Source organism: Muscardinus avellanarius (genome assembly GCF_963383645.1).
Source record: "Muscardinus avellanarius genome assembly, chromosome: 3".
Lineage (NCBI taxonomy): Eukaryota > Metazoa > Chordata > Mammalia > Rodentia > Gliridae > Muscardinus > Muscardinus avellanarius.
The window spans coordinates 109557059-109830151 of NC_137788.1; the positions used below are offsets into that span (position 1 = coordinate 109557059).

The following is a 273093-nucleotide window of genomic DNA, read 5'->3' on the forward strand; positions in this document are numbered from 1 at the left end:
TCCACACCACTGTCTTTCACTTATGTACTTGACGTTTCTTTTTACTTACGCATTCTGATACTGGCTAAGGAACCCACACGGCCATTATACGTCTCAACCGCACCCCACAGCGCTCAGCCACACACCCACGCACCCCATTTCTTTCTTTTTTGTTGTTGTTTTCTTTTTGAGCCTGGCTAGGGCTCCCTGGGGGCAGCGGCCCTCGGGTCTGGCGGCCCAGGTGCGTGGGAAGGCCTCCGGGGATGCTCTCAGGCCCTGGCCGGCCTCGGGGTGCACGAGGGTGGGGAGAAGCGGGCCTCCGGGGTGGCGCCCGAGCCCCGTGCGGGCAGCGGGGGCAGAGGGGCCGCGGCGTGGGTCCTGGAGTGCGGCCCGCCCCGCTGGCCCGCTGGCCCAGGCGGGCATGGCGGCGCTCCTGGGCCTGGCGGCGGTGGTGATGCAGTGGTGAGCATCTCTGTGTCAGCGGCTCCCCGGCCCCACCCTGCCTGCCCCGCAGCACCCCACACCTTGGCCCAGGTCCAGGAGCAGGGAGCTCAGCAGGCCCAGGCGGCGGGCGGAGGTCACCCGAGCGCAGGGACGGCGCGGGCGGGCGCCCAGACTGGACTTGGGGTGTCGTGAGGCGGCAGGGCCTGGGTACCCGCGGAGATGCTGCAGCGAGCCGGGCTTCGGGAGGCGCTAAGGTAAGGGATCTACAACGCTCCCTGGTGGTCTAGTGGTTAGGATTCGGCGCTCTCACCGCCGCGGCCCGGGTTCGATTCCCGGTCAGGGAAGCTGTGATTTTCTTCTTACCATATTCCCTCAGTGAGCTTTTGGAAATCACTGTTGGTCCAACACCCGAGAGATTCACCAACAAACACCCTCCCCATCCCCTCGTGCCCAAAGCCAGCGGCAGAGCCGAGTCCCCTGCGTCCAGGACTCTCTGGACTTCCACTAGGAAGCCAAAGAGGGAGATGGCGGGGATCAAAGGCGTCCAGCAGGAGGGAGAGGAAGGGTCCTCCCATACGCTGGGGCCGAGGAAGGAGCTGAGGCTGGACACACGACAGGGAGCGCCATCACCCTGCAGGGAAGGAATGGGGACGTCAGGGTGGGATGGGAAGGAGGGTCCAGGTGCTCCAGGAGGCGCACGCATGATCTTCCAGCAGAAGGAGAAATGAGGGGGAATTAAGAATAAAAGTGAACCAGCTACTGCATGGGCCGGGAATCGAACCCGGGCCTCCCGCGTGGCAGGCGAGAATTCTACCACTGAACCACCCATGCATCGGCACCCCTGAACTAGTGTCGCTTCCACCCCCAGAACAAGGACGGTGGTGCCGCCTGAGCTGGGCCTCGCGGGCATCCTCAGGTGAACAGAGGACCCTGCGTCCTGGCTGAGCCCAGCTCCCTTCAGGGCCTGCGCGCTGGGCTCAGCTGCCCGGCTCCCCGGCGGCCGGGCCTTGGATGGCTGCGATGCCCAGGAGGCTGCGTCCCTCTCGGAGAGGCCCTGGCCAAGGATGGCCTTTGGTGGTGACGGCTGGGTGCTGGGCAGCGGGCGCTCTAGAGCTCCCACCCGCTCCCGAATTCGCGAAGGCCGGCCAGGGCGGACCTCCTGCCTGGCCATGTCGACCCCCTGTGCAGGCCCTCCAGAACGGGATGGACGCAGGCAGGTGTGGGCACGGAAGGGCCCAGGTGGAGGCCCGGGAGCCCTGTGGACTGCACCTGGCGGCCGGCTGGAGGCCACCCCGGGATGGCGCTGGGCTCGGGCTGGATTGAGCAGCCTCCCCTGGGGGCTTGGGCTCCGCCCTGGCTTGCCCACTTTTGAGCTCAACGCCAGGGGCGGGAATGGCGGCCGCAGCCAGACCCCGCTGCCCGAGGGCCTCTCCGCCCACTGTCCAGGGTCAGGGCTCCTGGCACCTCCCCTCTTGCTGCGCAGCGATGCCCAGCCACAAACAGCCAAGTGGGGCCGCAGCCCTGCCTTGGGGACGCACGCTCTCCGCCTCTCTCCTGCGGCCGGCTGAGCCTGTCCTCGCCCCTAGCTCCACCGCGATCGCCAGCACCGTCCAGCACAGTGGACCCTCCAGCTTCCCCGAGGAAGCGCCTGCGCGCCCCCGCCTGCCTCGCGAAGCCCGAGCCAGCTTTGGGGAAGGTGTGGGTAGGGTGGGCAGGCAGCTGGGGGGGGGGCGTGGGCGAGCGCCTGACCTGGGCTGCTCCACGCCCCTCGACTCCGCCTGCCACGGTCCACACCAGCGCCGCAGGGACCGAGCTGGGCGCACGGCTGCAGACGGTGGGCACGGGAGAGGGCTGCAGTGCCAGCAGGTCAGGGACAGGGCGCTCTGCGTTCCTCCTCTGCCCTGAGCCCAACGCAGAGCTTCCAGGACGGAATCCACTGCCGGGTCCAGCGAGAAGGCTCTGGGCCCCCGCGCCGCACACCACTCAGTGGGCCTGGGGCGTGGCCATGCCCATCAACTCCAGTATCCCTGCGGTCTGGGCGCGACCCTCCAGGTTCCTCTGGGCATCTTCTGCGCTCAGGGCCTGGCCGGGCTCCCGCCAGCTAGAATGAACTGATACAAGTGGTGGTCGAAAAACCAGAGCGAAGCCTGGCAGGCATGTGGTCAGACAGGAGGACCACACAGCTCGAAGCCAGCTCAGCTACTTAGTGAGGATCTCAGCAACTTAGTGAGACCCTGTTTCCAAATTATAAAAGAAGTCTGGGAGTGTAGCCGGGACGTAGAAGACCCCTGGATTTAGTCCCCAGCATCACAAAAAGAAAAAGAAAAAAGAAAAGAAAGAAACACAGAAAAGGAGAAAGAAAGAAAGAAAGAAAGAGAGAGAGAGAGAGAAAGAGAGAGGAGAGAGAGAGAGAGAGAGAGAGAGAGAGAGAGAGAGAGAAAGAAAAGACCAGAGCGAAGCTGGGTATGGTGGTGCACACTTGTGATGCCAATACTTGACAGGCTGACAGGGGTCCGCAGTTTGGAGGACAGGCTCAGTCCGTGAGGCCCTGACTAAATAAATAAATAAATTAATTAATTAATTAAAACCAAGTAAGTTGTTAACTAGGTCTGGTGATTACGCTTGTAATCCCAGTACTGGACAGGGTGAGACAGGAGGATTGCACGTTTGCCGACAGCCTCACCTACTTGGCGAGGACCTTCTGCAACTTAGACCCTGTTTTATTTTTATTATTTTTATTTTTATTTTTGTGGCACTGGGAGTGGAACCTAGGGGCTTTTCTACTTTGGGGCTACACTCTTGGACCTACTTTATACTTTATTTTAAAGCAGGGTCTCACTAAGTTGCTGAGAGCCTCACTAAGTAGCTGAGGCTGGCTTCAAACCTGTGCAGTCCTCCTGTCTCAGCCTCCCAAGCGCTGGGATTACAAGTGTGCGCCACCATGCCCGGCTTAGACCCTGTTTTATTTTATTTGTTTGTTTATTTATTTATTTACTTATTTATTTATTTTGTGGGTCTGGGGATGGAACTCAGGCACATTTGACCTCTGAGCTACAACCCCTGCCCTATTTTTTTTTCATTCTTATTTTGAGACAAGGTTTCACTAAGACCTCCCTAAGTAGCTGAGACTGCCAGCAAACTGTGATCCTCCTGTCTCAGCCTCCCAAGCGCTGGGACTACAAGCGTTCGCCACCACGCCTGACTTAGACCCTGTTTTAAAATAAAAAATAAAAAAATTGGGCTGGAGGTGTAGCTCAGAGGTAGAATGCCTCTGTGTTCTATGCCCAGAACCACAAAAATAAATAAATAAATAAATAATAAATAAATAAATAAATGGTGTGATGCAGATCTTCTGGTGTATTTGGGGAGTACAATGGCCATAGATTCACTACCCGGTGTGAAGTAAATAGATAAATAAATAAATAAATAAATAAATAAATAAATAAATAAAACAAAACACAGCAGTTTCCATAGGTGAGCGAGCTAGGCAGGAGATGGGTAGCGAACTATTGCCGCTGCATGTCCAAAATGATAGCTACCTCCCAGTCGGGGAATCGAACCCCGGTGTCCCGGTGACAGGCGGGGATACTCACCACTATACTAACAAGGACAGTCCTACTTCCTTTTGGCTCCCCTTGCTCTCCAACATCAGCAGCCCGGCCCTCCTGCCCAGCTGTGGACGGCGGCCCCAGGCTCAGGAGGCCCTGCAGGCCTCGCCGGGCCAGTTGGCCCTGCAGCTCCGCCGTCCCCTCCCTCCAGAGCCCAGGGCTGGAGCCAGAGCGCCGGCCGCGGTGTAGCTCCGAGGATGCGCAGCGCCTTTGGGTGCCGGCCAGTTGGTGAGGATGCCACAAGTCAGCATTCTGGGGTCAGGATGGCCGAGTGGTCCAAGGCGCTGCGTTCAGGTCGTTCGAATCCCACTTCTGACAAGTTTGCTTTTTAACCCCAAACACTCATAAGAAATAAAAGGCTGGTGTCACATGCTTGTAATACTGGCATTTGGGAGGCTGCAGGTTCACAGACAACCTCTGTACTTAGACTCTGCGATTCAGTGAGACCCTGTTTCAAAATAAAGCATATAAAATAGGGCTGAGGTTGTAGCTGGGAGTTAGAATGCCCTTGGGTTCCATCCGCAGTACCATTAAAAAAAAAAAAAACACGCAAATATAAGCGCAGTAATAAAAATATAAAGAGTGACATTTGTGGCAGAGTTGTGGGTCTGGGGATGGAACCCAGGGGCATTCGACCTCTGGGCTACATTCCCCTGCCCTAGTTTTTATTCTTCATTTTGAAACCGGGTCTCAGTGAGTTGCAGAAGGCCTCACTAAGTAGCTGAGGTTGTCCATGAACCACAATCCTCCAGTCTCAGCCTCCAGAATGCTGGGATTACAAGCGTGCACCACCACACCCAGCTAGCTGTGAGACTCTTGAAATCAGTGATTCTTAAAGTCCACTCCCATGAAGGTAGATGGGTTATTTAGTTTTCCCTTGTTTTCACTTAAAGACCCTGCCTTTCATATGGCTGTTCATCTGTATCACTTTCCATATTTTTATTATTTAATAAGTGGGTAAATAAGTTGGGAGTGATGGTACATGGCCTGCAATCCCAGTACTTGAAATTCTGAGACAGGAGGCTCGCAGGTTTGAGGGCAGCCTCAGCAAGTAATGAGACTCATCAATCTAGCAACACCCATTTCAAAACAAAAATAAAATACGGCTGTGGGTATTGCTGGCAGGTAGAATGCCCCTGGGTTCCATCCCCGGTACCACACACATACACACTCACACTCACACACAGATACGTGAGTCGGGTGTGATGTCAAGGCCAGTCGCAGCAATTTAATTAGAACCTGTTTTAAACAAACAACAGCAACAAAAACAAACAACAAAGAAACAAAACAAAAAAATTGGGCTTGGGTCTATCTCAGAGGTAGAATGCTTCTAAGTTCAATCCCTGGTCTCTCTCTCTCTCTCTGTCACACACACACACACACACACACACATTTATTAATGAAGTAAACAAGTAAATAAATGTGTAAATATTAAGGGATGGCTTCCTTGAACCATTTCTGTGAGCCATTTCAGCAAATTATAGGCCCCTAAGGAAGAAGTTGTGGCAAACCCTGATTTAGTCCTGACTTAGACGCATCAGGGCATCAGAGGCCTAGGCTCCCACTGGGGTCTGATATGGCGCCGGTTTGTAGGACTGCCATCCCGACCTGTGGGATCGCATGCTAAGTCCAGGGAGAACAGAACAGAGCTGTAAGGCATTCCTCCTTCTCCTCCTTCTTCCTCCTCCTCCTCCTCTTCCTCTTCCTCCTCCTTCTTCTTCCTCCTCCTCCTCCTCTTGCTCCTCCTCCTCCTCCTCCTCCTTCTTCTTCTTTGTTTTTGTTGCTACTGGGAATTAAACCCTGGAACATTCTACCTCTGAGCTATACCCCAAAATAAAAAATAAATTTTATTTATTTATTATTATTATTATTATTATTATTATTATTATTATTATTATTTTGCAGTGCTGGGGATGGAACCCAGTGGCATTTTACCTCTGAGCTAAGCTCCAGCCCTGTTTCCTGTTCTTTATTTCTGAAACAAGTTCTCACTAAGTTGCAAAGGGCCTTGCTAAGTAGCCAAGGCTGGATGCAAACCGGGACATCCTGTCTCAGCCTCCCACGTACAGGGATTACAAGTGTGAGCCACCACGCCCAGCCTCCCCTTCTTTTAATAGTATTTGATGTGCTTTATGGCTTTCTTGCCACATTTATGTCTTGTACTTTAAAATCTTTCTTGTGTGTGTGCAGGATGGGGCAGCTAGAGACTTTCTTATGTAGATGGTGACTCCACTTTGTTGTCTAGTGTTGATTCCTGGGTTGTAGATTTATACTTTTAGTGGTATTGAGGGTTGAACTCGGAGGCATTCTACCTCTGGGCTTCATCCCCAGTCTTATTTTTATTTAGAAACAGGTTCTTGCTAGGTAGATGAGAGTCTCACTACTTGCTGAAGCTGTCCTCAAACCTGTGATCCTCCTGTTTCAGCCTTCCAAGAACTGGAATTACAGGTGTTCACAACCATGCTGGCTTGGCCGAAGATGTAAAAGAGCCTCTTTGCCGGGCGTGGTGGCACACACTTGTAATCCCAGCACTCGGGAGGCTGAGACAGGAGGATCTCAGGTTCTCAAACAACCTCAGCTACTTAGCGAGGCCCTTTGCAACTCAGTGAGACTGTTTCAAAATAAAAAATAAAAATAGGGCTGGGGGTGGAGCTTGGAGGTAGAATGCCCCTGGGTTCTATCCCCAGTACTGCAAAAATAAAAATAAATAAATAAATAAATAAATAAATAAATAAATAAAAATTAACAAATAAATAATGGAAATAAATAAATATAATAAATAAATGAACAAATAAAAGGGCCTCTTTATTTGGTCTGGACAGGAGGGGCCCATGATAGCTTTGTCTGTAAACCTGATTCTACTTCTATCTTAATTTGTTACTGATTAGTTAGCAGAAGTGGAGTCTGGTGGCTGAGAACAGCTGCATAAGAATGAGGTAACTTCCTTCCTCTTTTCTCAGTTTAGCTCCTCTCCCACACTGGATGCCGGCTAAGTTCTGGGATGACTTCACAGACCCAAATGTTCCTGCACGTACCTCCTGGTAGCCCATGGCTCCTTCAACTACTGACAGTTTTACTACTGTTGGGTGAGTGAGGGTCATTTGGAATAAGGTAATTTTACTACTCCTGCTGCCTGGACCCCATGGACCAGCGTAATGAGGAGCAGGTCTGGGCCCTAGAAGCCAGGGGTAGACTGAAAGGGAACAGGGGATCCTAAATTGTTTTTGTTTTTGTTTTTGTTTTTGTTTGTTTTGTTTTTTTTTGCGGGTCTGGGGCTGGAACCCAGGGGCATTCTACCTCTGAGCTACACCCCCTGCCCTAATTTTTATTATTTATTTAGAAACAGGGTCTCATTGAGTTGCAAAGGGCCTCACTACTAGTAGCGGAGGCTGTCTGTGAACCGTGATCCTACTGTCTCAGCCTCCCAAATGCTGGGAATACAAGTGTGTGCCACTATGCCCGGCTACTAAATTCTTTAAACTTATTTATTTTGCTGGGCTTGCAAGCAAGCGCTTTCTCGGGGAGCCACGTCTTCAGCAGAGAACCCTGAGATGTGTGTGGGTGTGTGAGGCCAGAATTCAGAGGTACGTTCACAGTCCCTGGGAGCTGACTCTGCTCTAAATATTTGCACTGAATTTGTAGTCAACACAGAGGAGACAGACAAGATAAGGAGATCATGAGAAGTGAGTACTCTTTTTTTTTTTTCTTTTTCTTTTGCAGTACTGGGGATGGAACCCAGGGGCATTCTACCTCCGAGCTATACCCCAGCCCTATTTTTATTCTTTATTCTGAAACAGGGTCTCACTGAGTTGCAGAGGGCCTCACTAAGTAGCTGAGGCTGTCCATGAACCGCGATCATCCTGTCTCAGCTCCCAAATGTTGGGATGACAAGCGTGCGCCACCACGCCCGGCTGAAAACAAGCTCCGATGTTGTTGTTGTTGTTGTTTGTGGTACTGAGGATGAGCCCAGGGGAGCACTATCACTGAACTAGACCCCTAGCCCTTTTTCTAGTTTGAAGCCAGCTCCCAAAGCACAGAGGCTGGCCTTGAACCTGTGGTCCTTCTGTCTCAGCCTCCCAAGTACTGGGATTTCAGGCATGGCACTAGGCAGGGCCCACAGTGGAAAACAGGTTTTTGAGATGGGTCCTGGGAAAAGAAGGCGCCAGAGCTCCTAACCCTGCACCTGTCCGTGCACACACAACACAGTTTTTTCTTATCTTTACAGCTGCTGCTGACAGGCAAACCGGTGAGTTTGCGCTTTACTTTCTTTTCTTTTTTGGTACTGGGGATGGAACCCAGGGGCATTCTACCTCCGAGCTACACCCCAGCCCTACTTTTAAATCTTTATTTTGAAGCAGGGTCTCACTGAGTTGCAGAGGCCTCACAAGTTGCTGAGGCTGGCCATGAACCTGCGACCCTCCTGTCTCGGCCTCCCGAGTACTGGGGTGACAGTGTGCACCCCCACGTCTGGCTTTCCTTCCTTGTTTTGATGGTGCTGTTTGCTCACGGTGAGACGCGTCATTAGTTTGTGGGAAGATGTCTGTTCCACCAAGAGGCAGGCATGTGTTCAGCACGGGCAGTTTCCCCATTTCAGTAGGGACTCGCTTTGGTTCTTAGCAAGATTCCTAATGGATCCACCGAGATGCAGAGGGCAATGAGGCTGCTCGAGCACTCAGATGTTGATGCCGATGGGGACTGGGTGGGCCCAGGAACAGTCTACCTCTATGGCTACACCCCCAGCCTTTTTTATATTTATTTATTTGCAGTACTGGGGCTGAAACCCAGGGGCATTCTACCTCCGTGTGACACCCCCAGCCCTATTTTGTATTCTTTATTTTGAAACGGGGTCTCACTGAGTTGCAGAGGGCCTCACTAAGTAGCCGAGGCTGGCTGTGAACCCATGATCCTCCTATCTTTGCCTCCTAAATACTGGGATTACAAGCATGTGCCACCATGCTCAGTTTATTTTTATTATTTTTATTTATTATTATTTGTGTGTGGGGGGCACTGAGGATGGAACCCAGAGGCTTTCTACCTTCAGGCTACACTCCCAGACCTATTTTATACTTTATTTGGAAACAGGGTCTAACTAAGTTGCTAAGAACTTCACTAAGTAGCTGAGGCTGGGTTTGAACCTGTGCGATCCTCCTGTCTCAGCCTCCCAAGTGCTGGGATTACAAGCATGTGCTACCATGCCCAGCCAGCTATTATTATTTTGCAGTACTGGTTTATGGAACCCAGGGGCATTCTACCTCTGAACAACATCCCCAGCCCTGTTTTTTATTCTTTCTTTTGAAACAGAGTGTCACTGAATTGCAAAGGGCCTCCCTAAGTAGTTGAGGCTGTCTGCAAACCACAATCCTCCTGTCTCAGCCTCCCAAATGCTGGAATTACAAGTGTGCGCCACCACGCCCGGCTTATTTTTAAAAAAATTTTTGGCTGTACTGGGGATGGAACCCAGGGGCATTCTATCTCCGAGCTACACCCTCAGTCCTATATTTTATTCTTTATTTTGAAACAGGGTCTCACTAAGTTGCTGTGAGTCTCACTAACCTGTGATCCTCTGTCTCAGCCTCTCAAGGGCTGGGATTACAGGTGTGCACCACCATGCCCAGCTTGAGTACACAGATCTTTAACTGGCTTGCAGTAGCACCCTCTGGGCCCTGACATCCCTGCAAGCTCCTGGGATCTCTGTGGCCCCTCCCAGTTTAATTACCCTTTGCCTTTCACGTCTCCCACTCTCAGCAGCCCTCCCAAAGGCTGTGCTGAAACTGGAGCCCCTGTGGATCCAGGTGCTCCAGGAGGACTCCGTGACCCTGCGGTGTCAAGGCGACCACACCCCGGGGAGCCCCGCCCAGTGGTTCCACAATGGGAGCCTCATCCCAACCCAGGCCCAGTCCAGCTACCAGTTCCAGGCCACAATCAGCGACAACGGGGAGTACAGGTGCCAGACCAGCCAGACCAGCCTCAGCGACCCCGTGCACCTGAGCGTACTCTCTGGTGAGCCAAGGAAGGGCCTGGAGGTTGAGGCCAGCTCTGCCTCCCTGCAGAGGTGCAAGCAGGCCTGGGCGGGAAAGGTACGCCCTCTGGGGAGCAAGCCTGCAGACACAGGTGAGGGTCCGGTTTGGCCTGAAGGCAGCAATTTAAGGGCAATTTGTAGGGAGGAGGGAAAGGGTCCTTGGAGGAGCTGGTAGGGTGTAGTAATGACTTCTGATTTTTGCTCCAGAATGAGGTGAGAATCCATGAGATTGTTTTTGTTTGCAATTTTTGGGTCTTGGAGGTTAAACCCAGAGGCATTGTAACTCTAAGCCAACCCAGGCCCAGCCCGATTTTTATCTCTTATTTGGAAACAGGGCCTCACTAGGTTGCTGAGAGCTTGCTAAGTAGCTGAGTCTTGCTTTGAATTCACGATCCTCCTGTCTTAGCCTCCCCAAGTACTGGGATTACAAACGTGTGCCACTGTGCCTGGTTTCTTTCTTTCTTTCTTTCTTTCTTTCTTTCTTTCTTTCTTTCTTTCTTTCTTTCTTTCTCTTTCTTTCTCTTTCTTTCTTTCTTTCTTTCTTTCTTACTTTCTTTCAATTTTTTTCCCCTGTGGTGTTGAGGATTGAACCCAGGGGTATTTTACTTCTGAGCAATACTCCCAGCTCTATATTATTTCATGTTTGTTTAGAAACAGAATCTCTCAGCTGGGCATGGTGGCACACACTTGTAATCCCAGCATTCAGGAGGCTTAGATGGGAGGATCACAATTTGTGGCCAGCCTCAGCTACTTAGTGAGGCCCTCTGCAACTTAGTGAGACCCTGTTTCATAATCAAGAATAAAAATAGGGCAGGGGGTGTAGCTTGGAGGTCGAATGCCTCTGGGTTCCATCCCCAGACCTACAAAGAAAGAAGAAAGAGAAAGAAAGAAAGAAAGAAAGAAAGAAAGAAAGAAAGAAAATCTCTCTAGGCTGCTGAGAGTCCTACTACCTTGTGCCTGGTGGCTGTCCTGTTTATTTTAAAAAACTATAAGAAAGGATTTTGAGAATGTTTCCACCACAAAGAAATGATAAATATTTCAGCATATATATATATATACACATATGTATATATGTGTATATACAAACATATATACGTATATATGTATGTTTAACCTGATTTAAACATCACATAGTACATATATGTGGTACAAGCCTGTAATCCCAGTACTTGGGAGGCTGAAGCAGGAGGATTACAACTTCTAGGCAAGCCTCAGCAACTTAGTGAGACCGTGTTTCCAAATAAAGGGAGTGGGGACACAGGCCCGTAATCCCAGTACTTGGATATTGGGACATAAAGATTATAGATTCAAGGCCAGCCTCAGCCACTTAGCAAGGACCTCAGCAATTTAGGGAGAGCTTGTTTCAGTTTCAGAATAAAAAAATAAAGCCAAAAGTGTGGGGGCACACCTGTAATTTCTGTACTTGAGAGGCTGAGACAGAGGATCACAGGTTAGTAAGACTCACAGCAACTTTTTGTGTGGTCCTGGGGATGGGACCCAGGGCCTTTACACCTCTGACTTATTTTATACTTTATTTGGAAACAGGGTCTCACTAAGTTGCTGAGAGTCCCACTGAGTAGCTGAGGCTGGCTTTGAACCTGTGCAATCCTCCCGTCTCAGCCTCCCAGGCTCAGGGATGATATAGGTGTGTGCCGTCACGCCTGGCTTCTTTCAAGTTCCAGAGTAGGCTCAGAACTTCTCCTTTCTTTCAGAATGGCTGCTGCTCCAGACCCCTCAGCTGGTGTTCCGGGAGGGGGAGACCATCGTGCTGAGGTGCCACGGCTGGAGGAACGTCCCACTGCACAAGATCACGTTCTACCAGGACGGGAATTCCAAGAAGTTTTCCCACTTCAGTGTCAACTTCTCCATCCCCAACGCAAACCGCAGTCACAGCGGCAATTACTACTGCAGGGGGAGCATAGGAAGGAATTCCCACTCGTCACAGACTGTGGCCATCACTGTCCAAGGTGGGAGCCAGGGCTGCTCCTGGAGCCCAGGCCAAGCCCAGGGGGAGCCATGCTGACCCTGTGCAAACTCCATCCTGTTCTCCTCTCAAATGCTCTCCTCCGTGTCAACGCCCCGAAGGTTCTAGTTGACTTGTCATTAAGTGGATGCACAGCTTTTTATTTTGAATCAAGGTCTCACTAAGTTGCTGAGGCTGGCCTCGAACCTGCGATCCTCCCCTCTCTGCTTGGTAGATGTTTTTATGAGGAAGAGAGATGGCTTCTGCCTAAACTCCGAATGAATAACATACATTTCCAGAATTCCTAAAAATAAACTGGAATAATTTCTTTTGGGGCAGTACTGGACATGGAACCCAGGGGCATTCTACCTCCAAGCTACACCCCCAGCCCTATTTTTTATTCTTTATTTTGAAACAGGGCCTCACTAAGTAGCTGAGGCTGTCTGTAAACCCAGATACTCCTGTCTCAGCCTCCCAAATGCTGGGATTACAAATGTGCGCCACCACGCCTGGCTAAACTGAAATAATATTAAAAAATTTTAAAAGGGGCTGTAGTATAGCTCAATCAAAGGTAGAATGTCTCTGGGTTCAATCTACTGTACCCCCCCCCCCGCCTCAAAAAAAAAGTTTACCAGACATAAGTACCCTCTCTCTTTCCCATCTCATTCAAACTACACTGCTTTTTTTTTTTTTTTTTTTTTTTTTTTTTGTGGTACTGGGGATGGAACCCAGGGACATTCTACCTCCAAGTTACACCCCCAGCCCTATTTTTTATTCTTTATATTGAAACAGGGTCTCACCAAGTTGCAAAGGGCCTCACTAAGTAGCTGAGGCTGTTGGAAAACCTGGATCCTCTCATCTCAGCCTCCCAAATGCTGGGATTGCAAGCATGGGCCACCATACCCCGCTTCTTTCTTTTTGTTAAAAAATAAATAAAAATAAAAAATAGGGTTGAATATAGCTTGGAGGTAGAATGGCCCTGGGTTCAACCCCCAGTACTGCAAAAACAAAACAAAAACAAAAACACCCTTAAACTTTGTTTTGAATGGCATTTGCCAAACCTAGGTGGCCACACAACTTTGCCCTCTCTAGCTACAGACAGATGTGTCCAGCGTCACCCTTTAGGAGAGGCTGACCCAGTGCCCTGGTCCAGTCTGCTTTCGTGACCGTCGTTTTCTGTCTGCCTCTCCCAGGCCCAGCAGCTCCACCCATCTCTCCACCTTGGTACCAAATCGCTTTCTGCCTGGCGATGGGACTCCTGTTGGCCGTGGACACAGGACTGTATTTCTCTGCGCAGAGAGACCTTCGGCGTTCCATGGAGGCCTGGAGAGGCCGTAGAGCAAGGGCGTGCCATTCCGACAAATGACTCCTTGTCCCACCGCACAACTGCAGAGGCACCAGCAAGAAACCTGCACCGAGGAGCCAGCTTGCTGCCACGTCTTTGCTGACAAGCACTCCCTGGCTCCCCTAGGACGCTAAAGCCTCGCTGTGGGGCTGGCCCTGTGCTTCCAGGCCTCCTGCCCTGCCTACTCCTGATCATTCTGCCTCTCTCTCTTTTTTTTTTTTTTTTTTTTTTTTTGGTACTGGGAATGCAACCCTGGGTCATTCTATCTCTGAGCTCCACCCCCAGCCCTATTTTTATTCTTAATTTTGAAACAGGGTCTCACTGAGTTGCAAAGGACCTAAGTAGCTGAAGCTGTTCGTGAACCAGGATCCTCCTGTCTCAGCCTCCCGAATGCTGGGATGACAAGTGGGCGCCACCATGCCCGGGGCCTCGCTAAGTTGTCGAGGCTGGCTTCGAACCTGCGGCCCTCTTGTACCACAGCAGTGTACTTTCTTACAGACACCTACACCATGCTTCACCACGTCTTCTGTGGCTTCAACAGGGCTCGTCTCCCCCCAAAGCTCTTGCTAGGGCTATGTCCTCGGAGCAGCGTTACCAGGGGCCTGGAGGGAAGCGTTGGTCTGGTGGGCACAGTACTCGGCAGGGCTCAGTGCTCTTCCCAGGAACTAGGTTGGCTATTGCGGTGACCCAGCTTCTTCTCTCTTCCCGTGGCCTGCTTGTCCTTGTACGTCTCTGTCACACATGGAGCAACACGAGACCCTCATGGGAAGCCAAGCAGATGAGGCTGCTCCACCTGGACTTCAGCCTCCATGAGCTAACAGACCTCTTTTCTGTGTAAATTCCCCAGGCCTACATGTTTTGTTATGGCGACAGAAAGCGAACTAGCACGTCTTTTAGGTCTTTACTCAAATGTGGCCTATCAATGAAGTCTCCTTGACCTTTGGAGCATCCCTGCTCTCCCGCCATACTCCAGATTTTTCTCCCTACTTTGTTTTGTCTTCACAGTGCTCATTACACATGGAGACCCTGTCTGTTGATCTATCCTCTAGCCCTCCCTCTCCCGTTGGAATCTGAGCTCCAGTGGGGTCTTCATCTGTGTTTGCTGTTACACACTCAGGGCCTTGTCCAGTGTCTGGCACGTGATAAAGTATTCAAGTATTTTTGGAATGAGCGAATAGTTCAACATTTGAAATCGGAGATCTTTAAACCCTCATAAGCAAGGTAGTTTAGCTCCTCTACTTAAAACTGAGGAAGCTGTGGCCCAGAGAGTGGAATGACTTAAGAACACATGAGAGCAGCTGGGCTGGTGGCACACGCTTGTAACCCCACAGCCTCAGCTACTTAGTGAGGCCCTCCGCAACTCAGTGAGACCCTGTTTCCAAAAAAAAAAATAGGGCAGGGGGTGTAGCTCGGAGGTCGAATGTCCCTGGGTTTCATCCCCAGACCCGAAAAAAACAAAAACGAAAACATATGGGAGCTGGGCTGGTGGTGCATATCTATAATACCAATCCTTGGGATGCTGAGACAGGAGGATCACAGGTTCAAGTACAGCCTCAGTAAGTAGTGAGACTCTCGTCAACCTAGTAAGACCATTTCAAAACAAAAATGAAAAAAATAGGGCTGGGGGTGTAGCTTGGAGACAGAATGTTCCTGAGTTCAATTCCTAGTACAAAAAAAAAAAAAAAAAAAAGAACATGGGTACTTGGTTTGGGCCATATTATTATTATTATTATTATTATTATTATTAATTTACCTCCAAGCTACACCCCAGCCTGATTATTTTTTATTCTTTATTTTGAAACAGGGTCTCACTAAGTTACAGAATGCCTCACTAAGTAGCTGAGGTTGGCCACGAACGCAGATCCTTCTGTCTCAGCTTCCCAAGTACTGGGATGACAAGCGTGCCCACCACACCTGTCTCGGGGAAGGTTTTAGAGAAACCTGAACACAGAATCCCAGGCCATGCCATCTTTTTCCTTCTGAGGTGAAATCCCTTCTTTTGCCGGCCCTTTCTCTGTTAAAATGCCTGGACAGGTATGATTGGGCCTGTCTGTAATCCACGTACTTGGGAGGCGGATGCAGGAAGATCACAGATTCGAAGCCAGCCTCAGCAACAGTGAGACCCTGTTTCAGAAGAAGAAAATAAATAGGAAGGAGTGTAGCTCAGAGGTAGAATGCCCCTGGATCTATCTCCAGAACTCTGGCTCCCAGGCCTGGCTTGCCTGATTCTTCTTTTTTTTTGGATACTGGGGATGGAACCCAGGGGCATCTACCTCCGAGCTATACCCCAGCCCTATTTTTTATTCTTTATTTTGAAACAGGGTCTCACTCAGTTGTAAAGGGCCTCACTAAGTAGCTGAGGCTGTCCGCAAACTGTGATCCTCCTGTCTTAGCCTCCAGAATGCTGGGATGACAAGTGTGCTCCACCAGGCCCTGCTAAATCTGCGATCCTTCTATCTCTGCCTTCCAAGAACTGCGCCACCACACCTGGCTTTGACTTCTTAACAGCGCTCTCCTCCTCCTAAAAGGACAGTTTTTTTTTTTTTCCTTCTATACCTAGCTCCTTCTAAATCATACAGAGGTTCATTTTGTTCTGCTAATTTCTTTAGCTGGTATAAAACAGCAAAACTATTGCATTGCGTTATAATGGACGGTGTGAGTGGGCTGGGCAATGATTTCATATTACCAAAGGTTCTGGATTTTTTTTTTAACAGTTGCCCCTCTCTCAGCCTCCCAAGTACTGGGATTAGGGACGTGCACCGCCACACAGGGCTTCTGTTTGTCAAAGTTTGACAAATGGCTTCACCTTAAAAGACTCGATATGGAGCCGAGGAGCCCTGGGTCTAGGCTTTTCCTTGGTCATCACTGAGAGGAGGCTTGGGTATCAAGACTTAGCGAGCTCGGCATGAAGTGCAAAGCACTGCTGCCTGACAAAGAAATGCATGGACCTGCACTAGGAAGCTGTGTCTAAAGCTAAAATTCATATTTTATATTTATTTCATTTTTTATACCTCAAGGGCTCTGTGTAAGTCTGGTTTCTTGCATTTAACACAGAAAAAATAGGTTTAGTCCTATGTCAACATTAAAGCACAAATAATCTTCATGTATGTAAATATGTAGGATATTTTATGAATTAAAAAAAATTTTATTGCTGTACTGGGATGGAACCCAGGGGCATTTCTACCTGAGTGATTCCCTCAACCCAATTGTTTTTTCTTTATTTTGAAGCAGGGTCTTACTGAGTAATATGTAGGAATTTTAAAAGGGTGTCTATCAATAGTTCTTCCTTCAAGAAAGTAATATTTGCTCGGTGATTTCAATAAGAGCTGACAGAAAACACAATTTGTCAGAAGTGGGATTCGAACCCACGCCTCCAGGGGAGACTGCGACCTGAACGCAGCGCCTTAGACCGCTCGGCCATCCTGACATGGAGACCTGAGCTTTTATTTCCTTTTATAGGATTATCATACACGGATGCAACGTATTAACACGGATGCAGCGTATTAACATGGCATTTAATTTAGTCGTCGCTCGAAATGAAACTCAAGCTCTTCCTGAATCCCTTTGAAGATGAGGAAAATAAAACCGTTCCCGACAGCTGCTCCCGGTCTCCTGCTTCCTCACCGCTCTGATCCTCCAAGGCTGATAGGAGACATCCTGCGCGCGCTCCTCCCCGACGCGGCCTTCGCGGCTTCCCTCGCCCGACCTCACTTGTTATATGCACAATTCCAAGGGGAAGAGGAGCGAGGGGCGCAGCCCAGCTTCTTCTGCAGACGGGCTCGCGTCCCGGCCTCCGCCAGGCATCCTGCTAGGACCTGCCAAAGAATTATTGGCCTCACTTGTTGTATGCACAATTCCAAAGATTACAGGACAAGGCGTTGGTGGTATAGTGGTGAGCATAGCTGCCTTCCAAGCAGTTGACCCGGGTTCGATTCCCGGCCAACGCAGCGTAACATTTTATTATTACTTTAAAAAACTCTAGGCCTGAAACGTTTTTTAAATCTCGTCTAGACTCGGAACTGCAGCCTCATCTCTGCGGCCCTTTGGTCTCTCTCTGCCTAGTGTTTGCAGGGAGTCAGGTTCTGAAGAGTTTCTTCTTCCCTCCTCTTCCAGCCCTGTTTATCCTGCGGGTTCTGCCTCCCTCGTCGGGTCCTCCTTCTTGCAAAGCGGCTTTGGGCGAGGGTCCTAGGTGGGCAGGATATATCACGCGGGAGTGGCGGGTGCATCCAAGATGCTGCGACTTCCAATGTAGTTTTAATTTACGAAGCAATTGGAATAGATACATTACTAAGTGAAATTGAAATAGATACACTCATAAGCAGAATTACTAAGTGAAATTTCTAAAACGGAGACTCAGCCTTTTTGTTTGTTTGTTTTCTACTAGAGAGCTTTTAAGTACGCTTGGGAAAAATGGGTCTACTTTTTAAATTGTAAACTTTATGAAATCTAAATACTGGTTGTGTTTTTCCTAGAAAATCTGAGGTCCCCGTTGAAGTATGCAGTCTGTAAGAGTGAAATACAAACCAGATTTGGAAGACTAAGGAATAAGAAAAATTTATACATAATATTTATTTTACATTGATTACCTGTTGAAAGAATATTTGGGATATATTAGGGTAAATAAGATTATTAAAATCATCACCTGTTTCTTTTTATTGTTGAATGAGGCTACTAGAAAGTTACAGGTGGCGTTGTATCATGACGCTACTGTAATGCACAGTCTAGATAATGAAAGACCAATTTTCCCAATAATTTTTCCGTTGCACTGAAAATTTAGTGATAACTTTTTTAAGGAGTTAACTTGAAGGGGTAAGGAGAGGTCATCCTCGTTAGTATAGTGGTGAGTATCCCCGCCTGTCACGCGGGAGACCGGGGTTCGATTCCCCGACGGGGAGGCATCTTTTCTTTTTATCCTTTCATTTCTTCTTGCTTCCAGCTGAAACAAATCCCCTTCTTAAATAACTTTAAGGGCTAGGTTACAAAAGCTTTCCTTCTCTAGCGAAGTTTGTGTACGCCGGGCAAGAGCAGAAGTAGATGCAGTTGCATAAGTTGTTTTGTGAGTGATGGATATGTGGTCGTGCAGCCAGTCTCTATCTGACCAAGACCCTCCCGGTGGACTTAGACGTTCCAACCACAGGACTTCCTAGGGCTCAGGCTCTGCCTTGAGCCCTCCGGATCCCTGCAAACGCAGAGGGAGCTCTGGCCTGACAAGCCCCAAACCTGCTTTCTGTATTGCAGAAAAAATTTTTATATACATACATACATACATACATACATACATACATACATAAAATGGTACTGGGAATGGAACCCATTCTATCTCCGAGCTACACCCCTAGCCCTACTTTTATTCTTTTTTTTTTTTTGAAACAGGGTCTCGCTGAGTTGCAAAGGGGCTCACTAAATAGCGAGGGTGGCCTCGAACCTGCGACCTTCCTGGCTCAGCCTCCCAAATGCTGGGATGACAAGCGCGTTGTATTGCTTCATATCTAAAATGGAGCAGTACTTCAGACTCCATCTTCTGAGACCTCTGCTGCTCTCAAATCCTTTTGAGTAGAGCCCTGTACTAGGGACAGTGTGATTTTTAGAGTCAAACATATTTAGATTCTCAGGTATTTCGTTTGACTGTCTCTCTGACCTTGGACCAATTGTTCAAATTTTCTGAGCTTGTTTTATCGTCTAATGCGTATATAAAAGCAATAATGGTACCTATTCCAGATGGTTGTTTTGAGAGGTGAAAGCTTATATTTGACACATAGTGTATTCTTTATTTATTTTTGCGGTAATGGGGATGGAACTCCGAGCTCCACCCCCAGTCCTATTTTTTTATTCTTTATATTAATCAGGGTCTCACTGAGTTGCAGAGGGCCTCAGTAAGTAGCTGAGGCTGTCCCTGAACCAAGGTCTTCCCGTCTCAGCCTCCCGAATGCTGGGATGACAAGCCTCATTTTATTTTTAATTTGTTAACAAGGCTTCTTAATTTGCTGAGGCTAGCCTCGAACCCGTGATTCTCCTGTCTCGGCCACCCAAGTCGGTGTTACACCCCGTCCCGCATTATCCTACCTTTCTGGGTCGCAAACCCACAGAGAGCATCCATTTGGGGTCCCCAAAGACCGTTCCTGCTCCTCTCCATCCTCCCGTGGTGGAGGCCGAGGTCGGCCCGGCTCACAGCGGTGCAAGCCGGCCACGCTCGCCTCGGGCCGGGGCGAGGACACGCGAGGCTTTCGGTCTCAGACTCGGCTCGGCCGCGCCCGGTGGAGACGCGGAACACGGGCTGCATCTCCAGTAAATTCGCTTAGCAGCAAACAAGGTAGCGTCTGTCTCTGTGGCGCAATCGGTTAGCGCGTTCGGCTGTTAACCGAAAGGTTGGTGGTTCGAGCCCACCCAGGGACGTGGCATATCCTTTTATGAGCCTGGGAACCTGTCCACGCATGGGTTGTAGAGTTTGCCCCTTGCAGACTGTTTAGTTTTGGAGAAAACCTCTTAGCTGGGTTTACCGCTGACATTTTATCATGATTTACAAGAATCTGAGTCACAGCGCCGCAGTTGAGCTCATGATTTTTTTCACCAAACCTGCGCCTGCCTCGCATTGTGCCCCGGGGGCTGAGACAGCGCCGGGTCCCTCCGAGGCGGGCTCCAGGCTGCCTGCCTCCCAGATCTGTCTCCGGAGATCCTGTCTCCCCTCTCCTCCCCTGTGCAACTCCAAGCAGCTCCCTAGACCACCCCCTTCAGGTCCTCCCCTTCAGGTCCTCCCCTCCGGCTCCCGCAGGACCAAATGCTTCTTTTGTTCTTGTCCTAGGGATGAAACCCAGGCCACCTCCGAGTTACACTCCCAGCCTGACTATTTATTTATTTATTTATTTATTTATTTATTTATTTATTTATTTATTTATTTATTGTGGTGCTAGGGATTGAACACAGAGGCATTCTACCTCTGAGCTACACCTCCAGCCCGATTTTATTAATCTTTATCAGTTGTGGAGGGCCTCGCTAAGTAGCTGAGGCTGGCTGCGAACCTGGATTCTTCTGTCTCAGCCTCCCACATTCTGGGATTACAAACATGAGCCACCACGCCTGGCTGCCTGATTTTACACTTATTTATTTATTTATTCATTTATTTATAGCAGTACTGGGGATGGAACCCAGGGGCATTCTGCCTCCAAGCCACACCCCCAGCCCTATTTTTTATTCTTTATTTTGAAACAGGGTCTCACTGAGTTGCAGAGGACCTCACTAAGTAGTAGCTGAGCTTGTTCGGGAACAGTGATCCTCCTGTCTCAGCCTCCCAAATAGTGGGATGACAAGCGTGCGCCACCACACCCAGTCTTGATTTTATTTTTATTTTATTTGTTTATTTTAATTTATTTTGCGGTACTGGAGATGGGAACCCAGGGGCCTTTTACCTCCAAACTATATCCCCAGCCCTATTTTTTATTCTTTATTTTGAAACAGGGTCTCACTGAGTTGCAGAGGGCCTCACTGAGTAGCTGAGGCTGTGTGCAAACCACGATCCTGCTGTCTCAGCTTCCCGAGTGCTGGGATTACAAGCGTGCGTCACCATGCCTGGCCTTGATTTTATTTTTATTTTGAAGCAGGGTCTTACTAGATTGATGAAAGTCTCACTACTTGCTGAGGCTGTCCTTGAACCTGTGATCCTCCTGTCTCAGCCTCCCAAGTACCAGGATCACAGGTGTGTACCAACATGCCTGTCTACAGTCTGGCTTTTGAATCTTTGCCTGCTGACCTTTGGCTTTTCTCTTGTTTGTGTAGAAAACTCCTACTCATCCTTCAGGGTCAGACCCCAAATTGAGGTGTCTTTATTCTCTCCCTCTTTGCCTGTTTTTTCCTATCGGAATGAAAGTTTCTCCAGAGAATGGTGCTGAGTTCTTCCTCTGGTATCTTCCGCTATGCTCAGCCTCTGCAGGTGTGGGTAGTAAGTAATAATGAATTGAAAGCCCGAGGTTCCCGAGGTGCTTGCTTCACATCTAACCGCACCCACTATTCCTTCACTCACTTGGTTGGTCTTACTTAAAAAGACCTCTACGAGCCGGGCGTGGTGGCGCACGCTTGTCATCCCAGCACTCGGGAGGCTGAGACCTGGAGGATCGCGGTTCATGGACAGCCTCAGCTACTTAGTGAGGCCCTCTGCAACTCAGTGAGACCCGGTTTCAAAATAAACACTAAATAATAGGGCTGGGGGTGTTGCTTGGAGGTAGAATGGCCCTGGGTTCCATCCCCAGTACCAAAAAAAAAAGGACCTCTAATTCCTATTCACCTTCCTAATATAGCTCATAAAAATCCCCCTTTACCCAGTTGTCTTAACAAGATTTGGAAAACAAGAAGTCTAAATCCTAGACTTGTGGCAAGATGGTTTCTGAGAGCCCAAAGGTTTCTTGTCAATCCCAATCAATCTCTGACAGAATTTTTGTGTGTGTGGTATTTGGGGTAGAACACAGGGCCCTCTACCACTGAGCTGTACCCCAAGCCCTTCTGTTTTTTTTTTTTTGTTTTTTTTTTTGTTTTTTTTTTTTTTGGTGGTACTGGGGTTCCTGGAAACCCTTCTACTTCTGGGCTATGCTCCCAGACCCATTTTTTATATATATATATATTTTTTTATTTGGAAACAGGGTCTCTTAGGCCAGCATGCTGGTTTCAAACCTGCGTGATCCTCCTGTCTCCACCTCCCAAGCGCGGAGATTATGTGCATGAGCCACCACGCCTGGGTTATGATTTTATTTTGAAATGGGATCTTGTAAAGTTGCAGGGGCCTCAACTTGCAGTCCTCCTTTCTCCGCCTCCCAAGTACTGGGATTAGAGGCTTGCACCACCATGCCTGGCAGGAAAAAAAAAAAAAAATTGTACCATTTCTTTCCTGGTTGCTTGCTTTTTTCTCTCTTCCTAGAGTAGCATGCAAGATCTTGTAAGATGTTTTACTGAAAGCAAGAAATGTTGTCAAAACATCTAAAACCAAGCCAGGCGTGGTGGCACACACCTGTAATCCTCGTACCTGGGAGGCTAAGACAGGAGGATTGAAGATTCAAGTCCAGCTCGGCAAGTTAGTGAGCCCCTCAGCAACCTAGCAAGACTGTGCTTCAAAATAAAAAGGGCTGGGGGTGTAGCTCAGAGGTAGAATGCCCCCAGGTTCGATCCCCAGTGCCAAAAAATGTATAATAAAAATAAAAATAAGAAGTAAAAAGAGCTACGGGTGTAGCTTGGAGGTAGAATGCCCCTGGGTTCAGTTCCCAGCACCAAAACCAACCCGAAAGAGCTTTCTCCAGCAAGCACGGGGCTTCTCCATCTCTATCGCCTTAGCTCTCTCTCTGGGGGAGATTTCAGAGTTGAGCGACTTCGGAGCTTCATGGATCGACACAGTAGCATTTGGAACGCTTAGTATTGGCTGTCCAAAGTCTGTTTAATGAATGATGCGAACCAAGTTACACTTGGACCAACAAGGAAGCGCAAACGCTACTTTAGCACGGCCCTGCCCTCCTTGTCCCTAGTCCTTACTGCTGCGGTCAACCAGAGCGTCTTTCCTTCCTGTGGACCGTGGCCGACACTCTCTGGACGTGCTTCTCAGGTCAGAAAGGTCTCTATTTGCACCGCATCACACGGGGCTGGCTGTGCTTTCTTTTCCCGGGTCCTCTTCGTGGCCTCTTCTCTACTTACAGTTTTAAGAGGATTCGTTACAGGTTCACAGGCCATCCCTTCTGATACGGACGCCCCCAGGAAACCCCACTTAGTGTCACGCCCATGATTTCCTGTTAACTCTGCCATGGCTCCCGTTCTAAGAAGGCAGCCTTATCCCTGGGCCCAGATGGGGTGCCTCCCCTGCTCTGTCCTGGACTGCCTGGCTCTTTCTCGGCCTCAATCTCCCACAGTTCCCACGTGTTGGAGGGAGCTGGGGACGCCCTTGAAGGCAACCGACCCTCTGTCTTAACTCAATCGCTGATTTGCGTACCTACTTATTTATTTATTTGGTACTGGGAACTGAACCCAGGAGCATTCTACTTCTGAGCTACACCCCCAGCCCTTTTTATCTTTTGTTTTGAAACAGGGTCTTGCGAGGTTTACTGAGAGTCTCAGGGCACTGCTGAGGCTGGCCTTGAACATGCAATCCTCCTGTCTCAGCCTCCCGAGTACTGGATTTACAGATGTGTGCCATTCATCACACCATGGCGTCATTTATTTAGGAATGCTTTTTATATATTTAAAGGGTCGCCATCCAGAGCCTGTGCTTGCCTTGCTGGGAGGAAATGGTCTGGATAGAAAGCAGACCTCAGAGACTTCAATCCCTGGGAGGAGGTCACGGCACTTGTTGCCTAAGGGGCTGACGGAGTTGAGAACAGACGCTGCACCAGGGCCTCATCACTCCCTGGCAAAAGGAGGTCATTTGTCCTGAGGGTCGCGGCTCCATTTAACTTTGTGGTCTGTCCAGTCTCTCATCAAAGTTCGAAGGTTTTTCTGCACAGAGAAGTACACTCCCGTGTCCACTGCAAACAGGAGTCCCATCACCAGGCACAAAGCAATTTGGTGCCAGGGCAGGGTGAGAGGGGAGGTGACTGGGAACGCTGAACCTGGAGGGAGAAATGGAGAGACGAGAGGAATGGCAGCCGTCTGGAAGGCACAGCGAGGCCTCCGTGGACAGCCTCCTCACCCTGCCCAGGGGGAACGAAGAGCGGGCGTCTAGGGCGGGAAACCTTTGCCCCAAGGACCCAGCTTATCAGACATTGAGCCCCATCTTCTGCGTGCCTGGTGGGAATGTGACGGGGTGTTCAGAAAGTTTAAGTGCCATCCGGAGTTGCGTGGGAATCATGAAATTGTCGTGGAATGCCATTGTCTACGAATTGGCATAGATTTCTGTTTTGGTTCCAATTTTATTTTTTTGGGTGGTACTGGGGGTGGAACCCAGGGATTTTCTACCTCCGGGCTACACTCCCAGACCTATTTTATATTTTATTTGGAAACAGGGTCTCACTAAGTTGCTGAGAGCCTCACTAAGTAGCTGAAGCTGGCTTCGAACCTGTGTGATCCTCCTGTCCCAGCCTCCCAAATGCTGGGATTACAAGTGTACATCCCCATGCCCGGCCTGAATTTTTTTTTTAATGTGTGTGGTATTGGGGGTTGAACCCAGGGGTATTCTCTCTCTGAGCTACACTCCTGGCCCTTTTAGTTCGTTTTTTTTTTTTTTTTTTTTTTTTTATGGTGGTGCTGGGGATGGAACCCAGAGGCATTCTACCTCCAAGCAACACCCCCAGCCCTATTTTTTTTAATTCTTTATTTTGAAACAGGGTCTCGCTGAGTTGCAAAGGGCCTAAGTAGTAGCTGAGGCTGTCCTTGAACCATGATCCTCCCTCTCAGCCTCCCAAATGCTGGGATTACAAGCGTGCGCCACCACGCCCAGTTACATGCAATTTTTTAAGCTTAGTTTTAAAATAATTTCAAATTTATAGCAAATTTACCAGAATAGTATAAAGAGCCCTCATATATCCTTTACCCAGAATAGTGAATTCTGTATATGTTGTCCCATTTGTTTGCCCTGTTCCCCTAGCTATTCAAGACCCTCCATGTCTGTGGAGTTCAATCCCCAGTACCAAATTAAAAAAAAAAAAAAAAGTGCAAAGCTAGCCAGCAACCAGGGACTTTGAGGGTCTCTGGGGCCACTAGGTGGGACCCCGATGCCAGGAAGCCTGTGGAGGCGCCAGGAATCTTCTCCCATTTATTTTCCCAGTGTGAGTGCAGGTGCCCTGCTCGGGCTCTGAGCTTGCTGCTGAGTGACTCTCACCTTGGATGACAATGTCCACGGTCTCTGAAGACTTGTTCTTGTATCCAAAGAGCCCCCTGCAGTAGTAGGAGCCGCTGTCATTGTGCGTGGCCGCTGGGATGTAGAGCTCAGAATTCTGGTGGAAAAACTTCTTGCCCCTGCCGTTCTGTAAATACGTGACCATCCGCACGGGCTGCTTCTTCCAGCTGTGGCATTTCAGCCGGACGGGGTCTCCCTCCTGGAACACCCACTGCTGGGTCTGCAGCAGCAGCCACCCTGGAAGACAAAGCAGACAGCAGGCCTGGAGGCCCAAGCTCTCCCACCCAGACGCGCCACCCAGGCCTGGGACGCAACGCAAGGCTGGGCTGGGCGGCTAAAATCCTGAGTGCTCCATTTGGGGAAAGGTGGCTGGGCCTGCAAGAGAGGTCAGGTCGTATGGAGGCCTATGGGAGGTGCAGTCTGAGGCAAAGGAGCCAGGAGCCCGCTGCAGGCCTGCCCTGCCCCTCCGCTTCCTCCGGGCCTCATCCACTCTATGTTGTGCGCACGTGGCAGGCCAAGCAGAGGCCGGCTTGCAAGGTGGTACTACCAGTGTGCAGAGCCACTGAGGGCATCAGGGAAGACACCTGCCTCCAACATTTCCCATACTTGCTCCTGATGCTGGACGCTAGCGACACTGCACGGACTCTCATTCCGTGACTGAGGTCCAGGCTAAACCCACAGATAGGGAGGGGTTCCCTGCTGCCAAAGATGCACTGAAGTGGGGTTTCCAGATATGAGGACAAGCCTTTGGGGAAGGGCTGGGAGGTGGTTTAGGGCATTACAGACCTGAGAGCGAGAAGAATGAGACCCTAAAACAAATCCATCATGTATTTGTGGCATGCCCTGAACTTTGAATGACACATTCACTTATTTTGTGTGTGGTACTGGGGGTGGAGCCCAGGAGCTTTTCTCCTCCAGGCTATACTGTCAGACCTATTTTCTATTTTATTTGGAAACAGGGTCTCACTAAGTTGCTGAGAGCCTCACTAAATAGCTGAGGCTGGCTTCGAACCTGTGCGATCCTCCTGTCTCAGCCTCCCAAGTGCTGGGATTACAAGCGTGCGCCACCATGCCCGGCTCACATTCACTTTCTAAAATTTATTTTATCTTATTTTTTTGTGTATGTGAAATAGGGTTTGAACCCGGGGGGTCTTTGTCTCTGAGTTATACCCCAGCCCCATTTTTTCTTTTACTATTTGTTTGTTTATTTAATCATTTATTTACTTATTTATTTTGTGGTTCTGGGGATAGAATCTAGAGCATTCTAACTCCGAACTATACTTCCAAGCCCTATTTTAGTTAATTATTAATTTATTTATATTTATTTTTGCGGTACTGAGTACTGAACTCAGGAGCTACACCCCTGGTCCTATTTTTTATTCTTTATTTTGAAACAGGGTCTAACTGAGTTGCAAAGGGCCTCACCGAGTAGCTGAGGCTGGCCACGAACCACTATCTTCCTGTCTCAGCCTCCCGAGTGCTGGGATGAGAAGCGTGCACCACCGCGCCTGGCTCCACCTACATCCTAATTTAGTCCCCGAGAGCATCATCTTCTGCCTTTCCCAAGGGTTCTAAGGCCCTTTTTCCCTCACTGACTCACCAGTGTGGACTTCTAGCCGCACCGCATCGCTGAGCTGGGAGAGACCTGTCTGGCACTGGTACTGTCCGCTGTCCTCGGGGCTGGCAGCTTCGATGAGGTAGATGGAGGCCTGGCTTGAGATGAGGTTCCCATCATGCAGCCATTTGGTGGAGTTGGCACCAGGGGGCTGGGGCCCCTGGCACTTCAGTATCACACGGTCTTGCTGGAGCACCCTGACCCAGGGAGGGTCTAGGGACACCACAGCCTTTGGGGAGTCTGCTGAGGAGCCAAAGGACAGTGGATGAGCAGGGACAGATGAGCAGGCCTGCAAGGGCATGCCCCGGGGGCAGAGCTGCGTGAGCCCAGGGCAGCCCGCAGCGGGGACGCAGCCCGAGGGGGGCTCGGCCTGGGAGCATCTTAGCTGGAAGGTGCTTGAAGACCTTGGTCCTTTTGGGGCTTGGGATTGAACCCAGGGCCATTCTACCTCTGAGCTACAACCCAGCCCTTTTTACTTTTTATTTATTATTATTATTATTATTATTATTATTATTATTATTGAACTGGGGATTGAATTCTGGGCATTCTACCTCCAAGCTACACCCCCAGCCCAATTATTTTTTCTTTATTTTTGAAACAGGGTCTTACTAAGTTGTAGAGGGCCTCACTAAGTAGATGAGGCTGGCCACGAAGCTTTGATCCTTCCTGTTTCAGCCTCCCAAGTACTGGGATTACAAGAGGGTGCCACCATGTTTAGCTATTTATTTATTTATTTATTTATTTAGTGGTACTGGGTGTGGAACCCAGAGGCTCTTCTACCTCCAGGCTACACTCCCAGACATATTTTCTATTTTATTTGGAAACAGAGTCTCACTAAATTGCAGAGAGCCTCACTAAGTAGCTGAGGCTGGCTTCGAACCTGAGCGATCCTCCTGTCTCAGCCTCTCAAGTGCTGGGATTACAAGCGTGCGCCACCACGCCTGGCTCTTTATTTTCTGTTTTGAAACAGGTTGTGGAGGGCCTCACTAAGTAGCTGAGGCTGGCTGCAAACCTGCGATCCTCCTGTTTCAGCCTCCCGAGTACTGGGATTGCAGGTGTGTACCACCACACCTGGTGCTTGACTCCAATTTGGGCCTGCTCTGTAGTTTGAAGCTTCGCTGTGACAGGGACCCTGCTCCTGCCCACTCTGTGCCTGAAGTCCCGCACATGGTCATTTCCCAAGACCTGTGGCCCCTGAATCCTCTCCTGTGTGCCTCCCTTGGTAGATCCAAGACCACGAAGCACACTCACCAGCTTGTGAGGCTGCAGACACTGCAAGAAAAAGTGTGAATCAGATACTGGGCAAGAACAGAGACCAGGGTGACCAGAGCAGAAAGCAGCCTGCCCTGGCCGCCCCAGGAGCCCAGCGTCCCAAGACCCGCGGCATTCACAGTGAGACCTCTCCTGCGACCCGCCCTCTGGTCTCTAGTATCTGGGCTTCCTGCCCCACTGAATACCCCAAACCAAACCCCCACTTTCTTTTTGCCTTTTCTTTTGGTACTAGGGACTGAACCCAGGGGCATTCATCTCTAAGCTGCATCCCAGCCCTTTTTTCTTCTTCTTTTCAAATAATGTGTTGCCAAATTGCTGAGGGTCTAACTAAGATCCTCAGGCTGGCCTTGATCCTGTGATCCTCCTGTCTCAGCCTCCCAAGTACTAGGATTACAGGTATGCACCACATAGCTGTGTGTGTGTGTGTGTGTGTGTGTGTGTGTGTGTGTGTGTTGCTGGGGATTGAACCCAGGTGCATTCTACCTCTGAGCTACACTCCCAGCCCTATTTCATTTTTATTTTGAAACAGGATCTCACTAGGTTAATGAGTCTCACTACTTTCTGAGGCTGGCCTTGAACCTGTGATCCTCCCGTCTCAGCCTCCGAGTACAGGGATTACAGCGTGCACCACCACGCCCGGCTCCAAATCCTATTTTTGACACTGTTATTCCTTGTTCCCCATTCAAACTCACAAATGAAGGGTCAAGACTGAATTTCCCTGCATCAAGCCGCAGAAACCACCTTAACCAACCACCGGGAAGAGGCAGAAATGCAAAGTCACACGTCAGATGGGAAGAGAGAGATGCCGGGGACCGTCTAGTTCATACTCTTCGGTTTACACATAGGGAAACCAAGTCCCAGCGAGGCCAAGAAACTGACCTCACAGTTCCCCTCACGTCCTACGACACCCGAGTCAGAACCAGCCCCCGGTCATCTCTAGCCCCCAGGCAGTCTGTCTCAGGAACTAAATCCAGGGCTACTGCGTGGTGAGGGGCCCATCCCTGGCCTGGAGGTGGCCTCTGCAGGGCCCAGGCGCCGTGAGCTCTCCCCCGCCAGGGACCCTGACTTACCTAGAAGTATCAAAGCTGCTGGTGGCAGCAGGTGCCGCATCCTGCGCCACCGGAGCGAATCCGTCACCACCGATATCCGGAGTCCTCAAAGGGCACAGCTGATCAGGGAGGAAGTAAGAGGGCCTGGTTACCACCCTCGGTCCATCGCTCAATAACTTCCTTTTCCGGAAACAGCATCTGGTTCCTGAACACGAGCTTTAGCAAGTGAGCACTGTGTTGGGCCGGGATGAGGGCGAGGGCCCTGGAGGAGAAGCCAAGGTGGGTCTGCCCCTGCCTCCCCACAGGTCACAGCGGCATCTGGATGCACAGCTCTCTCGGGGTACACCTCAGCTATCTCAGGATGTGTGCCCCCATTCCTGGGTTGGGGTCCAGCCAGAGCCACAAATGGTATACTAACCCTGGGGGTGAACCTCAGGAGGGAGGGCCATTCCCTGGGGTCTTTCAGTTCTAGCTCAGAACTGATCACTCTCCTGCCCAGACCATCTCCTGACTGCAGACAGGAAGTTTCCTCTTAGCTGGGCAGAGTGGCGCATGCCCTGTAATCCCAGCACTTGGGAGGCTGAGACAGGAGAAGCTCAGGTTTGAGGCCAGCAATTTAGCAAGATCCTCAGCTACTTAGCAAGACCTTCTTTAGCTACTTAGCAAGACCGTCAGAAATTTAATGAGATCCCATTTCAAAATAAGGCAAGTGGGCGTGGTGGCGCACGCTTGTAATCCCAGAGCTTGGGAGGCTGAGACAGGAGGATCGCACAGGTTCGAAGCCAGCCTCAGTTAGTTAGTGAGGCTCAGCAACTTAGTGAGACCCTGTTTCCAAATAAAATATAAAAGGTCTGGGAGTGTAGCCTGGAGGTAGAAAGCCCCTGGGTTCCACCCCCAGTACCACCAAAAAAAAAAAAAAATAGGGCTGGGGGTATAGCAATGCCCCTGGGTCCAATCCCCAGTACCAATAGACATTAAAAAGAAAGAAAGTTGCATCCTAAAAATCTTCAGACCACTGGAAGTGTCTCTATTCAATATCATCCTTTCCTTCTCTCTCTTTCAGTGGTGACTGAACCTGTGAACATTCTACCTCTGAGCTACACCTCCAGCCCTATTTTAATTTTTATTTTGAAACAGATCTCACCAAGTTGTGGAGGGCCTTGCCAAGTTGCTGAGGCTGGCTTCAAATCTGCAATCCTCCTGTCTCAGCCTCCCAAGTACTGGGATTACAGGCAGGCGCCACCACAACTGGCTACTCCCAGCCCTTTTTATTTTTTATTTGGAAACAGGGTCTCACTAAATTGCAGAGGCCTTGCCAAGTTGCTGAGGCAACTTGAGCCCGTGATTCTCCTGCCTTGGCCTCTCAGTTACTGGGATTGTAGGAGTGCAACACCACGCCTGGCTAACATTTTCTTTCAAATTTAAAAATGCACATTCTCTTGGGATATAACATATCCCACAGAAACCACCAACTTCATAGTATGAACTTGAACAGTGGAGTCCTGGTCACTGTTACAAGAAACCCTGGCCTGGTGTGGTGATGCAAGCTTGTAATCCCAGAGAACAGACTCAGCAAGTAGTGAGACCCTCCTCAATCTCACGAGACCCTGTTTCCAAGTAAGAAATAAAACTGGGCTGGAGATGTAGCTCAAAGGTAGAATGGTTCTGGGTCCAATCCCCAGTACCCCCACACACAAGTAAAAATAATCCATTTTTGGGAGGCTGAGACAGGAAGACCGCAGGTTCAAAGCCATCCTTGGCAATTTAGTGAGTTCTCAGCAACCTAGTGAGACCCTGTTTCCAAATAGAAATAGAAAATCAGGCTAGGGGATGTAGCTTGGAGATAGAATGTCTCTGGGTTCAATCCCCAGTAAAACACACACACACACACACACACACACACACACACACACACACACACACTAAATAAATAAATAAATGCCAGATGTGGTGGTGCACGCTTGTAATCTCAGCATTCTGGAGGCTGAGACAGGAGGATCCAGGTTTCCAGACAGTCTCTACTACTTAGTGAGGCCCTTTGCAACTCAGTGAGACCCTGTTTCAAAATAAAGAATATAAAATAGGGCTGGGGGTGGAGCTTGAAGGTAGAATGCCCCTGGGTTCCATCCCTAGTTAAAAAAAAAAAAAAAAAAAAACAGGCCGTGGGAGAGAAGTTGGTCCTGGAAGAAGGAGACACCTATCAGACACTAAAGGGGACACAGAAAGGGGGGTGCAAGCGGGGGACTCTACACTGGCCCCACGTGGCCAGGGCTGTGGGGAGCCACGGGAGCTTGGGCAGTTCCAGCCCCTCGGGGACCTGCAGGGCCTGGGCTGGTCTGTGATCCAGTGGTCATATTTGACGCTCCTGGCAGGAGGAGGTGCAGATGGGCTGCCCAGAGTGCGGTTTGTCAAGCTCATCTTTTCCCAACGCCCACTTGACTTACTGTCACATCAGCCTGGACTCCACACAGAGAACTAAGAGCTGGCAGTGCTGCCCCCCAGACACCTGGAAGGTCTCAGCTGGCTTGGGAGAGGGACAGGCAGATGTCGGCAGAGTGGAGGGAGGCAGGGCAGCCGCAGGGCCCGCTGACCGCTGCTTCGGGCCCACACCCTCTCCGTGCTAGAATGGCAGAAAAGTCAGTTCTCAGGGGCTGGTTATTTGCTGGGCTGCCAGGTGAAGCTTACGATCCTCTCTCAGGGCACCATGCACTCCTATGCTTCCTGCCACCGCCCAGACAACGGAAACACCCAGGCGGTCATTCCAGAGTCTTTTCCCCTTCCTTCCTTCCTTCCTTCCTTCCTTCCTTCCTTCCTTCCTTCCTTCTTTCCTTCCTTCTTGTAGTGGGGGTTGAACCCAGGGGCATCCTACCTCTGAGTTATACCCCCAGGCAATTTTATTCTTTTTTATGTAAATGATCCATTAAATTTTTTATTTTATATTTTATTTTATTTTTGCTATACTGGGGATGGAACCCAGGGGCATTCTACCCCCAAGCTACACCCCCGGTCCTATTTTTTTATTCTTTGTTTTGAAACAGGGTCTCACTGAGTTGCAAAGGACCTCTCTAAGTAGCTGAGGCTGTCTGTGAACCACAGTCCTCCTGTCTCAGCCTCCTGATTCTGGGATTACAAGTGTGTGTGCGCCACCACGCCCGGTGTAGTCATACTTCTTAATGGAGCACAAGATGGTGGAGGCGTACATGCATACATCACTCATTTAGCTCTCCCCATTCCCCCCCTCCTTCCCATGCTTGGCTTAGTGACTGACTTTGACATGTTTGTTAAAGTACATCATGTGCATTAGAGAATTTCCCTCTTTTCCCCCATCCCCTCAGTTGTTTCCTTATTTGCTCATCTATGGTTTCTCCCTCTTTGTCTAGAGTTCCTCCTATGACCTTCCCCCCCCCCCAGCTTCTGCATATTAAGGATAATATCCAATTTTTCACTTTTTGTGACTGACTAATCTCATTTAGCATAATGTCCTCCAGTTCCATCCATTTCCCTGTAAATGACGTAATTTTGTTCTTCTTTATGGCTGAGTAGAATTCTATTGTGCACATATCCCATAGTTTTGTAATCCCTTCATCTGTTGATGGACATCTTGGCTGGTTCCATAGTTTGGCTATGGTGAATTGTGCAGCTATGAACATGGATACACATGCATTAGTTTGGTAGTTTGGTTTCCTTTCTTTTGGGTAGATACCAGAAGTGGTATTGCTGGATCGAATGGTAAATTTGTTCCCATTCTTCTGGGGATCCTCCATACTGTTTTCCAAAGTGGTTGCACTAATTTGCAATCCCACCAATGTTTTATTTATTTATTTATTTATTTTTGAAGATTTAAAGAAGTTTATTAAAAGATAGAAATACAGAGGATAGGTACAGCTCCATACCAGTCTGGCATGAGGGTGGGGGGGTGTGACTCGAATGAGTATACCCCCACCAACAATGTTTTAGAGTTCCCACTTCTCCACATTCTCGCCAGCATTTGTTGTTGTTTATGGTTTGAATGATTGCCATTCTAGTTGGGGTTAGGTGGAATCTCAGGTTTGTTTTGTTTTGTTTTGATACTGGGGATGGAACCCAGGGGCATTCTACCTCCAAGCTCCACCTCCAGTCCTACCTATTTTATATTCTTTATTTTGAAACAGGGTCTCACTGAGTTGAGTTTTGATTTGCATTTCTCTGATTGCTAATGATGTTGAATATTTTTTTCATACATTTATTGGTCGTTTGAATTTCTTCTTTTGTGAAGTGTGTATTTCATTCACTTGCCTTTTTTTTTTTTTTTTTGCGGGTCTGGGGATGGAACCCAGGGGCTTTTGACCTCCGAGCTATACCCCCTGCCCTATTTTTTATTCTTTATTTTGAAACCGGGTCTCACTGAGTTGCAGAGGGCCTCACTAAGTAGCTGAGGCTGTCCGCGAACTGTGATCCTCCAGGTCTCAGCCTCCCGAATGCTGGGATTACAAGCGTGCGCCACCACGCCCGGCTCCATTTTTTTGATTGGCTTATTTATCTAGAAATTTGTCTATTTCGTATAGATTTTCCATTTTGTTGGAGTATAGTTTTTCAAAGTAGTTTCTGATAATCCTCTGGATTTCTACACCATTAGTGGTAATATCTCCTTTTTTGTCTTTTATTTTCATAATTTGGATTGATTCTTTTTATTTTGGTTATGTTGGCTATGTTTACCTATCTTGTTAAATTATTTTTGAGAAACCAGCTTTTGGTGTTGTTGATTTTCTATATTTTTCTCTACTTCTTTGATTTCTGTTTTGATTATAACAATTTCCTGCCGTCTACTGGCTTTGGGGTTAGACTGTTCCTGTTTTTCAAGGGTTTTGAGGTATGTCATTAGGTTATTTATTCAGTGGTTTTCTGTTCTTCTTATGTGGGCACTCAGCACTATGAAGTTTCCTCTAAATTCTACCTTCAAGGTGACCCAGAGGTTATGATAAGTTATATCACTATTTTCGTTTGTTTCTAGGAATTTCTTAATTTCACCCCTTACTTCTTTGATGACCCATTCCTCATTCAGCAGTGTGATGTTCAGTCTCCACATGTTTATGTGGTTTCTCTGGGTCTTCTTATTGTTGATTTCTAGTTTTATTCCATTATGGTCTGAAAAGACACAGGGAAGTATGTCACATTTTTTTAATTTGCTCATGCTCACTCTGTGGCCCAGGATGTGATCTATTTTGGAGAAGGTTCCATGAGCCATTGAGGAAAATGTGAACCCTACTCCAGTTGGGTGAAATATTTTGTATATGTGTAATAGGTCCATTTGGTTTATGATGTTCTTTAAGTCTGAGGCATCTTTACTGACCTTTTGTCTAGAAGATAGACCTGCTTTGTCTCATCTGATAAGCATGGGCTTGAAGTCTAACTTGTCTGTTATCATAGCTGCTACTCCTGCTTGTCTTTCAGTTTGGTTGGCATGGCTTACCTTGTTCCAGCCCTTTACCTTTAGTTTGTTAATATCTTTACTTGTAAGGTGTGTTTCTTGCAGGCAGCAGATAGACGGATTCTGGTTTTTAATCCATTTTGCAACCTTCAAGTCTTTTTATTGTGGAGTTGAGGCCATTTTGTTCAGTGTGATTACTGAGAGATGATTTTTAATTCCTAACATTTTGAATTTTAACTTCTGTTTGAGGTAGAGTTTGTGTTTTGTTCGGCTTAGTTTTTTGCTTGATGGAAATTATTGTTTCTCTGGTTCTGGCATTTATTACTTTTTTCTTCTTTGCAGTTAATCTCTTTGAATATTTTCTCTAGTGCTGGGTTGGAAGACATAAATTCTTTCAGCTTCTGTTTGTCATGGGACATTTTCATTTCCCCATCAAACTGAGAGATAGTTTTGCTGGGTTTTGGCTGCAAGTTGTTTTATTTCAGAGTTTGGAGAATGTTATTCCAGGCCCTCCTGGCTTTCCCGACTTGGTTTGGGAAGTCTGGAGTGAGTCTAACTGGTTTGCCTCTGAATGTTACTGGGTCTTTTGCTTTTGTTGCCTTTAAGATTCTCTCCTTGGCTTCTACATTGGTCAGTTTGATTATTATGTGGTGTGGTGCGTTTTTTCTCTGATATTGTCTAAAGGAGGTTCTATAAGTTTTCTGTACCAGTGTACCAACCCCTTTTTCTATGTTTAAAAATTTTTCTAAGCCGGGCGTGGTGGCACACGCTTGTAATCCCCACGCTTGGGAGGCTGAGCCAGCCTCGGTTATTTAGTGAGGCTCTCAGCAACTTAGTGAGACCCTGTTTCCAAATAAAATATAAAATAGGTCTGGGAGGATAGTCCGGAGGTAGAAAGCCTCTGGGTTCTACCCCCAGTACCATAAAAAAAATTTTTTTTTCTGATATTACTTATTTGAAAAGATCGTAAATCCCTTTGTTTTCACATTTTATTCCCTCTTCTATAGCTATTATTCTTAGGTTATCCCTTTTAAATGGGCCCCAAGCTGGGTGTGGTTGGCACACACTTGTCATCCCAGCATTTTGGAGGCTGAGATGGGAGGATTGCAGGTTCACGGACGGCCTCAGCCATTTAGTGAGGCCCTGTTTCAAAATAAAGAATAAAAAATAGGGCTGGGGTGTAGCTCAGAGGTAAAATGCCCCTGGGTTCCACCCCCAATACCACACACACACAATAAATGATGGCCCATATCCCTTCAATGTCAAATTCATGTTTTTCCTAAATTGTATACTATGCGTTCATTTTTAGAGCAATCATCCTCTAAAAGCAAGATTATATCCTCCGTGTGGTCTAATTTACTGTTTATAGTTTGTATTGATGCCTTCACTTCAATGACCGCATCCTTCTTTTTCCTTCAGGCTCTCTCTAAATTCTTTTGGGAAATTCTGGATCATTTTTCCTGTTAACTTTTCTTTGTCCTTCTGGCAGTCTCTGCCGTTCTGTGTTCAGGCTCTGTCGTTGTGGGGCTGTGGGAGCTCAGTGCTCTCTTGTCATTCCTCCTCCTCATGATTTCAGAAGTTTGTATTTTTCTTGCTTTTGGTAGATTTCTCTCAGTCTGTAGGTGTCAACTGGTGCATACAAGGGCAAGTTGTGTTGTATTCAGTGGTGAAGACTGAGTGAGGAGGAAAGTGATAAAATTGTAAATGCGAGAATCGGGTGAGGTCACAGGTAGGATCAAATAGAATGAGAGTATGAGTTTGGTAAGGGAGTAAGTATAGCGCGGAGATTAGAGGCAGTGAATGTGTAGTAGGTTCTAGGACGACAGGACCTCCATGCTCAGCTTGGAATACATAGCGGTACTATGGGTGGAACCCAGGGCATTCTACCTCCCAGCCCTACTATTTATCCTTCCTTCCTCCCTTCCTCTCCCTCTCCTCCTCCCCCTCCCCCCCTCTCTTTTTTTCCAGTACTGGGAATGGAACCCAGGGGTATTCTATTTCCAAGCTATACCCCCTGTCATGTCTTTTATTCTTTATTTTAAAACAGGGTCTCACTGAGTTGCAAGGGGCCTCGCTAAGTAGCTGAGGCTGGCCACAAATCACGATCTTCCGGTCTCAGCCTCCCCGGTACTGGGGTTGCAAGCGTGCCCACCACGCCTGGCTTGTGCAAGAGTATTTCTGAAGCACCATTCTATAAGCCGGGCGAGGTGGCTCATGCCTGCTCTCACGAGTCTAGGAAGCGACGCCAGTACCACCACTTATTTGCTTACCCTGGCTTCAATTTCCCTGTCCGTCAAATGTGACTGACAGTAGTGGTACCACCCTTGGGAGCTATTATGAGGTCTAAGTGAAGGGTACAGGGGAAGCCGTTGGCTCCGTATCTCCAAAGGTTAGCCAGCGTCTGACACACGCTAGGATCTCCACCAGACCGCTCAGGTGATCAGGGGGAGGGCTCTGGATGCCGGGCGAGAAGCAACCACTTCATCCTGAAAGGTACTGGATGCCAATCAAAGGAGGTAAGTCAAGGAGTGGAGTAACCAGTTTAATGTTTTATAAGAATTGTTCTTGTGAGGCGTGGTGGCTCAAACTTATGATCCCAGTACTTGGGAGGCTGAGCCAGGAGGATTGCAGATTGAGGCCAGGCTCAGCTACTTAGTGAGGCCCTCTGCAACTTAGTGACACCCTATTTCCAAATAAAATAGAAAACAGGTCTGGGAGTGTAGCTCAGAGGTGAAAGGCACCTGGGTTCCATCCCCAGTAACACACACACACACACACACACACACACACACACACACACAAAAGAAGACGGAAAATGTATGCAAAACCAGACACATGCAGACACACCGGAGCAGACACAGGCGGGAGCAGCATTGTGCGGGAGCTGGGGCCACTCCAGAACACAGGAAAAGAAAACCAGAAGAGATGGAGATGGAGCTTGTGTGTGACCTCACCCCACAGCTTGTTTTACTTTGGGAGACTCACACCCTCACAGGAGAGTCAGTCCTTGTCCCCATCATCCATATTTTATTGTTGTCTCCAACAGCTTTCATTTTATTTAAATCTATTTAAATGAGATAGCCTATTGACATGCAAGAACTTCCCTGAACTCTAATGTTACCTCTTAGAGTGTCTTTTTTTTTTTTTATTTGGCAGTACTTAGTATGGAACCCCGGGGCATCCAACCTCCAAGCTACCCCCCCCCCCAAGCCCTATATTTTTATCCTTTATTTTGAAGCAGGGTCTCACTGAGTTGCAGAGGGCCTCACTAAGTAGCTAAGGCTGGCCTTGAACCTGTGATCCTCTTGTCTCAGCCTCCCAAGTACTGGGATGACAAGTGTGCGCCCCCATGCCTGGCTCTTAGAGCGTCTTCTAAACACCCTCTACCTATGGTATCACACATCAGAATACACTTAAGACTCTCCCCAAATTACAAAATAAAACATTAAATGTTAGCCAATGAAAGAAAAACAAAACCGTGTACTTTTATGGGCCCCCTAGACACATGGTGTTTGTGCATTCTCACGGTGTGATGTTTGAATCACATTAACTGTATCTATCTCCTCACTTATCATTTACTGGAAACTGCAGAACTTTAGTTGCAAGGCAGAGTGTTGGTGGTCTGTACTTGGAAGGATACCAGGAGGAAGGAAATTCAGGTTTTGGTTTCGGTCTGACAAGAGTCGTCATCAAACCACATCTCTTCCCCAAACCTATTTCCTCATCTACAAACTGAGATAAATGTACTGCAGGATACTTAACTCTTTTTTGTGTGTGGTACTGATACCCCCAAGCTCCAGCCCCCCTTTTTTTATTCTTTATTTATTTTATTTTATTTTATTTGTTGCTGGAAGCCCTTCTATATCTGTGGGCTACACTCCCAGACCTATTTTTTTTTTTTTTATTTTTGGTTGGAAACAGGGTCTCCTAAGTCAGCGCGTGTGGCTGGCTTCGAACCTGCGCGATCCTCCTGTCTCCGCCTCCCAAGTGCGGGGATTACAAGCGTGCGCCACCAGGCCCGGCTTTATTCTTTATTTTGAAACAGGGTCTCACTGAGTTGTACAGGCCTCACTAAGTAGCTGAGGCTGGCCTTGAACCGCGATCCTCCCGTCTGGTCTCAGCCTCCCAGTGCTGGGATTACAAGTGTGCGCCACCACGCCTGGCAATGTTTAGCTCTTTGCACCCTGACTCTTCTGTGGTTCTGGATGTGGGGTTCCGGTGGTGATTTCTAGTCATTGCAGAAACGAGGTGTCTTTGCTTTCTAAAAATCCTAATGACAGCCATTAGCCGACTCTTGGGATACAAAAGGGTTTTCTAGCCGAGCTCGGATTTAGAAGTTAGTTATAAAAACTGAGCCTCTGGGCCCATCGGTGAGGGTGTGAGTGGGCTCGGGGCCTCCCAGGAGAGTCTGTCCTTGTTCCCCTCACCCACATTTCATTGTTGTCTCCAGAAGCTTCCATAGCTGGGTGTGGTGGGCACATCTATAAACCCAGTACGTGAGCCGGGCGTGGTGATGCACACTTGTCATCCTGGCTTTCGGGAGGCTGAGCTGAGACCTGGAAGATCATGGTTTGCAGACAGCCTCAGCTACTTAGTGAGGCCCTCTGCAACTCAGTGAGATCCTGTTTCAAAATAAAGAATAAAAAATAGGGCTGGGGGTGTAGCTCAGAGGTCGAATGCCTCTGAGTTCATCCCAGAAACACACACACACACACACACACACACACACACACACACACACACACACACACGGCTTGGGGGGGTGTTTGTAGCTCGGAGGTAGACCGCCCCTGGGTCCAATTTCTAGTACAATAAATACATTTTTAAAAGCTTTCATAGATTCACAGAGCCCACAATACCACCCCGGTGGCACTGGGCTGATCCAGGAGGGTGGTAGGGTGGTTGGGGGTGTTCCATAAATATAAGGGAGCACACAGGGTGTGCTGGGTAACTTTTTTTGAATGGGGATGGTAAGCCAGTTTGGGAATCTATGATCTGTAGTATCTTCTTGCCTTAAATAAGTGAAACAATTCAGAGGTAAATAAAGTAAAAGTGAAATTGGCATTTAATGTCTCTCCTCCAGTTTTGTTCCCCTCCTCTGGGTAACAAATCCCTGCTCAGGTTGTGGTGTCGCCTTCAGAGCTCCCCTACTCCGTCACATGGTGTAAACAGAGCAGACCGCGGGGCTAAATCCAGGCACCCCAGGCTCTCCTTAACTCGCTCCCCCAAACCCCACTAATCAGCCAGCCCTGGTGGCGCATGCTTGTAATCACAGTACTTGGAAGGCTGAGACAGGAGGATTGCAGGTTCGAGGCCAGCCTCAGCAACTTAGTGGGACCCTGCTTCAAAATAAAATATAAAAAGGGCTGGGGGTGTTGCTCGGAGTCGACCCCAATAGGAAAGACAAATCTTTCCGTTCCCACTTTGATTCAGCAGAGGGCAGGAGAGAGCAGCAGATGGTACCCGGCTGGACCCAGAGGAATTCTACCTCCAGGATACTCCTTCAACCGTTTGCCATTTGAAACAGGGGATGTAGCTTAAGGGTGGGGATTTACAGCCTGGGATTTCAGGCCTGTGCCGCCGCCCGGTGCATCGCGCACTGCGAGCCTTTAAACGTCACCGTGTTTTCTGATGTTTCCCTGGTCGCTAAGGACGGCGGAGTGTGGTTATGCTTGTGCGCGGTGATGCTGCCTGCTTGTGAAGTGTCTAAGGCTTTTGCCTACATTTTAAATTGGGTCGTTGGTCTCCATCGCTGAGTTTTAGAAGTTCTTTGTGTGTCAGTGCCTCCCCCAAGTCAGTGGCTAGCTGCTCGCTTTAAAATTTTATTTATTCGGTACTGGGGATGGAACCCAGGGGCATTCTACCTCCAGGCTACCCCCCTGGCCCGATTTTTTAATTCTTTATTTTGAAACAGGGTCTCACTGGGTTGTAAGGGCCTCACTAAGTAGCTGAGGCTGTCTGCGAACCACAATCTTCCTGTCTCAGCCTCCTGAATGCTGGGATTACAGGCGTGTGCCATCATGCCCGGCATATATATATATATATATATATATATATATATATATATATATATATATATATATATATATATATATATATTTTTTTTTTTTTTTTCGGTACTGAGGATTGAACCCAGGTGTTCTAACTCTGAGCTACACCCCCTGCCCTTTTTGTTTGTTTGCTTTCAAACAGGGCCTCACTAGGTTGCTGAGCAGCTGATCAAATTGTTAAGGCTGGTCTCCAACCTGTGAACCTCCCTCCTGTCTCAGCCTCCCAAGTACTGAGATTGCAGACATGCACCACCACCCTGAAAGATATGGCGGGTCCCCCTGGCGCACAGATACACGCGGAGATCCATTATAGATGGTATGAATGCCTTTATTTGTGGGGAGTCGGCCGCCAGCCCCCGCGGGGGCTGGTGGGGGAGAGCGCGTCTCTCTGTCTCTCTATCGGGCTTCTCTCTTCTCTCTAATCGAGAGCTCTCGGAACCGCAGAGCTCCGCCTCCTAGCTTCCGGCCCCGCCCCCCGCGGGGCAGGGGCTGCTGGAACCTTTCACACCCCAGCCACCCGCAGCCCTTTGGAAACACTTTTTTATTTTGAAACATGGTCTCCTTAAGTTGCTGAGGCTGGCTGCAAACCTGTGATCCTCCTGTCTCAGCCTTCCAAGTATGGGATTACAGGCTTGCATGGCTCTGGACTTTATTACAATCGAAAACAATTGAAAACGTCAGCTCTAAAAAACGAGATCCACCTGGAGTTAGAGCAGCATTAACCTGCCTTTCCCAAGGAGCGCTGGTGGAGGCCGCGCACTCTCTACTAGTTTGTAATGATCACAGTGAGCAAGGCTAACGTGCCGGGTTAAAACTTCACGGCTTTTTCTCATGTAATCTTCACGACATTAGAAGGTAAATGCTCATATCTGGTTTACAATTTGAGGTAACAGAATTTCAAAAGGAAAAATAGTCGGGTGAGGTGGTGCATAACTGTCCTCCAGGACCTGGGAGGCTGAGGCAGGAGGATTGTAGTTCCAGACCAGCCTGGGCAACTTATTGAGACCCTGTCTCAGAATGAGAAAACGCATCTAAGATCTCCCAGCTGGGAAGAGATGAGGGTTTTGCTCTGGGCCCTTCTCTAAAGCCCGTGTTCTTTTTTTTTTTTTTTTTTTTTTTGGTGGTACCGGGGTTCCTGGAAGCCCTTCTACCTCCGGGCTACACTTCCAGACCTATTTTTGCATTTTTATTTGGAAACAGGGTCTCCTAAGCCAGCGCGCGGGGCTGGCTTCGAACCTGCGCGATCCTCCTGTCTCTGCCTCCCAAGCGCGGGGATTACAAGCGTGCACCACCACGCCCGGCAAGCCCGTGTTCTTAATCATGGGGCTTTCATGATTTTTGAGTTATTCAAACCTTTTCCACTGACAGAAATACACTGTGTGTGTGTGTGTGTGTGTGTGTGTGTGTGTGTGTGTGTGTGTCTGGGGATTAAACTCAGGGGCATTCCTCCAAGTTACACCCCAGCCCTATTTTTTCTTCTTTATTTTGAAACCGGGTCTCACTGAGTTGCAAAGGGCCTCAGTAAGTAGCTGAGGCTGTCCGAGAACCGCAATCTTCCTGTCTCAGACTCCCGAATGCTGGGATGACAAGCGTGCGCCACCATGCCCGGCTTTGATGATATTTAAAAAATATTGATATCAGAAGCTGGGCATGGTGGTGCACGCTTGTCATCCCAATACTTGAGAGGCTGAGACAGGAGGATCACACAGGTTTGAAGCCAGCCTCAGCAGTTTAGTGAGACTCTCAGTAACTTAGACCCTGTTTCCAAATAAAATATAAAATAGGTCTGGAGGTGTAGCCTGGAGGTAGAAAGCCCCTGGGTTCCATCCTCAGTACCACAAAAAAAGAAAAAAAAATTGCTATCAGTCCATTGAGCTCTCACCACTGGCAAAATGATTTTTTTTTTTTAACCTAAAGATCAGATCAGGGCCTGGGGGTGGGGTGGGGGCAGGGCAGCGCTGGCGGCCAGAGCCTGTGGCTGCAGGGGCGGGGCTGTTGGAGACCACAGAGGGCAAGGAGATGTCTTATAGGTCCTTCCCTTGAGTGTTGAAGCTTGCTTCCTGAAGGGGCTTTTGAGAGGGAGGGCGCAGGAGAGGCCCGAGACAGACTCCGAGGTCTCCTGTTCTGGGGCGGTGCAGGCCAGCAAAGGATTATGGGGATGACAAGAGAAGGCAAGAAAAGCCACGCTCTCCTGACGCCTGGGGGGAGGAGCAGTCTGCTAGCTCTCTGTGTCTTATTTACCGCCCCCCTTGACTGCTGTGGTCCTCGGCTGGGCACCCTCCCTCCCCAGGGAACATGTGCCAATGCCCGGGGCTCTTTTGGCATCAGAAGGCGAGGCGGGTGCTGCTAAGCACCCACATGGAGCAGGTCACCACAGCCGAATGGCCTGTGGCCAAATGTCTGGAGTGAGCCGGGCGTGGGGGCGCACGCCTGTCATCCCAGCACTCGGAAGGCTGAGACAGGAGGATCACGGTTCACGGACAGCCTCAGCTACTTAGTGAGGCCCTCTGCAACTCAGTGAGACCCTGTTTCAAAATAAAGAATGAAAAATAGGGCTGGGGGTGTACGTTGGAGGCCGAATGCCCCTGGGTTCCATCCCCAGTACTGCCAAAGGGGGCGGGGGGGAAGCCAGGAGTGCCGAGGTTGAACAGCTCTGCCGGCAGGACCAGGGGCATGATGGTCTTTATCTTCAGGACTGGAACTTGAAGCTCCAAGGAACTGCCTGGCGTTTGGACCTGGGCTTACAGTGCCAAACCCGTGTCACAGTGGTGGGAACCGTGATGGAGATGGTGACGGGTCAAAGAACCAGGTGCTGTGCTTGGCAGATATTTATTGAGATATTCACCAAGATAATGAATGAATGAGTAAATAAGAGAACGAACACAGGAGAAAACTGAGGAGCGTGCACGTGGCCGCCGTGCTGCCCTTCTGACACACCTCCTTGTTTATTATTCTCACTCCACTACCCAAAAGTGAGTCTGGGTTGGACGTGGTGGCGCATGCCTGTAATCCCAGTGTGTGGGAGGCTGAAACAGGAGGATCACAGCCGTCAGCAACCTAGTGAGACCCTGTTTCAAATAATGAATAATAAAACAGGACTGGGGTGTAGCTCAGAGGGAGAAAATGCTCTGGGTTCCATCCCTAGTACCGACCAACCGACTGACCAACCAACAAACCAACGAACCAACGAAATGAGTCAGGGGTAGGACAATAGAGAAAAACGTGATCTCGGGCTCCCGTGCTCAGTTTCTAGGTTGCAGCATCAGCATCTCCAAATGGACGAAGAACCAGCCGACCACGACATACTCTGTCGCCGATGGAGACCGAGTCCCTTGGACCCTTTTCCTCTTTGTCCCGGAGATCGGGGGCCAGTGGTGGCCCCAGAAGAAGTTGCTTCCCGGTTTCTAAAATTTCCAGGACCGGGGCTGAGCCAGATTACTTCTGGGAAGCCCAGAACCTTCTGGGAGCACGGCGGAGAGGAAAGAGGGTGGAAAGGGAGGAGCCCGTTAGATTAAACAGACCGTTTCTTCTCGCTTCCTCTTTTGGACTCTGGGGTGCCGGGCTTCTAGGTGGGATCTGCCAGGCTTGGACGGAGGCCGGTGCCTGGGTGCTTCAGAGCCAGCTCGTCCTGGGCACGATGGGCATGCCCTCCTTCCCACCTCCCCTTGCCGCCGCGAGGGGCCCGGCTGGCTGCAAGCTCTTGCCCACCTTGGCCCACATGCTCCTGTGGACGGCTGTGCTGCTCCCAGGTGAGTCCGTGCCCGCGTGGAGGCAGGAGCCTGGGCGGGATGGAGTGGCACAGGAACCGGGGATGTGGAGGCAGATCGGGACGGCCCCTGGCCTTAGACGTCAGAGCTGGCAGAGCTTTTGGGTTGTTTATTGTCTTGGACTCAGTTTCTGGGCACCTGCTCCCCTGGTACTCTGCCACTTTTTTTTTTTTTTGGCACGGTACCGAGGATGGAACCCAGGGGCATCCTACCTCTGAGCTACACCCCCAGCTCTATTTTTTACTCTTTATTTTGAAATAGGGTCCCACTGAGTTGCAAAGGGCCTCGCTAAGTAGCGGAGGTTGTCCATGAACCTGTGATCCTCCTGTCCCAGCCTCCCGAATGCTGGGATCACAAGCATGCGCCGCCACGCCCGGATATACTCTGCCACTTCTAACATCAGAAGCTACTCTGAGGCCCCGGGCGGCCAGTGTTTCCCATTGGATTTGTGTTTCCTGTGGGATGAGAGGGCCAGGAGCACCTTTGCCGAGGGTGGAGGGGGGGAACTGAGGTGCAGGGGCGGGGGGTCGTCCTGCGCCCTGAAGCCACATCATCGATTCTCTTTCTGTACAAAGTGTTCCCCTGAGCAGAAGCACAGGAAGGTCTGGTCCTCCAGGGAGTCAGGGCTCAGAGAAGCCCCACATCTAGGCAATTCTGGGAACGTCATCTGTGGGACCAGAGAAGGCACATGTGTCCGTCACCGCCCAGACCTGGGAGTGGCCCGGGAGCGGCCCTGGCTCTGATGAGGCCCGGCTCTTAGGCGGAGCCAGAGGACTGTGTTCTGATGCTGTGGGTCGGAGGACTGGGGCTGATGGTGCTGAGCGGTGGGGAGAGTCCCGGGGAGCCCCACTGCCGGGGCTGCCCTTCCGGCCTCATCCCTGGGGCTCCTGCCCTTACCTCTGGAAGAAGGCTCTGCCCCTTCCTAAGTCACTGTTGTGAGTCAGGGGACCCCAGCCTCCCTGGTGCTGGGTGATGGGGCAGCGGGAGGGAAGCGAGCACCCCCCTCCAGTGCACGGTGAGCACCGACCTGCCTCCTTTTTCAGCTGGGGAGGCTCAGCCTCAGAGAGGTGATGTGCCACCAATGTGCCGGACACCTGGGCGAGGCTCCTGGGAAGCATCCTGGCATTCCCTTCCCTTCCCTTTGCCCCTCTCAGCGGGATTTCCCTGAATCTGCTGGGTGTGGTTGCTGGTTCTCACCTGCACTTGCTGGATGTGGAGTTGATTGGTCACTGCTTGCTCCTTTTTTAAATCTCTTATTTTTCCTCCTCCTCCTCCTCCTCCTCCTCCTCCTCCTCCTCCTCCTCCTCCTCTTCCTCTTCCTCCTCCTCTTCCTCTTCCTCCTCCTCCTCTTCTTCCTCTTCCTCCTCCTTCTCCTCCTCTTCCTCCTCCTTCTCCTCCTCTTCCTCCTCCTCCTCCTCCTCCTCCTCCTCCTCCTCCTCCTCCTCCTCCTCCTTCCCCTTCTTTTGTGGTCCTGGGGATAGAACCCAGGGGCATCCTACCTTTAAGCTACATCCAGCCCTGTTTTTTACTCTTTATTATTTATTTATTTATTTTGCAGTACTTGGGATGGAATCCAGGGGCATTCTGCCTGTAAGCCACACTCCCAGCCCTTTTTTGTGTGTGTGTGGTACTGAGGATGGAACTCACTGATTTTCTACCTTTGAGCTATACTCCCAGACCTATTTTATACTTTTTAATTTTTGGAAACAGGGTCTCTTAAGCCAGCGGGGCTGGCTTTGAACTAGCGCGATCCTCCTGTCTCTGCTCCCAAGCGCGGGGATTACAAGCGTGCGCCACCACGCCCGGCTAACGTTTTTTTTTAAGATCTTATTTGGAAACAGGGTTTCACTAAGTTGCCCTGAGCCTCACTAAGCTGCTGGAGGCTGGCTCGAACCTGCGATCCTCCCATCTCAGCCTCCCAAATGCTGGATTGCGAGCGTGCACCACCACGCCCGGCTTCCTCCTCTTCTTTTTCACCTGCGCCCCCACCATTCCATCCCCCTCTCCAGTCCTGAAGACTCAGGTCTCCTCCAGGGGCAGGAGTCTGAGTCCACAGGGCTTGGGCCGTCAGCAGGCCCTGAGCGCAGGCAGGGTCGGTCCTCTTCCTTCGGGTGGAGCCGCAGGCAGTAGGAAGTTAGCGCGGGTGTGTGTGGTCGGCATGGATGGAGAGGAAGTAGGTGTGATCAGCTGGGCATCGTGGCGCACACTTGTGGCTCCAGAGGCCAGCCTCGGCAACATTTTATCAAAATAAAAATAAGATGCAGTTGGGGGTATGACTGATGGTGGAGCAACCCTGGGCTTGATCCCCAGTACCAGAAAGCACCAGCAAGAGCGGAGAAACAGATTAGTCTACAAGATCTTGCATTGCTGAGTGAGAAATCAGGGTACAGCAGGCCCTCCTTACTATTTGTGTATGTGCATACGTAAACATTATATGTATCTCTCTTCCTTTCTCCGATTGAACTCAGGGGCATTCTACCTCTGAGCTATACCCCCTGCCCTCTTATTTTTATTTTGAGACAAGGCCTTTCTTAGTGGCTGAGGGTCTCACTAGTTGCTGGAGTCTGGCCTCAAGCCTGCGATCCTTTGGTCTCAGCCTCCCAAGTTCTGGGAGGATAAGCATGTACCACCACATCTGGCTTCTTATGCATTTTCTATTTTTTTACAATAATAATGGATTACTTGTGTAATTCCTATCACTTCTCCCCCCCAAAAAACAAATCCTGCTTTTTGAGATAGACTCCATCAAAAAATCGTTGGCACTAAAGCATAAACTACATGGAAAGCCCAACAGGGAACGTTTCAGAGGCTTTTTAATTTCAATCGGTGAAGGCGGCGCGCCGTGAGTGTTAGACAGAGGCAAGCGTGATGACGTTATTCTCTTACATCTTTTCTGATACTGGGAAAGGAGCCGTGGACGGGGTGAAGGCGTGCCTCTTGCTCTCGGTCAGCCCGTGGGTCGGGCTCTGGGTCTGGGTGGGTGCGCGGCCGTGAGGCTCAGGACCAACTGATCTGTGCTTTTCTTCCTTGCAGCGCCTGCCGCCGGGGCACATGGTAAGTACCCACTGCGTCCTCTCCTCCCTCCGCGTGTCTTCCTCTGCTCCCAGTGCCCTGTCTGTGGGGAGGGGCTCGACTGGAACAGCAGCCATGTTTGGCAGCACCAGGTCAGGAAGAAGCTCTGCCCTCCTGATGCTGTCACGGTGGGTGGTTAGGGAGGGCACAGGCCTTGTCACAGAGTCAGGATTCTCTCCTGGCTCCCAACTGTCAGAAAGCTGATATTAAAAAGTAAATAGCCAGGTGTGATGGCACACGCTTGTAATCCCAGCATTTGGGAGGCTGAGACAGGAGAATTGCAGTTTGAGGACAGTGAGACCCTGTTTCAAAATAAAAAACAAAAGAGTAGGGCTGGGAGTGTAGCTCGGAAGTAGAATGTCCCTGGGTTCCATCCCCAGACCCCCCCACACACACAAAAAAAAAAAAAATTAAAGAGGCAGGCGTGGTAGTGCATACTTGTAATCCCAGCATTTGGGAGGCTGAAACAGGAGGATCACAGGTTCAAGGGTAGTCTCAGTTACTTAGTGAGGCCCTTTGCAACTCAGTGAGACTCTGACAGCCTTCCTGAGGGGTGGCGAAAGCCTGACACCTCTACCAGAGGCCTCACTCGTCTTCAGCTGGCTCTGGAGTGATGCTCTGGCACCCCAAAGCCCCCCGCTCACAGGGAGGAAAGGAACAGAGGGAGAAGGAACGCTCAGGTTACCTGTTGGCCAGGCAGCTGGGTGTTTCAAGTGTTCTCTGGCTCCCCTTCCTCCCTTCCCCCTGGGTCTCTGGCTCCCCTTCCTCCCTTCCCCCTGGGTCTCTGGCTCCCCTTCCTCCCTTCCCCCTGGGTCTCTGGCTCCCCTTCCTCCCTTCCCCCTGGGCCTCTGCTTCTGAGTGAAGGTCGGTTGCCCAGGAGCATTCCCTGGTACAGGAGCACCCAGCCTGGCCGGCTCCTGCTGCCCGGTGGGCAGCCAGCCTCTCAGGGTTCCCTTTCCTCCAGCTGCCTCCTCTCTCCCACCCTCAGCAGACCTCCCAAAGGCTGTGCTGAAACTGGAGCCCCCGTGGATCCAGGTGCTCCGGGAGGACTCCGTGACCCTGCGGTGTCAAGGCGACCACACCCCGGGGAGCCCCGTCCAGTGGTTCCACAATGGGAGCCTCATCCCAACCCAGGCCCAGCCCAGCTACCAGTTCCAGGCCACAATCAGCGACAACGGGGAGTACAGGTGCCAGACCAGCCAGACCAGCCTCAGCGACCCCGTGCGCCTGAGCGTGATCTCTGGTGAGCCAAGGAAGGGCTGGATGGTCCCGGGCAGGAGGATGTGGCGCTGCCTCCTGAAAAAGCATGGCCTGTTTACTGGGAAGCGTGGCTGGCATAGTGCAAATTCTTGAGAAATTACTCAGCACACAAGAATGTTCGTTTTTGCCTCATTGTGGATTGCTCAACAGATTTCAAAGGCCACAGGCAGGGAGCTGGGTGGGACAGGGGCAGAGAGGCTCCTACTTGATAAAAACTCATCTATTAGCCAGGCAGTGGCGCATGCCAGTCATCCCAGTACTTGAGAGGTGAAGCAGGAGGATCGCAGGTTCAAGGGCAGCCTTGGCAAGTAGTGAGACTCCTATCAACCTCAGCGAGACCCTATTTCAAAATAAAAATAAAACAGGACAAGGGGTGTAGCTCAGAAGTAAAATGCCCTGGTTTCCACCCCCAGTCTCCCTCCCTCCCCTCCTCTCTCCCTCTCTCTCTCTCTCTCTCACACACACACACATACATACACACACACACACACACACACACACACACACACACACACACACGACCAAGCCCAAAAAAACAAGAATAATAAATAAAAACAACTATAGCGAAACACACAAACCATACCTGGATCCCAGCTAAATATATAAATGTGCTAAATTCATTTATAAATGGACCTTCCTCCCCCAGTGAAGCGGCTACATCTCAGGCTCCTTCCTGATGGGATATGGATGCAGGTGCCTTCTCCCACCCGCAATCCATGCTGGGTGACGGGAGCTGTTGACAGATCACGGTGTTATCATACCCATTCTTCACAGATGAGGAAACTGAGCCCTGTAAGAGCTAAACCCCTTGCTCAGGATGACAGAATTCACACAGGAATCGGACCAGGGCTAGAAACCCAGGTGGTCTGACTTTCTGAAACTCCAGCTCTGAACATCCTGCATCTCCAGCCCGGATGCTCTGGGTCTCGGGGCGAGCCTAACCTCCCAGGTTCTGTAATCCTGTGTCTTTCAGAATGGCTGCTGCTCCAGACCCCTCAGCTGGTGTTCCAGGAGGGGGAGACCATCATGCTGAGGTGCCATGGCTGGAGGAACGCTCTTCTGAACAAGATCACGTTCTACCAGGACGGGAATTCCAAGAAGTTTTCCCACTCCAGTGTCAACTTCTCCATCCCCAACGCAAACCGCAGTCACAGCGGCAATTACTACTGCAGGGGGAGCATAGGAAGGAATTCCCACTCGTCACAGACTGTGGCCATCACTGTCCAAGGTGGGAGCTCTGTCAAGAGGCAGGGAGGGGAGCGGTGGGGAGGGACCAGGCCCAAGGTCCCCTAGGCCTGCGTGGAAATCTGAGAAATGGCCCAGCCGCAATGCTGAGGATTGGCAAAGGAGAGCAGTAGAGACCTTGCCAAGGGTTGGCCTCGGGCCTGGAGCGGGCAGTAGCTGACAGGCTGTTGGCTCCAATTTTGGAGGGGCTGAGGATGGAACACAGATGCTTTCTACGTCTGACCTACACCCTCAGCCCTATTTTATTTTTATTTTGAAACAAGATTTTGCTAAGTGATTGGTTAACTTAGCCTTGCTAAGTTCCGGGGCTGGCTTTTTAAAATTTTTTGGGGGGGTCTTGGGGATGGAACCCAGGGGCATTTTACCTCCGAGATACACCCCCAGCCCTATTTTTTATTCTTTATTTTGAAACAGGGTCTCACTGAGTTGCAAAGGGCCTCACTAAGTAGCTGAAGCTGGCTGCGAACCGTGATCCTCCTGTCTCAGCTCCCAAATGCTGGGATTACAGTGTGTACCACCACGCCCGGCCCGAGGCTGGCTTTAAACCTGTAATCCTTTGGTCTCAGCTTCCCATGTACAGGGATTACAGGTGTGCACCACTACATCTGTTTTTTTTTTTTTTTTTTTTTAAATTCTGGGTATCGAACCCAGGGATGTTCTACCACCAAACGGTACCCATACAGCCCTGTTTTATTTTTATTTTGAAACAGGGTCTCCCTAGGTCCTAGGACCTCGCTGGGTTGCTGAGGCTGACCTCCAGCCTGCGATCCTCCTGTCTCAGCCTCCCAAGTACTGGGATTCCAGGCCTGAGCCATCATACCTCCTTTTTAGTGCAGGCTCCAACTTAGGGAGCAGAGCGGCAGGGCTCCCTGGTCAGCAGAGGCTCCCTGGGCTGCTGGACACTCCCAAGAGCTGGGCTTCACCTTTTCCTCTCGTGTCTCAGGGGATGGCCGTTGCCCCTCTGGATAGCAGTGGAGCCCGCAGCTCTGGGAGACTTCAGGTCCTGCTCCCTGTTCTCCCGAGGGCTGTCCCTCTGCCCCTGAACCTCACTGGCGCGCCTTTATTGGTGTGGTGGAGACCACTGGCTGTGGGCGGCACCCTGGGTTGAGGAGGCTGCGGTCACAGGACAAGCCAGTGGCCAGCGGGTGTGCGGGTGGACGGCGTGGGGACCTCACTCATCACCTGTTCCCCTCCTGTCTTCCCCAGAGCACAGGTCGCACGGCTCTTCCCTGATGGTGATCATCGTGGCCGTGGTCGCTGGGATTGTGGGTGCCTCCATCGTGGCCGCTGCTGCAGCCTTGACCTACCTCAAGAGAAAGCGGGCTTCAGGTTCGTGGCTTTCCTTGGTGTGACTCTCTGTCCTACCTAGCTGAGGCCCTGACCCCAGACATTGCTGCGGCCCCTATGTTTGGGCTGGAGAACGCTTAGCACGCAGGCGTATTTCCATTACGTTGACAGAATGATTGACTGATTCATTCGTTTATTCACTCATCCATTCAAGGCTAAGGTACACTCGTGTATGTGCTGCCAAGGATACCAAGATGAAGAAGTCCAGTTCCTGCCCTCCAGGGAGTCCTCAGGGTTATGGGGGGAGACAGAAGTGCTGATAGATCACTTTAAATTCAGATAAGAGCAATGGCAGAGAAATGAGGAGTCTATCTAGCGATACAGAGGGGCTCACTCCAACACAGTGCCTGAGATCCTCACCTCAGAGAGAGAGAAGGCTTATGGCTCACAGGTTGGGAGGTCCTACTCTACAATCCGTTGTCCCTGCTGCTTGGGGTCTATGATGAGGCAGAACGTCACGCCGGGGACCAAGGACGCACAATACACTTTAAGGGCGTGTGCCCAATAACCTGAAGACCTCCCATCAGGCCCTGCCCCTTAAAGGTTCACCACCTCCCAATACGCTACCCAGGAAACCAGACTTTAACTCGTGGGCTGTTGAAGGAATACTCAAGACCCAAACTATAGACCCAGCCGGGGCTGGGGCAGTTAGAGAAGGCTCCATGGAGACAGAGTAGTGACTGAAGTTCACACAGCGGGGTTTTCTGCCTACGTTCAGATCAGCTCACAGCTCAGCAGCTCTGTGGCCTTGGGTGAGTACTCGACTTCTCTGCTTCAGCATCTTCAAGTGGAAAGTGGGGTCCTACGTCACAGGATCACTGTGGCAATGGAAGAGGCTGAAGCTCTTGGGGCCTTGCAGGTAGGAGACAGCGCGTACCTACAACCTGTCTCCGTGTTAGGGGGCCACGTTTGGGGGACTGGGAGAACACTCCAGACTCGGGGCCAAAGCCTAGAAATAGGGAGTATGGCCAAGGAAGGGGAAGAGTGCTGCAGGCCATGCAAAAGAGAAAATAACTGTACTAATACCCACAAGGCACTCTGGGTGGGTTCAGGCAGGACCTGGTTCTTTTTATGTGTGTGTGTCTGGTACTGGGGATGGAACCCAGGGGCATTCTACCTCCGAGCAACATCCCCAGCCCTATATTTTATTCTTTATTTTGAAACCGGGTCTCACTGAGTTGCAAAGGGTCTCACTAAGTAGCTGAGGCTGTTTGTGAACCACGATCCTTCTGTCTCAGCCTCCCAAATGCTGCGGTTATAAGCATGCACCACCATTTCAGCAGGACGTAGTTCTAATGATAAGTAAATACCGGAACACAGAGAGGAAGATGTGTACTTGTAAAAGGCACAGCCGAGCCAGGTGCAGCGGCGCACACCTGCGAGTTTAGTACTCGAAAGGCTGAGAGGGGGTTACAGGTCTCAGGTCCGCCTCAGCAACTCAGTGAGAACATGTTTCAAAATCAAATCAGTCAGTAAGGGCTGGGGGTACGGCTCCGAGGTAGGGTGCCCCTGGGCTTAATCTCCAGGACCAAAATAAAATAAAGGCCCAGGAAGCCCATGAAAGCGGCAAAGGAAGGCCTCTGACAGTCCCAGTGGGAGGTCCATCGGTCTCTGGCCTTCTGGGGTCTCTCTGGAGCAACCCTTCGCAGGCAGCTGGGGAGGAGAGAAGAGGCTTTGTGTGAGTGAAGCCAGGGTCTGTGTTGGCTCCAATCCAATCCTCCCTAGTCCTTGGCCTTGAACTCAGACCCTGCCCCTAACCCTACTAACCTCCCCTGTACCCTCCCCAGCTACCCCAGGAAATCCTGAGTGCAGGGAAACAGGAAAACCAGGTGAGTACTAGGATGTCCCTCCCAGGGTGCTGCATGATGGAGTAGAGCCTTCGAGGCCAGCTGTGAGCTCCGCTGAGTTGCAGGACGGGAAGGGGCGGCGGGCAGCGGGCAGGGGCTCAGATCGCTTGGTCAGTTCTGGATTTCACTCCTGGGTCTACTGAGGGTCGCACAGAGCTGAGAAAAAGAACCGTGGTCCCAGACGGAGAGGGAGAGCTGCACCCAGGCTCCCAGGATTAGGAATCTCGGGACCTTTGCAGAGCAGGAAAGCAGAGATCATTAGGTATTCTTGTGCCCTGGCAGAGCTGGCCGAGGATGGGGCGAGAAGTTGTAAATTGAAGGCCAGTGGGATTAATCAGGTAGGCGTCCAGGGGGACAGAAGAGGAGGCCTGGGGAAAACCCCGAGATGTGTTGGGGAATCTCTCTCCTCACACAGAGGGGTTGGCCAGGCAGAGCTGAGCTCTTAGTGGGGTCTTAAGGGGAGATTTGGGCTTGGGAAAATTCTGGAGGATTAGGGCCATTAGTGGGCTTTATCTTGTGGGCAAAGCCTAATTCTCCTATCTGCGGGTGTGGGTTTGTTAAAGACGGCTGGTTGTAACATCTCTGTAAATTAGCACTATGAGCACATGCCTGCCCCAAGGGGCTCCGACGCCCCTCTGGGAAAGTGACCCATTGGCATAGATGACATTTTGAGATTCAGTGGCTGTTCAATTCCTGGTCCAGGTGGGAATGTGGGAAGGGAACAGGAGTGTTGCAGGAAGCTTCCTGACTGGTCAGAATCAGATCAAAAAGGACTGGAGCGTCCATGGCAGTGGGAAAAGGCAGGAGAAAGGGATGCCTGAAATCCTACCCCAGAGGCTGGAGTGAAACTCAGAGCAGAGCCAACAGGTTTGAGCGCTTGGAGCCAGGTCTGCGTGGCCTGGGGCAGCTGCGTGGAGACGTGGGCGTGGGTCGCATCTGGGTTCAAACCAGACCTAGAGAAAAGTCGGCGCCCATCAGCCGATGAGCGGATTAATAAAAAAGCACGATACACTCCCCGCAAGGAAGCGTTATGCAGCCAGAAAGAAGAATGGCAGGAAAATGGATGGAACGGGACAGCGTTGCGTTAGGTGAAATAAGCCAGGCCTAGGAAGCCAAGGGTCACCTGTGTTCCCTCATATGTGGAAGTCAGACCAAATAGAGGAGGAAAAAGGGGGCGGGTGATGTCGTGGAAATAGAAGGGGACCAGGAGGTAGAGGGAGGGGACAGAGGGGCAGGAAGGGGAGGTGCCAGGCAGGAAATGGACCAAGTTCTGATCAGTGCATGTACAAATATGTCACAGTGAATCTCACTGTCCCAAGTAACCACAACACACCCATAAAGACTAATTAGAAATAGAAACTAAAGTCCTAACACAGCTGGGCTCCCGCCCTGCTGCTGCTGGCTCTGTCCACACTGGCATAAACGTTTCCCACGAGGCGTTCATGCAGCCGGGTGCCCGAGCCATGTCCCTGCGGGTGTGGTGAGTCTTGGGGGTGGCTGAGGGATGGATGGATTAGAAGTGGGGTTCTGAGTGAGGCTTGTGGCAGGTCTGGGGCGTGGCCAAGAGGGGCCCTTTGTGTTCAGGGGCGAGCGAGGAGACTGGAGGCACTGACTCCCTGCCCTCGACTTCTGGGAAACCTGGTACAGATGCTGAGGTGTTTATCACGTTGGCAAATACATTTATGGGGAAAACATGAAGGAATTTGGCGTGTTTTGAGTATCAGAGAAAATACTGTCTCCTTTCTCTCTCTCTCTTTTGTCTCCCTCCCTCCCTCCTTTCTTCCTTTTTCTTCTCTGCCCTCTGCCAGTCTTGCTTTCTTTTCTTCTGTCTTCTCTCTTTCTCACTCCGCCGTTTTCCTCTTTCCAATCCCGCGGGGACCAGTCCTTCCAAGTCCCCACAAAGACACACCGTGGACTGCGGTTACCCTTCATCCCTCCCGAAGCCTGTGGTCCACAGAAATCTGGACTTCATTCCGCTGTGACGCCGAACACCTCTCACCTCTCCTCCGATCTCTCACATCCCAAAGCTGCCTGGCTGGCTCTAGAAAGGCCCAGCAAAGCCGGGCGTGGTGGCGCACGCTTATAATCCCAGCATTCGGGAGGCTGAGACCGGAGGATCACAGTTCACAGACAGCCTCAGCTACTTAGTGAGGCCCTCTGCAACTCAGTGAAACCTGGTTTCAAAATAAAGAATAAAAAAAAATAAGGCAGGGGGTGTAGCTTGGAGGTTGATGCCCCTGGGTTCCATCCCCAGACCCGCAAAAAAAAAAAAAAAAAAAAAAAAAGAAAAAGAAAAAAAGAAAGGCCCAGCAAGTCTCTGCGAGAACGTGGCACAAATAACTGCTTCCCTTTCTGTGTGTGTGCTCGCGCGTGTGTGTGTGTGTGAGTGTGTGTGTGTGTGCGCATCGGGACCCCCAGGGTGGGTGTGCCAGGCCAGACTAAGTCAGAGCGTGGCCTCTTGGCCATCTGGGACAGAGTCCCGCCTAGGTCTGCTCTGGACTTGCTTTGCAGCCTCAGCAGCCCCACAGGTAGGCCCTGTCCTGCAGAGCACGGGCTCACCTCTCTTCTTTTCGCCCTCAGCCGGTTCCACGAGTGGAGAGGAGCACAGCAAAGCTGAGGTAAGTGGCCCCAGCATCCCCTTCACCTTCTCCCCACTGCCGCCCGTTGCCCTCTCCAGAGAGCTCCATGGAGAAAGCACGCCTCTGCTCTCTCCAGGCTGAGAAAACAGTCACCTACTCACTGCTCAAGCACCCTGAGGCTCCGGAGGAAGAAACAGAGCCAACTTACCAGAACCGCATTTAGTCTCCACCGCCTCGTGGAGAGGGAGGATCTGCGTCTTAGGCCTCAACTCCCCTTGGAGAGGTTGAGGGGATTCTGCAGTTCCCATGAGGGAGGAGGACTCTTCCAGCATTACCTACGCGGGCTCTGAAGCTGTCTGTCCTGAAGCCACAGTGTGGTTCCGAATGGTGGACGGACTGTGCTGAGTCCTTTGGGGCTGCCGCCCTTCCCAGCCTCCAGGTTCACCTGTTACCCGTCCACACAGCGGAGATCATGGATACAGTTAGGAGGAGAAGGCAGCCCAGCGGAAGTGCTCACGTCCCAGTCACGTGAGAACAATTCTACCAGTATGTATGATTTCAGATATGATAATACAAACTAACACGCCAACATATACAACCCCAAGATACTAAAAGTGATTGTTTCAGGATGATGACACTATTTGTGATTTTAATTTTCTTTATTCCTTCTCTGTGGAGATCGCATCTTACTTTTATAATAAAATATCGTAGAAATGACATGCTGTTTGTTTACCTTTTCAAGAAAGATTGCTGTTGGCTGGAGTGTGGACTGAGCTCTCCGGGGTCTGCTTCTCTTTGATGATAGGACTCGGAAGAAAGCTGGGCATGGTGACCCAGCTTCAAAGGTAGAACGCCTTTGACGTCAATTCCAGCAGTCCCCCAAACAATCTGAGAGAAGATAGTAATAAATAGGGTTGTAGGGGACAGGAGAGATGGGGATCTGGAGTGGAAAGCGAGCACCCTTCTTATTTTTTTATGATACTGAGGATTTCACCCAGGGGTATTCTACCTCTTGGTTCTACCCCAAGACCTTTATTTATTTATTTATTTATTTATTTATTTATTTATTTATTTAATTTGCAGTACTGGGGATTGAACCCAGGGACATTCAGCTCCAAGCTACACCCCCAGCCCTGTTTTTTATTCTTTATTTTGAAACAGGGTCTCACTGAGTTGCAGAGGACCTCACTAAGTAGCTGAAGCTGTCCACGAACCTCAACCCTCCCGTCTCAGCCTCCCGAATGCTGGGATTACAAGCCTGCACTACCATGCTGTGTTTCCTATTTTATTTTATTTTTTATTAAAAAAAAAAAAACGTTCTCACTAAGTGGCTTGGGCCTTGTTAAGTTTGCTGAGACTGGCCTTGAACCTGGGATCCTCCTGTCTCAGCCTCCCAAAGACTGGGATTGCAGGTGTACTAGCACCCCTCTTCTGAACACTGATTTAGTCCTGTGTTTTCTTCCCTTTTTTCCTAGGTTGTTTTGTTGCCAAAACAACCACTTTATTTTGCAACCCAAGTTCTCAGGAAGAGCCTTGGACTTCCTGAGAAGTCCCAGGAGTTCTCTGTCACTCCCCAGTGTACTGACGAAGAGGTTGTGCCTCAGAGAAGCAGTCCCCAGCAGGGCAGGACCACGGCTGCCTGCTCGGGGGTCTGCTGAGCGTCCTTGGCGAGGCTTTCTTTTCTGTGGATGATAACAGCATCATTGTGAACAATTCTTCTCCATTCAGGAGTTTTCAGTTTACTTTGTTGGGAATGTCCGGACATTGTTACAATACTTTTTATGGTTCCATAGTCAGATTTCACATGCATAGCTGAGTATAGTGGCACATGCCTGCAATTCCAGTACCTGTTGGCGAGACAGGAGGATTACAGGTTTGAGGACAGCCTCAGCAACTTAGAGAGACCTGTTTCCAAACAAAAGAAAATAGGGCTGGGTAGAATGACCCTGGTTCAGTTCCCAGCACAACACACACACACACACACACACACACACACACACACACACACACACACATACATACACACTTCAATTGCATATATTATAATAATAGAGACTAAGAATTACAATGAGTGAATTATTAAAGGTTTACTATTTTCAAGTCATGTTTCTTAGGATTTGGAGAGTTTAGCCAAGTGAGGTGGTGTACATTTGTTATCCCAGTGCTTGAGAGGCTGGTTCACGGCCAGCCTCGGCTATTTAGTGAGGCCCTCCACAACTTATTTTATTTTATTTATTTTATTTTATTTATTTTATTTTATTTCAAAATAAAGAATAAAATATAGGGCTGGGGGTGTAGCTCAGTGGTAGAATGCCCCTGGGTTCCATCCCTAGTACTGCAAGTAAATAAATAAATAAATAAATAGAAGCTGGGTGTGGTGGCGCACGCTTGTAATCCCAGTTTTTGGGAGGCTGAGACGAGAGGATTTCAGGCTCAAAACCAGCCTCAGAAACTTTGTGAGAGCCGGGCGTGGTGGCACACGCTCCCTGCGCTTGGGAGGCTGAGACAGGAGGATCACATGGGTTCAAAGCCAGCCTCAGCTACTTAGTGAGGCTCTCAGATACTTAGTGAGACCCTGTTTCCAAATAAAATATAAAATGGATCTGGGAGTATAGCCCAGAGGTAGAAAGCCTCTGGGTTCCACTCCCAGTACCACCAAAAAAAAAAAAAAGAAAAAAAAAAAGAAAAAAGGAAAAAAGAAAAAGAAACTTTGTGAGACTCTCAGGAACCTAGTGAGACCCTGTTTCCAATAAGAAATCAAATAGAGCTGGGGAGTCAGAGCTTGGAGATAAAATGCCTCTGGGGTCAAAAATAAATAAATAATAAAACAGGCCTGGGGGTCTAGCTCAGAAGTAGGATTCCCCCGGAAATTCAACCCCTAGTACTGAAAAACAAAAAAAGAATTTAAGATTATTAGCTATTAATATTTCTCCTTTGCGATTCTCCCGTCGATGTATTTCCTTTGCCCATGTTTACATATACAACGCGTGCGCTCGGTACTCAGTATTAAAGCCCCGAATGGTCTAACTTAGGGACTCTGGATAGCTCCTTCTGCATTTCCTCCCCTGGATCCCGGCTGAGGCGTCCTTTCCTGGCCTGATGGAGCAAGACCCGCAGGTCCTCTGCTGTCTAAATCTGCTTGTGTCTATTCCTGTGTTTTGCCAACCGAGCACCTCTTCTCTTATAAAAGCTGTCCTTGCCCCTGAGTTCTCCAAAGATGGGGATTTGGAACAAAAAGGATTCCTCTATCTTCCTTCAGAGCTGGCTCTGAATAAACCTCTCTTCCCATCTATTTGAGTATTTACAGAACAGGTGAGTGATGAAGTTGAGCCTCCCGTCCTCGGAGCTAATGGTTTTACTGGAGACACAGCGAGTTAGAATATCTGGGCTTGACATTAAGAGCAGAGGGCACTGAAAGCCCCTCTGGGGCCTTCTCCTCTGAGCTCTCCCATCACCAAACCCCGCGTGTGGGTCCTGGTTGTTCAGTTCAGACACAGAATGCAAATAAGGCCTGGTAACAACCAGGACCCTGCAAGGCTAGCACGTGGAATCCCTTGGGCTCCCAATGGTGGCCTCTACTATTTTCCTTGTTCTTTTTATATTTGGGGGAACTGGGCATTGAACACAGGATGTTCTATCTCCAAGCTACACCTCCAGCCCCCCCCCCCTTTTTTTTTTTTTTTTTTTGGTGATACTGGGGGTGGAACCCAGATGCTTTCTACCTCTGGGCTGTACTCCCAGACCTTTTTTTATATTTTATTTGGAAACAGGGTCTCACTAAGTTGCTGAAAGCCTCACTAAGTAGCTGAGGCTGGCTTCGAACCCATGCAATCCCCCTGTCTCAGCCTCCCAAGTGCGGGGATTACAAGCGTGCGCCACCACGCCCGGCTTTCAATTTTTTTATTTTGAAACGGGTCTCACTGAGTTGCAAAGGGCCCTCCCTCACTAAGTAGCTGAGGCTGTCTGTGAACCGTGATCCTCCTGTCTCAGCCTCCCAAGTACTGGCATTACAGGCGCGGGCTGCCATGCCTGGCTGTCAAGGTCTTCTTGGCTATTAACAGGCTACTTCTCTTCTAGATGGATGTTAGTATTCATACCATTAAGATATTGATAGAAAGCCGGCCGTGGTGGCGCATGCTTATAATCCCAGCATTTGGGAGGCTGAGACAGGGTTGTGGTTTGCAGACAGCCTCAGCTACTTAGTGAGGCCCTTTGCAACTCAGTGAGTTTCAAAATCAAGAGTAAAAACATAGGGCTGGGGTGTCGCTCAGAGGTAGAATGCCCCTGGGCTTCATCCCCAGTACTGCAAAAAACAAACAAACAAAAACAAAACAAAACAAAAAAACAAACAAAAAAACCCCCAAAAAACAAAAAAAACCCAACAACCCAAAAAAGATATTGATAGAATTCCATCACATTAATAGATGATCTGTGTTATATGGAGGCTGCCCAAGATGTAGGTCTGCGTTCATTTACATGAGAGACTTCTTCTGTAATATTATATGGGTTTGGCACCTTTTTTGCAATAGATCTTTTTTGGGGGGGTACTAGGGATTGAACTCAGGGGCATTCTACCTCTAAGCTACACCCCTGGTCCTATTTTTTTTTTTTTTTTTTTTTTGCAGTACTGGGGATGGAACCCAGGGGCATTCTATCTCCAAGCTATGCCCCTAGCCCTATTTTTTTATTCTTTATTATGAAACAGGGTCTCACTGAGCTGCACACAGGGTCTCGCTCAGCTGAGGCTGTCTGCAAACTACACTCCTCCTGTCTCAGCCTCCCAAATGCTGGGATTACAAACATGTGCCACCATGCCTGGCTCTTTTTTTTTTTTTTTTTTTTTTTTAATTTGGAAACAGAGTCTCACTAAGTAGCTGAGGCTGGCTGTGAACCTGTGACCCTCTGGTCTCAGCCTCCCAGGTGCTCGGATTATAGATGTGCACCACCACACCTGGCTCAGTGATCTTTGAGAAGCTATTTTGCCCATGTCTTTACTGGTTTGATTAGGACTTTCCTTCTTCCATTCTCTGTGTGGTGCTGGAGACCCCTCCCACCACCTGTGTGAGGTTGGTGAGCCCTGGACCCTGAGCTACAGCCCGTCACCACCCTGCTTAGGGTTTTATTGTTCCTATTCTCCCAGGACATCACTGGCATGCCGCAGTACATTACATTTTCTTCTATTTTAGTCATTAGTGTGTTTATACTCCCCCCATTTCTAGCATTCCCCCCCCCCCTTTTATCAGTTTGACCTTAGTTAGAAGTAACAGGAAATGGTGACTTGGCAATATGGAAATGTATTATCTCACATAACAAAAGGTCCAGAGACACCCTGTCTCTTTAGAGCAGGATTCTGGGTCTGTTTTTCTGCCGTTCTCTGGGCTCTGCCGTGGGGTTGGCAGCAAGGCTGTGTGGGCACTGTGAGGTCTGACCGTGAGGTCATGCCAGAGGAGGGCGGAGAACTAATGCCCAACCTAACGTGTCCTATCCAGGGCCTCCTGCAGAGCTGCCAGCTTTCCCACTAAAGGCTCCCGGGCAGCTGCCCTTTGTGATACATCCCCAGGAACACACTTCTTTCTCATCCTGGCCATCTGACCCAAGGCAGGCTCCAACACAGCCCACTGACTTACCTCCAGGCCCGGACATCCCCCTCCGGGATCATCCAGCCTGTTGCACGAGGACTCCTTATCCAGACCCATGTGCAGTCCAGGGCTCGTGTTGGGTGCCAGCCCCAGGGCAGTCTGCTCACCTATGCCACCTCCCTGGATCAGTGTATACAATCCAGGCAGCCTACCCTGTGCCGCGTGTGAACAGGCTTCTGATTAGGCTCTGCTTCTTGGACGTGTCTCCTACTCGGGACAAACCGTTTATACCATCTAGACACGCTGACAGGCAACCTTCTTAACCCAACAAGTGTACGCAATACGCCCTCCTGATCGCACATTCCCGTCCCAAACTCTGCAGATCAGACGGTAAACCCTGTGCCACCTTATGTAGCGTGGACTTCTGAGCAGCAACCCTAGGTAATAATCCCTTAACACTGGAGCAAAAGATGTATTTAACACTAAATTTAGACACACGGGCATGTTATCTTGGCTTCCGGCGTCCGGTGGCTCCATCCCAAGCAGTTATCAGTTTTGGACAGCGACAGCTACAATCTCAGGCCCATTCAGCAGTACCGCTTCGCAGAGGGCAATAACAGGACAGCTTCAACACCCTGGACAGATGACCTTGATTCTCATGCCTCCTAACCAGCCCCATCATCTCTTAATGCATCAGCCAGCCTGCATCCAGCAGACATCTTGTAGCTTGACACCCACCTCTGGGTCATCAGAATCACAATTACAATGGTAGATCCTCTATCAAAACTCCAGGATAGCCCTTCCAAGTCAGTCGTCTTCTTCTGGTTTTCAAATCCTGAGGTTCAACACTTCAAGACAGGTTTCTGCTGCCTGCCAGCATCTCTGTGTTACAGACACAGCAACATCTTTCGAGGCCAAAATTTCCAAAGGTCGAGTCTGGATTCTTCCATAAAAATGATTCCAAAGTTGTTGCTAAATCTTAATAAAGAGCAGGTGAAGAGCCAGGCGTGGGGGCGCACGCTTGTAACCCCAGCATCTGGGAGGCTGAGACAGGAGGATCGCGGTTCGCAGACAGCCTTAGCTGCTACTCACTGAGGCCCTCCGCAACTCACTGAGACCCTGTTTCAAAATAAAGAATAAAAAATAGGGCTGGGGGTGTTGCTCGGAGGTAGAATGCCCCTGGGTTCCATCCCCAGTACTGCCAAAAAAAAAAAAAAATTATTAAACCAGCTTTGCTTTCCAGGAACAAAGCCCACCTGGTCATTGCATATACATTTCTTTATATGCTACTTACTTCTATGTATCCACACTTTGTTAAGGATTGATGCATCTATGTCCATGAGAAACAGGAGTCTAGTTTTCCGTGTGTGCATGTTAAGCCTGTGTTTGTCTGGCCTGGGATGTGGTCTATCTTGGCATATTTTCCCAAGGATGTGTATTCCACTGTTGTTAAGTGGAGAGTTCTGTAAATATTGATTAGATCCTTGGGTTCATGGTGTGGTTGAGGTCTTCTATATTCGTGCTGATTTTCTGTTCTATCACTTGTAGAGAGGGGTGCTGGGTCCTCCAAATATCATTGTGAATTTGTCAATGTCTTCTTTGAGTTCTGGTATTTCTTTCTTTCCTTTTTTTTTTTTTTTGCAGGTCTGGGGATGGAACCCAGGAGCATTCGACCTCCGAGCTATACTCCTTGCCCTATCTTTTTTTTATTCTTTATTTTGAGACAGTGTCTCACTAAGTTGAGGAGGGCCTCACTAAGCAGCTGAGGCTGTCCTTGAACCGTGATCCTCTGGTCTCAGCCTCCCCAATGCTGGGATTACAAGTGTGCCCACCACACCCGGCTGTGTTCTGGCATTTCTGCCTCACATATTTTGCAACTCTATTGTTAGAATGTCTTTTGGGTGAATTTATGTTTTTATCATTAGTACAAAGTCTGTCTCCATTCCTGTTAACTTTCTCTGCTCTGAAGCTTACCTTGTCTGATGTTTCTTGGGTGGTGGAGCTGCTCCAGGTTTGTTTCAGCCCCAGCTACTTAGAAGGCTAAGGTTGGAGGACTGCAAGTTTGAGGCCGGTTTGGGAAACCCAGTGAGACTATCTGGAAAATAAAACAGAGCCGGGCGTGGTGGGCAGGCTTGTAATCCCAGCATTCGGGAGGCCGAGACAGGAGGATTGTGGTTCGCAGCCAGCCTCAGCTACTTAGAGAGGCCCTTTGCAACTCAGTGAGGCCCAGTTTCAAAATAAAGAATAAAAAAAAGAGTGGGGTGTTGCTCAGTGGTAGAATGCCCCTGGCTTCCATCCCCAGTGCCGCCAAAAGAAAAGAAGAAATTAAAAAGGCTGGGGGTGTAGCTCAGTGGTAGAGCGCCCTTTGATTCTAGTACACTTTCTCTCAAAAAAGTACACCAAAAATGCCGGGCATGGTGGCACATGCTTGTAATCCCCGCGCTTGGGAGGCAGAGACAGGAGGATTCCGCAGGTTCGAAGCCAGCCGCGCTGGCTTAAGAGACCCTGTTTCCAAATTTAAAAAAGTATAAAATAGGTCTGGGAGTGTAGCCCGGAAGTAGAAGGGTTTCCAGGAACCCCAGTACCACCAAAAAAAAAAAAAGGAGATAAACCTTCCTTCATCTTGGGCCGTAGCAAGAACCTGTCTGCCACTGTCGCTTGCCAGCTCAGAATAGCTGTGGCGCTGAGCAAATCCACAAAGACATCCCCAAAGAGCAGCAACAACACCCATACACACACGCACAAGCACACGCGCGTGCGCACACAAACACACACACACACACACAGAGAAAACTGCTATGTCCAAGAACCTCGAGCGATCCTGTTTATCAGGGAAGGAATGCCATGTGTGCCCCTCTGTAAAACCTCTTAATTCTTTTGTTTATTCCCAGTGGTCAGATGAGCATTTTCTTTAGGAACGGGAGGTCCCTCCTGGCAGCAAGACGAGTTTCCCACCGGGCCGAGGGGGAAGGGTTGGCTTTCTGGAGGAACTGGAAGCCACTCCCTGGAACATAAACAGCCGTTTGGAGGCCTGGTGCTCCGAGAACCGAGAACCTCTTTGTGCTTCCTGGACGTAGGTTCTGAGACACCGTTAGTGAACCGGTACACAAAAGGGACGCGTCCAGTCACGTCTGGCTTGTCTGCAGAAGCACCCCAAGCTGGTTCTCAGAGAGTTGATTCTCTTCCCCTCTCCCCTCCCTCCCTCAGCCCTTTCCTTCCAGGTGGTGGTCACGTCTCAGGGACGCTGGCATGAGGTCAGCTCGGTGCCTGGGTGCCTGTTGCTGCCGCTAGTGCGCAGGTAGTAAAGGGATATTATTGAAAAACACTTTATGTCAGTCGTATGTGGTGGCACACGCTTGTAATTCCAGCATTTGGGAGGTTGAGACCGGAGGATCATGGTTCGCAGACAGCCTCAGCTACTTAGTGAGGCCCTCTGCAACTCAGTGAGACCCAGTTTCAAAATAAAGAATAAAAAATAGGGCAGGGGGTGTAGCTCGGGGGTCAAATGCCCCTGGGTTCTACCCCCAGACCCGCAAAAAAAAAAAAAAAAAAAAAAGAAGCCGGGTGTGGTGGTGCACACTTGTAATCTCAGCATTTGGAAGGCTGAGGATCGCAGATTGGGGACAGCCTCAGCTACTTAGTGAGACCGACCCTATTTCAAAATGAAGAATAAACAATAGGGCTGGGTGTAGCTCAGAGGTAGAGTGCTCCTGGGTTCCACTCCCAGCACCACACAAAAAAGAAGTCCTATTTTAAAAAATTATTCTTTGTGATTCCATATATATATATATATATATGGAATTATATATTATTATATATTATATATTATTATATATTATATATTATTATATTATAATTATTATATATTATATATATATATATATATATATATAACCCCAAACATCATTTATATGAAGATTTCAAAATGGCTGTGGTGGTACACAGCTGCAATCCTGGTACTTAGAAGACTGAGAAGGAAGGATTTCAGGTTTTAGGTCAGTCTTAGCAACTTACCAAGACCTTGTTTCAAAATAACAAATAATAGTCACGCTTGTAATCCCCGTGCTTGGGAGGTGGAGACAGGAGGATCGCACAGGTTTGAAGCCAGCCTCGCTGGCTTAAGAGACCCTTAAAAAAATAAGTTTGGGAGTATAGCCTGGAAGTAGAAGGGTTCCATCCCAAGTACCACCAAATAAATAAATAAATAAATAAATAAACAAACAAAATAACAAATAATAATAAAATATAAATTAAATAACAATAAAACCAGGCAAAAGCCGGGTATGGTGGCACATGTTTGTAATGCCAGTACTTGAGAGGCTGAGACAGGAGGACTGCAGGTTCCCGGACAGCCGCAGCAAGTAATGAGACTCTCACCAACCTACTGAGACCCTCTTTCAAAATAAAGAATAAAAAAATGGGGCTGGGGGTGTAACTCAGAGGTAGAATGCTCCTGGATTCAATCCTCAGTACTAGAGAAAAAATAAATAAAACAGGACTGGGGGTGTGGATCAGAGGTAAACCACACGTGGATTCAATCCCCAGTACCTAAATAAAGAAATGAATACAGAATTATTTTGGGGTCCCGTAAGGGCGGATGCAGAAGCTATAGGGAAGGAGCTCTCGAGGTAAATCACTGCGGTAAGGGCAGTTAAGGAGAAGGGGTAGCATGAGGAGGGAAAGATATTTTATGATTTTTTGAAGTAGTCCCTCAGCCCCGGTTTCACCGGAGGTCCTGTGTGTTGCGGAGTTTAGGGTGAAGGTCCATCTACACCCATCTTACTTATTTAATTTTTATTAGGGCTGGCTTTATGTGTCTTCCTCTTCTGAGGCTGCCGGGTCTTTCACACCACATCAGCTGCGAGGCTGACTGCCTCTCACAGCCTTGGGCTCCCTGGGGCCACCTGCACAAACACATATGCTTCTCAGATCATGGAAAATGTGTTCTAAGTGCTTATTTTTGACCGAGAAAGTGCCACTCTGACGCCCAGGCTGCTGCCTGGGCTGTTCTCCTCTGTGGTTTCTGCATGGGGGAACAGTCCTGCAGCCCCTCCCTCTGTCTCTAAGTAGGCCTTCCTCCTCCCATTTCTGATAGTCTGTCTCAGAATAACCCTACTGGGGCCGGTGTTGCGACACACGCCTGTAAACCTAGTACTTGGGAGGCTGACATAGGAGGATCCCAGGTTCAAGGACAGCCTCAATAACTTAGTGAGACCGTCACCAACTTAGTGAGACCCTGTTTCAAAACAGAAAATAAAAGAGGGCTGGGAGTATAGCTTGGAGGTAGAAGTCCCTGGGTTTCATCCCTAGCACCAAAGAAAAGAATAGCCAAGAGAATGGTAGCCTGTGGTTCTCACAAGGCTGCAGGGACGCAGAGAGATGCTGTAGCGTCTACCTTGCCCCGATTCCCTGGTCTCCTCGGGTTTCTCCAGCTACTGGGTGCCTCCTGTCTCCAGTTTCCTCAGGATCAGTGCCTGCACTTGGGCTGTTAGCCTGAGCCTGGGGCTTCCTGCTGGGGCCCTTGGAAATGGCTTTTCTTTTTTCCTTAACTCTCTCCCAGGGGCCTCTTCTAGCCTGGTACTCAGATTTCCACTGTATACCATGCTCCAGAAACAGGGAGCTCAGACAGGAGTGTACAGGAAAACGTGTGCAGATGTTTTCAGAGCCTACCAGGGACCAGTCTATACCTGCTTTGGCGATACTGCCAATGTTTCCCCCTGGGTCTTGCTACATTCTAGTTACTAAGAACACATAGGAATAAGGCAGCCAGATTCACACCATCCATTCCCTACAGTTTGTTGTTGCTCTTATTGGTGTGTGTGTGTGTGTGTGTGTGTGTGTGTGTGTGTGTGTGTGTATTGGTACTGGGGGATGAACCCTGAACCCAAGGGCATTTTACTTCTGAGCTAAATCCCAAGCTCTTTTTAATTATTTTATTTGATTTATTTTTTTTAATTTTTTTTTTTTTTGCAAGTCTGGGGATGGAATCCAGGGACACTCGACCTCCGAGTTACACCCCCAGTCCTATTTCTTAGTCCTTCTTTTGAAACAGGGTCTCACTGAGTTGCAAAGGGCCTCACTAAGTAGCTGAAGCTGTGTGCAAACCGTGATCTTCCTGTCTCAGCCTCCCAAATGCTGGGATTACAAGCATGCGCCACCACGCCCGGCTCCCTGGTGGTCTTTTTCAAGACTTTCTCACCTCCATTCACCAGCGAGATGATGCTTTTACCTTCGCCTCTGCTGAGCCCACCAAAGCCAGTTGAGGATCACCCAGGCGGCACCACTCAGCTCTTGGAGGGCATTCTCCAATGGCTGAGAGCGCTCTCACTTCACTCACAGCCCAGGATGGTCAGCGCCAACCTGGCTGAATCCGAAGGCCAAAAGCCAATCGCAAACTTGACAACAGGTGCGTGCAGAGGAGACAGTTAAGTTGACTTCCCTTTTTCTAATTTGAGAGGTTTCATGTTGAAGAAAATCAGAGAGTTGGGGTTGCAGGAGACCCAAATGCAGTCACCATGAAGCTGGGCTGTGTACTCATGGCCTGGGGCCTCTGCGTTTCCCCCAGTATTCTCTGGGCAGTCCAGGCATTTCCAGGTGAGTAAGATGTTTGATTGTTGCAAGGGAATGCGCTCTGCCTGGCTCTGGGAAGATCCCAAAGAAAGAAGCCGGGACTAACTGGAGTCTCCAGACTGTCTCGGCGGAGTAAGAAGGCCGTGGATAAGAGGGTGGGTGTGTGGGATCCTGTGGCTTTTCAGAATATAAGAATCTCTCAGCCAGGAGTGGTGGGCACGCTTGTAATCCCAGCATTTGGGAGGCTGAGACAGGAGGATAGCGGTTCACAGACAGCCTCAGCTACTTAGTGAGGCCCTTTGCAACTCAGTGAGACCCTGTTTCAAATAAAGAATAAAAACTAGGGCTGGGGGTGTAGCTCAGAGGTAGAAAGCCCCTGGGTTCCATCCCCAGTACCACACACACACACACACAAAACAAAACAGGGTCTCCCTAGGCTGTTGAGGCTGGCTTCAAGCCTGTGATCCTCCTATTTCAGCCTCCCAAGTACCAGGATTACAGGTGTGTGCCACCACACCCAGCTCATCTCCACCTCTTCCAATTTCTCTCCTCCTCCTCCTCCTCCTCCTCCTCCTCCTCCTCCTCCTCCTCCTCCTCGTCTTCTTCTTCTTCTTCTTCTTCTTCTTCTTCTTCTTCTTCTTCTTCTTCTTCTTCTTCTTCTTCTTCTTTTCTTCTTCTACTTCTTCTTTCTTCTTCTTCTCCTTCTTCTTCTTCTTCCCTTTCCTTTCCTTTCCTTTCCTTTCCGTGATGCTGAGGATTGAACTCAGGGGCATTCTACCTCAGAACTACATCCTCAGCCTTATTTTATTCTTTTTATTTAGAAATGAGGTCACAAAGCCAGGTGTGATGGTGCACGCTTGTAATCCCAGTACTTGGGAGGCTGAGGCAGGAGGACCGGGGTTCGCAGCCAGCTTCAGCTACTTAGTGAGGCCCTCAATAACTTAGTGAGACCCCATTTCAAAATTTAAAATAAAAGAATAGGGTCAGGGGTGCAGCTCGGAGGGAGAATGCCCCTGGGTTGACTCTCCAGTTTTGAAAAAAAGAGAGGGGCTGAGTCCAGCTATGTGACAGCGGAGGACTGAGAAGAAGGAGTGGATGGCAGCTGAGAGGGGAAACAGAGAACGCCTGGTGGGCTGTGCCAGGAGCCGGGACGTGGGGTGGCCTCCCGAGGAGAAGCCGCAGCTGCAGAGAAGGTGTGTGCAGCCCGGGGAGTGCGGAGGATAGTGGCACAAGGGATAAAGAAGAGCAGGCTCCTCTGAGAGGCCCCGGGCTGGAGGGCGGCAGGGACCCTGGGGGCGAGAAGCCATCACAGAGATGGCAGAACCAGCATGCACCCTGCGTGGTCAGTCCTGGGTTCCGAGATGGCTGAGGGGATGAGGTGGGACATCTAGAACTCTAAGCTTCAACTCGAGGCAGAGAGTGGTTCTGAAGTTACCCGAAGAGTCTGCGAGTGGGAGTCGGGGAGAGGAGAGGACAGAGAAAGGACTCTAGGGAGGATGCTGGGGGCTCAGAGCCTTATCGCAGCTTCGAGGCCAGATGCAGCAACTTAGCATGGCCCTGTGGGACTTAGACTGTTTCCAAGTAAATAAAATAGGGCTGGGGTGTAGTTGGAGGTAGAATGCCCCTGGGTTCCATCCCCAGTACCACATTAATAATAATAATAATAATAATAATAATAATAATAATAATAAAATAGGGCTGGGGTGTAGTTGGAGGTAGAATGCCCCCGGGTTCCATCCCCAGTACCACATAATTAATAATAATAATAATAATAATAATAATAATAATAAAATAGGGCTGGGTGTAGTTGGAGGTAGAATGCCCCCGGGTTCCATCCCCAGTACCACATAATTAATAATAATAATAATAATAATAATAATAATAATAATAATAATAAAATAGGGCTGGGTGTAGTTGGAGGTAGAATGCCCCCGGGTTCCATCCCCAGTACCACATAATTAATAATAATAATAATAATAATAATAATAATAATAATAAAATAGGGCTGGGTGTAGTTGGAGGTAGAATGCCCCCGGGTTCCATCCCCAGTACCACATAATTAATAATAATAATAATAATAATAATAATAATAATAAAATAGGGCTGGGTGTAGTTGGAGGTAGAATGCCCCCGGGTTCCATCCCCAGTACCACATAATAATAATAATTAATAATAATAATAATAATTAATAATAATAATATAGGGCTGGGTGTAGTTGGAGGTAGAATGCCCCCGGGTTCCATCCCCAGTACCACATAATAATAATAATAATTAATAATAATAAAATAGGGCTGGGGTGTAGTTGGAGGTAGAATGCCCCCGGGTTCCATCCCCAGTACCAAAAGCAAAGGTAAACAAGTAAGAGGAGGAGAAGAGAGCAGCTGGGGCTGCAAGCTCTGGAGGCAGCATGCTCAGGCTGGGGCCAAGTGGATGCGGGGAGGAGAGGATTTGGAGGAGCGCCTTGAGGGCCCGCCGAGGGCCCGAGTGGACCACATCCGCCAGTGAAGGACAGACTGGAGCCTTTGGAGCTCAGACATGCCTGACTCACTTGACTCTTTACTCGCCTTTTAAACTTTGGGTGTGCCGGGCGTGGTGGCGCACGCTTGTAATCCCCGCGCTTGGGAGGCTGAGACAGGAGGATCGCGCAGGTTCAAAGCCAGCCTCAGCTACTCAGTGAGGCTCTCAGCAACTTAGTGAGACCCTGTTTCCAAACAAAATATAAAACAGATCTGGGAGTGTAGCCCGGAGGTAGAAAAGCTCCTGGGTTCCACCCCCAATACCACACACACACACACACAAAAACTTTGGGTGTGTTTACTTGTCTAAGCTAGGCCTGCTTCTGCAAAATGTATAAAAGGAGGGCGAGGTCACATACCTAGACATTTGTGGAGAGGAAATAACGTGACGTGAGAACGTGCCAGCCGTGTGTGGTGGGCTCCAGTGTCTGTCTTTCCCTCTGGACCTACCGTCCACTCTGGGTCCCGCTGCCCACAGCCGGTGGCCATGCCGGTGAGTCTCACACTCTCATTCTCTAAGCCACAGTCCCCTCCCCAAGAGCTCGTGGGCACCAGGGAAGCAAGGTCAAGCCCATTTCTCTGGGGGCCCAGAGCATCTCTTGGAAAGAAAGCGCTGGTACCTTCCTTCCTCACCCTATCGAGGACGACCCTCCAGGGAGAGGGGCCCATGGGAGGGTGACTCCCTGTTTTCTTTCTCTCAGCTGCAACGGCCCTTCCTGGCTCTCCCGGGACCATGCCCTCTTCTGACGCCAGTTGGGAGACTGCGAGATGCCCAGGGATGGTCAGCACCAAGGAGAGCGGCTGCCACTCAGAGGCCGACCAGGAGGCCGACCAGACTGGCCCCGAGGAAGCTGGCTTCCAATTCAAGGGCTACACCTTCAGCGAGCCTTTCCACTTGATCGTGTCCTATGGTGAGGTCCCAGGAAGACCTGGCCAGCGCCCTGGACCCTCCTTTTAAAAAGCTCCACTTCAGCCGGGTGTGGTGGCGCATGCTTGTAATCCCTGCACTTGGGAGGTGGAGACAGGAGGATCGCGCTGGTTTGAAGCCAGCCGCTCTGGCTTAAGAGACCCTGTTTAAAAAAAAAATATATATATATATATATATTAGACCCTGTTTAAAATATATATATATATGTTAGGTCTGGGAGTGTAGCCCGGAAGTAGAAGGGTTTCCAGGAACCCCAGTACCATCAAAAAATAAAAATTAAAAAATTAAAAAGCTCCACTTCAGCGGAGTGTAGGGGCTCACGCTTGTAATCCCAGCATTCAGGAGGCTGAGACAGGAGGATCGTGGTTCATGGCCAGCCTCAGCTACTTAGTGAGGCCCTTTGCAACTCAGTGAGACCCTATTTTAGAATGAAGAATAACGCTGGGTTCTGGGCAGGGGTCGCGCGCGGCGCACAAAAGCCGGGGCCTGGGTCGCGGGACCCTGGGCCCCGGGCCGAACTGCGCGTAGCACGCCAGACCCCTGGAGAAACCAGGCCCAGTAAGACGCTGGGTTCTGGGCGGGGTCGCGGGCGGGGCACGCCTAATGGGGCCCGGGTCGCGGGACTCTGGGCCCCTGCCGAACTGCGCGTAGCACGCCAGACCCCTGGAGAAACCGGACCCAGTAAGACGCTGGGTTCTGGGCGGGGGTCGCGGGCTGGGCACGCCAGATGGGGCCCGGGTCGCGGGACTCTGGGCCCCTGCCGAACTGCGCGTAGCACGCCAGACCCCTGGAGAAACCAGACCCAGTAAGACGCTGGGTTCTGGGCAGGGGTCGCGGGCTGGGCACGCCAGATGGGGCCCGGGTCGCGGGACTCTGGGCCCCAGGCCGAACTGCGAGTAGCACGCCAGACCCCTGGAGAAACAAGGCCCAGTAAGACGCTGGGTTCTGGGCGGGGGTCTAGCACAGGGCACGCCAGCTGGGGCCCGGATCGCGGGACTCTGGGTCCCGGCCGAACTGCGAGTAGCACGCCAGACCCCTGGAGAAACCGGGCCCAGAACAGAAAAAGATAAAGAAAAATATCGGAGAGGTGGTAAGAAAGCCGTTATGGATGCCAGGACACTGGAGATGCAGACAAAACTTATCTAAATGCACTGGAACTTATGGAAAAATTCGCCGTGAAAGAGGACTGCTATTTCTCTATATTGTTAAGAATCTCAGACATCACATATAAGGAGAGAGTTTAGCGGAGACCAAGGAGAAATGCGGTGTTGAAAGAGTTCTTCGCAATGGTGGTAGAGACTTGTATTCAGGAGAAGCAGAAACCGGATCTTACCAACTTTATTTTTTTGGAGAAATTACACCAAATGTCGAATGCTACCATCACGCATGCTTAGGAACACTGGACAACATTCAGAGTGGAAAAAGAGCCTGGGAAGGATTTGAAACGGTGGAGGCAGTGGCAATGCCAGTGGCCAATATTCGGGGGAGGCAGAGATCTGATACATTACAACTGGAACCTTTGAAATACTAACCACAGAGACAGTGATCGGAACCTGCTGAGGGGTTAGGCGGGCGCCGGGGCCAGTGGCCGACATCGGAGCTTGCTGTGAGGCAGGGCCACTACTGAGGCCTCCGTGGCGGGATTGTAACCTGCAGAGGGGTTAGACCGATGCTGGGGCCAGCGAGGCCGGCATTGGAGCCTGCCATGATGCAAGGCTTGTGCTAGGGCCTCCGAGGTCGGGTCCGGAACATGCTGAGGGGTTAGGCCGATGCTGGGGTCAGCGAGGCCGGCATCGGAGCCTGCCGTGAGGCAAGGCCAGTGTTGGGGCCCCCGAGGATGGGACCGGAGCCTGCTGAGGGGTTAGGCCGGTGCTGGGGCCAGCGAGGCTGGCATCAGAGCCTGCCATGAGGCAAGGCCGGTACTTGGGCCTCCGAGGCCAGGATAAGAGCCTGCCGAGGGGTTAGGCCGGTGCTGGGGCCTCCGAGGCCAGGATAAGAGCCTGCTGAGGGGTTAGGCCGGTGCTGGGGCCAGCGAGGCCGGCATCGGAGCCTGCCTTGAGGCATGACCAGTGCTGGGGCCTCCGAGGCCGGGATCGGAGCCTGCCGAGGGGTTAGGCCGCTGCTGGGGCCAGCGAGGCCGGCATCGGAGCCTGCCTTGTGGCAAGGCCGGTACTGGGGCCTCTGAGGCCGGGATCGGAGCCTGCCGAGGGGTTAGGCCGCTGCTGGGGCCAGTGAGGCCGGCATCGGAGCCTGCCGTGAGGCAAGGCCGGTACTGGGGCCTCCGAGGCCAGGATAAGAGCCTGCTGAGGGGTTAGGCCGGTGCTGGGGCCAGCGAGGCCGGCATCGGAGCCTGCCTTGAGGCAAGGCCGGTACTGGGGCCTCGAGGCCAGGATAAGAGCCTGCCGAGGGGTTAGGCCGGTGCTGGGGCCAGCGAGGCCGGCATCGGAGCCTGCCGTGAGGCACGGCCGGTACTGGGGCCTCCGAGGCCAGGATAAGAGCTTGCCGAGGGGTTAGGCCGGTGCTGGGGCCAACGAGGCCGGCAGCAGAGCCTGCCGTGAGGCATGACCAGTGCTGGGGCCTCCGAGGCCGGGATCGGAGCATGCCGAGGGGTTAGGCCGGTGCTGGGGCCAGCGAGGCCGGCATCGGAGCCTGCCGTGAAGCAAGGCCGGTACTGGGGCCTCCGAGGCCAGGATAAGAGCCTGCCAAGGGGCTAGGCCGGTGCTGGGGCCAGCGAGGCCGGCATCGGAGCCTGCCTTGAGGCATGACCAGTGCTGGGGCCTCCGAGGCTGGGATCGGAGCCTGCCGAGGGGTTAGGCCGCTGCTGGGGCCAGCGAGGCCGGCATCGGAGCCTGCCGTGAGGCAAGGCCGGTACTGGGGCCTCCGAGGCCTGGATAAGAGCCTGCCGAGGGGTTAGGCCAGTGCTGGGGCCAGTGAGGCCGGCATCGGAGCCTGCCTTGAGGCAAGGCCGGTACTGGGGCCTCTAGGCCAGGATAAGAGCCTGCTGAGGGGTTAGGCCGGTGCTGGGGCCAGCGAGGCTGGCATCGGAGCCTGCCGTGAGGCAAGGCCGGTACTGGGGCCTCCGAGGCCAGGATAAGAGCTTGCCGAGGGGTTAGGCCGGTGCTGGGGCCAACGAGGCCGGCAGCGGAGCCTGCCGTGAGGCATGACCAGTGCTGGGGCCTCCGAGGCCGGGATCGGAGCATGCCGAGGGGTTAGGCCGGTGCTGGGGCCAGCGAGGCCGGCATCGGAGCCTGCCGTGAGGCAAGGCCGGTACTGGGGCCTCCGAGGCCAGGATAAGAGCCTGCCAAGGGGCTAGGCCGGTGCTGGGGCCAGCGAGGCCGGCATCGGAGCCTGCCTTGAGGCATGACCAGTGCTGGGGCATCCGAGGCTGGGATCGGAGCATGCCGAGGGGTTAGGCCGGTGCTGGGGCCAGCGAGGCCGGCATCGGAGCCTGCCGTGAGGCAAGGCCGGTACTGGGGCCTCCGAGGCCAGGATAAGAGCCTGCCAAGGGGCTAGGCCGGTGCTGGGGCCAGCGAGGCCGGCATCGGAGCCTGCCGTGAGGCAAGGCCGGTACTGGGGCCTCCGAGGCCAGGACAAGAGCCTGCCGAGGGGTTAGGCCGGTGCTGGGGCCAGCGAGGCCGGCATCGGAGCCTGCCGTGAGGCAAGGCCAGTACTGGGGCCTCCGAGGCCAGGATAAGAGCTTGCCGAGGGGTTAGGCCGGTGCTGGGGCCAACGAGGCCAGCATCGGAGCCTGCCGTGAGGCATGACCAGTGCTGGGGCCTCCGAGGCCGGGATCGGAGCATGCCGAGGGGTTAGGCCGGTGCTGGGGCCAGCGAGGTCGGCATCGGAGCCTGCCGTGAGGCAAGGCCAGTACTGGGGCCTCCGAGGCCAGGATAAGAGCCTGCCAAGGGGTTAGGCCGGTGCTGGGGCCAGCGAGGCCGGCATCGGAGCCTGCCTTGAGGCAAGGCCGGTACTGGGGCCTCGAGGCCAGGATAAGAGCCTGCCGAGGGGTTAGGTCGGTGCTGGGGCCAGCGAGGCCGGCATCGGAGCCTGCCGTGAGGCAAGGCCGGTACTGGGGCCTCCGAGGCCAGGATAAGAGCTTGCCGAGGGGTTAGGCCGGTGCTGGGGCCAACGAGGCCGGCAGCGGAGCCTGCCGTGAGGCATGACCAGTGCTGGGGCCTCCGAGGCCGGGATCGGAGCATGCCGAGGGGTTAGGCCGGTGCTGGGGCCAGCGAGGCCAGCATCGGAGCCTGCCTTGAGGCAAGGCCGGTACTGGGGCCTCCGAGGCCAGGACAAGAGCCTGCCGAGGGGTTAGGCCGGTGCTGGGGCCAGCGAGGCCGGCATCGGAGCCTGCCGTGAGGCAAGGCCAGTACTGGGGCCTCCGAGGCCAGGATAAGAGCCTGCCAAGGGGTTAGGCCGGTGCTGGGGCCAGCGAGGCCGGCATCGGAGCCTTCCTTGAGGCATGACCAGTGCTGGGGCCTCCGAGGCCGGGATCGGAGCCTGCCGAGGGGTTAGGCCGCTGCTGGGGCCAGCGAGGCCGGCATCGGAGCCTGCCTTGAGGCAAGGCCGGTACTGGGGCCTCCGAGGCCAGGATAAGAGCTTGCCGAGGGGTTAGGCCGGTGCTGGGGCCAACGAGGCTGGCATCGGAGCCTGCCGTGAGGCATGACCAGTGCTGGGGCCTCCGAGGCCGTGATCGGAGCATGCCGAGGGGTTAGGCCGGTGCTGGGGCCAGCGAGGCCGGCATCGGAGCCTGCCGTGAGGCAAGGCCAGTACTGGGGCCTCCGAGGCCAGGATAAGAGCCTGCCAAGGGGTTAGGCCGGTGCTGGGGCCAGCGAGGCCGGCATCGGAGCCTGCCTTGAGGCATGACCAGTGCTGGGGCCTCCGAGGCTGGGATCGGAGCCTGCCGAGGGGTTAGGCCGCTGCTGGGGCCAGCGAGGCCGGCATCGGAGCCTGCCGTGAGGCAAGGCCGGTACTGGGGCCTCTGAGGCCAGTTTAAGAGCCTGTCAAGGGGTTAGGCCGGTGCTGGGGCCAGTGAGGCCGGCATCGGAGCCTGCCGTGAGGCATTACCAGTGTTGGGGCCTCCGAGGCCGGGATTGGAATCCTGCCAAGGGGTTAGACCGGTGCAGGGGCCAATGGCCAGCATCGGAGCCTGGCGTGAGGCAAGTTCACTCCTGCGGCCTCCAAGGTTGGGACCAAAGCCAGCTTAGGGGTTTGACCGGTTCAGGGGCCAGCGAGACCAGAACTGGGTCCTCCCATGAGGCAAGGCCGCTGCGTGAGCCAGCGAGGTCTGGATCAGTCCACTGAGTAGCCAGGCCACTACTGGGACCATCAAGAGTGGGATTGGTACTTGCAACGCAGCATGCACAGAGAAATATCGCAGAAAATATAAATCAGACGCTTCTCTTAATCAGCAATAACTAGGAGGAAAAGGGCAACAGGAAGAGGTTGAGCTATAGAAAGGGCCCTATAGTGAAGCAACTAATGTGATCAATCAGAGGGTATGTAATACTGGAGGACGGAGCCTCTTTAAAATGCAGGAGGTACATAAACAAATATATCAAAGTAAATCACCAAAGAAGTGTGGGATGGAGGGAGGGGGAGGGAATGGGACGGTGGCTGGAGGAGGGCTAATTGGATGATGTGTGCTTGTATATCCTCTCAAGTCTTGTACTCCAATGTGATTGATATATGACTACAATGCACCAATTTAAAAAATAAATTAATTAAAAAAAAAAAAAAAAAAAAAAAAAAAAAAAAGAATGAAGAATAAAAAATAGGGCTGGGGGTGTAGCTCAGAGGTAGAATGCCCCTGGGTTCCATTCCCAGTACCCCCCCGCCACACGGCTGGAAGTGTAGCTTGGAGGTAGAATGCCCCTGGGTTTAATCGAGGAAAAGAAGAGGGGGAGATCCACATTTAATCTTGGAAGAAGGAGGTAAGTTGAAGAGATTGATAGCTCAGCTGGGCCTTGGGGCGCACGCTTGTAATTCCAGTACTTGGGAAGCTGAGAGGAGGACCGCAGGTTCAAGACCAGCCTCTGTAACTTAGTGAGACCCTGTCTCAAAACAAACAAATAGGGCTGGGGTATAGCGCAGAGGTAGAATGCCCCTGGGTTCAATCCCTAGTGCCACACACACACACACATACAAAGAGAGAAATCTGTAACTCTACAAGTTCAGAGGCAAAGAATTGTTCTGGAGTTGCCAGTAGAGCTGGGGAGTGAGAGGGGACTCGCTGTTGCTTTTGCTAGAGAAAGTTCACGGGCATCGCGAGGGCACTCGGCTGGCGGCTGACACCCAACTCTTGCTCTCGGCCACAGACTGGCTGGTCCTGGAAGGTCCAGTGGCACCCATATTTGAAGGAGACCCCCTCGTTCTACGCTGCCGGGCTTGGCAAGACTGGCCGCTGATGGAGATCACCTTTTACCGGGACGGCTCTGCCCTGGGTCCCCCTGGACCTCACCGGGAGCTCTCAGTCACTGCCGTGCAGAAGGCAGACAGCGGGCACTACCACTGCAGCGCCACCTTCCAAAGCCCCGGTCCTGGGAGCCCAGAAACAGCGTCTCCCGTGGCCGTCACAGTCCAAGGTGAGAGCCGGCTAGAGGACTGGGGTGAGGAGGGGCGGGGAGCCCCCATCGCCCTTCTCTGGCCTGGAGGTGAACAAATGACTGGGGTCTTGAGGTTGCAAGTGCCAGGGGGTCACTTTCCACAGTCTTCCCATCATCCCCCAAAGCCTTTCAGCCATGCCTGGAATTCAGTGCGTTGCCACCACCCAGAGATGTGCATTCTGGGATTTATTTGTAGGTTGACTGGGCTGTTGTTCCATTTGTCTGTCTGGATATCTTTTCAAGTTCTGTCTACTTAAATGAGGAAGGGAGGGAGAGGAAGAGGGAGAGGGAGGGGAGAAGAGAGAGAGAGGGAGAGAGAGAGAGGGAGAGAGAGAGAGGGAGAGAGAGAGGGAGAGAGAGAGATAAGGAAGAAGAAGAAGAAGAAGAAGAAGAAGAAGAAGAAGAAGAAGAAGAAGAAGAGGAGGAGGAGGAGGAGGAGGAGGAGGAGGAGGAGGAGGAGGAGGAGGAGGAGGAGGAGGAGGAGGAGGAGGAAGGAGAAGGGGAAGAAGAAGGCAGCAGCGGCTGGGTGCAGTGGTATACCCCTCTAATCACAGTTACTCTGGAGGCTGAGGCAGGAGATCTCAAGTTTAAGGCCAGCCTGGGTGACATAGCGAGACCCCGTCTCAAAATAAAGTAAATAATAAATAAATAAATAAGTAAATAAACAAACAGGCTGGGAATGCAGGTCAGAGGTGAAGGACTTGTGTAGTGTGCAACCCTGGACTTGATCCCTAGTACCAACAAAATAATTTAAAAAAAAGTAGTTCTAGCTAGGCGCAGTAATCTCAGCATTCGGGAGGCTGAGACAGGAGGATTGTGGTTCCTGGACAGCCTCAGCTACTTAGTGAGCCCTCTGCAACTCAGTGAGACCCTGTTTCAAAAGAAAGAATAAAAAATAGGGGTGGGGTGTAGTTCGGAGGTAGAATGCCCCTGGGTTCCATCCCCAGTACTGAAAAAAAAAAAAAAAAAGGTAGCTCAAGGGGAACCTTTCCAAAGGGCCTGCTCCTGATGGAGGCGGCGGGAGGTGACTGGCCCACCTGCTCTTCCTTCTTGCCTGTCTTTCTCCCAGAGCTGTTTACAGACCCAGTTCTCACAGCCTCGCCCTCCGCTGAGCTCCAAGAGGGAAGCCCAGTGACCCTGCACTGCCAGACGAAGCTGTCCCAGCAGAGGGCCGCCCGCCTGCTTTTCTCCTTCCACCAGGATGGGAGGACGGCGCAGGGCAGGGGCCTCTCCTCGGAGTTCCAGGTCCCCCGGGCGTTGGGCGAGCACTCTGGGTACTACTGGTGCGAGGTGGCCACCGAGGACGGCCAGGTTTGGAAACGGAGCTCCCAGCTGGAGGTCAGAGTGCAGGGTGAGGCCTGTGTGCGTGTGTTTTGTTTGCATGTGCACGTGGGAAGAGGGGGCTGGGTGCCCGGATCCCTGGGCTGGGGTCTGTTAGAAAAAAAGAGGACGAGGGGCACAGCTCAGCGCCATAAAGAGAAGGCTTCGATGCACACCTGGGAGGGACTCCCTCTTGGCAGACAGAGGGCCAGAGGGCCACTCATACAGTCTGGGTCAGTGCTTTTTTTTTTTTTTTTTTTGTACTGGAGATGGAACCCAAGGGCATTCTACCTTAGAGCTATATTATTATTATTATTATTATTATTATTATTATTATTATTTGCAGTACTGGGGATGGAACCCAGGGGCATTCTACCTTTGAGCTAAACCCCCAGCCTTATTATATTATTATTATTATTATTATTATTATTATTATTATTATTTGCAGTACTGGGGATGGAACCCAGGGGCATTCTACCTCTGAGCTACACCCCCAGCCCTATTTTTTTATTCTTTATTTTGAAACAGGGTCTCCCTGAGTTGCAAAAGGCCCCTCTAGGGAGCTGAGGCTGGCTGTGAACTGCAATCCTCCCATCTCAGCCTCCCAAATGCTGGGATTCCAAGTGTGCATCTGGGATGAGGGCAGGGAAGGGGTCAGTCTCTAGAGCACCTAGTATGGACAGATGCTGACTGGGTCAGTCTGGTGCCCTTCACCAGCATATCAGGTCATCGGGTGCCAGTTCGCAGTTGGGACCATGCAGACAAGTGTCAGCTGCCCTCCTGTTGGGGCCTGGTGGACAGCCCTGTTATAGGTAAAAAGTTTGATCTTGTGGTGTTCCCGTTGCACTAGTTCAGAGAGAGAAATTCTAGCAGGCTGCTGGAATATAAGCTAGTGTGACCTTGAGAGCAGCAGAGGGTAAGTAGAGGACTTGTCCTTCCTAGACCAAGACCTGAGCTGGTCCCATGTCCTCCCCACGACTGGGGTTCTAAAGCTGTGCGTGCGGCGCAACACCCGGAATCCCAGGACTTAGGCCGAGGCAGGAGGGTTGCAGGTTCAAGGACAGCCACATGACTTAGTGAAACCCTGTTTCCAAATAAGAAATAAAACAGGAGCCAGGCGTAGTGGCGCACGCTTGTAATCTCAGCATTCGGGAGGCTGAGACAGGAGGATCCTGGTTTACAGACAGCCTCAGCTACGTAGTGGGGCCCTCTGCAACTCAGTGAGACCCTGTTTCAAAATAAAGACTAAAAAATAGGGCTGGGGGTGTATCTTGAAGGTAGAATGCCCCTGGGTTCCTTCCCCAGTACTGCAAAAAACAAACAAACAAACAAAAAAAAAAAAACCTGGAATGAGGGGAGAAGCTCAAGCTCTTTTGCCATTGCCCCCACCCCTTGCCAGAGACGAGAAAGAAGGGGCCAGAATTCACTGTTGTACATGCCTCCTGCTCCACAATCCAGGTCCCATCGGCTCTGCTGCACCCTGCACCTTGGAACCAACCTTGCAGAAGCCAGCTGCTCTGGAAGAGCATCCCAGGAAGCCCGCTGGGCCTCTGCCTCCACCGCCCACCCCTTGTGCTGAGCACCCGGGCTTCTACCCTGCAGACCCGCACCTGCAGCACCAGATGGGCGTTCTCCTGGAGCAAGTGCAGGCTGTACGGGTGCTCCTGGGCCACCTGGTCCTGGAGCTGCGGGACCTGACTGGCCGCCGGGAGCCGGGGACCGCGAAGGCCCAGTGACTTCTGTGGTGTGGCCCAGCCTCCCCACACACCTGGCTGAGTCTGCTTCTCTCTTTCTGTCCTGTACCTATGCAGGAATGGTTTAACACGCCCCAGGGCTTTGGTAGAATAATGGACATGACTGAGTAGAAATAAATTGGTGCAAAGTGTGAATTGGAATTCAGCAGTAATTGGATTTTGTTTTAATGTGTGTGTGTGTGTGTGTGTGTGTGAGAGAGAGAGAGAGAGAGAGAGAGAGAGAGAGAGAGAGAGAGAGAAAGAAGAGAAGAGAAGAGAAGAGAAGAGAAGAGAAGAGAAGAGAAGAGAAGAGAAGAGAAGAGAGAGATGCTGGGAAGGAACCCAGGGGCATTTTACCTCTAAGCTTCACCCCAGCCTGATTTTTTTTATACTTTATTTTGAAGCAGGTCCTCACTAAGTAGCTGAGGCTGGCCGTGAACCTGCGATCCTCCTGTCTCAGCCTCTTGAGTTCTGGGATTACAAACGTGCACCACCACACCTGGATGACTGGCTTTGTTTTAGAACACAATGGCATGACTCAGATAAAGCAATGACGGGGCACAGTGACACACACCTACAATTCCAGTGCTTGGGAGGCTGAGACAGAGGATCCCAGGTTCAAGGCCAGCCTCAGGAACTAAGCAAGACCTTGCTACAAATTTTTTTATTTTTAATTTTAAAGTGAGGGTGTAGCTTGGAGGTAGAATGCTCCTGGGTACCCAATACCCAGTACAGAAAAAAAAAAAAAGCCAAGGCTGTCAAGGGCTTGCAGTGCCAAAGAAGGTTAACCAAAAGCCATCAATTCACTTTCCTGCCCAGCTCAGGAAGCCAGCTCCTGCCCACAGGGCTGGGGTCTCAGGCTCTGCCCACCCAACGCCAAGGCCGAAGCTGCGTCTTGGCTCAAGCTCCCAAAGGTGACCAGGCCTCCACTCCAGAAGGCTCTTAGTCAAGACCTCTGCCAGCCCTGGGAGGACTGAAGGGCTGGCGTGACTCCGGGGCTACAGGCTTAATGAGAAGACAGGTGTCCTGTGCTGAGGTGGGAAAAACACAAACAGAACAAACTGAAACAAGTATGGGCAGGTATGAAAAATAACCGGTTCAAAACCAGAGAAGCCAGCCGGGCGTGGTGGTGCACGCTTGTAATCCCCGTGCTTGGGAGGCAGAGACAGGAGGATCGCACAGGTTCCAAGCCAGCTGCACTGGCTTAAGAGACCCTGTTTCCAAATAAAAATATAAAATAGGTCTGGGAGTGTAGCCTGGAGGTAGAAGGGTTTCCAAGAACCCCAGTACCAAAAAAAAAAACAAACAAAAAACAACAACAACAAGAAACAGAGAAGCTGCCTGGCGTGGTGGCACACACTTGTAATCCCAGCATTCAGGAGGCTGAGACAAGAGGATCGTGGTTTGCGGCCAGCCTCAGCTACTTAGTGAGGCCCTTTGCAACTCAGTGAGACCTGTTTCAAAATAAAGAATAAAAATTAGGGCTAAGGGTGTAGCTCAGAGGCAGAATACCCCTGGGTTCCATCCCCAGTACTAAAAAAAAATGTAGGGCTGGGAGTATGGCTCAGAGGTAGACTGACTCTAGGCTCAATTCCTAGTATAGAAAAATAAAAATAAAAATTTGTATTTATATTCAGTATTCTCTCTCTCTCTCTCTCTCTCTCTCTCTCTCTCTCTCTCTCTATCTCTGAGACAGACTGGTTCAATCAGGAATAATAAATCCAGCACTGAATATGGCCACTGAGTCCGCTCAAGACTGAGTTTTCTCAGAAAGGTGTGCAAAGGCTTCGGGTGCAGTTCTGCAGCCACTTATCTGCAGCGATTTTTTCCCTTTTTATGAAATAAACTCCTTTAAGTTCCTATTCACGGCGCTAAAAGTGGAGATTCCTCTCCGGGAAAGAATCTGACATGGACAAATGCCTCTAGTGCAATTGACACTTTATTACAAGAACCCAGGAAAATTTATATCCTTCACCAGTGAGATTAATAGTAACAAAAAAGAAGAGAAGTGCAATCACCACAAAACAATAGTGAAGGACATGTAAACAAAGTAAAAAGACTAGCTCCGGATCTTGTGACCAGATCCAGCCCCCTGTCCTTGAGCCCCCTGCCCTTGCAGACAGGCGGCTCCAAAGGGCAAATTCCAGAAGGCACAGGCACGCCCAGGGCTTGGAGAATATGGCCTCTCATGGAATCTCCTTAAACTTTTTTCAGAACTTTCTGTTCCTAGGGCTTAGTCCATATGGCAGGCATGGGGAGATATGGCGATCCAAGGGGATGCGATGGAGGTCTCCCAGGTTTCGTCCACATTGCCATCCAAAGTCTGAAAGCTTAAACAAGCTAACAACACAGTTTAGCAGATAAACACCAAAAATAACATGAAGTTTTTAGATTTAGTTGTCAGAAGTACTTCTCTAGCTGCTGAGCACTTTTCCTCAAATGATAGGCTTACTAGAAGCCTATTCCTCTTTTAATAATCCATACTCCTATCACTGACCCTCTGCAACTTCCTTTTATTTTCTGATTACCCTGATTCTCTCTTTCCCATTTGGGACAATCTTAGGATAAGCTCTTCTTCATACAAAATGCTTTCTTATTCTCACCATATTTCCTTTCTTTCATGCTTACACATTTATTATATCTGTCCTTTGTTCTGACATATTCATTTCTTAACCACGTGGCACCTCCCTGTCTCGGGCAGCGCACATACTGGGTGTAAAGGTCAAGAATCTTCCTAGCCTTCAGCTCTATTGTATTGGGCAGTATTAGCTGCTCATCAACTAGGCTGCTTTGATGTCACACACAAAGTTTATCTTCTCTGTATCTAGGCTGGATCACAAGGAGAGGGGGTAAACAGAGGCACCGGTTGCCTCCCTTATAAGTTTTTAGGGCTAATGGTTTCAGTTGACTCTTAAGGCTTTTACTGTAGGTTAATGATTAGAATGAAGGTCAGAGATAGAGGGGAATTCTGTGTTTGTAATTGCTGCAACTGGAATGCTTCCACAGCATCTGAATTCTGACTAGATTTTATTACCATTTGAGCAAAGCCGAGGGCATTTAGAGGCTTAGACAAATTACTAGAAAATTTATTTTCCACGGACTCAGTTTCTCTCACAGTCCTGATCTTACATCACCGGAGCAATTCGTGTGGAAAGTTAAAAGAATCATTACCAAAAGAATAGTAGTTATGAAAGAATATCTAAGAGTGGGGGATTACTTTGGCCAGAGACAACACTTCCCCTCGGGGCTCCGCTTACTTTAAGCTTAGCCAATTTTCTGCGTGGGAAATCTTCATGCAGATGCCGAGGAAAAGGAAGTAATGACGGCACACCTCTCTCTCTCTCTCTCTCTCTCTCTCTCTCTCTCTCTCTCTCTCTCTCTCTCTCTCTCTCTCGGTGGTACTGGGGGTGGAACCCATGGGCTTTTCTACCTCTGGGCTACACTCCCAGACCTATTTTATATTTTGTTTGGAAACAGGGTCTCACTGAGTTTCTGAGATCCTCACTGAGTAGCTGAGGCTGGCTTTGAACCTGTGGATCCTCCTGTCTTGGCCTCCCAAGCGGGGATTACAAGCGTGCGTCCCCTCGCCTGGCAGTATTCCATCTCTTTATTAGCCCCAAGTGCTGCTCACATGTTCTGCACTCTCCCTTTTCTGGGTGGTACACCAGCAACAGGTAAAACATTGGTGCCTTGAATAAATTTACAGTGTGATGCAGGGAAAGTCCTCATGGACCTACAGCGGCAGGAGTGACAAGCACGGCGGGGAGAAAGAAGCAATCTTCAGAGCTGGGGACGCTGCCGCATGGGCTTATGCGACAGGCAACCGTCGTGTCTGTGGCTCAGAGTGTGTGACGGGGGACATTGTGTTGTGTGGTTTGGGTTGCGTGACCTGAGACCATATCTCTGAGGAGGTGATGTTTGGGTTGAGTAGAGGAAGCAAAACTTGTAAAAACCTGGGAGAATAAGAATCTTCCGGGCAGAGAGTCACGGGAACCAGACTAAGCACGGAATGTTCCAGGAACCCCCATAAACGCAGTGACCTGAGGAGGATGTTTGGGCTTTATTCCAAGAACACTTTTGGGCATCTGAGAAACAGTGATACAGTAAGACTGATTTATGAGCATCTCTCTGGTTGCCTGGGGGAGAAGATGGTCACCAGAACGCACCAGTGGACCAGGTCTAGGCTCGGGAGTGAGGGCGCTTGGCTCCGGCACCCCACGCAGCCGATCTGGAGCCTCCTGCCCTGTGCCAAACTGGGGAGTTCAGTGGGTCATCATGGGGGCAGTGCCAATTAATCTTATTTGGGGGGGTCCTGGTAATTGAACCCAAGGGCATTCTACCTCTGAGCTACACTTCCAGCCTCTTGGTTATTTATTTACTCATCCATTAATTCATTCATTTTTGTGGCACTGGGGATTGAACCCAGGGGCATTCCACCTCCAAGCTATCCCCACAACCCTATTTTATTTATTTATTTATTTATTTATTTATTTATTTATTTATTTGGTGGTACTGGGGTTCCTAGAAACCCTACTACCTCTGGGCTACACTCCCAGACCTATTTTATACTTTTATTTGGAAATAGGGTCTCTTAAGTCAGCGCGGCTGGCTTGGAACCTGCACGATCCTCCTGTCTCTGCCTCCCAAGTGTGGGCATTACAAGCCTGCACCACCATGCCTGGCGCCCTATTTTATTTTTATTTTGAAACAGGGTCTCGCTAGGTGGATGAGAGTCTCACTACTTGCTGAGGCTGTCCTCAAACCTGTGATCCTGCTGTCTCAGCCTCCCAAGTCCTGGGATTATAAGCGCGTACCACCAATCCTGGCAGTATTTTTAGGTTTTGAAACAGTGTCTCCCTAAGTTGCTGAGAATTTTGCTAAATCACGGAGGTGGCCCCCAACCTGTAACCCTCCTTCCTCAGCCTCCCAAGTACTGGGTTACAGGTGTGCACCACCACGCCCTGCCCCATCCCAAGAGGATGCTATCTTGATGCGAGCTGCTGGGGTCTGATGGCTGATCTCCTCCCTACCAGTGCTCCAAGGGCAGGAGTTGCCCTGGTTCTACAGGGCTGCAGGTGTGGACAGGAGAGAGTCCAAGCCGACATACTATCAGGTCGGAAACTTCATGAAGTATTTACAGAGAATGCAGCTCTTTTTTGCTCTGGTACAGTTACGTGGCTAAGAGAGGACCAGAGGCAGAGCCCAGAGTCGGATCAGAGCAGCTTCAGAGAGGCTGGTGCTGGGCCTCCTGCGGGCAGGTCAGGAGTCCTGGGGACTGCGTGGCTGCCGAAGGGTTGCAGGGCCCTGGGGATAGAAGGCAGGAAGGCAGGCAGGCAGGCGCGGGGGTCAAGTTACTGGGGCCAGTAGAAGAGATTTCTTTCTGAGGGTTTGAATTTTCAGGAAAGGAAGAAGAAGGGGAGACACGTTCTGCTTCCTTGTTTGGGGAGCGGGATGGGAGCGTGGTGGGTGGTCTACTCCTTCGAGGGAGGATGTCGGCTCTGCTGCAGCGGACCCAACATCGACCCCTGGGCCTGGCACCAATGCCTGTCACTTCGGGAGCCAGCAAGAAAAAGGCCAGAGGTGGATCTTTTAGACACAGGGATGTGTCTTCCTCATTCAAATGTAGAGGGCTGCCCTGGGGAGTGGGCTGTCGCTGGGGTCCTGGAGGTGGCAGGCCACCTGCTGGGGCCTAGGGTCCCTGGGACATGCTGCAGATAGAGGGGCTGCAGGCCCTCTGCATGAGAGTCAGGTGGCCTGAGCTGGGTGGTGGCTTTCCAGATGGCAGAGGGGACAGAGAGCACCCAACACTCAGGATGCCCCGGGGGGACACGCACCCATCCCGTCCCCTGCTCTCTCCAGCCCGCCCGCTGTCTTCAGGATCCAGGGATGGGCGGGAGGGCAGCTGGGCCTTGGAGTTTCAGTGGCCAGCGACCGGCCAGCTCTCTCCTTCTGTCCCCAATACCATGCCAGCACATCTCCATCCTGCTGCAGCCACGACTGCGGAGCCATCATGTGGGCACCGGTGGTCCTCCTGCTCCTGGGTGAGTCCTCCTTCCTGCAGCAGTGGGGATTTGCATGGTGGAGACAGGCTGGGCGGGGTGTGGGGAAGGGAGGTGACTATTCAACCCTCAGATTGCAAAGAGATTTTTAGGGGGTGAGGGGGGGTGTCCTCAGAACTGGGGTAAGAAGAATCTTCTTCCCCTGGTCCTGTGAGCGAGAGGCTCCCCCCTCAGCTCCAGCTCTTTACTCCTTCCTCCTTGTTTTGTAGTCCTACGCAGCGGGCAAGGAGGTGAGTCTTCTGCACCTGCCGCCCCGGGTTCTCCCCACCTGAGGCGACCTGCTGACGGTGCCCCTGCTTCTTGGCCTTTTGGGGATCCTCTCTTCCTTCCCTTCTGCAATCCCTCCTACGTCTGTTCGGAGTCACTCCGGACGGGGCCGGCTGGCGGACCAATAGTTCTAGTTAGCTGCCTGCTGAACGTGGCCTTCCCTGTCCTGGGGATGGCAAGCACCCTCTTCTCGGGGGCCTGGACCCTGGGTTTCCTAAGGCTTCCCAACCTCAGGCTTGTTGGTTCTCTGTCCACACTGCCCCGCCTCCAGCAACACTGGAGAAGCCCGTCCTGTCGCTGCACCCTCCTTGGACCACGATCTTCAAGGGGGAGCGGGTGACCCTGCGCTGTGATGGGTACCACCCCCTGCTCCTGGAGCTCCGGCCCATCCACACGCTCTGGTACTTGGGTCACCTGCTGCTTCCGTCTCACAAGAAGACTATCGAGGTCCAGACCCCGGGGGTGTACCGGTGCCAGACCCGGGGAGCGCCTGTCAGCGACCCCATTCACCTCTCTGTCTCTAATGGTGAGCTGGCTGAGCGTGGGGGAGGGGAGCACGTGTCTCCTCGGGTGACACTGGTTCCCCAGGGCGGGGCGGAGGACACCGCACTCTTCCCAAGAGACAGGAACCCGGGATCCCTACGAAGGCTCTGCGGAGTCTCTGGAGTGACCTCCAGGTGCTAAGCAAGGGTGAGATGACGTCTGCCTGGACCAGAGGGTCTGCTTGCCTTCCTGCATGGCGGAGGCAGACAGACCAGCTCGGGAGAGTGGAGGCTCTGAGGACCTGGGGTGCTGCACAGGGAGTCCTACAGGGATGGGCAGCAGAGGGAGGGCGGAGCAAATCAGGAAGAGTGAGTGTCCCTGCCAGAGACACCAATGTCAGAGGCAGCAGGATGCCATCTCTGCACACCTGAGTTCACCGCAGACTGGGGCAATCACGAGAGGAGGGGTGGGGCTGGGGAATCAAACTCTGGGGCAGTCACCTCTAAGCTATACCCCAACCCCTTTTTAAAAACGTATTCTTATTTTGAAACAGGGTTTTGCTAAGTTGCTGAGGCTGGCCTCAAACCTGTGATCCTTGTCTCGGCCTCCCAAGTCCTGGGACTACAAGTGTGTGCCACCGCACCCAGCCTTTATCAATGTTTATTATCTACAGTGGCATTTACTATGTTTTGGGGCATTTTATTTTATTTTAGTACCAAGGGCTACACTCCCAGACCTATTTTCTACTTTATTTGGAAACAGGGTCTCATTAAGTTGCTGAGAGCCTCACTAAGCAGCTGAGGCTGGCTTTGAACCTGTGCGATCCTCCTGTCTCAGCCTCCCTGCGCTGGGATTATAAGTGTGTACCACCACCCCCGGCTGTTTTAGGGCATTTTAAAGTGCTAGCTATTATGACACACACCCTGGGTAAATACCAGCTGCTGTTGGAGGGTACCTAAGTCTGCCCTGGGGTGTGGGGGAAATTTTCTTCAGGAGATAAAGTTTAAACCTAGATACTCCAGATATGGGGAGGTACAACGACCAGGGTGAGAGCCCAGACAATCTTCTCAGCGTTTGTTGGGCTGGAGCACAACTGTGTGCAGTGAAAGGTGGGGAGGGAAATTAAGGTCAGTTGAGACTTGGTGCTGATGGGTGGCGCTTTGAGGCTGGAACTCAGCCGGAGGCATCTTTTTCTCCTTGATACCTAATGAAAGACCGGCCTGGAGTCCTTTCCCCCTACTCTGAGGCTCCTGCCTGCCAGTTGCCAGCTCTGGAGGGCTGTGGCCTCTGGGAGCCAGAGAGCAGCCCTGCAGGGAGGCAGGGAGGCTGAGGACCGGTCTGCACAGCTGGGCTCTCCTGCTCCACCTGGTCTGTTGCAGACTGGCTCATCCTGCAAGTTCCCTACGCCACGGTGTTCGAGGGGGACCCGCTGGTGCTGCGCTGCCGCGGCTGGTACGACAAGGTGGTGTACAAGCTTCACTACTACCACGACGGCCAGGCGGTGCGCTACTTCCACTCCAGCACCAACTACACGGTGTTGCAGGCGCGCGCCAGCGACAGCGGCCGCTACCAGTGCTCCGGCACCATGCGCATCCCGGTGGAGAGCGCGCCCATGTTCTCTGCCAAGGTGGCCGTGACTGTCCAAGGTGGGGATACGGTGGGAAATCCTGGGACGGGATCCAGGAGGGGAGGGAGGGGCAAGGGCCACGCAGGGGCGCTGGAGGGAGTTTGACCTGCAGCCTGGTTGCAAACTGGTCCCCAACACTCACCCTGGCTTTTTTTTTTTTTGGGGTGGGGGGGAGATACTGGATATTGAACTCAGGACATTTTACCTCTGAGCTACACCCCCAGACCTTTTTATTTTAAAACAGTGTCTCCTTAAGTTGATGAGGCTGGCTTCCAACCTGCGATCCTCCTGTCTCAGCCTCCTCCCAAGTACTGGGATTTACAGGCATACCCTGACTTCTTGTTCTGTGGATCCCGTGTAGAGGGCAGCTCTGGCCAAAGTCCCACCGGCTGGGGAGGGGTCAGCAGCGTTGGACGTAAGGGGGGGGGCACTGCAAATAGCACTAGGGCCGGCTCCTGACTCTCCCGGCGCAGGGCTGGAGCTGGGAATGAGTAGGATGCAACCAGCCTGAAAGGCCTGAACCAGTCTCCCTTCTAACAGCCCACCCCTCGTCCCGAGGTCCGCAAGTTCGCCTCCTCCCTCCGCTGTGCACGCACGGCCTCCCCATCCGTCTTTGGCCCGGGGAGGCGGAGGGCCCCGGAGGGGGGGGGATCCTGGGATGGGATCCAGGCGGGCCGGGGGTGCCTTCCCGGCCCACTCGCGGGCCCCTCGCCCCGCAGAGCTGTTCCCGGCGCCCGAGCTGCGCGTGCTGCGGCCGCCCGAGGCGCCCGGCGGGCTGGCCCTGCGCTGCGCCACGCGCCCGCACCCGCGGAGGCGCGCCACGCCGCTGCAGTTCGCCTTCTACAAGTACAGCCGCGCCGTGCGCCGCTTCGACTGGGCGGCCGAGTACGCCGTGCCCGCGGCCGAGGCGGACGAGCTGGAGTCGTACTGGTGCGAGGCGGCCACGCCGTCCCGCAGCGTGCGCAAGCGGAGCCCCTGGCTGCAGCTGCCCGGGCGCGGTGAGCCGCGGGGCGGGGCGGGGTCTGCGGCGCCCCCTGCCGGCCGCCCTCACCGGCGCCCCCGCCTCCGCCCCGCAGGCGCCGCGCCGGCCCCCGCGCCCACCTCCGCGCCCCCCCGCCAGCCGCTGTCCGTCCGCAAGGCCGCGCCGGCCGCCCCCGCCACCGGCCCCAACGCCACCGCCTGCCCCGGGCCCCCGGCCCTGCGGCCGCCGGCCCCCAGGCCCGACGTGGACCTGCTGCTCCGGGAGCTGCAGCTGCTCGAAGGCCTGCTGAGCCGGGTGGTCCGGGAGCTGGGCACGCCGCAGACCCTGCCCGAGGGCTCCGACAGCGCCCCGACCCCGGGGACCCCGGGGACCCCGGGGGCCCCGGGGGCCCCGGGCAGCTGAGGAGCCCCCGCCCGGCCCGCTGCCTCCCTAGTGCCCCTGGCCGCCCCATCCCACGCCGGGGTGGTGAGCCGGCGCCGAGGGCGGCGGCAGGGGGGGGACCCCAGGGGCCCCTGCACGGGATGCGGTGGGGAGGAGGAACCCGGGTTTCCTTCTTGCCACTGACCTTGGGGAGTGGATGCAGTCACCCGCAGCGCTTCACGTAGCTTAGGGAGTAGGCAGGAGTGGGCATTGCAGCACCAGTGATTTTGTGTGTGTGATTAAATTCATTGAGGTTACTGAAAGCTTTAGACTATTTTAGAGTCCAAGTGGGATTAGTGGATTTACTCTCCTGTGGGTATTAAAGACTTTCAGCCGTCTTACGCGTGAGTTTGGATCCTTGAAGTCCTGGGTTCTATTTATTTATTTGTTTTTTTTTGGGGGGGGGTTACTGGGGATGGAACCCAGGGGCATTCTACCTCCGAGCTACACCCCCAGCCCTATTTTTTTATTCTTTATTTTGAAACAGGGTCTCATTGAGTTGCAAAGGGCCTCACTAAGTGGCTAAGGCTGCCACTACACCCACCTGCATTTATCTTCTCTAAAAACCACTTCCAAGCCGGGTACGGTGGGCACGATTTCCACCCCAGCACTCAGGAGGCTGAGACAGGAGGATCGTGGTTCGTGAACAGACTCAGCTACTTACTGAGGCCCTTTGCAACTCAGCGAGACCCTGTTTCAAAATCAAGAATAAAAAATCGGACTGGGGATGTAGCTCAGAGGTAGAATGCCCCTGGGTTCCATCCCCAGTGCTGCAAAATAAACAAAAATAAGCAGGGCATGGTAACACATGCCTATAATTCTAGTACTTAGGAGGCTAAGAGAGAAGAGTGCAGGTTTGAGGTGAGGCTCTCAGCAACTTGGTGAGACCCTGTTTCTAAATTAAAAATGTGCTGGGGACGTAGCACAGAGGTAGAGGGCCCTGGGTCCCATTCCCAGTACCACAGCATCTCGTGTCTCCGTGTCAGCTCTGCTTTTGGAGATACAGCTGTGTGCCCGGCCAGCAATGGCCGGTGTCAAGCCGCCCTTAAGAAGCACATGCAGCCTCCCTACACTGGACCTGTGTTTTAGGACTGTCGGCCAACTGGGCTGATTCCCCACCTGCCCCTCCGGTCCCACCACCTGCAACCACCAGGGCTGTTGTCTCTAGAAAGTTCTTTCAAGATGCTCTTGTCCATTTTGTAAATATTGATGCTGGTCAGGTGTGGTGGCGCACGCTTGTCATCCCTGCACTTGGGAGGTGGAGACAGGAGGATCGCGCTGGCTCGAAGCCAGTCTTGCTGGCTTAAGAGACCCTGTTTCCAAATAAAAAAAATATAAAATAGGTCTGGGAGTGTAGCCCGGAGGTAGAAGGGTTTCCAGGAACCCCAGTACCACCAAAAAAATAAAAAATAAAAAATAATAAAATAAAAATAAATAAAAGCTGGGAAGGTGGCGCACACTTGTAATCCCAGCATTTGGAGGCTGAGACGGGAGAATCGTGGTTCACAGCCAGCCTCAGCTACTTAGTGAGGCCCTCTGCAACTCAGTGAGACCCTGTTTCAAAATAAAAAATAGGGCTGGGGGTGTCACTTGGAGGTAGAACGCCCCCTGGGTTCCATTTCCCAGTGCAGGGGGCGGGGGGGGGGAGAAAAAGAATTAACAAAACAGGACACACATCCTGGGCTGTAGGAAAGAAAACTTTCAAGTGTCTAGAGAGAAAGTTATGCGTGGGCCTGCAGGTCACTAGGGGAAGCTCTCAAGATACCTCAGAGGCCCTAACAAATCTGAAGGGAATTGAAGGCTGCTTAGTTCAGTTGAGGACTGATTCCTGGAGACAGTTCTAGGTGGCAGCCGGGCAGGGCTGCGGCCCTCAGGATCTCCCGGGGAGGCCTGCCCCGTCTTTAGAGGTTCTGAAGATTAGAAACCTCGTCCTTCCATATAATGAGCGATGCGATTTTGAGGGGCTTTCTACTCACTGTCACCCAGGGTTACACAGAACACTGCGGCAAATTGAATTCCTCATTCTCTTGAGAATCCATTGGCTAAAGATGCAGCCCATGCTGCGGTTTCCTTCCCTTTTCTTTGATTTTCTTTTCTGTGTGTGTGTGTGTGTGAGACTGGGGATCAAACCCAGGGGTGTTCTCCCTCCAAGCCCTTTTACTTATGTTTTTGTTTTGAAACAGGGCCTTGCTGAGTTGCCAAGGGCCTTGCTGAGTGGCTGAGACTGGCCTCGAACCTGAGATCCTCTTGTATCAACATCCCAAGTACTGGGATAGGTTTTCTTTAAAATATACTTTTTCCCTATTTTTCAGGGTTTTCAATTCTTCCTAACATGGAATCCCTTCTCCATTCTGCCTTTTTTCAAACATGTCTCTAATTGCTTTCTGTCTTTGGTTTAAAATGTGAGACCTAGCTGGGTGTGGTGGCATATGCTTGTAAATCTAGTACTTGGGGGGGCTGAGACCGGAGGATCACAGATTCTAAGCCAGCCTCAGCTACTTAGTGAGGCCCTCCACAACTCAGTGAGACCCTGTTTCAAAATAAAGAATAAAAAATAGGGCCAAGAGGTGTAGCTCGGAGGTAGAATGCCCCTGGGTTCAATCCCCAGTACCGCAAAATAATAAATAAAATAAATAAATAAATAAATAAATAAATGAAATGAAATGAAGTGAAACCCTTAGCTGACAGCCATTCCTCAGAAGGGTGTGCCTGCGGAGAAGGCACAGGAAAGCAGTTTATTTTTATCTTTTACAACTAAGCAATTGCACTTGTGACAGGGTGGAAAAAATTATATCTCAAACTACAAAAGGCTGAAGTCACGAGGCTGAGCTCACACAGGAAGAGGTGAAGGGCCAGCGGCCTGGACTTCGGATCCTGAGATCACATCTAGGGTCAAGGAGAGTGAGAGGATTCTCGGATTTGCGAGGAACCTCCTTTGCTGTGATTCTCCCTACAGTGGGGGAGTGTAGGAGCAGCTTCTCCTCCCCCTCCTCCCTTCCCCTCCCCCTCTGTCCTCCCTCTCCTTCTCTTCCTATCACCCCCTCCTTCTTCTTCTTGTACTGGGGTTGAACCCAGGGACATTCTACCTCTACATCCTACACCTCCAGCCCTATTTCATTTTTATTTTGAAACAGGGTCTCCACAGTTGCAGGGTCTCCACAGGGTCTTACGACATTGCTGAGGCTGGCCTCAAACCTGTGATCCTCCTGTCTAAGCTTCCCAAATACAGATATTGAAAGTGTGTACCACCATGTCCTGCTAGCTCTATGCTCTTCTTTATTTGAAAAAAAAATTATTTTGGAGCCGGGCGTGATGGCGCATGCTTGTAATCCCAGTACTGGGTAGGCTGAGACAGGAGCATTGCAGTTCGTGGACAGCCTCAGCTACTTAGGCCCTCCGCAACTCAGTGAAACTCTGTTTCAAAATAAAGAATAAAAAATAGGGCAGGGGGTGTAGCTCAGAGGTCAATGCCCCTGGGCTCCATCCCCAAACCTGCAAATAATAATAAAATAATAACAATAATAATAATAACTTTTTATAGAAAACATTCAGTTCTACTTTCGGATGATAAACACTGAATTAGGAATTTAATATACAGCCTGCCAGGCCTTTGTAAAAAAGAGTTTTCTAAATATAAGAGTGGAGTTGGGTGTGGTGTGCACGCTTGTAATCTCAGAATTTGGGAGGCTGAGACAGGAGGATCGCGGTTCACGGACAGCCTCAGGTACTTAGTGAGGCCCTTTGCAACTCAGTGAGACCCTGTCTGAAAATACAGAATAACAAATAGGGCTGGGGGTGGATCTCAGAGGTAGAATGCCCCTGGGTTCCATCCTTAGTACTGCAAGAAAAGTAAAGTTATTTCTTGATTGTCGTGGGTCCCTTCCACACTGTTTGGATCCAGCTCCAGCTATGCACCTTGTCCACAGAGACCTGCTTGATAGCTTAGGGGAGGTGCACAGTCTCCCCTGTCTCTGCCTCCCCAGCAGCCCTGCAGAGAGAAGCAGAGGCTGCGCGAGGCCAGCGGCCTTGGGGAGCACGTGGAGACCAGCGGACACTGCCTGTTCACGAGCATCCCTGGGCCACTGTTTTGGATGGAAGAAGCTTTGCAGGTCTGACCGGCTGAAGGTTCGGAGCGGGTTCGCTTGGACGGCTTGCCCTTAGGCGCCCCGGTGCTCTGGAAGGGCTTCTGGGCTCCTCTGTGGCCAGATGTGGCTAAGTCTGTGAGGGGCTGCGACTCCCTGTGGGGCTGATGTGGCCGGAGGGAGTGCACAGGAGGCCCAGGTGCTGCAGAGCCTCAGAGGAAGGCTCCTGAGCTCATCACAGAAGAGGCACATTTAAGAGCCTCTCTCCCTCCCTCCTTTCTGCCTTCCCTCCTTCCTTCCTTCCCTCTTTCCTTGTCTGTCTGTCTGTCTGTCTGTCTGTCTGTCTGTGTTCTCTCTCTCTCTCTTTCTTTACAGCACTGGGTGGGTTGGAACCCAGGGGCATTCTACCTCTGAGCTACACCCACAGCCCTATTTTTTTTTCTTTCTTTTTTTTTTTTTTGAAACAGGGTCTCACTGAGTTGCAAAAGGGCCTCACTAAATAGCTGAGGCTGTCCATGAACCATGGATCCTCCTGTCTCAGCCTCCTGAATGCTGGGATTACGAGAATGCTGGTTTCTCTTCTTTCTTTCTGTACTGGGGCTTGAACCCATGGGCATTCTACTTCTGAGCTACACCCCAACCCTTTTTTACTGTTTTTTTTTCCACTCTGAAACAAGGTCTTGCTAAGGTGCTGAGGGTCTTGCTGCACTGCTGAGGCTGGCTTCAAACCTGCATGCCTCCTGTCTCAGCCTCCCTAGTACTGGATAACAGGCAAGCAGCATGTCTGGCCCGAGCTCTGTCTACAGCTCGCTGGACTAAGGCAGTGGGAAAGCTCTGGAGTCCATTCCAGCAGGGCAGGGACCGTGGCATTCTCCAGACTGTGCTTGTTTGGGGGAAACGGAAGGAGAGGGAGCGTGCAAACCCAGGTCTGGAGTCGAGAACATCTGTGGTCTCCTCGGCCACACTCATCTGACTCTGTTTACCAGAGTCTCCCTGAGCCAAAACAGGAACCCAGAGATGATCTGAGCACCCGCAGGCTGAGGGAAGCCACGGTGTAGTGTGGTGTGGTGTGGTGGACGGGCTGGGCCGGGCCGGGCTGGGCTGGGCCCCAGGGCATTCCACTCCCAGCCATTTTAATTTTTTGTTTTCAAACAGAGTCTCACTGAAGTGCGGAGGGCCTTGCTCAGTGGCCGAGGCTTGCCTCAAATCCATGATCCTCCTGGCTCAAATCCCCAGGACTGGGTTACACCCCTTTGGCCATAGGTGTCCTTTAGGGAAGCGTGCCACACATTTACACAGACAGAGACCCCCAAATTCATAAGTGGACTTGGGGGTGCGGTTGTGGCTAGCCCTTGGCCCCCAGTGCTCCTGGCTCAGGAGTGTAGGGAGGCCTTGTTTAAAAATAAAGGCAAATAGAGCCGGGCGTGGTGGCGCACGCTTGTAATCCCAGCATTCTGGAGGCTGAAACCAGAAGATTGCTGTTCGTGGACAGCCTCGGCTACTTAGTGAGGCCCTCCACAACTCAGTGAGACTCTGTTTAAAAATAAAGTATAAAAAATAGGGCAGGGGGTGTAGCTTGGAAGTTGAATGCCCCTGGGTTCCATCCTGAGGCCCCCACACACAAAAATAAATAAAGGCAAAATATGGCTGGGGGTGTAGCTCAGAGGTAAATGCCCCTGAGTTCAATTTCCAAATTGGGGGGGGGGAGATGTAGAGAGAGGTAGAGAGGTAGGTGGGTAGGTGGGTAGATAGATACACAGATATAGAGAGACATTCTGGGCCTGAGGGAAAAGCAGAAGTTGGCCCGGGCTGTGACGGGACTTGGCGGCCAAGAGAAGGGGACATGGCAGCTTGCTCAGCAGAGCCAGGCACTTAGAGTAAACATGTTTAGAGATGACTCAGAAACCACACATGTGACTAAGCTCTAGGAGCCAGAAGACTTTTGGGAAACCACCATGGTACGAGAAGCCTGGCTGGGGATGCAGACCTTCACATGACCGGCCAGGCTGCGCAACACGGGCGCCTTCTCTCCATGCAATCTCAAAGCGGTTGCAGGAACACCTGTCTACTCCATGCTTAACAGGACAGCAGACGCCCCCGTAATGACAAGCGATAAAAAGGCTGAGGGTGTGCTCTGGAGGGAGGTGCCCGGGGGTTCAGTCCGACAGTATCACACACGCATGCACACATGCACACAGGAAGAAACAGAGCTGGGCACAATGGTGCACACCTGTAACTCCAGTGCCTGGGAGGCTGAGGCAGGAGGATCATAAGTTTGAGGCCAGCCGCAGCACTTAGTGCGACCCTTGGTTATGTAGAAAGACCCTGTTTCAGAATGAGAAATAGAAATGGCTAGGGTGTAGCTCCGACCAATCCTAGGAAAAAGAGGCTTTTCTCCTCGCCCTGACCTGAAGCCACCAGCCCTCCCTACAGGTGGTGCGGGCATCTTTTAATCTTCCCCTCAGAAAGGTGTGCAGAGAAACATCGCTGGTAAAAAGGCAAATGGCGCCACCTAGTGTCCCTGGGCACAAGACGCTGCCGGGAAGGAGGCGCAGTACCTCTTCTACCTGTCCTGGGGGAGCCAGGGAGAAGAGACTCTTCCTTCCAACAGAGGGCCGGTCATCAGGTAGGGAATGACTGGGATAATAAAATATTGGAAGCCGGCGCGGTGGGCACGCTTGTGATCCCGGCGCCTGGGAGGCAGAGACAGGAGGATCGCACAGGTTTGAAGCCAGCCGTGCTGGCTTAAGAAACTGTTTCCAAATAAAAATAATATGAAAATAGGTCTGGGAGTGTAGCCCGGAGGTAGAAGGGCTTCCAGGAACCCCAGTATCACCAAAAACTTTATATTATAGGTAGTATGAAGCATTTAATTTTTTTCACTACTGCAGATTGAACCCAGGGACATTTTACCTCCAAATTATACTCTCAGCCTTATTATTATTTTTTTGGAAACAGTATCTAGCTACATTGCTAAGGCAGTCCTCAAACCTGTGATCCTCCTGTTTCAGCCTCTCAAGTACGAGGGTCATAGGTATGCACCACCATGCCTGGCCATAGTTGTAAGAGCTGCCTAATCTTTCACTGAGTAGATATAACAACTCTCTTAACCTGTCTGTGCCTTGCGGTGGCTTTGGTGCACCCCGCTGCTTGCGGTCTTAGCCAGTGGGTGCATGTTGGCTGTCACTGAGACCATTCTTAGGCACCCGTCGCCTCATGAATTCCCAAGGTGGGCTCAGACATGGAGGAGCCAGTATGCAAAGTGAAGGCTTATTTTAGCGCAGGGACCCCGGTAACGAGCAGTGAAGGAGCGGGGCGCAGTGGCGCAGGCCTGCAATCCCAGCCCCAGGGAGGTGGAGATAGAAGGATCGCAGGTTCAAGGCCAGCCGCAGCAGTTTAGTGAGGCCCTGTTTCGCCCCTGCAAAGAGGCAGACAGAGAAAAAGTGCTTTTAATTCTGTGTCGCCAAATGGCGTGGCCTCAGCGAATCCCCCTCTTCTTCCCTTCTCTCTCTGGTTACCATGGAAAATGGCTATCTTCCATTTGTCTCCAGATCACTGATGTGGGAATAAATAAATAGGTAGAAAGGAGGGGAAAGGCCAGGCGTGGGGGTGCAGGCTCGTCATCCCAGCACTCGGGAGGTGGAGGCAGGAGGATCGCCGTTCACGGACAGCCTCAGCTACTTAGTGAGGCCCTCCGCAACTCAGTGAGACCCTGTTTCAAAATAAAGAACAAAAATAGGGATAAAGGTATAGCTTGGAGGTAGAATGCCCCTGGTTTCCATCTCCGCAAAATAAATAAATAAATAAATAAATAAATAAATAAATAAATAAATGGGGTGGTGGTGGTCATAGAGGAGAGATAATAATGCTTCTTAGGCACTGAAACGTGTTTCACTTGAAACACATGAAATGATGCTGAGGGCTTCTGATGGGGCCTTCATCATTCACCTTTGGGCTCGGTTGCTCCTGCTGCCCCTCCCCTGAAGTCCTGTGTTGGGAGGGATATCCTTCACCATGAAGTATGGAGGGCTTAGGGTCTTTTTTTTTTTCCTTCAGTTCTGGGGATGGAACCCAGGGGCATTCTACCCCCGAGCTACACCTCCAGCCCTATTTTTATTCTTTATTTTGAAGCAGGGTGTCACTGGGTTGCAAAAGGCCTCACTAAGTAGCTGAGGCTGTCCGCGAACCGCGATCCTCCAGTCTCAGCCTCCCAAATACTGGGATTACAAGCGTGCGCCACCACACCCAACTTTTAGGGTCCTTCTGGATTGCCAGGTCTAAGTGATAGGCGGCCACATGGTCCTCCGACCTCGCGGTGGCGCCACAGCCCTGGGGAGGGACGTTCTAGCCTGCGACCACTTGATGGTAGACCTGGGGAGGCTGCTCTAGGCCGCACCGACTCGGTGGTAGAACCTGCAGGCTCCAAGCACTGGCGATGGCCGCTCTAGCCCGCGCCGACTCGGTGGTCGGGCCCTGGCGTCGGCCGCTCTAGCCCGCGCAGACTCGGTGGCAGGGCCGGCGGTCCGCCTTCCTCGCCATGCTGGAGGCTCGGGGCGCGGGCCATGGGTGCCAGCGCGGAGCCCCGCTGGAAGTGCGGCCGGGGCTGTTCCTGGGCGGCGCGGCGGCCTTGGCCCGGCTGCGCGAGGCGGGCATCTCGGCCGTGCTGACGGTGGACTCGGAGCCCGGCTTCGCGGCGGGCGCGGCGCCCGAGGGTGTGCGGCGCCTCTGGGTGCCCGTGCTGGATGCGCCCGAGGCCGACCTGCTCAGCCACCTGGACCGCTGCGCCGCCTTCGTCGGCCAGGCCCGCAGCGAGGGCCGCGCGGTGCTCGTGCACTGGTGAGTCCCGCCTTTAAAATAGAGCCTGTAGCCCGGCGTGGTGGCGCATGCTTGTAATCCCTGCGCTTGGGAAGCAGAGACAGGAGGATCGCAGGCTCGAGGCCAGCCTCAGCTACTACCTAGTGAGCCCCTCTGCAACTTAGACCTTGTTTCAAAATAAAGAACACAAAGTAGGGCTGGGGGTGCAGCTCGGAGGCACAATGCCCCTGGGTTCCATCCTCAGTACTGCAAAAACAAACAAAAATAAAACCCTTAGCTGGGGGTGGTGGTGCATGCTTGTAATCCCAGTACTTGGGAGGCTGAGACTAGAGGCCAGCCTCAGTTACTTAGCGAGGTTCTATTCAACTTAGTGAGACCCTATTTCAAAATTAAAGATTAAAAATAGGGCTGGGGGTGCAGCTCGGAAGCAGAATGCCCCTGGGTTCCATCCCCAGTATTGGGGAAAAAAAAAAAAAAAAAAAAGGGCTGTAGGTGCAGCTTGGAGGTAGAATGTCCCTGAGTTCCATCCCCAGCATCGAAAATAAAATAAATAAAACCTTTAGCTGGGCATGGTGGTGTACGCTGGTAATCCCTGTACTTGGGAGGCTGAGACAGGAGGATTGCAGGCTCAAGGCCAGCCTCAGCTACTTAATGAGGCCCTCTGCAACTTAGCAAGACCCTGTTTCAAAATAAGGAATAAAGAAATAGAATGCTCCTGGGCTCAATCCCCAGTTCTTGGAGAAGGGTGGGGGAGTTCCATCAGATACATCAGAGGGGTGACAAAGCCCTCAAGCACTAAGGGCTCCTCACCCCGAGGACCAGGCGGCTCGCCAGGGCCACTGGGGAATCGCGGTCACACTCCTGTGGCTAAAGACTCACTTAATAACCCGCTGTTTACTTAGGTCAAACTTTTGGGTGACATCGGAGCCTGCAGAGATGAAGACTCGAGGCCAAGGTGTAAAGTGCCTTTTTTTTTTTTTTTTTTTTTTGCGGTACTGAGGATGGAACCCAGGGGCATTCTACCTCCGAGCTCCACCCCCAGCCCTATTCTTTATTCTTTATTTTGAAACCGGGTCTCACTGAGTCGCAAAGGGCCTCACTAAGTAGCTGAGGCTGTCCTTGAACCACGATTCTACCAAACGCTGGGATTACAAGCCTGCGGCACCGCGCCTGGCTCCGGTGGGAACTCTTGATAGATATCAGGTGTACCTTGATAGACACCAAGGGCAGCGGCAATGGTGTAAATTTGGTGCAAATCCTGTGTGCTGCTCTTGTTCTAAACCTTAAGGAACGAACAGTTGGTAGCGAGGGCTGAGATTAGAAAATGCCGGGCGCTGGAGTTGGAGGCTGTGCGCGTGGGGAGCCATGGAGCTGCGCTTGTCCACGCACCTTACAAAAGGTTGGGAGACTTAGGGTAGTTGTTTTCAAGTAGGAGCCAGGTGTGGTGGCGCACGCTTGTAATCCCAGCATTCAGCATTCGGGAGGCTGAGACTGGACGATTGCGGTTCCCGGACAGCCTCAGTTACTTAGTGAGGCTGTTTGCAACTCAGTGAGACCCTGTTTCAAAATAAAAAAGAATAGAGCCGGGCGTGGTGGCGCACACTTTTAATCCCAGCGCTTGGGAGGCTGAGACAGGAGGATCACACAGGTTTGAAGCCAGCCTCAGCTACTTAGTGAGGCTCTCAGCAACTTAGTGAGACCCTGTTTCCAAATAAAGTATAAAATAGGTTTGGGGGTATAGCCCGGAGGTAGAAAAGCCCCTGGGTTCCACCCCCAGTACCACCAATAAATAAATAAATAAATAAATAAAAAATAGGGCTGGGGGTGTAGCTAGGAGGTAGAATGCACCTGGGTTCATCCCCAGCAATAAAAAATAAATAAAAATAAATAAAAATAAAAAAAGATCAAGTAGGTATTACTTTCACATGGTTCAGTCATGGAAAGACTCCGGAGACGGAGGAACAGTCTTTCTTGGCGGTGTTTGGAGCTGTGGGTTTGTGTGAGATGGCTGGGCCTGCTCTTCACACCCAGTGGGCTGCGTTTTGCCTGGTTTTAATGGCTGCTGTCTGCTATTTTATTCCTAAGGTCTCTCTTTCAGTCACGCAGGAGTCAGTCGAAGCGTTGCCGTGGTGACGGCTTTGGTGATGAAGACCGAGCAGCTGACCTTTGAAAAAGCCTACGAAAACCTCCGGACCATCCAGCCAGAGGCCCAGTGAGTCCTTCCTCACAGTGACAGGGACATGGGACTGTGAGTTGTGGTTTTGTTTTGGTACCGAAGGCTGAGTGTGGTGTTCCCCCGCCATCACAGGATGAACCAGGGGTTTGAGCAGCAGCTGAGGCTGTACGAGGCAATGGGCTGCGTGGTAGACATGGACAGCGCAGTTTACAAGCAGTATCGCTTACAGAAGGTCACCGAGAAGTACGCGGGTGAGTCCCAGCTGCTGCTGTGCACTTCCCGGGGCCTGGCCTTCCGTGGTCCTGGGAGGCAGGTCACAGTGGTGGCTTGCGGTGATGGGGCTGGGCTGCGACTGGGCCGCCTGGTCCACAGCTGCCGCCCCGTGCGCTCCTGCCCCGTCCCGGTTCCCCAGCACACACTCAGAACACACTGTGTTTTAACTCCCTGGTTTTGCGCTCGCAGTCTCAATTTGACATCACAGAACTTTGTCTGAAAACGCGGCATGTCGATTTTGACCACGGTTATGTTCTAATTACGTCATTCAGAGCTGCGGAGTTTGCCTCAGGAACTTTTTGCTGTGGACCCAACCACCATTTCACCAGGACCAAAAGATGAAGTTCTCTACAAATGTAGAAAGTGCAGGTAAAAGAGTTTGTATCCTTTGGAGATTTTGTTTCAGTAGCTGAAAAGTTGTTAAAGTTTTACTGTATCTCCATAGGGAAAAAACAATGTTTAGTTGAATAATAAGAGAAATTTCCCATTTAAGCCTGCTCTTTAGAAGAGCATAACTGTAAGAAGAATCGGCTTGTCGGGGCTATTGAAAACTTAAGTAGCATAGTCAGTGCCACAGCATTTGTCCTCTGGGATATACTGCGTGACTCACCAGTTTTCACCTTTTGAAGTCACTGGGGCTTTCCTTGCTTGGGCTTGCAGGCGGGCCTTATTCCGAAGTTCCAGTATTTTGGATCATAACGAAGGCAGCGGGCCTGTGGCCTTCGCACATAAGAGGGGGCTGCCGTGGCCCGCGCCGGCCCCCGGGGCTCGGTGCACGTCGCACTTTGTGGAGCCGGTGCAGTGGATGGAGGCCGCGCTGCTGGGGGTGCTGCATGGACAGGTGCGCCGCTCCTCTGCTCTTCCCTGCAGCCTGTGGGCTTCGTCCCGTGTGTTTTAGGCCAGGTTCTAGCCAACGTTCACTTCGCCCAAGCCTCTTTCTGAAGGTCATCCTTCCTTAGCATAGGTAAGGCTACCAGATATAAAGTTTTTGTTTGCTTTGTGGTAGAGAACTGATACCGGGGCCTTATAAGTTCGCTTTTACTTTAAATAATTGTTTACAGTTTTTCAGATATAAGACTAACACTTTTAATTAGAATATATCTAACAAAATTAGGATTTTAAAATTAGTCTTAAATTTCCCTTTCATTTTCTTTGATGGTTCCCCGTCTTTTTTTATTTTTTGGTGGTACTGGGGATGAAACCCAGGGACATCCTACCTCTGAGCTATACTCACAGCTCTATTTTATTTCTTTATTTTGAAACAAGGTCTTGAGTACGGCATGGTGGTACACGCTTGTAATCTTGATACTTGGGAGACTGAGACAGGAGGATCACAGGTTTGGGGCCAGCCTCAGCAAATCAGCAAGTGGGGAGACTCATCAATCTAGTGAAACTTTCTCAAAAAAAAAAAAAAAAATAGGGCTGGGGTATAACTCAGAGGTATAATGCCTGTGGGTTCAATTCTGAGTACCACACATGAGAAAAAAAGGCAAGAAAAGAAAAAAACAAGATCTTACTGAGTTGCTAAGGGCCTCACTAAGTTGAGGCTGGCCTTGAATCTGCGATCCTCCTCCTTTTCAGCCTCCCAAGTATTGGGATTACAGGCCTGTGCCACCAGGCCTGGATAGCATTTTTTAGATTTATCTCTTTTACTAGAACATCAGGGATTTCTTTGTTGGTTTTGTGCTACTAGGGGTTGACCTAGGGGCATTCTACCTCCAGGCTACACCCTCAGCCTTATCCTATGTTTATTCTGAGTCATAGTCTTACAAATTTATCATGCATAGGTCTCAAATCTGCAGTATTCCAGCCGCACCCCCCAAGCACTGAGATTACAGGTGTGCGCCCCTGCCCCAGCTAGGTTTGTCATTTATCAATTAGTGGGAAGAGGGAATCATGGTTTCCCTCCCTCCCTTCCTTCCTCTCCCAGGGGCATTCAACCTCTGAGCAGCATTCTACCTCCAAGCTAAACTGTTTCATTTTTTATTTTGAAATGGTTTCATTAAGTTGCAGAGGGTCTCACTAAGTTACTGAGGTTGGGCTCAAACACGTGATCCTACTGTCTCAGCTTCCCAATACGGGGGTTACGGGCATGTGCCACCACGCCTGGCTTGATTTTCTTTATTGTGATGTTTTTGTATGAAATTGCAAACTTATTATACTAAAAGCCACACCCATCACATCCTGAAGCGGGCGTGGTTACTCGGAGGCAGAGACAGGACCGCAGGTTCTCAGCCAGCCTCGCTGCTCAGCGAGGCCCTCTGTACCTTAGTGAGACCCAGCTTTGAACTGGAAAGTAAAAAAAAAAGGCTTGGGAGTGTAGCTTAGGCGTAGAATGCTCCTAGATTTAATCCTCAGTACAACAAAAATTTAAAAAACCAACTTCTTGATCGAGGGTGGCGTTTCAGTGTCGTCTCTTCCATCTGATTCCATCGCTCTGCCAGAGTACAGATGGTTCTTCCGCAGCAGTTGCCGCCTGCGGGGTCCTAGCCAGCCCCGGCCACGCCCCCGCCGATGAGCTCATGAGTCTGGCCACGCCCCCGCTGATGCAATCATTAGTCGGGCCACGCCCCCTCTGATGAGATAACGAGCCCGGCCACACCCCCGCTGATGAGATCATGGGTCCGGTCACGCTCCCACTGATGAGATCATGGGTCCGGCCACGCTCCGCTGATGAGATCACGGGTCTGGCCACACCCCCACCGATGAGGTCGTGAGCCCGGCCACGCCCCCGCCGATGAGCTCACGAGTCCGTCGCGTCCCGAGGTTCCGGGAGTGAAGCAGCCCCTCTGCTTTCTTGCAGCTGCTCTGCCCCAAGTGCGGCGCCAAGCTGGGCTCCTTCAGCTGGTCGGGTGAGCAGTGCTCGTGCGGCCGGTGGGTGACGCCCGCGTTTCAGATCCACAAGAACAGAGTGGACGAGGTGAGGCGGCTGGCCGGCCTGGGACCGCCGCCGGGGCGCTGACCGGCGGCTGGGCTGGGGCTGGCCGCGGAGGCCCAGGTCTGCGGGCGTGGGGGCGGGGCGGGGGCAGGGGCTCCGCGCGGACACCGCCGCTTCCATCACACGTATTGGCTTTGGCTCGATGTTAAAATCTTTTACAACCCGGATGGTTTCTGTTTTATATATTTTCATTTGCTTATCTTCTGTGGGGATGGGGCCCGGGGCCTTGTGCACGCTGGCCAGCCCTGACCACCGGGCATCTGCCTCCGCACTGCGTAGACTTGAAAGTCTCTGAGTTTTGGCATGTTGTGGGATCTGAACGTCTAGGTGGCCAAAATTATGCATAAACATTTGAAACTTATGTTTAGGTACGTGTTCTTTGTAATTGGGACATATTTGAAAATTCTTTTTCTCTAGTGGATGACGTTAATAAATTCTCCTAAGTCTGGCTTTTTCTTGGAAATGGGAGGGAAGGCCATGAATAAAGTCTGATTAAAATGTTTTCCAGTTACTGTCCAGAAATCCTAATTTTAGCCACATTTTTAGAAAACTGTTTATATGAAGTGCAAGTTTACAGTGATGAAGAGAACAAATGTGTGTTATAAAATATCAGTCAGGCCGGCGCGGGGGCACGCTTGGAACCCCAGCACGCGGGAGGCTGAGACGGAGGATCGCGGTTCACGGCCAGCCTCAGCTGCTTAGTGAGGCCTCCAGAACTCAGTGAGACCCTGTGTCAAAATAAAGAAGAAAAAATAGGGCTGGGGTGTAGCTCGGAGGTAGAATGCCCCTGGGTTCCATCCCCAGACCTGCACACACACACAAAAAAAAAAAAAAAATAAATAAATATCAGCTGATCTCCAGAAAGTAGGACTTATTAGTTGGTGGAAGGGGACCTAATGAGAATGTGGAACATTTCTGTGACATTAGAATCAGCTAGTAGAGCCGGGTATGGTGACACGCACTTGTCATCCCAGTGTTCAGGAGGCGGAGACTGGAGGATCAGAGTTTGAAGACAGCCTCAGCTATTTAGCAAGGCCCTTTGCAACTCAGTGAGACCCTGTTTCAAAAAAATAAGAGACTAAAAGTAGGGCTGGGGGTGTTGCTCAGAGGTAGAGTGCCCCTGGGTTCCATCCCCAGGACTGCAAAAACAAAACAAAAAAACAAAAAAAACTCAGCTAGTAGAATGGGAGTCAGTGTCTTCAAGATATTTTGCTTATCTAAAGACATCTTACAGGTGTCTAAAGACCCCTTATTAACACGTGTCTGAAGAGATGCTACTTAACACCCACATCCGTGCCCAAAGCCACTGTGCTTATTTACACACAAGCCTGTGTATAAGCACCAAAGTACAAGCAGTTTTTTTTGTGTGTGTGGTACTGGGGGTGGAACCCAGGGGCTTTTCTACCTCTAGGCTATACTCCCAGCCCTATTTTATACTTTATTTGGAAACAATAGCTGAGGCTGGCTTCAAACCTGTGGGATCCTGTCTCCGCCTCCCAAGCGCAGGGATCACAAGCGTGCACCACCACGCCTGGCCCAAGGAGTTTAAAAGTAAGGAGCTGGGCGTGGTGGCGCACGCTTGTGATCCCCGTGCTTGGGAGGCGGAGACGGGAGGATCACGCAGGTTCAAAGCCAGCCTTGCTGGCTTGAGACCCCGTTTCCAAATAAAATATAAAAAATAGGTGTCTGGGAGTGTAGCCCGGGGGTAGAAGGGCTTCCAGGAACCCCAGTACTACCACCAAAAAAAAAAAAGAAGGAATGTGAGCAGTGCTCCTTTAGGAAGCCTCGCTGCTGACCCTGGAGAAAGGACTTGCAGCTCTCCAGCTGCGAGCTTTCTTGGGAGAAAACCTTTATCTGTTTGAACTTTCACAGAATCTGTTGGCTTCTTTGCCCTCCGGCTAACCCCTAGGTCATAACACAGGTGGCTCCCTACTAAGTTGTCCTTTCGAAGCTGGAGAGGAGCCGAGCAGAGGCAGCTGCTGGCGCAGCGCAGAGGGCGAGTCTGCTTGGATCGGCGGGACGCGGTGTGTGCAGTTCTAGGTCGCGCAGAGAGCAGGGCGGGAGAGCCTCACCTTTAGGACGTGGGGGCCAGCGGGACAGCCAGGCAGGGAGGCCGGATTTGAGTGCCCTCAAGCCTGTCCTCCTATCTCAGCCTCCCAACTCCTGCAATTACAGGCATGCACCACCGCGCCCAACTCAAAAGTTTCCTTTCAGATTTCCTTTCCTTTCCAAAGATTTAAGTTGAAAGTGAATGTGGAACGAGTTCTGGTAGGATGCACTAACGGCCGACAACTAGGGCTTCCAAAGCGGCTCTGGCCGAGCGAGCAGCGGCAGAGGGTTCCGCGGGCCTGGGAGCCGCAGGGGAGGGACCCGCAGGGGAGGGACCCGCCGAGCGTCTTCGCCAGAACCCGTCTGCGCATGGCCAGGACAGCCTGCGGACAAGCGGCCTGGCCTCAGCAGGAGGAGGGACCACACGTTTGGATCCCGGTTTTTCCTTTCTTCTTTTGCAGAACTGGGGTTTGAACCCAGGGGCATTCTACCTCCAAGCTATACCCCCAGCCCAATTTTTTATTCTTTGTTTTGAAACAGGGTCTCACCAAGTTGCAGAGGGCCTCCCCAGGTAGCTGAGGTTGTCCTCGAACCCATATCCTCCTATTTCAGCCTCCCAAGTACTGGGATTATAAGCGTGCGCCACCACGCCTGGCTTGGATTCTAATTTTAACTAACTGTAAAGAGGCATTTTGGAAGCAGAAAATTAAATATGGAACAGGTGTAAGATATTAAGGAATTATTGTTGGGTGTTATACACGGTTTTAAAAAATAAGCCAGGTGTGGTGGTGCACGTCTGTAATCCCAGCCCTGGGGGCTGAGACAGGATTCGCAGGTATGAGGACAGCCTCAGCAAGTAGTGAGACTCATCGATCTAGGAAGACCCTGTTTCAAAATAAATAAAATTGTGCTCGGGGTGTAGCTCTGAGGTAGAATGCCCCTGGGTTCCAACCCCAGGACCACAAAATAAAGAAAAAAAAGAAAGGTCTTCCTTGTCTGTTTAGAGATGCATATTGAGTCATTTGTGGGTGAAATAATATGTCTGAGATTTGCTTTAAAACACTTCAGGGGAGCCGGGTGTGGTGGCGCACGCTTGTAATCCCCACGCTTGGGAGGCTGAGACAGGAGGATCGCACGGGTTCGAAGCCAGCCTCAGCTACTTAGTGAGGCTCTCAGCAACTTAGTGAGACCCTGTTTCCAAATAAAATATAAAAAAGGTCTGGGAGTATAGCCCAGGGTAGAAAGCCTCTGGATTCCACCCCCAGTGCCACAAAAAAAAAAAAAAAAAAAAAGCACTTCAGGGGGGGAAAAAATGGAAAAAGTGTAGAGAGAACAGTCAAACAGGAATGGTAAATTGTTTACTATAGGAACGAGGGACTCTTGTCTGCCATTTGGAACATTTCATGTTAAAGAGTTACTTTTTTGGTGCTGGGGATAGAACCCAGGAGCATTTTACCTCTGAGCTACAGCCTAGACCTGTTATATTTTTTATTTGGAAACAGGGTCTAAGTTGCTAAAAGCCTCACTAAATTGCTGAGGTTGGCCCCACATCCGTGATCCTATCTCAGCCTCCCAAGTACTGGGCTGATAGGGGTGTGCCACCAGCCCAGCTAAGGCTTGCTTATTTATGTGCCTGGTGCTGGTGTTTGAACTCAAGGACATTCCATCTCTGAGCTACACCTGCAGCCCATTTTATTTTTTGTTTTGGAAACAGGGTCTTTATAGGTCACTGAAGGTCTCACTAAATTGTGGAGGCTGGTCTCTAACCTGTAATCCTCCTGCCTCAGCCTCCTAAGTACTGGGACTATAAGCATGCACCACCATGCCCAGCTAAGGCTTATTTTTAATTATTATTACCATTTTCTTGTGGTACTAGGGATTGAACTTGGGAGCATTCTACCTCTGAGCTGTGCCTGCAGCCCTATTTTATTCTCTACTTTGAAATGGTCTGAGTAGCTGAGGTTGGCTGCAAACCCAGGATTCTGTTTTAGCCTCCCAAGTACTGGGATTACAAGTGTGTGTTCCCACGCCTGGCTTCCCTCAATTGTCAGGGAAGTGTAATTTATAGTCATACCCTTCACAGTGACAAGCATTGTAAGTTTGACCTTATCTCGCCTAAGTGTGGAGCAGAGACCTCGCTGCTGGGAGGGTACAAGGTATAATTTGGCAAATGGTCCGGCATGCTTGTTATTAACATTCTTCCACTTGTACACAAGGAGGTAAATACAATAATATGTTATGTAAAAATAAGCAGTGGAGCTGGGCGTGGTGGCGCACGCTGCATTTGGGAGGCTGAGACAGGAGGATCCAGGTTCGAGGGCAGCCTCAGCTACTTAGGCCCTCTGCAACTCAGTGAGACCCTCTTTCCAAATAAAGAATAAAAAATAGGGCCGGGAGCATAGCTCGGAATAGAATGCCCCTGGGTTCCATTCCCAGTACTGAAAAAAAAAGAAAGAACCAGTACCCGTTGCTAGGAAAATGGGAAAAATTGTAGCTGAATTCAAGGAAATGCCACATAATACTTAAAAACACGGGTAGATTATCAAAAGGTAACGAGGAATGAAAAAGGGATTTTTGGAGGACATTAGAGTATGGTACATTTGTGTAAATAAAAAAAAACAAATTGACATCAAATATCTACAGACATTTAAACATGGCAAATTAAAATAAAAACTGGACTAGAAGAAGTCTGGGAATGAGGTCGGGGAGCAAGTTCAGCGTTGTCTGTAGTGTTAATTTCTGATGAAAGAATCAGGCAAAAATGAACATGTTACTATTTGTCAACTCTTGGTGATAGGTACACGTTTGTTTTAAAATTACTCGAACTTTTATTTTTTGTACTGGAGTTGAACCCAAGAGCATTCTACCTCTGACCTACATCCCTAGCCCTGTTTTATTTTTTATTTTGAAACAGGATCTCCCTTAATTGCTGAGGCTGGCCCTGAACCTGTGATCCTCCTGTTTCAATCTCCCAAGTACTGGGGTTACAGGGTGTATGCCACACCTGCCCTTACCTGAACTTGGGATGGAACCCAGGGGTTTTCTACCTCGGGCTACACTCCCGGACCTATTCATACCTTAGAAACAGGGTCTCACTAAGTTGCCGAGAGCCTCACTAAGTAGCTGCGGCTGGCTTCGAACCTGCGCGATCCTCCTGTCTCAGCCTCCCAAGCGCGGGGATGACAGGCGTGCGCCACCATGCCGACTTACCTGAACTTTTTACATAAAAAATCTCAAGTTCAGGCGTGATTTTCCCAAAAGATCGCTGCCCGGTGGAAGCCGAAGGCTCCCTTTGTTTGCTTTCACGTCGGTTTCTGACTCGGCAGCCGGTTCGGGACGGAAGTGTAGCAAGTCTAACCAGCACGGAGCCGGGAGCGCTGACGACAGGGCGCCGCAGGTTACGTCAGGCCCCACGGCCCCGGGCGGCTCGGCGTGTTGTAACCATGGGAACGCGTCGCTAGGTCCTAGAGGCATCTGTCCCCGCGACGCCCTGTGCATGCCACCGCGGCCGAGCTGGGGTCAGGAGTGGGGGGGCGCGTGTGCGGCTGGAGCTGGGGGCGCGTCCATTTAAACTACAATACACTCCCGAGATTTTAAGGGTGGAGAGTGAGCGCTAGGTTGCCGAGGTTTCAGGGCGGACCCGCGGCCGCCGTCCGCGCGCGCTGAGCCCTCGCGGCCGCCGTCCCGTGCGGCGCTTCCGGTCCGCCCCGTCCGGTCTCGCCGCGCTTCCGGTCCGCCCCGTCGCGGCGCGCCCTGGGTTCCGGCCGGGGACGCGTTTTCCCGCTGCACCGCTGGGACGGCGTCATGGAGTCGCTGCTGAGCCCGGGGCTGCGGCCCCGGCCCGACGAGGAGTGGGGTGAGTGGCGCCGGCGGTGCCGGGGACCGGCGCCGAGGCCGAGGCCGCCCCGCCTGCTGGGGCCGGGGGCCTCCCGGGGCTGGGGAGGCTCCAGGCCGGCTTCGGCAGGCGAGCGAGGCGGTTTCTACACACGAAAACCGAAAAAAGGGCTGGGGTGTCGCTCGGAGGCAGAACGCCCCTGGGCTCAACCTCCAGTAGAGAGGGTAAAATAACAACAATAACAGCAACAGCTAGAGCCAATCCCCAGGAGGGAGAACAAAATAATACTGATGATTATAATAACAACTAGATCCAATCCCCAGTAGAGAGGATAAAATAAAAATGATGATGATGATAATTATGATAATACTTCCAGCTTTGGAGTTTGGGGAGAACTCGGATACTTTTCACCTTTGGACCAACATTCTTGGTAAAAGGCGTGGAACCTCAACTCTATTTATTTATTGTGGCACTTGGGATTGAACCCAGGGATGTTTTGCCCCTAAGCCACACCCACACCCTGTGTTATTTTTAATTTTGAAACAGGGTCTCATTAAGTTGCTGATTGTCTTGCTAAGTTGCTGAGGCTGGCAGTGAACCTGCAATCTTCCTGTCTCAGCTTCCCAAGTCCTGGGATTACCGGAGAGCACCACCATACCCCGCTACAATGCCCTTTATTGAACCAAACTCCTTATTTAATTTTTTAAAGGCAGAAGTTCTCTAAAATTCTATTCTTGAGGAGATTTATTTCCATTGTTGGGTAGATTTTCTAAAAACTTCTGGAAAAAGTGGGGGCTGTTATTCCCGTACACCCCCAGCCTCTTGTGCTAGTTACTCGTGACAGCCACCATTCACTTAGGACATTTTTGGCCAGGCACCCTGCTGAGTTCTTTGCCCTTGTCTTATTTCATCTTCACGGCAGGCCAATGAGTTGCTGCTGTTTGACAGATGGGGAAACTGAGGCTGAAGGAGACTTTGCGCTAGGAGTCTTGGTGCCAGTGAGGGTGCTCCTAGTCTCTGTTCTCTGCTTTCCCAAATCTTCCCAAAGCTTCCATTTTTTCTTAAATGCCGCAGTTACTGTCAGGTCAGATTTGTCTTCTTGTTAGTTGACTGTTATGTTTTCATGGTCTGTATTTTATTTGTTTTTATTTATTTATTTATGTATTTATTTATTTTTGCGGTACTGGGGATGGAACCCAGGAGCATTCTACCTCCAAGCTACACCTCCAGCCCAACTTTTTCTTCTTTATTTTGAAACAGGGTCTCACTGACTTGTGGAGGACCTCACTAAGTAGCTGAGGCTGGTTTTGAACCTGTGATCCTCCTGTCTCAGCCACCCACTCACTGGGATTACAGGCCTTCGCCAGTGGGCCTGGCTAAGTTTTACTCTTTTTTTTTTTTTGATGGTACTGGGGTTCCTAGAAACCCTTCTACCTCTGGGCTACACTCCCAGACATATATATATATATATTTATTTATTTATAATATATTATATATTATAATATATATTATATATTATATATTATATATTATATATTATATATTATATATAATATAATATATAATATGTAATATATTTATTATATTTTATTTATTTATTTGGAAACAGGGTCTCTGAAGCCAGCTAGGCTGGCTTCGATCCTTCTGTCTCTGCCTCCCAAGTGCAGGGATTACAAGTGTGTGCCACCACACCTGGTTAAATTTTACTCTTAACATCAGTTTTAAGCGTTTGACAGGCTCACCATGGTGAGTATCCACGATTACAGTATCACACAGACTAGTTTCACTTCCCTAAACCCACGCTGCCTCTTCTGAGCGCCCCTGGCTGTGATCTTTCGCCTCTTGAGGAATGCCACGTGTTGGGAGCACACTGGTGCCACCTTCCCGGGTTGGCCTCCCCAGCCTCCCAGTGCGCATTCAAGGCCCTCCGCATCGCCCCTTGGGAAACTCATTTCTTTTGGCACTGAACAGTTTTACATCTTCTGGGTGCCCACAACATATCAGGCCACCGTTACAAAATACTGGGTGGTTTGAAAATAGAATTGTAGTTTCCTACTGTGCTGGAGGGCCTGCTCGTCACCTGTGCATCCCTTGCCTCCCCTCCACCAGCCAGCGTCTGTGCAGAAGCCTCTCTCTTCTTCCCTTCGGATAAGAAGGACCAAGATGAGAAGCTTCCTGTCCCTGGGGAGGGCCTGGGCAGTTGGAGCCCGGTGCTCCCCTTTGGATGGTCTCCTAAGTCTCTGTGGGAGGGCCTTTCTTGCCTGAAGACTGCAGATGTTCTTCCTGTCCGTCTCGCCACCCCAGATCATTCTCCTTTCCCTTCCTAAAGCTACCTAGAGCTCATGCTGTGAGGATAGCCTGCGCTGTCTTCTCTGTACAGTGCTGTGCACTTCCTGCGGCACTCACTCTCTCTTTGAGACCTGTGAGCGGCTAGCTGGCTGCCACCCGCTCCGGCACAGAGCCCTCACTGAAGAGCTCGGTGCCCCCAGGGAGGCTCTCTGGCCCTTATTCCTGGGACCTGCTCTCTGCCTGGTTCTGCTTCCCCCTCAGCCACTGGCTCCCGGCAGAGCTGTAGTCCAGCCATTCCAGGCCCTCATCGCGGTCCTGCGGCTCTGCCAAGGTCTTTCCATGTGTTACCACCCCCTCTTCCATCGCGGCCCCACCTCCCTGCTGGGCCAGGCGCTGTGCGTCTCACCGTGGCCATGCATGCGGGACCCCCTTGCCTGGGCTTGTTGCTCTCCTGGAGAAGCCGCAGCCCTGGTTAAACCCAACTCTGCCTGCACCTGTCGCCAAAGCAGCTCCACTCACGGGCACCGGTCTCGCTGTAGGTCCCTGCCTCCCCGAAGCAGGCCCGCCGTGCCTCCCAGCCTTGTCCCTCCCTCTGAGACGGTTTAGTCTCTTCCCTTTCCGGCCACCTCTCAGATTAGGGTCTATGTTTGGAAAACTCTTCAAAGCACTTGGATTTCTGAAAGTGTTAGAGAAGATAGGAACCCGAATGGCAATCAGCTTTCTGGGGCCTTCAGCCCACCGACCTTTTTTCCACAAAATGTTTTGATCTAGTTTATGGGAGACTCTTTTCTGTGTCTACATTTTTCTTGCTTTATGATGAAACCTTGTTAAAGAATTAGGATATAGTTAATTTGCTGAAGGAAGGGTTTAGGTGAGTGAGCCCTTTATTCTGCCTTTTTTCCTGGTGCTGGTATTGAACCCATGGTCTCACTAATCCTAGTACTGAATGCACGATCTCACCAATGCTAGGCTTGAGCCTTTGCCCCTGAGCTGTGCCCCAGACAGACTTATTACCAAGTGAAAAATTGTGGTACTCCTGACTTAGGGAAGGGGTGGCAAGCACACAGCTGTGTGCGTCTCCTGTTAACAGTGCTGATCAACCACGTTACTCTTTTGTGCAGAACCCAGATTTATCATCAGAATCCTTGCAGGTAATGTTCCAGAAAGTCACCACCAGTTATTCCAGCACGCCATATGACCTAACACCTTTGAGAATTCCCAGGGTAAAGATTGACTTCACAGGATAAAAACACGGAAAACACATATGAATTTGAATTTTTATATCCACACTGCTTGAGTCTGTAGAAAGTGGTAATGACTAATGAGACGCGGCGAGAGCCGGCCTGGGGTCCAGGCTTGTTCTCTGTCAAGTCCCTGAAGTGACTGGGTGTCTCTTCTCTTGTTCAAGAGTCGACGCTGTTTGCTGAACTTGGTTACTTCGCAGACATGGACGAGCTGCAGCTGGATGCAGCAAGTGAGACTCAGGTAAGGATTTACTGGAGGAGAGGTACTGGACAACCTGATGTGCAGTCTTTACGCTGATGACTTAAGGAGGTTTTGGGAGAAGAGGTTTAGGCTAGTAATCTAAGTGTAAATAGTTTACCACGAAGTGTGAACATAGCCATGTTGTAGTCAGGAAGTACAGGACAGTAGAAGTGTGTTGGTCTTGGTATGCGAAGACTTGTGTTCTAAGCCTGCTTTAGTTCCAGGAGCGGGTGACTGTTTCAGTCGACTTTTTTTTTTTTCTGCTGTGACCAAAATACCTGATGAGCTCAACCTAGAGGAGGGAAGTTTCTTAGGTTTGTGGTTCCGAGGTCAGGCCGTGGTTGGCGGCTACAAGGCAGTGTGGGAAGGAAAGCTGTTCACGAAGCTGGAGAAGAGGAAAGAGAGAAGAAGGGGCAAGGGACAGGTCTAGTCGCCAGGGCCGCACCCTGCCTGGCTATGTACCACCCAGTAAGTTCGTTCAGGTTACTAATCCATCCTTGGACTTACCTGCTGACGAGATTAGAACCCTGATTCCGTCACTTCACCTCTGAATATGTGGTGTGAGGAATCAAACCCTGGAGCGTTCTTTCTCCCAGTTAGACCCCCAGCCCTATTTTATCAGGGTCTCACTGAGCTATTGAGGGCATCACTAAGTTGCTGAGGCTGGCCTCAACCTGTGGTCCTTCATCTCAGCCTCCCAAGTACAATTACAAAGCTGTACTACCGCACCCAGTTTTTTCAAGCTCTTATTAACCTGAGTTTAAAGATATATAATGTTTGCTTAGTGAGCTTTAGATACTTTTCAAAGAAAGGTTTAGAGTTGTGTTAGTGTGAATCAATGGAAGAATGCAGCCTGTTTGTTTATTTTTTATTATTTTTTAATTTTTTTGGTGGTACTGGGGGTGGACCCCAGGGGCTTTTCTACCTCCAGGCTATACTCCCAGACCTATTTTATACTTTATTTGGAAACAAGGTCTCACTGAGTTGCTGAGAGCTTCACTAAGTAGCTGAGGCTGGCTTTGAATCTGTGTGATCCTCAGCACATACAATTTTAAAGGTTTTATCTGTGAGATGCTTTAGAATGTGACTTTTAGAATAATTTGGTTTTTCATATTAGCTGGTTTACTAAGCAACTGATATTCTTTTCTGGCCTTTGGAACAGTGTGTTTTATTTATTTTTCAGTACTGGGGATAGGACCCAGGGGCATTCTACCTCTGAACTAAACCTCCAGCCCTATTTTTTTTATTATTTATTTATTTGTTTGTTTGTTTGTTTGTTTGTGGTGCCGGGGATGGAACCCAGAGGCTTTCTACCTTTGGGCTATACTTCCAGACCTATTTTGTATTTTATTTTGAAACAGGGTCTCACTAAGGTGCTGAGAGCCTCACTAAGTAGCTGAGGCTAGCTTCGAACCTGTGCGATACTCCTGTCTCAGCCTCCCAAGTTCAGGGATTACAAGCGTGCTCCACCATGCCCAGCTTTTATTATTTATTTTGAAACAGGGTCTCACTAAGTTGTGGAGACCCTCGCTAAGTAGCTGAGGCGGCCACGAACCTGTGATCCTCCTGTCCCAGCCCCCCAAATGCTGGGATTTGTAAACATGCACCGCCATGCCTGGCACCAGTGTGCTTCTTTTAAACATTAGGGTCTAAGAGCTGGGCTTGATGGCGTACGCCTAATCCCACTACTTGGGAGGCTGAGACAGGAGGATTGCAAGTTTGAGGACAGTCTCAGAAATGTAGCAAGACTTTCATCAACCTAGTAAGACCTTGTTTCAAAAAAACAAGAGTGGCAGTGCACTCTTGTAATCACAGCACGTGGGAGGCTGCGACAGGAGGATCGCGGCCAGCGTCACCTACTTAATGAGGCCCATTGCAACTCAGTGAGACCCTGTTTCAAAATAAAGAATAAAAAATAGGGCTGGGGTGGAGCTCAGAGGTAGAATGCCCCTGGGTTCCATCCCCAGTACTGCAAAAAAAAAAAAAATAAAAATAAAAAAATTAAGAAAAATATAGGGCTGGATATAACTTGGAGGCAGAATGCCCCTGGGTTCAGTCTGTAGTACTACAAAAATAAATAAATGAATGAATGAATGATTGAATAAGTAAGTAGTGTCTAGGAGCCATGTGCTAATTTTGAAAGATTCCGGGAAGTCGGGTTCTGACTTTATAACTGGCATTCTGTTGCTCTGAGCCAGTCACAGGACCTTTGAGTTTCTTAGTGTGTGGTGCAGCGTGAAGGCACTGATGAGCTGCCCTCTGGGGCTCTGGCGCCTTCCGTCTTGCCTGCCTTCCTTCTCTCACGTGCTGGGGGAGCCCCATAAGTCACTGAAGGGCCAGAGGTATCAGGGCTACTGTGTTTCATTTCACAGAAAGCGGGCCTGATAAATTTTCAGTGAAACAGGGCATGGTGGCACACAGATGTAGTCCTTGTAGATGTAGTACTTGGGAGGCTGAGGCAGGAGGATGGCAGGTTTATGGCCAGTCTCAGCAATGTAGTGAAACCCTATTTCAAAATAAAAAAAATATAAAGGGTTGGGAGTGTGTAGCTCAGTGGTAGAGCATACCTGGGATCAATCCCTGGTACCCCACACCCCAGTTCAAGCAGAAAGAATTCTTCTGTTGTAAAACATATTTGACTTTCTTGGCTGAAGATGGAGTTAAAAGCATACACCTACTACGGTACATGTTTAAAAGTATTGCTAGAGCTGGATGTAGTGGTACTTGCCTGTAACCCAGTACTTGGAAGGCTGAGACAGGAGGATCACAGATATGAAGCCACCTCAGCAGTTTAGTGAGGCCCTCAGAAATGTAATGAGACCCTGTTTCAGAATAAAAAATAAATTAGGGCTGGAGTGTAGTTCAGAGGTAGACCACCCTGCGTTCAAGCCCCCCCCCCCTCACCCGCCCCATATATACAGTATTTACACTGGGCAAGCAGCATTGTTAAATTTACTTAAACTTAAGAAAGTGTACGGAGTTTTTTGTTGCTAAAAGTCTGCTTAACTTTTTTTTTGTTGTTGCTGGAGATTGAACCCAGGATTATTTTACTTTTGAGCTAAACTCCCAGTCCATTTCAAAATTTTTTTTTAAATTTGGAAACAGGGTCTTACCAAGTCACTGAGAGCCTCACAAAGCTGCTGAGGCTGGCTTTGAAACTGTGATCCTCCTGTCTCAGCCTTCCAAGCGCTGATTGTAGGTGTGTGCCACCACACCTGACTTGCTTAATTTTTTGATGTGTGGATTCAAATAAGAGAAAACAGTGAAAGGAGTTTGATTTATTTTGTAATTTTTTGTGGTACTGGGGATTAAACTCAGGGGCATTCTACCTCCGAGCCTATTTTATTCTACCCCAGCCCTATTTTATTCTTTATTTGGAAACAGGGTCTCACTGAGTTGCAGAGGGTCTCACTGAGTAGCTGAGGCTGGCTGTGAACCTGTGTGATCCTCCTGTCTCAGCCTCCTAAGCACTGGAATTACAAGTGTGCACCACCACGCCCTGCAGGATGTTGACTTAAACCACAATTCTTTTGATTTAAAGTTTTTTTTCATGTGAACTTGCACACGTTTTCTTTTTTAATCTTGAACCAATATTTACTGTTAAGAGTGGCTGATTAAAAAAAGTTCCTCTGTTTTCCTCCTGTTGCTTTCCCAATAAAAATAAACTATGTAATGGATACTTGGAAATGATAATACTGTCCTAGAAATCATTAACAAATGTTCGTTGGCAATTTCTAGATGTGTGCGTGCATGCCTGTGTGTGTGTGTGTGTGTGTGTGTGTGTATTTTTCTTGTTAAAGCTTCCTTTCTCTGTCTGTGCCGCCCTCTCATCTGTCATGTGAAGTTGACACTGGCTGCCTGGGCTTCATTGCCGTGTCTGCCGCACTGGTTACTTGTGTTCTTGGCACTGTAACTCCAGGCACTTGGAAGCTTCTTACTTGGTCTCAAACTCAAGTGTGGAGAGGTGTGAAGTCACATGGCAGTTCTGATGGACGTGTATGGTATAAGGTGGACATTCACATGGCCCAGAGCAGGCTTACTTTTAAACAAGATAAACTAATGCCTCAGTGAAAGACACCCAAGGAGCCCTCTTAAGAGATACGTTGACGCACGTTTGAGAAAGTTAGTTTTATCTTCTAGGTCTACCAAATGACTTTTAGTCAATTCAGGAAAATTTTAGACATTTGGATAGTACAGGGCAGAGGCGCAGGTGTTAAGTGCGCGCCTTCCTCTGAGGTCGCCACCTCTGCCTTTGTAGCAGCAGCACCAGCTTGTCTCAAGACTTCCCGCAAGCCGCATTCCCAAGACGAACCAGTTGATTTAGAAAATTCTGGTCACTAGATTAAGCAGTAGCAGTTGTGTTTGTGGGAAGTTGCACCATATTTTATTTTAATGTTCTTTTTTTGATTTGAAATCCACAGGAAAACAATTTTGACCATCTTGATTTTGATCTTGACTTGATGCCTTGGGAGTCGGACCTCTGGAGCACCCACGGCCAGCTCTGTACAGGTGATGACGCGCCGTCAGTAGGAGCTCTGGCTAGATCATTCTGCCTTAGAGTTTGGTAATACTGGAAATTCGGTGGGTTACTTTCATGGGCTAAAAGAGTCCAGGAACTATATATTCCTACTTGTGACACGACAGTATGTAATACGTTTATTGCCCAAATGAATCTAAAGAATTTCATAGTTATGTTCTAGTAGCATAGCGAATGAATAAATAACTTGTATCAGAAGTAGAAATACTGGTATTGAATTATGAAAAATATCTCTGTAAGAGGTTAACCCACCAAGGAGCCCGATAAGGCTTGGGTTCACAGGGAAGAGGCTGGGGTTGCCTGAAGTGAGGAACTGGCTGGAGGCCCATGTGTTTGACGTACACACTTCAGAGAAGGGCGCTCTTGGCTGATGTTGGTGCCTTTGACCCCTTGAGCTAGGTGCGCCGGGCTTGGGTGTGCTAGGAGATGTTGGACCGTGAAGAAGTGAGGGTGACGGGAGTATAGGAACATGTTCCTTACCGGGTGGCACCCCTCCAGCGTGCCCTGGGGCGCACCTGAAGGGAGCAGGCTTGGAGGTGTGGTAGTAATCTGCATCACAGACTGTAGGACGCAGACCTGGAATTGAAAGAATTCCATCAGAATTCCTGCCCCTTGGTTCTGTGTTGTCCTGCTCGGTGCCCGGCTTGCCTTAGAGACTGGGGCAGCGAGGTCTAGGTTCTGCTTACTGAGGTGCAACGGGCTACCCCAGATCTGAGTAGCTTAATTAACACGGCAGCGTTAGCGGTCTCAGACCTGGGTCAGGGTTTGGACGGTGCACCAGGGAGGCCCGACTCTTCTCCATGGTGCCTAGCCCAGCCGGCGAGCTTGAAGGCTAGAGCGCGGTCACTCCTCTCCCCCTGTATGGGCTGGCCAGCACTCCTGACCCAGCGCCATGGGCTGCTGCCCGGGCCTCCTCCCCGTGACAGTGTCAAGAAGGCCCTTCAGGGGCACCCATGGAGCCTCAGGGTTCACACCGCCTCCTTGCACTCTATGGTTGGAAGGGTGGGAAGCCCACCTGAAACCGAAGCAGAGGAGAAGTTATGTTCTGGGATGGAACTCAGGGCCGTGCATGGGCCGGGAGGGCACTCTCCCACTAGGCTACCCCAACCCTTTTTATTTTTTATTTTGAGACAGGGTCTCTCTGAGTTGCCCAGGTGGCCGCACATTTGCCATCCCCCGGTCTTGCCTCCCAGAGAGCGAGGTTCTGCCTTGGCTGTGTCTTGCCGCAAGGTCTCCCTGCAGAAGATTGTGAGCGACAGTAGCTGCCTTGTGGCCTTGGAAACTAGTCTGCTGCCTGCTCTGTCTTGGGCACCAGCGAATGCTGCCGGGGCTGTAGTTGTCAACAGGTTTTTATAAAATAGAATAACAGTTCAAAACAAACATTTTTGGGAGTTTTGATTGTATGCTTGAAAATCCTTTCCAAAATAATTCTTTCTTGTTTCTTTATATTTAAAAGCAACTGTTAAGCTGAGTGTGGTGGCGCACACCTGTGATACCAGGCTGAGGAGGATCACAGGTTCGAGGCTAGCCTCAACAACGTACACCCTGTTTCTTTGTACTTTCTTTCTTTTTGTGGTGCTGTGGGTTGAATCTGGGGCATTCTGCCTCTGAGCTACACCCCACCCTTTTTATTTTTTACTTTCAGGGTCTTTTCAGGTAGTTGAGAGTCTTGCTGCACTGCTGAGGCTCAATTTAAACCTGTGATCCTGCTGTCTCAGCCTCCCAAGTACTGGAATTACAGGCGTGCATCACCACTCCCAGCTGCAAGACCCTGTTTCAAAATAAAAAAGGCTGGAGGTAGAATGCCCCTGGTTCAGTTTCCGGTACCCCCCCCCCAAAAAAAAAAAAAAGAAATGGTGGGGAAATTTACCATATTCAAAAGGTGCAAAAGTTTATTCAGTAGGAAAATGCCTCCTCTTGCTCTTATTTCATCACCAGCAAGTCCTGCTCTCCAGAGATGGCAGCAGCTGTCCCCAGTTCTTTCTGTTTTCCCTTTCAGAAAATGTGTGCAGGTGCAGGCGGATGTGTGTACTCTTGCAACTCAGGGGGCAGGGGAGGTGCTGGGTGCATGGTGTCCTGCGCCCTGCACGCCCAGCGCTCCCTTAGCCACGTGTCTCTGAATGCTCAGTAGATCTGACCTTGCTAGCTCATGCTCTGAGTTTACCCCCAGGAGGAACCCGTTACTGTGTGTTTTTCAGTTCAAGACATCAAGGCCGAAGCTCAGCCGCCTTCTCCGGCATCCTCGCATGGCTCCGTGGCATCGCCGCAGTCGGTGGACTCCTGTTCCTCCACGCAGCACGTTCCTGTGAGTAGCCCGTCTCCCACAGTGACCTGGTACTGGCCAGAAGGGTACGGGAGGCCGCCGCGGGCAGGGCGAGAGCTGGCGGAGCCTGTGCCTGCTGCGGAGCGGGGCGTGGGCGAGGGCCTGGCAGCTGGGAGAGTGCTAGCCACGCCTTCCCCGCCTCCTCGCCTGCTTGTTGCCACAGCACCAGTGAGTTTAGCAGTAGCTCAGTGTTTGTTATTAGCTTGCTGTCTTTTCTCCCTTCGAATCCATTTCCCATCCCTTTTATGATATCTGTTCTCTTAGGACACGTGAGGACATGTGGTTGGCAGTTTTGTGACTCCTTGGCCCTGGGCCTGCGTGCTCTCTAGGTCAGGAATGCCCAGCAGGATCTCTCGAATGGGTACTTTGTTATGTCTATCGTTATGTGTACAGTTTTGTTGGTACGTTCTAATTATTCATCGTGGAGGCCTTCACTGCGACATCCGTACGTGCACGGAGCATCATCTGCCTGGCTTACTCCCCAGGCCTCCTCCTGCCCCTTCTTGCTCACGGTCTTTACTAGACTGGTCTCCTGAGGAAGAACCTCAAAACTACCTGAAAATACTCGTTTTTATCAGACTTTATTAATTCGCTCCGCGCAGCTGGAAGCCCCACCTCCTCGGCAGCGTGTGCACCGTTGCTGTCGTCGCTTATCTGAGCCCACTCTGCTCTGTGGCCAGCGGACGCGCTGCTGCTCCCGTGGGCCGCCTCGCCGCCGGGCGTGCTGCTTAGGATGAAGTTATTCAGGAAGGAGTGTTTTCCACGTGACGGTTCGCACACGTTTGTCACCGGTTTTTCTCTTCACAAAAGGCTATAGATCTCTGCTGCATGGTCTCCTGGCGTATGATGTAAGACATCGGTCCAGTTTTAGGTCTTTCCAGATGACTGTCAAAAAGGCTATTCCAGTTGGGCAAGGTGGTGGATACCTGCAAACTAGGTGCTTGGGAGGCTGAGCCAGGAGGATTGCAGGTTCGAGGCCAGCTTGGGGAATTTAGTGAGATATTGACTCAGAATAAAAAAAGGAAAAAGACTGGAAATGTAGCTCAATGGTAGAACACTGCTGTGTCTGATCCTCAGTTCTGCAAAAAAATTTTACTTGTGTATGTAAATTTTAAGTTTATGCAGTTGATATTACAATAGGTTTCTTTGTATGATTTCACTTAAAAACGAGTAGGATAAGCGAGGCATGGTGGCCCACGCTTGTCATCCCAGTACTTGGGAGGTTGAGACAGGAAGATGGCGGTTCACAGACAGCCTCAGCTACTTAGTGAGGCCCTTTGCAACGCAGTGAGCCCCTGTTTCAAAATAAAGAATAAAAACGAGGGCTGGGGATGGAGCTCGGAGGTAGAATGCCCCTGGGTTCCATCCCCAGACCCCCCCAAAAAAAAACAAAAACAAAAAACCGAAACCAACCCCTGCAGGACCGCTGGGTCAGCCCCGGCGGCTCTCTCCACATCCAGTCTCTGTTGCCTCCGGTGCCCCTCGGTGCTCCCTGCGTCCCGGTGCGCGTGGGAAGGCTCCCTGCGGCGTGTGAGGATGCCCTTGGTGGGCCGTGGGGCTGTGGTGGTGGGGAGCATGTAGATCCGCGTGCAGAGCCACATGAGCGTGTGTGCTCCACGGGCGTGTGGGCAGTGCACGCGTACCGTGACCTCTCTTCTGGGGCTGCTGGGCGTTCTCCGGTTCTCTGATTTTTGCCAGATGGCTGACCCCTTTTTTGTTGTTTTTGTTTTGTTTTAATTTGCATTTCTCTGATTACTGATTGTTTTAAACATTTGTCTACATCTCATTGCCTCTTGGACTTTTTTCTTACTTATTTGGAAATAGAATCTCGCTAAGTTGCTGAGGCTGGCTCCCAACCCTTGTTCTTCCCGTCTTAGCCTCCCAAGTACCAGGACTACAGGTCTGTGCCACCATACCTGGCTAATTTTGAATTTTTAAGAAGTCCTTTTGTGCTTTTAGACCACAAAGGTATTCCCCTGCATTTCCTTTTCTTTTCTTTCTTTCTTTCTTTTTTTTTTAAGTACTGAGGATTAAAGCCAGGGGCATTCTCCCTCTGAGCTATCCCTCCAACCCTTTTGATTTCATATTTTGAAACAAGGTCTTGCTAGATTGTGAGGGTCTCACTAAGTTGCCGAGGCTGTCAAACCTGTGGTCGTCCTGTCTCAGCCTCCCAAGCACTGGGACTAGAGGTGTGCCCATGCCCGGCCCTGCATTTTCTTGTATTAACATAGCTGTCTTTCACATTTAGATTTTTTATACTTTTAGAGTCTCCCTTGATTCATGGTATTAGGCACGGGTCTAGTATTAATTGGATGAGTAAACCGATCTATAATAAATAAGCTCAATAAATACAATGAGTGCACCGGTTTTCCCAGTAGTCTTTCTGTGAGTGCGCTGTGCTGGCATCTAAGCCGGTGCACACGCAGGCACGCTGTGCTCTCTTTGGAATCACCCTGCCAAGGCTGTTGTGTGGCCCTGGGTTGACTCAGCTCTTCTGTTTTGCTTCTTAGTTTTGTAGTTTTCTTCAGATTCTGCACAGTATTTAGAATATTCCTAAGTATTTTATATTTGTTATTGTTATTGTGAGTGTAATAATTTATTATATTTTCGAAGTGAATATTAATACAACATTTTCACATTCTAATATTTGTTTGTCCCAGGTAGATAGCATATCTTGCAAACAGAGCATTTCTGTCTCTTCTGTTTTAATGTTTATTCTTTTTATTTCATTTCCTAGTCTAATTATGTCTTACTAGAATTATAGGAAAAGTCAGCATGTGTTTAGTGTCCGGCATTCACCGGTAAGGCATTTATTTGGTGTTTCACTGTGAGGTGTGGCTGTGGCTGTGTAATGACTTGTAGCTTTATCTACTTTTTAATGTTGAGAAAGTGTTCATCCAGGCCTGTTTTCTAGCACTTGTATGAGGAATGCTTGCTGACTCTTGGAGATGCTTTTTAGGCATCTAAGGCTGTGAGGTTAGCGGTTAAGCCTGTGTTGTCGGCTTTCCTCTGGGGTTTCTAATATACCCCTCAGGCCTTCTTCCCAGCTGCTGGTCCATGTGTGCTGAGGGCGTCGGTGCGGGGGAGCCACAGCCTGGCGTTTCTTCACCAGGCTCTCCCCTGTTTCATCTCAGGGCCATTTAAATTTTTTTTATGATGAAACCAAACATTTAAATTTGCCTTTGAGCCGGGCGTGGTGGCGCACGCTTGTAATCCCAGCATTCAGGAGGCTGAGACCTGGAGGATCGCGGTTCGCGGACAGCCTCAGCTACTTAGTGAGGCCCTCTGCAACTCAGTGAGACCCGGTTTCAAAATAAAGAATAAAAAATAGGGCGGGGGTATAGCTCGGGGGTCAAAAGCCCCTGGGTTCCATCCCCAGACCCGCAAAAAAAAAAAAAAAAAAAATAAATAAATAAATAAATAAATTTGCCTTTGGCTGCCCTTTGCGCGGCCTTTGAAGTGAAGTGGTACTGCTGTCTTCTGTCCATCTCTGGTGTTTTCTCTCAACATTTGTCTTTTAACTTTGTTTTCATTGTTGAATACTTTAGCAATCATCTGTTCAATCTATTTCTATTTCCTTCCTGGGTGTTTTTATGTAGGAGTACCTATGTCACCCCGAGAGCAAACTAGTTCTCTTAAGTTTCCTTTTAGTAAAATTATAGGTTACTGTGAAGGGGAAGGAAGGTTATGCCCAGTCCATTATCGTGTGTACTAAACTTCCTTCTCTCAATTGAAGTACTTTTATCCTACATTAAAATGGTTGCACCCTAACAAAATAAGACAGATCCACCAAATATTAAAGGACTCGTAAATATTAAGGCTGACTTCATCCTGTATTATCAGTTCGCCCATTTAAAAAAAGAAGCATTGTTCATTTCAATTTTCATCTTACTTTCAAAATATTTGGGACAAGATACCGTTAATAAGCAAAAAAGGATAAAAGTAGCAAGAATTATTTTGCTTTTGAGACTTTTTATTTTATTTTATTTTATTTTATTTTGTTGTTGGTGGTACTGGGGTTCCTGGAAGCCCTTCTACCTCCGGGCTACACTCCCAGACCTATTTTTACATTTTTATCTGGAAATAGGGTCTCCTAAGCCAGCGCGCACGGCTGGCTTCGAACCTGCGCGATCCTCCTGTCTCTGCCTCCCAAGCACGGGGATTACAAGCGTGCGCCACCACGCCCGGCAATATTTGGAAACAGGGTCTCACTAAGTTGCTGAGAGCCTCACTAAGTAGCTGAGACCAGCTTCGAACCCGTGCGATCCTCCTGTCTCAGCCTCCCAAGCGCTGGGATTACAAGCGTGCGCCACCACGCCCGGCTCTTGAGATTTTTTAAAGATGTGGTGCACGCTTGTAATCCCAGCACTCGGGAGGCTAAGACCTGGAGGATCGTGGTTCGCCGACAGCCTCAGCTACTTAGTGAGGCCCTCCGCAACTCAGTGAGACCCGGTTTCAAAAATAAAGAATAAAAAATAGAGCAGGGGATGTAGCTAGGAGGTCAAATGCCCCTGGGTTCCATCCCCAGACCTGCCCCCCCCAAAAAAAAAAAAAAAAAAAGATGTGTATTAGTATGCTTTTTGGTCGCGGTGGCCAAAATCCTTCACCAGCACAACTTGGAAGAGGCAAGGTCACTTCGGCTCAAGCTCAGCGGTCAGTCCATGGCTGGCTGGCTCCAAGGCAGAAACATGGTGCTAGGTCCACGTGGCAGAGGAGAGCTGAGAGGAGAGCTGCTGGGGCGAGCTGGGAGCCAGGGAGAGGGAGAGTCCGTTCTCCTGCATACTCCCTAGCTGCCTACATACCACACATAAATGCAGTCAGATTGCTGACCCAGCAGTGGGTCAGCTCACTGCCAAGCTTAGCACCTCTGTGATTCAGTCATGTCACCTCTGAATGTCTTTACACTGCCAGTGTATGAGCCTTTCCAGGAGACATTGTAGATGCAAACCATCAGGGTCTGACAAAAGTGATTATGTGGAAAGAAGGTTGGCATTTTAACGGTGCCTTATCATGGTGCTAAGTGTGTATGACTGGGAATCAAGTGAGATGTGATGTTTGTGGGAGGAAGTGCAGGCGTGGTCTGCTTCATGTCTTTAATTCGAGAGGGCGGCGTAGACGGACTCCACGTTTGAGTTAGTTTTCCTCTGGTATTAATGGATGACGATGACTCGCTCATAGACACTCAGTACTTCAGAGCTCCTCACGTCTCGCAGCTCTGCTTGGAGGGCCTTTCTGTTTATGTGTGGATCTTGCTGCTCTTCCTAAGTGGTTTGAGCCTCAAGAACTGTGCTTTTCTGCACTGATTTGTTTATACTCCATTTTGCCATAGGAGGAGTTGGATTTATCTTCTACTTCTCAGATGTCGCCCCTGTCCTTATATGGTGAAAGCTACTGTGGCCCCTCCTCAGCAGAGCCTCTGAAAGAAGATAAGCCCGTGGTGGTTCCCAGGAACAAAACTGGTACTGCGCTCTCCTAGTTCCTGGAATTTCTCTTTTGGAGTGAGCTAGTTCTGTTTCTCTGTCTCTGTCTCTCTCTGTCTCTCTGTCTCTGTCTCTCTCTCTCTGTGTGTGTGTGTGTGTGTGTAGTGTATGTGGCACTAGGGATTGAACCCACCAGCATTCTACCTCTGAGCCACACCCCTGGCCCTGTTTTATTTTTATTTGTAAGTAGAGTCTCACTAGGTTGATGAGAGTCTCGCTACTTGCTGAGACTGTCCTTGAACTTGCAATCTTCCCAAATACTTGGGGACTACAGGCATGTGCCACCATGCCCAGCTTAGGTTCCATTTCTTAAAGGAAAAATGTTGGATTAAGTATGCTTACTAAGCTGACTAGATATTTTCAAATAGTATACCTATTGTGTGTGTGTGTGTGTGTGTACACGTGCGTGTGCACCACTGGAGCCTCTGAGCACCCCAACCCTGTTTTTATTGTTGTATATTTTATTTTTTATTTATTTTATTTTTTTGGTGGTACTGGGGTTCCTAGAAACCCTTTATCTCCAGGCTACACTCGCAGACATCTATATTTTATATTTTTATTTGGAAACAGGGTCTCTTAAGCCAGCAAGGCTGGCTTCAGACCTGTGCGATCGTCCTGTCTCTGCCTCCCAAGCATGGGGTTTATAAGTATGCACCACCATGCCCAGTGATTTTATTGTTTTATTTTGAAACAGGCTCTCACTGAGTTGCTGAGGCTGGCCTTAACCTGTGGTCCTCCTGTCTTGGCCTCCCAAGGCCTGGGATTCCAGCCCGGCACTTCCAGTTTGTTTTGTTCGGGTGATTCCCAGAGAGAGGAAGGGGAGTCTTCTGTTGCCTCCATTATTCGGGATTTCACATAGACCTAGACTCATCACCTTTAGGCTTGGCTCTGATTCCGAGGGGACATTTGGTGTTGGTGTCTGTCACCTCCCGGTCTTGTCCAGTATTCACTCAGGAACTGCAGCCGCCTTCCAGTTCACTGTCCCCTTCCCACACTGCTTCTTGCTCAGGAAGGCATCTCCTAGCTGGGCGTGGGGGTACACGCTTGTCATCCCAGTACCTGGGAGGCTGAAACCTGAGGATCACAGGTTCGAGGCCAGCTTCAGCTACTTAGTGAGGCCCCCTGCAACGTAGTGAGACTGTTTCAAAATAAAGAATAAAAAATAGGGCTGGGGGTGTAGAATGCTCCTGGGTTCACTCACAGTACCACATACACACACAAAAAAGGGGCAGTCTCTGGATAGGGAATTCTCTTAGGGTGTTCTGATATAGGATGCCGTGGCTACACTCCAGTTAAAGATACTCAGAAGTCAAGATAATGTGGGCAGAAAAGTGTGTAACACAGTTTGTTTACTAGAACTGGCTTAATTGCCTTCAGATTGATTTGTGGTTTGTTTGTTCTCCAGAAAATGGACTGACTACAAAGAAAAAAATTCAGATGAGTTCAAAACCTTCGATTCAGCCCAAGCCATTGTTACTTCCAGCAGCACCCAAGACTCACACGAACTCCAGCGTGCCAGCAAAAGCCATCATTATTCAGGCGTTGCCGACACTTGTGCCCCTGGCAAAGCAGCCGCCAGTTATCAGCATCCAGTCTGCTCCTGCGAAAGGTAGTGTGTGGGCAGGGACGCTGCGAGCGCGCACAGACTGAGGCGCATGACGCCGCCTCCGGGCTAGGCGTCAGGCAATGTCCTTGCTGCCAAGGGTGCCGCAGAGATGACGGCTGTGGGCTTCCTGTCTAAAGGGGGATAGCTCTCCAGATCAGATGTGCCTGGCATTTTCTGTTCTTTATTCTTGTTTTAATTGTAATACCGCTGTTCAAGACTTTGTTCTTGTGTGTGTGTGTGTGTGGGGAGGGACTGGGGGTGGGACCTGGGGGCTTTTCTACCTCTGGGATATGCTCCAAGACCTATTTTTATGTTTTATTTGGAAGCAGGATCTCACTAAGTTGCTGAGAGCCTCACTAAGTAGCTGAGGCTGGCTTTGAACCCGAGTGATTCTCCTGTCTCAGCCTCCCAAGCACTGGGATTACAAGTGTGAGCCACCACGCCCGGCTTGGCTTTGTTCTTTTACAGCACTAGAACTTGAATCCATGACTTGTGCCTGCTGGGCAAGTGTGAGCTCCTTTTCCAGCTCTTTTTAATTTTATGTGGTGTTGAGGATTGAACCCAGGGGCATTTTACCTGTGAGTGACACCCCAGCCCTAGGTTACTTTTACTCTGAAATGGGGTCTTGCTAGGTGGATGAGAGTCTCACTGTTTGCTGAGGCTGTCTTGGAACCTACAGTCCTCCTGTTTCAGCCTCCTAAGTGCTGGGGTTAAAAGCGTGTGCCACCACGCCCGGCTCTTTTATTACTTTGAGACAACGTCTTGCTAAGTTCCTGAGACTGTCCTTGAACGTGGGATTCTCTGCCCAAGTCTGGGTGAGCTGTTGACGCACAGGTTTCTGCCACCCTGGCCTGGTTAAGGCTTTTGGTTTGATCTAACCACTCACAATGAAAAAGTTACAGTAACATGATGCCCTTTTGTTGTGAGATTTTTGTGCCTGTGAACTTGATGGTTTAAGGAATGGCCAGTATTTAAAATAATACAGGTCATTGCGGGTCACCCAGGTTCTTTTAGCAGGGGCATCTGGCTGAGGACCTCTGAGGAGACTGCAGGGTAGTCAACAGGGTATCTGGGAAACCTGAATTTGTGTATTTCTATACTTTATCCACCAGATGGCCTCATATGCTTGTGATTCTCAAGAAGTTTCTGTTGGTTTTGAAAGTTCAAGCTTGAGATTTGGTACTACGAGTGATGGGAGTCTCTTGCCCATGGCAGTCTCTCCACCACTCAGGCACCCTGAGCACGTGCTGCGATTGCACACACCTGTATAGGAGTCCTGAGGTGTATACACACCTGTATAGGAGCTTCTGAGACACACACACACCTGCATAGGAGCTCCTGAGATGTGTACATACGTGTATAGGCAGCTCCTGAGATGTGTACCCACCTGTATAGGAGCTCCTGAGATGTGTACACACGTGTATAGGCAGCTCCTGAGATGTGTACCCACCTGTGTAGGAGCTCCTGAGATGTGTACACACATGTATAGGCAGCTCCTGAGATGTGTACACACCTGTGTAGGAGCTCCTAAGATGTGTACACACGTGTATAGGCAGCTTCTGAGATGTGTACACACGTGTATAGGCAGCTCCTGAGATGTGTACACACCTGTATAGGAGCTTCTGAGGCACGCACAGACCTGCATAGGAGCTCCTGAGATGTGTACACATGTGTATAGGCAGCTCCTGAGATGTGTACACACCTGTATACGAGCTTCTGAGGCATGCACACACCTGCATAGGAACTCCTGAAGTGTGCACACGTGTATAGGCAGCTCCTGAGATGTGTACACAACTGTATAGGAGCTCCTGACACACCTGCATAGGAACTCCTGAGATGTATACGCTCCTGAGATGTATACACATGTGTAAAGGCAGCTCCTGAAATGTGCACCTGCAGCCTTCTTTTCTCTGTACTTAGTTTTTTGGGACCAAGTGGTAGTAGGGGGATCCTGTTGTATTGATTGTAAATAAACGCCAAGGATGTAACATTTGCTTTTATGGCTATATTTACAGTTGCGGGTAGTTGACTCATTTCTTTGCAGCTTTTATTTTTTTTATTTTATTTTTTGGTTCTTGGATTGAACTCAAGAGGCATTCTACCGCCAAGCTATACTCCCAGCCTGATTTTATATCTTATTTGGAAACTGGTTCTCACTAGATTGCTGAGAGCCTTGCTAAATTGCTGGGGCTGGCTTTGAACCTGCGAACTTTCTGTCTCAGCTTCCCAAGTACTGGGATTACAAGTGTGCGTCACCACGCCCGGTTTGTAGGTTTATTTATTTATTTATGGTGGTACTGGGGTTCCTGGAGACCCTTCTACCCCCGGGCTACACTCCCAGACCTATTTTATATTTTTATTTGGAAACAGGGTCTCTTAAGCCAGCAAGGCTGGCTTCGAACCTGCGCGATCCTCCTGTCTCCGCCTCCCAGGCATGGGGATTACAAGCATGCGCCACTACGCCCGGCAGTAGGTTTATTTTAAATGAGGACAAGATCATAAATTGATCTTCTCTGCTAGCTTTATTCTGTTACATGACCATATACAATAGGATATTGATTTAAAAAAGAACTAATTGGAAGAGTAGACAGACCAGTGAAAATCCACCAGTAAATACCTAGCAAAGGAACAAAATAAAAATAGTGGGAAATGCCTGCCTTCTCAGGGTAAGGTCAAAACAGCTGCCTTTTTCATATGAAAAGTAGCAATTCTGTGGAATAGGTATTCTTGTGATCTGTAAATGGGTGTTAGTATTCGTGAACTCTTTGAAAAAAGGTGCAGGACTTTGTATGTGATCATATGTAGGTTTTTAGGGGCAGTCTCCAAAACTCACATCAGGCTCTCAGAAGGATGTGTGTCTTTCCTCAGACTTAGAATTTAAACCCATGAAGAAACGTGTCATAGTTCCTGTAAGGCTTGTTAAGACACACGTTTATAAAGTGGAAGTCTTTCATGAACATGCTGTGTGTGCAGGAGGGGCTGTCCCAGTTAGCACTCTCACTGCTGGGCCCAGCCCCTGAGCCCACAGCATAGGGGAGCAGCTCTGGGGCCAGGCCCTGTGAGGCAAGGTTAAGGTCAGCTGAGCTCAGCGCGTGGTGGGAGGCAGAGGGGGAGACGGAGGCTGGAAGCTAGAGAGCCTCCACAGTGCACAAGGTCTCCAAGACCACTCTCAGTGACCCACCTCCTCCCTCCCCAGCCACCCGCCTAGGCCACTACCCAGTGCACCCGTCACAGTGGTTCACCCATGGATGAGATTGCAGCCCTCAGGACTGAGTCGCCTCACCTCTGACCATCAGCACAGGAGCTCTGTGTGGGGACATTCTGTAGCTAAAACATCACATCCCAAGTTCATTCTTAGCCCACACTGGCTATGTCTGAGTTACCTGGAGCAAGAAGACAGGTGGTTCTCTGAGCTGCTTTTCAGTTCTAGAAGCTGGAATCACACAGTCTTTAGAATTGCAGTAATTCCCCTCGATCTGAAGACTGTACTTATTTTTGCAGCCATGTCTAGTAATGAGACATTGGACCTTGTTTGTTTGTATATTACAATCTAGAGAGGTGGTGTTAATATTGTAGGATACAGATTGAAGTATATTTCTCCAATTTTATTTGAGAATGGAATAGGAGGAAGAAGGAAAATAAAGGCAAGGCATTTATTTCATGGTTAATAATCAGAATTAATAGTATTTTACCTTTGAAAAAGAAGACATAATTCCTATAGGGCTAAGTTCAAATTCTCTAGTGTTGAATATAAAACCTCTCACAATTTGGCTCCAGTTTAGTTTTCTGACTTGACGTGATTACATCACTCTTTCCCATAAACTGTTCTTCCAGCCCTTATAATCTGGCCCTTGAATTTCCTTGCTTTCCCCTGTCTTTTGGCTTAGATGATTCTGCCAGCCGGAAACATTCTGCCTGTTTCTCTTCCTAAGCCCTATGCGTGTCCTTTAAGAGAGTTGTGCGTGAAGCAGGGCAGAGGGCGGGAGCCTGGCCTGTCAGTGAAGGTAGAGAACCGGGGCAGAGCACACGTGTGTTGAAGGACACAGAACACCGGGCGCAGCGGCGCAGCGCGATCCCAGCACTCGGGAGCCGAGAGGAGAGTCAGCCTCAGCAACTCAGTGAGACCCTGTTTCAAAGTAAAAAAATAAAAGGGCTCTGGGGAGTTAGCTTGGAGGGAGACTGCCCCTGGCTTCAATCCAATACTGTACATTTTATTATATAAAATTATAGGGCTTGGGAACTGGGTAGTGTGGCAAGGGGAGGGCAGATAGAGAGGAAGTGATCTTTGGTGACTTTTTTCTGTCCTGGGTTTTTTTGGTAGATAATAGCACAAATCACTGAAATGGGGAACAACTTCTTAGTAAGAGGTGGAACCAGAACTTGGCCCAGGTGGTCTGAGTCTATGTATTAATTAATCATTATATTCTAAAACAATGATGATCTGGTGTGGTGGCGCACACCTGTAATGACAGTACTTGGAAGGCTGAGGCAGGAGGATCACAGGTTCGAGACCAAATCTCAGCAACGTAGTGAGACCCTCAGCAACTTAGTGAGACCCTGTTTCAATGTAAAAAAATAGGGCTGGGTACATCTCAGAGGTAGAATTCCCCTCTGAAGGAATTACCACATATACACACACAAAGATGTGGTCTTGTTCTCCAGAATTCTACTCTTTAATTGGGAGTTAATTTACATAACCATTTAAATAACAGTCATTCTGGGACATGAGGAATTAATAATACATGCCTTAGCCTAGTGGAATCTATTACTACACAGAAAAGTATTAATAATAAATAATATGTCAACTTGCCAGCTATCACACTCTTCTAGGTACTTAGTGCATCATGTTGTGAAATCCTTGCATCTGTGAGAATAGATGCCAATCCCATTTTTTAAAATTTATTTATGGAACTGGGATTGAACCCAGTTACATTCTACCCCCGAGCTACACCCCCACCCCTATTTTTCATTGTTTATTTTGAAACAGGCCCTCACTAAGTAGCTGAGGCTGGCCATGAACCTGCAACCCTCCAGTCTCAGCCTCCCAAGTACTGGGATTACAAGCGTGTGTCACCGTGTCCGGCTAATATTTCCATTTTATAGATGAGAAAACAAGACAGAAAAATTGTCCAAAGTCACACAGGTATGTTCTTTTAGACAGTAGATATATGCAATAAATGTTTGAAACATAGTTTTAAATCTTTGAAGAAATCTGAAAAGGAAGAACTGGTTGTCAAAATCAGCAAGCCATATATCATGAGAAGTGTCCGCATTGACCCCAGCTGCCTTCCACTGAGGGGTGTGCGTGTGAAGCAGAGAGGGTCTGGGCTGCTGCCGTGGCGGACACCTTGGCTCGCCCTGGTGTGCTCCCCCACACACGGCGGGAGTGTCCACGCCAGCCATCAAGGCCGCAGCGGCCTGCGTGCTCCTGGTCTGCTCAGCAGCCAGCAGTCCCCAGGAAGTTGTTGCTTTGGAGGACACTAGAGGGGTCTAGTCGCTTCCCCCCTTCCTTCTTGAACTCGAGCCTGCCGGCCGGCGTGTCCAAACCCCTCTGCAGCTGCTGGCAACTCGAGGACAGCCCGGCACCCTGCGATGGGAGGTTTGATGCGTTGCCACATGGGAAAACAGAAGGCAGCGGTGGCCCGGGAGGACTGCAGCCCATCAGGACCACAGAGCCGGCTGAGGCCCTCCAAGGCAGTGGCGGGAGCTGGGCAGTAGTGGACAGGGCAGGCTTGATGATTTTTCCTAGGGCTTTTCTTTCTTTTGGTACTGGGGGTGGAAACCAAGGGCATTCGACCTCCGAGCTACACCCCCTGCCCTATTTTTTATTCTTTATTTGAAACCGGGTCTCACTGAGTTGCAGAGGACCTCACTAAGTAGCTGAGGCTGTCCGCGAATCGCAGTCCTCTAGGTCTCAGCCTCCTGAATGCTGGGATGACATGTGCGCCACCACGCCCGGTGTGAATTCTTAATAGTGTTTCTCAGTATGAATTTAAACTGAAAGGACAACCATGATATCTTGTGTGACCATGATAGTTTTTGATATTAAAGAAGTATTTATGTTCAGGGTTGAGAACCCCTGGTTTAAGTTTTACATTATAATGAGTATGTTCTTTCACAGTGCCAAATTGATTGTAATTTCATATTGTTATTAAAACAACCATTGGTCATTTGCTTTTTTTACTTTATGTATTAATTTTATTTTCTTATTTGGCCTGAGCATAATTTTATCTGCTCATGAGCCATTGCCCCATGATGTGTTTTTATTTCATAATAGAAATTAGCACAAAGGGAGCAGGGCGTGGTGGTGCACACTTGTAATCCCAGCATTGGGAGGCTGAGGCAGGAAGGATCGCGGTTTGCGGCCAGCCTCAGGTACTTAGCAAGGCTCTTTGCAAACTCAGTGAGACCCTGTTTCAAAATAAAGAATAATATATAGGGCTGGGGGTGTAGCTTGGAGGTAGAATGCCCCCGATTCCATCCCCAGCACCACAAAGAAAAAGGGAAAAAAGAAACAGGGCTAGGGGTGCAGCTTGGAGATAAGATAGCCTTGGGTCCAATCCCCAGTACCCCACCCCCTAAAAGAGTTAGCACAAGGGAAAGTGGGAGGATAAAAATACTTACCAGTCATTTTATGTATTCTGAATCTATGAAAATATTTTTAGATCTTTCTTCTTAGTACTGAGATTTTATCTGGATAAAATGCTATTAATTGAGTTCTGCCGTTAGTGTGCTTTTTAAGTGATCTGAAACAAAGATTTTGACTTTATAAAAAGTGATCATTTTTACCCAAGACAGATGTTCTCAATAAACAGGTGTTCTGAAACATTATTTTAAGTTTTAGTTTTTCTTAATCTTTTGAAATACCAAACTGAGTTTTAAATGAGTGATGCCAAACTTTCTGAAAGCATGTTTTTTCCTTAAAGAAGAATTACAAATTTATATGGAGACTTAGTTGCTGGTTACCATGGTACCTTTGTTTTGCTAGATAGACCTAGACAGCTGTGGACGTTCAGCCGAGCTTCCAGCAGCCAGGCGTGGTGGCGCACGCTTGTAATCCCCGCGCTTGGGAGGCTGAGACAGGAGGATCGCACAGGCTCGAAGCCAGCCTCGGCTACTTAGTGAGGCTCTCAGCAACTTAGTGAGACCCCGTTTCCAAATAAAATATATAAAAAAAGGTCTGGGAGTATAGCCCGGAGGTAGGAAGCCTCTGGGTTCCACCCCAGTACCACCAACAGAGCTTCCAGCACCTTATGAAGTCCATCAGCTCTGACAAGAAACACTTAGTGGGCAAGGAAAGTGTCAATAGATCAGTGTTATGAGGTATGTAAGTCTTTAGGGTGATTCTCTTTAGAGAAGCATTAGGTTTAAAATAAAATAATTACAAAAGTGAAGATTAAGAGATTGGAAGGCCAGTAGTTTGGCAGGGGTTGGAAGAGTTTGTATTCTTTACAGACTGTTTTAAATTACAGATTTGTGTTTTCTGTATTTGTTAGCTAAGGGTCGGTATTATTTATAGATCATTTTAAATTACAGATTTATGTTTGCTATGTTGTTAGCTAAAATTTCATCTGAAATGGTTTTAAATTGTTTGGCATTTGTCCTTCCATTATTGAGCTACTAATGCTATGTTCATATGTTTTGGGTATTGTATATATTTGTAAGTCCTATTTAAAATATATGGTTCTCTGTGTTCAGTATAAAGGATTTGTAATATAAAAATTATTTTAGCATTAGTATAATTCAGAGGTGGAGACCTATAAAAATCTACATAAAGCAGGAAGTTTGATATGTGTATAGTTGAGAAAGGTTAATATGGAGCTATGTGTGTGTCTGTATATATGCTTTTTTTGTATATATATGTGGGTATATACTTTTACATGTGCATTGTATATACATTTATTTTTATATTTTAATTTGGAGCTGTGTGTGTCTGTGTATTACTTTTTGTGTGTATATATATGTACATATATATATTTTTACATGTGTGTTGTGTCTACATTTACTTATATAGTTTTAAGGCCCACGTTTGAAATGTTGCCATGTTGCTCGGGCTGGCCTTGAACCCCTGGGCTCGAGTGGGCCTCAGCCTCAGTCTCGGGGCGGGCGGCGGGCACGCCCCACAGCTGTCGTTGAGGTACAGGGCTGCTGGGCCTGGGGAGGAAGCACTGAGTTGGCGTGGCCACGCCTCTGCGGCACTGCCAGCCACAGTACTTGGTGGGGAGCAGCCCCGTGTGCTGAGCTCGCCTGCTCTGTCTGCAGAAGAGACTTGCGTGTGCAGCCGCGCCCACCCCACGCAGCGACGCGCCCTCTGACTCCTCTTCTTCTAATGCAGGTCAGACCGTTGTGCTGTCGCAGCCCACCATGGTGCAGCTCCAGGCGTCCAACCTGCTGTCCTCTGCCCAGCCTGTCCTCGCTGTCTCTGGAGGAGGTGCGCCGCTGCCCAATCACGTGGTGAACGTGGTTCCGGCCCCTGTGGTGAATAGCCCGGTGAATGGAAAACTTTCTGTGACCAAACCTGTCCTGCAAAGCACCACAAGGAGTGTGGGCTCGGATGTAAGTTTGAAGCGGAGTGATTTTTTAGTGCCTGACTTAAACAGAAAAATGGCTTCCTTGTTGCCTTGTGTTTTAATTTTGATTTTTATCTGTGTGTGTGGCAGTGGGGGTAGAACCCAGGGGCTTTCTACCTCTGGGCTATACTCCCAGACCTGTTTTATACTTTATTTGGAAACAGGGTCTCACTAGGTTGCTGAGAGCCTCACTAAGTAGCTGAGGCTGACTTCGAACCTGCGATCCTCCTGTCTCAACCTCCCAAGTGCGGGGATTACAAGCCTGCGCCACCACATCCGGCTTGCCTTTGTTTTAAAGTTTGGTATATTGCATGAAATAAAAGAGTATGCTGAAATTCCACATCCACTATCTGGTGGAAAATTTAGGTTAGGGTTTCCAAGTTAGCATCGAAGTGGAGAGGTTCTGACGGGAGGTGCAGCGCGCGCTCCTCTGAGGACCCTCTCCTCAAGTTCCCGAGCCCCTCCCGCCTGTCAGCCACTGGTATTTCACAGTCTTTCATTTTCCTGATGGAATGTCTTCAGCAGCTCCCCAGTAAAAGTCCATAGACTACATTAAGGCAGGTATGAGACTTAGCGTGCCAGATCTTGAAGGGCTTTCAGCACTGCATGCTCATGATTGCCCATCGGGATTCATTCTCTCAGTGATTGTCTGGAACTCTCCCTCCTTGCAAACCTTCACATTCTCTAGCTTGTTGCAGGGATTCTTGTTATGTATAAACCACAGGGTTTCCTCAGATCTGTCACTCACTAAAGCCAGCTGTAGCACTTACCACCTGACTCTTGCTTCCCTTCAGAGTAATTGGAAAACCTCATGTATTCCACAGGGACTGAGCATTATGGTCCTAAAATATAATCAAAGTTAATCAACCTAACAGTGGGCTCTCTAAAATTATGATTAGAGAATCAAAGCCTGTATGTTTTCTTTAAAACAAAAACGTAGCCAGGCGTGGTGGCGTACACTTGTAATCCCCGCGCTTGGGAGGCTGAAACAGGAGGACCGCGCAGGTTCAAAGCCAGACTCAGCTACTGAGTGAGGCTCTCAGCAACTTAGTGAGACCCTGTTTCCAAATAAAATATAAAATATGTCTGGGAGTGTAGTCCGGAGGTAGAAGGCCCCTGGGTTTCATCCCCAGTACCACAGAAGAAAAATAAATAAATAAATAAGTAAGTAAGTAAGTAAGTAAGTAAGTAAGTAAAACAAAACAAAAACGTATTTACTAGTTGGCCCTATAGCTACTTATCCTTCTGTAGGTCAAACTCTTGTACGAAGTGTCCAGGCTCAGGGAGTCTGTGAGGTGGTTGAGACTGTCGCGAGCTCTCGCTGACCACTGTCGGGCCGCTCCCTCTGGGTGCACGCGCGCGTGCGTGTGTGCGTGCGTATGTGTGTATGCGTGCGTGTCCTGCTGTAGAAACACAGCCAAGGAGTTTCAGTGGGAGATGGTGTAAAAATGCCTAAGAAGGAATGGTTCTGGCAGGCGCAGAGTGTCCAGGTGCTACACGGGCGCCCATGGCGTGTGTGCTTGATAACCAGTGATGTCAGCACGCGGGGATTGCGTGCCCTGTGAGCACCAGCACAGAATTAGGTTTGACTATTGTGTTGGTTTCTCTTGAGGAGGAGCTAGGCACAGTTCTAGGCACTAGTGCGCAGGATGTGTCTCAGTTGAAGATGAACTGACAAGGTGTTGGCATTTGTTTAAAATTCTCTGCAGGAAAGCCAGGCATGCTGGAATATGCTTGGGAGGCTGAGACAGGAAGATCGCAGGTTCCAGGACAGCCTCAGCAAGTAGTGAGATTCCTGTCAACCTAGCAAGACTTGTTTCAAAATAAAAATAAAATAGGGCTGGGGGTGTAGCTTGGAGGTAGAATAATCTAGACTTCGATGCCTTGTACCACTAAATAAATAAATAAAAAGTACATACATACTTTAGGCATGTGGTGAGCACAGACAGAGGAAACAACTTTGGGAAAATGTTGGTAATCATGGAAGCTGGGTGTTTACTTTTTCTTCCCTTTTGGTGCTTGGGAAATTCCTACAATAAGTAAAAGAATGAAAATAGATGGGCAGTGGGCGTGGTGGGCACGCTTGCAATCCCAGGATTCCGGAGGCTGAGACAGGAGGCTAGTGGTTCAAGGCCAGCCTCAGCTACTTAGTGAGGCCCTCTGCAACTCAGTGAGACCCTGTTTCAAAATAAAGAATAAAAAATAGGGCTGAGGTTGGAGCTCAGAAGTAAAATGCCCTGGGTTCCATCCCCAGTAATTAACACACACACACATACACACACAATATTCAATGATATTTACAGTTAAAAAGTTGTACAACCAATGACAGAAGAACATGCTTTTCACAGAAGACAAGAATGATGAAAGATTTTTAAAAACTTAAAAGGATCTTGAAAATATCCTTTGAATACTGTTTAAATTATGAACTTGGACATTGCTTGTATAATGTTCCCAAATAAAATTAACAATAGAAAATACTTAAAGGTTGCTTTATGTAATATGATAGGACATTTGAAACTTTTTAAATGACATAACAATGGTAAAGACTAGGCCTAGGGGTAATCTCAGTGGTAAAACTCTTGCTTAGCACGTGTGAGGCCCTGGGTTCAATGTCTTCACTGAAAAAGCAAAAGAAAAGGACAAAGAAGAAAGGTAATGACTAATTGGAACGTTACATAGGTCATCTGTGCATAGTCGTGCCCACCTGTAATCCCCAGTACTTGGGAGGCTCAGACAGGATTGAAGGTTCAAGGCCAGCCTCAGCAACTTAGTGAAGTCTTGAACAATGGAGTGAAACCCTGTTTCAAAAGTAAAAAAATAAAAGCTGGGATGTAGCTCTGGGGCAGAATGCTTCCGGTACCTCCTCTGCTCTCCAGAGGCGCAGGTAACACTAGGATTTGGGAGGCCTGGGGGCACAGCTTTGCTGGCTTTGGTGTTTAGCACTGTATTGGTTAGCCTTACCACTTCTCAACATTTAGAGCTGGTAGTGTTACACAAGACAGGCTCAGGCTGTGCAGAGCGTAAGAGCCCAGGGCTGCCTGGGAGCTTCCTCTCACCTGCACTGAGGTTCCCGTGCTTTTTCTCTTGGTCTGCCTGCACAGCCGGAAGGGAGCCAGGCCTCTCAGCTGTCCTGTTTGCTGAGGTTTGGCCGAGGCCTGTCAGCCGGCCAGCCTGCTCAGGGACCAGGTAGACCTGCACAGGAGGGTGCGGGAGAGTGCTTCCATCCACTCACAAGGCCTTGAGCTGCTTGACCTTAACTGTGTACGTGTTTGGGAGACTTAAGTTGCAGTAAATTGGGATAAATTTGAAGTATATGAATTCCTAATTCCAAATGGTCCCAGACAAAATGTTTTATCATATATAGGTTGTGTTTTTAAGCCCCAAAAATGTGGTGACTAAGTTATAATTCAGCAAAAAATTACATCAGTCTTTGTGGTTTTGTGGTGGTGGTATGGCTGCTTTTTTCCTCCTTCTTTTTTTTTTTGTTTGGCTGGTTTCTCTCCAGAGGCCTGCTGCCGCCATAGGTAGCGTTTTTAGCATACCATATTCTGCAGACTGCGTTAAGTGCCACATTTTCTGTTATGAAACAGTTAGCCTGGTTCAAATTAAAATTTTACTCTTCCTGCTTTTTGCTGGTAAATCTGTTTTGTTTAGCTCTTGGAAACTTCACCTCAGTTTTCAAGAAATATGGTTTGGTTTTGGCTGGGATCCTGATGGAAAAAATGAACACGGTTTCTTGTTTTAGTGGAGAAATTCTCCATGCACTTTCTTCATAAGTGGTGATCTCAGAACTGCAAAGTGGGCTGCAGAAGAGAGCCTGCTTATCGCCCTGGAGAGGGAGCGACTGAGAGTTGCCAGATGTCCCCCTAGGGGCTGGAAACGAGCCGTCCATTTCAGTCTGTGTTTGACTAACTGGTTCCACTTACCCAACATAATCCCCAAAGTTTATGAAACATTACTGCCCTGATCTTGTCAGGTTGTGGAATTATGTTTTTTGCATTATTGGGACAAAAGACCAGGAAGAAAGTAGAGAGACTATTCTGCACAATTCACAGTGGACGGGAGAGCTCAGCAGACATGCAGTGAACAGGGCCTGGAAGGTGGTGGGTGGACAGAGGAGAGCGGCCGATGAGGGGCAGGTGCAGGAGCGCCCTTCCTGCCCTCCCACCTCCCGGGCTGGGTGAGGGCATGGGCTGCACCAGCCCTTCCCGCTGGCGTGCTCTCTAAGCCCCTGACCATAGACCTTGGCCCCTTGAGCCGCAAGTGACCACCCTGGAAGCTGTGCTTGGTCCCCAGGGCCGCCATGGAAAGAGGTTCTGGGACAGGGATCCTGTCCCACTGTCTGAGGCTTTTAGGATGGTGTGGAGGACGGTCTCCTGACTAAGTTGGGATTCTGTGTTCCTCTCCTGTAAAACTGGGTGTGTAGCTCCAAGGTAGAATGCCCCTGAATTCAATAGAATGTCCCAGTACCCTCCCCTCACAAAAGAAGCCCAAAAAGGTCATGATATTTCTTTAGGTTGCAGAGCAGAGGAATCTCTCAGAAAAATTCCATTGGAAAGATTTGGAGACCTAGAAAACTATCCAGATTTTAGAGAAAAATTACTTCTGTGCTGTGTTTTAGGTTTCCTGCTACTAGGGACTCTGCAAATAAAAAGCATGCTTTGTTAAAATATTTGCCATTTCTATTAAATGGAGGCTTGGGGCTTCTAAAAATTTATCTTGAATAAAGATTTTGGCAGTTCAATTTCATTTGTGGTTCCAATAGCTTTGGAAAAGGAAATGAACCGGGTTGTTCCTTCACTAGTGACACACTGTGTTAGGACCAACTTATGTTAGCATTGGTGTGTGTGTAGGTGTGTGTGTGCGTGTGTGTGTGGGGGGGAACTAGGAATTGAACCAAGGACATTCTCATACCCTCGTGTGTATGTGTGTGTGCCCGTGTGTGTGCATGCGGTGTCGGGGCCAGGGATTGAACCAGGGATGCGCTCACACACACCCTGTGCGGCCATGCCCAGCTAGCATGCTTGATCCTGGGTCTCGTGGTTTGGCATCTTGACAAGGCTCATGAGTATTTCTAAAGGATGCGGTTTGGATCTTAGGTTCTACTCCTTTCCCTGCCCGCTCTCCCTGCAGCCTTCACTGGGACTCCTTTCAGGAAGACAGTCCTAGCCAGTGGCTCTCAGGCCTGTTTTCTAGTTGTGTGCATTTTCCCTGAGACAGTTCGTTGATGTGTAAGTGCTGACAGCTTTCGCCTGCTGCCTGTTTTACAGAAGTGGCAGCACTGGCCGCGCTGTCCTTGCCACTTGCCTGCCTCACTTATACATCTCAGCAGTCTTTCTGTATGTGCAGAGAGGTCATCTGATTCCCTCTCTCTCTCCCTCTGTCTGTGCTACACCCTCAGCCCAATTTTGTGTCTTATTTTGAAATTGGGTCTCACCAAGATGCTGAGGGTCTCACTAAGTTGCCAAGACTGTCCTTGAACCTGTGATTCTCCTTTCTCAGCCTCCTGAGTACTAGGTGTAATTACACCTGTAATCCTAGTACTGGGGATTGAATCCAGGGGCATCTTACCTCTAAGCTACACCTCCAACCCTATTTTTTTATTTATTTTGAACCAGGGTCTCACCAAATTGTGGAGGGACTCAGTAAGTAGCCGAGGCTGGCCCTGAACCTGAAATCCTCCTGTCTCGGCCTCCTGAGTACTGGGATTACAAGTGTGCACCACCATGCCTGGCTTCTGTCAGTATTTTAAGGTTATAGAGGTCCAACAAATTGATTATGTGTCCTGATATGGGAATGTAATAGTTAAAACACACTATTCTAGTCTAACTTTCTTTTTACTTATGTATAAATAGATCCCAGGAGAAGTTACAATTATTCTATTTAAATACTAGTTATGTTGCTAATTTCTTACTGTGCCTAATTTAGAATTAAACTTTATCAGGCTGGGTGTGGTGGCGCACACCCGGCCTGTAATCCCAGCATTTGGGAGGTGAAGATCGGAGGATCGTGGTTCATGGACAGCCTCAGCTACTTAGTGAGGTCCTTCACAATTGAGTAAGACCCTGTTTCAAAAAATAAAAATAATAGCCGGGCGTGGTGGCGCACGCTTATAATCCCCGTGCTTGGGAGGCAGAGACAGGAGGATCGCGCAGGTTCGAAGCCAGCCGCTCTGGCTTATGAGACCCTGTTTCCAAATAAAAATATAAAAAAATAGGTGTGGGAGTGTAGCCTGGAGGTAGAAGGGCTCCAAGGAACCCCAGTACCAAAATAAATAAATAAATAAATAAATAAATAAATAAATAAATAAATAAAAATAGGGCTGGGGGTGTTGCTTGGAGGTACAGTGCCCCTGGGTTCCATCCCCAGTACCACACACACAAAAAAAAAGAATTAAACTTTATCATATTTATTGAACTCAGTGAGATTCTAAACAACCTAGTGAGACCCAGCTTCAAAAACAAAAAAATTATATGTATATTAAAAAAAGGGCTGGGAGTGAAGCTTGGAGATAGAATACCACTGGGTTCAATCCCTAGTACCACACGCACACAAAAATAGAAAAACCACTTGTTCTGGGGTCTATTTTCACTCCCATGGGTTTTACTTATTCATACTGTTGTTCCCCTCTGTTTTTATTGGTCATAGTGAGTATTTTCAAAACATTGGTCTTTTTCTATGTGAAAAATGCATGCCTGGCTGCACATGTCCTTTGTCTTGTGAGGCGAGTGGATTGACGGCCTTTGAAACTGTACTGCTGTCTCATATGCAGGTGCTGTACTGTTTATAGGAACTCCTCATCCTCGTTCAGGTTCTTGAAGGGTGTGCCATCCTCAGCCTCCCCCATCCCACACATTATTGAACTTAAAGTGAGCGGCCTTTCATCTGACGTGGAGCATAAACTCCCATCTGGGAACTTCTCCTTTATGTGTGAGCGCAGTGCTGTGTGCACTTCAGCACTCCCGTGTTAATTATGGACACGGTGTTCTCAGTCACAGGAAAGGTAACGAAGAGTAACATCAGACCACACGGAATGGGACTGTCCTGAGGATGGCTTGAAATTGGAGCACAGACCCATCACGGCTCTGCTGTGTGCGCGTGCCCAGCAGTGCTGAGGCGTGGGATCGTCCTTCTGAAGGAGATTTTATAGAGGATGGCCTGTGAGATCTGCCTACTTGTGAAGTTTCCATTAAAATATATAGATGCATAATTTATGCATCTTTTCCCCACCCTTTCTGGTATTTTATATAGTGTTTTCTTGTGGGTTGTGATTGAAAGTCTGTCTGCAGTCTTTGGTGCTGGGAGATTGCTTGATTTGTTCAGCATACACCTATTTCTAGATTAATATTTGGGTGGGAATTGTATTGTTACTTTAAGAGAAATTGACAAGAAGCTATCTAACTTTATTTAGTGATTGGATTATGAACACCCACACAGTAGAATGTTTATTTTTCAAGTTCACTACAATATACATACAAGTGGTCAATAAACCTGCCATTTACCTACTTGTACTGATAATTTAATATTCTCTAAATTGTTTTTTATGGACTTAATTTTGCCGTCTTTTGCCCTGGCTCACGTAGGAGTGATGTTTAAACAGTGTGCTCCACAGCTTAGTTTAGAAAACCTAACAAAAGCAGCATCAGAGACCATTGAGACCGCTTGAGTGTTCTGCTGTATCCAAAATGATAAGGGCATAAGATGCTCAGAGAAAAAAAAAATCAGCCAGTTATTGGAGTTCAGTGGGCCTTGGAAGTTTGCCTTTAGAACTGCGTTAGTGGAGGAGGCGTTTCAAATGAGAACAAGCGGTCTGAATAAGAACGCAGCCAGCCAGCGGCGCGGCCTGGAGCCCCAGCTGCTCAGGAGACCGAGGAGGAGCAGGCAGGGCCCAGGCCAGCCCGCCCGGCAAGACCCGCCTCAAAAGAAAAAGGGGAGAGGCTGGGTGGAGCTCGGTGGTGGAGTGCCCCGACGTTCAATCTCAGTGCTAAGGTAAAAAAAAAAGTAGAGCAGTCGGCTCGCTATGCCTGGAGAGTGTGCAGCAGCCTTAAGTGGGAAGACGACGCTCTGGCGTGATAGTTGGCGAGTGTGGCAGAGTGTGGCCAGGGGCGGTCCTGTTAAGGAGGCCGTGAATGTCTAGGGGCTGCTGGGATGTGTGCTAGCTCGTGTCCACGGTGGAGCAGTAAGAACATTTGGGCAGAGTTATTTGAGAAGTGGTGGGGTGTGATGGAAGACAGTCCTGTCAGTCAGGAGCCGGTAACCGCAGTCTGGTGAGATGATCTGACCTGTGCCTGTATCGGGAGAGAATGGTGGGAACAGAGAAGGGGATAACTAAGTATTTTCTTTTTCTTTTCTCTCTCTCTCTCTCTCTCTCTCTCTCTCTCTCTCTCTCTCTCTCTCTCTCTTTTTTGACAGTATTGGGTATTGAACCCAGGGACATTCTGCATCCGAGCGACACCCCCAGTCCTATTTTTCATTCTTTATTTTGAAACAGGGTCTCACTGAGTTGCGGAGGGCCTCAGTGTCTGAGGCTGGCTTCAGACCTGCCATCCTCCTGTCTCGCCTCCCAAGTGCTGGGTTCAAGTGTGCACCACACGCCCCGCTGAGGTGCATTTAAGTGGGAGGACACGTGGTCGTAGCACACGCTGCACACACTCAGAGAGCTGGGGGGACTGAGGTGAGTTTAGTGAATAAGAGGAAAATAATATTGATCTTCCTTAATATCCTGAGAGAAACTCGCTGTTGATAAAAAGTGGATAGAGTTTTTTTTAAATCTTTGTAGATTTTCTACCTAACGTGAGATGTGTTCAGTTTACACATACTGATTTTGAAGTGATAAAGACTCTATAAATAACAGTCTTCTAAGTAAGTCAATATATGGCTTTGATTCCTGACCCTTTAACTGCGGGCCAGACATGTTGATTAAAGGTGTGTGTGTGTGTGTGTGTGTGTGTGTGTGTGTGTGTGTGTGTGTGCGCGCTCGCGCGCACATGCGCGCGCACGCTCATATGGTATCTTCTGTATCCATCACTCATAGATACAACCAAGATGCAAAGTATGTGGGAGAAAACTACCTGTTTCCTACAGGTATAGGTTTTTTTCCCTTCTTGCTATTTCCTAAATAATACACTGTAAAATATTTGCATGGCATTTATATTGTGTTACGTATTACAGATAACCTGGAGCTAATTTAGGTGTACATGAAAGTGTGAGTAGACTCTGTGCAGTACCACGCCATCTAGTTTAGTTTGCCTACTTTATTTTATGGTAGTGAGGACTGGATCAGAGGCATTCTACTTCTGAGTGGTAGTCCCCAACCCTATTTTTTTATTTATCATTTAGGTTCTTGAAAGACTTTTTAATCACTTCTTATTTACTTAGGTTGAGCAGTATATTTTCAGACCTGTTTCAAAACAACCAGTAACCTATATTCTGGACAGAGTTGTTTAAAAATGATGATAAAAGTCAGTACATACTGATCTATTTTGACTGATTTTTTTAAAACAATTAAAAATATTCTTTAATTACTGTTTTAAGATGTGATCTGATTCTACAATACTCTGATTCATTGTAACTTTTCTTAGATTGCTGTGCTGAGGAGACAGCAACGGATGATAAAAAACCGAGAGTCTGCTTGTCAGTCGCGCAAGAAGAAGAAAGAGTATATGCTGGGGCTAGAGGCGCGGCTCAAGGCTGCACTCTCGGAGAACGAGCAGCTGAAGAAGGAGAATGGGTCCCTGAAGCGGCAGCTGGATGAAGTCGTGTCAGAGGTGGGTGCGGGGGCTGGGCCTGCCAGGTGGGCTGACGTTTGTTTTCTTTTTTTTTTCTTTGATAAGTGAGTTGATAAACTTTGGCATTTTAAATTATGCAAAACAGAAATGCTAGGAAAACATGGGTACAGTATGTCCTGCCAGCTCTTCCCTTCCAGAAAAGAACACACTAGCTGGGCGTGGTGGCGCACGCTTGTAATCCCAGCATTCGGGAGGCTGAGACAGGAGGATCATGGTTCACAGACAGCCTCAGCTACTTAGGCCCCCTGCAATTCATTGAGACCCGGTTTCAAAAATAAAGAATAAAAAATAGGGCAGGGGGTGTAGCTCGGAGGTTGAATGCCCCCGGGTTCCATCTCCAGACCCACAAAAAACTAAGAAAGAACACACTGCATACTAGAGGCGCGCACTCTTTTCTGTGCCCACCCGGCCACTGTGGTGTCTTTTGCCTTCCATGCCATCCTTCTCCCAAGAGGGCCATCCTCCCTGCCGTTCTGTTCCTGGAAGCTGCTGCCTGCAGGACTCCCTGTAGTGCAGGCCTGGGCCAGAGGCTGCCCTTTGAGTGGCGTCTCTTACATTGTCCTTTGTCTTCCCCCATGCACAGGATAGAGTCCAGAGTGTTGGTGAAAACAGTGATTTAAAGACGGGGAAATAAGCTGGTGTGGTGGGCACGCTTGTCATCCCAGCATTCGAGAGGCCAAGACAGGAGGATCGTGGTTCGAGGACAGCCTCAGCTACTTAGTGAGGCCCTCTGCAACTCAGTGAGACCCTGTTTCAAAATAAAGAGTAAAAAATGGGGCTGGGGGTGTCGCTCGGAGGTAGAATGCCCCTGGGTTCATCCCCAGACCCACACACACAAAAAGACGGAAACAAGCCGTGGGGCCTAAAATGTAAGATACTGAACTCTGCTGTTTTTTCTCTCCTGCATCTCTCTCTCCCTCTGTTGGAAAAGAGAACTTGGAAGGTACTATTCTAGTCTTTTGAAAAGAGATATTTCCTCACTTTAAAAAAAAGAAAAAGAAAAGGTATTCATCAAATGGAAATACCTCCCATGTTCTTCAGTAGGCAAAATGAATATGGTCAAAATAGCCACACTACCAAAAACGGTCTACATATTTCAGTGCATTTCTTACTAAAATACCAGTATCATTCTTCACAGAGATGGAGAAGATGGTCCTAAAATTCATAGGGAAGAACAAAGGCCCAGAATAGCCAAAGCAAAGCAATTTTTACTATTAATTTTTACAATACTGGGGATGAAACCCAGGGACATTCTACCTCTGAGTTACACCCCCAGCCCTATTTTTTTATTCTTTATTTTGAAACAGGGTCTCACTGAGTTGCAAAAGGGCCTCACTAAATAGCTGAGGCTGTCTGCAAACCATGATCCTCCAATCTCCAGCCTTCCAAATACTGGGTGTGGCAAGCATGTGCCACCATACCCGGCTAGCCAAAGCAATTTTGAGCAATAAGAACCATGCAGGAGGCATCACAATACGTGGCTTCAAATTATAGCACAGGGCTGTAGTAACCAGAACCACATAGTACTGGTACATAGACAAACACCTAGACCAGTGGAATAAAATAGAAGATAGACAAATCCTTACAAAAATTTAAGCCAGTTGATTTTTGACAAAGGTGCCAAAAGCATAGAGAAAAGACAGGCTTTAAACAAATGGTATCAGGAAAACTGGGTAGCCATACGAAAAAGGGCGACATTAGACCCCATCGTTCATTCTGCCTTAGAGTCAACTCACGGTGGATCAAAGACCTGGAAATTCAACTGAAACTTTGCAATTACCAGAAGAAGGTGTGAGACCAACTCTCCAATTTATAGGGACTGGTGGAGACTTCTCAACAAGATCCCTAAAGCTCAGGAAATCAAATAGAAAATCAATAAGTGGTTGCCATCAAATTAGAAAGCTTCTGTGCATTATAGGAAGAAGTCAGGAGTCGAAAGAGAGTGCCTGTAGATTGGGAGAAATCTTTGCCAACTAGTCCTCTGATATAGGTACTCCTACGATAGAGGACTAACATCTTAGAATATAGAAAGAACTCAAAAAACTTAACAGCAAACATACATACAACCAATTAAAAATGGGCTATTGAACTTCATAAAGACTTCTTGAAAGAACAGCCATAAATAAATGAAAAATGCTCAGTATCATTAGCAGTTTCAGGAAATGCAAATCAAAGCCACTCTGAGCTCCCACCCAACAGCATTTAGAATGGTAGTCATCAAGAATGCAAACATAATAGATGCTAGTGGGAGCTGGGCATGGGAGCGTAAGCTTGTGATCCCAATACTCGGGAGGCTGAGTTGGGAAGATCGCAGGTGTATGGCCAGCCTCAGGAACTTAGTGAGGCCCTGTTTCAAAATAATAAAGAAAATTGGGCTGGAGGTGTAGCTTAAAGTTAGAATGCCCCTTGAATCAATTCCCCAGTACCACAAAAAAGAAAAAAAAAATGCTGATGGGCAAACAGGAACTCTTATACCTTGTTGGTGGGAATGTGGATTGAACACTCAGTGTGGATATCACTGTGGAGGGTCCTCAGGACCCTAGGAATGGGACCACCATCTGACGGTGCTGTACTGCTTCCCAGTCTCCCAAAGGAGTTGAAGTTAGACCACTGTTGTGATACATCCATACCCAAGTTTATAGCAGCACAGTTCACAGTAGCCACGCGATGGACTCAGCCGGGGTGTCCATAAGCAGAGGAATCATGAAAATTTGGTATTTGCGCACAATGGAATTCTACTCAGCCGTAAAGAAGGACAAAATGATGTCATTTGCAGGATATGGATGGAGCCAGTAGTGTTTTGCTAAGCGAGACCAGCCAGTCTCCAGAAGTGAAGGGTCCTGTGTTTTCTCTCGTATGTGGAAGCTAGAACAAACATAGGAAGCTAAAGAGACTACAAATGAGAGCCCAGTGGCAGTGGGTGGTAGGGAGGGCTGGGGGACAGGGCAGATGGGTCACGTATGTGCACCGAGGTCTCACTAGCAGTCTGAGGAAGGGGTGGGCTACAGAGGGGACACCCCAAGTGCTGTGTGCACGTATGTTACAGTACTTTGAATCTCTCTAGGATGTATAATTAATTGTGCCAATAAAAGAATATAACAAAAGAAAAGGTATTCATATGCCCGATAACGAGGACCATTCTCGCTGTTTTGTGGGATTGCTGAGTAGTTTAATTGAATTTTATGTGATAATTTCTTTTAGAACCAGAGGCTTAAAGTCCCAAGTCCAAAGCGAAGAGCTGTCTGTGTGATGATAGTGCTGGCGTTCATACTACTGAACTACGGACCCATGACGTAAGTGACGGCTCTGTGTTGTAGGTGCTGCTGCTCAGCGTTCTCGTGCCCATCGGTCGATGCTCCTTAGGTTCAGTCGCAGTGGGTGTGTAATGGCTAACTGGGTGCAAGCCGTGCTTTCGCGTGGCTCATGACCCGGTGGGGTGGGGACTTGGAGGGCGAGCACCGCGAGATGTGGGACGAGGGGTGATGTCGTGGGGTGTGAGTGAGGACCTGAGAGCACAGGTAGAGGGCCAGCCCGCACCTGGCTGGCCACTCCACGGTGTCTCTGGACCACTGGCGAGCGGGCGGTCTCCACGGAGGAGCCTGAGCCTGCTGAGTGACAGCGAGGAGCACAGGAAGGACGAGTCGCCATCATGAAGGGGCGCAAAAGGCTCAGCCACAGCGAGTCACGTACACGAGGGGGGTTGTGAGGCTGGCGGCGTGGCCAGGAGAGTGGCAGGTAGCGAGGGCTGGGGTGCTGTCTGCAGGGTCTTATGGAGGGTGACGCACAGAGGAGCAGGCCTTCCCAGTCGCCCTCCTTGGTTCCACCTGGAAGGTACTTGTTGACAAGCTTCCTGTCAGCGGGCTTGTGTGTCTAGAGACCCAAAGCAGCACCATTGGGCCAGATTGTGAGCCCGGTCTGTGCTTTTCTGATATACCACAAAATTAAGTTTGGACAGACTGACTTCCAAAGTATTTTAAATTTGGGAGTGTAAACTCTATTACCATAATGAAGTTAATGCTGTTCTTTTAGATGTTCAATGCAAGACTGAACTGTTGTGCCTTATTAGCACAGGTCCTAGTGAAAGCAATATATGACAAACAAATTTGCCCAGTAGATACATTTTTCATCCCAAGGAGGTTTAAGTATGTTGGGTCTTTAGAACATAACAAGCGTTTGAAGTGGAGGGCGCTTTTCCTTGTTTGTTCTGCGTTAGGTGATATGCCTCACTAGATCTGGAATCTGTCTAGTTTGAGACATTGGACGTGGGTGAGGAAGAATATTCAGACTACCAAAGGGCCAGCTGTGCTGTGGTTTTCTTACGAGACTAGGTCTTAAGGAAAAGTTGACTGCAGAGCATATGGCTTTGACTTGGAGTCGCCTGGAGCTGGTTAAAAATAAAATGTCTTTATTCCTGCATTTTCTTAGTTTGTCAACTTTTTATTATTTTACAGGAAGATTTCTAGCTTCTTATTCTGCAATGAACTTGTCCTGAAATCTGTTTCCATTTCTTTTTTTTTCTTTTCGGTTCGTAAGCACATTTGCGGCATGAAATCATTATTGGCGGTAGGTTAAAAATTACCGTAGAGCTGTCAGAACCCAAACCACCAAGTAAGGATACATAGTTTGTTCAGCCAGATTTTCAAATGGACTCTAATTCAAATTCTTGGCTAAAAGTATTTTCCACATTTATCAAAGTGACAGATGAACTGAGGAAACAGGGTACGCTGTTAAGTACCTGGTGTTAAGTACCCCATGTTAATTACCCGGTGTTAAGTACCCCATGTTAAGTACCTGGTGTCCTAAACCTGGGACGGGGGAGGTGGGCATCCTTTCCCAGATAGTTTAATTTATTCATGATCATTAAACATGTTCTTGTAGCCGGATGTGGCGGTGCATGCCTGTAATCCTAGTACTTCAGAGGCTGAGACAGGAGGATCGCAGGTTCAAGGCCAGCCTCAGCAACCTAGCAGGATGCTGTTTCAAAATAATAACATAGAGCTGAGGGTGTAGCTCGGGTAGAATGCGCCAGATTCAATCTCCAGTTCCATGGGGGAGGGAGCCTTGGCAAAGTAATTGGTCTCTTTTCTGATAGTGTCTGTAGATTTCACTCTTTATTTTCAGAAGGGACTGAGAGTCTGTCAAGGGCAGAGCTGGGCTGAAGGCAGGCCCTGGAGGTAGTGCATCAGCGAGCCCCGGCCACCTGCCATCCTCGAGTTGTAGGTTAGGTTCTCTGAAATGAAGATGTGGATTTTCTTCTTGACAAAAGGCAGAATATACGTCAAGTTCAATGATTTGTTATTTAGAAAATAACAACAAAAGAAGAAGAAAGGAAAAGAAATGCCTCCTATGAGCTAGGTACTGGCCTGGAATGAAACAGGTTTCTGTGCCCCTCGACTCACTGCAGAGAGAAAAGACAAAGAGCACTCCAAGTGTGGTGACTGTGTGGCTCCCTGGGCAGAGGGGCAGTGTGGGCTCGGCCCTGCGGATGTGAGGCCGCAGCTTTAAGCAGTGGTCATCGTGAGCAGAAACACGCCAGCCGGGATGTGAGCAGCGGCCTGGACGTCCTGAAGGGTGTTCCTGGCCCGGGAAGGCCGTGGCAGGCTGGGGTGAGAGGGGAAGCATGGAGATGTGTGGGCTGAGCAGTGGGGAGTAACGATGCATGGGCAACTCGAAGGAGAGGCAGAGCAAACCTGCTCCCTGAGACTGGGCTCAGTGTGGTGGGCGCAGGCCCGGGGCCTGGAGTGGCAGGCCCAGACCTTGGTTCAGAGCAAACCTGCTCCCTGAGACTGGGCTCAGCGTGGTGGGCGCAGGCCCGGGGCCTGGAGTGGTGGGCCCAGACCTCGGTTCAGAGCAAACCTGCTTCTCTATGGAGACCAGGCTCAGTGTGGTGGACGTGGGCCCAGGGCCTGGGGTGGCGGGCCCAGAACTCGGTTCAGAGCAAACCTGTGCTTCCTGAGACCGGACTCAGTGTGGTGGGCACAGGCCGGGACCTTGGTTCAGAGGGTCACTCATCACTTGCTGACCAGCCTGGCCAGACAGCAGCGTCACCAGCTGCTGTGGCCCCATGGGTACCACAGAGCACCTCTGCCTGCACCGCCTCATCAGAGTCTCGGGAAACTCTGCAAGACATTGGCTATTTTTTTGTACTTTACATGTGAAGAGTCAGGGCTTGGTGATGTTGCTAACCAGCCTTCTCTGGGCTGTACAGCAGGGAGTCTCAGAGTCACGTCTTGGCCACACATCTTCCCTCCAGAGTTTGCACACTTCCCACATTAAAACCTAAAGGTCTCTGTGCTTTTCTCAGTTTAAAATCATTCAGCTTTTGATGCGTGATTCTGAATAACAGCAGCATATGGTTTCTTTGGAGGGTGAAAACCAGTATGAGTCTCACCTGCTGAGATGGCTTCCATCTAAAATCGATCTGCTTGTACCATAGGAAAGCAGGTTAATTTACTAAAAAATAAAGACTTTAGCTGGGCATGGTGACACATGCTTGTCATCTCAGGACTTGCAAGGCTGAGATAGGAGGATAGAAAGTTTAAGGCCAGCCTCAGCAACTTAGTGAGACCCTGTTTCAAAATGACAAATAAAAAGGGTTGGGAATGTATAGCTGGAGATAGAATGCCCCTGGCTCAATCCCCAATACTCCCTTCCTCCCTCCCTTTTTAAATAAAGATTTATTAAATTACTTTATTAATCCAATGAATAAGTAACAAGAGAGAGCAAGGCTCTGCTCACAAATTATAGAGGCCAAGGTAAGAGAGAACAAACAGGAGATTCAAAGACAAAGGCGAGTTCCTAAGGCCACACCCTCCGGCCAGCTTGCCGCCTGCCTAATCCGTTACAGTAAGTGTCCACTGCTGAGGACACAAGCCTGTGCTTGGTCACAGTGACTCTCCAGAACGCCAGCCCTTCAGGAGACGTTCCCAGTCCAACCAGCACACCAAGTTAATGGGTATCTGGAGGACACAGAGCCACCGATGCCAGGATTGGGACGTCCATCTTTAATTTCCTGTCTTCTTCTCATCTCTGTGTAAATGTGTGTGGTACTGAGGGTGGAACCCAGGCTCATTCTGCTTCCAAACTGCACCCCCAGCCCTACTTTATGTTTTAATTGAAAACAGTCTAAGTTGCTGAGAGCCTTGCTGAGTTGCCGAGGCTGGCTTCAAACCTGCAATCCTCCCGTCTCAGCCTCCCAGGTACTGGAGTTACAGGCATTGGCCATCAGGCCCAGGTTGGACAGTAATTTTCTTATAGCCTTTCATCCACTTGATCATTATAAGGGCTGCCAGCTTCCTGTCTTTATGTTTGCAGTGTCACAGTCAGACTTCGGCAGCTCTGACTCTTGACAGGGAGCTGAGGAGCTTACCAGTCTGACCTTGGCAAAAGCAAGGGGACCATGAGCCTGCAGTTCTTCACGTTGCTGGGCTTGTTTTTATGGGTCATTTCACAGAGTTTAAGTACTTAGTTTCTTTTTGCTGAAAAATGAAGTCAGCTACTCTGTATTTAAGCTTAAGAAAAATTTCTTTTCAAAAAAGTTTTTAGAAATTTTATTTTAAAACTTAAAATCTGTAGGGAATGGAGGCCAAACAACAATAATAATCAAAAACTGAACAAGTTTAACAGGTGAAAAACTTCAAAATATTCTTAAGAAAATTTTTTCAAACTCTATTCTGGGCCAGTAGGTAAATCATAAAATTGAGCTAGGGTCTACCCAAGTAGAAAGCCCCGGATTTAATCCCTTCTGCCACACACACACACACACACACACACACACACACACACAGAAAAATTAAGACTCAGACTGTTTGGATCCTAAGTTTTGCCATCACTGAGTCCCTTGTTCAAAATATTTTGTTGATTGTGAACATGTTGTAAAGATTTTTTTCAAGTCTATCAATTAAGATCCAGGTTTAGAATTGGCTTGTAAATATGTCCTGTGTATTCCTGTTTGTATAACGTGTGTTAGTTTTCCATTACTGTAATAGATACCTGAGGACAAGCACACTTTGGCTCATGATTCTAGAGGTTTCAGTCTGTGGTCACTTGTCCCTACAGCTTCGGAACTGTGGTAGCACCAGATGTCACAAAAGATGCCCGCAGCAGGTGACACGGTTCCCTCTTCGTGGTTGGGGAGTGAAAGAGAGAGGAGGAGGGTGGGGTGCCAGCCTCCCCTTCGGGCACGCTGCAGAGACCAGCTCCCTCCCACTGGGCCTCCAGGCTCCAGCCTCCCTCCCGTAGGGCCAGGCCTCCACCATGGCCCGAGGGCACCTGAGATCCACACTCTAGCCACTTGGGGCTTTAATACGGAGCGCTGCTTCTGTTTAAACATTTTATTTAAAATACGGCTCTTTTATTCTTAGAAAAACTTATAAATTATTTTGAAATGGACAGGTCACCAGGTCTGGAATATTTAAAGGCATCAACGCACTGTTTGGACTTCTGTACCTAGCATTTTTGCTGTATGTGTGGACCACAAAAGAGGTCTGGTTTGCTTTAGAGCTACATGTAGCCTATGCATTTATGTGATGTTTGTATTTCACCTTTGGCTTCTTTTTATTTATTTTTTTGTCAGCATGCTGGAACAGGATTCCAGGAGAAAGAACCATGGTGTGAGCCCTGCACATCAAAGTAGGCATCTTTTAGGATTTTCTGCTAAAGAAGCCCAAGACACATCAGATGGTATCATCCAGAAAAGCAACTACAGGTGAGGTAGTGTGTTGGTCTAATTGGTTCAATGAAAGAGCAGAATTTCATCTTGTGTAACTTTATATCTAATGATTTGTGTACATTTGTGACTAGTAGATTAGATGAATCACTTTGGCCACTAATAATTTTTTAAGATTAATTCTAAGAATACATTTACTCTGCAATCTTTCCCAGTTTTATAATTTTTGTGAGATGTAACCATAAATTCTCAGTTTGTGTGCATCAACATGTACATGTTGAAACAGTACACCATCTTCGGTTCTTTATTTTATCTATCTTCTGTTTGTACATTTAATTTATCTCATACGTGTTGCTGTATCGTCCCTGTGTAGATAATGAATCGATGATTGTTGAACCTATGTGCAGTCATTATGTAAGATGAATTATACTTGTTTGTTGTAATCTTTTCTGAATCCCTCTCATGTTAAAATGTAACATCTACTTAGCAATTTTTCACATTGTTTGCTGATGGCACAGACTTATAATTATATGAAAATATAATCCCTATATTCCATTAGTTAGAAGATGGTTATAGTGTACATTTTTAGAGCTGCAGGCTTCTATAAACATTTCCCTCCGTTTTTTACAATTTTTATTAGAGCCAAATGGAGTCAGGGCCTTGACTAATAACGCAAAGAGGTGTCATGGTATGGCAGCCATTCCACAGTATAATTCTTGAAATGAGTCAAGGTGATTTGTGCTCGGCTCTCTGAGGCTGTACAAGCCGGGGCCGTAGGGGGCAGCTCCTTCTGGTTTTCCCTCTGTGCGCCCACACTGTTGAGCGAGGCTACACGCATAGCCTCTTGAGAGGTTGTTAGCCCTCTAGAATCCGGAGGTGCGGTGCTTTGCCGTGAGCGGTTGGGCCCTTCTGTGTCCTGGGTGTCAGTTCTTACTGATGAGTCGTTCTCGCAGTTTCCCTTTCCTCCCTTAGTTGTCTCTGCAGCCTGCACTTTCAGGTTGGATGTAATCCCATGTGTTACTTTTTGCTCTGTGCCTGAGCACTGGGGTCAGATCCGTTTGCCCAAACCAAGGTCCTGAAGCATTTCTGCAGTGTTTTCCTCGAGCTGATTCACAGTCTCAGGCCGCTCACCATCTTGAGTTGAGTTCTTAGATGGTGAGTGTGGAAGAGGGCTCTGGCTCCTTCTGAATACGGGCATCCAGTTTTTCCAGCACTACTTACTGAAGAAAAATGTTTTCCTACAACGTATGCTCTTGCTGCCTTTGTCCCGAAGTCAGTTGGCTAGCATCATTTCTGGGTCGTCTGTTGTGCTTCTGTGGTCTGTGTCTGTTTTTATCCAGAACTGTGCTGTTTGGCTTTTATTGCTCAGGATTATTTTGCCTATTTGGGATATTTTGTAACTCCATACAGATTTTAGGAATATGCTTTCTATTTTTGTGAAGAGTGACATTGATATTTTGGTAGGAATTGCATTGAATCTACAGATTGATTTGAATAGTATGGAAATTTTAATATTAATTTTTCCAATTCATGGAGATAAAATATCTTTTCATTTTTTGTGTCTCCTATGAATATTTGCATCAGCATTTTGTATATTTTATTGTGGAGATGATCTACTTGGTTAAATTTATTACTAAGCTTTTACATTTTAAAAATTTATTTATTATAGCTATTGTGAATGGAATTACATTTTTGATTTCTTTCCTGGCAATTTTGTTATTGGTGTAGAAAAAGGCTGCTGATTGTTTAGCATGTTTATGTATTTATTTGTTTTCAACTGGGATTGTGTTGAGGGTAGATTCTCTTAAATCTTAATGAATACTGTGGTCACTGCCAAACATTCCATTGTGTGCTTCATTCAAAATTAAAGGACTTAGCTGGGTGTGGTGACACACACTATAATTCTAGTATTGGGCTAAGTACACTAGGATGGCAGGTTCAAGACCAGCCTCAGAAATCTAGCAAGACTCTGAGCAACCTGGTGAGATTCTGTAAAATAGTAATGGCTGTGATTATGGGTTGGAGGTAGAATGCCCCTAGATTCAGTCCTTAGTACCAAAAAGAAAAATAATCATAGAGACACAGAGACCAAGGAAACATTGACAGTTTCCATTTTGACTGTATTTCTTTGGTTTGCACAATGGGTTAAGAGCACAGAGATGATAACTGATGCCTTAGCATCAACTCCGATGCCCGTTCTGCTCCCTTCGATCTTACGCTGACTCGATCCCTGGTGACTTCTCATCGCCTTCTCTCATCACCTGAGTAGATGCAGGGGTCTTTACTTTGTTCTCTGATGTACCCTAAGCCTACAGAACTTGCCATGATAAGGTTCTCAATAAGTATTTGTCTAATGAGTGAATAGAAGCCATTTAACTTTAAGAAGGTTGCCATATTAAAGAATAAAAAAGTACTTTAAACTTTTTACTAGACTTTTCAGATTTGAAGAACTAATTAAGTTCTTTTCAACTTCACTGACTGTGAAAGTAATTCTTGTTTATTTGTTTTTAGTGTGAATTGAATCCAGGGTTGTTCTACCTCTGAGCTGCACTTCCAGCCCTATAGCATGTTTTAGTTTGAAACAGGGTCTCACTCAGTTGCTGAGGATGACTTCAAACCTGGTATCCTCCTGTGTCAATCTCCAAAGTAGTGGGATTACAGGCGTGGACCACCACACCTGCCTCTATTAAGTATTTTTAAATTGAGCTTATCCAAAGAAATGTTGATGGCTTCTGCCAGTGTCTTCTTAGATACTCTTTCTCCTTTGGAACAAACAGTAAGTCTCACAAGGAGCCCTTTGCTCACTTGTGAAAGCAGAAAGCATCTCTTCCATATTGGCTGAAGTTTTAGATATAACAAGGCTTAGGATCATAGCTGTCAGCTGATAGGATCAAGATTGTTCTTCCCTGAATCTCCCGAGTGTTGAATTGCAGTGAGCAGTGCTGTTACTGAAACACCTGTCCATTTGTAAGGCCAATATCAGGAAACCTGTTTAACACAATTGAAATTGCAAGGTGACTGATGTTTGTACGTTGGTTTTATATCCTACAATCATACTAAGTTATCAGTTCTAACTTTTTTTCCTGGTAGAATCCTTAGCCCTGTCTTGGTTCGGGATCATGTTTTCTGTAAACGGGGATAGTTGGCCTCCTCCATGTAGTAATTTGGACAGCTTTTGTTTCTTCTCTTGCTTTATTATGTTACTCTGGCTAAGATTTCCAATGTGCTGTTGAATAAGGATGATACAGATGAGTGCCTTTGATTTGTTTTTCATTTGAGTGGAAGGTATTTTGCTTCTCCCCATTCAGTACGATGCTGGCTGTAGGTTTTGTAAACAGCCTTTATTGTGTTGAGGTATGTTCCTTTTTTTTGGGGGGGGGGGCTGGTCTGGGGATGGAACCCAGAGGCATTTGACCTCCAAACTATACCCCCTGCCCTATTTTTATTCTTTATTTTGAAACTGGGTCTCACTGAGTTGCAGAGGGCCTCACTAAGTAGCTGAGGCTGTCCACGAACCGCGATCCTCCTGTCTCAGCCTCCCGAATGCTGGGATTACAAGTGTGCGCCACCACACCCGGCTCGAGGTATGTTCCTTTTGTAACTAAATTCTGAAGTATTTTTAATCATGAAGGGATGTTTAATTTTATCAAAGACTTTATCTCCATTTGTTGAGATGGGTTTTGCCCTTTTTCTGTGGATGTGGCATATGTTGAACCATCTTTGCATTCCTGGGATAAAGTTCACTTGATCATGGTGTATAATCTTCACCATGTGCTGTCAGATTCTAGTTATAGTATTTTGTTGCGGATTTTTGTATCTGTGTTCATCTGGGATATTAATATGTAGATTTCTTTTTTTGTTGTGTCCTTGTCTGATCTTGATATCAGGGTAATGTTAGTCTTACAGAATGCATTTGGAACGCTTTCCTCTCTTTCAGTTATTGGAATAGTTTGAGAAGAATTGAGCAAAACCATCCAGTTCTGGGCTTTTATGGAAGACTTTATAATCGATTAATTCTCCTTTTCTGCTTTCGTGTGTGTGTGTGTGTGTGTGTGTGTGTGTGTGTGTGTGTGTGTGTGTGTGTTTTCCTGGGATTGAATGTAGGGGTATTCTTCCACCATGCTATACCCCCAGCCATTTTTTTTCTTAGTTTTTGTTTTGAAACAAGATCTTACTAGGTTTCTGAGAATCTCGCTACTTGCTGAAGCTGTCCTTGAATCTATGATCCTTCTGTTTCAGCCTCCCGAGTACTAGATTATAAGTGTGCACCACCCTGCCTGGCTCTATTTGTTTTTTAATATAGCTTATTTCATCTTATGTTTAATTTTTTAGGAGAATTACAGTTCAAACAAAAAAGTAGGTTATAACCCCATAGTTTATAATATTTCATAATATTGGGGTTGCCTATTTAATAATCAGCTACATGTTTTTTCAATGTTAGGAATAGGTGATATATAAGTAATATGACAGTGTAATTATCAACCATACTGGGCCACTTTTAAGAAGGAAAAGTGGTGTTAGTAATGCTCGCGTCAAGAGCCACAGCCAGGCCGGCGTGGACAGGAGGAAGAGTGGCCAGCCACGGCCTGTCTCTACTCAGGGATTCTCCTGAGCCAGCTCCTCGTCCGCCCTCCCCTTTGTGATCTATTTGCTGGACTTCTCTCTGGATGTGGAGTGGTTTGGAGCAGCCCGGCGCGCTGGCTGTCACTGGGTCAGCGTGGGTGTAAGTGTCTCCAGACTGGGGCTGGCCTGGATTCTCCCTCTCCTCTCTCCCGTGGCTCCACCCACTCCCTGTCCTGGAACCTCTCCTATCAGACTTGTTCCTTTCTCTAAAATACTTTTGGCTGTTAGAACAAAGCCAGTCAGCACAGATGTGCAGAAATCATTACTGGTTTGTCATATGGAAAGAAAGTTATAGATGAGAAATATCTTTTCCAAAGCAGTTTTGGGCCCTTCTCATGGAGCACAGTGAGTGTTTTTGTAAGTATGCAGGCAGGATTTTTAAAGTTATGTACATGTGCCAGGTCTTTGTTTTTTACTTTTTAGTACTAGAGATGGAACTCAGGGGCATTGTACACCCCCAGTCCTATTTTTTATTCTTGATTTTGAAATAGGGTCTCTCTATGTTGCAGCAGCAGAGGCTGGCCTCGAGCCTGCGATCCTCCTCTCTCAGCCTCCCAATTCCTGGGATTACAAGTGTGCGCCACCACGCCTGGCATTGTTTTTGATTTTCTAGTGTATCCTAGCAGCTGCTGCTTGTAGGCATTCAGAAGGGTGTACATTTACTGAGCACAGATTAGTTTTCTTCTCCCTCAACACTTAATTTTAGGCTGCTCTTTTTTTTAATGTTGTACAGTCATATTACGTGTGTGCCAGCATCTCTGCCTTATTCCAAACAACTTAGCCCTACTTAACCCTCCTACCCAGAAGAGAGGACGCCAAGAATGATCCGACTTTTAACATGAAGTTTTCTACTCTGCCAAACCATTCTTGTTGAGGGGACCAGTGGTTTCGGTGTTGCCAGACTGGATGGAAACTCCTGTCTCTGCCTGTCTCTCCCCAGCCTTAGGCTGCCTTGTGCACCCTCCCTGAACATGTGTCTTTCCTGTTGCTACAGTCTCAGCCACAGACATTTTTTGGTACACTCTTCCTATGTGAACTTTTTTGTTCTCTTTCTGCCTGAGTGACTCATCCATAATTTTGCACAGAATCCTGACGACTGAAATTTATCTTTCTATTCCAGACTTTTTCTCAGGTCTCCAGATTCGTGTCTTCATTGGTCTTTATGACCTTAACACTTTCAAACTTGGTGGAACTTGTTCTTTTTCTTGTTTACCTCCCATCAGTTTCCTGCAAGTGTCCCCCTGATATCTGTGCTTAAGCAGGAGCCCTGTGTCCCCTCCTTCCCTTTTTTGTGGCACTGGGGATTGAAGCCGGGGGCATTTTACCTCGAAGCCCCCCACTCCACTCTGGCGCTGTCAGATTTCATATTTTGAAACGGGCTGGCCGAGTGGCTGAGGGTGACTGCGACCCTCGGCCTGCGACCCAAGCCCGTGACAACGGGTGTGCCCCATGCCTGGTGCGGAGCCTAACTTCCCCCTCCGGCTCCGCTGCCTACCTCAGTCTAGATGTGAATTCATGGGATGCGGTCTCCATGGTGACTAGGAAGGGGACCTCCTGAGGAGGTGCAGTAGCTGGTCAGTGATAGGTTGGTCCATGATTTTAAACTTTACACCCAGCTCGCTCAGTCTTCTCCTGCCAAGGGTCTGATGTCGCGCACCTACCCCTCACTCACACTTGCTGCTGTGAGACTGCTGAGCCCATTACCGCAGGCTGGAAGGCCGTGCGCCTGGCCCTCACTGCTCCCTCCCTGTGGCTGCGCTCTCCCTTGGTCCCTCGCCACCTCCTCTGTTCCAGCAGAACTGAATGCCTTGAGCTCACTGAAGTCACAAGCCACCTGTTGTCATGGTACCCTCTTTCCTGGCACCTGTTAACTGCTCAATAAGAAGTAACAAACGAGGCAAACGAGAATCGCTGCTCTCTGTAGAAACCCACAAAGCGTCGAGTGTGCTGCATGGCTGTCCTTTTCCTATTACATTTACTTCTGTCTTGCATCGTGTTCTGTTTACTGTACATTGACTTGGATGGGAAGTTAGTATTAGGGGTGCTGTCCTTATAGCAAACTTCTTAGGACCATAAGAAACTAGGAGACAACTTGGTGCCTGTCTGTTTCAGACACGATCACTCCGTTTCAAACGACAAGGCTCTGATGGTGCTGACGGAGGAGCCGCTGCTGTACATCCCTCCACCGCCCTGCCAGCCCCTGATCAACATGACAGAGTCCCTCCGGTGAGTGTCCAGGCGGCCACAGGAGTGCTGCGCGTGCGGCTGCCACGCTCGCTGTGGAACCTGGGAGTGTCACTCTGGGCACCCAGGGGACTCTCCCAGTGACTTGTGAATAATCCCAGGGCTGTCAGTTCTAGTCCAGCTTCCCCAGCTGCTGGACAGAGATCGCGATGGGCCATCCGATGTGATGGCTCTCGACTTCAGTGTACTTGACTTCAAAACTGGGGATGAAGTCCATGTTGAAATTCAGGGTCAATGCCAGGCTTGTGGATGGTGGCAGCCATGGGAGAGGGCGCCGTTTCCTTCAGATGGGGAGGTAGTCATTAGAAGAGGGTGTGTGGTTCTGGAGATACTGTCCCGCCATCGTGCCTTGCTTATTAATTTTGTCTTTGCATTCTTTTTTTTGTGTGTGTGTGTGTGGTACTGAAGATTGAACCCAGGGACATTCTACCTCTGAGCTATAATCTCAGCCCTATTTTATTTTTTCTTTCTTTCCTTCCTTCTTTCTTTCTTTTTTTCCTCCTTCCTTCCTTCCTTCCTTCCTTCCTTCCTTCCTTTCTTTCTTTCTTTCTTTCCTCCTTTCTTTCTTTTTTTAGTTTTTGAAACAGGGTCTCACTGAGTTGCGAAGGGCCTCGCTAAATAGCTGATACTGTCTGTGAACTGCTTTCCTCCAGTCTCCGCCTCCTGAATGCTGGGATTACAAGTGTGCACCACCATACCTGGCACTCTCTTTGTGTGTGTGTGTGTGTGTGTGTGTGTGTGTGTGTGTGTGTGTGTGTGTGTGTGTGTGTGTAGTACTGGGTATGGAACCCAGGGGCATTCTACCTCTTGAGCTACACCTCCAGGCCTATTTTTTTATTCTTTATTTTGAAACAGGGTCTCACTGAGTAGCCAAGGCTGTCCTTAAACCACGATCTTCCTGTCTGAGCCTCCCAAATGCTGGGATTACAAGTGTGTACCACCATGCTCAGCTATTCTTTATTTTGAAAAGTGTCTAAGTTGGGAGGACTTCAGGAAGGTGCTGAGGCTGGCCACAAACCTGCGCTCCTCCTGTCTCAGCCTCCCAAGCGCTGGGATTCCAGGTGCCTCACCACACTCAGCTTTTTCCCAGGCAGTTTTTCCGTTAGTCTATCCTTGAATCTCAAAATTGCCTTATTTTTGTGTGCATGTGTGATTAGTAATCAGTTATTACTCATAAAGCTACTCTAACATCGTCACAGCTTCTCTAGAAAGGAAGTTACATTGAACTAGCCTTTTCATGTCTTCGCTGCTGAAGGATTCGACCCTGCCCCTCCGTACTTGAGCTCACTGTTCCCTTCTCCCAAGAGCAGTCTCCTGAGCTCCGCCTCTGTGTTATCATCTGTGTTCTCCAGCGTCTTGATGCTTCTGTATACATAGCAGAAGAGCAGAATCAGGACGTACTGCTTGGTGGGAAACCTTTGCATCTAGTATTAATTATTTGGCAGATATTTTGCTCTGGTTTTCTTCAGTTTTTGCACTTAGGATGGAAGGGGCCATGCATGCCTTACTAAAAACAACTCAGTATTAAGTGTCTTAGCTTTTTCAAGTCAAAAGCCGTCTTAGATAACTGGATACCTGGAATACCACAGAATGATTAAGTCCATTTCTAACTGAGAGGAACAAGACATTTATTTCTGTCATAGTGTGTAACTAATAAGCTGTTTTACAGGTTAAATCATGAACTTCGAGGTTGGGTCCATAGACACGAGGTGGAAAGGACCAAGTCAAGAAGAACGACGAACGGTCAGCAGAAAGCCCGTCTCCTACAGGTGTGTCTCTGAGCAGTGCCGTGGTGCTGAAACCTGGGCGGTTTGTCAGTGAGGGCGCCCCGTGGGCGTAGCGCTGGCCACGGGGGACTGATGACCGCACTTACTTAGCCTGTGTGTAAGCACCTTTCTTTACGTCTCTGTCACACCGTGCCTGAGTGAGAGCCAGGTGCAGTGGCGCGTACCTGTAGCTCCAGTCCTTGGGAGGCTGAGACTGGAGGAGTGCAGGTTCAGCAACTCAGCAAGATGCTCAGCAACTTAGACCTGTATCAAAATAAAAACAAAAGGAACCGTAGGGGGTGTGGCTTGGAGATAGAAGGCCCCTGGGTCCGGTGCCCAGGGCCAGGTACACACACGCACACACACAGCTGAGTGAGCCGGAAGGCGGGGCTGGGGACATGGTGGACTTGAGGTCAGAGCAGCTTCAGGGCATTGGGAGCACATGGATTCCATCTGGGCATGCAGTGCCACCGTGGGAGGATCTGAGCAAGAAAGCGACGCACGTGTGTGTGTCTGTCTGAGATCTCACCTGGGACCTCCCACCTGTTAAGCTGGCCCTCTGTCACTGAACCATGTGGCCAGCCCCTGATTGGGGGGGGGGTGCCAGGGATCCGAGCGACACCCCCAGCCCTAGTTTTCATTCTTTATTTTGAAACTGGGTCTCACTGAGTTGCAAAGGTCCTCACTAAGTAGCTGAGGCTGTCTGTGAACCTCCTGTCTTGGCCTCCCCATTGCTGGGGTCACAAGCGTGCGCTCCCATGCCCGGCCCTAATTTATATTTTTCAAAGGCCACTGTGGGCACCCCACAGGACAGCCCTGGGCGGGGCCTGACTGAAGCAGGAAGACTAGCTCAGGTCTGCTTCAGCAGTCCAGGTGAGAGGGTTCGGGGCCGTTGTGGCATCGTGGATGCAGAGGCAGAGGAAGGGACCTGATTGCTACATATATTTTGAAAGTAGAGCTGTTAGAAATTGTCACTGGGAAATAAAAAGGAACTTAGAGTGGTCCCTGTGCCCTAAGTGCTGGATGAATAGTGACACTGTCTTCCTGAGCCCAAATCTGGGGAAAGAGGAGGGAGGAGAGGAGCCAGGAATTTTCAGGTGTGTTGCATTTGGTGCAGCTCTTGACATGCACATGGAGAGGTCTGGCAGACAATCAGATGTCCAGGTCTGGCACGTTGGTGAGAGGCTGAGACAGGAGCTGACTTCAGGGCGGTATTGTCCAATGAGACCCTGAAGAGGAAAGAAGGCAGTGTGTGGAGCTGAGCCCAGCCAGAGTGATCGCCGGGCTGAGGGAGAGAACCAGCACTGGGGAGGAGGGGGTGGCCGGCAGTAAGATGGAGGAAATATGGGCTGTGGTGCCCCAAGCCCAGGCAGAGGCTTCCGGAGAAGGGGAGGATGAACTGTGCGAGGCCGAGCAGTGCCGACAAAGGGGACGACTGAGAAAACCGTTGGAATGGACCATTAGGGCACGCACTTGTCTGTGACGACAGAGGCCTCATGGAGGTGGAGCCCGCCTCTTGTAACAGAGCTGCACGTTCAAGAGCGAGAGAGACCCCCGGTGGGCGCGGCCTCCTGTTTGTGCAGGGTCTAGATCACGGCCTTGCCGGAGGGACCCCCAGTGAGCACACCCTCGTGTCTGTGCATGGCCTAGCTCACGGCCTTGCCCGAGCTGCCCTTGCGCATCCTCATCGCTGACATGGTAAAGCGGTGCCAGTTCTCAGAGGCTTCGTTGTTCTTGGTGTGAATACTAGATAGTAAGTTGTGCATCCAGTTTCTCCTTTCCCAACATCTCAATCCAGCTTTCCTTAATGTCTGCCCACTCTCTTCTGAGACTCGGGAAAGAAGTCTGTGTTCATGAAGAAAGCATGAACATTCAACAGCAATTTAATTTATTTGGAACCTTATATTTATCAGTGAGGTATGATTTGATTTTGGCTTATTTGCTACTTATTAAATGACTACATAAATAAGTAGTGTTCTGATATAATCTAAAAGACTGACCACGTAACTTAGAAGAAAGATTTCTCATGCTCAGTCCATGTGAGGCTGGGGACCACGGCTCTCCACGCTTGGTGGTGGGAGGCAGGCGGGGAGAGCACATGGCTGTGCTTCTCACATCATGGAGGCCGGAAGCAAAATTGAACGGGAAGGAGGAGGAGCCTCTTATCACCTCCAGGGTTGCCCCAGGACCACCTCCTCCAGTCACAAGTCCATTACAGCCGTTATCCACTGTTTGGCTTACAATCTTCATGACTCAATGGAATCAACCTTCAGTATTAATAAATGAGCTCCTCAGGGGTCATTTTATGTCTAATGACACATCCCATCCCTGGCCCCTAAGGCTCACACCCAGCTCACAATGCCAGTATGCCTTCAGTCCTCTGAGAGTTCCCAGCACCACTGAACAATCCCAAACTCTCCCCGGAGACTCGAGGTGAACTCTCGTGTGAGCCCCTGTAAAAGGTAGTGACAGTCAAACAGCAAGTGACGTGCATCCGATACAGAAAGGGAAGAGTAAACATTCGCATCTCCAGAGGAGGAATAGGATAGAAGGAGCAGGACCAAAATAGTGATGAAACCCGGCAGGGCAGGCATTGGTCCTGCAGCTCCACTCCTGGTACCTGGCACGTGGCGGTGAGCTGTGCTCTCCGAGGAGCTGCGGCCTGGCTGAGACCCGGGCGCTGTGCTGTCTCCTCCAGCCCTTCCTCCTGGCCATTCTAGGGTTGTGGGGTGCATTGGTGCGTGAGTGCCAAGAGTCAGATGAACCTCACCATGTAACCATCGTAACGTGCCCCTGGGTTCAGACACCCTACACTTCTGAAGATCAGTTACAGAAACACCGGGAATAGGAGAGATGTGTCAAGCAGATGCTGTGTGGAGAGGTCTGCAGTGTAGTACAGTTGTGGACATGGATGCTTTCAGATCTCACGGTTCTCTTGACAAGGAGGGATCAGCAACACTTAATCCACAGGGCTGCTTTCTTCTCTCTCTCTCTCTCTTTGAACTCAGGGACATTCTACCTCCAAGCTACACCCCTCAGTCCTTTTTGTTTATCTTAATATTTTTAGTATTGAGGATTGAACCCAGTGGCATTCTGCCTCTGAGCTACACCCATTCTCATATTTATATAAATACTACAGGGCCTCACTAGTTTGCTGAGGCTGACTTTAAACCCACAATCCTCCTATTTCAGCCTCTCAAGCATTGTGATTATAGGCATGTGTGTGCCACCAAGCCTGATTTATTTTGAAACAGAGTCCATAGGTGTATTTATTTGTTTATTTCTAGCGGGTGGGTGGTGCACGCGTTATAATCCAGTACTTGGGAGGCTGAGAAAGGAAGATTACAGCTTCCCAGCCAGCCTCAGCTACTTAGTGAGACCTTCTGTGCCACTTAGCAAGATCCTGTTTCAAATTAAATACTAAAAAGTAGGGCTAGGGGTATAGCTCGGAGGTAGACTGCCTCTGGGTTCAATCTCTGGCATTCTAAAAACGAAGAAAGAAAAGAAAAGAAAAAATGTTATTTTTGGTATTGGAGATTAAACCCAGAAGCAGTCTACCTCTGAGCTATGTTTCTCGCATTGTCTTATTTTAATTTTGAAACTGAGGCTGTGCCTCAAGTCTACAGTCTCCCTGTGTAGCTTCCCAAGTCCTGGGATCATTGACGTGTGCCCTTGTACCTGACTCACAGGTGTATTTAGGCAAGAAGACATGGTTAACTCAGTTAACAATGGGAATCTAGTTTTGTTTTGAACAAACTTCTTAGGAACTTGTTCTAACTTGGAAAACGTAATTACTTTAGACAGAGTTGAGTTGTTACGTGTTCAGTAATACCTGTATAGCTTAGTCATAAAACTTTCAGTGCTTCGTCTGAACTTTTGTTCTCCCTTGAAACATTGTTAAGAAATGCCTTAAGTCTCTTAGTCTCTATAAGCCTCATCTCTTCTCCCTGAATATGACCTAGAGTTAGCATTTCTTTGTCAGTATTTAGGTATGCACTTAATATATCACAATATCCACAAGACCGATGTGAATTCTTAGTAAATGCTTAGTAAGTGTCAATGTAGAATAAACCAGTAGGGCGATCTTCGTCTCCCTTCCCTGAGTAGGGCGATCTTCGTCTCCCTTCCCTGAGTGGCAGCTAGTGAGTGATGGCGTCTCTCCTCCAGGGGGCTCTGGAAGCAGGCTCAGACTCCCAGCTGATGGCGCTGCAGTACACAGAGACCCCCAGCATCAGGTAAGGGCGTGGAAGCTCTCGGTCTGGCGTTTGAGAGGATTCACGCTTCCTGTCATCTTGACTTCGTCTCCGTCTCTCGCTCTGTATTAGTTCATGTCCGTCCCCACCTCTGAGCAGTTGGAATGCGGCAGGTAATTTCCACGGTGACTCTCGCAAGCTTGAGTACAGCTCTAGCTGGACGCTGTGCGTCATGGCTTTCCCAGAAGCCATAGGTTGCACAGGCTCCCGTCCTCCATGTGCATCTGCATTGCCAGCCTGGGAGGGTGTCATTTTTACCTTCTGTGCCAGGTGTCTTGCTGGCACAGAACAGGTCTTCAGGAATGTAGACCCCAGGATTGGATTTAAAATTCACTTCTCACTACACAATGCCACTTTAGATGTTGAAGATTTAAAAGAAAGTTTTACTTGTAGAAGTTTAAACGTCTCCTCCTGAACACGTACAACTCTTCTGACCTAGATAATAATCCTGCACACTTCATAAGGTTACATTAACTTTACCAGTGAGGAAATTGAGGCTGCTCAGAGAGGCCAGTGTCCCTCAGAACACCCACTTGCAGATGGAACAGGAATTCAAGCCCAGGGAGCTTTGTTCCCAAACCCTGGGCTCTTTCTACCTTTCACAGAGCCTCACGGGCAAGCTGGCCATATTTGACAGGATGGTGAAAAATGGCTTTTCCACAGGTTTAATTTTTATTATCAAAAATTTTTAATCGTGCAAACTTGAGCAGAAATTTTTTCATAATTTTATTGTTTTTACATGTTTGGAGTATACTTGATCATCTGTTACATTTTAGAACCTTAATTCAAAAATGAACATTTTAGTTTTAGCAAATAGGACTATGTAAATATCCTGATCTTAGGCTTTTCAAAGTGTTATTAAAATTGCTGCTCTTGTGTGTTTAGTGCGGCCTGTTTATAATAAAACAACAAAAGTGTATCAGCTGATAAATGATGAAAATGTGATGTTTACATGTACACAAGCATGCACACATTACACAGGTGCCGGCAGTGGAGACAGCAGCCAGGCCACAGGTGTGGGGTGTGAACTGTGGAGCCCATAGAAGTGGAGGGTAGATGGCGGTCACCAGAGGCTGGGAGAGCTGGAGGAGAGATGGGGAAAGATTGGTCGGCGGCTTCTAGGCTACAGTCAGGCAGGAAAGACAGGCTCTGGTACTCAGTTGCAGTGATGACTGGGTAACGGAGATGAACCGCATGCTTCCACGGGCTAGGAGAAAGGGTTCGGAATGGTCTCACCTTCAAGAATGATAACTGTTTAGGAGACAAGCAGGCTTACTCTGGTTTGAATGTTACAGAGTGTACACATGTATCAATACATTGCTTGCTGTTCCATAAATATGTACAATTTGTGTGTGTAGGGGGGTGCTGGGGATTGAACCCAGGCTGTTTACCTCTGGGCTACACACCAGCCCTATTTTATTTTTGATTTGGAAACGGTCTCGCTGAGTTGCTGAGGCTGGCTACAAACCTGCGATCCTCCTGTCTCAGTGTCCCAAGTACCTGGATTACCAGAGGTGCTGCCACGCCTGGCTTTATGTACGATTTTTATGTGTCAATTAAAATAAGTTTTTAAATAAAAATTATTTCTAGTTGAAAGAGACTCTTACAATTCAGACAACCTTAGAACGGGGTGAATATTGGGAAGAATGTGAGACTTTTACCTTAATTAACATTTTACCTTTCTCATGTCGGTAGGAACTCGGGGAGTGAGCTGCAGGTGTATCACGCTTCACCCAGGAGCCATCAGGGCTTCTTTGAAGCCCTCCGCAGAAGAGGAGACACGTTCTATGTTGTGTCATTTCGAAGGGTGAGTTCATTTGGAAAGATTAAAGCAAACATTTCTGAGTGCCCGCTGTGTCCAAGACCTCGGCTGCACCTTGTGCGACTCGTGTGAGGGGCGCTGTCTGGAGAGCTGCGTGGTGGGGCAGCCCTGTGCTCCCTCCCGTGCTGGGCTCTGAGCTGACCAGCCTCTTGCAGACTGGCCACGCGACTGACGCCAGGCTTTGAGCTTGTGTGTGGAAAATAGGAGCTATGTATTGATTTTTATTTGCTGTACTGTTTGTAACCAAAGGAAAGGTAAAAACAAAGATTTCCTGCTGAGGCTTTTAAAGCCGGTTTCCGTCTGGTTGCTGAGGCGTAGACTCTGATGGAGCCCTCAGGTGACCTGGGCTGACTTGGCGTTTGGCTGTGGAGTGTCTAGAGGTGTGTGTCCCATTCTAGGTGGGAAAAATGTGAATAAATGAATTTGTAAACATACATTTTTAAGAAGTCTTATCTCAGAAGAGGGACTGCCCCCCACTTTAGAAGTGTTTTTCTTTCTAATTAATTTTTAGCTTTCTCTAAGATATAACCATTCAGGTCTAAAGAACATTATGAAATATAGGACAGAATTGTCTAAGAATCCACTTAACATTGGTTTATTAATGAATATATTGGCAACAGTCTGTCCTTTTTCTGTTTTATTTCATTATCTACAATATTGGCACATTCGGTATGCATGAGTTTAGAGCTTGCCATACTCTCCTGTGTAATCTCCTGGGTTTCTCACATAATCATGTAGATATTTCTGTCCCTGTTTTATGGATGCAAATACCAAGAGTAAAAGAGTTTCATAGCTTCTCCAAGCACACAAGTGGCAACCTTAGAGTAAGAATGGTAATTGAGGTGTTCTGACTTAATAAGTTGTTTTTCTTTGTAATTGGTGCAGTTAGATATGGTATGGGTTATATAAATAACAGATTACTCTAGCCCTGCAAAAGCAACCATGTTTTGTTGTAACATAACTTCAAAATGTTTCTGTTTGCAAAATTACCTGATTGTATATTCATTAGGTTACATTTTCATACTACTAAATAATGGTCTGAAAGATTGTAATAAAGCTTCTGGTTCCAAAGCAAAGAATAGAGTAAACAGGCCTGGCAGGTTTCTGGTTTTAAAAACCGCATATGAAATTCCAAACATGTTTGGAAAGAAGTATCTTTGCTATGTCTTAAAAAAGAGAGTAGTTTAACCTAAGTAGACTAATATTAAGGATTGGGTCTCAAGACTCGCATTGAAAAGCATGGTGTGTGTGTGTGTGTGTGTGTGTGTGTGTGTGTGTGTGTGTGTGTGTGTAAGTGCTTTTTATTGTGATTCTTTATGTGATTCTTTATTTGAGATCAGAAATTCTTGATCTCAAATTCCCTGTCAAATCTGATTTATTATTGTGAGGAGTTAGAGAATTTAGTCATTTGTTATCTGTCTTCATGATAGATTACTAGCTAACATAAAAAATGTATTTGAGCTTTTTATTGAGTTTTCATGTGAACAGTTTGCTTTATGTTTGAAAAAAGATTGCTCAGTAGTCTATGTAGCATGATTTATGTATGCAAAGAATAACTTTAAAAATATTTACTTTCAACTGATACATGGGTGGAGTCTGCTGTTGGACATACAGAGGCTCAGAGAGACTCAGGCCTTGCATCAGTGGAAAGCACGGAGGGTGACCTACACTTAACACTAGAGCCAACTAATAGAATCTCCAGGACCACCAAGACCACCCAGGTGTGAATGAGGAGAAGTCAGACCAACACAGCCCTAGCTGTATACTTGTTTATTTACTTTCTTACCCACCACTTTCACACACCTCTTCTCTTGTAACATGTCTATTCTCTTCTCCATCCTTTGTTTCCTCTCATATTTTCTCTTCTTTGTCTTGTATTAAATCTACTTTATATCACTATACTACTCTACATTGGTTGCTATAATATTACTGTATATTCACTATCTCTAATCTCTACTGTATGCCACCTTACCAAATCACACTCTCATTCTTTTCAGCCCTATCTGTGGCTTCACCCTACCCTTGCATTTACGACTACACTTTCCTCCTCACTCAACCCTCACTAGTGAATACAACACAACTTGCCCTTGGGTACACCAACTGATACCTAGAGACTGAGAGAAATCTATCAGAAGAACAGATACAAACTCCTGAAATCATAAGGAGAAGGAATAACAAAGAAACCATGAGCTCCCACAACCCCATAATAACAGAACCCATCCAACACAAAATTGCAGAGATCACCAGACAGACAAATCAGAAATTTAACAGTAGAAATGATACGATTTCCAAAAAGAATTTAGAGAGAATCTGAAAGAAATAAAGGATGCAATCATCGAAGAGAAGGCATCAATACAAACTATGGGCAATATATTAGATCACTTGGAGAATAGAATCTCGCGCTTAGAAGATGATCACTTAAAAAATGAATGCATAGTATATAATTTAAAAAACAATTTGAATTGGACATTGAAAAGATATGGTTACATATTAAAAGAGCTAACATAAGAATAATAGGTATAGAAGAGGGAATAGAAGATGAAACCTAAGGGATCAACAGTCTTTTCAAAGAAGAAGTAATATCAGAAAAATTTTCAAACATAGAATGAGAGGTCAATACACAGATACAGGAAACTTATAGAACCTCCTTTAGACAAGATCAGAGAAAAGGTTCACCATGCCACAGAATAGTCAAACTGAGCCAGGCGTGGTGGCGCACGCTTGTAATCCCTGCGCTTGGGAGGCTGAGCTAGGAGGATCAAAGCCAGCCTCAGCTACTTAGTGAGACTCTCAGCAACGTACTGAGACCCTGTTTCCAAATAAAATATAAAATAGGTCTGGGAGTATAGCCTGGAGGTAGAAAGCCTCTGGGTTCAACCCCAAGTACCACCAAAAAAAAAAAAAAAAAAAAGAATAGTCAAACTGACCAAACTAGAAGCCAAGGAGAGATTTTTTTTTTTTTTTTTTTTTTGCAGTACTGGGGAGGATGGAACCCAAGGGCATTCTAGCTATGAGCTACACCCCCAGCCCAATTATTATTATTATTATTTTAATTTTTATTATTTTTGGTGGTACTGGGGTTCCTGGAAGCCCTTCTATCTCCGGGCTACACTCCCAGACCTATTTTATACTTCTTTATTTGGAAACAGTGTCTCTTAAGCCAGCACGGCTGGCTTTTGAACCTGCGCGATCCTCCTGTCTCCGGCTCCTAAGTGTGGGGATTACAAGTGTGCGCTACCAAGCCCGGCCTGCCCAATTATTTTTAAATTCTTTATTTTGAAACAGGGTCTCACTGACTTGGAAAGGGTCTCACTAAGTAGCTGAGGCTGTTCGTGAACCGCGATCCTCCTGTCTTAGCCTCTCAAATGCTGGGATTACAAGCATGTGCCACCATGCCCAGCCAAGGAGAATCTTAAAGGCAACAAAAGCAAAATACCAAGTGACATTGAGAGGCAAACCAATTAAAATCACTCTAAACTTCCCAAATCAAGTCATGAAACCCAGAAGGGCTGGAGTAGTATGTTCCAAACTCTGAAAGAAAACAGCTTGCAGCCCCAAATTTCTTAACCAGCAAAACTATCTCTCAAGTTCAATGGGAAATAAAAATCTTTCATGACAAACAGAAGCTAAAAGAAGTTATGTCTTCAAGACAAGCACTAGAGAAAATATAGAGATTCACTACAAAGAAGAAAGAAGTAATAAATGCCAGAACCAGAGCAACAATAATGCCATGTCTCAATATCACACTGAACACAAATGACCTCACCTTCCAAATAAAAAGATACAAGTTGGCAACATGGATTAAAAACCAGAATCTGTCTATCTGCTACCTGCAAGAAATGCACCTTACAAGAAAAGATATTAACAAACTAAAGGTAAAGGGCTAGAACAAGGTAATGCATGCCAACAAAACTCAAAGACAGGCAGGAATAGCAACTATGATATCAGACAAGTTAGACTTCAAGCCAAAGCTTATCAGATGAGACAAAGCAGGTTATTCTTTTTTTAAACTGGTAAAAGAAACAATCCATCAAGAGGAAATAACGATAGTCAACATTTATGTCACAAACATAGTATAGGTATAGCTACTTTTATTTTTTAAAAAAACCCTTTGTGACATGAAGTCACACATAAACCCCATACAATAATAATGGGAGACTTCTACACTCTTCTCACACTGCTAGACAGATCTTCTAGACAAAATGTCAGTAAAGATGCCTCAAACCTAAAGAACACCATCAACCAAATGGACCTGTTAGACACATAGAATATCCCACCCAACTACAGCAGAGCTCACATTTTTCTCAGCTGCTCATGGAAACTTCTCCAAAATAGATCATATCCTGGGCCACAGAGTTAGCACTAGCAAATTTAAAAAAAATGTGACATTTTCCTGTGTCTTTTCAGACCATAATGGGATGAAACTAGAAATAAACTATAAGAAGACCCAGAGAAACCTTACACAAACATGTGGAGATTGAACACCACACTGTTTTTTTTTTTTGCGGGCCTGGGGATGGAACCCAGAGGCATTTGACCTCCGAGGTATACCCCCTGCCCAATTTTTTATTCTTTATTTTGAAACAGGGTCTCACTGAATTGCAGAGGGCCTCACTAAAGAGCTGAGGCTGTCCGCGAACCACGATCCTCCTGTCTCAGCCTCCCAAATGCTGGGATTACAAGCTTGTGCCACCACGCCCGGCTTACCACACTGCTGAATGAAGAATGGGTCATAGAAGAAGTAAGAGGTGAAATCAAGAAATTTCTATAAACAAAATTAGAGATACATATCAAAATCTCTGGGACACCTTAATGGCAGTATTAAGAGGAAAATTCATAGCACTGAGTGCCCACAAAAGAACAACAGAAAATCACCAAATAAATAACCTAATGACACATCTCAAAGTCCTTGAAGAACAGAAACAGTCTAACCCCCAATCAACAAAATAAAAGCTGGCTTCTCAAAAAATTAACAAGATAGAAAAATCACTAGCCAAACCAAAAAAGAGAGAATCAACCCAAATTATGAAGAGATACAAAAGATATTGCCACCAATAGTGTAGAAATCTAGAGGATTATCAGAAACTACTTTGAAAAACTGTACTTCAACAAAATGGAAAGTCTGGAAGAAATTAACAGATTTTTAGGTAAATACAACCTTCCTAAGAATATGTAGAAAACTTAAACCAACCAATAGCAATCAAAGAGATTGAAGCCCCAATATAGAGCCTACCATCAAAGAACAACCCAGGACCAAATGGTTTCCAGAATGAATTTTATAAAAAGCTTTATAAAAGATAATCCCAATAATCTCCAATCTATTTTGTGAAATAGAAATGGAACTCTCTCAAATACGTTCTATGAAGCCAACATCACATTAATACTAAAACCAAATAAAGACAGCTCAAGGAAAGAAAACTACAGGCTTTTATCATTTTGACACAAAACTGCTAAGCAAAATAGTAGCAGCACGCATTCAAAGCCACATCAAGAAAATCATATACCATGACTACGTAGGGTTCATCCAGGGATGCAAGGCTGGTTCAGCATACGAAAATCAATCCATGTAGCCTGGTGTAGTGGCACACACTTGTAATCCCCGCGCTTGCGAGGCGGAGACAAAAGGTTTGAAGCCACCCTTGCTGGCTTAAAAGACCCTGTTTTAAAATAAAAATATAAATAGGTCTGGGAGTGTAGCCCGGAGGTAGAAGGGTTTCCAGGAACCCCAGTACCACCAAAAAAAAAAAAAAAAAAAGAAGAAGAAGAAGAAGAAAACTCCAGGTAATTAATCACACAAACAGAACCAAAGACAAAAATCACATGATCATTTCAATAGATGCTGGAAAAGCATTTTACAAAATCCAACACCCATCTATGCTAAAAGTACTGTAGAGAATCGGAATAATAGGAATATACTTCAACATCATAATGGCAGGCTACAATAGGCCTATACAGCCAATATCATATTAAATAGGGAAAAATTGTGAGAATTCCCCCTAAAAACATGAACAAAACAAGGATGTCCATTATCACTTCATTATAGTACTTGAGATTCTAGCCAGAGTAATAAGGCAAGAAGAGGAACTCAAGAGTACAGCTAGGAAAAGAACTAAAACTTTCACCCTTTGCAGATGACATGATACTAAGAAGACCCAACAAACTCAACCAAAGGCTTATAGACTGATCGACAAATTCAGTAAAGTCTGGATACAAAATAAATCTTTAAAAATTAGAGAAGCTTTTCTCTATGTTAACCATAAAGCCACTGAAAAAGAAATCCAGAAAAACAATTCCACTCAGGAGATCCCCCACACACACAAAAGAAAATACTTAGGAATAAACAACCAAGGAGGTAAAAGAGCTCTACTAAGAGAATTATAAAACATTGAAAAAAGAAATAGAATGAGACCTTAGGAGAGGGAAAGATCTCCCATGATCTTATATAAGCAGAATAAATATCAAAATGGCCATACTTCCAAAAGTAACCTACAGACTCAACACAATGCCTATTAAATTACCAAGGTCATTCCTCACAGACATAGAAAAATTGTTACGCCAGTTCGTTATCCACCAAAGACCACCAGGAGCCGAGTCCGATGTAAATTACGTGAGGGATTGTTTTCAAGCTCGAGCTTGAGCTCTCCATGTACACCAACACTGGTCACGGAGGAAGAGCACTTTGCCCCCCAAGAACAAAGCTTTTATCCTTTTACACCATTACATTGATTGGTTGTTTTGTAACCAAGCAACCACTGTTGGTTCTCGATTGGTTTAGCTTTTGTGCCATAGGAAAGGGCTGTCATCAAGAAAATTTCAGCCATCTAAGTTGACCTATAAGTTGATTGGTCCGGCCCGTGGTACCTATCTCAAGAATGTTCAAGTTGAGTGGGGGTCTCTTTTCTCAGAGCAGAGTGACCTTGCTTGTTTATCTGCTGATTCTAGACACAGAGGTACTCTGCACTGATTGGCTGTGTCTAGGGGAAAGTCAGATTAACACAGTTACAGTTTATCCAGAAGGGACATGAGTTACAGAAACTTAACTTCTAAGAAAAGGAAACCTAGGCCTACTTCACTTAAAGCTTTGACTAAAGCCTGTCATGGCATCACTTTGGTCCTTCAAAATCAGTCCTTAACTTCATTTGGAACAACAAAAAACCCAGGATAGCCAAAGTAGTTCTCAGCAACAAACACCATGTAGGAGGAGTCATGATACCTAACTTTAAACTATACTACAAAGCCATAGTAATAAAAACACCATGGCACTGGCATAAAAACAGATACATAGACCAATTGATTTTTGTCAAAGGGGCCAAAAAGATACACTGGGAAAAAAAGATAGTCTATTCAACAAATGGTGTTGCAAAAACTGGTTAACCATATGCAAAAAAAAAAAAAAAAAATGGAAATCAACCCCACTCTCTTAATCTGCCCAAGAGTCAATTCAAGATGGATCAAAGACTTGGAAATTAGACCAGAGACCTTGCAGCTACTTGAAGAGACTACAGGTCCAACACTGCAACACATAGGCACAGGTAAGAACTTTCTCAACAAGAACCCAGAGGTACTAGAAACTGAAAGGTAAATCAGTTCATGGGATTGCATTCATCTGAAGAGCTTCTGTATAGCAAAGGAAACTATCAAGAACCTCAATAGAGAGCCAACAGGATGGGAGAAGATTTTTACCACCTGCTCCTCCGATAGAGAACTAATATCTAGAATATTCAGAGAACTCAAGAAACTCAGCACTAAGAAAACCCAGTCAAAAATGGGCAAGTGAACTAAATAGACACTTCACAAAAGAAGAAATTCAAATGGACAATAAATGTATGAAAAATGCTCAACATCATTAGCAATCATAGAGTTGCAAATCAGAAATACCCTGATATTCCACCTAGCTCCATCTAGAATGGCAATCATTAAAAACACAAACAACAACAAATGCTGGCAGGATGTGGAGAAGTGGACTTTAATGCATTGTGAGTGGGATTGCAAATTAGTGCAACCACTTTGGAAAACAGGATGGAGGATCCTCAGAAGAAAGAATGGGAACAAACCTCCCGTGTGATCCAGCAGTACCACTTCTGAGTATCTGCCCAGAAGAGTAGAAGCCAGATTACCAAACTAAGCATGTTTATCTATGTTCTTGGCCACACAATTCACCATTGCCAAACCATGGAACCAGCCAAGATGTCCATCAGCAGATGAGTGGATTACAAAACTGTGGGATATGTACACAGTGGAACTTTACTCAGCCATAAAAAAGAACACAATTACATCATTTACAGGGAAATAGAATTTGAGAACAGTATGCTAAGTGAGATTAGTCAGTCACAAAAATAAGAAATCGGATGCTCTCCCTAATATGCAGAAGCTAGGGAGAAAATGGGTCACAGGAGGAACTCTAGAAGTTTTAAAAATATAGAAGTTGATAGAACTGTTTCTAATTTGTATCTAAATCAGTTCTTGAGCTTTTCCTCCTATACAGTTAGGAAACTAGCAAAGTAACCTATTAAATCATTATATACCTAAACAGAATTTGGCCCAAGCTTTTTTATGATATCACCAAACCTAATTCTGGAGGAAGGTGTCATTATAGTTGGGAGGAGCTGATGTTGTGTGAGCTGAGTCAGTTATGGTCTGAGACACCCACCTCATTTCCTCTCCTCAAATGCAGTGACTGGTTCCTTTGGACACTGAATTATTTCGTTTTTGCCATGAGCAAATTTGAACACCGAAAGTTGTTTTTTCCTGAAAAACTTCAGGACTGAGAATTGTGTGACATTTACTTCAATACATTGCTCCTGATCTCTGAAGATCCTTTTATGGGTAGACTTTGAGAAGATGCATAATATAGACACCACATTGGCTACCAGTAGGAGTAGCTGCGTGTAGGGATATAGCATATCACTGAATCATTATGGGATTACTTAATGACTCCCTCTTCTGCTAGGCGTAAGTACCCGACTGTCCTCAGGTGCCAGCAGCCCGTCCACAGCTGATTCCAGCCTTGATCCTTTTCTCAGAATCAGCAGTAACACACATGTGTAACCTTCCACAGGCTTCTAGAGGCTCCGTCAGCACAGTGTCGTGGACGATGCAAAGGCGTCAAGTTGGGGTTCTTGTTTCTCATTTCAGACGAAGCCTGTACCTGCCTTTATATGAGTTCTTAGGTGACTAAAAAGATAAAAAAAAATAGTAAGATAACTGGAATTCAGATTATGAAATAGGTCAAATCTCTTCTGATGAAGCAGCCATGCTGGCCTGAGCTTTCGGGTCTGCTTTCTAGTTACAAAGTGTATTTTTCAGTAGAATACATATGTATATACTGAGAGAAATGAGCAGCCAAAATTCCGTGTACTTATGGTTGCTGAATATTTGTACTATGCTTTAGAATTGTTTTGCCGATTGCATATTCATATTTTTAGAACAAAAAAGGCTATAATAAATCGTTTACTTTTTATTTTATTTTACTTCAGTTTTATGTAGTTGACTTGTTCTTAAAGTAAAAAACACAGTTTCCATCTCCCAAAATGAGAGTCTTAATTTTATTCAGAACAAACACCTCTGTTGTTTTATTTGTACTGGGGTTGGACCTGCAGGCATTCTACCTGCAAGCTATGCCCCCAGCCTTCTTTATTTTTTTGTTTTAAAACGGTCTTGCTATGCCACTAAGACTGGTCTTGGACCTGCGATCCTGTCTCAGGCCAGCACAGGCGCCTCTGCTGTAAGCAGGTGAATGGCATTGATAAATACCAAGCCCCAACTTTAAGTACCTCAGCTCCTCAATTCTGGTACCTTTTTGTTGCTTTTTAAGAAAAATCAGGAATGTGAGCTATGTGTAGAATACAAAAGGTTTCTTTCCTCAGATCTTTTAAGAATTGATTTTATTATTCAAAAAATTAGTCATACTGTTGTGGGGTTGGTTTGTTTGTTTGTTTTTGTATGTGTGGCACCGGGAATGAAACCCAGGGGTATTCTACCTCTGAAGTATACTTCCAGCCCTGTTTTTTTTAATCCCTTTTTTTTTTTTTTTCTTTTTTTTGCGGGTCTGGGGATGGAACCCAGGGGCATTCTACCTCCAGGTTACACCCCCTGCCCTGTTTTTATTCTTTATTTTGAAACCGGGTCTAACTGAGTTGAAGAGAGCCTCACTAAGTATAAGTAGTTGAGGCTGGACACAAACCACAATTCTCCTGCCCTCAGCCTTCTAAGTACCAGGATTACAAGCATGTGCCACTGTGCCTGGCTTCATTTTTTTTTTAAATAATTGCCTTATCTTAATTTTTTGTTAAATCTCTTCCAACTGCAGCTGTTCTCAAAAGAATTGTTTAATTAAGGGATTTAATCAATCTTGCTAGCATTCCTCCAACATGATATTTCCCAAATTGCCATTATATCCCCTGGCTGTCCTCTTAGCAAAGAATCCAGCAGTGGACACAAGCCCTTCCAGAGCTTACAGCCTAGAGACCAACACTAAACAGACAGTGATTAGCACAGTATCAGTGTGCAACGTGTTAAGGAAAATCAGAGGGAGAAGCCAGAACAGAACAATAGTTACTTCATTTTTCAGACTGGAATATGTAAATTCTTTGTCCTGTCTTTTTGCTTTTCACTATTTGCTTTAAACTTTTGGCTTTTTCCGATGGTGAAAATTTTTTTTATTTTGATTTTTTTATTAGTGCATTGTATAATGGGGTAAAAAAAAAACCTGTGTTTTGAATTTGCATCCAAATTAATCAAAGATATAGGCCTGTATTTCTCCTTCCTTGAACTGTCTTTATTTGGTTTTGGTATTAATGTGATATTGGCTTCATAGAATGTATTTGGGAGAGTTCACAAAATAGATTGAGGAGTATTGGTATTAGCATTTCATAGAAGGTGCAGGGGAGAGCTTGCCGGAGCAACAGATTTGGATGTGGGAGATAAAACATGAGCCAGGCGCGGTGACGCACGCTTGTAATCCCAGCATTTGGGAGGCTGAGACAGGAGGATTGCGGTTCTTGGACAGCCTCAGCTACTTAGTGAGGTCCTTTACAACTCAGTGAGACCTTGTTTCAAAATAAAGATTAAAAATAGGGCAGGGGGTTTAGCTCAGAGGTCGAATGCCCCTGGGTTCCATCCCCAGATACCCCCCAAAAGTGGCCAGATCCCTCTCACTAGGGAGCCTGTAGACCAGGCTTGTGGAATATGGCTCCTACCCTGCAGAAGGCAGAAAGGGCTTGAGACTTGTGCTTTAGGAAGAAGCTCTGGGCTGGTTGTCATAGATGTTTAGAAGAGGGTTTTATTTTTAAAAGAAGTAGTTTATTTTAAAGGGAGAGAGTGGCTTTTAACATAAACACATATACAGTAAACATAAAACTAAGTTCTAGAAACATCTTCTACCACTGGTTTTGAAACGGTGAAACTAAAATAATTGTATGAATTAAATATAAATAAGATAATAAAGAGAACATTCAAATCAGTGTTAGTTTATGTACTGGATCCGTGTTTGTGAATAAGTCCGTGACTCACAAGTTGAAGGGATACTTGGTATAGGTACTTTAAATATCTTCTTCTTATTATTAGGGATTGAGCCCAGGAGTTTTTATTTTGAAAGCAGGCCCTGCTAAGTTGCTGGCCTCAAATTTGTGATCCTCTTGTCTCAGCCTCCCAAGTACTGGAATTGCAGCCATGTACCATCACATCTGGCTGATTCCAAAACAAAAAATAAAAAGGGCTGGGGTTGTAACTTGGAGGTAGAATGCTCCTGGGTTCAGTCCTCAGTACCAAAAAAGGGGGGGGGGGGTTCCATAATAGTTTCAATATAATCTTTAATAACTAAAGTTATGAAGAAAATCAAAATCTAGGAAAACTGGTCATGTTTCAAGGTTTGATTTTCCTTTTCTGCTTGCTAGCCCTAAGTTACCCTGGCTTGAATGCACATATTTGTCTGTACATCAATGCATTATTCCTAATTCACCTCTAGGAGATTTAATATAAATATAACTAGGACTTCTCTTTTATAAAAAAATGAAGAGTTACGCAGTGTTGAATTCCACTTTTTCTCATCTCTCCACATCCAAACTGTCACCAAGTACTGCTAATTTTGCTTTTTAAAGCTGATTTTTTTTTATTTCTATTAGCACATTTTAATTAGACCTCATAGCGAGGCTCTCACTGTGCAGACAAGTGCATGTGCTGTGTTTCCTTCCAAGTCCACTGCGTCGTGGCCTCCCCCTCCCCCCGGCGTAGTGAGATCGGCCTGAGACATCTGTCTAGCTCAGAGCAGAGGGGAGGCACACTCTTTTGCATGGATCTTTAAAACATAAGTATTCCTGGGTTTGAACTTGTTACTGCTGGGCGATTCTTTGCTTTCTGCGGTAGTGCTGCTGGGCCTTAAGCTTCCCGGAGGCTGCCAGCGTCTGTCTAGGAAGTGCCTGGCTCCTGGCATTTAAATGTGCACGTTCTTCACCTTTGTCTAACCTGATGGAATAAAAAGAATATATTCCTCCATGAATAAAGTGAACTAATTTGAGATACAAAATTCTCTTTGAATCACCACTTAAATTTTTTTATTCATAGTTACATCTGGGAAACATACATTATACTTTGGGCCTGTCCTTACTAAAATGGATGCGAATATTTTGTCTATTCTAACTGATGCAAATTAGGGAGTTTTGTAAACCGGCTCAGTGGGAACTTTTCCTGATACTGGATAATGGCAGAAAACAAGACTCTTTTATACGCAGGCTCAAATGTGCTCTTAAAAAGCAAGAACGATGCACACTTGTAATCCTGGCGCTTGGGAGGCTGAGAGAGGAGGATCGGACAGGTTCAAATTCAGCCTCAGCTACGTAGTGAGGCTCTCAGCAACTTAGTGAGACCCTGCTTTCAAACTAAGTATAAAATAGGTCTGGGAGTATAGCCCGGAGGTAGAAAGCCCCTGGGTTCCACCCCCAGTGCCACAAACACACACAGACACACACACACACACACACACACACACACACACACACACACAGTAAGAATGACTGGGTGCTGTGGCCCACACCTGGAATTCCAGTACTTTGGAGTTTGAGACAGGAGGGTCTCAGGTTCAAAACCAGCCTCAGCAATTTAGCAAGACCCTCTTTCCAAATAAAAAATAAACAGGAGTGGGAGTGTAGCCCTAGAGGGAGAACACCCTTGGGTCCTATCGCAGAACCACATGCACAGGCACTCACAAGAAGCAGCAACAGAAGGTGCTGCCTAGCAGACAGCCTACCTGCACATGCATCCCTCCTAGTTCTTTTATTTCCATTCTAAGGAGCTGTGTTTGATTCAAACGCGCCAGGAGCCCCACGTCAGCTCACACCATTCGACTGGCATTTAACTGCACGCACTTGGAGTGCACAGGGCAAGGCACGTCCGCATCGTGCTTGACCTTCTAACACACACGAATCCTCCAAGTTTGACGATCTCTTCACATAATACCAGACTGAAATAAATGAAACAATTTTAGTTTTAAATTCTTTTTATAATTCATGAATCCCACTAACTAACAACTCCACAAATAGTAAGTCAGTTCTGTAGAACAAAGTGAAATGCTGTTCTGCGCTTGGTCTTGGCCTGACGGCTGAAATGCAGTGGGACAGCTTCCTTAAACCACATAATGATGCACAACAGTCACCATCTTAAAGTTCTTAGACTTTTGAGCTTAGAGTTTTAAAATTACCCCATAGCTTATTAAATTCTTACTTATGAGTGGCCGCATTCTTTGTAGTCTTTATGAGGTTTCCATATTTCCTTAGAAATCTTATGTGGAAGAGGGAGGGTACTAGGGATCGAGCTCAGGGTCATTCTGTCCCTGAGCTACACCCCCAGCCCTTTTTATGTTTGTCTTCAGAGTCTCACTAGGTTGCTGAAAGCCTTGCTAAGTTGCCGAGCCTGCCCTCACACCTGCGATCCTCCTGTCTCGGCCTCCACGTGCTGGGATTATAGGTGTGTGCCACCATCCTCACTCCATGGAACTCTGACCAACCAATCTGACCCGCTAACATACTGTGTGGTTGGTTTACAAGACTTTTTTTTTTTTTATGGTGGTACTGGGGGTGAAACCCTTCTACCTCCGGGCTACACTCCCAGACCTATTTTATATTTTATTTGGAAACAGGGTCTCTTAAGTCAGCGAGACTGGCTTCAAACCTGTGCAGTCCTCCTGTCTCTGCCTCCCAAGCACAGGGATTACAAGCGTGCGCCACCACGCCCGGCTTACAAGGCTTTTTTAACTTCAGAAGTACTGTCTCACTGTTCAGAAGTTTGAAAAATAAAAATGGAGAAATCACCCAATGTCTACTAGTCTAGCAAAATAGTTGACATTTGTGTTTTACTATTATAGGGTGCATATATTTTTTTCATCACCGTAACATAACATGCATACTTTTATAGAGGATAAGCATTTATATTTTTAAAATACTTGTATTGGTACAATGCAATTATGTACATCATAGTGGGATTCAAAGGAACACACACACCGCACTTGGTGTATTTCCCTCTGTATTCCCTCTCCGCCCCTGCCTTCCCCCCTTATGTGTTAGTGAGATTGGACTGAGACCTTGTGTGGACATAACCTAATTGGCGCTCCCTTCCTCAGGCTTCATTCTCCTCTGCCCCAGTCCCTCCCACTGCCCCGCTGGTCCCCCTCGCTTGCCTGTAGCCCCTCGGCTTCCACAAGAGAGAAGACCTATGAGTCTTGGCTTTCAGAGCCTGGCTGGTCTCACTTAGCATAATATTTTCTAGTTCCATCCATTTTACTACAGTGACATAATTCCGTTCTATCTTTAACCACTGAGGAGTTCCATTGTGTGTAGAGCATTTTTGTTGCCCAGTCATGTGTTGCTATACTGAGGTTGGTTCTGCTATGTGGCCCCCGGTTGTGCATTGTGCTGCTATAAACATGGGCGTGCACGTATCACTGCAGTGTCCCAGGTGCATTTCTTTAGAGGGGTTGTCTGGCGGGTCATTCCCCTCTTTTGAGGAGCCTCCCTGGTGGCTGGGCTAGTGTACGGTCCCACCAGCAGTGTACAAGAGTTCCTGTTTCCCGCACCCTTGCCAGCACCTGTTATTATTGTTGTGTTCTTGGTGATGGCCATTCTGATTGGAGTTTAGATGGACTCTCAGGGCAGTTTTTATTTGCGTTTCTCTCGTTGCTAATAATGTTGAGCATTTTTCATATATCTGTTGGCCATTTGTATTTCTTTTGAGAAATATCTATTCAGTTCCATTGCCACTTTCTTATTAAGTGTTAAGTTTTTTTGAATTCCGTATATATTCTGGATATTAGTCCTCTAGCGGAGGAGGAGCTGGCAAAGATTTTCTCCCTATCTGCACAATCTGCAGGTTCTCCAGGCTCTTGACTCTATCCTTTGCTGCACAGTTTTTGTTGTTGTTGTTGTTTTGTTTTGTTTTGTTTTGTTTTTTTGGCATCCCACATACTGATTCTCCATTTACTACTAAGACTTTTAGGGTTCTGTTCAGGAAGTCTCTGCCAGTTCCTGTATGTTGGAGAGTTGGTCCCATCCCTCTTATAGTAATTGCAAAGCTCCTGGCTGAATTTCCAGGCCTTTGATTCGTCTTGAGCTGACTTCTGTGCAGGGTGAGAGGTGGGAATCTAGTCTCATTCTTTCCATGTATGTGGTTTTGTCTCTACACCTCTGTAGTGTGATGTATCCTGCATTGTTCTTATTCTCAGGATTGTTTGGGCTATTCCAGGCTTTTGCTCTCCCATATGAATTGTAGTACCATTTTTCCTATCTCCGTGAAGAATGAAATTGATATTTTAGAGGGACTGCATTGAATCTGTAGATTGCTTTTGGTAGAACGGCCATTTTGGTGGTATGTATTCTGCCTATCCAACACCATGGGAGTCCTTCCTTTTTTTTTTTTTTCTTTTTCTTTTTCTTTTGCAGAACTGGGAGTTAAACTAAGGGGCATTCTACCTCTGAGTTACACCACCTGCCCTATTTTTTATTCTTTATTTTGAAATTGGGTCCCACTAAGTTGTGGAGGGCCTCATTAAGTAGCTGAGGCTGGCCATGAATCTGTGGTCCTCCTGTCTCAGCCTCCCGAATCTCAGCTGGGATGACAAGCGTGCCCACCACGCCCGGCCTTATTAAGAATGTTTTCATCTGTGTTCATCGAGGAGCTTGATCCGTAATTTTCTTTCTTTGAATATTCTTTATCCGGTTTTGGTATCAAGGTGATACTAGCTTCTAGAATGAATTTGGGTGTATTCCATCTCTTTCTCTTTCCTTAAATGAGTTGAGAAGGGTTATTCTTCTTTACAGATCTTGTAGAATCAGCTGGGAATTAGTCTGGTTCTGGGCTTTTTTTTTTTTAATCTTTTTATTACTCATTTGATCTCTTTCTTTGTTATTAGTTTAAGTTTTCTGTACCCTCTTGGTTCAATTTAATTAGGTCGAATGTATCTAGAAACTTGTCAGTTTCTTCTAGCTTTTGTTATTTATTAGAATATAAGTTTGCAGAATAGTTCCTAATGACCCCCTAGGTCTATGCTGTCTGTGGCGATAGCTCCTTTTTCATATTTTATTAATTTTGGTTGTTTCTCTCTTGCTTTTGTTTAGGTTGGCCAAAGGTTCGTCAGTCTTGTTTATCTTCCCCTAAAGCTACTCTTTAGCTGATACTGTGTATTGTACTTTTTAAATTCTCTAATTAATTTCTGCTCTGACTTTAATTATTTCCTGCTTTCTCCTGGCTCGGGGGTCAGTTTGTTTCTGTTTTTCTAAGGCCTTGAAATGCATCATTCCGTTGTTTATTTGGAATCTTTCTGGGGTTGTTGTTGTTCTTCATGGGTACTCAGTGCTGTACTAACTTTCTCATAACTGCCTTCATAGTGTTCCAGAGAGTTTTGGTAAGCTATGTTTTCATTTTCATTTGATACTAAGAATTTTTAAATTTCTCCTTTAATTTCTTCTATGATTCAGCCTTCATTTGTTTAAGTGCATTGATGTAATTCCTCTGTATCTTTTGTTTGTTTTTGTAGTACTAGAGATGGAACCCAGGGGCATTGTACCTCCGAGCTCCACCCCAGCCCTACATTTTATTCTTTATTTTGAAACACGGTCTCACTAAGTTGCGGAGGGCCTCACTAAGCAGCCGAGGCTGTCTGTGAACCTCCTCCCAAGTCCTGGGATTATAGGCACGCACCACCACACCTCTGTGTCTTTTTACTATCCACTTCTGTCTGCAAGTCCATTATGATCTGAAAAGGTGCAAGGTATTGCATCACTTTTAAATTTGGTCGCTGCCTTGCTTTGTGGCCTGCAATATGGCCTGGAGAAGGTCCCATGAGCAGCTGAGAGAAATGTGCATCCCACTGCTATTGGGTGAAATATGTATAAATGTCAGGCCCATTTGATTTACTGTCTTATTTAAAGTCTGAGGAGTCTTTTACTCATGGGTGACCTGATGTTAATAGAGGTACTTGAAGTCTGCCAGGATAATTGTCTTGCGGTCTGTGCTTAAGTGCTGTTTGTTTTATGTAAGTGGTTGCACAAACATTTGGGGCGTAAATTTTTACTATACCAGTATACACTATAACACACTAAGGGACCAGACACACCTCCAGATTTATATGTTAAATGTAACTTTATTTTGTTCCTCAGAATGCTGTTCACTGAACGCCGGGTGGTTCAGTGGAGCCGGTCACACCCTTGGGAGGCTCCTCATGGCCCCTCTTGCGGGCAGGTCCTGAGGCGCTGCAGGTGGCCTGGGCGCGGTGCTGGACCTGTGTGCCCGGGTGGGCAGGAGTGCAGCACTGGCTCACTTTTAACACAGGGAGGGGCTCCAGGTAGTCTCCAGGGCTCTCCCACCAAGGCGCACCACCAGCTGCCAAGCAGAGGTATAGTGACTGCCGTTTCTAACCAGCCGCTGTCGGTCTGTTAGGAAGGGCCTGAAGGAAGCAGCTCCCTCTAGACTGCGCCGTCAGCATGGAGGGACCATCCAGAGCTGAGGCAGCCCTCGCTGAGACACGCTGTGAGTGTGCGTCCACTGTGGCCTTGAAGACTTAGCAGGAGGAAAAACAAGTGTTCAGTAGCTTTTATTTTGGTTACACGCTGGATGGTAATGTTTTGGATCTAGTGTGCTAAGTGGATTGTTAAAATTGATTTTACCTGTTTTTTTCTTTTTTTATTATGTGCACTGGAATTTCTGAAATGACGTATGTGCCGTGTGTATATGGCTGGTGGTCTGTTTGTGTTAAACAACACCATCCTGGCACTAAGGTTTCTGAGGTGCCTGCGAGAAGTGAGTGTTGTGAGGACGTGGTGCTGGGCTGAGTGTGGCTCCCTTGACATCGGGAAGTGTTTGGTTGGCCTGTCATCTGTTCACGAAGTGCAGCTCAGTAAAAGCCACTCGGACCGTGGCTTTGTGAACAAGCCTTCCCAGAGCTGGCTCAGCCTTGGGGTGCACGGTCAGAAGAGGTTAGGGTGCGGGGAGGTCCAGAATGCTCCAGGTGGAGGCTCTCTGCCTCAGGCCTGGGGAGGCCCAGAGTGCTCCAGGTGGGGGCTCTCTGTGCTCAGGATCGTGGGGCCTGGGGGCCCAGAGTGCTCCAGGTGGAGTTGCCAGGTCAGAGCTGCTCTGGAGGCTTTCGAGACGAGGTAGACGGAGCTCGGCATCTTCTCGGGAGAACTGCAGCAGCTCCCGTGTTTTCACCTGCATGGAAGGTGAAGGTAGGCCGGGTGCCAGGAGCGCCATAGCGGCTGCTTCCCCACAGCAGCACCGGCGCTGGGGATGCCTGCACTGACTCCTATAGCTGTGACCAGTACCCACGGTGCTCTTCTTCAGACTGTGTTTATCCAAGTCCTCACTAGATAAGCATCTTGAGAAAAGGAAAGGATTTTTTGTGTGTGGAACTGGGGATTGGCTCTACCTCTGAGCTACACCCCCAGTCCTATATTTTTATTTTTTATTTTGAAATAGGGTCTCACTAAGTTGTGGAGGGCCTCACTCAGTAGCTGAGGCTGGCCGCCATCCTGCGATCCTCCTGTCTCAGCCTCCCAAGTACTAGGATTACAAGTTTGCGCCACCACGCCCGGCTTAAAAGGGAAGGATTTTTAATTCACTCTTTTATCCTTTCTGTTGTTTTGCGTATAGTAAATTTATTAAGTGTTTTTAATTAAATTAAACTAAACCAAAATTGGATTAAACTAAAAACAGTTGTTTCTCCGTTATATAAGATGTATAGTAGTTAAGATGCTTTGTTATAGTTCAGCATATCCATGTGAAGATAAGTTTGCTCAGGAGTATATAACAATGTTGAAATACACCTGAAAATATGATTCAGAGTTAAACATAGGCCCAGGTAGGTTTTTACATTATTTTCTGGTCTCTAATTAAATATTTTTTCATATTGCAATAATGTAAATATTTTAAATGACTCCAGGCAATCCTCCTTCAATATTTCCAGTGATTTCAGCAAGCCTGTTTACCCTGCAACACAGCTGCAAATTATTGCAAACATCTGTACTGAATCCTCATGCAGTATCAGCCCAGTTGAAAACAACTCTCACCCCATTAACAGCCTCAGTCATTCTCTGATACTTTCCCAACCAAGAGTCAGGGAGCGGTAAGTTCAGGGCACCCGCGGGGAGGTTCTGGAGCCGGCCTCTCAAGCCTGATTTCTGTTGTCATGAACGTGGCATTTGCCCTTCCTGATTTCTGTATTTAAAAAGCTAAATAATATCTTAAACCCTTATGTTAGTTTTTTTATATGTTTAAAAGAAATTCCCTTAGTTTTATTAAGCCTTATTTGGGTTAAAAGACAAAACAGTGTGGACAAAATCCATTTCATAAATGCTTAAAAGTTTACTAGAGTAAGCATGGTGAGTTGAGCACCGCGCTGTCCGACCCCTCGGCCTCTTGCACCTTGGTCAAGGTTTTCTGTGTGATTTTCTGTTTCGGTGCTGTGGCAAGCAGAGTCACGGGTCACATCACCTGCGTCCCACAGCTGATTCCTGTGCTTCTCTAAGGCCCCTCTGGAGCTGAAGGAGCCCGGGATGGCGCGTGGGTCTCGGTGAGTGCAGGCGGGTCTCGGCGAGGGCAGGCGGGTCTCGGCGAGGGCAGTGCGAGCCTCTGCTGATACATGAAACTTTGGTTCATGCACTTTCTTTTCACCACGCCTCAGATTCCATCAAAACAGATACCTGTGTTCAGTGGTGTGATAAATGCTAGAAGTACTAGAAAGGAATTTAGCACTAGTCTACAAAGATGACTTCCAAGAGATAAGAATGTGTATTTTTAGTTTAAGTCATAGAAATTAGGTGAGAATGCCCAAAGAGGATATGCTTTGGGGGGAAAATAACCCCCAAGAAATGCCAACATTTAATGTAGAATGTGGGTGAAAGAGGACGCAGAATAAATAAGTCAGTAAACAAGTGAGTAAATTAGATTGGGGGGAGTGAGAACCAAAGAGTTGGGGAGGGAGTTAGAAATGTCACATGCTGCCGAGAAGCCGGGCACTGTGGCACACACCTGTGGCCCAGGCCTCGGGAGGCTGGAGCAGGAGGGTCACAGAGTCGAGGCCAGTCTCAGCAACTTAGTGACACCCTGCTTCAAAACAAAAAAAATAAAAAGGGCAGGGGGTGAAGCTTTGAGGTAGAATGTCCTGGCTTCAATCTCCAGTTTAAAAGAAAGAGAGGGAGGAGGGAGGGAGGGAGGGAGGAAGGAGGCAGGGGAGAAGTCCTCTCGCCCTGTGAGGGGCAAGAGGGTGAGGACAAACAGAATGTAACATTTATGAAGATGGTTCAGAATGGCAGGGCCAAATCTCACTACTTTGGGGACCAGATAGTAGATAAGGGGACTCTACTTTATGGCTCCTTCGATGTATTATATGTTATTTACCTAAAATAATACCGTGATTAGTCATTAATTTTGGGGGAAATTGTCAGGTCAGATATTAACAGCAATATCACGTGAGAGATGAACTCCAGTACCATGCCTGGCATGGCTCCTGGTTATAAACAGTGGAATCACACTGTAACTTTAGAAGAAGGCTGGAGAAAGAATTAGGTGCAGGACACTGAGACAGTAGAGACAACCAGCGAGCTGTGGGCTCTGGGCTGGGACAGCAGCCACCGGACCCCACGGACCCCACACTGCACTTCCGCCAGCCCCGGCACTCCCCAAACCCTGGAGTCTTCAGTCATCGATGCCCACGCCTTTGAGTTTTCAGGGGTGTCAGAGTGGCCAGGCTTCGGTCACATGTCTAGTCCAGGGAGAGCTGGGAGAGAAGCTGTGTCCCTGCACCTGCACGCCACTCCCCCATGGGACCCCACGCGCTGCCTGCGGGCAGACCAGGCATCCGGTGCGGGACCGCCCAAAGCAACAGCTAGTGTGGTTAGAAACGGCCAGAGTTTTAAGATTCGAGGAAACTGATTGAAATTCACGGGACCAAACTGGAAATGATCTGGCAAACTTGAAAAGGAAGCCTAAGGCTTGCCTTGCTAGTAATAAATACCAGGAATATCCAGTTAAAAGCTTAGCTTAGATCTTTCCATACATACACACATACACATACATACACTGATTGTACTGGGATTTGAACCCAGGGGCATTCTACCTCTGAGTTATAACCCTGCCCTATTTTATTATATTTATTTATTTACTTATTTGCTTATTTATTTATGGCACTGGGGATGAACCCAGGGGCATTCTACCTCCAGGCTCTACCCCAGCCCTGTTTTGTAGTCTTTATTTGGAGACACGATCTCACCGAGTTGCCGTGGGCCTCACTAAGTAGGCCCGTCCCTCCTCACATGCACAGGTGCAATTGCTGCCGTCTCTGCTAATTGCTGCCTTTCAAACATGAACTTGCCCTGACTCCCTCCCAGGCCGCTCGCCTTGCCCTACCCCACAGGCGATTGACCGGCACTTTAAAGGAGGAGATCCCCTTGGACGGCCCAGCATAGGGTGGAGCTGGCAGTACTGGGCTTCAGTGATTTTCCCTGTCACTTTTTAAATCAAAGGAGTGAAATAGGGGCTTTCTTCTTTCGCTGGTTGGATCCGTAGAGCATCTATGGCCGCTGGCATCAGTGTGTATGGAACAGAAGCATGATCGGTCGTGATGGAAGAGACTGGGTCAGCAGAGGGAGGCTGAAGGGGCTGGGCCAGTCATGGCTGCCACCATCTTTGTCTTGTCTAGCCAGCTGTGAACTCCAGGAGATCAATGCAGACAGACACGGATTCCCTGTATCCGCCTCCAGCTGATATTCCCTGCTAGATTTTCCAAGAACTTTCCTGATCTCATACTTTTATCCTTTAACAGAAGAATTGGAATGGCAGGGCACTGGTGGTGCACACCTGTGGTCTGTGTCTCTGGGAGGCGGAGACAGGAGGTTCACACACTGGAGGCCAGCCTCAGCAATTTAGTGAGACCCTCAGCAAGTTAGCAAGACCCTTTTAAAAATATATATATATATAAAATAGGTCTGAGGGTACAGCTCAGGGGTAGAATGCCCCGGCTTCTATCCCAGTATCCCTCTAAGGAGAAAGAGATGATCAAACACAATGGTACCCCAAAAGAAAGACTCAAACCCTGTAATAGTGCCCTCCCCAAAAGAAAGAGCATGTCAGATACAACATGGCTTCTCTGTTGCAGCCACTGTTTCAAGTGCTGTAAAACATGAACTAGCTTAATCCTCATAAATAATCCCTCCAGTGGGGGCCGCTGCCCTATCATACTGATGTGAGTGTGCAGGCAGATGAAGGGATTTGCTCTGGACTCCAGGTGTAGCTCAGACTTGGCTGATAGAGACAGCATTCACTCCGGGGCAGTATGGCTGAGTCAGCACCGTGCGCCTCTCTCTACCACGCCACCTTGCTACGTACGCAGCCCACAGCTGGCTATGTCAGAAGGACGGGGGACGTGTGCTGAATGCAGGGTTTGCCCACCTTACCATTTTATTTAAAAAATTTTTGTTTGTTTTGGAACTGGGGGTTGAACCCAGGGGCATCTGCCTCTGAGCTACACCTCCCCACTCCCAGCCCTTCTTGGTTTTATTTTGAAGCAGAGCCTTGCTAGATCGCTGAGGCTGGCCTCCAGCCTGCACTCCTACCTCAGATGACAGGTGTGTGCCGCCACGCCTGGCGCTCAGTTTTCCCAGGCGCGGGGCACCTCAGCTTCTGCGGCCACCTGCGGGCGCCCTTTGTTCAGACCTGTTTTGGTCGGACCCACCATTGTCAGCGTGTGCTCTTTGGGTAGTTCCTTGACTGTGAATGCTTTTGAAGAACACCTGGTTGTACAGATCAACATGTGACCCTTAGCTCACCTTTCCGCCATTCCTCCCTGAAGTTTGGGTCAGTGTCACACTCTGGCTCCCTCTTGCCTGTGGTGATGGTGGCGGTGGCGGTGAAGCGCAGCATCCGTGTAAGCAAGGTTCAGTCTGGCTATTACCTTGCTAACCCAGGATCCTGGGAGAAAGCTGTGTTCATGAAGGAAGGTAAATCTGATTCTGGCAGATTAGGTTAAAAGTTTTAGGGCACTAAAGCAGCAATGCAAGGGGCTTACTTTATTCTTGCTGTGTAGTTTGCCTTCCGAGACCAGGCTTTCCTAAAACGTGCTCTCCTCGCATTTAGCAGTCCTTTCCATTTTTCTGAAAGCAAGATCAAAATTGCCTTGGAAAGAAAAGGAACCCAGATTTGTGGAGAAGGCTGAGAGATGCCCAGAGACTGAGGGTTGTGCAAGAGTGATAACTTTACAATTTAAATTAAGTGGGACTCCTTTTTAAATCCCCCCCAGAATGCTGTAGAATTGCTGCCAAGAAGGTCAGGGTGACCCCCTGCTCCCTGCACCCCCACAAAGCACTGGAGACGGCTTGGAGTCCCCTAGAACTTGAAAAATAATTGTATCTCCCCCCCCTTTTTTTTTTTTTTCTGATGAGAAGTAGAGTACCTGTCTTATGTACTTATGGTGAATTTTTTCTTGAAGTGTTTCCTACCATCTCGTTTCTCAGGAGACCGGCCTCAGTTTGCTGTAGCCAAGGCTGCTCCTTCGAGGAGCCCCTGTGGTTTGCTGCGGTGGTGTATCTGTAGGATGTCTTTGAATCGCAAGGAAATATGCTTCCTACCAGTAATGCTGGGGAAAGTGAGTTTTCTAAAATGAAACATCTTGCAGACGTTACGTCTGACAAGCTTTCAGATGGCTGAACGTTTCTTCAGTGTTTGATTTTTTTCCTTAATAAGACCTTCTTTTAAATTCCCCCCCTGTCGGCACTTAGTGAATGATAATCAATAACCAGCATCAGGTCCTAACTTATCTCCTTAAGTCACACACTGCCCCGTCTTAGAAAAAAGCTTTTTGTAAGAGCTCAGGTTTTTGTTTGCTTTTGTTTTGAATCCAACATATAACCCTAGCCCATTTTATTTATTTTGGAACTGGGTATCATTAAATTGCTGACACTGGCCTCAAACCTGAGATCCTCCTGTCTTAGCTTTCAAAGTCCTGGGATTATAAGCACGCACCACCACGCCCAGCTGTGAGCTAAGCTTTGACCTATGAATAGCTCACAGTACTGAACGAGTAATAGAAAGCCCTAGGTCAGAGGTTTCCTGCCTTGTATGTCTTCTAAGCATATGGGCAGCGTTTTGCCTATGGACTTTCTCTAGGGAAACAACCCTGACCTGGCTTAGAAGAACTTTTCCTGCAACTCTGATCAAGAGAAAAGAGTGGTTTGGAAGCTACTATTTTTATTCCCTTTTTTTTTTTTTTTTTTTTTTTTTTTTTTGGTACTGGGGATTGAATCCAGAGGCTTTCTATCTCCAACCTACACTCCCAGCCTATTTTATTCTTCATTTTGAAACAGGGTCTCACCAAGTTGCGGAGAGCCTCACAAGTTGCTGAGGCTGACCATGGACCTGCGATCCTCCTGTCTTAGTCTCCCGAGCACTTGGATTACAAGCACTACTATCTTATTCTTAGAAGAGTATTTATAAGAAACCATTTGGACCAAGAGACTAAAAATTTTTTTTTAAGTTAGTTGTATATAACTGTTTAGGTTGAAAATTTCCAAGTTGCTGATAAAAATGTCCCCACAAAAACAACAGATTTGTGTGGTTCAACTTAATATCAGCTGGGCAGTTGGGGGAAATGTCCTGCAGTTTGATATGAAACCTTAAAGAAGACCTGAGTGTGCGCTCAAGGATTCCAAGCTCGTTTTCCCTGACCTGGCAGCGTCACCAGGTTTGTCTTACTATGTGGCAGGGCTTCCCTCATCACAGCACACAGGCCGCCGCTCTCACTGCCTGCGGGGCAGACTTGATCTTCTCCCCTGCCTGCCCACCCGCTGTGGGCCAGGTGCAAGCTCTGCGTCCACGTCTGTCAGTCCGTGATGTGGTTGCACACGTGAGTGGCCAAGCACAGCGTTCACGTTTGCCGTTGACACCAGCGCTCTGGTGGGCGATGAGCGATGTGCTCTGCGTGTCCTGACTGTGACGAGACGCTGCAGCATCGGCTTCCGTGGGCTTTTCCAGTTACTACATTTCACTTAGTTCTATTACCTCCAGTTTTTCTTACAGTTTTTATTTCAGGATGTGTCACATTTCCTAAATGGCGTTACTTTAGTGAATGAACACATTTGGTTTAAGAACAGCAATTCCTATAGCGACAAGAAAACAGCATTGGTTCCAGTGTCGTGGACTTAGATTAGTGACCTTGAAAAGCCTGCTTCCAATCGCTGCTTGGCCCTCGTGTGATTTTTGGCATGCACTTCACCTGGTTTCGCAGTTTGAAAGATAACTGGTAGGTAAACGCGTAGAGTAGAAAACAAAAGCTCTGCCAGGTGTGGTGGTGCACACTTCTAACCCCAGCACTCAGGAGGCTGGGACAAGAGGATCGCAGCTCCGGACAGCCTCTGCTACTTAGCGAGGCCCTCTGCAACTCAGCGAGACCTGGGTTCAAAATAAAGAATAAAAAAGTCAGGCTGGGGGCGTAGCTCGGAGGTAGAATGCCGGGTACCGCAAAAATGAAAGAAAGAAGAGGCTCTCTCAGAAAGGACCCCAGGGTGGGGAAATATAACACAAAACTTTTCTGTGTGTGTGGTGCTGAGGATTGAACCCAGGGGTAGTCTACCTCTGTGCTACACCCCCAACCCTATTTTATTTATTTTTATTTGGAAACAGGGTCTCCATAAGTTGCTGACAGCCTCACTAAATTGCTGAGGCTGTCCTTGAACCTGTGATCCTCCTGTCTTGGCCTCCCAAGTCCTGGGATTACAGGCGTGCACCACCACGCCCTGCTACAAAATTATTTTTGGAATAAAGCTGGGTATTATTTTAGTTTTTGACCTGGTTTTGAGAGCTTTTATATTTGAAAACCAATCACATTCCAAGAATCCAGTGGCTATGGGCTGAATATAAAATGTGAAGAGCCCACTATTGTTAGAACTGGCCTGATGGGCAAAGCACTGTGCTAACAGGAGGCCATGTCGCAGTCGGGGCTGCGCAGCGGCACAGCCACAGCTCTGCAGACTGACCGACCTTCCTTCTCAGGCTGCATCAGCGGACAGCAAATGCATTTTTTCCTACCAAAGAGAAGGGCTCGTGTGGGACTGGGGCTTCCTACTCTAAGAGACATATGTGTTGTCTAGTGTACCAGGGACTTGTGGAGGGTCCGTTAATTAAGAGCACTGGTTAGAGTGCGGCATCTTTAAACAGATGTGCGTTTTATTTCATTTCCCTGCCTATTTCTTTTCTTTTTTTTTTTTTTTTTTTTTTTTTTTTTTTTTTGGTGGTACTGGGGTTCCTGGAAGCCCTTCTACCTCCGGGCTATACTCCCAGACTTATTTTACATTTTTATTTGGAAACAGGGAGCGTGTCTGGCTTCGAACCTGCGCGATCCTCCTGTCTCTGTCTCCCAAGCGCGGGGATTACAAGCGTGCGCCACCACGCCCGGCCCACTTGCCTATTTCTGATGTGTGACTAAGCCTTTTCTTTTGTTCTGAATCCACTGTTTTGAGTTCTCTACTGTCTTTCTTGCATGAACTACACTCCCAATTCATCAACCAGTTTCCAGTGTAATTTCTAGTTGCTGTCAATTAGAGTAAAAATTCAAAGATACTTGTTAAGAGACCTGAATGCAGATCTAGCATTTTCCCCATCCTTTGTGGTTATTTTGCAATGAAGAAACAAAATTTAACCTTTCACTTTCATCAAATCGTGCTTTCTTTTTATACTGTTTTTCAGTTCACATGGTATTTTATTATAGACCTAGTTATACTAGCAAATGCAATTAGCTTAATTAGTTTTGAAAAAGGGAAAAAAGCCAGCACACGCCGGGTATTCATGGAGTGTCGCGTGTGTGTAGGCTTGTCGGTGAGCTCTCTGGGCCTGGGGAGGCCGGTGGACCTAGCAGGCCAGCTGCCGCGCCACTTAGCGCTCTCAGCAGCACCCTGACTCTGCACGTCCCACTGGCGCCTTCCGCCGAGCACACCGGTCCTGATATTTCAGGCAGCCAGCCTCTGGCACTTTTGCTTTCATATTCTAAAAAGAGAAGAGGCAAGACCCTCCGGAAGCACTCACTCACTGCTCGGCTCTAGCGTTTGGAGAGGGAGGTGGTGCGCTCTGGAGCAAGCGTGCTCTCACGGCGTTGCGCAACACCAGGAACGATGCTCTGTTCCCACAGTGAGTGTGCTGTGCCCTTCACCCCGCTTCTCTAACTTCTGGGAATATGACTAACAAATCATTGGTCATCATTTCTGCCTGCAGACCTTCATCCCTGAAGGTGCCCTGTGGTTTCCAATCCAAGCCCTAGAAAGGCTTTTCAGAACTGCATTCGAGAATGTCTTAAAGTTAGTGTAATAGCTTTGAACAGCAGTGCTAAAATACATTTGTCTCTATGGAAAATTTCTAATGTTTCCCTTGTATTTTAAAATAGTTTCTCTTTTGTTTAACTGACTTAATAGGAACGAAACAGTTTTGTTCAAAATCATCAGATTGTATCTCTCTACTCTTCCAGGACTCAAGTCCTTCTCGCTCATTAGTAAGGATTTAAGTAAAATGGAGTAGAAGGGTAATACACAAGGTCAAGTAATAAATATGTTTTTTGTGTGCTGTTAAAAAATAGCAGAGCTGCCCTTGATTACTCTGGCCCTTGTGAGATTCCTCTTGATCAAATAACCTTTAGTGCTACTTCACAAATTGATAATATAGGAATGTGAGTGGGGCTTAGTTTAGGATTTCAATGAAAGGAAATCTAAAGTAATCATGGCGTGGACAGATTAGAGCTGCGTCTCTTCCTCATGGAAGCGCAGGGGCCTGTGGTCACCGTAGACCATCAGGTCCCACCCGTCCCGCCTGGCTGCTCCAAGCACCGACTGCCTGACCCCACCGCAGTAGCTGAGCCCTAGCCATCCCGCTAGCAGGAAGGAGCCAGGGAAGGAGGAGGGCTTCCACCATCACACCTCAGAGAAATCCAGGCTCCAGTCTCACGGCCCAAGGCCAGGGCTGTGGCTGCGCCTGCCAGCAGAGGATCTTCCCGTGATGCCCTCTAAACATCACAGGTCCCGTTTCCATGCTAAAATTACAGAAAAGGGGGCACATGTGTTAAGGACAAATTAGCTGTTTCTGCCACAGTTCACAGTTTCTTTTAAACAAAATGAAACTCAGATTCACATTCCTTAAAAGAAAAGCCTCTTCTCTAGCACAGTGCTCAGTGTGTGGCAGGTGGGGTACTGTGCTCAGAAGCTCAGTGCGTGGCAGGGTACTGTGCTCAGTAAATGTTTTAATGAATGTTTAGAAATGAGTACTATTCGTTGATTGGTTAATGAAAGCTTTCTGTTTCTGCAGCTGTGACCAATAGGATTAGTGATGTAAAGAAAGAGATGAACCGAAAAGAGCAATGATCCAGGGCCCATTGTTGTGAGGTCAAGGAACATTGTTCTGAGCAAGTGAAGATGAATGCTAAGGCAAGCGGCTGCACTGTCCTAGCTGCTCACGTGTGAGCGGCTAGTAGATGTCCAGGAGGCCCCGCTGGACCCGCAGGTGTGGTCTCAGGCTTTTTTGTAAGCAAGCACTTTAAATTGCAGCTGTATCATGCATAAGGCCCTGGGGTTCCGCCCCAGCACTGCAAGAGAAACAACCAAAATCAAAGGAAGAAAGAGAGGAGGCTGTCCCGGGTTTGCAGGCTTCAGTGACAAGACACAGCAAGTTAACTTAATGATCTGGATGCATGCAAAACGTGGGTGTTCTTTTTCATAGATAATAGTGTAATCTTTGGCTTTCTTCTACAGAAGTGCCTTGGAATATAATGAAGAGAAATGCAGTGTTGTGCTTAGGACTCTTGTTTAACAGCAGCGCTTAACATGGCACCTCCATCTTAGCGGAAACTCAGAGTTAAGTCTGAGCCTGACCTTAACCCATGACCAAGGGAATCTACGCATTGTTTGTTTTTGCAGTAACCTTAATTTGGGGCTTGCAAGCTTTTTGGTTTGTTTTCTCTTTCAACTTGGAGACCCAGAAGCAATATTTTAATTATAGGAATTGAGCTATTTATAATTTTCAGAGCAGGAAGATCAGCAAATTGTGTTTTTTCTTGGTTACAATGTGTGATCTTTGTGTCTAACAATGTACTTAAAAAATAAAACAAAACCAAGCAGAATATTCCCAGGCTGCGTTGCTGGGATTCTGAGCCCTTTGCTGTCTCCCACCTCCGGTCAGCAGAGTCTTCTCACGGACACGCTGCCTCCAGTGGGAGACGGTGCGCGTTTCCTGGCGCCGCGGGCTGCTCGTGGACACCAGTCCGGGGTGCTTTTCAGTCTCGGGTTTAGCCCGGTTGCTTTGCTGATAGTTACGTTTTGTGGCCACATTGCCTTTGGACTCTCAGGGAGTGTTACCACCTCAGCTACGTCCAGCCCCACACTCTGCAGAGTTCTTCCACATAACAGTTTGTTGAGTGAATGACGAAACACTGAAGACAGAAAACAAAGTCAGGGGTCGACTGAGAGCCGTCTCACGGCTCTTTGGCAGTCGTGTGCCCTGGGTGGAATGCTGATGTGCCTGGCTGTCGCTTTGACAATGCTTATGTTTTCCTTAGGAGGAAGGAGAGTATTGAAAAGACTAGGTAAGGCGGGCACTCGGGAGGCTGAGACTGGAGGATCTCGTTCGCAGCCAGCCTCAGCTACTCAGTGAGGCCCTCTGCAGCTCAGCGAGACCCTGCTTCAAAACAAAGATTAAACAATAGGGCAGGGGTGTAGCTCGGAGATAGAATGCCCCTGGGTTCCATCCCTAGACCCACCAAAAACAAAAAGGACTAGGTATAATCAAAGGCGTGCCCCTTGTGATCGGCTCCAGAACACCTACAGCCATATGTGTTTTTCACAACACTCCTTTACCCCCTTTCCTGGAGCCAAGCTTCACATGGCTCAGTCATACTTCAGTAATGGTGTGTCTGGAGACCAGAAACCCAGGGGCATTCTACCTCTGGGCTACACTTCCAGTTTTATTTTTCATTTTGAAACAAGGTCTCACTGAGTTGTGGAGGGCCTCTCAAGGTTGCTGAGGCTGGGCTCAAACCTGCGATTCTCCTGCCTCAGCCTCCCAAGTCCTGGGATTAAAAGTGTGTGCACCACACCCAGCTAACCGTATGCTTTTTATGGGCAAGAACTATACATCTTTTTTAGCATGTGACTGTCACAAATGTCTTAATGTTCTGGCCACCTCAAAGGGAAGAGGTTAAGAAGACAAGGTCCTATGATACCCTGGCCCTGGTTTAATCAGAATCTCTCTTATACATGTTGATAATTTGGGATAAGAGTTTTGGAGGAAGCTGGGTTCCTAGCACAAACCTATAATCCCAGTACTTGGGAGGCTGAGATGGGGGAACACAGGTTTGAGGACAGCCTCAGCAACACAGAAAGACTCCCAGCAACCTAGCAAGACCCTGTTTCAAAACAAAATATAAAAAAGGGCAGGGGTGTAGTTCAGAGGTAGAATGCCCCAGGGTTCAATCCCCAGTACCACATACACATAAAGTAAAATAAAATAATGTGTGAAAACGACTATTTAGTTGGGAGAATCTTCAGCATATCTTATGGTGTCTCGTCTAGTTCCCGTTGTTCTTCAGGGCTGGAACCTGAGGCTCAGAGAGGGCATGTGTCTTTGTGCTTCTGTCCAAATCATACAGCTGTTGAGCGTAAGAAAGAAATGTGCCCCGGTGCCGACCACGTGGGTGCGCAGCCTGTTCACTGCGGCTCCCGGGAGCACTCCCAGGGGCTGCAAGCCTGGGTGGCCGACAGGAGGGGTGCTGCGTGGATAAGCGAGTGATCCTAAGACGATCTGCAGTTAATTGCCTCTAAGCTGAGTTCAAAATGAAAACTCATTTTTCATGATCCCAGTGAAACATTGGCCTCTCAGAAACCCTAAACTTGGCCTGTTCTAGAACTAAACCAGTTGTTATATATAAAACATTGTTTTTTGTTAATTTTAGGATCACCTCCTGTTACCAGCTACCACCCATAACAAGACCACGAGACCAAAAATGTCAATTGTATTACCAGCAATAAACATAAACGGTAAGTTGAAATTTTGTTTTATGAACAACTTGAGATTCCTTTGCTAAACCAAGATTCTCTAAATTAATGGACAGACAGCTAAGTTGTTCGGTTTGGCAAGCACATGCACTGTTTTTTAAAACATTTTCCTGCTCTTCTCACAGTTGTTATTTTTAAATTCCATTATTTAAAAAAGTGCTATCTTTTTAAAGAAGAGAGTAGTTCTCTTTTATTCACAACATTGGAAGCATGGCACTTTCTCTCTGCAGACTTTGCTGTGTCCATTAGTCCCCATACAGTGAGTGTTAAGGAGGAAATCCCACTGCGCCCAGCGGTGACCTTGAGGCTTGGGTGTCTGGGCCTCAAAGCAGCTTTCTGCTTTACCTAAGCATTGGGGGAGTCTACACCAGGCCACAGAGCCTGTTCCTGTGTGACCCGCAGTGCCGACGGCGTGGGTATCGATGGTATCTCTGTGCATCATCTAGTAGTGCTAGGTAGTAAACAAATACAGGTCAAGCACTGCTGTGGTGCCGTGAGGCTTCCAGAGATGTCAAAGTCAGCGTGCCTGCTTATGTTCCCGGGCTAAAGTAAGAGGAGCACTGTACTCCAAAGAGAAACCCGGTCCGTGGAGTAGGAGAGGCTGGTGAAGGCGCGGCCGCTCGGCTGCGCTTCCCGGCGGGAGCAGTGCCTTCCACGGTGTGCAGTAAGTGCGCAGGGTGTCCTGGCAGCTGCTTCCTCCACACTCTGTCGGCGTGTGGGGGAGGAGTGTTGGCCTGGCCAGGGCCCTGTCTGCCGGTGGCGCACTGGCCATCACGAGGGCCTCGGTGGCACCTGAGGACGGCGGTGACGAGCCCTCTAGCCTACGGCAGATCAGCCATCACACCTCTGACTGACAGGCATGGCTACCGCAAGTGGCACCACTGTGACGCAAACACTGGATTGGGGAGATTCCATAAAACCAAATCTTCAGGGAACAGATATCTTTTTATTATAATATTAAAGACCAGAAAGGAAAATATAATTTCATGAATTGAACAGAGACAGCTTCCTAAGGAATATTTAGGATGTAACCTGCGCATATGAAACTTAATTTTTTGTGAACACATTAAATATTGCAATATTTACTTAATTCTTACACTGATCAGAAGTTTGAGGGAAAAGAACATGACTTTGGGAAGAACATCTCTTTCTCAGTGAGACCCTACCTCTAATGTTGTTCACGGCGTGATCATCTTGCCCGAAGGAGAGTTGTTCTACAAAGACAGAAGAAGTCTTCTGTCTTCATCCCGTGGCCTGTGTGGCTCCACTTGGACCATCCCCCACCCCTCTGCTCAGCTCCGCCTATGAGCCCTTTTCCAAGCTCCATCAAGGCAGTTCCTTTGGTTCTTCTGATACTCGCTTGTTAGGCAAGAGAATGCCTGCCTTTCTTTTACAATGGTGAGCTGTCTGTCTGCATTAAGCCAAAAACAATATGATGCTGTTGGACTCAGTTTATCTTGGCCAGAAGACTGATTTTTGAAGATGAGTTTTTTGTGGATTTGGAAAATATAATCATTAGAGGGTCATTTCCTTTTAATATATTCCAGATTCTCTGTCAATAAGCCTTTTTTTTTTTTTGCAGTACTGAGGGTTGAACCCAGGGGTATTCTACCTCTGAGCTATACACCACAGCCCTATATTTTTTGTTGTTGATTTTGAAACAGAAACAGGGTCTCACTGAGTTGCAAAGGGCCTCACTAAGGAGCTGAGGCTGTCCGCAAACTGTGATCCTCCTTTCTCAGCCTCCCAAATGCTGGGATTACAAGCGCGGGCTACCACGCCTAGCTAATTTTTTTTTCAGGATATAGTAGATTATTAGAACAATTAATATTCAAAGCCAGGGAAGATGGGTGGAGCCCCTGTGGCAAGCAGTCCCTCAGCCCCCTTGCTCTGGGGAGGCTTCTCAAACTAGAGCCGGCTGTGGCGCCTGGCCCCATGGCTCCTACAGTGACGCGGGTGGATCCGTGCCATTCCCAGAGCTCCGGGTGATCTCACTTTCCTCCTTCAGCACTAGTGTCAGGTCTGACTCTTCCACCTCCCTCCTGGCTCGTCTCCTCTGGGTAACTCCAGCCCCACCCCAGGACCCGCAGGCCCCGGCCTTCCCTGCAGTCAGCTTTAATTCTGCGCCTCCTCAGCCCCCGTCCAGCGCTCCCCATCTAGGCCTCAGCATCACTGTCGCAGAGACCTATGACCCTTGTGTTTAACAGTGTGCGTAAACACAAAACAGACAAATGCCAGTGCCACAGTAATGGGATTCTAACAGGCCTTCACTGATCCTCCTCCCTGTTCTTAAAAATAAAAAAAAAGAAAGTGTCCTTATCAGAAAATTGCCATAAATTATACAAATCACAGCAGTCCCCCCCACCCCCGTGGGATCATTATTTTTTTGGTAGAAGGAAGTTATTGAACATAGTTGTTAAAGTGGAAGTCATAAGTATTTTGTGATCCGTTTTAAAACACCTACATAAACATGCATTTTCCCCAAATACTTCTACTGCCCCCTTTTCTGAAGTCACACTCCCTTCGTCTGACACCCTGCCCTCTGCGTGTTCTCTGTCACTGTGCCCACAGCCAGCTTCTCCTCCTGCATCCAGCCCTGTCCTCCACACCACTGGCCACGCGTCCCTCTTAGCCGTCCACTCTCCTGTACGCACCCCTGCCCCAGCTCCTGTCCTCAGCACACTAGCCCACTGCAGGCCCGCCTGTCGCACCCATCTCTTCTTTCTGTGCCTGCTCTCTCTCAAGCAGCTGAAGTGAGGTAGAAAATATCATCCAGTCAGGACACGCAGATTGACTACACATCCAGTCCTACTGGTCCTCCTCCCCCAAATAAAAACTTCTCACCTTCTCAGATCTCAGCATCTGCTCTGCTCATGAGCTCGCCAGATGCTCCACTGGGAAAACGGACGCCATGTGTCTCCCCGCACCTACACCTGCTCAGCTGCATCTGCACCTAAAGTCTCTTCCCTGGGGTGGTAAATCCTGGCTCCCTCACCAGATAGGTGCTGCTGGGTGGGTACAGTAACTTCTCTGTCCTCAGCTTCGGTATCTGGAACATGAGATAGTAATGTTGAGGAGGGTCTGAGCTTCAGGACTTTGTTTTTGGGTTAGCCGCTGCGCTCCACGCTGTCGTGGGGACTACCGTCTTGCCGTCTAAGGTGAAGCCTCCGAGGCACCTCAAAGGGCTTCATTGCTTTGCTCCCGCATCCTGCTGAGGCAGGGTGCGGCTCCACACTCACCCCGCCAGGCTGTGTCCGCGCTAGACTGCTGCCTGCTCCCTCTTGCTTGTTTTGTCCCCTAGTTCTTATTTGTAAAACTTTTATTTATTTTATATTATTTGCAGTACTGGGGTGGAACCCAGGGGCATTTTACCTCCAAGCCCCACTCCCAGCCCTATTTTTTATTCTTTATTTTGAAATAGGGTCTCCCTGAGTTGCAGAGGGCCTCCCTAAGTAGCTGAGGCTGGCTGTGGATTGTGATCCTCCTGTCTCAGCCTCCTCAGTGCTGGGATTACAAGTGCCACCACGCCCAGCTATTATAAATCTATTATAAAGTTGAGTACGGTGGCTATCTGAAGACCTTGTACCTAGATTTCACCCATTGTTGTTTTTCTACACTTGTTTTGTCTTTTTCTGTCCATGTATGCTTACATCTTATGTTAACCCTTTGAAAACTGCAGATCTCCTGGCTCTTGATTCCTGAATGTCCTGCAAGAAGACATTCATAACCACTATTTGTTTTTAAAAAGTTTAATGTTGATACAGTATAGTATAATAAGTAATCCCTATTTGCCCCCAAAATGTTTGTATATAGACCTCAGGATTCAGAGTCCATGCGTTACATTCACTTTTCACAGGTCTTTGCTTTCTCTGGCCTTTCTTACTCTTTCGTATCATTTAAGATCAGATTTATCAAGGCAAAATGCACTTAACGTAAAGCTTATCAATTTTATGCGTGTGACTTACAGAGTCTTGTACATGTTAGCCATGGGAAGCACCACCTCAGGTGTAACACAGACCTTGTCACTTCAGGAAGTCTCTGTTCTCAGGCTGCCTCTCCCCACACTTCTGACCTCTGCCTTTCTTGAAGCACTTAATCACTGGCTTTTGCGATACTTGGCTCCTCTAGTTTCCCTCCTGCCTCTCTTCAGTCAGCCCAGCGGGTTCTCCTCTGAGAAGAGAGGAAGCTTATTGGCTCCATTCGCCACCTGCCGGGCACAGACAGATGACGACCCAGAGACCGAGTTGGAAAGGAGAATCCTGTATTTCTATGGGCAGGGCCCAGAGGACTCAAGTCGAAGTCTGAGCCCCTAGTGGCACCTGCACACAGGTTACATGGCCTCCGGGATGGGGCGGGGTTGTGTGGCTGCACGGCTACGGAACGTGGCTCAGCCTTCAGTCTCCTTTCTGAGCACAACTGAGGCTGCGTGTGGTGGTGCTGGGGGCGGGTGTCTCAGCTCCTGCCCTGTGTCCTCCTCGAGGCCGCACCTCGATGCCTGTTGTGGGGTCTCTTATGTGAGTCTCCGTTGCCAGGCAAGAGGTGGCGTGGGAGTGTAGCGTGGCACACTGTTGGAGCCTGCCAGCGTGAGAAGGCATGGGAAGGGTGTGGCCGGCCTCTTTGGATAACACTAGGAGGTCGAGATGAAGAAAGAGCCTCGCGAGGCTTCGGCGGTGCCTGGACCAGTCAGGCTCCCGGGGTGAGGACCCAGGTTTGCACCAGGACTCAGACTGCAGAGTGTTGTTGTTGATGCTTATGTTTTCTGAGATGGATGAGGTGAACAGTTTGTCTCGGTCTGGGAGTCCTGTAGCTTTTTCTTTAGTGGGCTCCTAAGAATTCTCTTAAGGTCCTCCCGGAACTTGGCACTGGAATGGCACAGATCTCTTTCCTGGTCCCTAAGACTCTCCCTGTTTGAAATGGAACCTGAGGCATTTGACGACCGTCTGGCATATCTGAGCCTTTTTCCTGGAGACTTTGCAGCTGCTGGGCTAGGTGGCAAAGTGGGGCACCAGTGCTTTTTGCGTATCCATGGTGCCAGGAGGAAGGCGCGTACATACTGGAGGAGCAGTCGGCCTCGTTTCTGAGGGAGAGTTCAGCAATCTCTTATGAGGGCTTCCCCAAAGATGCTGGGGGAGTTTTGAACCCTGCAGCAGTGGGGTCCAGGTGAGCTGGCTTTTACAACTGAATGTGGATCTTCCCATGAAGATGAAGAGTTGCTGGCTGGCAGGGCCAGTCTAACTCTGAAGAAGGCACCCGTGAGGTCCAGGTAGCTGGGCCATGGAGATGCTGGGAGGAGACCAGGGTGACTTCCTGTCATCCTGCAGTGCAGCACTAGGACTGCTGAAGGCCTGCCGGGTATTCTTCCTATAGCCCTGACGATAATTATCTTGTCTCTGGTGAGAGGCCCAGCGGGGCTTGTATTGACAGAGTGCTGAGCTCCCGTGTCTACGAGGAAGTCAATGCCCTGGCCCTGCTGGCATCTGGACTGTGGGCGTCCTGGGAGCCACAGAACCTGGCCGGCCCCTCTGTCTGCAAGCGTCTCCAGCAGCAAGCAGTTGTGAGGGTTGATCTTGCAGTCCACACCATGGCTGGCCTGGTTTCTTCCTCTTAGGGAACTCATTTTTTCCACACCTGGTTTCCTCTCAGAAGACACACTGGTCCTGGTCCTAGAGCTCCCTGGGGGGGCCCTCTGACGTGTGGCTGAGGACCGTGTCGGCACTGCCACAGTTAGACTGGCTTTTTCCTTCATCCTCCTGCCCACTTCTCCCTTTTCTTCTCTACTCTGGTTTGTGAAGACCTTGATGGTGAGCTCTAGTAGCTGGATATCTTTCATTCCAGCAAAGCCATCCAGATCTGTAACTTGCCGTGGATGTGCCCTGCACTCTAACAGGGCTGTATTTATCATCTGCCTCCAGGCAGAAGGGTGTGACGGTGCCGCAGGCTTCCCTGGCCTCTCGTAAAGGGTGCTGGGGCTCCCATCTCGCCCTGGTAGTACTTCGCTGACCTCTGCTCCTAGTGAGCCATTGACCCTCTCCATATACCTGGAGCAGTGCTTCCTGGGCCTCTGGAGGCTCGCTGTATCTGCATATTGAGATCTCAGTTAGGATTTTCTTTGGCAAACGGAGCCTAGCAGGACTGGGAGCAGCAGCCGCAGCCCTCGCCCATCCCAGACACATGGCAGTCGCCAGCTGCTCAACACCCTCCCTCTTCTCCTGGTCCTGGTTTCCTGACAGTCACCTAGGGCCAGGAGTCAGAGGACCGAAGGGTTGATCAGGCCCCTACCCTGTCCAGTAGGATAGGTCCCTAGTCACTGCAGGGCTTCCCACCACGATTCAGATGTCTGCCCATGTCCCTGGTTCCGTCCTGGTCTACACTTCCCCTGGGGTGGCCATGCGGACGTTGGCTTCCCCACTGAGTCTCCCACACATGGGCCGAACCCAGGACCAGCATTGCTGGGAAGCCAATCTCCCATGTCTAGTCAAGGGACAGGCCAAAGGCCCCAGGCCTCCTGGCTGGGTCACCAGTTGTTGCAGGAGGACAGGCATGGAGCGACTATGACCCACAGACCAGGTTGGGAAGGAGATTCCTTGTTTCCCCAGCAGGGCATAGGGCTGAAACCTGCAGTCTGAGCCTGCAGATTGCATCGCTTCGGGGCAGCAGGCAGTCTTGGTGCCCTGCAGGTGCAGAAGCATGGGTTAGGCTCAGCTTCTTTCCTGAGCCTGCTCCCTCCATCTTTTCCTCAGCACCTGAGTGCCTGGGAGGTGCTGGAGATCTCTGGGCCTTGATTTCAGGCCCTCCCGGGATACTCAGCTGCCCACTGACTCTTCTCTTCACTTGATAGCTGAGACATCAAGGTGGAGGAACAAGACAGTGACACAGCTACTGCAGAGCAGAGCAGGTTGCAGATACATTCTGTAAAAACCTCCATAGTTACTATGTTGTTGGTTCAGTATTAAAAGCAATATTGAAAATTTGGGGACTCTAAATTTAAGGTCGATTTTTCTCCCACCACTTTGATATAATGTTGCATGTACTCACCAAGAGCAATAAAAACAGTTTAACATAGTGTTTGGGATTGCATAGACTGCTCGTGAATAAGAGACTAAGTTAAAGAAAGTTGATATTGTCTGGTCACTGCTTTGTGGTCACTTTAAAGGCATGAACCTGCTTGAAACCTGGGCGTGGCTGAGTATAGAGGCACACACTTATCATCCCAGTACTTGGAGGCTGAAACAAGAGGATCCCAGTTCACAGCCAGCCTCAGCTACTTAGTGAGGCCCTTTGCAACTTAGACCCATTTTCAAAATAAAGAATAAAACATCAGGCTAAGAATGTAGATCTGAGGTAGAATTCCCCTAGACTCATTTCCCGCACCAAAAGAAAAGAAAAAAAAAAGCTGGGCGTGGTGGCACACACCTGTAATCCCAGTATTTGGGAGGCTGAGAAAGTAGGGTGGCAGGTTCACTGCCAGCCTCGGCAACTTAGGAAGGCCCTCAGCAATTTAACAAGACTCTGTTTTCAAAGTAAGAAATAACATGGGGCTGGAGATATAGCTCAGAAGTAGAATGCCCCTGCGTTCAATCTCCAGTACCAGAAAAAAAAGTAAATTGAAATTAATAGTAGGTTTCTTTGACTTATCAAACTAATTTGATAAGCTATGCAGTTATACCATTTATAATCTAAAAATATAAATTGTATAGGTACCAAAAGTTTGGACACCTGTTTATTGAAAGAGGCAGAGACATAGGAATGCTGTCACTAATATTAGAATTTTTATCTTGAGCAATATGAGAACATTGAATAAAATGCATTTTCTGTCATTTCTAAGTTCAGAAATCACATGTAGCTTGGAAATAAAAATGAGTTGTCAGCAATCCCTCTTTCTGACCATAGGCATTTAGAACGGGTGGGACAGGACGTGCCAGGGGGTGGAGCCAGACTTAGCGCACTCGCTGTGTGTAGTGCACTGGATGGCAGTGCTTGAGAGGAGGAATTTGGTTTTCCAGTTTCAGCAAATAGATTACATTTCCAGGTCAATGTCTGGGCTTTCGCTTCCATGTATGATGATTATGCTTTGCAGTTTTGAGCTGTGTAAAATCCCAAGAAATAGCAAAAGAGAGTGAGTGTGTTATGGGCATGAAATTGATGCCACGTAGGAGGCACGTCATTCTTCATTCTCTGTGCCATTTTATTTTGTTATTTTGGGGGCTTTATTTTGAATTCTCTTTATTATTCAAATGTCACTGTCTCATGAGAGCGTTAAACAGGTCAATGAGGATGCAGGAAAAGTCTTTCTCTGAGGAAGTACCCACTCTGAGAGGTTACTGAGACACAATGCTACATATACTTTTAAGGGGTTTTAAAACAAGACTGTAGTGTTGACAGAGAGAGGGGTGATTCATTAAGAGCCGTTGCTGTTTTAATAAAAGGATTCTAATAAACCAACGTTTCCTATTTTAAATTATCTCCATGTCTGTTATAGAAAACCGCTTGTTTCCTTTCACTCTTGATAAATAATTAACAAGGCAGGACATAAAGCGGCTGTCAGGTTCTGTCGTGGTGCCTTGTGCTCATACGTCATGGTGGGCTTCCGAGGCAGGGCCTAGCTGTTCACTGTGCTGCCGGGCGCTCCCGGCCCACGTGGCCCTGCGGGTTTCCCTCGCCGAGGCCCTCCCTCGGCTCCCACACTGCACGGAGGCTTCTCCCTGTGTCTCGGAGTCTCCCTACTTCCAGTGTGAACGAGAACATCTGACCTTTCACTTTTGTGACTGACTGATCTCACCTGCATAATATTCTTCAGTCCCACCCTTTCCCTACAAGTGAGATAATCTTGTTCTTTGCGGCTGAGTAGAATTTCCTTGTGTACATAATCCCATGATTTTGTAATCTATCCATTCATCTGTTGGTGGAGAGAGAGATTAATCTGAGACGTGTAAATGGTAGAGAGAGGATAAGCTAGGAAGAAGTGCAGAGTGAATTGAACCTGCAGAGAAGCTGGGCTGCGACACACCACACCAGCCTTGCCCAAGGTGGCTGAGAGTCTGCACCCAGGAGAAAGGAAAACTTTCAAAAGAAATTCTGAGGAAAAAATCGGTTACACTTAGCAACTGCTGGTATATGAATGAGAAAGAATTAAGAGCTGATCCCATGATTTTGAGACGAGAATACTAAGAGAATAGTTCTCTGTTTGAAGAAATGGGTAATGAACGTGGGAAGGGCATCCTGAATTCCAGGGGCATTAGCAAGCTCTTGTGAAAGAATACCACCAAGTAATTCTTGTGTGTGTGTGTGTGTGTGTGTGTGTGTGTGTGTGTGTGTGTGTGTGTGTGTGTGTGTGTCTGGGGATGGAACCCAGGGGCATTTGACCTCCGAGCTACACCCCCTGCCCTATTTTTTTATTCTTTATTTTGAAACAGGGCCTCACTAAGTTGCAGAGGGCCTCACTAAGTAGCTGAGGCTGGCTGCGATCTGCGATCCTCCAGTCTTAGCCTCCCAAATGCTGGAATTATAGGCAAGCGTGTGCCGCCACCACACCCGGCTCACCAAGTAATTCTTGACTAATAAATTCCCCTGATTGCTGGGGTTCAGCCGGGGCCTCATGTGTGCTAGACAAGTGCACTGCTGCCAAGCTCTGCCCAGCCTTTGGTTTCCTCTTTCCTTCCTGCCTTTCTCTTGTTAGATGCCACCAGGCCCCTTGTAAACTAGTGTCCCTTTCTCTCCCTTGCCTTGTCGTCTTGGACTCTGTTATTTCGCTTTGAATGGCTGAGGCCAAAATTCTCGAGCAGCTGAGGGGAGGACAGGTTTCTCTAGAGGATGAAATTTAAATGCCGCAGCCGCCTTTGCAACTCAGATTTCACCAGCTTGCTCTGCACACGATCCCTTAAATCTGTGTTCACTGCTGCTTTCTTCAGAACTACTTACTTACCGAGAACCTGTTTTTTGCAAAAGACTGGGGATGCCCACATTGAACGAGGCATGCATGGTTCCTACCTCTGGGCTTTTGCCTAGAAAACTCAGAAGAAAACAAGCAATAGCGAGCCAGACACGGGCTTGCTACGATGCTCTTCCCTACTACTGCCGCACCATCGTGGCCCAGCTTGTGATGGCTTATGCAGCGATGGATGGCTCTGGCAGGGGCAAGGGGGAGAAAGGCCCCTTTTGGGTGGATGTCAAGGAGATGGCCATCCACCAGGACCTGAGGGGGGGAGGGAGCAGCTGTGAGGAGCAGGGACGGATGGCGAGATGCAGAGGAGGGGGGCGGAGGTGGACAGGGGCAGACCAGACAGGGAGCCGGAGCCACGGCAAGGAGCTGAGACAGGAGCCAGGCTGATGCGACGCGGCTGCAGAGAGCTCACCCTGGCTGCCTCGCGTGCACCCCCCCCTTTCCCCTGCCACCTCTTGCACCCTTCCAGCCCCAGGGGGAGCCCCCCTCCCCTCCCTCACTTCCAAGGGCCTCCAAGATTCTCCAGGTGCACTGTGTGCAGTTCACTCTCCTCCTTCCAGTGATCTGCCCGGAGGCACTCGCCAGGGCGCGGGGCGTCTTACGTTGTGTGATGTGTCTGTCTCTGTCTCCCTGTGCCAGGCCTGAAGAAATGCAGCTGGGTGTGGTGGCGCACGCTTGTAATCCCCGCGCTTGGGAGGCAGAGACAGGAGGATCGCGCAGGTTTGAAGCTAGCCCCGTGCGCTGGCTTAGGAGACCCTGTTTCCAAATAAAAATGCAAAAATAGGTCTGGGAGTGTAGCCCGGAGGTAGAAGGGCTTCCAGGAACCCCAGTACCACCAAAAAAAAAAAAAAAAAAAAAAAGAAATGCAGCGTGGGGCTGGAGACTAGCCCAGCGAGAGCCCTGGCCTAGCGTGTGCGATGCCAGGCTTCAGGATCCCGGCCCTTCGCTGCCTGAAGTCATCGGTGTGTCCTAGGTGCCCCAGCAAGCACAGCCTCTTCTGAATCTTCTATAAAGTAAACCTGAGTGTAGGTAGATTTCTTGCATGAGAAGCAGGGGGAGAGGAGGGCTGTCCCTGCCGCTTTGTCGAGCCAGGTCCCTGCTCGGATGGCTTATTGGCAGTTGCCAAGATAACTTGCCCATAAAGCTTGTCTTTTTTGGTGTTTTACTATATAACTGCTAAGATCTATACGAACTGTCACAAGACCCCAGACGTTCCGATTAAGAGTGGCTTGCATTGAATCTTCTAAGGTCTTAGCAATTCCTTGATCCAGCTGTACGTAACTGACCTGCAGTGCCTCCTTGGCTTTCACTCTTGTCCCTGTGGCAAAAAGTGTTTCTAATCAAACAGATGGCTTAGCTTTCCACAAATAAAAACTAGAGATTCGCATCTATTTAAGCCAGCAATGTTGGTTTGAGCCCCTACTAACTTGAAAACCTGAGTATTTCTTTATTTTGCATGCATTAAAATTTTTGGAGTAGATTTGGACTGGGAAATGAAAGCGTTGCACTGGGGTAGAATATTGAACCGTTTCACATCATCTCAAATCCCTGTTCTCAGAAGAACTGCTTGGTGAGCAGTTCAGCACCCGTGTTCTTGTGCAGGCGCGCCGACTGCGGGCACTAGGGACATCTGTACTGTGGAGGGTTACGCGGGGCTCTCAGCAAGGGCGTGATCAGGGCTTAGTGAAAGCCATCTGCAAGCCAAGGTAGGGCGCGAGGCCAGCACCTTTTCACAGTTGTGAAATACCACTACTCCTGAGCTCTTACAGTAACGACGATTAGAAAGTCCTAAGGAAAAAAATATATATATACATATATATGGGCTTTAAAAATGTAGTGGATACTTGAAATTGAACGTAATATACAGATTGTCAGGTATTCATGTAACTGTGGAGAGAACATTTAAGGAACCATTTGTGGACACGAATGTACTTCCTTAACCTCCAAGAATGTCTATTCTTGCTGGACGTGGTGGCATACAGCTGGGATCCCAGTATTTGGGAGGTCAAAACAGGAAGATTGCAGGTTCCAGGCCAGGCTCAGCAATGGAACGAGACCCTACTTCAAAACGAGATATTAAAAGGTCTGGGAGTTGAGCCGGGTGTGGTGGCGCACGCTTGTCATCCCAGCATTCAGGAGGCTGAGACCAGAGGATCGCGGTTCGCGGACAGCCTCAGCTACTTAGTGAGGCCCTCTGCAACATAGTGAGACCCTGTTTCAAAATAAAGAATAAAAAATAGGGCAGGGGGTGTAGCTCGGAGGTCGAATGCCCCTGGGTTCCATCCCCAGACCCGAAAAAATAAATAAATAAATAAATAAATAAATAAATAGTCTGGGAGTATAGCGCAGAGACAGAATGCTCCGACTTCAATCCCTCATACTTAGCCAAAAAAAAAAAAAAAGGCTAAAATAAGGCCAGGAAAATTAAAATTATGCCATATTTATGTAACACAACCATATTTAATATAGAAATTCTAGACCTAACACAAGATAATTTATTTTTGGAATAACCTAGAAGATTTATTACAGAAACCATTCTATCTAAAGCATGTTCCTATAACTTGTCTCTGTGAACAGAGTCCAAGTAATCTCCTTGTTCTCTCTCTCTCTCTCTCTTTCTCCCCCCCCGCCCTTTTTTTTTTTTTTTTTTTTGGATGTTACTGGGGATTAAATTTAGGGACATTTTCTGCTACTGGGGATTAAACTTAGGGACATTCTCTGCCACTAAGCTACATTCCCACCCTTTTTATTTTGTGTTTTGAGAAGGCCTCACTGAGTTGCCCGGGCTGACCTTGAATTTGTAATCCTCTTGCCCCAATTTCCCAACTAGCTGGGATACAGGCTTGTACCACCACACCCAGCTGTTTGTCCTATTTTAAGGAGAAAAATTAGTGAATAACTATAGCCTTTATTAACAAACACTATTATTAAAAATATCTTATAGCTAACATAATCTATCATTACCAAAGCTTAGAGGAAATGTAAACTAGCTAACCTCTCATGACTGTATGCCTTCATATTAATAAATGCCAATACCGAGTTGGCTCCTCCTGTCTTTTTTAGACTAAATAATTTATGGCTATATCTTAAAACCCTTATTCTTTTACTCTTTTATTTTATTTTATTGAAGTATTTCATTTTTATCTTATTTTTTTTGAAGTGTTGGGGGGTGGAACCCAGGGACATTCTACCTCTGAGCTACACCCTCAGCCCTATTTTTTATTCTTTATTTTGAAACCGGGTCTCACTGAGTTGCAAAGGGCCTCACTAAGTAGCTGAGACTGTGTGTGAACCATGATCCTCCTGTCTCAGCCTCCCAAATGCTGGGATTACAAGTGTGCGCCACCACTCCTGGCTTTCCTTTTTTTTTTTTTAAGTAACAGCTCTGTTGAGCTATAAGTCATGTACCATACATTTCATCCATTTTAAAGTTTACAGTTTGGTGGTTTTTAGTAAATTCACAACCTTCACTATAGTATGTGGTAGAACATTTCTTTACCCCTGAAAGAAACCAACTCCTAGCAGCCTCGCCCCGCCTGTCAGCCACTCCGTGCTGTCTGTCTCCGTGGTCTGCCTCTCCCGACTCCCCGCAAGCAGTCGTGCAGTATGTCGCATTCCGTGTCTGGCTTCATTCACTCAGCTTAATGTTTTCTTTCTGTACCAGGGATGGAACCCAGGGGCATTCTACCTCCGAGCGACACCCCCAGCCCTGTTTTTTATTCTTTATTTTGAAACAAGGACTCACTGAGTTGCAGAGGCCTCACTGAGTAGCTGAGGCTGGCTGCGAACTTAGACCCTCCCGTCTCAGCCTCCCAAGTCCTGGGATTACTGGCGAGCACCACCGCGCATGCCCAGCTTCTAGCCTAATGTTTTCTAGTTCCATTCAGGTTTAATGTATATATCCGGATTCCTTTCCGGCTGAGTCACGTCCCTTGTATTGCTGGACAACACTCTGTTGTCATTTTTGTTATGATTGTGCTAATGGGTGCAGGTGGTGTTTGTGGCAGTTTGGGTTGGCAGTGCCAGTGGCTGGTCAGGGGACACTTTGCGCTCTGCGGAGCCTTGCCCACCTGTAGCTGGGTGGTCCCCCTGTTGAGGTGGAGAGTTGTCCCTGTTTTCTAGACCACACTCCTGGTCAGATACGTGCCTTGTATGGTTTCACCAGTTCTGTTGGTGTGTCCTTTCACTTTCTTGAGCAACCCTTATTTACTCTGCCTACATTTTGGTTTCCTGAACCTTCTGCTGAATGTACTAACTATGCGTGTGTAGGAAGGAACCTTGGATGAGCACCTCATCCTGGGAGGTGTGGCTCCACTCCAGAGGACCAGCAGCAAGCCCACCGGCTGGCTGGCCTCACATGCCCAAGGGCTCCAGGCAGTGAGCCCTCAGGAGTGGTGGAGCTGGGTGCCGGCACACGTCGCTTTCTTGACCATTCTTGTTTCATTTTGGATCTTTTTATTCCACTATTGTTTGTTTGTTTGTGCGGCACTAGAAATTGAACCCAGGGCTCACTAAGTTTCAGAGGAGGACCTCACTAAGTCGCTGAGGCTGGCCATAAACCTTGATCCTCCCATCTCAGCCTCCCAAATGCTGGGATTACAAGTGTGCACCACCACGCCCGGCTCCCACTATTGTTCTTTGTGTATGTGTGTGTGGTACTGGGGATGAAACCCAACAACATTGGCGTTCTACCTCCAAGCTATACCTCCAGCCCTATTTTTTATTCTTTATTTTGAAGCAGGGTCTCACTGAGTTTCAAAGGGCCTCACGAGTAGCCGGGGCTGGTTGTGAACTGTGATGCTCCCGGATGCTGGGATGACAAGCGTGCCCACCACGCCCGGCTCACTGTTGTTCTTAAAGACACTATTTTACAACCTCCGTTTTTATCCACTGCAACTCCTACATTTTTCTTAGACCTGGAGAATCCAGTCATTAACGTGTGTTCTGGTATTTATTTTTGTTCTCTTTAAAGCTGTAATTTTTTAGTTTCTGACAAATCTTCTCACTAATATAACCTTTTGATTTTTTAAGCATCCTCTCAAAATTGGCCCTTTTAGGCTAATTCTAATTTATTCAAAGCTTAAAGAAATTATATAAGTGAACTTGCTATTACAGAATTATTAAATACATGTTTTACACCATTTTAAATTTCTGGGATCAGCCACTGTGAGAATGTAACTGGCCTACTTCATTCCCATGTGTGAGCAGCTCCATGTACCAGTATGTGCTGCTCTGTAACAGGTTGCCCAGACCTCGGCGGCCCAGACCTCACTGCCCCTCGGTGTCTCTGGTTAGAAGCCCACGCGCAGCGGGTGGGGGTCTGGCTCCGGGCTCTGTGGCTAGCCTCAGGGAGACTTGGCTTGGGGAGCAGGCGGTTCGTGGGGCTGGGAAGGCACAGACCCTGGGAGCTGCTGGGCGGAACTCCGGTTCCTGGCACTTGGCTCCCCACCGCGAGCCTCTGGCAGCAGCAGACAAGGTGCATCCTGAGCAGAGTCCATGTCTTCACTTTCACCGTCTCCTGCTCAGTGGAGGCAGCCGTTAGGCCCAGCCCACGCAAGAGAAGGAGCACCAGTGTGCGATGCCCAGGGCGGGGCCGTCTTCGAGGGGCTTTTAATCAGAGAAACCCCCGCTGCTCGACTGTACACAATCGCGCCGTGCAAACAAGCCATGGTTGTATAAGCTGAAACACGTATCATGAGTAGGTCTTCCTGTCCTAAATACACGTGTGTGTGTGTGTGCGTCTGTGGGGTGTAGCACAGGGACACTTGGGGATCGTCGCTGTTTGTGACCAGAGTCGGCCTTGTCTGGAACGAGCCCTGTTCAGTTATTGCAGGCCAGTCCTATTCAGTGTATTCCTTTTCCTGGGAAACTTGCTCATGAGAAATGTTTCTAGCACAGACACAACCCAGATCCCAGGGGTCTCCATGGTTACTCGGTCATCTCTGCAGCTTGAGGTATCTCGTGAGCTTCCGTGGAAAACGTGTGCTGTTTCTCTTCCTGTTTACCTAACTAGTGTAAGGAATGCAGCTGGCCCTCCCTGAGCTGCTCGTTTGTGGCCTCTGCGTTTCCAGGGAGGTCTGCACACTTTTCTTGCCTGTACTTTTCCTTTTGTGGTGAAGGAGACTGCCCCAGACCTGCTCTGCCATTGAGCCACGTCTCCGCCCCTTCTTCTTTCTTACTCTTGAGATGGGCACTCACCCAGTTGCCCAGGCTGGCCTCAAGCCTGCATCCCCGCCTCCGCCGTGAGAGCTGCTTGGACTCCAGGTGTCGGTGCTGTTCCTGGTTGTGGCCCACCCTTTCCACTTACACTTTTTTAAATTTAAATATTTTTTTTTTTAGGTCTGGGGATGGGACCCCAGAAGGGCATTCTACCTCCAAGCTACACCCCAGCCCGATTTTTTATTCTTTACTTTGAATCAGGGTCTCACTGAGTTGCAGAGGGCCTTACTAAGTGGCTGAGGGTGTCCTCGAACCGCGATCCTCCTGTCTCAGCCTCCTGAATGCTGGGATTACAAGTGTGCACACCACGCCTGGTGCCCACATAGAGAAATCTTACAGATTTTTCAGAGTTACTATCAGCACTCAGTGCTACTGTGGGTGAAATAGAATTCTCTGCACACTTGGAGTAACCTCAGAGAGAGATGCACAGGGGCATAGGTGTTGAGCTAGGGGGACAGGGAAGCTGCTATGGTCTGAAATTCCTTCAGCACCCCGCCGAAGGATGGGGTTACGGGGTGGAGACCTCGCCCACAGGACTCAATCCCTGCAGAGATACCCTGCCCTGTGAAGACACCGCAGGAAGAGGAGTTATCGGGGCCACGGAAGCAGACACCCCACACACACCAGGTCTGCAGCTTCCAGCGCCGTGAGGGAGGAGCACACTTCTGTTTCTTCTGCGTGCACGCAGCTTGCTACAGTCTGAGCACACTTGCGGTGGTGGCCCAGCTCTGCTAAGCTGTGCCGTGTGTCTGCTTTTCTCTGAATTGTTAACGCTCTCTTCGGACGTTGTTGTAAAGGATGGTTTAAGATGTTATGAGGAGTGGTCAATAACATGTCCAGGACATGAAAGCACCCACGCCAGGTCCTCAGAGGATAACGGCAGGGCTCACGGGTAGTGCTCATGGGTGGCTGGCGACTCCCAGAGACCGTGTGTCCTGCTTTCAGAGAGCTGTGCGTTGGGGCATTTGTCTGTTTTGCTTCAGAATCTGCCCTTTGACTGTTGGTCTAATGCAGTATTTTTAAGTCTCAGAGAAAGTCTGATCCCTCTCCCATGCTGCCCAGAGGGAAGATAACTCTGAGGGCATGCTCGGATCAGAGGGTGGGGCAAAGCCAGGCCCACGCCTCATACCAGTGCTTGGGAGGTGAGACCGGACCACAGGTCGTAAGCCAGCCGCAGCAAGTTAGCAAGCTGCTCCTCGACTTAGTGAGACTCCATATACCACGTTATCTGGACTCACAGGACAGCGGCAGTACTTCTTACTCTATTTCAGAGCTCTTGCTTCTTTGGTAAAAATTACATTAATAACAGTGCTCACCTTAAAAAAAGTTCTTCCCTCTGTCCTTTCTTCCCCTCCTTGAGAGACTCATGTCTATACACTGTCGCCCCACCTCCTCCTGTTCTTCTCTAACCCACTCCACACGGGTTTCTACCCCTTCACTAGAGCTCCCCCAGCCCTCCATCCCCTGCTCCTGCCCTCCTCCCACCTCCCTGGCCTGGGCGGCTCCTGGTGCTCCCCCAGGCTGTAACCCTCTTCTGTCCGGCTTCCTGAGAGCCTTTTCCTTTTTTGAGATGGAACCCAGGGGCATTCTTACCTCCAAGCTACACCCCCAGCCCTATTTTTATTCTTTATTTTGAACCAGGGTCTCACTAAGTTTTGAAGGACCTCACTGAGTAGCTGAGGCTGTCCGCGAACCCGGATCCTCCCGTCTCAGCCTCCCGAATGCTGGGATTACAAGCGTGCCTACCACTCCTGGCTCCCCTCTGTTTCTTTGCTGAGTCTCTCCTCGGGAGCCAGGGCTTTGAGCTCCGTCTGTGACCGAGCCTTTTGCCCAGGCGAATCCCATTTCAGTCTCCAGTCTCCACTGCAGTTGAGGCTGCTGTGGCAGAGGCGCCAGGATGCATGTGCTCAAGGAGATCCAAGGTGCCTGCTCCCGCGAGTGCGGGAGGCGTGGTGGCTGCAGTGTGGGAGGCACCCGGGCTCCTTCCGCGGCTCTGGGCTGTGGGCAAGCCGCTCCACTCCTGTGCCGGTGGCTGCTTCAGCCCCTCCATCCCGGCTCTGACCTCAGCAGCAGGACTAGCACTTCCCTGAGGGCGCAGTTGGAAGCTGAGCACATATTTCCTCACATCCCATTGGCCAAAACCGAGTCATGTAATAACGCGCTGAGAGGAGACTAGGAAATGTAGACTTTGGGAGTAGGTAAGGATTCCACATAAAATTTGATACTTCTTTTACAAAGAGTGATGGATGTGGGGAGCCCAGGGCACTGCCTGCCTCCCCTGCCTTTGAAGATCCTGTCTGTGCTGACCCGGCTTTGTAGCTCTGTCCTAGAACCATCCCTGAGTCCTGGACCCTGTCCCCCACTGCCTGGCCGGCAGCCCTGAACACCTGACCGTCCAAACTGAACTCTCCACTGCTCTCCCCAAGCTCTTCCTCTCCCGTCTCCAGCGGCTCGTACCACTTGGAGGAGCCTGACTCCTCATTCTCACCTGATCCACCTCAGCTTGGCTTTGGAGTAGACCAGCGTGCCGCTGCCTCCCACTCCTGTCCCTGTAAGCCCCGCTGCCTCCCACTCCTGTCCCTGTAGGCCTCGCTGCCTCCCACTCTTGTCCCTGTAGGCCTCGCTGCCTCCCAGCTCCCGTCAGTCCCCGTAAGCCCCGCTGCCTCCCACTCCCATCCCCGTAAGCCCCGCTGCCTCCCACTCCCGTCCCTGTAGGCCCCGCTGCCTCCCAGCTCCCGTCCCTGTAAGCCCCGCTGCCTCCCACTCCTGTCTCTGTAGGCCCCACTGCCTCCCAGCTCCCGTCCCCGTAAGCCCCGCTGCCTCCCACTCCTGTCCCTGTAGGCCCCGCTGCCTCCCACTCCGGTCCCTGTAAGCCTCTCGGCCTCATGATCACAGGGTTAGTTAGCGTCGTTGCTTCTGTGAGCAAAGTATATGAGAAGCACAACTTAGAGGAAAAGGTTGTTAGCACTTGCAGATTTGGAGGTCAGGTAGAAACAGGTGGGGGATCACCTCTGGGGCAGGAGGTGGGGAGAGAACAGGGAGAGACACGTGCCCAGGGCCACACCCTCAGCGCACCTCCTCCAGGTGCGCCCTGCCTCCAGCCCTGGCCACACTCCCAACCCTGGTGCCTTCAGGAAGACTTTAAGCCCAGAGCTTCACAGCCACATGCCTCCCTCCCCCCCACACAGCACCCAGAGAGAACACTGAAATCTGTTCAGTGCCCTCCAAGGGCTCTCTGGTCCAGGCTCTCCCCCTGGTGTGCAGACCCCGCCACCTGGTGCCATGCCTGGGCCTTCCTGGCCTTTTCGCCCTCACCAGCCCAGCCGGCTCTCCCTCCGCCCCAGCACTCACCCACTTCCTTCCCTGGCCCTCCTGGTAAGGACTCCCTCGCCTCCGTTGTCCATGGCGGGCGCGCTGTCGGCTCCTTACCTATCCCTACGTGCACACCTCTCCGCTTCCTCGTGGCCCTGGCCCTGACTGAAGCGTGTCTCCGACTTCTCCACTGTTAAGGAGTTCCGTGAGGGTGGGGAGGGGGGTTTGCTTGCCGTCTTTCTCCAGCCCCCGAAACGGTGCCTCCCACACGGTAGGTGCTTAATATCCATGGCCATCCTCATCTCTCTCTCACTGCACCAGGCTAAATGGTGGCCTTAGACTGCTGTAACCAGAGACCTGCCACCATGGGATGGGGTAGGAATTCAGCGCCTCTAGACTGGGAGGGTGTGCAGTCTCTTTTGTGCTCTGAATCATGTCAAATATTGGACCCAACTATGCTTGAATCTGGAAATCAAATCTCAACAGTCCCAAGAGATTCTGGTTGTATACTATATTTCTCTGTGGTAAGGTTGGACATGAGTTTTCAATGCCATTTCTTTCTTTAAGAAGAAAGGAATAAAGCCGGGCTTGGTGGCACACGCTTGTAATCCCCGCACTTGGGAGGCTGAGACAGGAGGCTCACACAGGTTCGAAGCCAGCCTCAGCTACTTAGTGAGGCTCTTAGCAACTTAGTGAGACCCTGTTTCCAAATAAAGTATAAAATAGGTCTGGGAGTAAATCCCGGAAGTAGAAAGCCTCTAGGTTCCACCCAAGTACCACCAAAAAAAATAAAAATAAAAAAGAAGAAAGGAAAAGGCCAGGCATAGTGGCATATGCCTGTGGGATTTAGGAGGCTGAGACAAGAGGATTGTAAGTTCGAGATCAGCCTCACCAACGTAGGTCTGCAACTTAGTGAGACCCTGTATCAAAATAATAATTTGAAAAATAATGGGGCTGGAGTATAACTCAGAGGTAGAACACCCCTGGGTTAATCCCTAGTACTAGGGAGAAAGGAAGAAAAAAAGAAAAGAAGGAAGGAATTAAGGGTGTGGAAGAAGAATAAAGAGAACAAGACATTTAATAAATAGAATAAGACATTTAATAAATAAACAGAACAGACATTTCTAAAATATGGGGATTTAACCAACCTGTAAGGTCTTTCTGAGCCCAGCTCACATGTTGATTGGTTTGAATTGCTGTTTCCTCTTGAGAAGGGCGCAGAGCTTGCTGTCCTGGAAGAATGCTCAAACTTTGGAATCAAAGCTGAGTTCAGATGTGCCCCTCTCACTTCCCTGGCGAGGTGCTTGGGCACTGTCTGTCAGTCTCTGCGACTCGGCTATCCCACATGCTAGAGTAAGGGCCCTCAGAGGGCCGCCTTGAGGGGAAGCCAGACAGCGCATGCTCACGCCCTTCCTGTCGCGTGGGCTTCCCGCCCCTCCTGCGCTAAACCACTTTGCTCCCTGCCACCAAGGCTCCTACTGCTGCTGCGCGACTCTGCTGTGGAGAAGCAGGCCAGCCTTGCCACAGAAGCGTGTCTGTCTGCTCTCTAGCTGGCTAGGACACCGTACACGCACTGGAAGCAGTGTAGGAAATGTAGCCGATTCCTTAACAGTCCCCTAGAAATCCCCTACTTCTCCACCCCCTTGGAGCAGCCAACTCCTGAAGGTTCTGGTGAAGGAGACGCTGTCGTGGATTCCGCCCCTGGGTGACTGTGGGCCGAGAGCCACACAGAACCTTGCGCATTCTCCTTTTGCACCTGGCTGTGCGTCCGAGATAAGCGAGACCGCGCAGTGACGGTGTGGCTCAGCCCAGGTGGGTGGGCCTCGGAATGCCAGGCACACGCCAGGAGCGGTCTCTCTCTACTTCAGTCTCAGCTGTGCATGGAAGACAGAGCTAACTGACCCTTAACTCCCGAGGGCATGTTAGGGAGTGCACGACGAAGGACTGGACCACCGTGCGTTGCTGTCTCCGTGCCCTTTCAGCAGTGACCTGTCGGTGTCGCAGGACCGCCTGGCGTCTCCCTTTCTGCCTCCTGTGTGTCCCAGGCTCTGCCCGCCCCACTGCTGCCGCCTCCGGCTCCATGGCCACTGACGCTCCCTCCCAGAACCCCCACGCCTGCTGAAGTGCCCCCAGGGCGGCTCAGTGGCCTCCCAGCCTGCCCGGGTAGGCGCCCTCGCTGCACCTGCCTCACACCTGGCCAGGAAGGAGGGCCAGGCTTCCTGTTCAGCCTCGCCTGCTCCCCCAGCTCCCAGCCACTGCCCAGCACGTTGCAGCGGCTACGTCAGTGTTGTGTAATGGAATTATACTGATCATGGAGCAAACCCCACTGGAGCACCTCGTCTGTTGGGTATTTCTAGTCCCTGCTGTAAAAACTAAGGTGAACTGAGCGCTTCCTGGCCCCATCAGGATGATGTAATGCCTGTCCGAGGAGAAGCTCGGCGATGTCCGCGCTTAGAAGTTACCGGCTCGCGACGCCAGCCGCAGTCTGGGGTGGCTTCGTGGGCTGGAGGTATTTTGACTGGATGAGCTAATCTTAGTGAGGAAGTAAAAGTCAGCGCTGCTCTGCAGAGGAGCTCCAGCCTCTCAGACTGCCTCTCTGCTCCGAGGTCTTGTTTTGTAAAAGTCCCAAAAAAGGTATGTTCTCTTAAGAAATGTATGGCCTGCGTTTCTAAGTCACAGACCTGCCTGGTTTTCAGCTGTCGGCTTGGTTTCTGTGGAAACTGACAGTAACCCTTACAGGCTACATTCCAGTTGCTTTTGCCTGGAAACAGCCCCAGGATTTACAGTGTAGAAGCCCAGAAAGAAGATATGTCATGGGCTCTGGTGAAAAGTACTCAGTTACAAGAAGCTGACTGGAATAAACTGGCTTTAAATCAGCGAGATAGGAAACTTGCCAGATTTTCCAGTGCTTTCTTAATACCAAATGAGGGCTTAGGCTCGCCGTCCTTGCCAAGTCTTGTCTGGAGCTGTGTGATGGAGATCTTTGGCTGCAAGCTTGCTCTCCCTCCTTCCCCCCTTCTCCCCCCACATCCTAAGTCAGGATTCAGAAGCCCACCCCAGGTACCTTCCAGGGCAGCAGCGCACTGGGCCCCGGGCACTCGCGTGCTCACAGTAGGAACACCCCTGCCCCTTTCATACGGCCACCTTGCCGGCGGTCATTCCTCCACAGGAAGGCAGAAGCCCTTGTGAGCTGGCCTCTTGCAGAGACGGGGCAGGCGTGAGCTGTGGTGGTGCGGTGCTTCCTGTCTGCGGCCGCTGGTAGGAGGGGCCAGACTGGAGCCCAGGCCTGCCGATCCCATCCCGGCCCTATGTGTGACACCCCAGGGTGTTGGCCGCACAAGGGCGTGTGCTTCAGGCGGTGGGAAGAGCTCGACGTGACCACATGTAGAGCTTACAGTCGCCCCAGGTCAGGTGTCAGTCTCCCTGTGTGTCGCAGATGAAGGGAAGCCCCGGCTTTGCCCACGGCAGGCTCCAATCCTGGCCGCCAGCACCCTGCAAGGGGGCCTGCCTCTTTCCCTCCCTTCTACTCTGCCCCGAGGATGAGTGAAAATAGACTAGGTTGCCAGGCATGGTGGCACACGCTTGTCATCCCAGTGCTTGGGAGGCTGAGACAGGAGGATCGTGCAGGTTCGAAGGCAGCCTCAGCTACTGAGTGAGGCTCTCAGCAACTTATGAGACCTTGTTACCAAATAAAATATAAAATAGGTCTGGGAGTATAGCCCGGAGGTAAAAAGCCCCTCAGTTCCACCCCAAGTTCCACCCTCAGTTCTCCCCGAAAGAGAGGCGGGGGGAAGGAGAAGAAAAGAGACTAGGAAGCGGGAGATCATGGCCTGCACGCTCTTCAGCTGAGGAGCTAAACTGGCCTGGTCGTATGGTCCACATCTGAGCTTCTAGGCTGGAAACTCACAAGGCCAAAATCCAGGCAGGGCTTTGAGCAGAGTTGCAAATAAAACCCACCTCGCTCTAAGTACTATTTATGTTTGCTTTGTGTGTAGTGTGAGGGGTGCTGGAGGTACAACCCAGGGGTGTTCTACCTCCCACACACCCCTAGCCCTATTTTGTTTTTAGTTTGAAACAGGGTCTCACTAGGTTGAACCTGTGATTCTCCTGTCTGAGCCTCCCAGGTACTGGGATTGCAAGCCTAAGCCACCACACCTGGCCTTACGTATGCATTTTATTTTATTTGCGGTACTAGGGATGGAACCCAGGGGCATTCTACCTCTGAGCTGCACCCTCAGCCCTATTTTTCATTCTTTATTTTGAAACAGGGCCTCACTAAGTAGCTGAGGCTGGCCATGAACTGAGATCCTCCTTTCTCAGCCTCCCAAATGCTGGGATTACAAGCCTGCGCCACCACGCCCGGCTCATGTATGCATTTTAAAACAGTTGGTAATCAACTACTGTCTCATAGGGGATGTAGATCAGCCCTTGGACTGTCTCTGAGAAGCAGGAACAATGAGAATAAGCCATAGCACTTCAAATAAAGCAGGTGTCTCTGGGCCTCAGATTCCTGGCATCTAGAGCAAAGGACTTTGTCTTCTCAGAACCCCACACAGCCCTAACTTCCCTTGACTCCATCACGAGAATGGATGAAATGCCCCACTCTTGGTCGTTTCCTCAGTTCTACACATTCAGAGGATGCAGTTGATTCTGGAGATGAATTGGGCGTGGGTATTTCCACCCTGGGACCTCCCTGTGTGCTGAGCACGGCAGCCGTGGCTCTCCTCGCGCTCGGGAGGCAGCGTGCAGGCGCCCTTATGCGCTCCCGTTCTGAAACGCACAACCTGATGACGTTTGTGGTTCTCGGCCCTCCCGGGCACACAGTGGCTTATAAATTAGTGAGACTACAGAGGACAAGTCGGAGAAGTAAGAATGCCATGCTCATTGCTCATGCTGGGATTTGATCATTTTACCCGAAACCTTATTTGAAAATAAAACACCAGCACCCCCAGTGGCCCTGCTCTTCCTCCATGTTTACCCTGGTGAAATACATCCTTTGCTCACCCTGGAGCACGCTCATCTGTCTGCGTGGAGTCAGGCAGCTCCGAGGACGTCTTTGGAAACAGGTGCCATTAATCTGTTATGAGCAGCCTCTGGGCGCTGCACCGATGTCCTGCACCTCGCCACACACCTCGCGGCTCCAGCGCACCCTCCCCTCCTCACGCGCTGACTCCAGCTGCGCTTCTCTGGGAGACGCTGCCATGTTCTCTACAGCCGCGCTGCGCACGAGATTCTAATGGCAAGTTTACTGTCCTCATGTCCTCCCGATGCGGGCATCTCCTTGTGTTCCCCTTCAGTTTTTCATATCCCATGTTGTGGGCTCGTTTTTCCCCTTTGGATTTTTGCCTAACTGCTCGCTTGTAAACTGGATAGAGACCTTGTTATATATTATCTGTGGCTGATCACAGATAATTTGGAGCGTGGTTAGACGTCTCCGCTGCCAGAAGTCCTCCCGGGGCGCTAGGCCTCAGCCGCCTGCTTCTGTGAGCACCTGTCCCGTGTCCCACTAAGAGCTGCACAAGACATGCCGCCGGCAGTGAGGGCTAGGAGGGGCCTGCAGAGGGACCCGACAGCTGGGAGCCTCGCAAGGACCAGCTTGTGCTCTGTCAGTGACACCTATTAGGAAGTGTTCCGTGAGGGGGCATGAGAAACCCTGCAGAGTTCAAAAACCCAAAAGATTCTTTGCTAAACACAAGAAATCTCATTATGGTTTGAGTCCCATAGTCCAGGGGCGGGTTCTCTGGCACTTGTCACGGGCTATTCCCAGATTGTGCATTGCAGGCATTCCACGCAGGCCTGGGGGTGGGCAGGCCTGGACTTTTTTATTCTGGGCAGTGTTTGTTATGTTCACAGCTGAATGGAACTGGAATGTGGCATTTACTCAGTTGCCCATCTTTCTTCCAGTTGTCATGATTTTCAAGGTGGTAGGTCTTATCCTAAAAGAAATCAAGCAGAGGTCTATTTGATTTGATTTTGTTGGTTCTGTTTGTATGACAAAAACAAGCGGTCTCTTCCCCACGGGGCCTCTCCTGGGTCAGACTGCAGTAAGCTTTTTTTTTTTTTTTTTTTTCTTCAGTACTGGGGATGGAACCCAGGGACATTCTACCTCCAAGCTACACCCCAGCCCTATTTTTTATTCTTTATTTGGAAACAGGGACTCACTGAGTTGCAAAGGGCTCACTAAGTAGCTGAGGCTGGCCTTGAACCATGTTCCTCCTGGCTCAGCCTCCCAGTGCTAGGGTGACAAGCATGCCCACCACGCCCGGCTCGGTAAGCACTTTTCTTCTCCTCAGCAAGTCATACAGAATATTGATTGATGAGAACATTCTATGATCCACTTCAGTTTTCTAAAATGCCATTTGGCTTCTCATCTACAGAGCTACAGTGCCAGAATTTAGCTTTATAGACATGACTGTATCCGTTTTCTGAAATAAATAGAAATATTTAAATCAGTGTGTTACAGACAGTGTTATTTATGTCACTCATTAAAGTGGGGAAGGAAGATTTTATTTAAGGGGCGGAGGCGGTAGGGACAGGGAGGGACCAGTGCAGTGGAGCCTTGCAGTGGGGAAAGAGCCTGGGTTCGGCCTGGACCCCAGGAGGGGCCAGCGGGGACAGAGAGCCAAGGAGCAGGCAGGGCTCCAGATGGAAGGTTCCCAAGAGAAGAATCAGCAGTAGGCAGGCTCTTGCTAGATGGACTGCTCAGGGATAGCAGTAAGTAGGCAGGGCCAAAGGTCACAGACAGGACCCAAGATGACCAGTCAGACCCTCAGCTCCCAAAACGACCCTAAATATAACCAGCCTTAAAACCCGGCCGCCCGAGAGCCCTCCGTGGCACTCCTCAGAACCCTACCCTGCAGCGGAGCTTTATGCTTTTCTCTCTCCTGAGTTGAAATCTTTCACTTGTGAAGACAAAGAACCGCGGCAAGCTGGGGTCTGGTGCCGCCCGCCCAATTTGCAGCAGCGGTCCAGGGCCTGCGGGCGATGCCCATATCTACAGGTCCTGGCCTGCCACCTTCCTGCTGGCACTTCTCACCCTACTTCCTGTGGCTGGCCGGCCGCTCCGCGCAGGTGTCCTGCAGTCGTGGTGCCACGTGCCCCGCGTGCATGGTGTACGCAGCCTCCTTGGTCCTCGAGCTGGGTCTTGTTCTTCGAGGCCTCCCTGGCTGCGTCTGAAACCAGCAGCCGCGCCACCCAGACCCGTGCCCCGCACTCCTCAGCATTCTGCTTGCCTTTACTTTCTGCACCCGTCCCTCGCTCTTTTTGTGAGGTCAGGATTGTCTCTCCTATCTGTTTTGTGTGCTGCCATCTCTCCAGCGCCTGGTGCCAGGTAGGAATTGCACAAGTGTCTGCTGACTTCACGACTTGTAACGTCCAGGTGTTGTGTTTATCACACATCATCACGTTTCTATCCCATTGAAGACGTAGTTGTAAAGGGACTTAGCTGTAAGCCATCTTTTCTGTTGAAGTAGCAGATTACATAGGAATGCACCCCTCTCGTTGGTGGCTGCAACATGGATCTGTGTGCTCACTCCCTGAATCTTCACAGGTGTCAGCTATTTTAGCGCCTGGCCTTTGATGACCAGGAATCGTCCAGAAGTCAGCTATCTTAGTTTTAGTTCACTGGCCCTCAGAGTTAGGAGCTCAACCCCTCAGTAAGCCAAGGTGAGGGAAGGATTCGGGTTAGGGGTAAAGGTCAAGCAGATTGCCTGCTCAGCATGCTTGCTGCCCAGACTCTGCCAGTTACACACCCTTCTGCAGAAGTAAATTGCCTTGCCAAGTTACTTTCGGTTTTGTGCACTTTATTTGTGGCTTCCTGGAGACCATTTCCAACAACGAGGGGGTGCGCCTGGATCCTCACCATTTTGGTGCATGCTGTGGGCTTGTGCCTCCTACGGCCTCAATGAAGTAGCCTCTGGGTGCGGGGGTGCATCGTGGCAGGCCCCTCGCTGGCTGAGACCCGTCGGGAGGTCTCTTGGCATTGCAGGGGAAGGGCCCTAGCCAAAACCATGGTGGCCAGGTAACTCTGTGCACAGACCAAGATAAGAAACATGCCAGGAGGTGCAAAGCACTTCCTTTGGGGGGGGGGGTGTCAGGTCATCTCGGTAGTGTGGGTGTGACTGGGGCGTGTCAGCCAGGAGAGGGGGGGGACCTTTTCTTCTACCTTTTCCTGTCCTGTGTTAAGAAAACCTGCTTAGGCATTGCAGTTGCCGTTTGCCGGCCCTTTGTTTCTCCATTATCTGAGAGAAAGGATCCACGGTGACCTTGAAACCCTGACATAGTGAATAGGCAGGTAAACATTTACATTGACGTGCTCCATCACTGTGAGGGTGGCGGCCGTAAATAGAGACTGGCCCTAGGGTCCCTGACAATGGCTCTGACACCACGAGAATTTGGCCAGGTAGAAAAGAGTGGGAGGCCAGTTGTAGTGCATGTTTGTAATCACAGTACTCGGGCAGCTGGGACAGGAGGATCACAGCTTCATGGCCAGCCTCAGCAACTTAGACCCTCTGCAACCTCGTGAGACCCCATTTCAAGCTAAAAAATAAAATAGGAGCTGGGCTTGGTAGTGCACGCTTGTAATCCCAGCATTCGGGAGGCTGAGACCAGACGATCGTGGTTTGCAGACAGCCTCAGCTACTTAGTGAGGTCTTTTGCAACCCAGTGAGACCCTGCTTCAAAATAAAGAATGAAAAAATAGGGGGGTGTAGCTCAGAGGTAGAATGCCCTTGGGTTCCACCCCCAGTACTGCAAAATAAATAAATAAATAAATAAATAAATAAATAAATAAATAAATAAGGCTGGAAGTGTAGCTCAGGGGTAGAAAGTCCCTGGGTTCCATCCCAAACAGTAGGAAGCCAGGTGTGTGGTGCACGTTTATAATCCCAATACTTGGGTCTGGGACAGGCAGATCACAGGTTTGAGAACAGCCTCAGAAGTATAGCAAGGCTCTCAGCAGTGCCCCTGTTTCAAAACAAAAATGAAAAGGGCTGAGGGTGTAGCTCAGAGGTAGAGTGTCCCAAGGTTCAATCAGCAATACCACACACACAAAAAAAAAAAAAATAGGAGAGTTTTTTCCCAAGCAGAGGCAGCAGTGCCAGCGATGTGTGGCATGCAAGAGGGTCAAGGCCAGGGCTCGTGTTGAAAACCAAGATGAGATAGTCATGTGATGCGGCTTCAGGGAGCTCAGCGCCACGGTGGGAGTGAGGCACTTGCCGTCTCCTTCCTCACTGCGCTCCATCCTCGTGTTTTCTGCAGGGTGTCTCTTGTGGTCCCTGCATGGGTGGGTATTTATTCCCTTTCACCCTCCCCCAGACATGCATGTCTCACATTCCAGGAGACTTCAGGCGGAGACACCAATAGCCTGGCCTGTCCCCAGACTGCACTGCCCACAGCCCGCTGTCTGGCTCTGAATAGAAATCCACTTTATTACTTCAGCTTCCTTGCAAAGCACAGGTCACATCTTTAAATTAAACTTGAGGTAAAGTCTTTGGGCATTCCTTCTGTCCACGTTCAAGAGTCTGGTGTTTGCAGTAGGCACCTCCCGGCTAGCAGCTCCCAGCAGGCCTGCCCAGTCAGGCAGTGTTCCCAGGGGCTGGATCCTCCTCACTTCGAGAGTCCCCTCCAGCGTCCAAACACTTTCTGGCTTCTCCAGCTCTTGTGTGCATTGAGGGTCCCATCTTAGCATTCATGTTTGAAGCCTTTCTCTCTCCTCCTTTTTATTGCCTGGTTAAGTGTGGTCTACAGCATTCCTGGCCACCACCTTTCTGTCTCTGTCATTGTCTCTTCTTCTGTCTGCACAGCGTGAGCCTACCTGTGGCCTGTGCAGTCCCCGCTGCCCTCTGGGGAGGAGCAGCTCTCAACACCTTCGCTCCAGGTCTGCCCCTTTTGTTTCTGTTTTTTCCCAAATGGTCATGGGTTTGTTTTTTACTAATATTAAATATACATTTTCAAAAAAAAAATGGTGGCACACACTTATAATCCCTGCGCTTGGGAGGCTGAGACAGGAGGATCGTACAGGTTTGAAGCCAGCCTCAGCTACTTAGTGAGGCTCTCAGCAACTTAGGGAGACCCTGTTTCCAAATAAAATATAAAATAGGTTTGGGAGTATAGCCCGGAGGTAGAAAGCCTCTGGGTTCCACCCCCAGTACCACAAAAAAATTTTTAAAAAATGGTTTAGAAATCTTCTCGTGCAACTTGGCTCCTAATCTGTTGACCATGTTCCCTCTTGTCAACACCCCTGACTCTGACGTTCTCTTTACCGCCTGGATATTGGCGGTGAAGACCTGATCCCGACAGTGTGGTCCGCCCTCACCCTCTCACAGGCCTGCCTGTTTCCTTAACGCCCTCCTCTCCTTCCCATCCCAGCCACTGGTCCTCAGGTTCTATCTCTCCAATAGAGCCTGCTCTGATATTTTGCTCTCACCAAAGGGTAAACTAGGAGCTGTCCTTCCCAGAGTGGCCCCTGTTAATGGAACCCAAAGCCTTGACGTGAGAGCAGGGGAGGCCTTGGCTGCCCTCTCTGCTGCTCCTGACCACAGTGTGCAAGCGATGCCCGCTGCCGGGGCAGGGATCGTGGGCTACCAGGAGCCTTTGCCTGTCCGTCCTCGTGGGCAGCATCACGAGGCCGCGTCCCTACCCACCGCACGGGGTGAGGAGGAGCCTCCCCAAGAATCCTGGAGGGGCGGCCTCCCAGGTGAGGTTCAGAGGCATCTCCCCAACGCAGCTCCGGGCGCTTACATTCCACCTGTAGAGCCTTCTCCTAGTCTTGCCAGTGGTTCTGGGGGCGCAGCGCCAGGCCCTGCTCCCGACTCTCCTGGCGGGCTGCGGAAGGCGGTGCCCTCGCCTCGTGTCTGGGGCTCGGGGCTCTGCAGGGGCCTGCAGTGCTGCTTCTCCTCCAGGTCTCTGAGCTTGCGCTGCCGGGCTTTCCTCTCCTGGCTATTTCAAGCTCCAACGGCCTCTGGTTATCAGTTTAAATCATAGCAGGCATGCCTTCTGCAGCTGGCGTGGCTGTATTGGAGGACCGAGTCTTGATCTTCAGCCCCCTCTGGAGTCCTGTTAATTCAGGAAAGCAGTAAAACTCAGCCGTGTGTGCTGCATGTCTCTGCTACATGTGTTTTCCATTATCTGTTCCTCTGCTGCGGGACACACACAAGGGGCTGTGGTTCCAAAAGGAAACGACTGGCACTGCCTTACAGTCAGAACTTGTCACGTGTTCTGAGCACACAGTCTCCCATCGCTTACCTTTTGGAAAGTGCTTTGTGAGGCGCATGGGCTAACTTAGAGACATTCGGATTTCATTCCCTAAAGATCAGCAGATGAGTTGGTGGGCGCTAGAGAGGCAGGGCGTGTGGAGTCGGAGCTGAACTTGGCACCAGGAGTCCTGGCGAGCAGAGGGGCCGTCACTACACAGCAGACCCACTCTTCCCCTCGGGTGAGGCCACAAAGGGAGCTGATGACTGGCATGTGCCAGCCCCGGAGACCACTGCAAACCCCAGGACAAGGAAGGGCCCGTGGAGCTGGAGGGATGGTGTCTCCTGGTGGATTTAGAATAGAATGTCTCAGCCAGGCGTGATAGCACACGCCTGTAATCCCAGGACTTGGAAGGCTGACACAGAAGAGTTGCAGGTTCAAGGACAGCCTCAGCAACTTAGTGAGACTCTCACCAACCTAGCAAGGCTCTGTTTAAAAGAAAAATGAAATAGGGCTATGGGTGTAGCTTAGAGGTAGAATGCCCCCTGGGTTCAATCCCCAGAGTAAAGGAATAAATGAACAATCCACTCAGTGCACTTTAAGCTGACACGTCATCAACTCTATCCAGTAGTTCTTAACTCTTGGGGCTGCAGACCCCATTGAGGAACTAGGAGATCCTATTGCCAAAACACACACACAAAACATTTCATGGAACTTACAGACTCCTGCAGTGTGAATTATCCCGGGCTCGGACAGCCCAGACTAGACAGGGTGTTGGGAAGTCCTTCCTGCCTTCCCAAGTGACATCCATGGCCGAGGTTTCCACTCATAGCAAGCAGCCTGAGGGCCAGATGGCACTGAGTTCTCCTCCTGCAGAGTTACAGTGCTTGACATGCAGCGTCAGAAAAATAGCAGATGATAGCATAGAAAGAACCCTGCTTTCTTCTTTTTTTTTTTTTTTTTTGTGGTACTGGGGGTGGAAACCAGAGGCTTTCTACCTCCGGGCTATACTCCCAGACCCATTTTATATTTTATTTGGAAACAGGGTCTCACTAAGTTGCTGAGAGCCTCACTAAGTAGCTGAGGCTGGCTTCGAACCTGTGCAATCCTCCTGTCTCAGCCTCCCAAGCGCAGGGATTACAAGCATGCGCCACCACGCCCAGCTAGAGCCCTGCTTTTGAATTCAGTTGTCATAGAGAAGCCAGATGCCTAATTTAAAAGTCCCTGGTTGGCTGTGCAGCATCCTCATGGGGAGGTCCGGCCCACACCCTCCCGGAGTCAGCTCAGAGGTGGCCTCGATGCCACGTCGGCTCCCGGCCGGCCGGCCCAGCGCCTGCCTGTTCAGGGGGGCTTGGTGGGGAGGCCGTCGGCTCATGGTTCTCTCCCTGGCTCTACGCCCAAGCTTCATCAACTGTAGGTTGGAAAGTGACCACCCAAGGTCACGGAGCAGCGAGTGATTTGGCCCTGCCCCTAAAATAAAGAGCTTTCGTCCTCTTGGGAAGGAAAGGGGCGTGGTGTGTGTCTGTGCATCCTCAGCTTGTGAGAGCGAGTTAGCCCTCTGTCTGAACATCTGTGTGGCATTCCTGTTCCCTGCGTGCACCTGCGAGTCCGTTAGCTCGCGTTATGAGTGCACTTGCATCTCTACCTGGAGCCAGGAACCCTGTACGCAGACGTGGCCTCTGGGTGGAAGGGCCCTGGCGACGCTCCTGGGAAAGAGGTCATTGTCAGAGGTCCCGCTTCTTGGCTGGCTTCGCTATGCTGAACGTCCCATTGGGACGTCTTCATGAAGTTAGAGGTCTTACTGATGAGCAGGAGCCACGGTCCCCTCCCTGCACTCAGTAGGTCCTGCACGCTGCTCCTTCCCTCTGTGGCAGCCGTGGTGATCACAGCGTGGGAAGCAGGCAGGGCTGTGCCTGCGCCCGAGCTCCGGTCATCCCCGGCAGGTGCTCCGGCCCTCCCTGGGTTGGTCGAGGTTGTCGGAGAGCTGGAGCTGGGGAGAGGGCAGGCCGTCTGGCACTGCCCCCGCTGTAGCGCCGCTCCGTGGCTGGCACAGCCCTCTGACCCTAGCAGCGCCTGAGGCCGTTCTGCTCTGGGCTTACTCACGTGTGTGTTCCTCCGCAGAGAACGTGATCAACGGACAGGGCTACGAGGTGATGATGCAGATCGACTGCCAGGTGATGGACACCAGGATCCTCCACATCAAGAGCTCCTCGGTGCCTCCCTACCTCCGAGACCAGCAGCGGAACCAGACCAGCACCTTCGTTGGCTCCCCTCCAGCCGCTGCGGAGGCGGCCCACGTGCTCAGCACGCTCCCCGAGTCCCTGCAGTAGCCGGACCGCTGACGCCCCTCGGCCACCGCCACCGAGGACCCTGTGCCTGCGGCCAGCGGGGAGGGAACTGCTCTTCGCCTGTCCACACATCTGCCTGAAGGCTGGCGTGGACGGGGCACTGGGCCAAGGCCAGCCCTCGGTGCTGCCGGCGCCTCCTCTCCTCCCTCTCAGCCACTCTCCGCGTGTTTGCTGTCCGCTCGCCCTTTGCAGTAGGATCCAGTCCCCTTTCTGCCATTTCACTCTCTGATGCAGTAAAGCGGTTTTTGTTTACAGCTGAGTCCACAGATGCCCCAGTGGCTGCCCCTCCTGTGTTTCTCGTTCCTTTAATGCAGACCCTTTCTGGAGAGTACTTGAGAAACCAGATCCCAAGCCAGGACACCCGCAGAGAGGCAGAACTCGGCGCCCTGGCACAGGCACAGCCCCTGGCCATGCGCTTCCTTACCTGGCATTGTGGTTTCCCCTGGAGAACTGCTGGGCTCAGGGTGGGCGCACCTCTGAGAGACGGGGCGGGAGGTCAGCGGTGGGCTGCTGGGAGAGGAGATGCGCCATGAGCGCATGTGTCCACAGCACTGAGGGTTCCATGTGACTGCACTTGGGCTGTTCTATGCTTTCCTGGTAGACTGCAGTTAGACTTAATAGTCTAGTTTAAGATGAAAGGCACCGTACTTACCTCAGGACCTGGAGTCTCAGCGTGCAGACCTGAGTCTTAGCCTTCCTCAAGACTCCACCGCCGCCCATCCCTCCGGGGAGCGGGGCAACCTGAGCACGGCCACAGGGTTGAGTAGTATTTATTCCTTGATAGGATGCAGACAGCACGCTTGGATTCCTGCCGGTGCATCCCATTATATGGCAATGATTTTCAGTTTCTGCAGTGAAAGGGTGGTGAAGGAATTAACTCTTGTTGTTCCATGGCTTGAAAGGAAAAAATGTTGTGTTCACCCATATTTCACTGTATGTTGCCTGTTTTTTTTTTTTAAATCATATTGGGCAGATAAATTAATTCCCCCAAATGGATGTACTTGTTGATGTTCTGCCTCCAGATACTGAGGGCGCCCGGCCCTCTCCTTCCTGAAGCCTGTCGGCTCCTTGCCCGCCCTCTGTGCGCACTGCTCTCAGCCCGTTGACGCCGCAGGTGCCTCCCTGGCCCATCCTTGTCCTCGTCCTCTGTAGCAGCCAGCACCCTTCCTCCTTGCAAGAGAGGGAAAGAGAAACTGCCCCCACCCACACAGAGAACACAGCTTGTCAGGCCTGGCTCCTCGGTGACTCTATAAAGAGCGGCCAGCCCCTCCTCGTCCTTGGCGACTCTGCTCCCCGTGCCCTTCCAGGTGCCGGTCCGGCTCTGGGCCTGGGCGAGGGCCATGGCTCTCCTATCTGCCTGGAGTCTGGAGAGCCCCCTGCACCCCCTCTACTCTGGCTCCTGGCAGCTTTCAGCATGCATCTTTCCCCTGCGACCATCCTTCTCATGGATGCCAGGATAGAAGGGCAGCTTAGAACTAGGTGGCCACGCAGGCTTCCTCCCCTCTGATCTGCCAACCAGTCCCAAGGGCCATGGCGGGTCTGGATGGTGACAAGTGGGCTTCGTGCGGTCCTTCGCCTCATCCCTGCACCCCAGCACGCCCCTGCTCGTGCTGCCTCCCCAGACCAGAGGTGCCCGTCACATCATTCCTCAATGCAGGGAGACGTCAGGAGGCTGGGAGGGATCAGTGCCGGGTGCCTGGTCCCCTCTCGCCCCACTGACCCCTCGGCCTTGATCTCTGGGGATGGAGGGAGCAGGACTCCCCAGCACAGGGTCACCAGGCATGCAGGCATGCAGCCTGCTTTGAAGTGCTGGCAAAGCCCTGCTCAGCGCCAGCCCTGGGCCGCACTGATGGGGTCATCAGGTGTTTGGGCTTGCTCTGGGGTGTGGGAGGTACATGTGCACTTGTAGTTTTTGATTTATTAAGCTTGGAGGTGGGATTGTTCTAGCTTGTGTGGAAGTTTGCCAAATGCAGGGAGAATGGAAGGCTGCCATCATGGTGAGGAGGTAGAAGGAAATAGGCAGATAGGGAAGAGGCCCTGGTAGAAAAAACAATTTCCTGAGGGGTGACGAATACTAATTAACTTCCAGGGCTCCTAAAAGAGACCAGCTCTTCCAAGGTTCAGAGATAAGAAGGACCAAACCTTCACAAAACCATCTGTTTACTAATCAACAAACCCAGGAGACATCACTGGAGCAAGTCTGACACTCCTACTGAAAGGAGACCCTTCAAAGGACATGCAAATGACACTCCTAAAAGGAGACCCTTCAAAGGACATGCAAATACCTTATGCAAATTTAAGAACTTACTCCCAAACTCCAAGCAATAGAAGACATGCAGACATATATAAACCCCTAGACCAATCACCAGGATGGTTACCCACTCTGGGAACCCCTCCCCGTTGGGGAGCTTTTCTCTCTCGCAGGTCGTGTTAGCCTTGAGAGAAGGTGGAGTGCAACTGAAGGCACTTGGCCCGGGATACACTTGGGTAGTGACCTGAAGGCAGCTGCTGGACATCAAAAGTTCTGACAGCCCTTAGGGGTGTTCTGCCACTTTCCCTATTCCTTTCTGGCAGATTGGGTGGACTTGGGAGAAAGCAGCTTGCAACTGAAGGTATTTGGCTTGGGCTACCCTCAAGTATTGTCCTGAAGGCAGCTGCTGGACATCAAAAGTTCTGACAGCCCTTAGGGGTGTTCAGCCACTTTTCCCTATTCCCTGCTGCTTCCAATAAACCTTTTACTCCCCTTCCTGCCATCTGTGGGTGTCATTCTTCGCTCACTGTAGACAAGAAACCGGTAAGGAAATGCTGAGTTTCTTCTCAAGAAACTGTTTCATCTTAAGGAAACGACGGGTTTCTTCTCAAGAACCCCCCCCCCCGCCCCATTTCAATGGGATGCTTTCCGGCAGCCTCCCCACAGCGGGGAGGCCATGGGTGCCGGCGGGTGGTCTTCCCACCTCTTGGAGTCCCAAAGTTTTAGTCTTAATGGAAGTACACAGGTGCTTTCTCGCGCTAACCTGAGTCACCTCTTGGGACTAACACACACCGCAGCCCAGGGAGCAGCTCCCTTAGGGCATGCCAGCCAGGGTCGGGGCCACCCTTGTACTGGGTGGGGTTGCATTTTCAGAGACAAAGGTCCCTTCAGTTATAAAAGCTCAAGCATCTTCCAGCTTCTGCTTTGTATGAACACAAGTGTCAGCACAGAGCTGGCATCTCCGGGCCTCCTCTTGTCAGCCAGGAGTAGACAAGAAGGCATTTAGAGGCAACGACAGTCTATGAGTCATGCTTAAATATTTCCAATAAACATTACTTAAAAACGAAGAAGGAACTTGGGATTCAGATGGGCTTTTCCGTCGTGTTTAGAGACTGCCTGGACGTCTCGGGGCCTGCGCCTTCCTCTCGGCGGACCGGCCCACAGCGTTCACGGAAGGACTAGGAGCTCACACGCATCACCGCCGTCAGGCGATGCTCTCTATTCTTGCCATTTTACTGCGCTCAGGTTGCGACACTCGACAGAAGTGAACGTGGGGAGCAGCCCGTGATTGTATTTGGCTGGCGTGTGGCGAAGTTTCCAAGCAGCTCAGCACAGTAGAAGCAGAAGCTTTTACTTTTTTTTACAAGTGTACTGCTGCCCGTGAGACCCACGCCCCTTCCCAAGGTGTTCATCAGTCCTAGGTCATTTTAACTTCTGTCCATTAAGATCTTTGCTGTTAATATGAATCCCCAGTTACAACTTCTACCATAAAAATAAGAGCCTGGAAGAGAGAATAGAGCAGAAGCGATTTCACTTAAAGTGGGTGATTCGGGAGGAGAAACCCCCACTTCCACCACCGCAGGGTGGGGTTGGTTTGTAAGGAAACAATACTGGACTGCCCGAAAGGGGGCTGCCAGAGTCCAGAAGGAGCCGGGCTTGTGGGAGAAGCGCAGTTGCTCCTACGTGGGAAAAACCAGAGTGTGTTCTACTAACTTCTACTTTAAATGACTAAGCTCAAAGCAAAGTTTATTTTGGATAGGACTAGAACTTTCAGCAGCTGGGTATCTGTTATCTGTCAAGTGCAATAGGATTTATGGGGGTGTGTGACTGAAATTAGGAAAGCCTGATTGTATAGGAATCAGGTGACTAGCCAGCATTGTAGCTGATGCCTTGCCCTGCGAACTTGACACGTTAGGCTTTGGCACGTTACAAGACGTTGTTATTAGGCTCAAGAACTAAGGAGGAAACAGACCATAGCTTGACCTGTGTAGTGGCGGTGTAGCCTCCTTTGCCAACCCACATAGAGATCGGCGTTTGGCTCTCACAGCAAGTGCTTGATATTGAACTCTTTTAATTCATGCTTGGCCCTGATTTCTAGTCCAATCACAGGAGAGAGGATGCGGGGCAGAAACCACTGAGGGCCACTGGCCTCAGGGTGCTGGGTGTGGGCAAGTGTGACAGGCACAGAGGCCTGGGAGCCTGGAGGGTGTTAGAAATGCTGCTTCCAGGGGCTGGGCCCTTTAATGATTGTGTTGGTTTACAAAACAGAGGAATCACAACAGACCTGCAGACTTCCAAGGAAGTCTTTATAATGCAATACCTGTTCTTTCTCTAAAATCAAAATAAAAAATTTTAAACGTGCTGTATTGTATATTTTGTATGTAGAAGGAGAAAAAAACGGTCTCTCGTGTCCCATGATTAGGAAGCCTGGAAAGGTTTTGTGGCTTGTGTTACTCTTTAGACAAGTCTCTTGAACTCTTTTCCATCCTTGTCCCAAATCTCATTAAGAATTTCCTGTATGGTTCCCAGATAATTGAACTCCAGAGAAAAGGCTAAAACCCAAGCTGTTTCCCTCTGCGCTGTCAGGAAGCTGAGACTCTGGACTTCACATCCAGCCATCACCGGGGCACCCGCCTGGCAGGGAGAGCGCCAGAGACAGAGTCGTGGTCCCAGACCTGTAGCAGGGGCACGTCCAGAGGCAGCTGGCCGGGCACTCGGGAGACCCCACAAAAGCCCCCGCGCCGCTTAAACTCACTAACGAATTATTCCAGTCCTCTCTACAGCCTGTGTGCTAGCAGGGTTTTATAATTAGTAAATGGTAAAACCAGTATTCGGGCCGGGAGCAACTTAGCTGCTGCACACAGATAGGTTATTAACTATATACCGTTCCCACTCCTGAGGCAGAGATCAAGCATCTGTTCCTGCTCTAAACAAGTTTGCAGGCAGCATGTGGAGTCCAGTACAAAATACGCAAGCTGGGAGTAGTGACACCTGCCTGTAAACCCAGTACTCGGAAGGCTGAGACAGGAGGATGGCAGGTTTAAAGATAGCCTCAGCAACCTAGTGAGACCCTGTTTCAAAACAAAAAATACAAAGGTCTGGGGGTGTAGCCCAGAGGTAGAATGCCCCTGGGGTCCATCCCCAGGACTGAGCCTTAAACACAGCCCACCATATTAGTAATGGGTCATCCTGTAAGATGATGAATCCCAGCGTCATCACTCCAAAACCTGCATTCAGATGGGTCCTGGTGAGGCTGATGCAGCGGGAGGGGCCCGCTGGTTCTCCGCCCGCTGTCCCCTGGGTCAAAGGCCCAGCTGAGCTGCCCAGAGTCTCTGACTCTGGCTCCCTGGTGCCCTGCGGCCTGGGGTTTAAGTGCTGCACTTAGTCCAGACCAGAGGGAAACTGCAGACAAGCAGACTGCTCTGGGCTCCAAAGACATCAGAATACCCTCTTCCCTGGGCCTCTGTGGTCACTTTGGTCACCAGAGATAACTTCCAGAAGAGGATAAGACATATGGTCAGACCAAACAACGGAGCGCCAGCCGCAGCCGCCCTGGGGGGTTGGGGGCCAGCGCTGGGCAGCCCGCGTCTCCGGCGTGGCCACAGAGCGCAGCCGCTCTTGGCTGCTCCCGAGCTGCTCTGGCTCCGCCAGCATGGCTCTGATGAACCACTCCACCTCACACCAACATGGGCCCCTCCAGCCTGCAGCATCTGGGAAGACGGAATTCCAGCAGCCCACACCATCAGCCAGCTGCTCCCCTTACGGCGCCAGGAGGGGGACTGGCCTGGCAGGAGGAGGCAGGGACAGCAGGCCGCCCCGCCCAGGCCATCGGAGTGCAGTCAGGCTGATTCATCTCCAGGATCAGGAGCAGGATGCAAGGGGGTGGGCAGCACTCAGGCTGCTGGGTGGGTGTGTGGAGCCCACCCACCATAGCATCTTTTCCTTGTTTTGTTTTTGTGGGAGAGAGGTTGAACCCAGGGGTGTTCATCCTACACCCCAACCCTCTTGGTTTATGGATGGAACCCAGGGGCGTTCTACTTCTGAGCTACCGCCCCAGCCCTATTTTCTTTATTTATTTTCTTTATTTAGGTGGTACTGGGGATGAAACCCAGGGGCGTTCTACTTCTGAGCTACCGCCCCAGCCCGATTTTCTTTATTTATTTTCTTTATTTAGGTGGTACTGGGGATGAAACCCAGGGGCTTTCTACCTCCGGGCTATACTCCCAGATCTATTTTATATTTTATTTGGCAACAGGGTCTCACCAGGTTGCTGAGAGCCTCACTCAGTATCTGAGGCTGGCTTCGAACCCATGCAGTCCTCCTGTCTAAGCCTCCCAAGTGCAGGGATTACAGGTGTGCACCACCACGCCTGGCTTTCTTTTTATTTTAAAACAAGGTCTCACTAAGTTCCTGAGGCTGGCCTCGAGCCTGCGACCCTCCCATCCGTCTCAGCCTCCTGTGCCCTGGAATGACTGACGGGTGCTCAATACCACGCCCGGCCCCACAGCTGCCTCTTGCACTCCCACCCACCACAGCCTCAGGGACTCTAGGGTCAGACCCCTCAGAGGTACAGGAACCCTGTCAGGGTCTCCGTTACCATTTGGCCCATGCTGCTGTGGCCTGTTGTTGGGACAGGGTAGGTGACTTGGGTGCGGTGGGTGAGGCCAGCCTCAGTCAGAGCCCGAGCCTCCTCACAGGACTTGAGGCCACTCATGTAGCTGTCCATCAGAGAGGCCGGCCTGGCATGTCCGGCCCCGCCAGAGAGCCTTCCTATCACTGTCATTACTTGGGTTAGGGAAATACTAGTGCGAACTTCTTTTATACCGGGCACAGTGATACACACCTGAAATCCCAGTACTTGGGAGGCTGAGACAGGAGGATCACAGGTTCAAGGCCAGCCTCAGCAACTTAGCCCCTCAGCAACACCGCTAGACCGTTTCAAAATAAAAGAGGGCTGGGGGTATAGCTCAGAGGTAGGATGCCCCTGGGTTCAGGTACCAGTACCACAGAAATAAATAAGCTGTGTGTGGAGGTGCATGCCTGTAAACCCAGTGTTTGGGAGGCTGAGACAGGAGGATTGCAGGTTTGAAGCCAGCTTCAAAAACTTAGTGAGACAGTTTCAAAATTTAGAAGGGCTGGAGTACAGCTCAGAGGTAGAATGCTCCTGAGTTCAATCCCCAGTACAAAAAAAAAAAAAAGCCAAGAATGTCATGTCCCCACGAGTATCACCAATTAAAATGCCCTCAGTGCTGGGCGTGGTGGTGCATTCAGGAGGCTGAGACAGGAGGATCACTGTTCGCAGACAGCCTTGCCTACTTAGTGAGGCCCTTTGCAACTCAGTGAGACCCTTTTTCAAAATAAAGAATAAAAAATAGCCGGGCGTGGTGGCGCACGCTTGTAATCCCCGCGCTTGGGAGGCGGAGACAGGAGGATCACGCAGGTTCGAAGCCAGCCTCACTGGCTTAAGAGACCCTGTTTCCAAATAAAAAATATATAAAATAGGTGTCTGGGAGTATAGCCAGAGAAGGGATCCATCCCCAGTACAACCAAAAAAACCAACCAAAAAATAGGGCTGGGGTGTAGCCTGGAGGTAGAATGCCCCTGGGTTCCATCCCCAGTACCGCATAAAAATAAACCAAAAAAAAAAAAAAAAAAGCCCTCAGTCACAAAGGGGATAACAGAGCTGAAGTGTGAGCCGGCCAGTCGGGAGCTGCAGAACGCCCCTCATGGCAGCGGCGAGGGGCCACCGCAGGCCCTCGGCACACAGCAGGTAGAAGCGTGCTCCTCCGCCTTCTTGAAGGAACGAATGCCCGAGTCTTGCTGTTTGCGACTCCACACAGGTGAGGACGCCCTGCTGGCCTCCCTCTGCCTGGAGCCTGACGGGCTGCTTGGCCCAAGGGCTGCCGTGCACCGGACACGCCACTCTGCGGACTCCTGGTCCCCACGCGGAGCTCTGAGGAGCTACGACAGGAGCGGCCTCTAGGTCGGGCTAGTGACCCTGGGTTTCTGGGTGGCACCTGGCGTGGCATCTTAAGTGGCCGGCTGCTCGCCTACGGAAGGCCAGGGCCTGGCCCGCACCCTCACCTTGGCGGAGGCTGGCTTCAGTCTGGCCGAGGCAGTGTGCCTGCCTGGCCCCTCTGCTGCCCGCCGCCTTGGCTTCCTACTCTGGGCCCTGCTTCCCAGGGGCAGGCCATGTCCCGGGATTCTTCCCCACACCCTGCCAAGCCAGCGTCCCAGCGAATTATTTTGCTTGTTAGCCGCAGCCTCACCAAGCCCTAGGCCCCTGGGCTCCTGCAAACCCTGATCGCCTGTGCCTGAGGGCCATCCTTGACTGTCATGCCCGGGTCCCTTGGGCCTGAGGCTGCCGGACAGGGCAGACCTCACCTGCCGCACTCTCAAGGATGAATGCAGCGACTTGAAGGACGGGCAGCCGGGGAGGCGCGGTGCCTGTGAACCCCAAGCCAGGGCCAGGCACAGATGGTAAAGGGTCGAACATGGTACAGACCACGAGCTTCCGGAAGCAAAAGGTCACAGGACAGTCCCCACCCAGGAGTCTGACAAGTGAACATACGACCTCAGGGGGCAGGTAGGATTCAGAAGACCTCCACCCGGGATTCCTTTCCCAACAGCACCTGTCCAGGGAGCTGCCCCTCCTGCCTGAGCGGCCGGCCCAGGAGGCCCCTTCCTCTGGCTACACACCTGTGGGCTCAGGCTGCCCCATCCCTATGCAGCTCCACCGGATCCCGGCCCCACGTGCGGTTCCCTCCTGCAGCCCCTCCACTGCTGCCAAGTGGACAGCAGCCTGCATCTGCTCCGGGAAACCCCACCCAAGCTGCCATGGCGCAGGACGGTCACTGGGTATGGATTATTTGACAAGAGGGACTGAGGACCGGAAGCTGCCATCTGCAGGGAGACTGTGGCCCGGGGCTGGCAGGTGGGCGAGGGGTCTGGGGCAGCTTCTCCCTGGGCAGGGGCTCAGCATGGCCAAACCCTGGCTCCAGACCACCTCCGCACCTCAGCCTGAAGGAGGGGAGCAGCCATCCGGGCCACCACTCTTCCCAGCCTTGCCCCTTTCCTGGACTGAAAGGAGAGAGGAAAATCCTGGCTGAAGGCGATGTGTGGGATGAGGCAGAGGACAGGATTCTGGAAAGGCAGAGACAGAGTGACTGATGGATGGAAAGCCTTTTTTTTTTTTTTTTTTTCAGTACGGAGGATAGAACCCAGGGATATCCAAGCTATGCCCCAGACTAATTTTATTTTGTGTTTTAGAAACAGGGAATCACTAGACTGCTAAGAGTCTCACTACACTGCTGAGGCTGTCCTCGAACCCGTGGTCCTCCTATCTCAGCCTTCCAAGTGCTGATTATAGGCACGAGCCACTGTGGCCAGCTCCTTTTATTCTTAATTTGGAACAGAGTCTCCCCAAGTTGCTGAGTGCTGAGGGCCTACGTTGTTGAATCTCTGCTCAAACCTGTGGGCCTCCCGTCACAGGCCTCTGAGTGCTGGGATGGCGGGTGGCCCTCCCACCTGCCTGCCTGCCGCGCAAACTTCCCAAGGAGGGTGGGGATGAGGTCATGGGCTCAGCCTCACACTTCCTGACCCCGGCCAGAAGAAAGGGGCTCCTGCATCTCGGTGAGTGGGAGGAGCCAAGGCGGAGGTGAGCTCAGAGAGCCCCGAGGCTGGCAGAGCAGGGCGGGTCCAGGCTGCTGTGGCAGCCCCTGAGGACACGGCCTTGGAGGGGCACTCCTGGGACCTGAGCCAGGACATCAGTCACCCCGTCACCTTGCCAGCACGTCCCTGCTAAACACAACACACTGGGGAGGACTTTAAATTTCTTCTTTATTAAAAAATTTTTTCCGAGTTTTTTATTTTGTTTTGTTTTTTGCGGTACTGGGGATGGAAGCCAGGGGCATTCTACCTCCGAGCAACACCCCCAGCCCAATTTTTTTATTCTTTATTAGGAAACAGGGTCTCACTAAGTCGTGGAGGGCCTCAATAGCTGAGGCTGTCCGTGAACCGTGATCCTCCTGTCTCAGCCTCCCCAATGCTGGGATTACAAGCGTGCGCCACCACGCCCAGCTTTCCGGGTTTTTAAAAACTTCGCCAATACATAAAACATTTCCCCACCACGAGCACTTCTTTCCTGCCTCCTACCCTCCTGCTCCTGGTCCCTGGGCGGGGGTGTGAAGGAAGATGGCCACTGGTCAGCAGTTCATGGGCACAAAAATACAAACTGGAGGATGAGACCAGCACATACATGTATGGATCGATCCACAACCCATATAAAAATATAGACCCACCTGTCATCTTATATCTGTAATATACAAAATAATATCTATTTCACGCAGCACGTACCCACCAGCCCGCTCGCACGCACACACACACTCAGACACACACAAGGCGCAGCGGCCCTCCGCCGCCGTGCGGGGAGCAGGCGTCAGTAGGCGAAGATGACGTGGTAGGTGACCTGGTGGCCGTTGTCCCAGGCGTAGAGCAGCCGGTCCTTGGGGTTGTAGTCGACCTGCGTGGTGTAGGCGTACTCGTTGTGGAACAGCAGCCGGGGCGCGATCTGCGTGTTGGTGTGCGTGTCGAAGGCGTAGGAGATGTTGGCGTCGCGCTGGTTGTAGCTGTCCACCGCGTACAGCACCCCGCAGATGACGAAGCAGTTCCCGTAGAGGTGCCGCCGCAGCCCAGTGCGCCACGTCGTCTCCTTCTGCGTGCTCAGGTCCGCCGCGTTGAGCTTGCTCAGCACGATCACCTCCTGGCCGGAGCCCTCGTCGTCCAGGGCCGGGTAGATGAGCCACAGGCCGTTCTCGTCCACCGCGAAGTCTACGTCCGAGTGGCCCCGCCAGCGCCAGGGCGCGGCCTCCTCGTAGGCCGCGTCATGCAGCAGGGCCCAGGCCGCCACGTAGCGCTGCCTCAAGTCGTACTTGAGGATGTTGCGGGTGAAGGCGCGGTTGTAGTAGAAGGCCCCGCCATACACCACGTGGCCCGTGCCCATCCAACTGTACGGGAGCTTGTAGGAGTTGCTCCAGCGACCTGCGGGCGCAGGAGGGGTCACAGAGGCGGGGCGAGCCACAGACAGACCTGGGCGCGTGGCTGGCCCGGCTACTGCCTGCTGCCCTGTCCTGGGCGCCCGGGGTCGTGCACACAAAGAGCTCCCGCGAGGGCCCAGGTGCAATGTGGGCAATTGCAACTCGGGGGCCGTGGGAAAGGGGGAGCTCTACTGAGCTGGGAAGGAGGGCTGAGCTGAGGGCAGAGAGGCCTCCCGGAAGGGTCCGGCCACCTGCCTCCGCCACCGGGAGGCGGGGATGATGGAGACAGCTCAGCTGGGCAGGGAAGAGGGGCCCGGGCAGGACTGCGTGTGGTGCCCACCTTGTTTGAAGTTCTCCAGGCTCCGGAACTCCACCAGCGTGTTGCCATAGTAATAGTTGGTTATGTAGATCCGCTCGTCCTTGGCCAGCGGGTCCTTCATCCAGGCCCCCTCGCTGCGCCCGTACGTGTTCTGCGTGGTGGGGCCCGTGATGGTGGACAGCGTATCCTTGCACCTCCCTGGTGGGGAGAGGTGGTGGGGCTCAGGAACGGGGCACCAGGCCCCACCCCAGCCCTCCCTCGCTGGCCCCTCCACTTGGACCCTGGCGCTGCTGACGCCGGCCTCACCTGAGCCCGCAACTCCGCAGCCTCACTGCTCTCCCCTTCGGCAGCCCTACCTGCGCGAAACCCTGGCAGGCCCGCCCGGCCCGGCCACTCTCGGGTCACCGGGCTCGGCTCCTGCTGTTCCCAGACTTTCTTTTCGTGTGTGTGTGTGTGTGTGTGTGTGTGTTTGTGAGTTTCCTGGGGATGAAATCTAGGGCATTCCACCTCCAAGCTACAGCCCCAGACTTTTTTTTTTTTTTTTTTTTTGAGGTACTGGGGATAGAACCCAGGGGCATTCTATCTCCAAGCTCCACTCCCAACCCTATTTTTTTTTATTATTTATTTATTTTATTTTATTTTTTGGTGGTACTGGGGTTCCTGGAAGCCCTTCTACCTCCGGGCTACACGCCCAGACCTATTTTATATTTTTTTTATTTGGAAACAGGGTCTCTTAAGCCAGCGAGGCTGGCTCCAAACCAGCACGATCCTCCTGTCTCCGCCTCCCAAGCACAGGGATTACAAGCGTGCACCACCACGCTCTGCTTATTTCTATTTTTAAACAAGGTCTAAGTTGCAGAGGGCCTCACTGAGTAGCTGAGGCTGTCCGTGAACTGTGATCCTCCTGTCTCAGCCTTCCGAGTGCTGGGGTTGTAAGTGTGTGCCACCACGCCAAGCTCCCTTTTTTGTTTTGAAGCAGGGTCTCGCTAATTGCCGAGGCCGGCCTCAAAACTGCAATCCTCCCGCCTCAGCTTTTCAAATACTGGGGTTACAGGCATATACCACCATGCCTGGTGGTTCTCTGACTTTCCCCACTCCCTTCTTTGGTACTAGGAATTGAACCCAGGGGCATTCTACCTTTGAGCTACACCCCCAGCCCTATTTTTGATTATTTATTTATTTATTTTGGTGGTACTGGGGATGGAACCCTTCTACCTCTGGGCTACACTCCCAGACCTATTATATATGTATATTTTATTTGGGAATAGGGTCTCAAGCCAGCGAGGCTGGCTTCGAACCTGCGCGATCCTCCTGTCTCGGCCTCCCAAGCTGGGGGGTTACAGGGTGTGCCACCACGCCCGGCTGATTCTTTGTTTTGAAACAGGGTCTCACTTAGTTGTGGAGGGGCTTACTAAGTAACTGAGGCTGTCCAAGAACCACGATCTTCCAATCTCAGCCTCTCAAATGCTAAGATTACAGGTGTGCGTTACCACACCTGCTTCTTTTTATCTTGTTTTGAAACAGGGCCTAAGTTGCTGAGGCTGGCCTCAAACTGTGATCCTCCTGTCTCAGCTTCTCAAGTACTGGGATGGCAGAGGTATCCCACCATGCCTGGATGTTTGATTTTTTTATCCTCTTCCTCAAGAGCCTGAGATCCAAGGTCCTTTTCTGGCACGGCTCCCTCCTCTCCCGTAATACCTGGAGTGTGCCTGCTCCTGTCCCCCCCATGGAGCTGGCTGTGGCACGTCTGGACCAGGTGAGCTTACACTTGGGTGGGCACACGTGAACAGACGGCTTCTGCTGAGCCACGCAGGAGCCCGAGCTCCCTGCAGCTGGGCACCATGCCCTGAGGCTGGCCCCCAGGTCCCAGAGAGCTGTCCTCCCTCCCTGGCCTGACACTGCGGGGACAGGGTGCCTTGGACCCCTGGGGAGCGATGGCCCGTGCCAAGCCCCAGCACGGCACAAGGCCCTCACTCGGCTGCTGGAGCCCCCCTCACAGGACAGGAACGAGCACATCCCTCCACAGGGCTCTTTGGAGAGTCCTGGTACCCAGGAGTGGCTCAGAAAGGCCACTGGAACTCTCCTGGGCTCCATCAGGCTGAGCCTGACCTGGAGCGGCCCTCAGGTGCTCGGTCCATCCCTACTAAGTGAGCTGTGGGAGGGAGGGAAGGGTGCCGCAGAGCCGCGCCAGCAAGAATGAGTGCTTCTGTGTCGTTGAATTGAGGGGCCGCACCACTGACCCGCACCTCCATCCCTACATAGCTGTGCCCATACTTACTGAATCCAGGGACACGTCAGCTCCAGGCTATACTCCCATCTGTCTTTATTTATTTACTTTGTGACAGGCTCTCACTACATGCTAAGGCTGTCCTCAAACCTGTGGTCTCCTGTCTTAGCTCCCAAGTATTGGGGTTACAGGTGTGTGCTGCCATGCCTGGCTATTTATTTATTTAGGTGCTGGGAGTGAACCCAGGGGTGTTCCACCCCAAGCTACGCCCCCAGCCCTTTGTTTGTTTGTTTGTTTGTTTGTTTTGTGTATGTGGTACTACGGATGGAACTGAGGCACTTTCTTCCTCTGGGTTATACTCCCAGACCTATTTTATATTGTATTTGGAAACAGGATCTCACTAAGTAACTGAGGCTGCCTTTGGACCTGTGCAATCCTGCCTCTGCCTCCCATATACTGGGATTACAAGCTTGAGCCACCACGCCTGGCTTATTTTTTATTTTGAAACGGGTCTCCCTAAATTACTGAGGGTGACCTCGCACTGGGACCCCGGATTCCCCATCTCAGCTTCCTGAGTCACTAAATCCTAGGTGTGGCCACCACGCCCGGCAAATGATTGATTCTTTTTTTTTTTTTTTTCTGTACTGGGGATTGAACTCGGGAGCATTCTACCTCCGAGCTACATCCCTAGCCCTATTTTTTATTTTGAAACGGTCTCATTAAGTTGCGGAGGGCCTCACTAAGTAGCTGGGATAGTCCACAAATCTGCAATCCTCCTGTCTCAGCCTCCCAAGTACCGGCTTACAAGGGTCACCACCACCCTGTCTAAATGATTGGTTCTCTACCCTTGCCTGGGGCTAAGTTAGGATCCGGGTTCTCTAGGCTCTAAGCCACTCCATTTCCATATCATCCCGAGTGGTGTAAAGGAGCCATGGCTGGCGGGATGAGCAGGCTGGCTGCACCCTTCTTGCCCTGGTCCAGGACAGCCGGGGGCGGAAGTGGGGTCAAACGCTGCCCTCCAGGCGGCCCCCAGTGGGTCAGTGGGGTTCAGGCAGCTTGGGGGGTTCTTGGGTTTTACTCTGATGGGGAGAGACTCAGCTTCCACAGACGCAGGGCAGAGCCAGCCCACCAACGCCCGGTCCCCCAGCCCAGCTCATCTGTTCAAGGCAATAAAACACAAGTCTCCAGCTGCAGCCGGCAGTGGAGTCCCGTGGGAAATCTCCCACGCTCTGGCTCCGAGAAGGCCCCAAGCTGAGATCCCTGCATGTCGCCCCTGCATCCATGCACCCGTCCCTAGCAAGGACACCCCAGAGCCCCACGAGTGGCCATGTGAGCAGGGGTACCTCTGTTGGGTTGCTGCAGCCAGGCCTCCTCTCTGGCCAGATGTGGAAATCACAGACAGGCTCCAAAAGCCGGGACGTGGCTGAGTTTTGACGTCCCAGGCAGCCCCAAGCCCTGCCCAGCTCACGCCGAGGCCTAAAGGCAGGGCCCGAACCTGGAGTGTAGACGTGCCTCATGGGAGCCGGCCTGGCTGCCTCCACTGGCCACACACTCCAAAGGCAGAGAGCCCTAACTACCTGCTGCGCCTGCTTCACCAGCCCCACATGCTGGGAGAGTCCACGCTGGTGATGGGGTCGGCCGAGTGGTGTCCCCAGAGATGCCCAGGCCCTCAATCCTGGGGCCCGTGGGACCGCTGCAGATGTGATCCAGTTAGGGATCTTTCTGAGGTTTTGGCACTGGAGATTAAACCCACTGGGGATTATTTTGAAGTTTGGGGTACTGGGGATTGTACTTCCAAGCTATATCCCTGGCCCCTTTTATTTTTTATTTTAAACTAAGTTTCAAAAAAAACTATAGTTAAGCCAGATGTGGTGGTACACCTTGTAATCCCAGCATTCGGGAGGCTGAGGCAGGAGGATCGCGGTTCATGGCCAGCCTCAGCTACTTAGTGAGGCCCTCTGCAACTCAGTGAGACCCTGTTTCAAAATAAAGAATAGAAAATAAGGCTGGGGGTGAAGCTCAGAGGTAGAGTGCCCCTGGGTTCTATCCCTAGTACCGGAAGAAAAACAAACAAAAACAAAAACAACTATAGTTCAAACTAAAGTCTGAAACTAAGTTTAAAAAACCAAACATGTTTTTGCCAAGTTTCTGGGGGCTCACTGAGCTGCTGGGGCTGCCTGGAACCTGTGATCCCCGTCTCAGTCTCCCAGGTACTGGGATTGTAGTACTTGGTATACTGGGGATGGAACCAGGGACCTCCGAGCTACACCCTCAGCACTTTTTTATTCTTTATTTTGAGACAGGGTCTCACTGAGTTGCAGAGGGCCTCACTAAGTAACTGAGGCTGTCCACGCATCGCAATCCTCCTGTCTCAGCCTCCCAAATGCTGGTATTACAAGCGTGCCCACCACGCCTGGCTTTCTACTTGCCTTTTTCTCTTTTTGTGATGTTGGGAATGGAATTCAGGGCCCCACATACCAGGCACACACGCTACCCCTGAGATACCTCTCCAGCCGCCCACTTGCCTTTCCTACTGAGGATCATTGTGTGTGTGTGTGGTACTAGGGATCGAACACAGGGGTGTTCTACCTCCAAGCTACACCCCCAGCCCTTTATGTTTTGGAATGAGATCCTGCTAACTTGCTGAGGCTGCCTATGAACCTGCGATCCTCCTGTTTCCACCTCCCAAGTACTGGGATTACGGGTGTGGGCCACTGCGCCCTACCTCTGCGGATCTTGGACCCTGGACCTCTTCCTCCTTTCTGCCTATTTCCAGGATCTGCTTTTGCCTCGAGTTGTCCGGGAGGCCAGGCCGGGTGGGCGAACTCACCTATAATGTTGCGAATGTCGTCCTCCTCCTCCGGGCTCAGCGTGGGGGAGGCAGGGGCTGTGTTGGGCCCAGCAGAGGCCCCTTGGCCCAACGGGTCTGTTGTGTCTGTGGTGGATGGCACCGGGGCTGTGCCCGCCGCCTCCATGAAGGAGTCTCTGGGATCTGCGGGGGCTGCCGTGGGGGCTGGGGCCTGAGTGGGAGATGCCCCCCAGGCGGAGTCTGGAGGCTCCCCGGTGCTCGGTGGTGCTGAGAGCTGCTCGGCAGAGGGAACGGCGGGGCTGGGTGCTGGGGTCGGGGACGCAGCCCACAGGAGAGGGTCGGCTGTCGCCGTGGCACCCTGACCAGTGGCCGCGGGCCTCCGGGTGACACTGGCCAGCATGTCATCGTGCCTCAGGAGCTGTTCCTCGATCAGCAAGTCCACGCCGCCGTCCCCACTGAGGGGCTCATCTTCTGTAGAACAAACGGGGGTCAGCCTATGGCCGGGGAGGGGGCCAAGGGCCCAGAGCAGGGCGGCCCAGAGAGGCTGAGGCCAGGCCCCTTCCCTAGAGGGAGGCTTGTGGTGGTGGTGGTGGGGAGATGCCAGCCCGGCTAGAGGCAGATCACACAGGCCGGGTGTGCGGTGTTTCCTGGAGGGCTCTCGGAGCTGGCCAGTTATGTACCACCTGGATCTAAAGAGCGGGCAGATGGTAGGTGACTTGGCAGCTCGCGTGTGGGGAGGGTCAAGGAAGTGGCCGGGGGCCGAGCCCCACAGTGCAAGACACCCCCCCCCCCCCAGGCGTTGAGGAGCAGCAGGCGCAGGTCAGGGGTATTTTAAGTTAAATGGAAGAGGCCAAAGTTCCGAACTGAGATGAAACATGGGCAGTCAAAGAGCTTAGACAGAATACAGGGACCCCAAAGAGATCATTAGTAAACTGGACCTTGTGCACGTCAAAAAGCACCATTCAGGAAAGAAAATGTAGGCCAGGTGCAGCTCAGTGGTGGAGCCCTTACTCAGCCTGCATGAGGCCTAGACTTGATCCCCAGCACCAGGAAGCTGGGTGTGGTGGTGCAAACCTAGAATCCCAGTAGTGGGGAGGCTGAGACGGGAGGATCTCACAGGTTTGAAGCCAGCCTCAGCTACTTGGTGAGGCTCTCAGCAACTTAGTGAGACCCTGTTTCAAAATAAAGAATAAAATAGGTCTGGGGGCACAGCTCGGAACTGGGATGCTTCTAGGTTACAACCCCAGTACCGCAAATAAATAAATAAATAAATAAATAAATAAATAAATAAATAAACTTTGGCTGAATCTGGGCATGGTGGCCCACATTTGTAATCCCAGCACTTGGAAGGCTGAGACAGGAGGATTGCAGATATATATGGCAGATAAGGCCAGCCTCAACAACTTAGCAAGACTCTCAGCAATTCAGTGAGATCCTGCTTCAAATTAAAAAAACAAAAAACTAAACAAGGGCTGAGGCTGGTGGAGCTCGGAGGAAGAACGCCCCGGGTTCACTCCCCAGCACCAAGCTGGCATGGCGGCCCATGCTTGTAATCTTTGTACTTGGGAGGCTGAGACCTGGGGGATCACAGGTTTGAGGCCCGTCTCAGCACTTAGCAAGACCCTGAGCAGCTTAGTGAGACCCTGTTCCAAAATTAGAAATAGAGCCGGAGGTACAGCTGGGAGTAGAACACCCCTGGGTTCCATCCCTAGCACCTCCGTCTACCCCTCACACACAGGGGAACCCACAGGAAAGAAGAAGACATTGGCAATACATCAGGCAAAGGACTCATCATATCCAGGATCTATAAGGAGCCCGCAAGTCAACAGCAGCAAAAGACCAAAACGCAGTGAGGAATGGCCAGGACCGGCCACAGGCAGGGTGAGGGAGAGCTGGGAGGAGCTGGAGGGCGTGGGTGAGCCTGGGGGTGGCCGGGGCCGGGAGGGAGGGGCGAGACCCTCCTCCCTGGAACTGGACCCTGGCCAGGAAGGGGAGCAGGCCAGCGGGGACACTCACGTGGCTCCTCAGCATCGCCCTCCTCCTCGGCCACCTTGGCTTTATAGTAGGTGATGCCCCGGATCACGGTGGGCCCAGACGCCGGCCAGCCCCGCAGGTGGACCTGCCTGTGCGCCGGCCGCAGGGGTGGGGACAGGGGCCGCGTGGGCGCCAGCTCGGGCTCCATCTCGGCAGGGTGGACCTGCTGCGACCCCGGCTCCTCCTGCAGAAACCTCTCCTCGTACTGCTCCTCAGGGACAAAGGGAAGGGCGGTCACCAGGCAGGTGCGAAGGCCGTGGGTCAGGGGACAGGCCCAGGGTGGGGTGAGGCTGCCAAGGCCCCCACCCCAGGAGAAGGGGCCCCACAGGATCAGGCTTCTCCTTTTCTCTTCCTTTTTATTTTTTTATGGTGCTGTAGAGGGGGAGTGACACCCCCTCCCACCCTTTTTATTTTGAAACAGGGTCTCACTAAGTTGCTAAGGCCCATGCTAACTTGTTGAGGCTGGTCTCAGACCTGCCATCCTTCTGTCTCAGCCTCCCAAGGACTGGGATTACAAGTGTGTGCCACCACATCTGCCCTTTTTGGGGGAGGAGATTGAACCCAAGGGCACGGTACCTTCAAGCTACACCCTATTTATTTATTTATTTATTTATTTATTTATTTATTTATACTGGGGATGGAACCTAGGGGCCTTCTACCTCCAGGCTATACTCCCAGACCTATTTTTTAATATTTTGTTGGAAACAGGGTCTAAGTAGCTGAGGCTGGCTTTGAAACTCTATGATCCTCCTGTCTCAGCCTCCCAAGTACTGGGATTATTTTTTTATTTCCCACCCAGCCTATTTTTTATTTATTATTTTATTTTATTTTAATTTTGTGGTACTGGGGATGGAACCCAGGGGCACTCTACCTCCAAGCCACACCCCCAGCCCTATTTCTTATTCCCTATTTTGAAACAGGGTCTTACTGAGGGCCTCACTAAGTAGCTGAAGCTGGCCGAGAACCGCGATCCTCCTGTCTCAGACTCCCAAATGCTGGGATGACAAGGGTGTGCACCACGCCCAGCTTATTTTTTTTCTTTTGAAACAGCATCTTGCTGGGTTGCCGAGGGCCTCACAAAGTTGCTGAGGTCGGCCTCAAACCCGCAAGTCTGTCTCAGCCTCCCAAGTTCCGGGATTGCAGGTGTGTGCCATGGTGCCCAGTTAAACTGAATCTTTTCATTCTAACAGACCCAAGGTGGGCTGGCTACATGACTGGCATTTGACGGTCACATTGAATGCTGTTACAAGGCGGGCAGCCCGCACAGCCTGTGTCTAGGCATTGCAAGAATGTCGCTGTGACCGGCCTGGTGGTGTTGAGAGGGACTGACCACCATGTCCACAGCATGGCAGGGTCTCTGGTCCTGCCCCGGGGCGACGATCGCTGCCTTTGAGAGCAGCAGCTGGGGGCTAGGAGGCCCGCACGGGCCCCGGGGCCGAGAGGAGCCTCAGCCCTCTGCGTTAGCCGCCGGGCCCAGCACCACAGCCAGCTTCTTCACTGGCCCAGGAAGAAGCCAACCAGACTCTGGCTTTGCCCTTCAATCATAGCCTGAAAAACTCGAGAGTCCTCACGCCCAACCACACCCCGAAGCCTGTGCTTGTTTTCCCGTGCCGAGGGTTTACGCAGATGGTACAGCAGATATGACGGTTTCCAAACACGCACGTCCCTCTCCTGGCATGCTCGGGGTGGCAGCTGCCAACCTCCCCAGCTGGGGCCAGAGCTGCCTGGAAGGAGCAGCCACTGCCCGGCCCGCCCGCCCCGCTCCTGCTGACGAGCTGGCCCCCAGAGCCACAGGGGCCCTCGGCTGCTGCTGCTGCTGCTTAGTGAGCACCTATTACGGCCCCGTCGCCCACATGATGGCTAACCCTCACAATAGCAGGTCCGGGCAGATGCTGCCGTCTGCGTTTTACAGTGGTGCAGAGTCACTAAGCAACGGAGTTGGAATTGGGGAGCAGGGCGCATTGGTTCCCAAGACCCTCGCCCACAGAATGCTCCCCTGCCGGCCCTCGCTTCCCCGGGAGAGCCGCCCCGGAGCTTTGTGGCAGCTCGGGCTCTCCGGCAGGGTGGGAACGCAGCTCCTTGTTGCAGCCAAGAGGATGGAACATGACCACGAGGCCTTTGCCAGGGAACATATAATTTCCTTGGATCTGCCGGCGACAGGCAGAACTGGCGGCAGCTGCCCCCACACGCTTGGATTCCCTCTGTTCATCGAGGAGTCTGTTCTATGACCTCAGCTCCTGGCACCCACCATTTCTACCCTGTCCTCTCCGCTCCCAACCCAGCCGCCGACCCCCTGCCGACCCTGCAGGCAGGGGCCATGATGGGGAGGCCTCCCCAAACCACTGCTCACCATCCTGAGAAACCCCGGGCTTCATCCACAGCACCCTGACAGCGAAACCACACCCTCCACCCTTCTCAGACGGGCTCACTAAAGAAATGGGTGCTGGCCGCACCTGCCCAGTACTTGGGAGGCTGACACAGGCGCATCACGTGTTCGAGGCCAGCCTTAGCCACTTACAGGCCCAGCAATTCCGCAAGACCCTGTTTCAAAAACAAAACTTGAGCCGGGCGTGGTGTGCACGCTTGTAATCCCAGCGCTTGGGAGGCTGAGACGGGAGGATCACACAGGTCTGTGGACAGACTCAGCTACTGAGTGAGGCCCTTTGCAACAGTGAGACCCTGTTTCAAAATAAAGAATAAAAAATAGGGCTGGGGTGCAGCTCAGAGGTACAACGCCCCTGGGTCCCATCCCCTTTACCGCCAAAAAAAAAAAAAAAAAAAAAAAAAAATTGAGCCGGGTGTGGTGGCACAGGCTTGTAATCCCTGTATGTGGGAGGCTGAGACAGGGGGATGGAGGTTTGAGGACCACCTTCGCTATTTAGTGAGGCCCTCTGCAACTTAGTGAGACACTTTTTCCAAATAAAGAATAAAAAAATCGGGTTGGGGGTGTATCTCAGAGGTAGAATGCCCCTGGGTTCCATCCCTAGTTCTGAAAAAAAAAAAAAAATTAAAAGGACTGGGAGGTGTAGCGGGGAGACTGGATGCCCCTGGGTTCAGTCCCAGTACTAGAAGGAAGGCGGGGCAGGAGACCCCGCCCGTGGCCTCTGCCGCCACCAGCCTGGCTCTGGAGCCTGTGCTAGCTCAGCAGTGGCCTGGGGAAGGAAGGACTCTGCTGAGCAAGGAGAAAGAGCGTTTGGTGCGTCAGATTGGTTTGCTGCTCGCCCTCAGGAAACCCAAGCTGGCTCCTGCACACCCCACACCGGGCGTCATCAAGACCATGGGCGCCGCGGGGCCTCAGCAGGCCGGAGGCACAAACCCAATAGGGCCGGAGGGCGGCCTCCCTGAGACGAGACCCCGGCCCCGGCGTGATAAGAAGGCACCTCTGAGCCCCCTTCCACCCCAAAGTCCTGTGTCTGTCTGGTTATGAGCTCAGTCCGCTCAGAGCGACGCTGCCCACTCCCGCCTAGAGTCCCTCAGAGGCCCACGAGAAAAGGCCTTGGTCTCCAGCCCACGGAGCTACTGGAGCTGGTGAAACCTTTAGAGGTGGCGGCGCACACTTGTAATCCCTGTCCCTTAGAAGCTGGGCAGGAGAATCACAGGGTTGAGGCCAGCCTGAGCAACTTAATGAAACCCTGATTTTTGTTGTTTGTTTGTTTGTTTTTAAATAAGGCCGGGTGTGATAGCACATGTTTGTAATCCCAGTACCGGAGAGGCTGAGAGAGGAGGATTGCAGCCAGCCTCGGCTACTTAGTGAGGCCCTCTGAAACTTTGTGAGACCCTGTTTCCAAATAAAGAATAAAAAATAGGGCTAGAGGTGTAGGTTGGAGGTAGAATGCCACTGGGTTCCATCTTTAATACCACAAATAAACAAACAAATAAGCTATAGCCAGTAAATAAAAAATTTAAGAATAGGGCTGGGGGTGTAGCTCAGAGGTAGAATGCCCTGGGCCCAATTCTGGGTCGGGCCTAGAGAGAGATCAGGTGGTTGGGGCAGGGCCCTTGGAGGTGAGACGGAAACCTCGGCCCTTAAGGTGCCTGGCTCTGCTCTGTCTCCATGCTCCCCGTCAAAAGCTACGTGACCAACTGACCGGGAGCTGAGACCCTGCGGCTGTGAGCCGAAGCAAGCTTTCCCTCTTTCTACGGGACTAGCGCAGGCGTTCTGCTGCATTCACAGAACGCCCACTAACGCTGCCAGACTTCCCCACGTCCCAGCATACAGAAGCAGCACTCAGGGCTGTGACTGGCACGGAGCAGCTGCCGGAGGCAGCCTCAGCATAGTGAGACTCTCACCAACCTAGCGAGACCCTGCTTCCAAATAAGAGTAAAATAGGGCTGGGGGTGTAGCCTGGAGGTAGATTACCCCTGGGTTCCATCCCCAGGGGCACAGTAAATAATAAGTACCTACGTGCGCAGGAGGCCTGGACAGGGTGATGGATCCGCCCCAGCACTCTCCCCCTGGACTCCTCTGGGCTAAAGCACTAGGGAGGTCGGAACGACCCTGCCCGCCACACCTGGGGGACGCTCACTGGCCACCAAGAGCCAGGCTGCGAGGGGACGGCGTGCCAGGCAGTACCTCAGGCGGGGCAAACGCGGCCGCCGCGTCTCTCTGCAGGGCCAAGCGCACGTCGGGCATGCCAGCCGGGATGCCGGAGGAGCAGTTTTCTCCGCCCCTTGCGTACACCTCGCCTTGGGTCTCTCCCACGTCGTCTTTACTCTGCCCGCGGTCCTTGGTGAGGTTTCTAGAAACTTCCTGGGAAGAGATTTGAAGAGAGATGAGATTTGAAGACGAGCAGAAAGCAGCCAGCGCACGGGCCGCGCGTGGGCGCAGGGACGCCACAGACGGCTGAGGAGGAGGCGGCGGCCCACAAGTGAACGGAGCCCGGGCGGTCTGCCTGCTGGGAGACGTGCCCAGAGGACGGCAGCTTTCCTGTCACTTACTTATTCATTTTGGTCCTGGAAGTTGAAGCCAAGGGCATCCTACCTCTGAGACACGTCCCACCTTTTTTTTATTGTGAAACAAGGTTTTGCTAAATTACTGAGATTGAGATCCTCCTGTCTTAGCCTCCCAAGTACTAGGATTACAGGTGAGAACCACCATGCCTGGGTCTTTTCTTTTCTTTTCCTTCTTTCTTTTTTCTTTTTCTTTTCTTTTCTTTTCTTTTTTTTTTCTTTTTTTTTTTTTTTGTGTGTGTGGTAATGGGGATGGAACCCAGGGACGTTCAACCTCTGAGCTACACCCCTAGTCCTGTTTTTTTTTATTTTTTATTTTGTAGCAGGTTCTCACTGAGTTGCAAAGGGCCTCACTAAGTAGCTGAGGCTGGCTGTGAACCTGCGATCCTCCTCTCTCAATCTCCTTCCTGGAATTACAAACGTGCGCCACTATACCTAGCTTATTCTTTATTTTGAAACAGGGTCTCACTAAGTTGCAGAGGGCCTCACAAGTAGTTGAGGCTGGCTGTGAACCTGCATCCTCCTGTTTCAGCCTCCCGAGTACTGGGGTTATAAGCATGTGCCACCACGTCCGGCTTATTTATTTTTTTACTTGGAAACAGTCTTGTTAAGTTGCTGAGGGGCTTGCTAAGTGACCCGTGCTGACCTCACACCTGTGACCCTCCTGGCTTGGCATTCCAAGTGCTGGCATACCACCAAGTGGCGGGGACATCACAAAAAGCCCCATCCTCCCTTACACACATGTAATCAGCCACTCAGTTAATGAAAGAAGGGCTTTCTAAGCAAATTTTAAAGAAGTAGCCAAAAAAAAAAAAAAAAAAAGGTGACTTAGTTTGCTTTTCCAATGAGCACAAGCCAGTTCCCAGCACTTTGGCGTAATTTACACAGAAAGCTTCATGCTTTCACACTCGCCCACAAGGCGGGTTTCCCTAAATGACCCCTACTTAGCATGTCAGCCACATCCCAGACCTGGATCACGCCAGGAAAAAAAGCGACATTTCTGGCAGCCGGCTCCAGCTGCCCTGGGCTGCTGTCCGGGAGGTGGGGAGACGGCAGCTGTCAGTGGGGAGCAGCCCCATCAGGCCCTGTAAGCGCCTTGTGGGAGGCCGAGCGAGCTCGGAGCAGAGCAAGGGCCCCAGGACAGTGACGCTGCCGTTTCTCCATCTGTGAACTCAGGGAGAGAACCGGGCGCCTGACTCGGGCCCCATCTGTAAGATGAGATGGCCCCAGCGCCCCCCCGCATGCCTTGCCCCGAGGTCAGTGGGCAGATACACACGGGCAGGCAGGCATGGACACGGGGTGGCCGCCGGCACGTGTCTAAGAACGTCACCGCTGGAAGGGACCCCTGAACTCTCAACCCAACCTGCCCTTTCACCCAGAGGATGCTAAGGCCCAGGTTAAGACTGCATTTGCTGAGCGTTCTTTTATTTTTATTTTCTGTTGGTACTAGAGATTGAACTCAGGCTCTGCCACTGAGCCACAGCTCTAAACCTATTAATTAATTTATTAATTACTTTTGGCATTGGGGGTTGAACCCAGGGGCATCTACCTCTGAACTATAACTCCAGTCCTCCTTATTTTCTGTTTTGAAACAGTCTCACCAAGTTGCTGAGGGTCTAAGTTGCTATGGCTGGCCGTGAACCTGCAAGCCTCCTGTCTCAGCCTCCCAAGGGCTGGGATTACAGGCCTGTATCACCAGGCCGGGCTTGTGCTCTGGTCTTTCTGCCCAGAACCTGGTTCAGGGGACGTGGTGGAAGGTGTGGACCTGGAGTCCAGGCGTGAGGCCTCGGTGGAGGCCGGCGGTGTAACCTGGCCTATCTGGGCCACTGGGTATGGAGTCCGCAGGGGCCGATGCTGCTCGCTGTCTGGCCACAGAAAGAGGGCCAGGCACATCCAGGGAGCAGATTTGGGCCGTCATGGAAGGCCCTGTGAAGGGGAGAGGAGCTGACGCTTGGCTGGGTGGGGGCAGGAGGGACCCAGGCTCAGGCCCTGAGGAGAGGCCGGCTGCACCTCGCGCAGCAGGCCCTGGTGGGGGGCTGGGTGTGCGCGGCCCTGTGGGATGCAGTGGCAGTACCCAGCCCGCTGCCCTTCCCCCTACAAACACAGCCTTGGCCCAAGGGCTGGGGCGGCCACAGCTGTCCCGGCCTGCTGGTGCAGGAGCAGCTGTAGACCATGGCGCCACTCTGAGCAGGACAGGCCACCTGCTCCCTCCGGCACAGCTTGGGGCCCGGGCCTGGGGTTGGGAGCCACCAGCTGCCACATCCACTCCCTTGCCTGGCCACACAGCTGCTGGGCAGCCGCCCACAGCAGGTGTGGGCTGGGATGTTACCCAGAGCCCTGAGCCCTTGCCCTCAGAAGTCCCCAGCCAGTCCGGAAGAAAGGAGAGGGAACAGGTGCAGAGGGAGAAGCCCCACCGCCACTGGTGCGTCAGGGTGGCCTTATGGAGCACCCCGCCGTCCTCCCTGGCAGCACTAGGTGCCCCCACACCAGCAATGCCTTGGCCAAGAGAAGCCACAGGGCGGCCATCAGAGCTGCGTGCGTGCGCCCTGGAGGAGGAGGGCGCCGGCTTGAATTCAGGAAGATGCGGACGGAATTGACTGGAGGAAGCCAAGGCCACAGGGACCCCCGCCTCTGAGGCAGACAGTGTGCGGCACCCCTCCCAGGCCGCCCCTGAGCGGGCAGACTGATGGAGTCAGGAGTGTTTGGAGTGTGGCCCGGGCTGAAGGGGCGGGAAGGAGGGCGCTCCCCCAACTCAGGCCAGCCCTGTGCAGAGGAAGCGGCAGCCCCCACTCAATGGGGTGGGGGCTGCGCCCTGAGTCAGGAGTCTCCTTTGATGTTGGCTTCTAAGCCAGAAACGCGGAAGCCGCCAGCTGTAGTGAGGAGGGCACCGGGCCCGCGCCCCACGTCCGGGAGCTGGCCTCACTCCCACCCTTCACGGCTCCTTGGCTCTGTGCCCACCATGCCCCAAACTCCAGCAACACCCCTGCGAGGGGTCACCTGGGTCGACCCCGGCAAGGTTCCTTCCAGGAGCTGGTCTAAAGTGGGTGCAGGGACTTCAGGCCTCCCGGAGGAGGCAGGAAGGACGTTCCAGGGCTCAGTCTGGAACTCAGTGAGATAAATCCTCCAAACTGACAAACAGCGGGACGCTGGGCAGCGGCGGGCGCCGTGGAGGCTGTGGAGGGAGCGCGTGGTCCAACATCTGGGAGACCTGGGTCCCAGCTCAACACGGCCGGCCCCTCAGCAGCAGAAGAGGCAGGAGGCTGTGGTATATTCATGCTGCAGAAGTGTCCAAAACACAGTAGGAAGAAGAAGCCTGACACGCGTGTGCCCCGACTTACACACACGTGACTCTACGCTGGGCTACATCTTCCTCCTGCCTTTTTTTTTTTTTTTTTTTTTTGCAGTACCAGGGGCATCCTACCTCCAAGCTACACCCCCAGCCCTATTTTTTATCCTTGATTTGGAAAGAAACCAGGTCTCACTAAGTAGCTGAGACTGGATTCAAACCTGGGATCCTCTTGTCTCAGCCTCCCAAGCACTGGGATTACAAGCATGCACCACCACGGCCGGCTGGGTCTATGTATTTAAAACAAAAGAGGCACCAGGTGCGGTGGCGCATGCCTGCCATCCCAGTACTTGGGAGGTCGAGACAGGAGGATGGTGGGTTCAAGGCCAGCCTCAGCCACTTGGTGAAAATGCTCAGCAATTTAGCAAGATCCTGTTTCAAAACTGAGAATATAAAAGGCTGGGGTGGGGGAGGCCTACAGAGCTCAGAGGCGGAATGCCCCTGGGTTCAATTCCCAGGACTGAAAAAATAAATAAATGAATTTAGAGAGGAGAACTAACGATGAAGAGCTCTAAAGTGGCCACAGAGCGGCCCCAGGGAGGAGCAGGGGCGGGCTGTGCGGCTGCGCTCAGGGCTAGGCTGGGTCCTGTCTCCCCGGCTGCATGGGACTTCCGTGGGTATTTGCTTTATAGCAGGTTGTCAAGCTGTTTACTCAGGGTTTGCACACTTTTCTATGCCTGTGTTATTCTTGAGAATTTAAAACAAAACCTGGCCTGGTGTGGTGGCGTACACCTGTAATCCCAGTGCTTGGGCGGCTGAGACAGGGGGATGACAGGTTTGAGGCCAGCCTCAACAACCTAGCAAGATCCTCAATAACTTAGTGAGATTCTGTTTAAAAAAAAAAAAAAAAAAAAAAAAGGTGGGGTGGGAATAGCGTGGAGGTAGAATGTCCTAGGTTCAATCTCCAGCACCCACGCCCCGCATGCAAAACCACTTCCCAAGGCGGAGCTCCCAGCCTGACCTTACCAAGCAGGGAGCTTAAGTGGCTCCACCCCTTCTCCTTCCTTCCTCTTTCATCTGCAGATGAAGTTTCCATTCCTGTAACTCCTTGAGCACCAGGTGGAGGGACACGGGAGCCTGTTGACGCTGCCAGGTCCTGAACCAGCTGGCCAGCGCCCTCCACTGACCCTGCCGTACTGTCTGACCCCCAGGGAGCTCCCCTCGGGATGCAAGACCGTCAGAACTCCCCGATCCCTGCAAAGCCGAGCTGGGGAGGAGTGTTTTTTCCATTTACCCAACATTCTGCCTTTTCAATTACCCAGCACTCCAGACAGCCAGTGGCACGAGCCAGGAGACGCACTCCGTCTAGATACGGCACAGGAGACGCACTCCGTCTACATACAGCACCGCTGCAGGTGCCCAGCGGCTTGGCCCGGCCCCTCCAGGACAGCACCCTGTCGCCTTGGACGTCTCCCATGCAGAAACCGCCCCTACGTCCACGTTAATCCTAGTTTACAGGGCTTCTGAGATATGCCCACACTTCTGCCTAGAAACTCCCTTGGGAGGACTATTATTTTTAAGTTCTTGTTAGGAAAAACTGATGCTTATGGGGCAACAACAATGATTCAAAGAAAAGTATGGAATTGATTAGAAAGATCCCTGGACCCGGAGCCAGGAAGCCTGTGCTCCAGCCCTGGACTTCATGCTGTGATCGCAGCGGATAATCGAATTTCCTTCAGTCTCACAACCTGCCCAGCTCACAGGAACAAATGGACCAAGTGTCTGGGGAAGGCTTCAAACGCTGCAAGACGCTACACAAATATACAGCACCGTCACTACAAAAGTCCAGTGTTGCCAGGCACGGTGGCGCACGCCTGGCATCCTGGTTGCTGGGAGGCTGAGGACCACGGGTTTGAAGCAGCCTCAGCACCCTAGCAAGACCCTGTTTCTAAACAACACATTAAAAAAGGGTTGGAGGGCCGGGCGTGGTGGCTCATGCTTGTAATCCCCGCGCTTGGGAGGCGGAGACAGGAGGATCGTGCAGGTAGAGACTCTGTTTCCAAAAATTAAAAAAAAGTATAAAATAGGTCTGGGAGTGTAGCCCAAGGTACAAGGGCTTCCAGGAACCCCAGTACCACCAAAAAAAAAAAAAAAAGAAGAAAAGAAAAAAAAAGGGGGGCTGGAGTCAGAGCTCAGAGGTAGAATGCCTCTGAGTTGAATCTTCAGAACAACCAGCAGCAAAAACAAAATGAAAAAACAAAGTCCAATCTTTGCTACCAAATACACTACTGTAATTTAGTTATTTTTGTGTGTGGGGGGGCACTGGGGGTGGAACCCAGGGCCATTCTGCCTCTGAACTACACCCCCAGCCCTATTTTTTATTCTTTATTTTGAAACAGGGTCTCACTGAGTTGCGGAGGGCCTCACTAAGTAGCTGGGGCTGTCCCCAAACCGCGATCCTCCTGTCTCAGCCTCCCAAAGGCTGGGATAAAAACCATGCGCCACACACCCAGCTTTATATCACAGTTTTGAAAAAGAGAAAGGTTCATCTACATAACTGAGATTGTTTGGACCTGAACTGCACACAGACCCTTCCTGCTGAGCTCGCCTCTCTGCTCCAAATCCATCCACGTCCCCACCTGTGGCCAGCAGAGTGGCCTCTGCTGCTAGACAGGGCTGGGAAGGGCCAGCTCCAGCCACTGGCCCCCAGAGGCCGCCGCATGGCCTTGCCCAGGCAATGTCTCCCAAGCTGCGCTCTCCAGATAGAGTAAAAATCAAGTAAGCCGGGCATGGGGGCGCACGCTTATAATCCCAGCATTCAGGAGGTTGAGACAGGAGGATCGCAGTTCAAAGATAGCCTCAGCTACTTAGTGAGGCCCTTTGCAACTCAGGGAGACCCATTTCAAAATAAAGAATAAAAAAATAAAGTAGGGCTAGGGGTGTAGCTCAGATGTAGAATGCCCCTGGGTTCCATCCCCAGTACCGCAAAAAAAAAAAAAAAAAAAAAAAAAAAAATGGCTCCTGAGGGATAGTACTAGAAGAGGTGGCCGTCACCTGGTTCCTTCAAAACACAGTCCTGGGCATAGTGGCCCAGGCTGAGAAAGGAGGATTTCAGGTTTGAGTCTGGCCTTGGCAACTTAGGGAGACCCTGCTTTAAAAAAGAAAAAGGGCTGGGGGTGTAGCTCAGAGGTAGAATGCCCCTGGGATTGATCCCCATTACCAAATAAGGGTGAAAAAAAGAAAAAGAAATTGTTGTTATGTCATAGAACCATCCCACCAGATGCAGAAAAGGCCTTTTGCAAAATTCAGTGTGCCTTCACGGTGACATTTCTGAATAAGATATAGAAGGATCATGCCTCGACACAGTGAAACTGTATGGCAGACCCATGGCCAACATTATACTGGACAGGAAACACTGAGGACATTTTTTTTTTCTGATACCGGGGGTTGAACCCAGGGGCATTTTAACTCTGAGCTACACCCTCGGCTCTGTTTTATTTTTTATTTTGAAACAGGGTCTCACTAAGTTGCAGCATGCCTCACAAAGTTGCTGAGGCTGGCCTCAAACCTGCAATCCTGCTGTCTCAGCCTCCCAAGCCCTGGGGTTACAAGCGTGGACGACTGCGCCCAGCTATTATATACACCAGTAATGCACCCACTGAGAGGGAAAATAGAAAAGCAACCCTGTTCATAATGACCTCAAAAAAGCCCTAGGGATGAATGCCAGGAGGTAAAAGAAAGACCCCTGCAAGGAAAATTATAATGCACAGGGGAAAGACCCGAAGGTACCAGAAGGCGGAAATACCACTCGTGTTCTGGGCCGGGAGAGTGAACACTGTTAAAATGGCCAGACAGATCCAAAGCGCTCTCCACCAAAACATCCGTGACATTCTTAGCAGGACTAGAAAACAATTCCAAAATTCATTTGGAGGCACAAAAGACCCCAAATGGCCAAAGGAGTGAAAGGGGGCAGGCATCGCGACTCCTGACTTCAAAATACACCGCAAAGCCATAGTAATGAAAACAGTGTGGCGCCAGCACAGAACCAGAGACACAGGCCAGAACAGAGACACAGGCCAGAACGGGCCGGGGAGAGCAGAGCCCAAGACCGGTGGCTAGGAAGACACAAGAACACGTGGGAGAAGGACCGGGCCCTTGTGCCCGCACAAAGACCAGCTCGACGCTGGAGCTATTAGAGGAAAACAAAGGGATGGCTCCCAGATCCCGGCACAGGCACCGCCTTCCAGACGGACTCAGATAGCTCAGGAGATAAAAGCTAGAACTGACAAGTCCACCGGGCATGGTGGGCACACTTGTCATCCCGGCATTCGGGAGGCTGAGACAGGAGGATCGCGGTTCCTGGCCAGCCTCAGCTACTTAGAGAGGCCCTTTGCAGCTCAGTGAGACCCTGTTTCAAAATAAAGAATAAAAATAGGGCTGGGAGTGTAGCTCAGAGGTAGAATGCCCCTGGGTTCCATCCCCAGTACCACAAGAAAGAAAAACAGACAGACAGACAGACAGGGTGCCGGGATCTTCCTCACCTGCTCCAGCCTGTCCACTCGCCCCACCAGCTTGGTGGTGACTGAATGCAGCTTCAGGAGGTCCAGGCCATAGAAGGCCCCTTCCAGCAGGTCGATGACGGTGGACAGCTGCGGAACAAGGGCTGGGGTTAGTCATGGGCCCGGAGGGTGAGTCTGGCCTCCTCTCACATCTCCATGTTGGAGAATCAGCAGGGAGGCCGCCAGCCAGGGCTCGGGAGGTGGCTGTCAGAAACGCTCTGCAGGGCCTGGGAGAGGGCAGCGGCCTTTGGGCACGCTACCTTCTGAGATGCTCGGGTGAGCCCAGGCCAGCGCCTGCGGGAGGAGCTTCTCTTAGTAGGGGAGCTGCCAGCCACCGCACAGCTCCTTTCCCTACAGACCTCGCACTCCTTCAAGCCCCCACGTCACTGCTTCCTCAGGATACCTAGTAGAGTACCAAACATCAGCACCTTCAGGATATGCTGCTGAAACCCTCAAATTAGCTGTCCACCGAAGGTCGGGCATGGGGGCCAGTACTTGGGAGGCTGAGCCAGGAACATCGTAGATTTGAGATTAGCAATTTAGTGAGACTCTCAGCAACTTAGGGTGACCTTGTTTCAAAATAAAAAATAATAGCCAGGTGTGGTGGGCACACTTGTAATCCCAACATTCGGGAGGCTGAGACAGGAGGATCACGGTTCAGGGACAGCCTCAGCTACTTAGTGAGGCCCTTTGCAACTCAGTGAGACATTGTTTCAAAATAAAGAATAAAAAATAGGGCAGGGGGTGTAGCTCAGGGTAGAATGCCCCTGGGTTCCATCCCCAGTACCACACACAAAATATATATAAATAAATAACTTGGTTGAGGTTTCAAAGCCGAGCCCACTCCCTCCCCATCGCTGCAGGGAAGGAGGGTCACGTGATGTCCTCAGCCAGCCAGTAGGTCGGGCAGGTGGGAAAGTCCCCATAAGGCACGGGCTCCTCCAGGCCACCCTGAGGATGCTCCTGTGGTCTCACCTCTTTGGCCCTTATGCTGGGCTGACAGCAAATGCTGATGGCAATTTACTGGAGAACACAGAGTTCTTTGGGCCAGCAGGGCCTGGCTGTGGCTCCCAAGCCAGCCCTCCCTGGTCTGTCAGGAGAGAGGTGGACCAGCTCTCCCCGCGAGCTCAGGCTCCAGCGCCAGGAGGGCCTCAGCCCAGCCCCGCGCACAGGACTCATGGGCCTGTCAGCCCAGTGCTCGGGAGGCGGGCAAGGAGGACGGCAGGTTTGAAACCAGCCTCAGCAACTCAGCGAGACTCCACAACCTAGTGGGACCGTGTTTCAAAAAATAAAATAAAAGGGGCTGGGGGTATAGCTCAGAGGTCTGGCACCCCCAGGCCAAAAAAGAAAACAGGAAAGACTCCAGGAGCAGGCCCAGTCCCTTCCGTCCACCACGCCGGGCCGCAGGCTCCACAGCCCACCACACCTGGGCCGTGGCGTGGGCAAGATCACTCCTACCTTCAAGTCCCGGCTGTCGGCCTCCCGCAGCTTCTGCAGCCTGAAGTCTCCCTCGCAGGGGTTGAGCGCGGACGGGGGCGCCACGCAGGCGCACTTGCAGGACGGGCCCGAGGTGATGGTCTCCACGGTGTAAAAGTCTTCGCTCCGGGCGCCGCCTGCATGGAGCCTCTGGCAGGCATCCCGGCCCAGGGGCCTTACCACACACTTGCACCGGCAGTCGGAGCCCTCGGACACGGCCTTGACCTTGTCATAGTCCCCCAGAAGCTGAACACAGAGAGAGCAAGTCTGGGTGCGCCTCTCGTCCACCCCGTCAAACCCCGACCCCTTGGCCCACCAGCGAGCAGCCACCGCAGCCCTTCCTTGAAGGCTCTGTCTTTGGGAAAGCTATGCGACTTTCATCACTTAAAGGGAAAAACTGGGCACCCGCGTTCTTCCAAGAGCTGCTACCTGTGGCTAGAATCCAGGTTTAGATTCAAAGGGGCCAAGCGTGGTGGCACACACCTGTAATCCTGGTACCCAGGAGGCCGAGACAGGAGGATCCAGGTTCCAGGGTAGAAAAGGACTAGGGGTGTAGCTCAGAGGTAGAGTGCCCCCAGGTCCAATCCTCAGTACAAAAGGAAAAGAAAAGGAAGAGAAAAAAAAGAGAAAGAAGGAAAGGAGCGCCCCAGGAGGGTTTGGAGCAGGTGTTGGGAAGAGAGGCCCCTGGCTTGGCCCTTCATTCGCTCACAGGGAGGGAGACCGCAAGGGGCCTGCAGGGCAGGAGGCAGGTGATTAACCGCTAGGGCTGGAAAGACGTCGGGGCCCCTGAGGAGCAGCGGTTTCCCAGGGAAACCGGGGAGACTTCCTGGAGGAAGTCTTTGGTCTGAGCCTTGAAGGATGGCTAGAATTGGAGACTGGTGTGGGGAGAGTGGGACAGGCTGCTGTCCGCGGGGTTCCTCCGCCTCAGGTGCTCTGGGCTCCTGGCGCAGCCCCTGGACCGGCCACAGGCCTCTTCTGCCACACTCAGTATTTGGCTGCAGGCACCTGCCGAGCAGCCTGGCTAAGAGGGAAAACACCGGTGCCCCCGTGCTCGGGTCCTGCCCTGGCGCCCCCAGCTCTGCTGCAGCCCCCCCCCCCAAGCCCCCAGGCCAGGCTCCTTTCCCAGACAGGCAGAGGTCCCTCCATTGGCCGCGGGGAGCGTGGAGCTCCGGGAGAGGAAATGTTCCTGGGGTGCTGAGGGGGAGGGAGGCGCGGGATGGCGCCTGGCAAATGCTGGGTGTCTCCTAATGCAAACAGTTGCTGCGGGGCCCTTGTCAGCTGGAGGAAGGAGGTGGCGGCGGCGGCGCAGGCCGTGCTCCCTGGACTGATAGTAAATCGCGCTGTTTTCTGAATTCCTGCCTGGGTTTCTGCGTCAGCCCTGGCGTGGAGGGGGGCTTCCTTTATGGAGGCTTGGGTTTCAGGATGGTTGTCAGAGCCGCGAAGTGAGGGGTTTTCTGTGTTTTTGGAGTTAGGGGTCAGTGCGGGGTGTTAGGTGGGCAGAGGGGACTCTCCTAGCATGATTATTCAGGGCAGGGCCAGGAGACTAGTGTTTGATGAACCCCAAAGCAGAGGCGATTGGCCCCCCTCCCCCCGGGAACCGCCGAGGCTTCCTAGAGGGACAGGTGAGCACGAGGAGTCTTGACACCACCACACACGGCTCCGGCATCACCCTGAAGCCCTGAAGCCGCGGGTCTGGGTGGAGGGCGGCCGGAGGGCCGGCTGGGCCACCCGTCCTGGGTCTGTCTAGTCCAGCTCCGACAAGCACTGCTGTCCCGACTCTTCAGCCGAGCACACACAACTTTTCTTTCTTCTTAGAAAGTGGCGGGGCGCCCTTCCCTGCTCCCCGGGGCTTGGTGATCTGAGGGGCCCCCACCCCACATCTGAGAGTAGGACCAGGACCGCTGTCTCTCCCTAGGCAGTGTTCTGGGAGTTGACAAGCCAGGCCAGGGTGATGGAGAGGGCGCCGCTGTCCCCGCTCGTCCGAGCCCGGGGGCCTGGGCGCTCCTACCTGGGACAGGACGTTCTCCTGGTTGTCCGCCTCGTCCTGCAGGGTCTCGTCCTCGGGGGGAGCGCGGGTCTGCGCCCCGGGGGGCTCGCTGGTGCCGCTGGGGGGGACGCTGGTACCGCAGACCCGCGCGGCCGCCAGGGCCAGGCAGAGGACCAGCGGCGTGGCCATGGGGACGCGGGCTGGGGCCGCTCTAGGGCTGGACCCCGGGCATCCCCCGGGCGGGGCGCAGGGGCGAGCGGGGCCGGGGCGCGGACCCGAGAGCTCAGCGCGGACGGCCGGGGCGCGGAGGCCGGGGCGGAGGCCGGGGCGGAGGCCGGCGGCGCGGGCGGAGGGAGGGCGGGGCCTCCATTGTGCAGAGGCGGCCGGGCCGCAGCCAGTGGCGTGCAGGAGGAGGACCGGCCCTCGGCCGCCGCAGCTGCTGGGGTGTTTTTTTTGTTGTTGTTGTTATTTTTTAAAATTATTTTTGTTTATTTTATTTTTATTTTTTTGGTCCTGGGGATTGCACTAAGGGGCATTCTATCCGTTCTACCTCGGAGCTACCTCCCGGCCCATTTATTTATTTATTTATTTACTTACTTACTTATCTATTTATTTACTTATTTGCTTACTTATTTAGTTAGTTTTGTTTAGTTTTACTTAGTTTTGTCTTGAAACTGGGTCTCTCTGAGTTCCCGAGGCTGGCCTCGAACCCACGATACTCCCCGGTCAGCCTCCCAGGACTGGGAAGACCAGAGGTGTCCCGGAGCTTGGGGTCTCCTGTCCAGTCCCACTCCCACCCCAGGAGCGTTTATCCGGGTTCCCCGCCCCAGCGGTGCAGCCCTGGGCCTCCTGAATCTCCTCTGAGTCGGTGGCTCTCTTCCAGCTGCTTTGTCCCTAGGCCATTGGTTTGCTGGCCTGGCACGACTTAGCGCCCAGTACTGCCCACCCAGAGGAGAGCTGGTGACGTCTGCCAGAGTGCCCGAGTGCGTCCTGGGTTCTCAATAGGTTTTTTATTTTTATTTTTATTGGGGAGGTGGTTGGGATACTAGAGGCTGAAGCCAGGGGCATTCTACCTCTGAGATACACCCCAGCCCTCTTTATTTTTTATTCTGAGACAGGTCTGGCTGAGTGGCTGAGGGTCTCACCAGGTTGCTGAGGCTGGCCTCTAACCTGTGGTCCCGTCCTGGTCTCCCAGGTGCTGGGATTGCAGGTGTGCGCCATTGTGCCTGGCTAACTAAAACTCCCTTTTAAAGCCTTGCCGCGTTGAGTGCTGCAGTCCTGCCCCGCTCAGCGTCGGACGCTCCCATCTCCCACGGGCGGGCTTCTCCCTGGCTTGCAGGTAGACAGGGGCCCCTCGCACAGCTCCGCGTCCCGGTCTGTTCCCACGGTCACCTGTGGCTCAGGCCCCTGGCCTTCCGAGCCCTCCAGTGTCCTGGTCATTTTCTCTCTGGACGGGCTCCATTTTGGAGGGCGGCAGAGCGCTGGAACCCTTTCTTCTCTCCAGTGAGTGCTGGTTTTGTTTGTTTGTTTATTTGTTTTTGCAGTACTGAGGATGGAACCCAGGGGCATTCTACCTCCGAGCTCCACCCCCAGCCCTATTTTTTATTCTTTATTTTGATACAGGGTCTCACTAAGTTGCAGAGGGCCTAAATAGCTGAGGCTGGCCATGAACCATAATCCTCCTGTCTCAGCCTCCCAAATGCTGAGATTACAAGCATGCGCCGGGACGCCCGGGGTTTTAATGTCCTTTCCGCCTTTGGCAACACGAGTGTTATGCTGGTTCCCTCGGTCCCGCACTGTCCAGCTGTATTCTCCAGTTAACCCAAGCGCGGGCTTTGGCATTTCTACCCACTGAATAGTAAGGTAGTGTGGGGCCCATTTTTATACTGTTGAAATCTTCCTGGCTTTGCTTTTTCTTATTTTTCTTCCAGTTTGGGTAATTTCCAAATTTGATAAATGTATTTTTCACTGGGCATGGTGGCGCACGCTTGTAATCCCAGCATCTGGGAGGCTGAGACAGGAGGATTGCGGCTCACGGACAGCCTCAGCTACTTAGTGAGGCCCTTTGCAACTCAGTGAGATCCTGTTTCAAATTAAAGAATAAAATATAGGGCTAGGGGTGTAGCTCAGAGGTAGAATGCCCCTGGGTCCAATCCCCAGTATTGCAAAAACAAACAAAAAAAGCGTATTTTCTGTCTTAAAGCATTAATTCTTAAAAAGCATGTTTATTCAGATGGGGACAAATTATAGAGCTCTGCCCGCAACCTAAGTGTCTTCTAACTTGCCTTGTATCCATGGAGCAGGGCCAGGCCCCAGGCCCCAGGCCCCGCGTGCCAGTCAGTGCTCCGCCAGCCCAGGCCTTCTTGCCGGCGCTGGCCCTTGGATGTGTGCCCAGCCCATCAGACATGTTAGGTTTTTGGATTCTATGTCAAAACATGTTGCTTGAGCCAGGCAACATATGTGCGTGTGTCTGCTAGATAGCAAGCACTCGGCCCGCCCCGCCCCGCCCCGCCGCTTTAACCTGCGGCTCCTGGCTGGGTCCAGGTGAGGAGGGGTCAGGAGGGGGCTCCCTTCTCTCTAGTTCCCATGAAGGATTCTGAACCACGAACAGACAAATGGAAAGGTGTGCTATCAGTGGGCTGGAAAGCACGCAGCAGCGTTCACACTTAAAAAAGGGCAATTTTAAATTTATTATTATTATTATTATTATTATTATTATTATTATTATTTGTGGCACTAGTACCTCTGAGATACATGTGTGTGTGTGTGTGTGTGTGTGTGTGTGTGTGTTACTGGGGATGGTATCCAGGGGCATTCTACTGCCAGACTAGACTCCCTGACTGCACTATCTTTATTTTTATTTTTATTTATTTATTTTTTTCGGTACTAGGGATGGAATCCAGGGGCATTCTACCTCCAAGCTACATGCCCCACCTCCTTTTTTTCATTTTTTATTTTATTTTATTTATTTATTTATTTACTTATTTATTTATTTTGGTGGTACTAGGGATGGAACCCTTCTACCTCTGGGCTACACTCCCAGACCTATTTTTATACTTTTTATTTGGAAACAGGGTCTCTTAAGCCAGTGAGGCTGGCTTCCAACCAGCGCCATCCTCCTGTCTCTGCCTCCCAAGTGCAGGGGTTAGAAGCATGCACCACCATGCCTGGCAGTCTTTTTATTTTTTGAAACAGGGTCTCACTGAGTTGCAAAGT

The 273093-nt window shown here is 49.9% G+C and overlaps 6 protein-coding genes across 6 annotated transcripts; 4 read left to right on the forward strand and 2 right to left on the reverse strand.

Annotated features, from left to right (window-relative positions):
- Window positions 1–23744: 23744 nt before the first annotated feature.
- Window positions 23745–27074, reverse strand: LOC308260210 (low affinity immunoglobulin gamma Fc region receptor III-A-like; the record flags this gene model as incomplete). The annotated part of the gene is made up of 3 exons (XM_080691520.1): window positions 23745–23932; window positions 25141–25395; window positions 26759–27074. 3 exons carry the CDS (start codon window positions 27072–27074, stop codon window positions 23745–23747), a joined length of 759 nt encoding a protein of 252 aa, XP_080547646.1.
- Window positions 27075–67709: 40635 nt separating this feature from the next.
- Window positions 67710–80919, forward strand: FCRLA (Fc receptor like A; the record flags this gene model as incomplete). Its single annotated transcript, XM_080691521.1, is given in 7 exon segments — window positions 67710–67731; window positions 67734–67841; window positions 70812–70826; window positions 71035–71244; window positions 77576–77842; window positions 78933–79214; window positions 80642–80919. Coding segments are annotated over 7 exon segments (1182 nt in total).
- Window positions 80920–86621: 5702 nt separating this feature from the next.
- Window positions 86622–90736, forward strand: FCRLB (Fc receptor like B; the record flags this gene model as incomplete). The annotated part of the gene is made up of 6 exons (XM_080691522.1): window positions 86622–86665; window positions 86776–86957; window positions 87185–87205; window positions 87514–87768; window positions 89105–89371; window positions 90072–90736. 6 exons carry the CDS (start codon window positions 86622–86624, stop codon window positions 90734–90736), a joined length of 1434 nt encoding a protein of 477 aa, XP_080547648.1.
- An 8637-nt stretch (window positions 90737–99373) lies between these two features.
- DUSP12 (dual specificity phosphatase 12) lies at window positions 99374–105062 on the forward strand (the record flags this gene model as incomplete). Its single annotated transcript, XM_080691523.1, has 6 exons — window positions 99374–99672; window positions 101750–101863; window positions 101960–102078; window positions 102373–102469; window positions 102761–102941; window positions 104904–105062. 6 exons carry the CDS (start codon window positions 99374–99376, stop codon window positions 105060–105062), a joined length of 969 nt encoding a protein of 322 aa, XP_080547649.1.
- Window positions 105063–110891: 5829 nt separating this feature from the next.
- Window positions 110892–234926, forward strand: ATF6 (activating transcription factor 6; the record flags this gene model as incomplete). Its single annotated transcript, XM_080690437.1, has 16 exons — window positions 110892–110943; window positions 114620–114696; window positions 119118–119205; window positions 121432–121538; window positions 126886–127015; window positions 128442–128650; window positions 136983–137198; window positions 146794–146979; window positions 150202–150293; window positions 155576–155707; window positions 162404–162517; window positions 164205–164304; window positions 168469–168536; window positions 170250–170361; window positions 201830–201914; window positions 234718–234926. 16 exons carry the CDS (start codon window positions 110892–110894, stop codon window positions 234924–234926), a joined length of 1977 nt encoding a protein of 658 aa, XP_080546563.1.
- A 10706-nt stretch (window positions 234927–245632) lies between these two features.
- Window positions 245633–270066, reverse strand: OLFML2B (olfactomedin like 2B; the record flags this gene model as incomplete). The annotated part of the gene is made up of 8 exons (XM_080691524.1): window positions 245633–246234; window positions 246571–246747; window positions 251607–252056; window positions 253602–253830; window positions 258193–258369; window positions 266397–266504; window positions 267873–268136; window positions 269899–270066. 8 exons carry the CDS (start codon window positions 270064–270066, stop codon window positions 245633–245635), a joined length of 2175 nt encoding a protein of 724 aa, XP_080547650.1.
- Between the last annotated feature and the right edge of the window lie 3027 nt (window positions 270067–273093).